Source organism: Diceros bicornis, chromosome 3 (assembly GCF_020826845.1).
Source record: "Diceros bicornis minor isolate mBicDic1 chromosome 3, mDicBic1.mat.cur, whole genome shotgun sequence".
Classification (NCBI taxonomy): Eukaryota; Metazoa; Chordata; class Mammalia; order Perissodactyla; family Rhinocerotidae; genus Diceros; species Diceros bicornis.
Genome location: NC_080742.1, coordinates 86,477,420 through 86,753,398, shown reverse-complemented (window position 1 = coordinate 86,753,398; position 275,979 = coordinate 86,477,420). Strand labels below are relative to the sequence as shown.

General features: G+C 42.4%; 4 protein-coding genes across 13 annotated transcripts in view; 3 read left to right on the top strand and 1 right to left on the bottom strand.

The window, feature by feature from the left end:
• Positions 1 to 99,479, top strand: part of KIAA1549 (KIAA1549 ortholog) — a 146,798-nt gene extending 47,319 nt beyond the window's left edge. Inside the window, exons 2-20 of one of the 2 annotated variants that reach the window (XM_058531062.1) lie at positions 14,681 to 17,383; positions 21,179 to 21,267; positions 22,348 to 22,525; positions 23,680 to 23,810; positions 25,311 to 25,494; positions 26,699 to 26,758; positions 27,941 to 28,089; positions 35,759 to 35,936; positions 39,254 to 39,438; positions 46,731 to 46,927; positions 48,641 to 48,756; positions 55,296 to 55,501; positions 58,171 to 58,394; positions 59,417 to 59,570; positions 72,784 to 73,101; positions 85,301 to 85,347; positions 92,122 to 92,279; positions 96,688 to 96,833; positions 97,573 to 99,479. In XM_058531062.1, the coding sequence (XP_058387045.1) occupies positions 14,681 to 17,383; positions 21,179 to 21,267; positions 22,348 to 22,525; positions 23,680 to 23,810; positions 25,311 to 25,494; positions 26,699 to 26,758; positions 27,941 to 28,089; positions 35,759 to 35,936; positions 39,254 to 39,438; positions 46,731 to 46,927; positions 48,641 to 48,756; positions 55,296 to 55,501; positions 58,171 to 58,394; positions 59,417 to 59,570; positions 72,784 to 73,101; positions 85,301 to 85,347; positions 92,122 to 92,279; positions 96,688 to 96,833; positions 97,573 to 97,827 (5,678 nt within the window). In that variant the 3' untranslated portion in view covers positions 97,828 to 99,479. The remainder of the gene's footprint in view (positions 1 to 14,680; positions 17,384 to 21,178; positions 21,268 to 22,347; positions 22,526 to 23,679; positions 23,811 to 25,310; positions 25,495 to 26,698; positions 26,759 to 27,940; positions 28,090 to 35,758; positions 35,937 to 39,253; positions 39,439 to 46,730; positions 46,928 to 48,640; positions 48,757 to 55,295; positions 55,502 to 58,170; positions 58,395 to 59,416; positions 59,571 to 72,783; positions 73,102 to 85,300; positions 85,348 to 92,121; positions 92,280 to 96,687; positions 96,834 to 97,572) is intronic. The other variant, XM_058531070.1, reaches the window with a different exon arrangement.
• Positions 99,480 to 121,052: 21,573 nt separating this feature from the next.
• Positions 121,053 to 126,704, bottom strand: TMEM213 (transmembrane protein 213). Its single transcript, XM_058531054.1, has 3 exons — positions 126,540 to 126,704; positions 123,332 to 123,403; positions 121,053 to 122,484 (listed from the first exon to the last, which is right to left on the bottom strand). The coding sequence occupies exons 1-3, from the start codon at positions 126,679 to 126,681 to the stop codon at positions 122,315 to 122,317; spliced, it is 384 nt and encodes a 127-aa protein (XP_058387037.1). The 5' UTR covers positions 126,682 to 126,704; the 3' UTR covers positions 121,053 to 122,314.
• ATP6V0A4 (ATPase H+ transporting V0 subunit a4) lies at positions 126,655 to 199,373 on the top strand. 4 transcript variants are annotated; one of them, XM_058531011.1, is made up of 21 exons: positions 126,655 to 126,733; positions 151,254 to 151,387; positions 152,399 to 152,477; positions 152,757 to 152,851; positions 159,745 to 159,870; positions 160,349 to 160,443; positions 161,661 to 161,787; positions 164,238 to 164,320; positions 164,998 to 165,091; positions 167,714 to 167,926; positions 170,934 to 171,084; positions 171,974 to 172,113; positions 173,690 to 173,847; positions 177,221 to 177,314; positions 180,992 to 181,110; positions 183,177 to 183,393; positions 186,196 to 186,297; positions 190,589 to 190,717; positions 194,157 to 194,274; positions 197,643 to 197,814; positions 198,934 to 199,373. In XM_058531011.1, exons 2-21 carry the CDS (start codon positions 151,271 to 151,273, stop codon positions 199,025 to 199,027), a joined length of 2,523 nt encoding a protein of 840 aa, XP_058386994.1. In that variant the 5' UTR covers positions 126,655 to 126,733; positions 151,254 to 151,270; the 3' UTR covers positions 199,028 to 199,373. The 4 variants fall into 4 exon arrangements, with proteins under 4 accessions (XP_058386994.1, XP_058386989.1, XP_058386983.1 ...); XM_058531006.1 differs by lacking the exon at positions 126,655 to 126,733 and adding an exon at positions 148,187 to 148,268; XM_058531000.1 differs by lacking the exon at positions 126,655 to 126,733 and adding an exon at positions 149,623 to 149,853.
• Positions 199,374 to 201,503: 2,130 nt separating this feature from the next.
• SVOPL (SVOP like) lies at positions 201,504 to 270,098 on the top strand. 6 transcript variants are annotated; one of them, XM_058531026.1, is made up of 16 exons: positions 201,504 to 201,613; positions 212,196 to 212,314; positions 212,489 to 212,580; positions 215,651 to 215,749; positions 221,363 to 221,434; positions 223,552 to 223,676; positions 226,452 to 226,515; positions 229,181 to 229,306; positions 232,426 to 232,554; positions 239,178 to 239,251; positions 242,327 to 242,538; positions 243,221 to 243,332; positions 244,039 to 244,120; positions 246,310 to 246,399; positions 267,339 to 267,452; positions 269,592 to 270,098. In XM_058531026.1, exons 2-16 carry the CDS (start codon positions 212,233 to 212,235, stop codon positions 269,601 to 269,603), a joined length of 1,485 nt encoding a protein of 494 aa, XP_058387009.1. In that variant the 5' UTR covers positions 201,504 to 201,613; positions 212,196 to 212,232; the 3' UTR covers positions 269,604 to 270,098. The 6 variants fall into 6 exon arrangements, with proteins under 6 accessions (XP_058387009.1, XP_058387019.1, XP_058387024.1 ...); XM_058531036.1 differs by lacking the exon at positions 223,552 to 223,676 and adding an exon at positions 216,362 to 216,444; XM_058531032.1 differs by lacking the exon at positions 201,504 to 201,613 and adding an exon at positions 201,620 to 201,735.
• The last annotated feature ends 5,881 nt before the right edge of the window (positions 270,099 to 275,979 follow it).

The following is a 275,979-nucleotide window of genomic DNA, read 5'->3' as shown; positions in this document are numbered from 1 at the left end:
TTTTGAGCGAGTCAGCTTTTGAGCCTCATTTGCCATGTGAGGGGATTGGCAGTGGTCTTAAAGGATCCATTCAGGTTGAAAAGTCTATGATTCCATGATTAATTACTATATGTAGGGTAGATTTCCAGATAGAAAAATATGACTTGAAAGAAAAAAGATAAACACCAAATTATCTTGCATGTGTGAGTAAGACCAACAAGTTCCTAGAGACAGTCAGGCATCTCCCTCATGAATTTTTACAAATTTTTAAAAAGCTTTATAATGTTTTTTTTAAATACTATTTTTTAAAGAGCAGCTTTGTGTTCACAGCAAAATTGAGGGGAAGGTACAGAGATTTCCCACATACCCTCTCCCCCACGTATGCATAGCCTCCTCTGTTATCAACATCCTCCATCAGGGTGCCATTTGTTACAATGGACAAACCTACATTGACACAGCATTGTCACCCAAAGTCCATAGTTTACCTTAGGATTCACTCTTGATGTTGTACGTTCCATGGGTTGGCCTTGTGAATTTTTAATCACTGTGAATCAGCATGGCAGGAGGGCAGTGCCTGCTTTGTTACACACAGCGTGGCAAGAACCTAGCCCAGGACGAGGTACAAGGTAGGCACCCGGTAAGTATGTGTTGTGCCCTCGGCATGGGAGAAAGTGCCTCGACACTTGCTACTCAGAGTGTGGTTGCAGACCTGGCCCCACCTGGGAGTGACACGGAAGCTCAGTGCTCACCCCAGCCTTGCTGGACAGTGCCTGCATTTTCAACGTAATTTCATTCCTGTGCATTCGTGTGCACGCGGAAGTCTGAGGAGCACTGTATCACCCCAACCCCGTTCCTTTCCCTCTGTCGTCACAGAGAGAACCTGTCACTTTTGTGAACTAACGCTTTAGAGCTTGAAAATTGATCTCTAGGGCTTGAAATTAGAGTCCCCACAGCCTTTTCTGCTGGGAGGGAGACTCACCTGGGTTTTCTAACCTCTTCCTGAATTAATTCCAGAAGTAATTCCCCGTGGCATTTCAGCTGCTGTCTCTTCAGACCTGGTTTCTCTCTCCCAGGGCTTGGCCCAGGTTGGGGCGGGGGTGGAGGAGGGAGAGGACACTTCCCAGCTTGGCACACCTCACATTTCTTCCTTCCTTCCTTCCTTCCTTCCTTCCTTCCTTCCTTCCTTCCTTCCTTCCTTCCTTCCTTTAGGAAGATTAGCCCTGATGCCAGTCAGGGGCCAATTAGCCCGATGCCAATCCTCCTCTTTTTGCTGAGGAAGACTGGCCCTGGGCTAATATCGGTGCCCATCTTCCTCTACTTTATATGGGAGGCCGCCACAGCATGGCTTGATGAGCGGTGCGTAGGTGTAGGCCCAGGATCCCATCCTGGGACGCCGAAGTGGAGCGAGCGCACTTAACTGCTGCGCCACCGGGCTGGCCCCTCACATTTCTTTCTTTTTTTTTTTTTAAAGATTTTATTTATTTATTTTTTTCCCCTTAAAGCCCCAGTAGATAGTTGCATGTCATAGCTGCACATCCTTCTAGTTGCTGTATGTGGGACTTGGCCTCAGCATGGCCGGAGAAGCGGTGCGTCGGTGCGCACCCGGATCCGAACCTCCGCCGCCAGCAGCGGAGCGCGCGCACTTAACCGCCAAGCCACGGGGCCTCACATTTCTTAATAGAAGTTTCTGTTCCTTTGTTTGACTAGTCAGGAGAATTTTTCGTCCTTTTGACCACTTTGGCCTTCCCTGCTCCCTGCCCCTCATAGGCAGATTTGATGGAATTCTAATTTGCTTCAAATACTTGGGCTCATAAATTAGCCACTAAATGTTACTTTTCTTTGCTGTTGTATCTCTTGCAGTCTTCCGGTGCATTTACAGATATGTTTCTGATTCATTTTATTTTATTTTTTTTTAATTTATTTTATTTTATTTATTAATTTATTTTTTTTATCTGATTCATTTTAAAAGGGATCTTTTCCCCAGAGTTGTATTTATTTCAAAATAAATTGTATCATAGCAGAGTTTTAAAACACACATAAAATGATGTATCCTTAGGAAAACTTTCAAATCTATATGCTACATAGTTACACAGAATGTTGATTTTATTACTTCTTAAGTTTATAACTCTAACTTTTGCTGTTCTAGAAAAGAATAGCTGCTACTTTGCCGCAGTTGTAATAAGAATCAAGTTTACTTTTATTCACACTTGGCATGGTATAGGTTATTAGTAAAAGTGTATAGACAAGAAATCCTGCAGCCAGGTTGTATGGAAGGCAACAAATGACTAATAAAAATAACAATCTCTAAGAAACGGTTTCCTTCTTTTATTGTTTATTCATTTTTAAAAGTCATATTGCACAGAAAGGATTGTGACCCTTTAAAGTAAGTAGCTTGTTATCTGGTGTAAGTTTGTGACTTTCAGATATTAATGAACCAGCTAGCACATATTTTATTTATATAAATATGTGACTAAATATCATTTACAAATTTTAGTATATACATACAAAATCTATTCACGGAATTTTGTCTTAACTCTTGATTTCTGTCTTTGCTAGTGAGTCACAAATACCTCTGGGTGCCCCTCTTGCAGCTTCTGTGTGATTGTCATAAGCTATTTTAATTCTGTGTTATGTCTTTTGTAACCTCACAAATTATGTAGTATTATTATTGTTCATTTATACCATAAGTATTTGTTTAGATTTAACCATATCTTTATTATTTATTCTCTATTCTTTCTTCTCAGATTTTCTTTCTGAGATAATTACCTTTCCTCTTGAAGTAATCTTTGTTTAGAGAGGCTCCTCTACTGAAGGTCTTCTGTCAGTATAACTGCTTTTTGTTTATCTGAAAATGTCCTTATTTTAACAAATAGAGAGTATTGTTGGTTATTCAAATCTAAGATGTCAGATATTTTCTCTCAGCACTTTGAAACTTTTGTTTCATTGTCACTTTGCTCCTAGTTCTGTGATGTAGTTATTTGATAGTGTAATTGTCATTCCTTTTCTCTGACTGCATTTACAATTTCTCTTTGTCTTTGGTGTTCTGTGATTTCATCATGTATAGGTATGGGTTTTCAAAAAATTCACCCTGCTTGGGATTTCTTGGTCTTCCTGAATTTCATGTCTCTTATTAATTTTGGACAATTCTTAGCACCATGTCTTTGAGTATTGTCTCTATCCAATTCCCTCTATTACTGCTTTTAAAAATTTTTATCACATGTACATTGGACTATCTCATTCTGTCTTCCATGTCTCCACTTCTCTTTTTCATATTTCTCATCCTTTTGTTTCTCTGTGCTCCCTTCTGAGTAATTTTCATATCTATCCTCCAGTTCACTAAATCTCTCTTCAACTATGTCTAAATTGCTATTTATTATATATTGAGTTTTAAAATTTTAATTATTATATTTTTTCATTTCTAAGTGTTCTTTTGGTTCTTTTTCAAATCTTTCTGGCCTTTTTTTTATGCTTGAGGAAGATTGTCCCTGAGCTAACATCTGTGCCATTCTTCCTCTATTTTGTGTGTGGGACATCACCACAGCATGGCTTGATGAGCGGTGTGTAAGTCCGAACCCGTGAACTCTGGGCTGCCAAAGCGGAGCACACAAACTTAACCACTACATCACCATCTGGCCATTTTTTATAGCCTCTTGTTCCTTGATCGTGTTTTGAGTCCCCTCTTTATTATTTTTAAATGAATTAAACATACTTTAAAAACTATATCCCATAATATCTGAAATCTTTACAGATCTGATGCTGTTTGTGTGGATTTCTTTTGACTTTTTGGGAGTTTCTCTTGACTTTTTTTAATAGTACCTATTTCCTTACATGTTTTGTAATTTTTAATTTTGCGCTCATATTTGTTTGACCTCTAGCTGCAGGATGCTTTGATGCCTGGTTTGAGAGATGGTTTATGTTTGAGATGCCTGGTTCTGGAGATGGTTTATGTTAGCCTCTGATAGTCACTGGAGACCTGGTCCACTTTAAAGTACAATTTTCAGCATATAGTTTTTAGGACCATACAAGTAGTATAGCTTCCAAACTTGGGGGGACTTTTGGTAAAATATCTGCACTAAGTCAAAGTTGAGACAGACACTTTTCTTGCTATCCTCTGAGGGGTAGATACTTTTTTTTTCCTAATTTACTTTTTCTCTGAGAGTATGGCATTTCCCGGGTCTCCACTTTCTGGAGATGGTCTTCAGTTGGGTTCTTTACCTGTTCAAACCCAACACTTGTCCCTCATTCCCCTGTGGCGTAAGCATTAAGCTATATGGTACAGGGTCCCTCTGGCAGCTCTGTGACTTCAGTGTTTGATGACCTCCCTGGTCCAGCTCCTCTTTGCTCCTGCACTCAGCACACATCCCCTATTGTCTTGCAAGCTCGTTCAGTTATGTAAAAGGACTTTTTTTTTTTTATTGATGTTTTAATAGTTTATAACATTGTGAAATTTTGGGTTGTACATTTTGGTTTGTCCATCACCTTATATATGTCTCCCTTCACCGCTTGTGCCCACCCCCCACCCCTGTTGCCCCTAGTAACCACAATACAGTTTTCTCTGTCCATGTGTTGGTTTATATTTCACATATGAGTGAGATCATACAGTGTTTGTTCTTTCTCTTTCTGGCTTACTTCACTTAACATAATACCCTCCAGGCCCATCCATGTTGTTGCAAATGGGACAATTTTGTCTTTTTTTATGGCTGAGTAGTATTCCATTGTATATATATACCACATCTTCTTGATTCAATCATCAATCGAGGGACACTTAGGTTGTTTCCACTTCTTGGCTGTAGTGAATAATGCTGCAATGAACACAGGGGTGCATAAGCCTCTTTGGATTGTTGATTTCAGGTTCGTTGGATAGATTCCCAGTAGTGGGATAGCTGGATGATAGGGCATCTCTATTTTTAATTCTTTGAGGAATCTCCATACCGTTTTCCGTAGAGGCTGCCCCAGTTTGTATTCCCACCAGCTGTGTATGAGGATTCCTGTTTCTCCACATCCTCTCCAACATTGTTTTTTGTCTTGATGATTATAGCCATTCTAACAGGTGTGAGGTGGTATCTTAGTGTTGTTTTGCTTTGCATTTCCCTGATGATTAGTGATGTTGAACATCTTTTCATGTGCCTATTGGCCATCTGTATATCTTCTTTGGAGAAGTGTCTGTTCATTTCCTCTGCCCATTTTTTGATTGGGTTGTTTGTTTTTTTGTTGTTCAGTTGTGTGAGTTCTTTATATATTATGGAGATCAACCCCTTGTCAGATACATGTTTTGCAAACATTCTCTCCCAGCTGGTGGGTTGTCTGTTCATCTTGATTCTGGTTTCGTTTGTCTTGTAGAAGCTCTTTAATCTGATAAAGTCCCACTAGCTTATTTTTTCTTTAGTTTCCCTAGTCTGGGTAGGCATGTCATCCGAAAAGATTCCTTTATGACCAATGTCAAATAGTGTGTTGCCTATATTTTCTTCTATGAGTTTTATAGTTTCAGGTCTCACCTTCAGGTCTTTGATCCATTTTGAGTTCATTTTTTTGAATGGCGATAGCAGATGGTCCACTTTCATTCTTTTGCATGTGGCTGTCCAGTTTTCCCAACACCATTTATTGAAGAGACTTTCCTTTGTATGTTCTTATTAGCTCCTTTGTCGAAAATTAGCTGTCCGTATATGTGTGGTTTTATTTCTGGGCTTTCAATTCTGTTCCGTTGATCTGTGTGTCTGTTTTTGTACCAGTACCATGCGGTTTTGATTACTATTGCTTTGTATTATGTTTTGAAGTCAGGGATTGTGATGCCTCCAGCTTTGTTCTTTTTTCTCAGGATTGCTTTAGCTATTCAGGATCTTTTGTTGCCCCATATGAATTTTAGTATTCTTTTTTCTATTTCCGTGAAGAACGTCATTGGGATTCTGATTGGGATTGCAGTGAATCTGTAGATTGCTTTAGGTAATATAGACATTTTAACTATGTTTATTCTTCCAATCCACGTGCATGGGATGTCTTTCCATTTCTTTATGTCATCATTGATTTCTTTCAATAATGTCTTGTAGTTTTCATTGTATAGGTCTTTCACCTCCTTGGTAAGATTTATTCCTAGATATTTTATTCTTTTTGATGCAGTTGTAAATGATATTATCTTTTTGAGCTCTCTTTCTGTTAGTTTGTTATTGGCATACAGAAATGCAACTGATTTTTGTAGATTGATTTTGTACCCTGCAATTTTGCTGTAGTAGTTGATTATTTCTAATAGTTTTCAAATGGATTCTTTAGGGTTTTCTATATATAAAATCATGTCATTTGCAAATAGAGTTTCACTTCTTCATTGCCTATTTGGATTCTTTTTATTCCTTTTTCTTGCCTAATTGCTCTGGCCAAAACCTCCAGTACTATGTTGAATAGGAGTGGTGTGAGTGGGCAGCTCTGCCTCGTTCCTGTTCTCAGAGGAATGGCTTTCAGTCTTTCCCTGTTGAGTATGATGTTGGCTGTGGGTTTGTCATAAATAGCCTTTATTATGTTGACCTCAACATAATAAGGATGTTTTTGAACATTTATTAAGCATGATTAAGTGTTAGGAAGTGGGAAGGCTTCGAGATCTCTAGTCTGCCATATTGCCAGGAATAGCATAGAGATAATTTACTTCTTTTTTTTTTTTAAATTTTTTGTTTATTGCAGTAACATTGGTTTACAACATTGTAAAAATTTCAGGTGCACATCACTACATCTCCACTTCTGCAAAGATTACATCATGTTCACCACCAAAACACCAACTACAACCCATCACCACACACATGTACTGAACCATCCCCTTCACCCCCTTCCCTCCCCCCCTCCCCCCCTCCCCCCCGGCAACCACCAATCCAATCTCTGTCCCTATGTGTTTGTTTATTGTTGTTATTATCTACTGCTTAATGAAGGAAATCATACGGTATTTGACCTTCTCCCTCTGACTTATTTCACTTTGCATTATACCCTCAATGTCCATCCATGTTGTCACAAATGGCTGGATTTCATTGTTTCTTATGGCTGAGTAGTATTCCATTGTGTATATATACCACAGCTTCTTTATCCATTCATCCCTTGATGGACACTTAGGTTGCTTCCAAGTCTTGGCTATTGTGAATAACGCTGCAATGAACACAGAGGTGCATGTACCTTTACAAATTGGTGTTTTCAAGTTCTTTGGATAAATACCCAACAGTGGAATAGCTGGATCATATGGTAGTTCTAACCTTGATTTTTTGAGGAATCTCCATACAGTTTTCCATAGTGGCTGCACCAGTTTGCACTCCCAGAAGCAATGTGTGTGAGTTCCCTTCTCTCCACATCCTCTCCAACACATGTTGTTTCCTGTCTTGTTAATTATAGCCATTCTGACGGGAGTGAGGTGATATCTCATTGTAGTTTTGATTTGCATTTCCCTGATAGTTAGTGATTTTGAACATCTTTTCATGTGTCTGTTGGCCATCTGTATATCTTCTTTGGAGAAATGTCTGTTCAGGTCTTTTGCCCATTTTTAAATTGGGTTGGTAGTTTTTTTGTTGTTGAGATGCATGAGTTCTTTATATATTTTGGAGATTAAGCCCTTATCAGATGTATGGTTTGCAAATATCTTCTCCCAGTTGTTAGGTTGTCTTTTCGTTTTGTTGATGGTTTCCTTTGCTGTGCAGAAGCTTTTTAGTTTGATGTAGTCCCATTTGTTTATTTTTTCTATTGTTTCTCTTGCCCGGTCAGACATGGTGTTTGAAAAGATGTTGCTAAGACCAGTGTCAAAGAGCGTACTGCCTATGTTTTCTTCTAGAAGTTTCACAGTTTCAGGTCTTACATTCAAGTCTTTAATCCATTTGGAGTTAATTTTTGTGTATGGTGTAAGGTAAGGGTCTACTTTCATTTTTTTGCATGTGGCTATCCAGTTTTCCCAACACCATTTGTTGAAGAGACTTTCTTTTCCCCATTGTATATTCTTGGATCCTTTGTCAAAGATTAGCTGTCCATAGATGTGTGGGTTTATTTCTGGGCTTTCGATTCTATTCCATTGATCTGTGTGTCTGTTTTTGTACCAGTACCATGCTGTTTTGGTTACTACAGCTTTGTAGTATATTTTGAAATTAGGGAGTGTGATACCTCCAGCTTTGTTCTTTTTTCTCAGGATTCCTTTAGCTATTCGGGGTCTTTTGTTGTTCCATATAAATTTTAGGATTCTTTGTTCTATTTCTGTGAAAAATGTTGTTGGAACTTTGATAGGGATTGCATTGAATCTATAGATGGCTTTAGGAAGTTTGGACATCTTAACTATGTTAATTCTTCCAATCCAAGAGCACGGAATATCTTTCCATTTCTTTGTGTCTTCTTCAATTTCTTTCAGAAATGTTTTATAGTTTTCGGTGTACAGATCTTTCACCTCTTTGGTTAAGTTTATTCCTAGGTATTTGATTCTTTTTGTTGCAATTGTAAATGGGATGGTATTCTTAATTTCTCTTTCTGCTACTTCGTTGTTACTGTACAGAAATGCAACTGATTTTTGTATGTTGATTTTGTATCCTGCAACTTTACCATATTCGTTTATTACTTCTAAAAGTTTTCTGGTGGATTCTTTAGGGTTTTCTATATATAAAATCATGTCATCTGCAAATAGTGACAGTTTCACTTCTTCCTTTCCAATTTGGATCCCTTTTATTTCTTTCTCTTGCCTGATTGCTCTGGCTAGGACTTCCAGTACTATGTTAAATAGGAGTGGTGACAGTGGGCATCCTTGTCTGGTTCCTGTTCTTAGAGGGATAGCTTTCAGTTTTTCACCATTGAGGATGATATTAGCTGTGGGTTTCTCATATATGGTCTTTATTATGTTGAGGTACTTTCCTTCTATACCCATTTTATTCAAAGTTTTTATCATAAATGGATGCTATATCTTGTCAAATGCTTTCTCTGCATCTATTGAGATGATCATGTGACTTTTATTCTTCATTTTATTAATGTGGTGTATTACGTTGATTGATTTGCAAATGTTAAACCATCCCTGCATACCTGGAATAAATCCCACTTGATCATGGTGTATGATCTTTTTAACGTATTGTTGTATGCCATTTGCTAGTATTTTGTTGAGGATTTTTGCATCGATGTTCATCAGTGATATTGGCCTGTAATTTTCTTTTTTTTGTGTTGTCCTTGTCTGGTTTTGGTATCAGGGTAATGTCAGCTTCGTAGAATGAGTTAGGGAGCTTCCCCCCCTCCTCAATTTTTTGGAAGAGTTTGAGAAGGATAGGTATTAAGTCTTCTTTGAATGTTTGGTAGAATTCACCAGGGAAGCCGTCTGGTCCTGGACTTTTATTTTTGGGGAGGTTTTTGATTACTGTTTCAATCTCCTTACTGGTGATTGGTCTATTCAAATTCTCTACTTCTTCTTGTTCCAGTTTTGGAAGGTTGTATGATTCTAAGAATTTATCCATTTCTTCCAGATTGTCGAATTGGTTGGCATATAGCTTTTCATAGTATTCTCTTATAATCTTTTGTATTTCTGAGGTGTCTGTTGTAACCTCTCCTCTTTCATTTCTGATTTTACTTATTTGTGCCTTCTCTCTTTTTTTCCTGGTGAGTCTAGCTAAAGGTTTGTCAATTTTGTTGATCTTTTCAAAGAAACAGCTCTTGGTTTTATTAATTTTTTCTATTGTTTTTTTGGTCTCTATTTCATTTATTTCTGCTCTGATTTTTATTATTTCCCTTCTTCTACTGATTTTGGGCTTTGTCTGTTCTTCTTTTTCCAGTTCCTTTAGGTGCATTGTTAGATTGTTTATTTGATATTTTTCTTGTTTGTTGAGATAGGCCTGTATCGCTATAAACTTCCCTCTTAGAACCGCTTTTGCTGTATCCCATAAATTCTGGCATGTAGTATTTTCATTTTCATTTGTCTCCAGGTATTTTTTAATTTCTTCTTTGATTTCTTTGTTAACCCAGTCGTTGTTCAGTAGCATTTTGTTTAATCTCCACGTATTTGTGGTTTTTCTGATTTTCTTCCTATAGTTGATTTCTAGTTTCATACCATTGTGGTCAGAAAAGATGCTTGGTATTATTTCAATCTTCTTAAATTTATGGAGACTTGTTTTGTGGCCTAATATGTGATCAATCCTGGAGAATGTTCCATGGGCATTTGAAAAGAACGTGTATTCTTCGCTTTTTGGATGGAATGCTCTGTATATATCTACTAGGTCCATCTGTTCTAGTGTGTCGTTTAAGGCCAATGTTTCCTTATTGATCTTCTGTTTGGATGATCTATCCGTTGGTGTAAGTGGAGTGTTAAAGTCCCCTACTATTATTGTGTTACTGTCTATTTCTGTTTTTATGTCTGTTAATAATTGCTTTATATATTTAGGTGCACCTACATTGGGTGTGTAGATATTTACAAGTGTTACATCCTCTTGTTGGATTGTTCCCTTGATCATTATGTAATGCCCTACTTTGTCTCTTTTTACAGTTTTTGTTTTAAAGTCTATTTTGTCTGATATGAGTATTGCTACCCCAGCTTTCTTTTCATTGCCATTTGCGTGGAGTATCTTTTTCCATCCCTTCACTTTCAGTTTGTGAGTGTCTTTAGGTCTGAAGTGTGTCTCTTGTATGCAGCATATATATGGGTCTTGTTTTTTTATCCAGTCAGCCACCCTGTGCCTTTTAATTGGAGCATTTAGTCCATTGACGTTTAAAGTAGCTATTGATAAGTATATACTTACTGCCATTTTTTAACTTTTTTTTTTTTCTCAGTGTTTTAGTAGTCCTTCTCTGTTCCTTTCTTCTCCTATACAGAATTGATGGTCACTTTAGTTTGACCTCTGTCTGAAAGCTGTACTCTTTAACTCCCCTCCTCCCTCCTTTTATGTTTTTGATATCATATCTAACCTCTTTTTTGTGCTTTTGTATCCATTATCCTCTTATCATGGAAATAGATAATTTTTCCTATTTATGGTCTTCTCTTTTCCCCTTAAATCAGTCCCTTTAACATTTCTTGTAGCACTGGTTTCTTGGTGACAAACTCCTTTAATTTTTGCTTGTCTGGGAAATTTTTGATCTCTCCTTCCATTTTGAATGATAACCTTGCTGGGTAGAGTATTCTTGGCTGTAAGTTTTTTCCTTTTAGCACTTTAAATATATCATGCCATTCTCTTCTAGCCTGTAAGGTTTCTGCTGAGAAGTCAGCTGATAGCCTTATGGGGTTTCCTTTGTATGTAACTTGACATTCTCTTGCGGCTTTTAGGATTCTCTCTTAATCTTTAATTCTGGACGTTTTGATTATGATGTGTCTTGGTGTGGGCCTCTTTGGGTTTATCTTGTTTGGGGCTCTCTGTGCTTCCTGTACCTGGATGTCTGTTTCCTTCCTTAGGTTAGGGAAGTTTTCATCTATTATTTCTTGAAATAGATTCTCTGCCCCCTTGTCTCGCTCTACTCCTTCCGGAACTCCTATAACACGGATGTTAGTGCGCTTGATGTTGTCCCAGAGGTCCCTTAGACTGTCCTCACTCTTTTTAATTCTTTTCTCTTTTACCTGTTCACCTTGGGTAATTTCTTCTAGTCTTTCGTCCAGCTCACAGATCCGTTCTTCTGTATCCTCTACTCTGCTTTTGAGTCCCTCTAATGAATTTTTCATTTCCAGTATTGTATTCTTCATTTCTGATTGGTTCTCTTTTATATCTTCCATTTCTTTGTTGACATTCTCACTGAGTTCATCTATTCTTCTCCCCAGATCAGTGAGCATCCTTAACACTCTTAGTTTGAACTCTCTGTCGGGTAGGTTGCTCATTTCTGTTTCACTTAGTTCCTTTTCTGGGGTTTTGTCCTGTTCCCTTACTTGGAATGTATTCTTTTGCCTCCTCATTTTGCCTCTTTCCCTGTGCTTGTGTCTACGTATTAGGTAGGTCAGCTATGTCTCCTGTTCTTGGATAGGTGACCTTATGTAAGTGATGCCTTAGGAGGCTTCCAGTGTGCTTCCCTCAGTTCTCAATGTTCCAGGGGTGACCCCTATGTGGGCTACGTGTGTCCTTCTGTCGTGGCCTATTCGCTCTCCCTGTAGGCACCCAGGGAGGCCAAGTTATGCTCCTGGCCAGCTGTTGTAATGCTTAGCTGCTTGTAGTTGTTGTGGGCCCTTCAGTCTCTTTATGAGGTGTGGGGAGCCCCAGCACAGTTGGCTGCAAGTTCTAATACCACATTTGTGTTGCAGTATTTCTTTTAAGTGAGTAGGCCCCCAGTGTGGCAGGTTGTTAGGCTCAGGGCCTTACAATTGCTGTAAGCTTCTAGCCTATGCTCTCTGAGGATTGCAGCTGGGTGGGGCTGGCCTCAGGCACAGGAGCACCCAATTGTTTCAGGCTTTGGAAGGTGGGGCAAACCCCCTACGTGGGTCTCTGAGAAGCACAAGTCTTCTACAGCTGACAAACCCTGCCGCCCACAGGTCCACACACACAGTCAACACAGTCCTGCCCTGTGTGAGCGCCCCGACCTCCCCAAGCGGACCCAGTCTCTCCACAGCGGGAGCCCCACACACTCTGCCACCGCCCCACACTCTCCACCCGCTCCTTGTGCACGCCCTGCCCCCCTCAAGTCGGCTCAGTTGCCAGGCTGCAGAGAATCCAGTCACCAATCTTGCAGGCCCACAAGTTGCCTGAGGGCTTGTTGTTGGGTGGGGCCAGTCTCTAGGGTGGGCTGCCTGCCCTGGCTGAGCTGGATTAAATCGGTGCTCTAGCGGGTGTGGCAGACCCTGGGCTAGCAGGCCTCAGGGAGAACTCCAATGGCGTCTGTGTCAGCATGCCCACACCAGGCCACAACAATGGCCGCCGCCAAGTCCCAGTCCCTGGAGAGGTCTCACCCCTCACCGAGATGCACTCAGGGCCTATTAGGTGAGTCTCTTTTCACCACAGCACTGTGCACCTTTCTTTCTGGTGATTTTAGGTTGCTTTCTGAATCGGGTGAGTTTGCGCGCGGGCCCTTTAAGAGCCGGTTTTAGTTTCTTTGTGAACCGGGTTTTCTGGGGGTGCTCCCCAGTGTTTTAGTAGCAGGCACAGTCAGATATGATGCCACTCGTCTCGATTGTGCTGGGTCCACAAAATGCCCACAGCGGGGGCGCTCCCGGCTCAGGGCCCCGCGCCTCCAGGGAGGCTGTGTACCTGTGCGCTGCTCCCGGCGGCCGTGAAGCTGGCGGCTTGTGAAGGCGGCGTTTTTCCTCTCCAGAAGGGAGTCTCTGCCTCTTCCACCTCAGTTAGGATAGTCCGTTGTTGCAGGAGTTCCTCTTATCCAGCTTTCAGTTCTGTCTCTGGGGTAATTTTTCCACAAGTAGTTGTAAATTGGCTGTGTCCACGGGAGGAGGTGAGTTCAGAGTCTGCTTACGCCGCCATCTTAACTTCTCTCCCGGAAAGACTAGAGATAATTTACTTCTAAAAAATAAAAAGAGTGAATTTAAGATTATTCCTATACTATTTCACACACTTGTGTTCTGACAGACTGTTTGGATAAGTGAGAGGAGGGCGTTGTTATGGCTTGTGAGAGTTGCTCAGTCCCCAGCCTGTACTGCAGTGCACGGTACCCTGTGCTTGGGCCTTCCTCAGTGGTCTGGGCCATCACATATCCTGCCTTTCTATACAGTGTATGTGAATTACAGGTGGAGACACTTAAACCACTTAAATGATAATGACAGCCATACAAGGATAAAGAATATGAAAGTTTGAGAGGATGATAGGATGCTTTTGGCACATAGTAGAATGTGGTCCTCAGACACCATTCATTCATTCATTTAACAGATGTTGAGCTCTTACTATATGTCATTCACTGTACTCGCCACTGGGAAACAGATCAACAGTTCCTGTTGTCAATAAGCTCACAGTGGAATGAGCAGTTAATTTCAGGGAGGCATGATAAGGAATATGACAGGTAGAAGCCTGGGGAGAGTACTGGGGAGGGAGGTAGTGTCTCTGCATCTGCGGGACCAGGAAGAGTAATCCAGGTGGAAATGGAAGGGCATCCCAGGCAGAGGGAGAAGAATGTGCAAAGTCGCCAAACCAGAGAGAATTTGGGTTTGGGGAATTGCAGGTAGCTCGTTTGGCCAGAGCGTAGTGGGGAAGGTGTGAGAATGGAGCAGGGAGTGATGAGAGCTGAGCCTGGAGGTAGTCTGAGGCCTAAATATGGGAGGCCTTGTGACTAGGTAACTATTGAATTGTCTTCCCTGGGTAGTGAGTGATGCTGTCAGAGTCATCACGTTCATTTCTCTTAAGGGCCAGCTCTTGTGGAAGAGAAAGAACCTGGGCTTGGGAGTCAGGGCAGGCTTATATTCAGACTCCAGCTCCACCTCTGTCTGGGTGATCATGTAATTGATTTAGGTACCTTCTCTGAACCTCTCTTTCTCATGTGATAAATGAGAGAGAATGGACTAGACAATCTGCTGTGGCCTCGTCCTTTTCCAGTATTCTGTGGTGTCATTAGGTAGTAAGAGAAAAAATGTCAGTGTGTACACACACAGAAGCTTAAGTAAGGTGGTGCCCAAATGTATGAATATTTGCAGATATTACCCTGACAGTAATTCTGGCTTCCCAGTTAGCTGCTTAACTTCTTACAGTGAATTGTGGATATTCACAATGAGGGGATATTTGTTGAATGAGTAAATTTTGTATCTGAAAAAAAAATGTTAGCAGTATGACTTTCATTGCCTTATAAGTGACTCAGATTTTATTTTCTTTTGTAGACAGGCTCTCCCTGGAACAGCACAACCTTTCTTTATCCTCCGTGGAGCTCGTGCTGAAGAAGAGTGCCGTGCACAGCCCTGCACATGTGGCCTTAAGGGAAACTGCCCCAGGGTCCCAGCAAAGCCCTTCTCTCCACCTCATATCACCTCCATCTGCCACTCCTTTTGATACAACCTTTTTTAACCAAGGAAAACTGACCCAAAGTACGGCAGATCACAGCATCTTTGTGGCAAATTACGTGTCAGTGACGAGCAACGAGGTGGTCATAGATGATGATGAGATGGATAACTTTTTGCCAGAAACTCACTGGACCTCTTCCCGTGCGGTTTCTCCGATACAGTATGTCACAGTCAGTCCGCCGGGGCTGCCCAGGGAAACCCTAGACTCCGTGCTGACTCCATCGTTACCCATGATTTCTTTACAAGATGAAGAAGTGACATCAGCCTGGCAGAACACGATGCAGCAACCCACAAGGTATGCTGAGTCCCCCAGTCCTTTCAATCCTTTTCGGTCAGCTTTTCCCACTTCCGAGGGCATAATTCCAACTCCTAGTAGGAATTTGGTGCTTTATCCTACGGACACTTATGGGCACTTATCAAGCAGGACTTTGCCGGAGATCGTGGCATCAGGAACACAGGATGTAGGAACCCTCCTTTTCAGCTCGTGGTCTTCAGTACCTCGGCCATTAGGTGATGGCATTACTCAACAGCCATTTCCCCCCTCCGGGGAGGTCTCACCGCCTTCAGAGGATGTTCTGGCCACATGTGCAGACAGACACCCTGATGTGACCACTGCTTTGATTCAAAGTCTAAAAGAAACCAGCTCTCCAAGAACATACTCTACTGCAACTGTATCACAGACAGCCCTTGATAGCAGCAGCAGCAACACAAATTCAGATTTGTTTTCAACTCCTCTTGTGTTTGTGTCCATTTCTACACAATCTGCTGATGTTTCGTATCACCCCTCTCTTCCCGGCAACTCCAGTGAAACATCAGAATCGCCTGACAATTCAGTAGTCCCAGGTCACGTGGATGACACTTACGTCGGGAGCCCAGTGTCTTCATTCAGACCGTACACGTGGTGCGTGTCCTGCACTCTGGCGTCACCTCGGCGTGTTCTGTCAACGAGCCTCATGGAGAAAGACATGGGATCGGGGGATGGCGCTGAGACCCTGTCTGTGACTGTATTGGAAGCAAGCAGCATCTCTCCACTGAGCAGCATGGTAGCGGACTTCTCGGAATTTGAGCAAGATCCTCAAGAATTTAATACACTTTTCCCCTCAAGGCCGATAGTTCCACTTTCTTCTCGATCTGTGGAAATCTCGGAAAGGAGCGTTGGTATTTCAGCTGAGGTGGATATGAGTAGTGTTAGGACCATACAAGCATATCCTTCCCATGGTGACCTCTCTGTACCAGTGTCACTTGATACTGCTGCTTTGGGCTCTTCCTCTGTCGTTGAAGCTCAAGTAACGCCATCCAGCGTAACGGCTGTGTTTTCCTCGGTCACCGCCAGTGTTCTCCTTGACTCATCTTTCCCTGTCACAGCAAACAAAAGCGCACCATCACTTGCTCTCAGAGACCCAAGTCTTTTTACATCTCACGGTTTGGCTCCTTCGGTGAAGTCTTCACTTTTCCCTGACCGAGAACCAGCCAGTTTTTCCCAGCATGAAACTAGAAGTATTTTGGATTTTGCCTCCAGCTTTTTCTCAACTCCACCACTGGAATTCAGCAGTTCGGTCCCTCCATCTTCGGAAGTACTTGCTTCTCCGTCTCTGATGTCAAGTGATTTGTCAACCTTCATTTCTCAGGCTTTTTCTACCTTGGTTGAGACACTTATATTGACCGACTCTATCCATTTGCAGTCACCTCAGCTTTCTGTTCCTAATTCCACAAACCTTGAATTTCCTCAGCTCTGGCCAAGTTCAGACCTTCTTTTAAATACATTCACTGTTCTACCCAGTTACTCTGAAACGTCACTACTATCAAGCTTCCCCTCTGATTCTCTCAAGTTCTTTGAAGTGTCAACAGTTTCACTGGCAGATTCTGAAGCTCATTTTACCTCAGCCCTCACTGAAACTACCTCCTATTTTGAGTTTTCACTCATCTCCCATGAATCTGCAGTCACCACACTGGTGCCCTCCAGTTCTGAGCCCATCCTTGACATTTTGACTGCTGGAACTCACTTGACGTCACTTTTGACTGCTTTTCACACTACGCCCATTTTAACAGAGTCTTCTCTCTTTTCATCTCCGACACCTTCCAATAATGATATCAGTGCTACGGATGGTCACACATCTGCCTTATTCTCTTTCTCCAAAGTCATTCCTACCACTACAGTACTGGTCACTGCCGTGTACTCGTCATCAGCATCCTCATTTGTTTCTGAGGTGGTCCTCTCACCTCTGCCTACACAGCCAATATTTATGGGTCCATCCACACCCACAGACTTATTGATGAACGCCTCCACTAAACCGAGCTCATCTAACACCAGTGCTGCCCCTGATAATACCATTAATACCACCCTGAACAGCAAAACTGCGATTCAGAATCCCCATGGGAACAGCACGACTCTCCCCATGCCATCCCTTCATCCAGTGATCACCCCCACTCCTGAAGCGCCGGTAGATACTCCAGCGCTGGTCACCACCAAGCCGCCATACGTGTGTGATATTACAGTTCCCAATGCCTATTTGATCACAACTGGTAAGGGCCTACTTCAAGTCACTTGGTTGGGATGGTCTTTCTAAGATGCTTGTATGAAATGCTTATGTGACATGCAGCATTGTGGTAAAGAGTGTAGGCTTTGGACCCAGGGAGCTCTTGGGTTAGTAATCCTCCCTGCTTTGCCTATCACCTGTGAGTTCCCTGGACAGTTACTTAGCCTCTCTACACCTCAGTTTCCTCAACTATTAAATAAGGATGATAGTGGCACCTACTTCATTGGGTTATTGTAAAGACTTAAATGCATTAATGCATGTAAAATATTAACCCAATGCCTGGCACATGAGAAGCACCCACAAAATATTACGTATTAGTTAATAGTAGCAATAAGAACAAATAAAAGTTTTAAATGATCCTTAGAGGCTTTTGGTAAGATCTTTGTCTTTGGAACTCATAACGCTGTGGATGCGTAGATGTCATGCTTGAAACTACCACCTTCGTGTTTAGTTCAAGCAGTTAATTGGGCAAATGTGTAAGGGCGACCATTGCAATTTCTTACGAATTTACTATTCGTACTTTTCCTTGAAAGGAGGGGGTACTTTGCTTTTATATATTCCTGTAAATGTCACTTGGATCCTGAGGAAAGAAACATGGAGTGACTAAATATCTGAATTCGGTCGCAAACTTGAATCTTCTCCCCAGTCTGCGGCCTGAGCAACTAGCGGACAAGCAGCAGCTTCCCTTGCAGCTGCCAGGCTGCTTTAGTCACATGAAACTGGAGTACTTTTGATGTCATGTCTGTACAAGACCAGTAAATGTGTGGCCTGTTTGATCAGGCTCTCCAACTTGTTCTTCATGAGCAATGACAGGTTGTTGTATGTGAAATCTTATGACCTGTTAATATATACTTAAATACAACATAATATTGGTGAGCAGCCTGGCTCTGTGTGTTGATTTTGATGGGGTGGGGGGATAGGAATGAAGAGGGGGAAGAGGATGGTGGGAGAGGTAGAGGAGGAATGGAGTGAAATGGACAAGGAAGGAGAGGAACAGGGAAAGGTGAAGGTTGGAAGGAGGAGGAGAACATGCTTGGTCTTTTTTCTCCATGCTGAGTGAGGTGGGCCAAGGATCCTCTGCTCACTATGGTGGTGCTGCCACCCTCTGAGGGGGTTGGGAGCAGCTGAAGGCTTTGCTCTCCTAACTCCCTCTTTCCCCCAAATAAGGAACCACTTGTTAGTTCATGTGACAGGTAATTAGTGTGAGGTGCTTTCAGAAGCTTTAAGGGATATCCGGATGAATGACATGGTCCCATCCCTCAAGGAGCTTAGAGTCTAGTAGGGCAGATGCTGCCATGTTTTCTTGGTAGCTGTGATGAGAATGGTTCATGCGGAGTTCTGTAAGAGTGACTATTTGGGATGATCAGGGATGGGTTTGGAAGGATGTGAATTGGAGGTACGCGTTAAAGGATGAGTAGAAGCCTGTCATCTGGAGATGGAGGGAAGTGTCCTCCAGGTGGAGGGTGTGAACACAGGTGGAGAGGTTGGACAGTCCAAGGACATTCAGCTTGGCTGGTGATTAGAATGTGTAATGGGAGGAGGAGGTAATTATGCTAGGAAATGAGCTTGGGACAAAGTGGTGAACCTTCATCTGCAGGATTACAGTAGTCCAGAGGAGAGAAAAGAATTTCTCATAGACATGATACTTTTCTTCCTTCCCACAAAATTATTACACAATAGCTACAACGTGGTCAGTTACAAGAAGCTTATTAAAAGAAATGCTGAAAGCTTCTTTATCTCTGGGATTCCATGGTACTTATGATACTTATAGTTGTAATGTGTCTTTTAGAATTTTTCTACAAATAATTAGAAACCATTTTAGAAGTATCTGTAAGAATATCAGCATGTTTATATAGCAATGATTAACTTTCATATGAGACACACATTTAATGAATTTGGTCTCCTTTTTTAGGGATCCATGTGTTTCTAATAGCTTTTTGGGGTAAAATTCACCCATTGTGAATATATACTTCAACAGTTTTAGTAAATATGTAGAGTTGTGCGTAAGTGTTCCTACTGTTATATTGCATTTTTCAGTGGATATGAAGGCCATCTTTTGCTCTCATTGATATTTTTGACCCAGAGGGAGTATCACCTCATTTAGAATCTTTATTTGGATTTGACCTTGGTTTCTTTTAGTAATTATATGTGAGAGAGAGTCTTGGGGTGATTATTGTCCTCTGGAAGGGTTCTTTCCATGGAGCTCTGTGATAACAGTAAGAGCACTCTCTGTTGATCCATGATGGACTCGTAGGAGGGCGCTTGACCTTACGTGTCCAGTGAAGGGTGAGGCTACGCTTCCACCCAGGACCTGCCTGACCCTGACCTCCTCAGGAGAGCTCTCTCACCTGTCTTGGCTCTGGGGAAACTGTCGATACTTGGAGAAACTGTAAGATATCTGTTCGCTGATAATCCTTTTTTCCCAAAGACTCTTGTACCCATGTCCCAATGGTGTGGGTTTAGATCTCACTCTGATTAACTAGAGAAGGTGGAGGTTATGGCAGGGAGCTGTGGGGACTACTTAGAGTGATATTTGGATGGTTGTCCTGAGTGATTCCTTTAGCTGTATGGGGCTACTTATGATATGTGCTTCCTCGTTTCCTCTTTAGGGTTTTCTGTCTCTGACTTTCCATTCTTCTCTACTTTCCCCAAGTTTAGCCTCGAGACCTTTCCTTCCCTTCCTCCCTCCTCTCTTCTCCCTCCTTCCCTTTTCCCTTTATTTTCCTTCCCACTCATTTTTATCTTTCCCTTTAAAATCTGAGTTGCCGTCTGGTCCACTTGGAGCCGTTGTGGCCTGTGCTGAGTTGGCTGCTGGTGTGACTCAGCAAGGTGGTCAGGGGCTCTGATCTGCTCTAATGGTCTCATGAACTAAAGAAACCCGTCCCCATTTTTAATATCAAGATGGCTGATCAGTAAAGAAAACAATCAAATGTAACAAACATTTCTTTTTCAAAAGAATGAAAGTCACAGAGTGATTCTGTCTGCGGTTTTAAGAATTCAGAACAGGAAATGGAAAACCGAGTAATAATGTCAAGTGTATTTTGATTCTGCATTATGAGAAGTTAGTGGAAGAGGAAAGAAAAAATAATAGGGAAAAGAAAGCAGACTGGGACATGCTTCCTAAACACTGAGAAATAGGCTTACGTATTACAGATTTTTAAATAGAATTTCTTAGATGTGGAAGGAAAGTTAAACACAGCTGGACTTTGTTATAAGAAATATTTTATTTCCTACATAAAATGTTAATACATGAGAATTGTGAAAATCTTTTTTTTCCTATTATTGGTGGTGAAAACCCTTCACTTGCTACATTGAAAAGTTGGGGTAGGAGACCTCTTTTTATTAGAGGAAGAAGTCATCTAGTTTTGTTGAGTAACATCTTAAGGCCTTTTAAAATATTACTGCTGAGAGTTTTTAAAATCTTGTGTTTTACCATTAGGGGCATGGCCAAGAGAAAACCTGGTATTTGCCCAGATGAAAATGAGAACTCCATGCTCTCTGTCCCCTGGCTGGGCCACAGCCACTGATTCCTGGTCTCAGCCACCGCGGCAAAGAGAGTCCAGGGTTTTCTTAGCGTGTTGAGCACAGTTTACCTGGAAACTTCAAGATCCACTGCTGTCCTCTGTTCTTTCCTAGTCTGGGCCTTATTTTAAAAGATGATTTTGGGAGCTGCTACCACACTTGGGCACAGCATGGCCTCTGCCCTGGGGTCCGGAAGTGTGATGTCTGCATTATTCATAATGACATTAACCTGCATTTGGTGGTTGGCTTTGATTTGTAGTGCTGGCCAGAAGAGCCGTGCAGGAGTACATCATTACATCCATCAAAGAGGTGTTGAGGATCCACTTCAACCGCGCGGTGGAGCTCCAGGTGGGTCTCTGGGTGTGGAAGTTTGATGTGGGAGCCCGGGTTGAAGGCAGGTTATAATGGTAGTGGAACATCCCCTTCCCTCCCTTCTCTTAGTGAACACCTACTCATCCTTTGGATCTCCACTCAAACATTTCTTCTTCAGGGAAGCCCTTCCTGACCCCAGACGAGGCCAGGTTTAGTCCATTGGATGGATGTGTTGGCAGAGTTGGAGCAAAGGGGCTCTTAGACCAGAGTTTGGGGTAATGACCTAACGATTTTGCTTCCCTTGATTTACATGAAAGGACTTGGTTTAGAGTTCAAGTTAGATCTTACAGTGAGTACGTGTGCTTGTTTCTGTACGTTCAGTGAGGTAGAGATAGATTTCTGGATGTTATAGTGGACCCTGTGCTAGTGCCTCCTCTCCCTGATGAGCTCAGAAAGCCACACTCTACACCTGCTCCATCCTGAACGGAGCCACGAGCCACATGTAGCTATTGAGCACCTGAAATGGGGCTCTTCCAAACTGAGGTGTGCTGTAAGTGCAAAATACACACTGATTTCAACGACTTAGTGAAAAAAGGAATGTAAAATATCTCACTAATAATGTTTTGCATTGACTACATGTTGAAACGATATTTCAGATATATTGGGTTAGGTAAAATATTTAAAATTAATTTCACCTGTTTCTTTTTATGCTTTTTAATATGGCTACTAGAAATTTTAAAATTGCTTATGTAGCTCACAAATTTCTTTTGGACAGCATTGCTCAGCAGGAAAGGGCTCCTTTGTATGTGGGTTAAATACAATAAATACCTTGAATTCTCCATAACTCGTTACTCTGTTCATATTATTGACTGTTCTTTCTTGCTATCCTTGCTCTTGTAATTTTATGATGTTTTCAAGAAGGTTGGCAGATGTGTAAAAGGGATAACTAGAATAAAATTTGAATTATCTGTGCAGCAGTACCCCTTCATTTAAAACCACCTATTTATTTTTTACCTTACTTTGTTATTTTACTACTCAATACAACTTCTTTTAAGTTTGAATTATGGTACTCTCAAATTTGATAATTATTGTCTTTTGTATATTTTATTTTCATAGGTTTATGAATTATTCGCTGACTTTACTTTTCTGGTAACATCTGGTCCTTTCGTTTACACGGCGATATCAGTCATAAATGTACTTATAAATAGCAAACTTGTACGTGACCAAACTCCTTTAATCCTGGCTGTGAAACCTTCCTTCCTTGTGCCAGAGTCCAGGTTCCAAGTTCAAACAGGTGAGAAAACTGAGCATCGTTATTTTGGTTTGTAAATGGAATTTCATTTTATTTTTTATGTTTTTAAAAAATTGGGGGAAGATTAAAAAAATTTATTTAAATTTTCAAAAAACTTTATAATTATGGAAAATTTCCAGCATATATGAAAGTACACAGAATGGTTTAATGAACCCCCATGTACCCATCATATGGCTTCAACAATTTTCAACTCCTAGCCAGTCTTGTTATATCTACATGCCCATCTACATCCCCTCCTCTCACATTATTTTGATATGGCTTCATGTCATCTCATTCATAATTTCAGCCTCTGCCTCTAAAAAATGAAGACTGTTAAATACATACCCATGCACATATATACATATACACACCTGTACATATGGCCATACATATACACATATTTACATATATATACACATATACATATATACATACATATGTACACATACATATACATCTGTCCACAATATCATCATACCCCCTAAAATTAACAGCAATTCCTTAATATTATATTTCATTTTTTATTATGGACATTTTCAAACATATGCAAATTGGGGAAAATAACATATTTAGCCCACATATGCCTATCACGAAGCTTAATAAATGATCAACACTTGCTCACTTTTGTTTCATCTATCCCCCACAAAGTTTTTTGAGGAAGTTAGAGTGTTTTAAAGCAATACCAGATAACATGTCATTTCATCCATAAATATATAAGAATTCATCTCCAATGGATTTCTATATATTTGAAATGTTTCAGTCATTTGCATTTTTGGATGCTCACATTATCTTGGGTATTTTTCTATTTTAAAATGACAATACCTACATACAAAATAGAGGAAGACTGACACAGATGTTAGCTCAGGGCAAATCTTCCTCAAGCAAAAGGAGGAAGATTGGCAACAGATGTTAGCTCAGGGAGATGTTCCTCAGAAAAAAACAAACAAATAAAACGATAACGTCACCTTCATGCGTATATTCATTTGGTGCGTAGTTGGCTTTCTGCATTTCCATGATATGATACATATAAATAACGCATCATAGTACTTAATCCCTATGGATGAATTAGTTGCTTTAGATACTGTTTTTTCCCTCTCCTTATTCCTTAATACTGAAGAATGCCTAGTTCGTGGGACTGATCGCTGTCCTCCTTTCAGTACTTCAGTTTGTGCCTCAGAGTGTGGATACTGGCTTCTGCACCTTCACCCAGCGCATTGAGAAAGGCCTGATGATAGCACTCTCTGAAGTGAGGAAACACCACCAGGGGACGTACAACCTCACGGTGCAGGTGAGAATAGCACTGACTGCAGAACAAGATGCTTTATCCTTTAAAGAGTAACTGCTTTCATTTAAGACACACTTAACTGTTACTAATTCCCTCCGGTGGAAGAAATTCAGTTCACCCGGATCAGGGTGATTTCTTTCCATGGCATCGAGTCCACATAGCATGAGCAGGAGAAGCATATTTGAAGATTGTGGAGTAGCAGGATAATCAAGGAATACATGAAATGCAGTGCTTCTCTCTAAAAACAGAGACTATAGCTACTAATGAAAGAACAGGCTTTGTGTGGATTGTTTGGAAACTGTTGATGTTTTTATAGTTCTTTGATATTTTTTCCTCCATATTGTTTGTGGTTCTTTCTGGAATTCATATTAAATAGATTTTGCTCCTAGATTCACCTTCCACATTTCTTATTTTTCCTTTTATTTTCCATTTCTTTTTTTAATTCCCTATTTTTACAGGTTTTCTAAACTTTGTCCTCTGAGTCATTAATTTAGTCTCCAGCTGTGTCCATTAGGTCATTCAGTCCCTCTATTGAATTTTCCTTTAACCATCATCTGGGCAGAGTATATGGGTGGTGAGCTTCTCTCTTGGGGCCGTGTGTGGTTGGAGACAGGCAGACTGGGACCCCTGGCCCCAGCATAAGATAAGGAGGTTGTTCCCTGGGGATGGAGCGCTTTAGTGGAATTTTCATGGCAATGCTGCTTTTTCATTCATTTTCTTGCATGCACTGGTGTGCACTGGAGGTACCTCAGTCTCTACCCACCTGCTTGCTAAGGGGCCAAACCTGCAATAGGTCTCTTGGCCCCCTCTGGGGGGAAGCTCGTCTTCCTTAGGGAGCAGTTCTTTGGGCCCTTCTGGTGAAGATGTGGCTGCGGCTAGCACCTCTGTGTTGGCGTGGGTGTGGCAGTTAGAAAGGAAAGAGGAGAGAGGCAGTCGACTCGGCTCTGTGGCACACAGTCTTTAGTTATACTGATTGTGTTCCACAGCCTGCTCTTGGTCTAGTTCCTGCCACCCTACCATGGAGCCGCTCCTGGGGTCCCTGGGGAGAATGGCTCTGGTCTCCACTGCCGTCTATGCCTGTGTATGTTTTGGGTCTCAGTTCCCTCAGTTCTGGTTTATGTCAACATGATCCCATCCTCTCTCCATCTTCCAGAAATTTGACAGAATCTCTGGTTTTCTTCCATTCTCAGTGCTGTTGTGGATTTATTCTCCTTTGTTCAGCTTATTGTTATTTCAGTGGGATTTGGGGTGGGAGGGAGAAAGGGAGGGACTATAAATACATGTGCTTGATTCATCCCTTAATGTAGAAAACATTTTCAATAAACCGAGAATTTAAAGTATTGCAAAAGGGAGCCAGGTTGTGAAGCCAGTTAGTTCCTTTAAAAATATTACCTCCTTTGCAAAAAAATCAGTGGAGGCAGTTGTGAGAGAGAAATCATCGTCAAGCTTTTAGCTGAATGTTTTAATTTATTTTGGAAGCTTATTTTGACTTCCTTCTTTCAGATCTTGAATATCACTGTGGGTTCTTCAAGGGTGGCTTCTCGGCGGGGTCCAGTGAACATCGTCTTTGCTGTTAAAGGCACACAGGGGTTTCTGAATGGGTCAGAAGTGAGCGAGCTGCTCAGGAACTTGAGCGTGGTGGAGTTCAGTTTCTATCTGGGGTACCCGGTGCTACAGATCGCTGAACGTGAGTACCGCTCTCCTATGAAGTGCTGGGAGAGTGGCTGCGAGTATTTTTGTGGTGAACCTCTTTTGTTCAAATGAAATATTTGGCTGAAACCCAGAATATAAATCAGATAAAATTGGAACTTCTCAGATTCAAGCCAGGATGGGTCTGCAGAGCCCTCCTCACCCACCAGGGCTTGCCTTATTATTCTCTTTTGAGAGGAAAGGGGCATGATTAAAGACAACATCAGTTCTGGAAAAGGTAAAACCAGCGGGACAGAGAACAGATCTGTGGTTGCCAAAGGTGAAGGGTGGGAGGAAGGCTAGACCTCAGAAGGGTAGCAAAAGGCAATTTTTGGGGAGTGATGAGATGGTTCTGTATCTTTATTGTGGTGGTGGTTCCAGGACCCTATGCATTTGTCAAAACCCATAAAATGGTACACCGAAAAGAGTGAATTTTACTGCGTGTACACTTAAAAGTAAAAAAGAATAATAAATGAAAACAAACGAAAGCTTTCTTCCTGGTGAAGCAGTTAGAGTCACAGTGGAGAGGGGTGGGGGAGGGGGAAATGGGTACTTCAAAAAAACAGTAGATTCCAGAGTTGCAGTCAGGCAAAAAAAAAAACATCAAATTCTTTTTCAAAATGGAACAGCCAAATGGTCTAATACTTATTAATGTATTTTAGTGTACTGTTAATTAAATGAAAAAGAATAACTTGTAAAATGGGAAAGTAGACAGAGATAAAATTGTTATATACAGGTAGTAACTTTCAGTTATGTACAGTGCAGGTGTGCATAAAATAATAAGTATGCTGGACAACAGGGGTACACTGGCTCTGTCCCAGACAAGCAGGACATGGGTCACTTTACCCTGAGTCATTGCTGGGAAGCCCTAGGGCTCTGGGGAACACAATGTGAAAACTCATTGCTCTGGAACAGTGACATTTCAAGGGGAATGTGTGGGTGATCTCTGTGAAGCAGCGTCCCACGATGTCGCTCAAGTCCTTTATTTCTTTTTCTCTCTCTTTCTCCCTGAGGCTTGTGCTCAGAAACTGCCTACTGTCCATGCCTTTTCTCTGGCATTTTATTCTTTCATATGTAGCACTAAACAGTGTGGGAAAGGCACCATTGTGACGTACCCAGGACTCCCCAGAACACATACTTTCTGACTGTTGCAAACATGTTTTTACAGATTTTTCTCCTTCTCTAATCCTTTCTTTTTATAGCCTTCCAGTACCCACAGCTCAACTTATCTCACTTGTTGAAGTCCTCGTGGGTGAGAACAGGTATGTTTAACTTACATAATGTTTTGGGAACTGTAAGCATAAGAAGCCTGTGCGGGCGTACTGAGAATAATACTGCCGTTCCTGTTTCTGAGCCCTAAATTCAGGGCAAAATGTACCTTAAATTCTTGGCAAAGAATGAATGAGAAAGGGATTCGAATTTGGCTGCAGGGATGTGTCCCACTGAGTTATGGCACAAAAAGGATCAGCTTTCTTTAAAATTCATACATCAAGTCCAGGGCAAAGTCCAACAGGAATTGACAATCTTCTGACCCAGAACAGGGTGAGGTTCTGAAGCCAGAATCTCTTTTTTTTTTTCCTAAAAGCCTTATTTGTTTGGTTTTATGAGGACAAATAAGGTAGCTCAGTGAGCAAAGAAGCAGGTCTCCGTAAAGTCTTGCGGGCGTGGGTCAGATATTTACAGCTGTGGCATTGCCGATAACGGCTTTCTGACCTGGTACACAAAAGGGGAGGAGAGGTACATGCTCACCAGGTGCCCCGTGTGTAAGCAGCACTTTGAGTAACTGGTTGTGCGGAGGAAGCACGTAAAGTGAGGATAGTCACCATTTGCGGGTGCTGCGCCCTGCAAGTTCTCCTTGTTTCACATATAACATCTCATGTAAAGGTCTCCACTCTTTGTGTGGTACAGTGGCCCCATTTCCAGATGATTTTCGTAGTGGTTATTTGCCTCTGGTCCTATCTCGGTGGGGATTTAAACAGTTCTGGCTGAAAAGCACGTGCTTTTTTCTCCTATACCATGCTGACAAGCCAATTGTCTGTTTAGATAATCTTGTTTACAGCACAGGTCTGAAGATAGGCACCCTTATCTCCAGTGAGTTTATGAGTCCACGTCTTGAGTCAAGATAAGATATGAACTCAAACCATTTCCAGAAGTTTTGAAAGAAGTGCAGACAAAATGTTCGCTCTTGTGTAGGGGCTCTCAGCTCCAGAGCTCCTGCACTCCTGGGCTTCCAGCCCCAGTCTGTGTAACCCTTAGAGCTCGGCATTGCACGTAAGACCCAGGAGCTGCAGCGACTGGACTCGCCCTCACCCTCTTCAAGTTCACTCTCCTCTCTGGGGGTTGGCGTTTTACAGTAAGCCTGTGTTAATGTCTCTACACGCACCCTCTTTTTCTCCACCACTGACTTGTTTTGGGGACCTGTATGTGTTGCATCTTCAATGTAGTCCTCCTGGGTGTCGTTGAGAAGCAGCTCCAGAGTGAAGTGTTTCAAGCTGAGATGGAGCGCAAGCTGGCCCAGCTGCTCGGTGAGGTTTCCACCAGGAGGCGGATGTGGAGAAGGGCCACCGCTGCCGCCGGGAACAGCGTGGTGCAGGTACTCCAAGAAGGCCAGAGGACGAGGGAAGGCGGGGAGAGGCGTCTAAAAAGGTGCCGTACTTTCACGCAAATGGGAAATGCCATGAGAAAGTGATGATTTTGACTGATCGCTATATTAGACAGCAAGTGAATGTGGCAGCGTTTCAGTTCAGCTAGAGTCTAGACAAATATTTACCAAGTCCTTAGTAGGTGGTCGATATAGCAACAGACCTTGTGGGGAGCACAGCGAAAGAATTGTGCCGCTGGGTTGCCGTACCATTGGATGGCCTTATTTTTCAAAAGTAGTTTTTAATACCAAAAATGTAGTCAGTTTTATGGCATGATATTATTGATAGCATCATAGAGATAAATCATTCAGCTGGAAAGACCTTAAGCGATCAGAAAGAGGAAAATTTTCTGCCCCCTGTTCTAGCACTGCGTCCTTCCCACCTCCCCCAGCCTCGCTTGTCTCATATCACCCAAAATCTCCTTCCTCTTGTAAACTGGCAGAACGGTTACAAATGACAGATTCATTTGAATTGAAAAGTGACCCATTTTAAAGTGCACGTACTCAGAGTTAGAGGTTGGGGCTGTGGTTTATTCCCATCTCAAGGTGCATTATTTTATTTTGGATTCTTTTCTTTACCAACTGCTGACTTGTAGAGCTAGGAAAGTGCGATATTTAGAGCTATGGCATTTCAGAGCAGGAAACCAGGGTGAAACCCTGAAGGCAGGGGCAGCGAGGTTGGTGGTTTAGAGGCATTAGAGAAAGATGCAAAACTGACCCTGGATGAGGAGCGCATCAGTTTACCTGGAGCTGGCATCATTGTCATTCAACTCCTTTACCAAGTTTTCCCCTGTAAGCATTGCTCTGTTTCCCCTCCCAGAAAGGTGGTTGTTAAGTTTCTAAAATAGTTCCTTTGCCAGATACAGTAGAATATAGAGATACTTAAAAACTAGTAAAAAGTTGAGAGTAATATTAAATAAATAAGTATAAAACAAAGAATAAAAATGAATTATAAAAGCTTTGCCTTGGGCCGGCCCCGTGGCTTAGCGGTTGGGTGCGCGCGCTCCGCTACTGGCGGCCCCGGGTTCGGATCCCCAGCGCTCAACAACGCACCGCTTCTCCGGCCATGCTGAGGCCACGTCCCACATACAGCAACTAGAAGGATGGCAACTATGACATACAACTATCTACTGGGGCTTTGGGGGAAAAAAAAAAGGAGGAGGATTGGGAATAGATGTTAGCTCAGAGCTGGTCTTCCTCAGCAAAAAGAGGAGGATTAGCACGGATGTTAGCTCAGGGCTGATCTTCCTCAAAAAAAAAAAAAAAAAAAGCTTTGCCTTATTCAGCAGCCCTGGCTTCATAGAGCTCCAGGTCTGGGCGGAGGTTAATTTATGCACATAAAACAGTTATAGAGCACCATAAAACTACATAATGAGGTGCTAAATTAGAAAGGAAAGCTCCCTAAGGTAGGAATATCGAACTTCTGAAAGTTAACCAAGCCACCCCAGGCTAACGGTGCTATCAGATAGATTGCTTAGAAACCATGCCCTGCGCCTCTTGTGCTGTAGGGTGACCAAATGTGTAGATATAGACAAGGATTTATATACACAGCACAGGACTCTTTGACAAACATAACTTGTAAAAGTGGAATTATAGAAACAACCTAAATGTCCAGTAATTAGGGAAGGGGTAGATAAATTGTAGTGAATCTTTATATGTTGGAATATTATGCAGCCATTATCATTTTTTTAATTAGAGATATAGAAAAATCTTCAAGTAGAGCGAGGCTGCAAAAGAATGTATGCCATATAATCCAAATATTAATGTAAAACTCATGAAAATAATGGAAGGAAATACACCAAAATGTTTACAATGATTTTCTTTATTGGTTGAATTTCAGGTGATTTTCATTTTATTCTTGATCTTCTCCTTTGTTTTTCAAAATTTCTCCAATGAGCATATAATTTCTATAGTGAACACATGATTTTAATCAAAAAATAATTTTAAAAAGGCAATTGAAAATGTTGCCCAAGATGATGACTGCATCATACCATGGTTGTATGGATTCCAGATATGAATCTGATAAGAAGTCATCCAGAAAGGATGCTGGAATTAGATTTTACTGACTGTTACTTTCAGATTGGACAAGCTTGTAGAACCATCAATCAAGGTGGCTATCACAGGATATTTGGGTATATGGTTTCTGTAAGAAGAAACCATACTTCTAAAATTTATCAGAACTTTTCAATGGAATAAATAGGCACACAGATAGAGGGACAGGTGGATGTAATCTACTTGCTTTTCAGTAGCCCTTTGATAGTATTCCATTCTTAAGCCTAAAAATTAATCCCTACCGCACAGTTCTGGGGGGAGGGAGTAGGTGGTTAGGGAACAGAAGTGGTCAGGGAACAGCAAGCAAAGGGCAAGACAGATGAGCCCCTCTCAGGATGGAGAGGCATAAAGAACAGATTCTCCAAGGATGAGAGTTTGGACCTGTGTTGTTAAGGATCTTAAACATGATCTGCAAGAAGGCGTTCACTGCGAGATCATGAAATTGTTGATGTGCCAAAAGTTTCTGCTGGTGAAGAAGGAGTCTAGCAGCCATGTCCAAAGCACAGGGCAGTATCACAAATCCACACACGTAGGTAGAGAGACAGCAGCTGCATTTTGCCAAGGGCAAGTACAGACATCAAAAATTCACATTGTGTGTATGAAGTAGAGGGCCCTGAGTCATTGTTAATCATTTTCTCAGAACATCAGTCTAGTATTTTGCTCTAAAAGGCCAATAAAATTGTTGCGTGTTATTAAGGGAAATAGCAACAAAATAGAAAGCTATATTTATGCAACACTGTGATGTACCAAGTGTACTAGATTTTGAAGTACTAATGTGAAATGACTACCTTTAACGCCAGAGAGAGAGAAATTTTGGGACAAACCAAAGTACTATCTGACCCAGCAGATTATGAATTTGAGATTTTTTTGCCAATTTGATTGAGATATAATTGCCATATAACACTTTGTAAGTTTAAGGTGTACAATGTGATGATTGGGTATAAGTATATATTTCTAAATGATTACCACAATAAGGTTAGTTAACACATCCATGGCTCACATAGTTATCTTTTTTTTTTTTGTGGTGAGCAATTTTAAGATCTACTGTTTTAGCACCTTTCAAGGATACAATACAATATTGTCAACTGTACTCACCATGCTGCACATTAGATCCCCAGAACTTACTCATCTTATAACTGGAAGTTTGCACCCTTTGACCACCTTCACCCATTTTCCCCAGCCCCCACCCCTGGCAACCACCAATCTACTCTCTGTTTTTATGAGTTTGGTTTATGTGGTTTTTTTTGTGTGTGTGAGGAAGACTAGCCCTGAGCTAACATCTGTTGCCAATCCTCCTCATTTTGCTGAGGAAGATTGGCCCCGGGCTAACATCTGTGCCCACCTTCCTCTACTTTATATGTGAGATGCCTGCCTCAGCACGGCATGATAAGTGGTGTATAGGTCTGCACCCAGGATCTGAACCTGCGAACCCTGGGCTGCCTAAGCGGAGCGTGCAAACTTAACCACTACGCCACCAGGCCAGCCCCTGTGAGTTTGGTTTTTTAAGATTCCACATATAAGTGAGATCATACAGTATTTGTCTTTCTCTGTCTAACATTTCTCTTAGCATAACGCCGTCAGGGTCCATCTGTGTTGTTGCAAATGGCAAGATTTCCTTCGTTTTATGGCTGAATGATATTCCATTGTATGTATATATATATACTGCATTTTCTTTATCCATCTATCCATAGGTGCACACTTAGGTTGTTTCTGTGTTTTGGCTATTGTAAATAATGCTGCAGTGAACATAGGGGTACAGATATCCTTCCAAGATAGTGATTTCATTTCCTTCCAATATATACCCAGAAGTGGTATTGCTGGATCATATGGTAGTTCTATTTTTTAATTTTTTGAGGAGCCTCCATAATCGCTGTACCACTTTGCATTCCCAGTAACAGTGCACAAGGGTTCCCTTTTCTCCACATCCTCACCAACACTTATCTCTTGTCTTTATGCCTATAGTCATTCTAACAGGTGTGAGATGATATCTCATTGTGGTTTTGATTTCCATTTCCCTGATGATTAGTGATACTGAACACCTTTTCATGTACCTGTTGGCCATTTGTAAGTCTTCTTTAGAAAAACGACTATTCAAATCCTCTGTCCATTATTAAGTTGGGTTGTTTGGGTTTTTTTGCTCTTGAGTTGTATGGGTTCCTTTTATATTTTGGGTATAAACCCTTTATCAGATATATGATTTGCAAATATTTTCTCCAATTCTTTGGTTGCCTTTTCATTTTGTTGATTGATTCTTTTGCTGTGCAGAAGCTTTTTAGTTTGATATAGTACACTTATTTATTTTGACTTGTGTTGCTTGTGCTTGGGTGTCATATGCAGAAAATCATTGTCAAGACCAATGTCAAGAAGCTTTACCCCCCTGTTTTCTTCTAGGATTTTTATGGTTTCAGGTCTTACATTTAAGTCTTTCCATTCGGAGTTAATTTTTGTGAGTGGTGTAAGATAGAGATCCAGTTTCATTCTTTTGCTTGTGAATATCCAGTTTTCGCAACACCATTTATTGAAGAGACTATCTTTTCCCCATTGAGTATTCTTGGCTCCTTTGTCAACAGGGTCTTTTGTGGTTCCGTATGAATTTTAGGATTGTTTTTTCTATTTTTGAAAAAAATGCCATTGAATCTATAGATGGCTTTGGATAGTATGAACATTTTAACAATATTGATTCCTTCAATCCATGAACGCAGGGTATCTTTTCATTTATTTGTGTCATCTTCAATGTCTTATAGTTTTCATTGTATAGATCTTTCACTTCCTTGGTTAATTTTATTCCTATTTTATTATTTTTGATGCTATGGTGAATGAGACTGTTTTCTTTATTTCTTTCAGATAGTTTATTGTTAGTATATAGAAACACAACTGATTTTAGTATGTTGATTTTGTATCCTGGAACTTTACTGAATTCATTTATTAGTTCTAATAGTTTTTTGGTGAAGTCTTTAGGGTTTTCTCTATATAAGATCATGTCATCTGCAAACAGAGATAATTTTACTTCTTCCTTTCCAATTTGAATGCCTGTTATTTCTTTTTCTTGCCTGATTGTTCTGACTAGGACTTCTAGTACTATGTTGAATAGGAGTGGTGAGAGTGAGCACCCTTCTCTTATTCTTGATCTTAGAGGAAAAGCTTTCAAACTTCCACGATTGAATATTATGTTAGCTGTAGGTCTGTCATATGTGGCCTTCACTTTGTTGAGGTGTGTTCCTTTTATCCTCAATTTGTTGAGAGTTTTATCATGAATGGATGTTGAATTTTGTCAAATGCTTCTTCTGCATCTATTGAGATTATCATATGATTTTTATCTTTCATTTATTAATGTGATGTATCATCATTCTTGATTTGGATATGTTGGACCATTCTTGCATTCCAGGGATGAATCCCACTTGATTGTGGTGTGTGATTTTTTTTAATGTGCTGTTGAATTTGGTTTGCTAGTATTTTGTTGAGAATTTTGGCATCTATATTCATCAGAGATACTGGCCTGTAGTTTTCTTTTCTTGTAATGTCCTCACCTGCTTTTGGTATCAGGGTAATGCTGGTCTCATAAAATGAGTTTGGGAGTTTTCCCTTCTCATTTTTTTGGAAGATTTTGAGAAGGATTAGTTCGTCTTTAAATGTTTGGTAGGATTCATCAGTGAAATCATCGGTTATGGGCTTTTCTTTGCTGGGAAATTTTTGATTACTGCTTTAATCTCCTTTCTCATTATTTGTGTTTCAGATTTTCTATTTCTTCATGACTCAATCTTGGTAGGTTTTATGTTTCTAGGAATTTATCCATTTCTTCTAGGTTGTGCAATTCGTTGGTATATAACTGTTCATAGTAATTTCTTATGGTTATTTATATCTCTGTGGTATCTGTTGTAATGTCTCCTCTTTCATTTATAATTTTTATTTGAATCCTCTTTCTGTTTTTCTTGGTTAGTCTACCTAAAGATTTGTCAGTTTTGTTTATCTTTTCAAAGAACCAACTCTTAGTTTTGTTAATCTCTTCTATTATTTTCCTATTCTCTATTTCATTATTTCTGCTCTAGTCTTTATTTTTCCTCCCTTCTACTAACTTTGGGCTTAGTTTGTTCTTTTTCTAATTCCTTTAGGTATAAAGTTATGTTGTTTATTTGAGATCTTTCTTTTTTCTTGATGTATGTGTTTATAGCTTTAATGGTCGTCCTAGAACTGCTTTTGCTGTATCCCATAAGTTTTTTTTTTTTTTTTTTTTGGTGAGGAAGATCGGCCCTGAGCTAACATCTGCCAATCTTCCTCTTTTTGCTGAGGAAGACTGGCCCTGGGCTAATATCCACGCCCATCTTCCTCCACTTTATATGGGATGCCGCCACAGCATGGCTTGCCAAGCGGTGCGTCGGTGCGCGCCCAGGATCTGAACCGGCAAACCCCGGGCTGCCGCAGCGGAGCACATGCACTTAACCACTTGCGCCACCGGGCCGGCCCCCCCATAAGTTTTGATATGTTATGTTTCTATTTGCATTTGTCTCAAGATATTTTTTTATTTCCCTTTTGATTTCTTCTTTGGTCCATTGGTTGTTCAGGAATGTGTTGTTTAATTTCCATGTATTTGTGAATTTTCCAGCTTTCTTCTTCTTATTGATTTCTAGTTGTATACCATTGTGGTTGTAAAAGATACTTGATATAATTTCTATTTTCTTGAATTCGTTGACACATGTTTTATGGTCTGACAATGTTTTGTGTACATTGGGAAGAATATTCTGCTGCTATTGGATGGATTGTTCTGTAAATGTTTGTTAGGTCCATTTGGTCTATACTGTTCTTGAAATCTGCTGTTTCTTTATTGATTCTCTGTCTGGATGATCTATCCATTATTGAGAGTTGGGTATTAAAGAACTTATGAGATTTATTATTGTGAGAACAGCAGTTCTCAACTGGCGGTGATTTTGCCCTCCAGATCACATTTGGCAATGTCTGGAGACATTTTTGGTTCTCACAACTGGCAAAGGAGGGCAGGCCGGTGCTATTGGTATTAGTGAGTAGAGGCATAGATGCTGCCAAACATCCTACAATGCGCAGGACAGCCCTCTACATCAAAGAATTATCTGGACCAAAATGACAGTAGTGCCAATGTTGAGAAACCCTGCCCTAGAAGAACAAGTAGAAAATGCTAATAGATTCAAGAAGGGATTGGACAGACTAGTTTTGGAGAAGCAGGGATGTACCTAACCCTATGGTTGATGTTGGGAGGACAGCAGCCCCCTCTCATGACATAATGGAGTTGGATGGTAGCAATTCTAGACTGCCTGGACTTGGCAACCCTATGTTCTGTGTATCCTGCTTGGCCCTTTGTCTCAGAGAAGACTGAGCAGGACAAAGATCATTTGTTATTCCACACAGAGGAACTTTCATGTTAACTGTCCCTCTTCCCATCCAGAGAGCACCATGGTGATCCTGGGACCCAGAATGGTATAAGGAGCTTATTATGAGGATTGGAATAAGTCCTGAATAATATAGTCAAGATTGAGTGCCCAAGAAAGGGCATCTGGAAACGTGAGCTTCTAGAATGCTGATGGTTTCTGTTATCTTTCAGGTGGTAAATGTGTCAAGGCTGGAGGGAGATGACAACCCTGTGCAGCTCATCTACTTTGTGGAGGATCAAGATGGAGAAAGACTCAGTGCGGTCAAGTCTTCAGATCTGATTAACAAGATAGATGTCCAGAGAGCAGCCATTATCTTGGGTTACCGAATTCAAGGCGCCGTTGCCCAACGTAAGTGCATGAGGCTTGGCCCACAGTCTGCGCTGTCCTGCGGTGAAAAGCCAGTCTTTTTCTGACAGTGAACTCTGAATTTAAAGCATTCTTATGTGTGGATAGTAGATTTATGTCTTAAGCCCTTATTATTAAGTGGTACTTATATCCGATCAGTTGTTAAAATCCATTTGCCAAGACCTTCTTTAATTCAATTGCTTGTAGTTGTAGGCTTCGCTGCTATTTTTCCTACCTAGCATTTTGTATTCGTAGTGTTATAGTGAGTTATAGCAGCTTAAGTTAGCTTTAATATTTTTCCCCTACTCCTGTACTATTTCTCTTTTTTAAAATTTTGACTTAGGTAAAATAACATGTTTTCTCTGTATTTATTCCAATCTTATATTTTGAATGTTGGTGGGGATAGTGAGTCACACAGGAAGCTGGGAGGTGCCTTCTGCATTTATTGGCTTCCTGCTGGGTCTTTTAACACAAAGAAGTCCTTGATCCTTACTCTTTTCAGCTCTGTTTCTCTCCCACCCTATCCTCACACTACTCCACAATTTAGAAAGAGGTTTTTTGATATTTCTTTATTATTGTTGGAAGATACTAGGCTTCTGCGCCCCTGGCAATGGCTGCTCTCAGTGCCTTTTTTCCCCAACTCACAGATTTTGGGTATTTAAAATTAAGAAAAGGAGAGGCACGGAAGAGTGTATTTCTCTAAATATACCTTTATGAATCAGACTGCTATTTTAATGTGGTTGTTTTTCCTTGATGATCCTGAGAGCAGTCTTGTAAGAGCTTGGTGATACTTGCTCCCAACAGTAAAGGGATAAGTAAATGTTTAGAAGGAGTTCAGCATCAGAGAATATTGAAAAACTCTTTATAGGGAATAATACGTAGGAGACAAAGGCAGTTTTAAAAAATGACAGCTTCAGGGGCTGGCCTCGTGGCTTAGTGGTTAAGTGCACGTGCTCTGCTATTGGCAGCCCGAGTTTGGATCCCGGGTGCGCACCAATGCACCGCTTGTCCGGCCATGCTGAGGCGGCGTCCCACATACAGCAACTAGAAGGATGTGCAACTATGACATACAACTATCTACTGGGGCTTTGGGGAGAAAAAGGGGGAGAAAAAAAGGAGAAGGATTGGCAATAGATGTTAGCTCAGGGTCGGTCTTCCTCAGCTAAAAGAGGAGGGTTGGCATGGATGGATGTTAGCTCAGGGCTGATCTTCCTCACAAAAAAAAAAAAAAAAAGGCAGCTTCAAAATTATCCTCAGTAGTGGAAGATCCTTTGTGAAATCTATACTTGTTGCTGGAAGCTAACCAGGATGAGGCCTAATGGGCACACTTTCTCTGTTTCATAGAAGATGATGAGAAGGTGGAAGGAAATAACCATTGGTGGTTTGTGTTTGTGTATTTGAGATATGATTGCGTATTAGTGTGTTCTGTTTCAAAGTGGTGAGGAAATAATAACAAAGCACTTAGTTACATTTCTTCACATATGACATTTCTGATCGTAGGAGAGGTGCCCCACTCCAGCTAAGCACCTCACCTTTTTTTTTTTTCCTGGTGAGGAAGATTGGCCCTGAGCTAACGTTTGTGCCCTTCTTCCTCTATTTTGTGTATGGGATGCCACCACAGCATGGCTTGATGAGCGGTGCGTAGGTCTGCGCCCAGGATCCAAACCTGTGAACCCCGGGCTGCCGAAGCGGAGCGTGTGAACTTAACCACTATGCCACTGGGCTGGCCCCAGCACTTCACCTTTTAAAAAAGATTAATTGCAATAGAGTGTGGGCACCTTTTCAAGCCTACTTCCATCTGCTCTTTGCACCTCTCTTCCTCAGTTTCATGCTAAAAACCACAGAGGTAGCAATCCTGGGATTGGAAGCCTCAGCCAATACCAGGGCCAGCCCCAAGGCAGCTCTCTGTGGACCCTGGTGTCAGGGCCTCGTTTTGATCAATCTGTGCCTCTCATGGGGTCTTACTAGGTTAGAACTGAGAATAACGTCCAGTTGTCCCAGCTCCTTGGTGTGGTTGTGTCCGTCTTTCTATATTGTCAGTTGTTTTCCTGCAAAATGAGCTCCATATATAAACTATATTCGGGCCAAATTAAAAAATACAAATTTTGAACACTGTTGCTTTTTCCATTTCCCACAGAGTCTCTGCTCTGTAATCTGTGCTTCTTTCATAGTGCATATGCTTTGGAGTGCTTGCTCCCCTCCCTTGTCACTCTCTCAGGGGCCTAAACCCAAACTTAAACCAGCACCAAGAATCTTTTTTGTTGTTACATCTTTGAGCAGAAAAATTTTGATCGCGTAGCATGTGTTAACCATTATGGGATATGAAAAGAGCGTAAAACTTAGTCCCTGCCCGTGAAAACTGAGATGTATTTGAAAGACAAAACTTAGAGTCATGACCATATTAATGAGCAAAGTAGTATAGCATATTGAGATGATACATTTATGTAATAAAATGCATTTTAAAACAATAGTAAGGTACTCTTTACAAGACAAAGACAACTAGAACAAAAGAGCTCAGTAAGGGGGAAACCAGTGTCGTCATGAAGCAGCCCAGACTAATGAGAACGTTGGGCAGAGAGGACGGGGTCTTTCGGTTTCTGGAGCCTGATAATTGGAACCTCAGCTTTAGAGAAGCTGAGTTCTTCAAGAGGATGAGCATGGAATGAAGAGGAGAGCTCCCAGTCCTGGGAAGCAGGGTTAGGGAAAGGAGCTGGTGAAGGAAATTAAGAAGGACAGAGTAATTCAGGCATAATCGTCCAAGGCCGTGGAAGATGGGGGGCTGAGGTAGGGGTGAGGAATGGTGGATTCAAAATGAGTAAGTTTGATTCAATGTAATTTTGAAATTGACAACTGATACCTTAAGTAAAGCAGTGTCGATTAAAAGCTATGTTTCAAGGGTTTAGGGAGAGACACAGGTGAGGAAATGAAGGCAGTGCTCAGAGACTGCTTATTGGGATTTCTGATTTTTGGTGTGGAGCGTTCCTGCTGTGAGAATTTAGGGGGAGCAGGTAGAATAAATCGGAAGTCAGGAGACCTGGAACTAACCTAGCTTTGCCATTGAATTAGCTACGTTCCTTGAGACACGTCATGTCTGTCACTGTGATCCCTAATGTATTGTAGATGTAACATTCTGCGTTGTGTTCGTTACTGTGTCATGTTTCCTGTCATCAGGAGATCATAGCCTCTAACCGGTTGTCTTGTGCTGAAATGACAGGGACTGTCCAGGTTTCTCATAGAAGAAGGCACAGTCACTGCACAGAGGGCTGTCCAGTAAATGAGTGCAGAGGAATTACTGAAAGACCTTTCTTCCTTGCATGCAGCCGTGGACAGGGTAAAGAGGCCGTCCCCAGAGTCCCAGAGCAGCAACCTCTGGGTCATTGTGGGTGTGGTCATTCCAGTGCTGGTGGTGATGGTGATCGTTGTCATCCTCTACTGGAAACTCTGCCGCACAGACAAGTTGGACTTTCAGCCTGACACGGTGGCCAATATTCAGCAGCGTCAGAAGGTAAGGGGCAAACCCCCCAGTGTCTACATAGCAGTCTTGTGGGCTGGGATAGGGTGAGGTCAGGCTCTTGATACTGAAAGATGGGGAGAGAGCTAGTCAGGAAATCTTTTGGCTTTAAGGGTGGTGTCTGTTTCCCTTCATGTTTGTTTACCGACACCCCAGTTCTTCTGTACTGTTAGATATATGCCGAGAAGATGAAGCTGTATGAAGGCTTAGCAATGCCGTGAGCTCTGAATTCCACTGTGATTTTATTTTTGAGATGATCAGTTAGAAGATCACATCCATTGTGTGTATGAATTCTGATCTATTTTAACCCTGGATATTTTCAGAGAACAGGAGCCGAGGGAGGTTTTCTCAGATCTGTGTGTCTGTTTCTTTCATACACAACTCCACTGGATGGCTCCTTTATTTCCCTCCACCGTATTGCAAGCCCACTTATCCACCTTGATCAAGACCACTTAATCATTAAAAATGGTAATACATGCCTTAAACATTTTAATTTAAATATATGAATGGGTCTTTATTTGCCAATCTTTTGACATACTCCAAGTCTTTTTTTTTAATTTGTTATGTTTTGGAGTGTTGGTCTACTGAGAGGAGTTCTGTGTGGTCTTTCTTATAAGAAACAACACCCATAATGCGTCAGCTGCAGTTTCCAGTTTGAGTTTCTTTACAGAAGGGCAAAGCAACCTGAGTGCAGAATTCTCTAGATTTTTTCAGTACTCCCCCACCCCGCCCTACTCTGCAGTCTTTTAGAGTTAATTCACCTACACCTAATTTGACAGCAATTTTTTTTTTTAGCAGCTCCTTTTCCATGTCTTTCCAAAGCATTCAATTTAGCTTTTATAGTAATAGCAATTCTCTTCTCACCCTTTCGTTTCAACAGTTTCTGCAATATTTAATTGTCACATACAAGTTTCAGAGCAAAGAAATTGACTCTTGGCCGGTATTGGACTCACCTGATGTGAGCAAAAACATGCCGAGTACTAGAGAAGAACTCACTGGCTAAAGACATTTAGCACAGCATGCAGATCAGCCATTACCAAGGGGATGGAAAGTGGTCATCAGTCTACTATATTTACTAACATGTACCCTCTGTGGATGTCACAAATTTAGAAGACTCACTCGACTCGAAAAATTTGATAAGAAAAAGCAAGCAAGTGGCAAAAGAACAAAAAGTAAAGGATTGCCCTATTAACCTTTTAATTTTACTCTGATTTTCTGGGTATAAAGAATTATGCACATTACAAACCCAGACCTGCTGAATGAAAAAATAAGTATTATTTTTTATTTATTTTACTTCTGTAAAAGTAAATGAAGAGTATTCTTTTTCTTTTTTTTTGTGAGGAAGATCAGCCCTGAGCTAACATCCGTGCTGATCCTCCTCTTTTTTTGCTGAGGGAGACCGGCTCTGAGCTAACATCTATGGCCAATCCTCCTCCTTTTTTTTTTTTTCCCCAAAGCCCCAGTAGATAGTTGTATGTCATAGTTGCACATCCTTCTAGTTGCTGTATGTGGGACACGGCCTCAGCATGGCCAGAGAAGCAGTGCATTGGTGTGTGCCCGGGATCCGAACCCGGGCCGCCAGTAGCGGAGCGCGTGCACTTAACTCCTAAGCCACAGGACTGGCCCAAGAGGGTTATTTTTCTTATGAATTAACTAAGACATGCAAAATCTTGATTAAATTGCAAGCTTATGGTTATCAAGTATATTGGAAGCATTTTATACATTAAGATTATAGTTATGACCTATCTTCATCTGTTATTTACATAGTCTGCTGAGGATGTTTTGTTGTTAGACTAGTGAATGGCACAGAAAAGACCTGGAAAAAAGTACTTGATATACTAAATGATTCATAGTGTGAATTTCATTGTAATGAGATCAACAATAGGTTTGGGAATGTTTTTGTTCTGATGAAAGAGTGTTGTTACAGAGAGATTGAGCCAGTATAGACAGTTATGTATTTAGGTCGTTTTTGTTCCGTACTTCCTAACATAAACACTCCTGGTGGAAGCCCATCCGTTATCTGTTCCTTAAGTACACTATCAGAGGACAGCATCTCATGAGTTAAAAACAGGATATTCCCCAAGCTTTCTCCTTCTCCCACTTTCACTTCCGAAATATTTTCACATCCACGTCCCAGATGTTGCTATAAATCAAGTGGACAAGTTTCAAATAGAACTTCAGCCTTGGAGTTGCTCTTTTTCTGCAAGTGCTGTAAGGATTTGCGCATACATTTTACACCATCTTTACAGGAACTGTCTGCACAGAGGGTTCCCTGAGAGAGGAGGGGTCTTCTGACACCGTTAGGAGGGCAGAACCTCAGCAGTGTTTCAGACGTGTGGTCTTTGTTTTGCTGGCGGAGGAACCCACTATGTAGATCTTGTCATGTGTTGATAATAGGAAAAGGATGATCTCCTTTTAGTTTAAAAACAAGTATCTCTACTCCATAAGCGTTTCTTCTAAGAGGATCTGGCAATAGCGAAGGGCCTCTAGCCTAGTCATTGGGGCAATTTGAAAAGATACTGTCTTCTCTCTCTGTTTTCTCTCTCTCCAGTCTGCTTGCCCCACCCCCTGACGCTCCCTCGCTGCTACTCTCAGAAATCTTTTAGCAAATCCCAGAGCTACCGACATCTGGAAACAATAAATCCGCTGACCAAAAATCCACACCCCCTTCCCCTTGTAACGAGAAGGAAACCTCTTCAGATTGTCTGGGAGTAGATTAGTTTTGAAATATGATAAGAGAGAGAAGCCATTCTGTCACATTTTGAGGCAGGGTCCTTTTTTATTTCTAATAATAAAGGGAAAAAAACCCAACCCTAACCCATGCCTTTCTTTTATCTGTGTTCTCTTTAATCTGTAGCCCAAAGTCATCACTTGTTACTGTTCCCAAAAAAAACTCCAGCTTGGATCCGCCTCACCCTGTTGAGCTTCTATTTAAAGATATGAATGGCATTGGCTAGATGCTGCTGGTCCCATGGAAACTTGTTCCTTCTGACGGGGACAGTCCACACCCTGTTGTTGGCATAGGACCATAGTTCCTGGCTGGCTGGCACTGTGGGCAGCCTGATAGAGCGGCCTCAGACACTGCACATTCATTCAGCAAACACTGAGCATTTGCTCTCAGCCAAGCAGCGCTAGGCTGGGTTACATGCACAGGTAACATGCAGCCCCTGCCTTTGGGGGCTTCAGTAAGGGAGAAGGACAAGCGATCCAAAGGCTGACACACAGCAGTCCGAGTCTGTTTAGAGTGCTGTGGGAGCACAGAGGAGGGGCAGCCAGCCCACTCTAGGTGGTGGACTGCCTCTGCCTTCCGAGAGGAGGTGATGCTGGGCTCAAGCTCAGAGATGAGGAGATGAAGTGTGCCTAGGTGGAGGAATGGCCCGTAGCTCAGGAAGGATGGAGCAAAGTTTGTATGAAAGGGCGCAGCCAAAATGCAGGCAATGGAGGTGGGCGAGAGCCAGGCTCTGAGGGGTTTGTAGGACATACAGGGGTTGGAAGGGATGCTGTGGGCAGTGGGGAGCCACGGAAGGATTTCGGCAGGAAGAGCAGCTTGAACGTATTAACGTTTAGAACTGTCACTTCAGGAGGCAGTGTGGACAGTGGATTGGAGAGAAGCTCACTGAGCATTTCTTCCATCTTAGCCAAATTCAGCTCATCCCCTGCGGTTGCCCTTCGATTCCCCGCAGGGATCCCGTAACACCTAGTGCATAGGTGGTTCCAGTTCACCCGCAGTCAGCTGGCCAGGACTTGCTGTGGCCTGGGGGTGGGAGAATCTTGGAATTCTGCTCGCCCGTCCTCCAAGACGTTGCCTTGTCTTCACCTTCTAAATGGAAACAGCGTGGGGGTTGTGGTGATTTTTCACAGATCACATCCATCAAATGGTAAAGGCTTACAATGGCGCTCTCTTTGTGATGGCAGATTTTTATTCAGACACTTTTGGGATTTGCTCTGTGGTTTCTGTTGTCATCTTGACTGTTCCTTCCCAGGGCTTCAGGCTAACCCGAGTAGTGGGGACTTCACTCAGGCTTGTTCCATCCGGTCGTATTATTTTTATGAATTTTAAAATTCATCAGGCATCTTTCCTGTTACTTGGCTGACCTGCTCTACCAGACTTCCCTGACTTGTTGGCAATGTATTCCGGTGGGGCACAGACAACGGGGCCTGTCCCCTCTGTGATATATTAAAGAAAGAAAGAACAAAAGAACCATCCTTCTTCAGAAATAACTGGGTTCTAACGTGAATATTGAAGCCTCTGATTAATCATGCCTCTTCTTTTATAAAGTACTGATTGAAGCTTATTCCGCATGTAGAAGCTGGAGGCACAATACAGCCAGACTTAACTGTAGATTTTTTTTTTTTTTTAAAACATGGAAAAACTAGAGAAAGTGTTCCAGAAAGTAGGGATGAAACAAAAGAAGCTAATTCTATAAGTGAGGAGGTCATTGTTTCTTCTAATTGTTTCCTTCTGCATGTAGATGGCTATTGTTTTGTGCATAAGCACAGAATAGTTGCCAAATTTCTATTGTTAGAGAAGGTGGTGACTCACCCAGCCTGTGAGAAATGCAAGGAAATGATCTATTTAGAGATATATCATTTCCTTAGTCGGAATCAACAATAAGCCAACAGGACTTCAAGGCTATAATGGATGTATATTTCATTTATGACATATACCCGTTTCTTGGTTCCCCACGAAATCCAGTAAGATTGGCATTTCAACTGGCCTTTTTGAAATTCATTCAGTCATCAAATATTTATTGAGGGTCTACCATGTGTCACATTCTGTTGCTGAATTACAAAATTTTGTATCTAAATTTATATCTATAGCTTTATCTCGTGCCTGAGAACTCCTGGGTATTTATAGTAACTGCTTGGTGTTTCATCAACTAACAGCAATAGTAATGCTGTCAATCTCATTTGTATGGTACTTTGGCATTTATGAAGCATTTTGACATATACATGTTTGTTTCTTGCATGAGCCCTGAGAGTTTGTCAGGGAAGGCATTTAGTTCCTAGATGTGGGGACACAGACTGCACCATTGAGGCGACGCTGTTCATATTTTTCCCTTATTCACTTTGGAGAGGAGGCAATCTGTGCCTCCTCGTTCAATTTTGATAAAGTGGTCCATCTGGCTTGCAAAAGAGATTGTCTCCCAGTCATTAGAGGCATTTACTTTCTTACTGGGAAATAGACTAGAAAGGATATTAAATGATGTTGATGGTGTTAATTAAAAGACTGTTGACTCTATCTGTTATTCTTTAGTTTAGAGGCACCTTGTTGGTGGAGCTAAAATGAGGGGTGACTGGGGTAAAAGCGGCCACCTGGAGGAGAGGTGTGCTTCTCTGCTGTAAAGAGGGAGAAGGACTCTTAGGAAGGGAGGTGGGGAAGGGGAACCAGCATGATGCCTGGACCACAGGCACGCTCTCAGGAAAATCACTTTTAGGTAAGAGCCTATACAGATGTTGTCCATCCGGAATTTGACTCCCTTAAAAGGGCTGCATGCCCCCAGGAAAATGTACACCCCCAGGGATTCGGAGAGCCCAGTTGAAGATTACTGTGCTAATCCACAGTCTCATGGATGAGGAAACAGACTGATCCTGGGGGGTTGGGGGATGGGGGGAGCCATGCAGCAGCAGGTTTGGGTCCGCTGTTTGCGAAACAACATTCCTGAGCCACGGGGCGTGGGCCACTCACAGTCTGCCTGTGTGGTGGAGTAGCCTGCTCTTGTAACACAGTATCATTAATTTAGGAAATATAGGCACCCCCATCTTTGCCTTTTGTTTCTAAGCAACATCTTTGTAAACTATATTTACAGTAAGTTTTACCCCCCTCTGCTGGTGTAAGTCATTATTGCAGACTACTGTCCTACCTATTGATCCTAGATTTTTAGCACTAAAAAGACTTGAGAGATCACAAATCTAAGCCACTGGTGTTGTCATTCATGTGTGCATAAAGTTAGGGCAAATATGACAAAACCTTTTGCTTCTACACGTACTGTGTCATCTAAAATAACTCTCTAGATGGGTTTGGCCTTTGTCTTTTTTTTGTTTAAAGATTTTATTTATTTATTTATTTATTTTCCACCCAAAGCCCCAGTAGATACTTGTATGTCATAGCTGCACATCCTTCTAGTTGTTGTATGTGGGACGCGGCCTCAGCATGGCCAGAGAAGCAATGCGTTGGTGCGCGCCCGGGATCTGAACCCGGGCCGCCAGCAGCGGAGTGCGCGCACTTAACCACTAAGCCACGGGGCTGGCCCTGGCCTTTGTCTTTTGATTGCTAGGACTATGTATAAGTGTGGAATACAGCCTGGTGAGCAGGGCTTTGGTTCGCATGTGGCCTTCCTGCCCAGGAGACCCTTGGGACAACTATTTATTTGCAGTTTATTTTCCTATATTCTGCAAGCTCAAATTAAGAAAACTTAATACCCACCCCTGGCACTTTTAGTGTCCTCCAAAATGTCATAAAAAATGGTGTCCCACCTTTATTGCGCATGTTCCTATATATCTTTCCTGTCTTAGCACAGGCCTAGAAGCTGAGGCCCGGACTCTGGGGTCTTGGTTGTGGGTTTGGTGTTGGGACCATGTATCCCTGGGTAGGACCCCTGCATCCACCAGTGTGAGAGGTGGACTTTTTTTTTTTTTTTTTGGTGAGGAAGATAGGCCCTGAGCTAACATATGTTGCTAGTCTTCCCCTTTTTGCTTCAAGAAGGTTGTCCTTGAGCTAACACCTGTGCCAGTTTTTCTCTATTTTGTATGTGGAATGCCACCACAGCATGGCTTGAGGAGTGGTGTGTAGGTCCACGCCCGGGATCTGAACCCACGAACCTGGGCTGCTGAACTGGAGCCTGCTGAACCTAACTGCTGTGCCACGGGGCTGGCCCTTAGCCACTTCTTTTTGTTTCCAAGTTCTACCCATCCTCCGAGTCCTGGTACAAGTCCCCATTTCTCTATAAAGAATATCTTGCCCGTACCACCCTCTCTGGAATTGGTTATGCTACTATCACAGTGGGTCAGGTATTGTCTTGTGATGTCATTTTGTATCATGGTGTAGTTATTTAATCCTCGTACCCTTCTTTAATCTTTCATAAGCATCTGTCTTTTCTGCAAACTCGAAGTATAAATGGCACCTTGCATACAGTTGACGTTTCAGAGATGCTCACTGAGTTAGAGGTGGAATTGCAAACACAATCTTGAGTCAGAAGTTCGTGCTTCTCTTGCCAGCCCTCACCATCTCTTTTCACAGTCCTCAGATTGACTGTCTCACCTGTGTGTGTGTGTGTGTGTTTTAGTTGCAGATCCCTAGTGTGAAGGGCTTCGATTTTGCTAAGCAGCATCTGGGTCAGCACAACAAAGATGACATATTGATTATTCACGAGCCGGCACCACTGCCGGGACCTGTGAAGGACCATGCCACGCCCTCTGAAAATGGAGATGTGCCGAGTCCCAAGGCAAAGATCCCCTCCAAGAACATCCGTCACAGAGGAAGGTTGTTATTGGGCTTTCTGTATTGTTCTCTATCTCGGAGCATGTTTCTGTTTTCAGTTGGTCAATTTCCCGTATCGGAAAGGCTGACGGTGAGTACAGCCCGAGTCTGCAGCCTCGGAGACTGACGATGGACGGCTTCCCCAAAGTTAATGAACCCGAGGGCTCCAGATCCATTCTAATGAACTACCAAAGGCGCCCGGATGCTTTCTTTCCCAAAGGCGTTGAGAATGATGGATCACTGTCCATCATGGTCTGGCGGGCCCCCTGGGACTAGATCAGGGATTGACCAGCTTGCGTGTGTATATTCTGGGGTGAGCCTGCTAGGCCCTCTGGAGGTGACATCAGAAATAGTGTATGAAAAGTGCATGGACGTGATGCACCGTCAGCCCGTGCTGGCTTTGCCCTTGCCAGTTATGCCAGCGGCTGGCTGTGACATCACTGCACCCTCTGCAGGTGGTCTTCATCACATCCTTCTTTCCTTGCTTGGCTTTCTCCCGCTGCCAGTGTCGTCACCCTTGTTAGCATGTTTGCATGGAGTCCTCATGCCTCCTCCCTGCCCAGCTCCCCATTCCTAGGTTTCCATTCCTGCCGTCAAACTTAAGCACACAGAGAACTGCTTGTGGACACTGCCTGGAAGTCCCCCGTCACCCTCTGATCCTGTGAGATGGGGTTCAGCTGTGTTCAAGAGACCAACTTCAGACTCAGGTTTCGTGGAGCTGACTTTAGATCATCAAATGATCAGCCTTCCTTTGAGCTTTGGAACTCCAAATCCTAATTTTCTGCTAAGAGGGGAAAAAGTGTGTGATTATACCAACATTTGAAACGATGTTATTTCTGACTTATCAGAAAACTTACCCTGGGGGTTCTGGCCTAACTTTTAAGAATTTAATAGCTGTTAGAACATGATCTTTACAAAAGAAAATGAATTATGTAGAGAGATGTTATTTGCTTAATTATCTTGCAGGCTAAGAATAAATCAAATCATTAAAGATTATTCAATATGCTAGTACAATTTTGCAAAGTTTTTTTTTTTTTTCTGGTAGTCTCATCCTAAACATTTACTTACAACATCTCAGTGGTCTGCATGGCTAATATAATGTTTTAGCATCCCTCAGGGGCACCAGAATGTCTTGGCATCTCATATTGCGGTTTAAGCCAGGGAGTGCAGAGATGAGGGGTGCTAAGTGGTTAAGGATTTTTACTAGCCTGGTGCCACCTGGGTTCTGTGATTCCCTTGCTTTTTATATATAGAATCAAATCTCATGGTGATCATTGCCTTTGTAAGTGTAGTTCCGTAGATCTGGAGTTATATGGGGTGACTGCAGAACTACCCTGGCTCCCTAGGGATTCTGCAGACCCAGTTAACCCCGAACCAGACCTGAACTCTAGATCCTCTGATCCAACCCACGCCAGGTGCAGACTGCTGGTCCCGGCCCTGGTAGCTGAGGGACCCTCCGCCAGTCTGGCACTTAAGTGTCCTAGCATTTATTGAAATGCAGCCTGCTGAGCCAGTTCGTAAGCCATGTTATGCTGTCTTCAAGAGGTGACTGTGCTATTAATGTGGTCCTTAAAGATGCCATGCCACAAAAAAATTTTTTGGACTGTTTCATTTCTACCAGTTTTGCCTGGAAGCCTGACTTCCACATCCAAATTTATGTGATCTTTTTTCCCTCCTTTCTTTTTCCTAACGTTTGCATTTGTTTTGTGTCTGCAGAGTTTCTCCCTCAGATGCTGACTCTACAGTAAGCGAAGAGTCCAGTGAGAGGGATACAGGAGACAAGACGCCAGGAGTGGTGAACGACAGCAAGTCCCACAGAGCCCCACAGAGTGGTCTGTAACTCTTCTCGTTTTCTATGTTAAAAATAGTAATTACGAGGTTCCAATAGTCTAGGGTTTTATACTACTTCAAATGCTGAACCTTTTTAAAAAAAATCTGTGCAATGGAATATTCTTCATTCGTATGGTGAATTTCTCAGCATTGATTGTCACCATCTAGGATTGTATTGGTGCTTGCATTGATGCAGGGGACCTGCTTGAGGTTAGGGATTCACTGGGGTATGTTTTGAGGTTAATAGCCACATTTCATTCTAGTTCAGAGTCCTAAGGATTGTCCTCCCTGAAAGACAAGGAGGAATTGAAATAAAACCAGAGTCTCAAAAACTGCTTCCAGGATTCACTGACCTTCTTAGGATCCAATTCAGGTATTCCACAGCTGTCACTGTCAGAAAGCTGTTTATTTATCATAGGTCAGAGTGCATTATATTTGGTCCTGTTCCTAGATCTTTCTGCCAGTGGGTAGTTCCCATGTGATCAGATGGTTTAGCAGATTTACATTTGGAGTCAGATGCTGTGGCTTCTTAGGGCAGGACCGAGATGAACTCCAGTCTCATTCTGAAGGGTCTAACCATGAAACTCGTGCCGTGTAATAAAACTAAGCCTACAGGTCTTACGGACTTGGGAGCGTCTTTTGGTGTGATGACAAGGTAGCTTGGTTTTAGTTTAATAGAGTCTGTTAAATAAATGTGCTAGTACAGCTGTTGTATTTGCTGGAGTTTTGTTTGTTTCAGGATTGTGTTTCAGTGATGCAAAGAAAATTGGGATGCCTCAGGATATTATTTTTAATAGTAATTTTTATACTTAAATTTTTCCTCACAAATTTCTCTGTATGAAAATGCAGTACAGGGTGAAGCACAGTCTATAAGTGAACAGATTCTGGATCGAAGCTGGATGCCTGCTCTGTCACTGTCATGCTGGTGACCTTGCTAGTCCGTTAGCCTTTGGGGCTCCTGTGGGACTAAACTAGCTGATTTTTGAGATTCCCTCCTGCTCTATCTAGTTGTTTCATTTTTGATGTTAAAGAAATAGCCCCTAAGAATAAGGGAAGAGTTTTTTTTCTTTGGATCCAATTTCACAGAATCTTAAAAATTACTTAGCACCATGGTAACAGGTGCACTGTTTCAGATAGATAGGATCAAAGTCTAATTTTGATCCTGGGAAAGAAATATTTGAAGGAAAAAAAAAAAAAGAATCAGCTCTGGAGTTTCTCAATTTCTGTTAATTGCTTATCCGAGAAAAACCTTGCTTTTAGTTCCTGCTTTTAACTCCTTTCTGAAAGTATTACAGCCAGTATATTCTACATGGCTAACAAAAATCAAATATCACTCTCAACATATATTCAAAATCCCAGTAGTAAGCACGTAAGCTTTGGGACTGAGAGTTGTCCGTGGAGGGACAAGTGGACCAGATGTTCTCTTGAGTGGGTACTAGAAGCTCAGATGCCACTGTTATGAGAAGACACTAGAATCTGTACATTATCTTCATGTTTTAGAGAGATGGTTTTCTCACTACAAGTATCAATTCACTTATACAATTTTGTTTACTTCTTTAAAGCTTTAATGCTGCCACAAAGGCATTTTATTTCTTGCATAGAATTTAGTTAAATATCCTATAAAAAAGATGCTGAGTTCTTAATCATAGCTTTTGAATTATTTTGTAATTCACCTAAAAATCCTTTTGTTGCAAGTCATGATGAAATACAAATTATTGGAGACAGGAGGTTGCTTGAGAACCATTCTGGGACCCTCCTCCATGTTGTCCTGGGCCCAGTGTTCCCTCTCACGGCAGTGGGTGGCATGGCCTCTGGGTCTCTACAGACTCCTTGGCAAGGCTTTCACCGTCTGTCACGGGTCATCTGGCATTTTCAGGATCCACCTTCCCACGGAAGCTGAGAAGAGACCATTGTTTTGGTTTGGGTCAATTTGAGGGTGTGCTTTATGTCCTCCCAGCTGACCATTTTTGGAAGGTGGCTAGACCATGATGCATAGCCTGACAACCGTCCATGGACCCTTACAAGATTATTTGCTCAAATGTCACTGTCTTCAGTTATTGGAGTTTTAGAAAAAGTCACATCATAACCACTGGTTCCCCTTAGCAAAATTGTGAAGAGAGAGAAGTAGGGAGTAACACGCCTTCCTCAAGTGAAGTGGCTGCATTCAGGCTGCTGTTGTGCTGCCATTGCTGTGTCCAGGCATAATTGTAGTTTTTTCTCTCTCTCTCTCTGTTTTTTTATTGTTTAAACTTTTTTTTAATTGAGGTAACACTGATTTATAACATTATATAAATTTCAGGTGTACATCATTGTATTTCGATTTCTGTGTAGACGACATCATGTTCAACACCCAAAGACTAATTACCATCCATCACCACACACATGCACCCAGTCACCCCTTTTGCCCCCCCGTCCCCCCTTCTTTATCATCAGGAATAAACCACATAGATAAGGACTGCAAAATGCTGAGTATTTTCTTTATACTCTCTGTAGGTTGCATGTGTGCAAGGGTGTGATTTTTAAGTAATCAGAGCTTCATTATTTTGAATTCCACAAACCCAAATTCTAGAATTTCACATAGACATTTACTTTTGCATGTGCTAAGGAGTTTGCAAAGCGAACTAATTTTTTTAAATAATTTTATTTGTTCATTTTTCCCCCAAAGCCCCAGTAGATAGTTTATGTCATAGCTGCACATCCTTCTAGTTGCTGGATGTGGGACGCGGCCTCAGCGTGGCTAGAGAAGCAGTGCGTCGGTGCGCGCCTGGGATCCGAACCCGGGCCGCCAGCAGCGGAGCACGCGCACTTAACTGCTAAGCCACAGGGCAGGCCCTGAACTAAATTTTTAAGGAGATTGCAGGGTAACTGTTTTGACTACATATAACATCAAAGTTTTTCAAGTAATTGTAGAGCACCCATTTATAAAATGATTGAGGTCATAAAGCAAAGTTCTCCTCTTTTCATTAAGGCAGATTCCCAGAGGCCTCTTTGAAGTAGAATTTTATACAGTTAGTTGAAGTGACTAGTCATTTAGCCATCCATTCAGCACATGTTTACTAGTGCCTGTGATGGGTTTAGTGCTGGGATAGGATGAAGAAGAAGAGATAAATGTGATCCCTGCCTCACAGGATATTAATCCTGTGTAGACGACACAGGGGGTCATGAATGTGGGTCACGGGTGGTAGAAATAATGCAGTTTGACTGCATTTACCTATAGATAATAGAATTAACAGTTCTTTTAAAATCTTCTATTGCTTTGGCGTTTCAGTAATTCAGATTGCTCTTTCCCCTGTCATTTTGCTTCGTTGACATTATCCTATACTGTAATTTCTATCATTATAGTTTTTTTGTTTTATAATATTTGTAGAGGAAGTACTCTTCAAAAGTACTCTTTGAAAGTACTCTTCCAAACTCCCCACTTGCCTTAAAGCAGGATTCACGCAGCATTAATCTCTATGTATCCATTGTACTTTCCATTGGCCGTTATTATGCAGGTAGTGTTTTGTTTTGTTTTTTTTTCTTTGTGAGGAAGATCAGCCCTGAGCTAACATCCATGCTAATCCTCCTCTTTTTGCTGAGGAAGACCAGCTCTGAGCTAACATCCATTGCCAATCCTCCTCCTGTTTTTTTTACCGCAAAGCCCCAGTAGATAGTTGTATGTCATAGTTGCACATCCTTCTAGTTGCTGTATGTGGGACGCGGATCCGAACCTGGGCCGCCAGCAGCGGAGCGTGCGCACTTAACTGCTAAGCCACCGTGCCGGCCCATATGCAGGTAGTTTTTAAAAAAATTTGTGTGATGCATAGCAAACAATAAAAATAACCCCGTTTATATATATAACTGTGATACATGTATGTATGTGCATATATATATAGATAGATAGATAGATAAAATAAATAACAAAACTTTTTTCAGCTTTTTAAAAGGGCTGGATTCTGGGCAGTGTAGCAGCTTCAGGTATTCTCTGCATCCTTTGTTTCTCTGGTTGCAGTTGGTGAATTATAGAGTGCAGATCCGTGACCACAGTTGGGGGGTGGGATAGGGCATGGACAGGAGCCAGTCACAGGCCTGCAGCTCCGTGGTGCCCAGGCAAGCAGACAGCACAGGGGGAGGGGCCTTTGTTCCTCGGTCTCCTTTGCACCTTGGTCTTTTTTACCATCCTGGAGGAAAGCAGTCTCCCCTTTATGTATCAGTAGCTTCATATGGGCTACCCTTTCTGACATTTGCTGTCACTTTATAAGTGTGGGTTAGCAGGGCTAGCCTATCTGGCACAGCTTGTTATCTCCTTTTAGGCATTTTGCCTGTAATCCGAGTAGCTGCCACTGGATGAATGGTGGTGCCTGGCTGCGCTTGCATTGCACAGACAGACTCCCTCCGGGCCCAGGATGGGGAAGAAAGCCCGAGAATAGCCTGAATCCAGAGCCTGTGCCTCCTCGCTAAGAGAGACGTCGTTCATTCAGAGTTATAGAAATCATTTCTAATCTCTTGGGATAACAAGTGAATATAATTCAAATTGAGAGGAAATACGAAGACTTACATACCACTGATGTGCATTCCTTATGTAAAATCTCAGCTATTATTTCTTACTGCTTTGCTCAACTTTTTCTTTGTCCACATTGAGGAGAAACCTCTATATTTTCCACTTATGCTTGAGGTTTCAAACCTCAGGCTTCTGTTTAGAAACAGTTTCTGCATGCTCTCACTCCTTCTCTTGGCCTGTTGGCCATCTATTTTAAAGAGGTGTCCAGAGCGTCCGAGGTGATGGTGGCTTAGCAGAGGGAGAGGCTCAGTGATCTCAGTGTGTTTAACTAGCTCTGTAGAGCTCTTTCCATCTATTCAGCCCCTCCTTGTCTCTCTCTCTCTTTTTGCCTTTTAAAAATTAAAGTTTATTGGGAATATTTCTGCTATAAAAGTTATACTCAGAGAAAATCTTCATTACAGAAAATATAAGAAATTGGAGACAATCACCCATTATACCAAGATCCAGTCTCTGTTAACATGTTAAAGTGTTTCTTTTCTATCTTTTTTCTACACATTTAATTTTTTCTCTTTTTTTTTTTCGTAGTTCTGATTACTTTAAAAAACTGTGTTGTGTTAAAATATACATGCCATAAGATTTTACCTGTTTAGGCCGGCCCCGTGGCTTGGCGGTTAAGTGTGCGCGCTCCGCTGCTGGTGGCCTGGGTTTGGATCCAGGGCACGCACCGAGGCACCACTTCTCCTGCCGTCCTGAGGCCGAGTTCCACATACAGCAACTAGAAGGATGTGCAGCTACGACATACAACTATCTACTGGGGCTTTGGGGGGAAAAATAAATAAATAAAATCTTTAAAAAAAAACAAAAAGATTTTACCTGTTTAACCATTTTTAAGTGTCCTCTTCATCTCTCTCTCTCTTTTTTTTTTTTCCTGAGGAAGATCAGCCCTGAGCTAACATCCATGCTGATCCTCCTCTTTTTGCTGAGGAAGACCGGCTCTGAGCTAACATCTATTGCCAATCCTCCTCCTTTTTTTCCCCAAAGTCCCAGTAGATAGTTGTATGTCATAGCTGCACATCCTTCTACTTGCCGTATGTGGGACGTGGCCTAAGCATGGCCGGAGAAGCGGTGCGTCGGTACGCTCCCGGGATCCGAACCTGGGATCCGAACCTGGGTGCCAGTAGTGGAGCGCGCGCACTTAACCGCTGAGCCACGGGGCCGGCCCTCTTCGTCTCTTTTTGAAGTGGAAACGAATTCCCTGCAAGCAGCAGCTTTTTCTTCTCGTACCTCTTCGACGTAATTTTCTTTCTGCATCAGAACTGAAGTGTTCATTGTTACCTGTCTGTATGCCTGCCTGTCCCCAGTCCCCTTGGCCTTTGTTTTCTCAACAGTATAATCGCCGTGGCAACTAAATTTCTACCACTCTAAATGGGAGTGGAAGTTCAGAGCTGCTGTAGATCTTTTTCTTAAAGTTCTGTAAATTGCTCTTGACTGAGCAACTTCAGGTTCCTCCTGTCTGAAGACTTTGAAACACCTTTAGACAAAACAGGGCTTTTTTTTTTTTTTTTTTTGTGAGGAAGATCAGCCCTGAGCTAACATCCATGCCAATCCTCCTCTTTTTGCTGAGGACGACTGGCCCTGGGCTAACATCTGTGCCCATCTTCCTCCACTTTATATGGGACGCCGCAACAGCGTGGCCTGACAAGGCGGTGCATCGGTGTGTGCCCGGGATCCGAACCTGGGCTGCCCAGCAGCAGAGTGCGTGCACTGAACTGCTACGCCATGGGGCTAGAAAACAGGGCAATTTTTGGCACAAAGTGTCATCGTGATTTTCATATCTTTTCTAAGGATATTTGTAACTTTTAATGAGGCTGAAGGAGATGATATTTAACCCAGACAATTTAAGCTCAGATGGTGACAGTTTCAAGGATTCTGCCATGGAGTGGAGATGTGTTTTTGATCAGGGGCCCATCTGAGGATTCTTTAAGGATTAATCCATAATTTGCACTATTTGCTATTTCTGTAGGATGACTTGATTTATTCTAGCTTTTCTTTCTGTTCCAGGGCCACCACCCCCCAGTCCAGGGAACGAGCAGCACTCATCAGCCTCCATCTTTGAGCATGTGGACAGGATTTCCCGCTCCTCGGAAGCCAGTCGACGGGTCCCCAGTAAGATCCAGCTGATTGCCATGCAGCCAATCCCAGCTCCCCCAGTTCAGCACCCTGTATTGGCTGACAGAGTGGCAGAAACCAACAAAATTAACAAAGAGGTATTTGTTTTTATTAAGTCCATTAATAAAAAAACTCACATTCTGATTTGGTCAGTGCTTAAAAATGAGTGACAGTGACAGTGTCAAAAGGTTGCTAAAGGTATGAGCTGCTGACAAGTGTTCTTAGTTTTAAATATTATAATCAGTTTTTTTTTAGATCAGATACTGTTCAAGGACACTGTTAGATGCATTGGCAGATGTGCAGAGGAAAGACCTGAGGCTGCGATCCTTACTAAGTCCTGTTTTGGCCCGTGGCTGGTGTTGGGAACTTGGATTTTGGAAAGATTCCCACCATTCCCAGAACAGAGTGGCTCACTGTGCCTAAACTGTTAACGCAAACAGTATGATTTATGCCGAACATCTGCTTTCCTTCTGGGAGTCTGGAATTTTATTACATGCCAGGCAGAGAGTGCCTATGTGACCAGCCCCCAGTAAAAACCCTCAGAACTGGGTCTCTACTAAGCTTCCCTGGTAGATAGCATTTCACACGTGTTGTCACAACTCGTTGCTGGAGGAATTAAACACGTCCTGTGGGACTCCCCTGGGAGAGGGCTCCTGGGAGCGTCACCTGGTTTCCTCCAGAATTTGCCCCATGTGCCTTTTCCTTTGCTGATTTTGCACTGTATCCTTTTTCTGTAATAACCGGGACTAAACGCCGAGTCCTGTGAGTTCTCCTAGTGAATCATCCAACTTGGGGTGGTCTTGGGACAAGAGTAGACTTTGTGATTCCTGATAGATCCGCTTTGGCCCCACGGATCTAGATAATTCCTAGTAAAACCCTATTCCAGTGAATTCTGGAAGAGTGAGTTAGATCTGCTTCCCTCCTAAGATTTTGGGAACCAGAAGGCCAGGCTAGGTCACTGTTAACTTGAACTTGAGAAATTTGACCTGGGCTGGACAATGAGTGGAGTGAATGCCATTTAGGACTGCACATAAGGCAGCTCCATGCCTGTCCATTTCCCACCTCTAAGAAACACCTGCTGCTGTTGTGAGTTCTGCCAGGTTGAAGTAATAAGAAATTGGTCCAATTGAACCCTCCTCCCCACTTTAAAGGTGGTCTGTAAAGTGGATCAACCTATAGAATTATCAAGAGTTCTTATAATTTCTCCTGTCCACACCTCATTAGCTCCTTGCCAAGGACATGACCACAAGAATGTGTGCCACTGGTTCAGGATGACGTGTGCTGTCCGTTCTCACCAGTGCTCAGGAGCCCTAGCCCTGCATGGCCCCAGTCCTAGCCTAGACCTGTTTCCATCAGTCTCGTGTTGCAGGTGTCTCTACACCTGCCAGGGTAAACACCCTGGAGTGACTTCTCCATCTGGCAAAAGAAAGAAGCGAATGTGCTCACCAGGCCTGTGGCTTCACAACTTGATAGCATACATCTCCATTTTGTTTCTTTTACTATCTTTTTAAAATGTAGTATTTGATGCACACATAGGACTATAGGTAAATATATATTGATTATAAAGCATAATAATAAAATGAAAACCCAGCTTAAGAACTAGAGCATTGTCAATACTGTTACACTTACCTAAATGCTTCATACATCTAAATTTAAATGTTTTCTTAATTGGAGGTTCTGGTGGAAATTCCTAGCGTATGTTAGGCCTCCTGTGAGGACCTCATATATTTTAAAGAACAATTAGAGCCTGATAGAGTAAGAGGGGCTTTTCTTAATTCTCCTGCTGGTAAGTTGCTGAGAACCTCATGCAACTGACCCTCCTCCTCAGTCTCAGAGTACGTGGCTTTGGTCTACTGTGGCATGGCCAGGAATGTTCCATGCTAGCTTGGCCTGTGAGTCCTGCTTTCTCCTCCCAATCAGATTCCCAGCTTGGTTTCCCTTCTTCCCCTCTGTCTCCATCTTGCTTGATGTCAAGGCCTCTGAAGCAGAGCTAAGTGCTTACAAAGTGGGACGCACCTGGATGAAAGTGAGCACTTCCCAGGCTGCGCTGCACCAGAGCACAGCAGAACTGCCACCCCCTTAGCCCCCCAGGCATTCATCTGCATTCCCATCTCTGGCTCTTGGCGGAGTCAGCATGATTATGCCTACATCTCAAAGCCTCCTCCCACTTCCCTCTTGTCTTCAGATCCTACTTACTTTTCCAGACCTAGTTCAGGCCACACTAGCCAGCGGTGACACGTTTCCCTACCTGTAGATGCCCCTCTGGGGAGGGAAAGTCTCAGGGAACTTGTTTTGGTAACACTAGATAATTATCAGCAAATGGGTATTCTATTGTATAATGTAAATATCTTTGAATCTATCATAATTTAAAAATCTCTGAAGTAGTGAAATTATGGGATATGGAAAACATTTACTGATTTCTCGGGGCATATTATATGTAGTAGTCAGTGCACCTTTTTGCCTTCAAAGTTGTCACTAGCCGGTTTCCCAGGTTGGAGTTATTTTTGCCCTGCTCTGGGGGCCCGTACCGCGGCCTCCCCCCTCCCCCCAGCACGGCGAGTTTGGGGATACGGCCCGTGGGCAATGGCCCATTCGCTGCGCCCCGTGAGGGTGTGCCTGCCCCCGTCACACCCTTTGGGCCCTCGTGGAGCCTGGGACAGCCTTCCGGGGGGCAAGGAAGGCGTTCCTAAAATGCTTCCTGAGCCTGGGTCCCAGAAACCTTCGAGCACGTTCCTTTGGTCTCGTTCCTCCCATCTCGCCCGCTCAGATTCAGACGGCGCTGCGGCACAAGTCGGAGATCGAGCACCATCGGAACAAGATCCGGCTCCGCGCCAAGCGCCGCGGCCACTACGAGTTCCCGGTGGTGGACGAGCTGTCCTCGGGCGACACGCGCGAGCGCCACCGCGTCTACCGCCGGGCGCAGATGCAGATCGACAAGATCCTGGACCCCACGGCCAGCGTGCCCTCGGTGTTCATCGAGCCCAGGAAGAGGTGGGGCCTGAGCGGAGCCGTTCCCCTCTGCTCTCAGGGCGGGACACGACGGCCCGGCCATTTTTCAGGGTGAAGTCTCTGAAAACGACTCCAAGAGGTTTATACACAGAAAGGCTGTGTAGGCCACTGACATGGCTTTGATCCCGCCTCAGGGGTCGCCTGGGTGTGGAAGGCGGCTCCTCCAGTGCCTGAGAACATTTCCAGGGTTTACTGTCTCCTAGAATGAGCTTCCTGGGCCCTCCCTCTCCTCTCATCTCTCTCTCACTCCCAGTGTCTCTGCCTCATCTGCTTGGTCACCCAGCTCGCTGCGGTGGGCCTCTCATTTCTTTTCCAACAGCCACCCTCAGTCTTGGTCTCTTGGTCTCCCAGACCCCTGCCTCTAACGCAGATGCATTTTCTGTAAACACTGCTCTCGTTTATGCCTTTCTCTGCTCCAAGCCTGTCATGGCTTTGATCACCTGCAGTGTGGAACCTGTGCTCCTGTAACAGGTGGGCCTGCCTCTTCATTCCAGCTGCTTTCCACCCTATAGCAGCACAGACAGACCTGCCAGTCCCTTAGCGGTGGCCTCATTGCCCCCCGCCCAGGCATTCATCTGCATTCCGGTTTCTGGCCCTCAGAATCCTGGTGGTGCCTATACCTCACTCCCTTCTCCCACACCCCTTCTCGTTTCTGGATCCTACTGCTCTTTAAGACCTAGCTAGCTCAGGCCCCATGTAGCCAACGGTGATATCAGTGGCTCACATTGACCTCCCCCTGTTCTGAAGTCTCTATAACTAACGACATGAATGTATATTGCCTGGTGTTATTCTCTGTTGTTCCACGTGTGTTAATATAGTTTGCCCGGGTAGACTGTGAGCTTTCTTAGAGCAGAGACTGTCCTACATGTTGCTTCTATCCTGTGGGGTGTTTACTGCAGCGGCCAGCACGTCACAGGTGCTCAGAAAATACTTAGTGTTTAGTTGACGAGACAGTGGCAGGAAAGTTTTTTTCCTGTGAAGCTAACCTCTTATTTTCCTGGCAGCTCGCGGATAAAACGTTCTCCTAAGCCACGCCGGAAACATCAGGTCAACGGCTGCCCTGGAGATGCCGAGAAGGACAGACTCATCACCACAGACAGTGACGGCACTTACAAAAGGCCCCCTGGTGTCCACAACTCTGCCTATATCGGTTGCCCGGTGTGTAATCCTGACCCTTGCTTCTGGAATCCTTGTTGGAGTGGCTCTTGGGGAGAGGAGAATGAACAGTGGTGGCTGTTGCCTTGTGTGGTGTTGATGCCCGGTGGCTAATGCTCCAAGGCCAGCTGGGTTGTGAGGCGTGTGGAGTGAAGGGGGAAGTGGGCTGCTCCTTTGAGGGGAGACTTGAGTCGTCTAAACCAGGGGGCTGCTGAGTGAGCCTTCTGGAAACAGACTCTGTGTTTTTCCTTTCTTTATGCAAGCCCTCTCCTCTCAGGCTTCAGAATGGGCACTTCTTGAGGTTAATTGGAACACAGAGAGAAACGTCCAGAGGTTTTTTTTTTCCTTTCCCTGGTCAGAGGTTTGTTTGGGTTTCTTGGTGAAAGGAGGACTATTTAGAGTTTTGTCCCCCCCTTTCTGCTCCTGGAGTGCTAAGAAGATATTGTATTTGCTAATAAATATATTTTTTATTTTAATGGGAGAAAGAACTTAAGAAATACAGAATTAAACATTTTTTTCAAAGAGAAGGGGTACAGACAGAGTTGCTTGAAGTGTTAAAGGCAGACATTGATAGCATTAAGACAGACACACACAGACCCCATTGAGTAGGGAAGAAAGGGCCAGCCCGCCTGAGAGGCCGTGAGAAACACAGGCACAAAGATACCCCAAGACGGAGAGGGAGCGCCAGCTGTGACTAGCTCTGGCAGCACTGGGACACACAGTGGACGCCTGCAGCCCTGTGCCAGAGGACAGCCGTGTCTTATTGCACAAGACCCCTTCTTCCTCCTGGAGGCAAACTTACACGGTCATCCTGGTTTAGAGAGAAATTAGCAAAAAACACATCCTTGGAGAAGGGGTTTGTGACGTAATGATCACTTTAGGTAGAGCCTGTGCAACCAGCCATTTCTTATTTGAGTTTTATATTTTATCTCCTAAATTACACAAATGACTAATACTAACAGACACTAAACATAAGTAGACAAATGTGCCAAACACCGTATTGACATGGGGGCTAAATATAATTGAATCTTGATCATATTGAAAGAACCAGGCTTTTCCTTGAGAACTTACTGTTCCCAAGTAAGTGTCCTAAAGACTGACCGTGCCCCTTATCACCTGCTCATGAGGATTGGAGCGAGACCAGAGAGTTGGGAGGCCTACAAATTAGGCTGTTTCGCTCCTCAATGGAAGGAATCGAGTCTCTTCTGAATGCAGGTAACGAATTCCTAAGGTAGAGGACCTGTTGCTGGCAGTTCTTACAGCAGATGGTGCTCTTGTGCTGCTGTTACGTTTTTGGACCGGCAGTCATCTGGGTGTGTGTGGTGTTTGGCTTCATCTGGGGAGGACTCCCCAGGAGAGTCATGCAGGGACTTCCACACTGTGTTGTGTGAACCAGTGAATAGAAGGAGAGGGAGCATTCCTTCTTGCCCCTTCACTTCCCTAGTCAGCAGGGCTCCTTGTCACAGGAATCTGCAGGAGAGCCTTTTCAGTCCCCATCCCTTTGTTTTTTCTAGTTGCCCTGAGTTCTGTCCTCTGATGCCATTAAGTTTTGTGTAGGTAATAACCTGTCTTCACCGTGCTCTCTCCATTCGCCTCTATCGATGGCCCTAGATCAGGCCTCTTTCATGGTGGCCCAGAACATCCTTTTCCTCCTTGCTGTTTTTCTCAACAGAAAGTTCCTCCTTCAGCTGGTGGAAAGTAGCCCTTCCCTGCAGAAGACCACCTGTTAGCTGCTTCGTCTCCAATGTCTCCATTTTTCAAAGATTCCCTAAAATGAAAAATCTTCTTCAGATGGACTGACTTTTTACTTTCTCTCCCTAAAAAGTCTGAAACATGTACTTTCAAAGATAATGCCTTTCTCAGAACTCATCTCTTCTTAGATCATTTCGTCTTCAAGATTATACTAGACATACATGTTTTTGAATTATCTTGAATTTTACACTTTCCCCCTCAAAATGTCTTCTTCTTGAGAATTTTATTGTCCTAAGGTGGAAGAAATACTCCTAGATTCCTTGTAACTAAAGTTATCATTATAATTACAGGTCTAGGCAAACTGTGGCCCTCAGGCCAAATCTAGCCAGCTGCCTGTTTTTGTAAATAAAGTTTTGTTGGAACACAGCCACACCCATTCGCTTGCGTGTTATCTATGGCTGCTCTTGCTGTAACCCAGGCAGATGGAGTATGGACATTCATGGCTTAAGGACAGGATTGTGTTCTGAGAAATGCATCGTTAGGCGATTTCGTCGTGCAAACATCATAGAGTGTACTTACACAAACCTAGATGGTATAGCCTACTACACGCCTAGGCGATATGGTACTAATCCTATGGGAATACCATTGTATATGCAGTCTGTTGTTGACTGAAACATCGTTATGCAGTGCATGACTGTAGTTGCAGCAGAGACTATATGACTCACAAAGCCTAAAATATTTACTGTCTGGACCTTGAGAGAAAAAGTTTGTCAACCTCGGATATAATTTATCATCCAAACCAACACTTGTGAGAGTGAAGGGAGGCGCTATTAATTATTGTTCTGGGACATCAGGCATAGACTGAGATTGTCCTAGGCCCACCAGGGTGTATGATCACTCTTATAACACCCACAAAGGATTGCAAGTAGGCACCAGAATACATAATCTCTGGTGACTGAAGGTAAGAGGGTCATATGTATTTCTGAGGAATGATAGATGAACTTGTATCTGTGCAAAGGAAACAAACCAAATAGAATTATCAGACTGAGATTCAGGAGAATGGAATTCAAATTGCAACTCAGGGATCCTGGGTAAATCTTAACTCTTGTAGATGACAGTTTTTCATTTTTTATTAAGTACCGTCTATATGTGAAACACTGTACTAGATCTTGGGATATAGAAAGATGAATAAGACCTCTTCTTGGCCTGCAAGTTGCTGGTAGTCTAGCCTGCAAAATGAGGGGGCAACAAGAAGAAAGAACAGGAAGCTCTAATGTCATGGCTCTGTAGCTCTTTGCCTACTTGGCAGGATTCATGGGGCCAATGGAAGTTCAAGGGAACCTTCCTTCCCACCTTCAGAGCGTATCTCTCTTGCTATAGAAGTTAAACCTTCTCTAAACTTATGACCACTAAGGGTGAGATTGGCAGTGGCTATAGCTCTACGGACTCTCTTCAAGTGTGTATATGATTCCCCTCCCCAGTGGAGTCTCATTGGGGGTTTGCGGTTTTTTTATGTGGCCACACCGTTTGCTTCCTTGCAGTACAGCTACCTAGTCAGCCACTGGAACAACCACCAGGCTTGGGAGAGACCCTCTTACTTACCAGTAGGATGTTTTCCCAGACACACTTTTCCTTCTTCCGCTGTGAACTGTTAGGTTGGTGGCACACTACTGATCACAGTCTTCTGTATCTTCTCTTCAAGAAAACCAGGAGTTCGGGAAGGGCATGTATATGGACCTTTTATCCATCTCATAAGGAGAGGAACACCAGGTCCTTCAAGTGCTACGTCATAAACCAGAGAGCCCCTTTGGGGCCCCAAATCCTTACTTAGAATTCTTAGATAACAGATGTCACTTAGTAAAACCTTTACTGAGCTATCGCAGTTTTTGAGAAACAGACTTACAGGACCAAGCGTGAAATGTATGTGGGAGTGAGACCACCCACTCCCTGTTGTGAAGGGAAGAGCGCCCGCGCCTCTCAAGAGGGCAGCCGCTGCTCAACAGCAGTTGTTTCCATGGTGGAGTGAGGGCCCGTGATGCCAGGGCTTCAGATTCTGCCAAGAGAATCCAGGAATCTGAGTTTTAGTTTGAAATTTTCAGATTTTAAAAATATTGGCTATCTATTTTTTAAAAGACTGTGCTGGCCAAGCAAAACAGGTCTGTGGGCTGTTTGTAAGTTTGCCAGTTTGTGGAATGGCTTTCTCTCTGGAGTTAAGCAAGTGCTTCCTTTAGTATTTGACACTGGCATGAATAAGAACTGATCATCTGTTAGGCAGACCATAATCATTAGGAAGCGTTTTCCAGATAATTGGCTAAGAGTAGGGATGTGTCTGTGGAATAGAGGTTTTCTTTGTAGGAGACTCACTGATGGCAAACAGATATGGGAATGTCTTCATTGGCCCCTTGAGTAGGGGAATGCAACCAGCTGAGCTAAACCGTGGGCCAATAGGGTAAGCTTTCTAGAAAAAAGGCATCCCCCCTTCCTCACAGAGGGCTGGGGGTCACCAGCCCCTTGTGCAGAACCTCTTCTGTTTTCACTGTGTCAGTTGCAGTAACTGTGAGTTGGGCTTCTGGAGCCACTGAGACCACACAGGCCTCTTCTTCCACATTTTCCCTGTTTTATCCCTCACAGTTTACCTAGTATGTATTTTTGTGTGTGTGTGTGTGTGTGTGTGAGTGTTATGAGAGGTTCGGGGATTCGATCGGAGATGTAAAAGACACTTTCCATTCCAAACAAATGGACTGAAGGTATATTTTATTATATAGAGGATAGTAAAGGCGATAGTCTGCAAACAGATCCGAATAGGTCAAATATTAGAGGGAAAAAACATCAGCCTGACTGGAAAGGGAAAACATCCACATCGGCTGAAGAGAAATGACACAAATCAACCGGAAAGAGAAACACCAGGTTGACCGAAAAGAGAACACATCAAATCAATTTCTTCATATCAAATCAGTTACTTCACATCAAATCAATTACTCACAACATTTATGCCCCACTGCCGGGAAAGTCCTGTCAGTCGACGCGGCTGGGCAAGGATCACACGTCCTGGGTAAGGTGTCCCTTCCACAGGTGGACCTCTCACCAGGTCTCAGTTTCCAGCAGTTTATGTAAGCAGTTACAGAGTTTACAGAGCAAGCATCTAGTGTTCCCATGCACAAAATGGTTATCAGTGGCGTACGTGCATTGAGCCCCTTGGCTAACGTCCCAGCCCAGTAGTTGTGTACGTGCATTGTTCTCTTTGGTTATCGTCTTAGCCCGGCACAGATGGCCAGTCCATCTCGCGCTACGACGCTCCAAGAGCCTTGAAATGTTACAATTTGTAACTCTCTCCGTGGGAGAAAGGCCAGTTCCCGGGAAAAGGCCAGTTCCCACCACACAGAAAGCAGCTTTGTATTTCTTTTTGTGCTGGTGGCTATAGGTCAATGGAGCGGCCAAACATGGCTGTACTCATGTCAAGACGTTTTCGGCCGTGGCCGTCTCCATTAACCATAAGACACCATATGCACAGACAATGAACTTCGCACACAAGTACATAAGGCACATCCAAGAACCCAACATCCAATGACTACAATAAGTATAAAATTATCTTGCAAATCATGTACAGCATCAAAGATAACATTAGATAAGGTAACACTTAGGCCTAACAAATTAGCTTGCAGAAGTCCAGATCAGCCCCCACATCACGGAGGGTAGCAGAAGGCAGGGCAATGGAGAAATTATAATTAGTTCTGCCTGACTGATCAGATATAGGCTTATACTGAGAGATTGCTTGATGTTTCTGAGACCAAATTTTTCGGCCATTCATAGTCCAGGTTATAGGTCCCACTGGTGTAGAGCAGTTGGTCCAGCAGTGCAGGGTCAAAGGTTGTCTTACGGAGACATTAGTTGGTGTGTAGGTCTGCAGCAGACATGGAGGTGCAGCACAGCATAGCGAACACAGCAGGAATATCTATTCACGCAAAGAAACAGAATTTTTAGGAACATGATATAACTGTTCATTTCCTGGATACATAACTATGAGTGTTGCAGTGGGCCCTTGGGCCATTACTTCTGTGGCACGGGGAGCCGCATTGGGTGGATGTGTCACCCACACCTTTGCTCCAGGTTTCCATCCATCTGTAGACCCAAATCTTTGCATTCCTCTTTTAGTTAATTCACTTGGAGGTTGTCCTTGTGACACATTTGGAGTCAAGAGGGGAAGCACCAATAATTGTCCCATTCGTTCCCCAGACTCTACAGTTAGTACTGTGTCACTACCATTATATAATATAAATTTTATTTCTCTTTGGTAATCTGGATCAGTGACTCCTCCTAGTACATCAATACCTTTTGCTGCTAGTCTAGAGCATCCTTTTAACAAACCAAAGGTATTTTTGGGAAATTGTACCCCTATCCCAGTAGGGACTATAGACTGCTTCTTAGGGGGCAATTGAATAGAATGAACGGTAGATAAATCCAATCCAGCCGCTTCGGCCGTGGCACGAAAAGGCGGTTTAGCAGACTGAGTCAGGGGCCAATAGGTTAAGGTCATAAACTCATGGGTGGCGGTTGCCACTTCTGTAATCTTTGCTGGTAACAACCTTGACAGAGGAGTCTCATTAGGGCCTAGTGGCCTGTTATTTAACACATTTAGAGCAGTACTTAGATGGTTGTGCCACCCCTTTAATGAGCTATGACTGAGTTTTCTCAATTGTTATTTAAGCAATCCATTTATTTATTCTGTGAGGCCTGCAGCTTGGGGGTAATAAGGTGTATGATAAATCCATTTTATATAATTTTCCTTGATATAAGTTTGAATCAACTTACCTGTAAAGTGGGAACCGTTGTCACTCTGAATTTGCCTTGGTGTTCTATAATATAACTTAATTGTATCTAATAACTTTATGGCACTCTGTTGGGTGGCCACTTTAGCTGGTATAGCCAATAAATAACCAGAATATGTATCAACAGCAGTGCAGGCATAAGTATATCCACAAGAATTTGGCAATGGTCCAATAAAATCTATTTGCCAGGTATGGGCGGGAAATAATCCCTTTTGGATATGACCTTGGTAGGGGTGTGGAACTCCCCGTTTATTTAACTGTTGGCATAACTGACATTGTTGTCCTGCAGTGGCAATATTATCATGGGTGACAAGGATTCCCCTTTGTTGTGCCCACCTGTATGAAGTTTGTTCTCCCAAGTGTCCACTCTTTTTGTGGACCCATTGTGCTAAGCCTGGGTTGTGCGTTGCATGAATCTGCACCAGCTGATCAGCATGAGAATTATGCTTTTGTTCTGCAGAAATTAAAGAACTGTGAGCATCAACATGAAATACAGTAACAATCGTGTTCTGACATCATAACCATATGTCTTCTCATGATTCTTTCTCCATATTTTTTTTTTTTTTTTTTTGTGAGGAGATCAGCCCTGAGCTAACATCCGCCAATCCTCCTCCTTTTTTTGCTGAGGAAGACAGCCCTGGGCTAACATCGGTGCCCATCTTCCTCCACTTTATATGGGACGCCGCCACAGCATGGCTTACCAAGCAGTGCGTCGGTGCGCGCCCGGGATCCGAACCAGCGAACCCCGGGCCGCCGCAGCGGAGCGCGCGCACCCAACCGCTTGCGCCACCGGGCCGGCCCTCTCCATATTTTTTTATCATTAATTTTCCAATCATGTTTTTTCCATTGTGGCATCCACGTTGCCAAACCTTGTGTCATTGCCCATGAGTCAGTATATATATGACGTTGTTGCCCCTGTTCTTGTTGAAGTGCCTGATACACCGCATAAAGTTCAGCATATTGGCTACTCATATTATCTCCGGTGGTAACAATTGTTTGTTGGGTGGATGGGTTATAGGCAACTGCTTTCCATTTCTGTGAGCCCGATATCATTTTGGCCGAACTATCCGTAAACCAGGTATGTTTTTGTTGTTCTTCAGTCAGTTGATCATATGAGACACCCCATTTAACAGGAGATTCTGTTATATCAGTCTTAGGTGACACAGTTGGCTCACTGCTATATTGAGACACTTGTTCATGCAATAGAGACAACCCTTTTGGGCCAGGTTTGGCCCGATCTTGAATATACCATTTCCATTTGATGATATTAAATTCTTGTGCATGTCCAATTTTATGAGTAACAGGCGTGCTATGAATCCATTGCATGATGGGTATTTGGGGTCGCATAATTACCTTATGTCCCAGGGTAAGGCTTTCTGAGTCTATTAGAGACCAATAGCAGGCTAACAACTGTTTTTCAAAAGGACTATATCTTTCACTGGAACAGGGAAGCTTGTGACTCCAAAATCCCAGAGGATAACATTGGGCACCTTGTTTTTGCTATAAACTCCAGCTGGCATACTGATCAATGACATCTACCTGTAATTCAATGGGTCCCGGTTTAATTGGCCATAGATCTAAAGCAGTCTGAATAGCATGGTTGGCTGCTTCAAAAGCTTCTTTTTGTTCCATTCCCCATTCAAATTCATATTTTTTCCTGGTAACTTTATATAAAGGTGCAAGGAGCCGACTTAAATGTGGAATATGTGCCCTCTAAAATCCAAATAATCTAATAAATTTTTGTGCTTTCTTTTTGTTACGAGGTGCTGCAAAATCTAATATCTTTTGTCTAGCTTTAGGTAAAATTTTTTGTTTTCCATTATTCCGAAGTATTCCTAAAAATTTAACACTTGAATTTGGGCCCTGAATTTTAGCTGGATTAGTTTTCCATCCATCCTCCTCAAGTGTGTCCATTACTTTTTCTAACTGTTGTTGTACTCTTTCTTTTTCATTTCCTTGGATCGTAATGTCATCTATATAATGTACTATTTGGACATCATCAGAAGCAGGTACCTTTGCCAAGGTTTCAGCAACCTGTCGATGGCAGATAGTGGGACTATGCATATATCCCTGAGGAAGTCTAGTAAAGGTATATTGTTGTCCCAGCCACGTGAAAGCAAACTGTTCTTGGACACTTTTAGGTATAGGTATGGTGAAAAAGGCATTAGCCAAGTCTATGATTGCATACCAAGTGCCTGGATAACATTGCACTTTTCCTATAAGAGTAATCAAATCAGGGATGGCAGCTTGAATAGCTGGAGTCACTTTGTTTAGCTCTCTGTAATCTACAGTCATTCTCCATGTCCCATCACCTTTTTTAACAGGCCAGATAGGATTATTCCAGGCTGTAGTTACTCTGCGAAGGACTTTTACAGCCAAATAATCTTCTGTGGTCTCAGATATTTCTTGTTGTCCTCCAGGGATGTGATATTGTCTTTGATTGACCACTTGCGTGGCAGGTGGAATTTCTACTTCATGATGCAAACATCCCATAATTACAGCATTAATATGAAAAGACAAAGCTCTAATAGCAAATTGGTATTGTCCATCAGCCAAATTTAATGTCAATCCTTTTAGAATATCAATCCCAATTATATATTCTGGTATTGGCACAATCATAACTAGATATGTGCGCCGGGGTAGCTGCCCAATTTGGATAGAAAGATTAGTGGTAACTGCCTGGATTTCTTTTTCTCCCAATCTAGTTATCAGAATTGATGTAGCTTGAAACTTAGTTGGATTCCCATAGATAAGGGTGGCCTCTGCCCCTGTATCTACAAGTGCCTGCGCACTAGTTGTAGATTCATTCTTCCAAAATATTTTAATTGGTACATGTGGTCTAATATCTTTTCTTATAGTGGCACTAATTGATACAGAGGTTTGGCCTTCCCCTCAATCATGTAAGTCAGCAAGAAGAGGATCCAAGGGAGGAGGCGGTGCACTAGGTGCAGTAGGCATTGGGTTGGAAGCATTCTCTACATTGTCCCTTCTATTTACTTGTTTTACATTTAGCCCTTTTTCTTTATATAGTTTCCATAACTCTTTAGTGTCAACTCCATCTATCTGGTCTTTGGGTACTCCTGCCCGGAGTAGAGCCAAAAACATATCACCTCGAGTCATTTTATCCTTTTTAAAGAATGTTTCTCTTTTTTCCCTTCCTGGAGAGTTTTCAGTTGTCTGTCAGTCTCCCAAGTCTGCTAGCTGCATAATGTTGTCTGCAAGTGTTGATATAGGGTTTTCAGTTTCATTCATGAGAAGGGTTGTAATTATTTGTTTGTATGCCGGAGGTGCAGTTTTTATCAACTTGTTTCGCACCTGGACACTTAAAGTCATTTTATTTAAAGCTTCATCACACCCCAGAAACACAGCCCGTTTCATGGTTTCTTCTCTCATCTTTTGGACACAATCTTTTAAAGTATATCACGGTCTATTAGTGTCCGGTCACATATCATCCGTGGGGTATTTATCTTGAGCTCCTTTTACTGCAAGAGCCAATAAAGTTGTACCATCAGTGTCTTGTCCACGATCATTTGGGGGGTGAGCATTCATGCTCCAATCTCTGAAAGCTCCCCGTATTACTGGATCATTGGACAAAATTACAAATTTAAAAGCATCTCCTGCATCCAGATTAATTCCTGTAGCGCCCATATCATATAGGCGAACAAGCCAGGTTATAATGGCTTCTCTAGGCTTTTGTGTAGCCCGGGCTAAAATATCAGAAATTTCTTGTTGGTTAAAATCCTCAATCATATCTTTCTTTACAGAATGATTACCATCCATTTCCATCCGCCGACGGCGAAGAGGATGTGCCTCTGTGCGTTTGGGCGGTTTTTCCTCTTTCTCATAATCAGTTTCAGAATCATCATCCCAGATATCATCATCCCATGTGTTTGGGTCCCACTTATGACTGGCTGATGCTATGGCCATATGAACTTTTCGTTTATTTATTTTTCCTCTCCTCTTTCTATATTTATATTTGGCAACTCTTACAGCAGCCTTTTCTGCTATAGCTTGGTAGTTATGAGCCTGATCTCCCAGTGCATGATATTGACATTGAATCATAGCCAAGCGAGACTGCAAATCTGAATTTTCTTTTTCCAAGAGTGCCTTCTCTTTCTGTATTTTATCCCTATCTTCTATAGCCCGACGATAAGCAGTCAACAAACATCAACCTCGCCGTGCCAAAAAAGAAACATCATCTTTCTTTTTCTTTTCCACCGTCTGCAAAGTTTTGGTCACATCCAACGGTTGAAATCGTCGCAGACGAGCATCCCAAGCTTCACATAACCCTGCCCGACGAGTCCACTCCCCAGCCAGAGTGCAAAGGGAGGGTCCTCCCATCTTGGAATTTCTTCCACCTTGGCTTCAGTTACCTTTCGTTTGAATAGGAAAGACATCTCCTTACTTGAATCCTGCTCACAGCACCAATTATGTTATGAGAGGTTCGGGGATTCGATCAGAGATGTAAAAGACACTTTCCACTCCAAACAAATGGACTGAAGGTATATTTTATTATATAGAGGATAGTAAAGGGGATAGTCTGCAAACAGATCCGAATAGGTCAAATATTAAGAGGGAAAAAACATCAGCCCGACTGGAAAGGGAAAACATCCACATCGGCTGAAGAGAAATGACACAAATCAACCGGAAAGAGAAACACCAGGTTGACCGAAAAGAGAACACATCAAATCAATTTCTTCATATCAAATCAATTACTTCACATCAAATCAATTACTCACAACATTTACGCCCCACTGCCGGGAGAGCCCTGTCAATCGACGCGGCTGGGCAAGGATCATACGTGCTGGGCAAGGTGTCCCTTCCACAGGTGGAATTCTCACCAGGTCTCAGTTTCCAGCAGTTTGTGTAAGCAGTTACAGAGTTTACAGAGCAAGCATCTAGTGTTCCCATGCACGAAGTGGTTATCAGTGGCGTACGTGCATTGAGCCCCTTGGCTAACGTCTCAGCCCAGTAGTTGTGTACGTGCATTGTTCTCTTTGGTTATCGTCTTAGCCCGGCACAGATGGCCAGTCCATCTCACGCTGCGACGCTCCAAGAGCCTTGAAATGTTACAACTTGCAACTCTCTCTGTGGGAGAAAGGCCAGTTCCCGGGAAAAGGCCAGTTCCCACCACACAGAAAGCAGCTTTGTATTTCTTTGTGTGCTGGTGGCTATAGGTCAATGGTGCGGCCAAACATGGCTGTACTCATGTCAAGACAGTGAGGAAGATCAACCCTGTGCTAACATCTGCCAATCCTCCTCTTTTTTTGCTGAAGACGACTGGCCCTGGGGTAACATCTGTGCCCATCTTCCTCCACTTTGTATGGGGCGCCGCCACAGCATGGCTTGCCAACCAGTGTATCGGTGCGCGCCTGGGATCCAACCCGGTGAACCCTGGGCCGCCGCAGCGGAGCGCGCGTGCTTAACCGCTTGCGCCACTGGGCCAGCCCCACCTAGTATGTGTTATAACAACATTTTACTCATAAGGCAGAATCAGGAAATAAGATTTTTTAAAAATCTTATTACTTATATCCCTGCCTCTTAGACTGTGAGAGTAGAGTATGATTTAAACTTTTCTTGATGTCTCATGTTATCCAGAGATATGTCCATTTTAAAGATGAATAGTTTCTGAATAAATAGTTGTTACTATTTACTGTTATAAATAGTTGTCATAGTAGGTATTAAAATTGTCGGGCTTGGGCCGGCCCCGTGGTTTGGTGGTTAAGTGCGCGCACTGCGCTGCTGGCGGGCTGGGTTCAGGTCCTGGGTGCGCACCGATGCACCGCTTCTCTGGCCATGCTGGGGCCGCGTCCCGCATGCAGCAACTAGAAGGATGTGCAGCTATGACATACAACTATCTACTGGGGTTTTGGGGGGAAAAAATAAATAAATAAAATTAAAAAAATAAATAAATAAAAAATAAAATTGTCGGGCCGGCCCGGTGGCGCAAGCAGTTAAGTGCGCACGCTCTGCTGTGGCAGCCCGGGATTCGCCGGTTCGGATCACGGGCGTGCACTGATGCACCGCTTGTTAAGCCATGCTGTGGTGGTGTCCCATATAAAGTAGAGGAAGATGGGCACGGATGTTAGCCCAGGGCCAGTCTTCCTCAGCAAAAAAAAAGAGGAGGATTGGCATTGGATGTTAGCTCAGGGCTGGTCTTCCTCACTAAATAAATAAATAAATAAATAAATAAATAAATAAATAAATAAATAAAATTGTTTATACACACACAGTTGTAATATGATTGTGACTTTGAACTCTTTTGGGGGTGTATAGGGCTGATTTTTCCCGATGTTAATAGTCCATAGACGGCTTTAGTTTTTGGTTTCCATATCTGTGGAAAGTTGACCAGGTATTTCAGTACATAGACTCTGAGACATCATTTTTGGTTGCTTGGGGGCTTTCAGTAAAGACGTGAACTTGCAGGTACTGATATGTATTTCAGATAGTTGATTGAATTTTGCTAGATAAATGATTGTTGAATGTTTCACTTTATTCTTTTTCCTGATTCAAACTTTTCACCCCGATGAAATGTAAGGCACGTTCCTCAGCAGCCATTTTTAAAATTCCTATGGTAAACCTTTTCCTCAGCGTCAGTGAAAATTGTTAAATTCCATTTTGGTCCTGGAGTGTTGTTTTTGGGTCTCCACAGAAGCTTGTGTCTGATTCTTCTTTACTCTGCTGTTTCCGCACTGTAGTCCGATCCCGACCTCCCGGCAGATGTGCAGACGCCGTCTTCTACAGAGCTGGGGAGGTATCCGGGCCTGCCCTTCCCAGCGTCCCAGTACATCCCGCCCCAGCCGTCCATTGAGGAGGCACGCCAGACCATGCACTCTCTCCTCGACGACGCTTTTGCCCTTGTGGCCCCCAGCAGCCAGCCTGCCAGTGCTGTGGCTGCAGGCCCCGGGGTCTCCGCCGGCCTGCCTGTGAACAGCACGCCTTCCCGGGAAGAGAGGCGAGCCACTCAGTGGGGGTCCTTCTACAGCCCAGCTCAGACAGCCAACAACCCATGCAGTGTAAGTACAAGACTTCTTGAATTCTCTCCCGGGCAAGATGTTGGAGGTTTGTTGCCTGACTGCCTCACTTTTAGGATCCCTGCAATATTCTGATTGCATTTGTAAGAATTAAAGCTTGGATGATGGGTCTTGGATTTTATCATCTTCTCCTAAGTTAATTAATTCTCAATGTTGGAAGCATCCTTTTATGCGACTCTGATATTTTATGGAAGTGTCTCCCTGGGTTCCCTTCAATGTCGTGGGATGGAGGTGGGGTAACTGTCAAAACATATTCTCCTTGATGTCTCCATAAACGGTGTAGTTTAGAATGCACCCAGATCATTAAGCTTCTTCTTGTAGGGCACATGGGACTGAAGAGGCCCTTGAGGCTGTGGGAGTGTAGGCAGCTAGTCCACGAGTAGGCGAGGAAACTATTTTCAAATATCAAGTTTCCATCTTGGGAATTGGCATTTCAGCGTTTCTTCTGCCTTTGTGATCCTTTATTTTTTGCATGTTCAGTCAGTCCTTTCAAATGTTCCTTCTCAAGACATGGAGAAGAAGTAAAACTCAAGGATGCAACATTAAATATTATTTTCTGCTAATTTCATATTAAATGATTGGACTAAATCATTTGACTCCAGAGAGAAGTTAATAGGTCACAATTTAAATTTCTTCAAGAAGTGTTTATACTAGGTTCCTCTGATTTTATTATCCCTACTAAGGTGAAATTGGGTGATAATAAACATATGTTAAAAGAAAATTGGTTTGAATTTTCAAAGTATGCCCTTAGTAATAGAGTGTTTCCTTCAAGGCATGGTAGGTGCGGGCCTACGGTATAGATAACTGCTACCCTGTGGGGGAAAAAGACCGTTCACTCTAGTCATTGTTGTTTTTAATGTTAAAATATAGCTTGTTTCAATAGTAAATATTAAACTACTTTATAATTACAAGTGGTTTATAATCTTTAAGGAACTAGATGATACAGAACAAGACTCTGTGATAAAACGAATGTGGCTACAGCTACTGTCTGTTCACTTTAAGCTTTTCTACTTTGTTTATTCATTCAAATATGTTTATGGAGCAGCTGCTGTGTTCTGGGTCTCTGGGGATACAGAGGTGCACGATGCATAACTCCAGGTCTTGTGTTCCAGTGGGAATATGTGGACAGTTGAAGCAGTAATTCCAGTATAGCGCAGTTGGTGCTGTGGCAGGAGGAAAGTATGTGGGAGGAGCACCTGGCTGAGTCTGGAGGTGCTTGGGAAGGATTTTGTGGACAAAATGACATCTAAGTGAAAGTCTGAATGATAATTAGTGATTATTAGTTGAAGAATATTTCAGGTAGTGGGGAAGCAGAGACACAGAAGTAAAAGTATCTGGTACAAACTTCTTTGAGACAAGATGGAGGAAAAGGTCTGGATTTACCTTCCCTCCAGGAACAACTAAAATAACAGGTCAAAATACATCGGTTTTTGGTGGCATAGTGGTTAAGTTTCCACACTCTGGTTCGGCGGCCTGGGGTTTGCAGGTTCAGCTCCCGGGTGCAGACCTACGCACCACTTATCAAGCCATGCTGTGGCAGCATCCCATATAAAGTAGGGGAAGGTGGGCACGGATGTTAGCCCAGGGCCAATCTTCCTCAGCAAAAAGAGGAGGATTGGCAACGGATGTTAGCTCAGGGCTGATCTTCCTCAAAAAAACATATATATATGGGTGTTTACAACATTGGACATTAGGCAACAAGAGAGAGGGATCACTGAGAAATGAGTTGAACCCTACAGTCGCCCCAACTTACTGTCTTGAGAGTTTCTATCTGCAGTGCTGGGAGGGAGATCCCAGGCAGAGCTCGGTGGTCTCCCTGAGTTGAGAAAACAAGTTGGGAGTCTGGAAAGGAAAAAGCAGCTAGAGTTCACAACAGACAGTGCAGGAAAGCATAGAGATGCCCAGAGAGATCATTCCGGAGATCTGCAGAAAATCTTCATCAGAGTACTGATTAGTTGAAGGGTGTGAGAAAACTACCTAAGACTGGGTAAAGAACTGCCCCCCAAAATTACAGGGAACAATCTCTAGAGCTCACACAGGTGTGGGAATAAATTCTTGCTGTGGATTGAATTGTGTCCCTCCAAAATTCAAAAGTTGAAGCCTAAATCCCCGTGTAACTATATTGGAGGTAGGGCCTTTAAGAAGGAGATTAAGGTTAAATGAGGTCCTGAGGGTGGAGCCTTGATCAGATAGAACTGGTGCCCTTATGAGAAGAGGAGGAGACACCAGAGCTTTCTCTCCACCATGTGAGGATACAGCAAGAAGGCAACTGTCCACAAGGCATAAAGAGAGCTCTCACCAAAACTGAACCCTGCTGGAAACTTGATGTTGGACTTTCCAGCCTCCAGAACTGTGAGAAAACAAATTTCTGTTGTTTAAGCCACCCAATCTGTGTATTTTGTCATGACAGCCTGAGCTGACTAACAGTTCCATTCCCACCAGTGAGAGTGGAAAGCCTCATAATTCATGGAGCATCGGTTAGAGTACTCAGAAGAGTTTTGCCTTAGTAGTGGGGGTGCAAAATTAGCCTCAGATTGAAGCTGCTTTGGTTCTGCCTAACAACGCATATAAGCAAGACCTGAACCTAAACAAAGTTCAAGAATATTTATAGAAAAACAAAAATATACAGCATCCAACAAGGGGAAATTAATATTGTCTGACATCCAATCATAACTACCTGGACAAGCAAAGAAGCCAGAAAATGGGCCGGCCCCGTGGCTTAGCAGTTAAGTGAGCGCTCTCTGCTGCTGGCGGCCCGGGTTTGGATCCCAGGCACGCGCCAATGTACTGCTTCTCTGGCCATGCTGAGGCCGTGTCCCACATACAGCAACTAGAAGGATGTGCAGCTATGACATACAACTATCTACTGGGGCTTTGGGGGAAAAAAAATAAATAAATAAATAAAAATTAAAAAAAAAAGAAAACAGAAAATGGCACAGATGATAGAATTAGTAGACAAAGATATTAAAGGAATTATTATAATGTTGTTCATGTGTTCAAGAAGCTAGAGGAAATATTGGATGCACTAATTAAGGGCATTGAAGATATTAAAGGATACAAATCAAATTTAGACATGAAATCTATAATGTCTGAGATGAAAAATATACTGGATGGGATTAATGGCATGTTAGATATTGCAGAAGAAAAGATTGTTAAGCTTGAATACATGGAAATAAAAACTATGCAAGGTTGCTGGCCCAGTGGCACAGTGGTTAAGTTCATGTGCTCCACTTAGGTAGCCTGGGGTTTGCAGGTTCGGATCCTGGGTGTGGACCTCCGCTCCGCTCAGCAAACCATGCTGTGGCAGCATCCCATATACAAAATAGAGAAAGATTGGCAACAGATGTTAGCTCAGGGCCAGTCTTCCTCACCAAAAACAACAAAACAAAACAAAACAAAACCCAAACTATCCAACAGGAAAAAAAGTAAATAGACTGAAAAAATGAATAGAACTTTAGTGAGCTGTGGGACAGCTTCAAGTGGACTTATATACATGTAATTGGAGTTCCCAAAGGAGAGGAGGGAGAATCAGAAAAAATAATTAAAGAAATAATGGCCAAAATTTTTGCAAATTTGATGGAAATTATAAATCTACATATTCACAAAGCCTGATGCATAAGAAACGTGAAGAAAACTATGCCAAGAAATACCATAATCAAATTTCTTAAAACAAGTGGTAAAGATCTTAAAATCATATAGAGAAAAAGGACACGTTACATACAGTGGAACAAAGGTAAGGATGACAGCAGAATTCTCATTGTCCAGAACACTATGGAACAAATTTTTAAAGAAACAAAAGAAAAAACTGTCAACCTGGCATTCTATATCCAGCAAAAATATCTCTCAAAAACTAAGGTGAAATAAAAACTTTTTCAGACGTACGAAAACTGAAAGAATGCATCAACAGCTAACCTGTATTATAAGGAATGTTACAGGAAGTTTTTCAGCAGAAGTAAAATGATACCAAATATAGATCTGGATCTACGTAAATGAAAGAAATGCATTAGAAATGTAAATATGTGGGTAATTATAAAAAAACCTTTATTCTTCATTATTTAAATATTTAAAAAATATAATTGACTATTTAAAACAAAAGTAATAATAATGTATTGTGGGGTTTATGACATATGTAGAAGTAAAATGTATGAAAACAATAGCATAAAGGCCAAGAAGGGAGAAATACAAGTGCACTATTTTAATGTTCTTATACCAAGTGGAATAATAGCCCTGGAAGGTAGACTGTGATAAGTGAAAAATATATACTATAAACCCAAAAGCAACCACTAAAAAAATGTAGAGTTATAGCTAATAAGCCAACAAAGGAGTGAAAATGAAGTAATGAAAAATAGTCCAAAAGAAGGCAGAAAAAGAGGAAAAAGGAAAAGATGAGAAAGAACAGATGGGACAAAAAGGAAACAGATACCAAGATGATAGATTTGAATCCAGCCCTATCAATGATCACATTAATGTGAATGGTCTAAACATCCCTACTAAAGGGCAGAGATTGTCAGATTGGATAAAAAGCAAGATCCAGCTATTTGCTGCCTATGGGACACCCATGTTAAATATAAAGGCGCAAATAGATTATTATTTTTTTTTTTAATTTTTATTTATTTTATTTTTTTCCCCCAAAGCCCCAGTAGATAGTTGAATGTCACAGCTGCACATCCTTCTAGTTGCTGTATGTGGGATGCGGCCTCCGCATGGCTGGACAAGCGGTGCGTCGGTGCGCGCCGGGGATACGAACCCGGGCCATCAGCAGCGGAGCACGCGCACTTAACCGCTAAGCTGCAGGGCCGGCCCCACAAATAGATTAAAAGTATGGAGAAAGATATACTGTGCTAACACTAATCCCCAAAGCTGGAGTGGCTATATCAATATGAGCCAAAATAGATCTCGCAGTAAAGAATATTACCAAGGATAAAGAAGATCATTTCATAATAAACTTTTCAGTTCATCAAGAAGATGTAAAATCCTAAATGTGTGCCTAGTAATAGAGCTGAACATACATGAAGCAAAATCTGGTAGAACTATATGCAGAAATAAACAAATCCACAGTTGTAGTCAATGATTTCAACACACTTCTTTCAATAATTGATAGAACGAGTATACAGAAAGAAGACTCGAACAAGTCTTGAACTAATACATCAGCTTGAACTAATGGACATTTATAGAGTACTCTACCCCACAAGAACAGAAAGAGTATACATTCTTTCTAGAGTACTTGGAATGTTTATCAAGATAGACCAAAAATTCTTGGCCACAAAGCTAATCTCAATAAATTTAAAAAGATTCATATTATATAAACAACCTGATAAAAAATGGGAAAGGATTTGAACACACACGTCACCAAAGAAGATATGTGGATAATGAGCAGATGAATATAAGGAATCATCAGATAAAGATGCTCAACATCATTAGTCATCAGTGAAATGCAATAAATCATGAGTTACCACTACACACCTATTAGAATGTTTAAAATTCAAAACACTGACCACACCAAATGTTGATAAGGATGTGAACAACTGAAACTCTCACAAATTCCTGGTGGGTATGTAAAATAGCACAACTACTCTGAAAAACTGTCTCTTGGCAGTCTCTTAAAAAATGAAACATTCACCTACCATATGACCCAGCCGTTCTATTCCTAAGTGTTTACCCAGGAGACATGAAGGCGTATATCTGTACAAAGACTTGTACCTCATAGCAGCTTTATTTGTAATGGACCCAAACTGGAAACAACCCAAACGCTCATCATCAGGTAGATATACAAACAAATTGTAGTGCATCCATACAATGGAATACTACTCAGTCATAAAAAGGAATGAATTATTTATACACACAACAACACAATTGGGTCTTAAAATAGTTATGCTGAGGGAAAGAAGCCAGACCAAAAAAATAAAAAGTGCATACTATATGATTCCATTTACCTACAGTTCTAGAAAATGCCTAGTAATAGGGTGGGTTTGGGAAGGGGTATGTGATGGAGAGGTTATAAAGGGGTGCAAGGAAACTTTGGGGGTGATGGATATGTTCATTATCTTGATTGTGGGCATGGTTTGTGAGTTTAGATGTATGTCAAAACTTATCAGGGCCGGCCCCGTGGCTTAGCAGTTAAGTGTGCACTTAACTGCCAGTAGCTCCACTACTGGCACCCCGGGTTCGGATCCCGGGTGCGCACCAATGCACTGCTTCTCCGGCCATGCTGAGGCTGCGTCCCACATACAGCAACTAGAAGGATGTGCAACTATGACATATGACTATCCACTGGGGCTTGGGGAAAAAAAGGAGGAGGCTTGGCAATAGATGTTAGCTCAGAGCCGGTCTTCCTCAGCAAAAAAAAAAAAAAGAGGAGGGTTAGCATGGATGTTAGCTCAGGGCTGATCTTCCTCACACACAAAAAAAAAAGGTAAAAAAAAAAACTTATCAAATTGTATACTTTAAATATGACAGTTTATTATATGTCCATTATAACTCAGTAAAGCTAAGATTTTCCCCCCAAAAATGTGTGTGGTGTGTTCTTAGCAATGAAATTAGTTCTGTCTGACTAATACAGATTGAGAAGTACAAGTGGTGAGGCATGAGGCAGGAGAGAGAGAGAGCAAGAAGCTGATAGATATAGAGCCTATGCCTCATCCTGAGAGTAATGGCTGGACACTGAAGGGTTTTGAGCAGGTTAGGTGTGCCTTCTTGACAGATCGCTCTCATTTCAGATTGGAGAATCGTTTGTCAGTGTGCAAGACCAGAGATAGGGAGATAATCCGGAGCTTTTGCAGTAATCTTGGTGAGAGATGTTGGTGGCCCCAACTAGTGTAATGCAGTGAATGGATTGAAGAGGAAGAATCGGCAAAGCTTCGGCGTGCTGAATTGCTGACGGCTCTGAGGCAGTGTAGAAGGAGAGTTTGATGATACAGGAGAGGGGATTCAGAGCACTGATGGGAGGAATTGTCTTTAGAAACAAGGGGATATATTTCTTCCATTTTAATAGGAGGGAGGAAGGAAGAGTTGGGTGCAGATGCAATTAGGTTTGTAGTTGGGTTGCAGGAAGTTGAGGGACCACCCATTTCATCATGGCTTCTATTCTCACAGTAAAGAAAGCAGAGTCATGTATTGAGCATAAGGGAAGAAGTGTGGCAAGGCAAGAGGTTTCAGGGAGAGTAGAGATTTGACATACTTATTGTGGAGAGTGAGAGAAAACAGACTAGGGACATAGGAATAATTGCTTAGCAGCATTGAGGCCCCTGTTGAGATTGACTATCGTGAAATTATAGTGGCACAAATTAAAGTTCTATAGTTTTGTTTACCAGCATCCAGATACCCAGGTGTAGACAAGGAGAAAACAGGCAGTTGGATTGATCCAGGACTAGGGCTTTATCAGGCAAATGTGATGGAAGGACAACTGGCAAAAGATGTGCAGTTAGAGGATGCAGTTGAAATGATGATGGACCATATGCTGAAAGGGAAAGTATGGGTTGGGAGTCAATTAAACATGCTGGGGCTTTGTAGATTCTTCCTCTCAAATCCCTCCACTGCATTACTCTAGTGGGAGCCACCATCATCTCTCACCAAGATTATTGTGGGAACTTGCTAATTGTCTCCTTGCCTCTGGTGTTGAGTATAGGATGTCAGGTAAAATACTGTTTATTGATGTTGAGCAGGCTGAGGAGCTGGGAGGCTAACATGGTAGATGCATCCTGTGGATGACAGGAGGACTTGGAATGAAGAGGAAGACCTACCAGGAGCCTCTTAACTTAGTCTTGAGTTTTCCAAAGGGAAGATTCTCATCTCACTTTCTGACCTGAATTTATTCACTGCTGGCCTCTACACATTGCTTCTCTCTGCTCCCAGTGCCCCTTGGATTGTTCTGTGGAGAAATCTGTAGCCATGTCTTACGGGGGATGTACATATGCTGTTTGCTAGGAAGCGTAAATAGTTCTTCGCAGTTAATAAGTTTTCACATTAACCAGTGAACACCTGAATAACCAGTGTTCATTTTATCTACAGATTCAGCTCTTTCATTCACTTCAGAGGAACTTTATTTATGAAGTGATTTTCTTACTCTATGCCGTTTATTGGAGTCAAAGATAGCAGTTATCTTTATGTTGGCTCATTTTTGTCTGTTTTGTTTACCTATCACTTTAACTCTAATTGCTTTGGCTACTTTGTTCTTGTTTCTCTGCCTCTCTGCCTTCATAATGATTATCGTGGGCCTTTTCTCTGTGATGTTAATTTGATTTTAAGCCATGTCTATTCCTTTCCCTGCTGGTTGATTTCTTAGAGTCTTAATGGCATTGTTTTGGTCCTCAAATGATTTCCACAGTCTGTGATCTCCTGTATCAGTTCATTCTGTTGTTTTATCGTCTCATCATTGAACTTAAAAAAAGAATTGCTGGGGCCAGCCCCAGTGGACTGGTGGTTAAGTTCAGTGTGCTCCACTTCAGCAGCCTGGGTTCAGTTTCCGGGCACAGAACTACACCACTCGTCGGTGGCCATGCTGTGGCTTTGACCCACATATAAAATAGAGGAAGATTGGCGCAGATGTTAGCTCAAGGCGAATCTTCCTCAGCAAAAAAAAAAAAAGAAAGAAAGAAAAAAAGAATTGCTATTCTTATTAAGTTCTTTTATAGTTCAACATAGTTGTAGAGACTCTGATTGTTTTATTTTCTTCCAGACCAGGTTCTTTGTCTTTTACATATGTTCTTTTTTTGAAACTTGTATTTGTTTGCTTGTTTATTGGCTGTAGAATGTTTGCAGAGTTGCCATGCTTTTTTCATTTTGTCCTCTTCCTGATTAAGATGGGCAGCTCTTTCCTAACTTCACTTTGATTTGCTAGAATGGGGTAAGTTCACCTTTGTGGTCTTCGTATCTTATCTGGGACCTGTTTCACTCTTGAGGATTGCTTTCAGTCCATCTTTCTGTAACCTGGTGTCATGGAGGAAGGGGACGGTAGGGCCTGGTGGGCCGGGTCCAGTCCTCCTTGGGACTCATTCTGCTGTCTCTTTAGCAGTCTTGTTGCATTTTTCATGCTCCTACCTGCCCCTGCCCCCTGCAGCCAGAGCAAACTGTACTCCCAAGAGGTGTGCTCCCCTTCACACTCAACCTGATGACTTGAAAGATGGGGCATGACTTGGCTTTTCCTTGATTCCCGCACCCCCCCCCCCCCCGCCCCCCTCTCCAGGAGGCCTATTAACCCTTCAATCAACTTCTCTCTAAATGGGAAGGTAATTCTGCATATTCTAGGTGTGGGATTAGGAGCCACATCATGCTGCCAGAATCTTTTCTTTTTTCCCTTGTTCACCACTCTTCTCAGTTTGTGGCATGATTCTGCTCCTTTTATTTACTTGTATGGTTTTTGTTGATGAGTTGTAGCAGTAATTTTTGACAGATTTTTGTCATTATTTTTATTTGCTCATTCATTGTTCATAGGTGTCAGAAATGAACGATTCTGTGATAATGCCTTAATCTACTATCTTAACCAAGAACTCAAATTCATAGTAAGATTGTTATAAACACTGTTCTTGAGTGGTGTTCTCGTTGTGGACTTTTGCTGTTACCCTTATGTATTTTGATGAGAATGATAGCAATTTAATCTAGTGGAAAGCTGGAATCGTTGGTTGTATCTGTGCATATCTAATATAATTTCAGCATGTTTATAAATTGGTCATAAAGGTACTATTTGTTGCCAGGAGAAACTTGATCACCCTTTATTTGCTTCTTCTGGCTACAGTAGAACCTATTGGAACGTGGATTTCAAGGTGCTTTCAGTTACCCCGTAAACCTTCATTTACCATCTAATGGCATTTTTGCTCTTCTTTGCCAGCATCAGGGTGTTAGTTAAGCACTGGTTAACTAACACACTGTAAGTCAGGCCACTTGATAGGTGGTATTTTTCCTTTTTGAGTAGAGTTTACCTCCCTTTATAGTTCTCTAAGTAGCAGATGTGGATGCCTGAGCTGAAACATTTACAAGCAGGCCCATCCCAGACTCCACGAACCATTTGACTTGCCTTTCTTGCTCTCTTGGCCTATTTTATACTGAATAGAAAGAAGGGATGTATTAAAATGGGATTTTTATTGACATAGCTGATTGAAACCTTAAAATTCTATTTTGTCCCTCAAACTTTTATACAGGTGTGACCCATTTGAAGTAAATGCCTGCCATTCTGTCTCCGACTTTTTTTAAAAACCTTTTCATCGGGACATGTAGCCTCTAGAAAAAATAACACTCTTTTTCTGACTACAATAGAGTTGAAATGCCTAGCACTACAATAATAAAACAGATAAAGAGCAGATAGCTATTTTTCACTGTTTTTCCTTTAGTTTATCTCTTATGAGACCTCCTGAAATCCTGATAGGTAAACTGCTAAGCCTTGGTCTTTTTTTCTTTTCTTTTGCATATAAATAGGTTTAAAAAATCCAAACTGTGCTGAAAGCACAATAGCCACCGTGAATAATCTTTCCCCAGTCTCGAGTTTCTCTTTAATTATTTGGAAGAAGAATTGAAGCTCCTTTCCCTTCTGTTTTTCCCTTCTTCCGTAATCCCCTTTGGCTTTTTTTACCTCGTGGGGGAACTCTGCAAGGTTCTAATCTCTCTCCCTCTGCCAAGGGGATGAAATCACAGAGGGTCAGAAGGTAAGGTAATTTGAGCACGGTTTCAGATCTGATAATCCCTTTGAACTCTCTGGCAGACATTTGACCTCCCCCACTAACTGCCTAAAAAATTTGACATAGTAACTCCTTCCTGGAACAGATCTTCTATCTGATGGCTGTAATATAATGTAAAATAGATGTTAAATAGGAAAGGCACCAACAAGCCCATCTTATCAGAAATTCTGTCTCCCTGGCCACATTCTCTGGATGGCCCTGCAAGGAGTTGCCAGACAAACATTTACATTTATAAGGGAAATCTCCATTTGTAAAGGTATCTCCCTCTCTGTATTGGGAAGAGGGGGGATGACCTCATTTCTAGAGACTTATCAATGTGGAAGGTGAGGCCTTAAATCTGCATAATAACCTTACTCTTGTTTACTGTGCTTTAGTGGTAATCTCCTGTAACTGACTCGCCCCACCCCCAACATCCTCCTTTGGCTGAACATGGTATTTAAGATGAGAATTTCTGCTATTGTGTTGAGAAATGCAGTGTCCCTGGTTTCTCCCATGTATACATGTTATTAAACTTGGTATTATTTTCTCCTGCTAACCTGTCTTGTTAATGATTTGGCCAGCCATAAGAACCTTAAGGGAAAGGGCAGAGGGGAATTCTCCCTCTTCTCCCACAGTGACTTAACTGTGAGCTCCTGATCTTGGACACCAGTTGGTTCAAACTGACTAGAGTTGGATGGACTCTGTCCAGAGGTACTGTCCTGCTAAAATATCTGATTCCAAAATAATGATTCACAGTGGTTGAAAGAAATGTTGAAATAGGAGTCCCATGTATGTTAGGGTTAGGATATGCTGATTTCATGAGGAATGCAACACAGATACATGTTTCTTTAAATCTGATGCCATATGGTTTTATCAAAGAGCACTTGGTTAGCTCAGATGAGCTCAAGTAAATGAGTTGATTGAAGGATATGGGGCACCTTATGGAATTTAAGGGCAGGGGGTATAGCTGGGCCTCCTTGGAACCAGAAAACTGTCAGAAACTGAACGTGTTCATTTCGTCTTGAAGAGTCTCTCTAATTTCTGGTTGTCTTTACATTCTTTCTCTTTTTACAGCATTCTACAACATGGTACAGCGTTTACGTGCTTTAGTTTCTTGAGTGTGTTTGAATTGCTACTGGGCACCCACTGGATCTGGTGACCATTGTGGTCCATGTTCATAGAGTCATTTGTGCCAAATGTGGCCACTAAGCCCTCCCTTACTAGCAGAAGATACAGTTTTGTAGAGCATGAGCTGTAGGGAAGAGCAGGCACAGAAAGCCTATCTATTATTCATACTTTTACAGAAGAAAGAAAGGTCTAGAAATTATTTGTGTTTTTTAAAGCTTCGTAGCCCAGTTCCCCAAACTGAAACTTCTGGCGTTACTTGATGGCAGAATGCCCCGATAGCATGCTAACTTTTTATGAGGGAATAATTTTCTTGAAGGTTGATCCTATAAACCTAAATTTATAAGTTTGCTGTTGTCACTTTCTAATAAGTATTGAATGTTAATCTTCATCTTTTGAATTTCTTTCAGAGATATGAAGACTATGGAATGACTCCCCCATCAGGCCCATTGCCGAGGTAAGGTTTTCAGGAGAAAATGCATTAGGACTTTCTCACATAGGCTGTTTTTTTCACTTTTATAAACTCGTTTTTCTTTTAGCTAATGTGAGCAGATGCAAAACTCTGAGTTGTGTGTTCTCTTGCTCTAACTAGAAGAGGAAAAAAAAAAGTTAGAATTAAAGTTCTGTTTCCAGTAATGACGGACTAGATAATTTGCTGAGGACCACTGGAAAATTAGATAAGATTTTAAAATTAAAAAAAAAAACCCAAATAGTTAACAGGGTGGTGAAGTGGTATGGAGCCAAGATCCGGGTGATCTTGGAGGTGAGTCCTGCCTTTTGGCTACTTTCTTCCAGGAGCACCTGCTGATTCTAGAGTTGGCTGAGAAGCTGAGCAAAACTTTTGACAGACTCATGGTGCTAAGGAGTCTTTTTTTTTTTTTTTCATGAAGAAGATTGGCCCTGAGCTAACATCTGTTGCCGGTCTTCCTCTGCTTTGTATGTAGGATGTCGCCACAGCTTGGCTTGATGAGTGGTGTGTAGGTCTGTGCCTAGCATCTGAATCTGAACCCCAGGCCGCTGAAGCGGAGCATGCGAACTTAACCACTACGCCACTGGGCTGGCCTCATGGAGTCTTGAAAATGCAACATATGAAAAGTTGTGGGCTACATCTAAAGCCGTATTTAGGGGAGACTTAGGGGAGACTTTGATGCCTTAATTCAAAATATATTTGAAAAGAAAAATGGCTGAAAATCAATGATCTAAGCATCCATCTCAATTTAAAAAAAGATCCAATTAAATGTAAAGGAAGTGGAAGGATGGAAATAATAAAAATAAGAATAGAAATGAATGAAATAGAGAACAAATACCATAATAGAGAAGGTCAACAAAGCTAAAAGTTAATTCTCTGAAAAAAGCTAATAAAATTGATGAATGCCAGGAGAACCTGATGAAGTAATCTGTGTAATGTTATGAAGAAAAGGAATGAAAAAGGACATATTAATAGAGATTTTACAGAAATTAAAAAGATTTTGACAGATTTTAAAAAGACAGATTTTAAAAAAACTTTGCATTGGGCCAGCCCAGGTGGCCTAGTGGTGAAGTTCGGTGCACTCTGCTTTGGCAGCCTGGGTTCAGTTCCTGGGTGCAGACCTACACCATTCATCTATCAGAGGCCATCCTGTGGTGGCAGTTCACATACAAAATAGAGGAAGATTCGCAACAGATGTTAGCTCAGGGCAAATCTTCCTTAGGAAAAAAAAAAAGAGGGGGGCTAGGCCTGTGGCATAGTGGTTAGGTTTTCGTGCTCCACTTCAGCAGCCCCGGAGTTTGCAGGTTGGGATCCTGGGTGGGGATCCACTCATCAAGCCATGCTGTGGTGGCGTCCCACATGCAAAATAGAGGAAGATTGGCATCAATGTTAGCTCAGGGACAATCTTTCTCACCAAAAAAACCAAAAACCAAAAAAACAACTCTACAGGTATTAAGAAGATTTTATGAACACTTTTTTTTTTTTTTTGTGAGGAAGATCAGCCCTGAGCTAACATCCGTGCTAATCTTCCTCTTTTTGCTGACGAAGACTGGCTCTGAGCTAACATCTATTGCCAATCCTCCTCCTTGTTTTTTTTTTCCCCAAAGCCCCAGTAGATAGTTGTATGTCATAGTTGCACATCCTTCTAGTTGCTGTATGGGGGATGCGGCCTCAGCATGGCCAGGGAAGCGGTGCGTTGGTGCGCGCCCGGGATCTGAACCAGCGCTGCCAGTAGTGGAGCGTGTGCACTTAACCGCTAAGCCACAGGGCCGGCCCTATGAACACATTTTTATTAATAAATTTGAAATGGAAAAATTCCTAGAAAGAGAAAACATGAATAGTCATATAACTATTAAAGAAATTGAAATCGTTAAAATTCTTCCCACAAAGAAAACTCTGGGCCCAGGTGGCATCAACAGTGAATTCTACCAAAAACACTGAAGGAAGAAAAGGTGCCAGTGTCATACAAACTCTTCTAAAGAACGGATAGAGAGAGAACACTCCTCACCTCATTTTATGAGACCAGTGTAACCTTGATACCAAGGGCAAGACAAGGACATTGCAAGAAAGGAAACGTTAAGAGGAGTTTCACTCATGAACGTAGGTGCAAAAATTCGAAACTAAATATTAGCAAACGTATCCAGCAGTGTAGACAAAAGGATATCTCATCACAACCAAATGTATTTATTCCATCAATGCAGGGGTGATTTAACATTTAAAAAAATCAATCAGTCTAATTCACCACTTTGAGGAGAATAAAGGAAGAAAATCTTCTCATTTCAATAAATATGCACTTGATAAAATTCAACATCCATTCATGGTAAAACATCTTAGCAAACAAAGAATAGAAGGGAACTTCTCTAATCTGATAAAAGGTATCTCAGCAAATATTAGTGGTGAAATGTTAAAAGCTTTTCCTCTGAGAACAAGAGCACAATGAAGATGCCTCCTTGCATGACTTCTATTCAACATTGCCCTGGGGGGTCCTAGCCAGGGTAATAAGGCAAGAAAAAGAAACCAAAAGATTAAGGAATTCAAAGAAAGAAATTAATACTGTTATTATTTGCAGATGATATAATATTTTAGTAGAAAATCTTAAAACATTAACATAAATTGTTAGAATTAAGAGAATTTAGCAAGATAGCTAAATTACAAGGTAGCTGGTTACAAGATCACTATACAAAAATCTGTTTTATTTCTGTTTATGAGCAACAGATGGAAAAGAACAACTTTTAAAAGTTCTACATAAAATAGCATTCAAAAATATAGAATATCTCAGAATAAATCTAACCAAAGATAGTCAAGCCCTCTAAAGAAAGATGTTCATGGATTGGACAACTCAATATTTTTAAAATGTCAGTTTCCCCCAAGTTATTTACAGATTCACTGCAGTCCCATTCAAAATCCCAGTAGTTTGTTGTTGTTTTTTTTTAAATACATGGAAACTGACAAGCTGTTTCTAAAATTTATATGGAAATGCAAAGAGCAAAGAATAGCCAAGACACTTTGAGAAAGAAGAATAAGGTGTTAGGACTATTCTAAATGTTATAAATTACTGTCAAGTAATTAAGACAGTAGCTAGACACATAGAAAAAAGGAACAGAATAGAGTGTCCATAAACAGACTCACACATGAGTAGACAAATGATTTATTACAAAGAAGGAATTTCAGGAAAACAGAGTTAATCTCAGAAATCATACTCAACTGTCCTTTCAATGACCAGAAATCACACAGAAGTAGAAATGTTATCTGCTTACTCATTTTTTCCCCTCACTTTTATTTGCCCTCATTTTCAGAGGGGTTTGTTTTATTTTTTCCCCAGTGCTCCTCCCCACCCAGGCACTGCTTTATGGTCCAAAAGCAACAAAGGCTGAGAGAGCAGGTGGGGCTCAGGTGATCCAGGCAGAAGTTAATGACGGGGGACCGTGTGAGCTGGTTTGCTCAGTTTGGTTCAGTTTATACCTGTTGTCCAGCATAATTATTAATAACTTTCACTCTCAAAAGTGTTCTTTTTGGGGCCGGCCCCGGGGCTTAGCGGTTAAGTGCGCACGCGCTCTGCTACTGGCGGCCCAGGTTCAGATTCCGGGCGCGCCCCGATGCACCGCTTGTCCGGCTATGCCGAGGCTGCGTTCCACATACAGCAACTAGAAGGATGTGCAACTATGACATACAACTATCTACTGGGGCTTTGGGGGGAAAAAAAAAAAGGAGGAGGATTGGCAGTAGATGTTAGCTCAGAGCCATTCTTCATCAGCAAAAAGAGGAGGATTAGCACAGGTGTTAGCTCAGGGCTGATCTTCCTCACACACAAAAAAAAAGTGTTCTGTTTGGATGATCAATTTTATGGTTATCCAAGTTAAAGAATTCTAGAGTATTTGGATCACATGGAACTCTGAGCACACAATTTAGGATAGAAGGGATGCAAATGTAGACAAGAGGGGGCTGATTGGCTTGGTAAAGTAGGAATAATTAAGTAAAGGGCCAGAGCTAGTTGGTGGGTGGGGGTGCAGACATTGTGATTCGGGTAGGTGAGCTCCAATATACAGACCCTGAAGGAGGAGTGTGACTTACATTAGGCTCTTAGATCTGTAAGGTGGGAGCTGTCAGACCTCTCTCTCTGAGGTCAATCTGAAATAGCAGCAGTTAGTTAAAGAGACTAATATAGATAGCCTGGTTTCAATTTATGAGATGTACTCCAGAAATAACACTGTAGGATAAGGGCAAGTCAGTCTACGTTCTCATCAAACTGGTTTGATCTGTTAATTACTGGTTGATTGTCATTTGCAAAGAACTGTAATTAGACTGTCATCTTTTTTTATTCTTGATTTTCTTTGGAAGAGTGGTTTTCAAGGTGGGACTCTCAGACCCATAGAGGATCCTTGAGACCCTTTCTAGGGGTCTATGAGGTCAAAACTAGTTTCATAATAATATTAAGGCATTATTTGACTTCTTCATTATGTTGATGTCTGCACTGAGGAGCAAAAGCAACCGTGGGTGAAACTACTGGTGCGTTAGGGTGAATCAAGGCAGTGGCACCAAATTATTTGAGCAGTCATTGTATTCTTCGCTACCCAATTGCAGTTATTTAAAAACACCAGTTTATATTAGTATGTCCTTGATGAAGTAGTGAAAATTATTAATTTTATTAAACCTTGAGTCTTTAATAGTCTGTGTGACAAAAGAGGAAATACATGTAAAACACTTTGCTGAATATGTGATTTTAAAGGAGAAGCACTTGTTCGGTTGTTTGAGTTGAGAAATGGACTGAGCTAATCGCTGGCATGTTTTTTGCTTGAACAAACAACCGGCAGACGCCGTTATTCAGACTTGGCTGTTTGTCAGACACTGTCTGGAAAATGAAGGAAGCGAGCCTGTCATTTCAAGAAAAACAACTGACAGTATTTGTTACCAATGGTAAAATTGAGCTTTCAAGGGAAAATTGGATTTTTGGAAACTTTTTTGTCTGCCACTGTGTACTTGACAGCTTCCTAGTACTTGAAGACTTTTCTGATGAGCTCGAAATTAATGAATGTGATTTTTTGATACAGTAAAATGAAACATATCAATATCTAGAAGGTCTGCATAACTCAGTGAAATATTTTCCAAGCGATCAATGTCATAAAATCACACATTGGTCCATTCAAAGTGCAAGATAGATGAGTGGGTTTTAACGTAACAGAATATGAAAAGTTTATTGATAGTGTTTCAGATTCCACATTGCCAGTAACCCCTAAGGAAATTTTGTTGAGTTTTGGTGTGGTATCAAAGAAGAATATTTATCTGAAATATTATTTGAATAAATATTCCTCCCTTTTCCAATTACATATTTATGTGAAGTCAGATTTTCTTTCTTTTTTTTTTTTGTGAGGAAGATCGGCCCTGAGCTAACGTCTGCCAATCCCCCTCTTTTTGCTGAGGAAGACTGGCCCTGGGCTAACATCCATGCCCATCTTCCTCCACTTTATATGGGACGCCACCACATCATGGCTTGACAAGTGGTGCGTCAGTGAGCACCCGGGATCTGAACCGGCGAACCCCGGGCCACCGCAGCGGAGCGCGTGCACGTAACCACTTGCGCCAGCTGGCCGGCCCCAGATTTTCTTTTAAAATAACTTATAGTAACTGATTAAATACAAAGTATATGAGAATCCAGATGTCTTCTATTAAGGAAATTTGAAAAAAAAAGTCAGACTCTTCTAACTAATTTTTTTGGGGGGCGGGTTTGGAAAATATAATTAATTTCATGAAAAATGTTAACATGTAAATATGTTTAATATTGTTATTTTTAAATGAATTTTAAAAATAAGTGTTTAAAAATTTTTTCAGTTTTAATTTTGAGTATGATAAATATCTATAGATATAATCCACATAAACAAAAGCTCTTGGGAGTCCTCAATTTTTACGAGTATAAAGGGGTTCAGAGACCAAAAAGTTGGAGAACCACTGCCATGATGAACATCAGGCTCATCAGTGGAGCTTCAAAAACTCTCACTGGGGCTGGCCCCGTGCCTTAGCGGTTAAGTGCGCGCGCTCCGCTACTGGCTGCCTGGGTTCGGATCCCGGGCGCACACCGATGCACCGCTTCTCTGGGCATGGTGGGGCCGCGTCCCACATACAGCAACTAGAAGGATGTGCAACTATGACATACAACTATCTACTAGGGCTTTGGGGAAAAAAAAAGGGAGGAGGATTGGCAATAGATGTTAGCTCAGAGCCGGTCTTCCTCAGCAAAAAGAGGAGGATTAGTATGGATGTTAGCTCAGGGCTGATCTTCCTCACAAAAAAAAAAAAAAAAACAACCCCACAAAACTCTTGCTCTCTGGGTCTCACCTCTAGGGATTCTGTTTTAATTGGTCTGGGGGGCAGCGTGGGCATCAGGGTTTTTAAAAGCTCCCCAGCTGCTGCTGATGTGCAGCCAAGGTTGAGGACTACCGCTTTAGTCAGATCCTGGAGATGAACGGGCCCTGGAACATGAACTGAGCCTTCTTTTGGTCTGTAAACTAAGCATTTCTCCTTCAGTCATCCGACAGAGATTTGTCAAGCATCAGCTATATTCCAGGCACTGTTCTTAGTGCTGGAGACATGACTGTGAGCAAATAGAAGAAGCCCCTGCCATTAGGGAGGTCGAGTTCCAGGAGAGGAGGTGGATAATAAGGCAATAGACAATAGGTCTTCCTTTTCTGTAGGGCTGAGGGTGGACCTCATAAAATAGCAGAGCCGGGTGAAGTGTGGTCCTGATGCTTGGGTGTGCTTTGTCTTCAGACCAGGTTTTGGCCCCGGTTTGCTGCAGTCTTCGGAGCTGGTGCCTCCCGAGCCCCAGCAGCCACAGGCATCGGCTGAAGCCCCGTTTGCTGCCCGAGGGATCTACTCTGAGGAGATGCCGTCCGTGGCCCGGCCTCGGCCTGTCGGCGGCACCACAGGTATGTGTGGTTATTTAGTTTGCATTTCTGAACTAGAGGTTGCTTCTGGCAGAGTTCATGTTCGACTCCCCAGGGTATCAGCGTCCCCTGGTCAGCGCCTCTCCCACTGGTGGGAGCTGCATTCCCTCGGATCCTGGTGGAGATGTAGGGCAGGGAAGGTGGGAAGGGAGACAGTGGCTGGGACCCCAAGATGGATGTCCTCGGATTTGTTCCTGAACCGGTGTCTCTGAAGCCGTCCCTTTACACAGAATTCACAGTGTACCTCTTCCAGGGAAAATGTTTCTAAATTCTTACAGTAAACTGAAAGATCTATTTCTGAGCACTTGGTATGGCATTAAAACACGTCTTTGTTTTAAAGAAGGCACTTTTCCAGCTTGTAATAAGGAAGTTTAAAAGTTACTGGACAGTGACTGGAGGGAGATTTTAGTTTTATTTGTCACTTCTGGGAGGGTATAACCACTGCTAGACCGGTCGCCGCATAGAACTATTTTAGTTCATTTCTGCCCCTCTTTCAAGCTCTCATTAAAAGAGCAATCTCTGTCATTCGTAGGTGACCAGTGCAGCTCTGTCCTTGATAAGTAAACAGTGAAAGCTCACGTGTTCTACAGTGGTTTTCTAATTCATTTTTAGACTTTTAAATATTTGCAAATGACTTTACTTTTAATATATAGGTTTTCTTTTAATTACCTGTTGGAATTCAGATAAAAATCTATATCAGAATATCTCCACGTAAGAAGCTCTTAGCTTATGTTCTTAAAAGAACATAGTTTAAGTATCCAATTTGTGGAAATTTTGAAGCCAGAGAAAAAATAAATCTTGTTTTAAAAAAGTACTAGGATATATTTAATTAGTTGTTAGAAAAACATTATGCATGATTTTGTTTACTTCTAAAAGTATAATATTTAGTATATTCAATGTAAATATACAGGTTTTTTTTAAACTGCAATTAAAATTTAGGGATTATATTTCTTTTGATGTATTCAATTTTGCTTTTTACACATAAAGCTATAAACACCTATATTTTAACAATCTAACTGCTCTTAGTTTTTGAGATGCATGTCAAGATTTGAGAAAAGGAGTGGCTCTCAGAATTTTGGTAAAGCAAAAAAATAATATTTTCTGAATTGAGTGTCCTCAGTAATTACATCTAGATTAGGAATAAATTGATTTTCAGAAAATGAGTTGAGAAGAAAAGAAAAATATATTTGTCTTAGAGTCTCCTGGGAGTTTTGTGTTAATAGTTGAATCTAGAACAAATCCTCATCAAATTCAGTAGATGCTTGATGTTTATGAGGGATTTGTCCTGAGAATCGCTGTAAATCCCCAAATTTTCAAATGCTGCCATGCCTTATAATTGCTTTCCCTCAGCAGCAATTGCCTCACCAGTTTACCTGAGATCTAGTCTTGAATCCCAAAGTGACAAATTACTATTTCATGTCATAGAACTTCCTCTCATGAATAGTTGATTCTGTGAGTGCTGTATTTGTGAATGTTGTGCAGTATTCCTAAAGCATCTTTGTAGATCCTGAGCTCTGTTTCTTATACAGCTCCGCAGACTCTGAAAAATCCTCCACTTTCATTATAACGTGTCTTATTGTGTTTTATTGCAAGGGCTCAAAGTCACTCTTATTTTCCCCGTTCATTTCTTCACCCTCCTCTTTGAAGGTTTAGTAAGAGACTGAAGCTTTACTAAGAGGAGCCATTACACGTTAAGTATTTTGCTATTTTCTAACTTTCGGGAGAATATACACCTTTATAATGTCATCAAGGAACTAGTTTAGGCCAATTCCAAGTTTGTAATAATTGGTGGATAATGATCCATTGTGGTCTTCAAGCTATTCTTGTATTTTGCATTGTCTGTCAGTCAGCAAAACAGATAACGTGTCCAGATATCCTACAGGATCTCCCGTCCTTCACAGGTGCCGGGCTTCACAGTGAGTCTGGTTTCTCTGGTTAATTGTTGCTTAGTTGAACCTTGTTGCATAGCACATATACCAAACAAAATTCAGGCATATTCATTTTTAATCTAGAAGAATATAGAAATTATATGTATGAGACATTTGAGGAGGAAGTTATTTTCTAATGATTTCTAATAATAAGATTAAATTGTGTAAAAATTTGTAATAGAAAAAAATGAAGATGTACTAGAAGAGTTACTGACTGTGTAAAATTATCAAATATGTGTGTTTGATATGTTTAAAAACGTCTGAAATATACCAAAAGTAAAATAGTACCTAGGGAAGATTTACAGCAGATATGACCAAGATGTATGTTTATTATAGAGGATGACTCATATAAATTGATAAATGAGCAAACCTCAAAAGATAAATGGGCAAAGGACAAGAAGAAAGAATTCACAAAGGAAACGTTTGTGTGTGTCATATGAAAGTAAACATGAAAAATGCTCAGTTTTGAAAATGATACAGAATGCATATGATAAAGAAATGCAAATGAAAACCGTGAGGGGCACCAATTTCAATCATGAGATTGTTTTCATGATAATATGGTGTGGTCAAATTAGCATCCACTTTCTTCGTCTGTACAATGGGGATAGTATAGGTACTTAGCCCCTAGGGTTGTCGTGATGATGAAAGAAGGTAACAGATGTAAAGTGCTCAGAATAGTGCCTGGCATATCATAAACTTTCAGGGAGTGCTAGCTGCCATTATTATTATTACTATTATTTATTTCCAGTGGGGGTGTACATCATTAGACGTTTGGAAAGCAAGCAGCTTGGCAATATGACTTAACGAGCCTTTGATTTGGTCATTCCACTTCTGGGAATCCAGGCTCCTTCTCCCCAAAGAAATCCAAAATATTGGAGAAAAACTACATGTGCAAAGATGTTTATTGGAACATTATTCGTTATAGCAAACAATTGTGAGCTCCCTAAATACCCAGTAGTAAGAGCATCAGTGAGTAAATTGTGCAGCTATTTAAAATGAAGAATTCAGAAAGAGCCAGGAAAAGAGAATTTAAGATTTCCCGATTGCCTCCTATCTATGTGGTACTTGACCTACTTTATCTCCTTTAATCCTTGAAATAACACTATGAGGTCGTTTTCTTATCCACATTTGAGACGTGTGGCATCGAGGCTCGGCGGGAGTGGTAGCCGGGTGCACAAGGTCACGGGGCTTGTCAATGGCTGAGCTGGAATGCAGGCCCAGGCGTGATGCCCCACTTGACTCGTGGGGGAGGCCTGTGCTATGTCAGTAAGTGAACAAAGCAGGATACAAAATCTTGTCTGAATTGTGATTTCAGCTACCACTGCGATTTTAACACAAAGCTATGCTTTTTTCTCTATGCGGTTGTCTGAATAATTGTAAGTGATGGAGAACACTGTGCTGCATTTCTGTTCTTTGGGAGATTTACTCAAACTGTGTCTGTTGGGCAACGAGTACTGATGGTTCTAATAATTTTAATACTGTTCTGCATCTTCGGTAACTGAGGAGCGCTCCTGCAGAGTACATTTTTTAAATGTATTTGATTAATAGAGACTGTTAATTAGACAACTAGAGTAGGAGCAGACTTGAAGATGGAGAGGGCCACCTCCCTTACCTCTGTGAAATCTCTCAGCCATTGTAGGACCAGTCTGAGCATCAGAGATGAATTTGATGATCCTAGGAGCATTTGGAAATAAGTATCTTATTTCACAGTGCTTAAAGACCTTTTTTTTCCTGCCTTAATCTGCAGAATAGGGATACTTTCCTATGCAAAGAGTTGATGGGGAAGAAAAATATGTTGTTTAAAGCCTGGCCTTCATAGCTGCATGAGGCTACAGCATGTCTAAGTGCAGGAGGATGAGCTCAGAGAGCCTTCTGGTTTTGCTGTCATCAGTACACCTCACTGGGGAGGCTGGGTGGATGGCTTTAATATTTTAATTGTGATATAGCTAAGTTATGGAAACAGTGTGAGTATAATGAAAATGTACTTTAACATTCTGAATTCAAATACGTATACAATCTACCTGTTAAGAAAGAAAGCATGTTATATTTTCAGCTTTTTGTGAGTCTCAAAGCTACAAGCAAGAAGGAGCCAAGTTTCAGCTTCTTTTTGGCTCCAAAACCTTTCACTCCTTTTTCTGAATAAATAAGATCATCTTTATTTGTAACCTCTACAGAAATTAATGGAAGGGCCCTCCATTATACCCTTTATTCCCAGTCCTTCGATGTCTAGCTAGGAAAATAACATCACTATCAGCCACTGTATTAAAAGGAAGTAAAAGCCCATGACCCAAGAAGCTCGTGGTAGGGGAAATGCCATTCTCTGGAGATAGAAGTGGTGCCATGTTTGAACAATGCTCGTATCCCTGTCCCTAAGGGAGTGCAGTGATCAGAACCAAAGTGTCTTACTGGACAGCCTCGCTTGCCTACAGTGTTGACTAGCCCACTCCGCTGTGTTCCTCCAGGCTCCCAGATCCAGCACCTGACACAGGTGGGAATTGCGAGCAGAATTGGAGCTCAGCCAGTGGAAATCCCAGCAAGCAGAGGTGCCCAGTACGGGGGACCAGGCTGGCCTTCATATGGGGAGGATGAAGCGGGGCGGAGAGAGGCCGTGAGTATCTTGTGTTTGGGTCATCACTGAGAATTCAGGCATATCACTTAATATAGCTGCTTCTGTTTTGGGGATCTCTTTTTTTTTTTTAATTTTTTAATTTATTTAATTTTTGTCAGGAAGATTAGCCCTGAGCTAACATCCAGTGCCAACCCTCCTATTTGTGCTGAGGAAGATTGGCCCTGGGCTAACATCCGTGCCTATCTCTCTCTACTTTATATGGGACGCTGCCACAGCATGGCTTGACAAGCGGTGTGTTGGTCCGTGCCCGAGATCCAAACCTGTGAACCCTGGGCCGCCGAAGCGGAGCGCACACAGTTAACTACTACGCCACCGGGCCGGCCCCTGGGGATCTCTTTTTAAAACCTACATAAATAAAAATTTTAACCTCCCTCACTTTTTTCCCCTTGAGTGTATTTTTGCTTGCAGTTGTTTGATAATAAATTTCCTGTGGTGCAGAATGGGAGAGTATTGCTCATTCATTCTGTCTGTTTTTAAGCAAGTATTTATTAGGCACCTGTTAAGTTCAAGGGTTTCTTTATAGTACCGCTCTCCCTGGAGCAATTTCTCCACAGTTACTCCTTTCCATTCCGGTCTTAGGGGGCCCTATCAGAGGGCTGAGTTGTTGGGTGGAAGACGGGCAGAGGAAGTCCTGGGAGCATGCCCCCTGCCAGTTTGAATTTGATTTTCCCTCCTGTTCTTACGTGAGAAGTGCAGTAATGTTTGCCATGTTTTCCAGACACACGTGCTCGGACATCAGGAGTATTCTTCTTCACCGCTGTTCCAGGTGCCAAGGACTTCAGGCAGGGAGCCCTCAGCTCCTCCTGGGAACCTCCCGCACAGGGGGCTGCCAGGCGCCGGGCTGGCTCACACTACCAGCTCCACGGAAGACCTCCAGCCCAGCCACTCCTCAGCTTCTCTCATCAAAGCGATCCGCGAGGAGCTCCTCCGGCTGTCCCAGAAACAGACCGCCGTGCAGAGCTTCCACAGCTGATCGGCTTCGCCCTGCAGATTTGCCAAGTATTCGCTTCCCGTGGAAGCAAGACTAAAAGGAAGTCAACGTTTGTAAGAGGATGAGCATCTCCTGGGCTAGGTGCCCATGTAAGGGAGCAAGTTGCAATTTTGGAAGATGCCATAAGTCACGTGACAGCTCATGATGCTTTTAATAAGTTGGCAATTTTGTGACCACTTAGGTTCAGTCAAAATTTACGTACTTTGGGCCAAAAGCCAGCAGCACTTCACGAAAGACAAACCACAAACCTAAGCTAACAAAATTACCAAGTTAGTCTCCTTTTTAAAGGCAAAAGATGAAAATGTGTAGATGGTATAGGGATTAAAGGAATCCAGCATTTCCGGGGAAAGATGTGATTCAGACTGGTTTGTATGATGAACCTGCTGCTTTGTTTTCTGAGAAAAGAGATTTGAAGACATTTTATTAACAGCTTGATTTCCCTCTTTCTCTCCATAGGAACTTATTTTAATAGTAATATTAACAACAAGAATACTAAGACTGTTCGAGAATAAAAAAAGCTACTCGTGAGAAACCAAATGATAGATTGTAGAGCCTGATTATTCCAAACTGAAGCCGTCATCTGCGTTTTCCCTCTACTTCTGGTGCTGCAGCTCCGAGAGCCCCTTCACCTTTATGTCTGTGAAATGCAACTTTGGCTTTATCGGTGGAAAAATATGTTGAAGGTTTCATTTTGTTCTAAGGGAAAAAAAAAACCCTCCTAGTTAGAGGAGGAAAGCTTAATATTTATTTGGTTATTCAGAATGCATATCGCAATTTAGATTTACATTCTTAATTGTATTTGCTGTTTATTAATTGGGCACATGCAACTACCGATAGCATCTCATTTCTGCACATGTCAGCATTCAGGCCAGTCCTGTAGAATGAGGCTCTCAGGAGGTCCTAACTAGTCCTTGCACTTTGCTGATGAGTTGCTCACAAATTGTTTGAATGAGAAGTCTTACATAAGCAAAACTTATTTATAAAAATTCCTCAGACCACCAAATTGTTATTCATGAATATATTCCTAGTAATCACATCCTCTGTGTTCAGGACCTGGAAATGAGACTGAGCATGGTTCAGCCTGTCTGTCAAGAATCAGGAAATGTAAAGAAGAGCTTGGAGACGTGAAGGAAGGAGAAAGTTGCTCCTAATTTCTGATTTTATTGTGCATGCCTCTGCTGAGTGACTGTTAGAACCATCTGGTGTACTTTGGGCCTGACAGAGGGTATCATCTCAATTGAGATTTACTTCTGAAGTAAACATTTCCCCACTTCCCAAATTAGACAAAAGATTATACTAACCAGGGCTGCTTGTTTCCCATTACCTGAGTGAAATTCAGAAGAAAAACAGGTAACAGATTTCCACTATGAATCCTCTTTTATTAAATCAACTAATACTTTTAATTAAACAACAGATAAACAGGCAGAATTTGGGGCTCTGACTAATCAAAATTAGTGTATCTGTGTCAAATTTTAAGAATCCTAAAATAGTTAAAATAGGTTTCTAAAGTGTCATCATTGGGTTCCAGAATCACATGTCAGCACCTCCTTAGTAAGGCCTGTCATACAGATTTACAGTACAGGGAAAATTGGTTCTGGGATGTTCAGATGTAGTCATTTTTTTTTTTTTTTTTTTTTTTGGTGAGAAAGATCAGCCCTGAGCTAACATCCATGCCAATCCTTCTCTTTTTGCTGAGGAAGACTGGCCCTGAGCTAACATCTGTGCCCGTCTTCCTCCATTTTATGTGGGATGCCGCCGCAGCATGGTCTGACAAGCGGTGCGTTGGTGTGCACCGGGTTCCGAACCTAGGCCACCAGCAGTGGAGCATGCGCACTTTACCACTACACCATGGGGCCGGCCCCCAAGATGTAGTCATTTTTTATCTGTGCACGTCTGAAAGAGGAAGAGTGCAGGAGAAGAGTCTTTCCAGGATGTTAAATAAAGGAATGAAACTCCTTTTCAGGCAGTCCTCACAGGCTCCAAAGAGCGTGGGAGAGAAGACCCTCCTCTGGGCTTGATTCTTACCTCTCAGTCTTGGTTTAATATCAGACTTTCCCCTAAGTGGTACAGGTAAAAAGATTCTACCTGTTTTGTTATTCTTAGAATTGATACACTTTTAAACCAATGTCAGGACCGAAGATCACATGTAATAATTGGTGGTGAGTGATGTGGTTTGAGCAGGCCCGTTGATCACTGGCACTCTTGTGTTGGTTGTAAAGCACACTCAGTTTGCACTTGTTGTCTCTAAACACCTGCCCTGGCAGTTTTAACAGTCACCAAACTCAGAACAGACCTGCTGTCGTGGGTACTGCCACCCTCAGATGGATCTTCAGACACTCAGTTAATGTGATCTACCTACAAGAAAGGTCATTGGTCATTGTGTGGCTTTGGAGTTCCGTTTACTGAAGCATTCTAAAATGAAAAGTTAAATTTTATGTCTATTCTTTTCTCCTATTTTAGAAGTTCTAGTGGTAATAACATGAACTATAAATTTGAGTCAAAATTTTATGAGAAGATTGGAGAAATGATCATTTTCAGAATCTACTTTGTCACTCATTTGCTGTGTCAGGTCCCTTCTCTGAGCCTCATTCTCCCCATCAGCCAAACGAGAACGGGTATCCCCTGCCCACCTCCCAGGATTTCTCATTGTGAGAATCATATGATGATCATGTGTGCACACGTCCCTTGAGGAGGGAGCACAAAGCACTGTGCAATGGAAAATGTCATCTGTATGGCTGTGCAGGGATGGACCGTCTGATACGCTGTGATCCACCAGTGAATAGTTCATATGGAGGTGACCAGAGCAAAACTAGAGGCCCCCTGTGACTCCTCTTCCTCTCTCCTGTTTTGCTTTAAATTCACTTCCTTCACCATTAACTTTCAAACAGCATTTATTAAAAATCTTTCTACTCCTGATTTTCTGCTATTTCTGGCACCAAATAAGTCAACGTGAGCACTGCCTTCTGAGATCTTACAATCTAAGTCAGATAACACAGACGGGTATAAAAGACTGAAGGCACAGATAAATAACATGGTCTAAACATCAGTAAAATTCATTGAAAGTACACAAGTGCATTAGGTACTCAGAAGAAGAAGTGGAAGTTGCACATTTGGAAATGGTGGGCTCTTGGGGAGAAGTCAACTTCAGAAGCTACTTGAATGAAGATAGGGGAGCTGCCCAGGCATGTGGTGAGATGGCATGGGAAGAGCCAAGAGGGGGCCTGGGGAAGGATGTAGAGAGTGAGTGAAGCTGTCATTGAAAATGAACTTGATCTCGATGTGCTGCAATATGAGGACAAAATCCCTAACCACACTGTTGAGGGTGTTTTAATAAAACATGAGGAGGAAGTGGTGCTATGTGGATGTATTTGCAGTAATGACAGCGAGAAAATGACTAGGTCTGTGAAGAAAGTCAACAGAGGAGGAGCTCCAGCCTGGAGGAGGGAAGGGGAGAGTACCAAGAACTGCCGAAGGACCAAATGTAAAGTATGGAAATAGTGATGAGAATTCCTCAGTAGAATTCTTATCATATTGCTTAGAGCAGATCTCAGTGGTCAGCCATTCAGCACATTAAATCTTTTGTGGAGCATAGTGGGTTATAAAGAGATATATTTGACTTCTTTACAGCTACCTACACATTTTTCTCCAAATTTTATTTAATTTCAGAGTGTGTTTTGATTTTGGTGGCACGTGGCTTTTGAGCAGCAGATTAAGGCGGGTTTTTGCCAACCAGATTTTTCAGGGCATGAGGCCTGTGATGCAGAGCACGGGTGAAAGTACACCTGAATGCTTTGGGCCGAAACAAGTAATTCTGTGCTTTATGAGCCTCCCATTTAACTGTGTACAGGGTCAGTGTTTACTGCATTGGCACACCTTAGTGCTCCAGTGACCAAACCAATCACTCGGGTGCTGATTTGCGTTTGCAGTAATTCACAGGTTAATCATTAAATTTCTCTATCCTTTTCATGCTAGATTCTTAGACATGAATGAATTTGTTGGTTGGAAGGAAAGCTGGTTAAGGTTCTGGGCAGGGGGAAGGGGGCTCTAGTCTTAACTACCACACTAACTTCAGCTCTAGTTGAGTTTTAGCCATTTCATTTCTACCTCCAGAGCAAGTCCAAAGCCAGTCTCCAGAGCCTGCTTATCCACGTTTGTCCCAGACAGGAGTGCGAGAAAGTCCACTTCTACACCTACACATAGACCATTTGAACACAAAACATATTTTATGGGACGGTAACTTGAACTTCATTTTTACATTTAATCCAATACATTAATGGATGTTCTTGTAACAGGTGAGAAGGGTTTCTATGAGCAACTGCTGTAACATACTCATAAAATGTAATAGGCTTACGCCTATTACCCAGTGAATAAGGAGTGTGTATATTTTAGATTTCTTTTGATATTCTTGGAGGTGATTTTCAGTGTTTAAACTAGGACTCCTTTCTCTAGTATTAAAAAGACTTGAAAACTGAAACCTCACGGTACCATCCTAATTCCATGCTGTGTGTGTAACAGTTCATTTGAGAATTTATCTTAAGAACATGCGGCAGCATTGAAATTTAGGAAAAGAATATTAAATGCCTTTGAAAACATGAAACAAAGTTAAGAACCAGCGAGCAAGTGAGAGCAGGAATCAGTGTCCTAATCAGAGGGACTCTAGTCCAGAGTGGTTTGCCACAGGGTAGGTAATTATGCAGGCTCCTTGCTTTTCCTTCTCCTCCAGGTTTTTCAGCTCTGGGGCCACTTCACATTTAAAGAAAGAGTGAATAGGCAGAAGAGACAGAAAAATTTAAGTGATTTGAGTCTCTGATTCCATGGAACTTTTCTGGACAACTTGGAGCATCGTAAATAGTCTCATGCCCACCAGATGTCAAGCATTCATAATTTGACTCTCTCAATGTGCAAGTTAGGAATAGTACAGGGCCAAGTTCAAGCCAGACACCCTGTACTGTTCCTCCTGTACATGTGGGGAAAGGAGGAGCACAAGGGATGGAGGCTCCCCCAATTAACTCAGTTGCTCTGAGCACCAGAGGGCTCGTTTCGGAAAAGGAGAGTAAAAACTCAACTTGGCCCTCCCAGGGCATCGTGAAGGGAGCACGGAGATTGGGCTAGCGTTATCCTTACAGGAAAGGTGGCTTAGCAGAGGCGCTCTGGGATGCCCACCTGTCTCCTCCTACTTTGTCGAGGTCCATGTTCTTCTGACTCTTCCTGCACTCTCATTCCTAGATTATGAGTGTTAATGTACGAAAAAATGCAGAGTAAAGTGAGGCCACTTGTGGCGTCAGTACTGCAACTTGAACTTGACAATCATGGTTTGCTGGTCTCAAACGGACACTTAAACTTCAGTATGGGTATATGATTGAGTAATTGAACCCTCCTTTCTATTTGTCGGTTATGTTTCTACCCTTCAATTAGCTGCACTGTTTTCTAATGTGCTGTAGAGTTTTTGAAATAATTTATGCAAGTGTTTGATTTCCATGTTTACAATTTATACAGCTTTCCTAGCATTTTAAATGGAAATGTCAATAAATGCTATGAATTGGTGTCAAATGATATTTTCTGTTTATTTCCTTTGCAACATGATAATCTTCTCATTTGTAAAATGTGAGAGTTGAACGAGATTTTTTTTGTTCTCTTATTTTTGTGTTCCTAATGAGAACACCTAGTACTTTCATTTTGCAAGGAATTAAGTTGAAAGTAGTCTATTCAGCATGTATAATTTGCAGACTTGTTTTCACTCACGCTGGCTGCTGCCACTCCCTTCTTCTCACTGTGTTTTGTGTTTCTGTTGCCCACTAATCAAAGGGATGCTTCCACTAAGAGCAGATTCATTTTGGAATTAAAAGATTAGGACTTTACAATGTAGAAAGATAAATGAGAAGGTTAAAGTCTGTATAATCTCGAAAGGTAATAGGGTAAACCGTAGTTGTTTACAAAGCCCAAGAAAATAAAAACCCCTTGAAATTGAGAAAAGCAAAAGGAACTACAAAATGCAGTGGAACATAACAACAAAACGAAATGTGGAAACCTGGATAGGATCCTGGAACAACAGAAAAGGAAGTTAGAGGAATAACTGGTGAAATGCAAATGAAGTCTATAGTGTAGTTAACAGTGTGGTGCAAAGGGTAATTTATTGGTTTTGCTAACTTTCCTGTGGTTATTAAGACTTTAATATTAGGGGAAGCTATGTAAAAGGTATATAGAAACACTCTATTTTTGCAGCTTTTCTCTAAATCTAAAATTATTTAAAAACTTAAAACAGTCTAATCTGGTACAGATAAAACTCATAGGCCCCCTGCAGAGGCTAATATGAGCCTGCCCTGGGCATCCACAACCCAGGACCTGCTGTACTTATCAGGGCAGACAGCTCCTGCTGAAGTTGCAACCACAGTTAACAATTGCAAATCTCTGCAGAAAATAGGCTTTCATGGAGGAGAGTTCACAGGATCAACCAAAAGGAGAATTTGAACCTAAAAATTAGAGAAAATAAACCGCTATGAAAGAGATCTTAAAGAAAGTATGTTTCAACTACTTGAAGAGGTTAAAAAAAACTAGTAAACAGAAGAACAGGATATCCAAAGTTTAAGCACATTTGACAAAACCAAAAATCAATCCTTGCAGGAAAAATAGAGGAATTTAAAAACATACATACACACAATGGTCAGATATTGCAATATTGTAGACATAGCTGAAGAAATTATTGTGACAGTTATAATTAATATGTCTTTGTATTATGTTTTAATAAATACAGCTTTAGATTAAAATTGAAAACCAAAAACACAGTGTAGACTAACTGGTACCGCTCATTCACCTTAGAGAAGAGGTTTTCTATGCTCTGAATGTAAATAGGTTCAAAATGATAGAAGAACAAGGAGTTCCTAGAAGCAGCTAGGGCTTAGAAGAAAGGTCAGGCTGGTCCTATGCCCAGGGCCTGAACACTGAGTTGACATAAATATGAATTTAAACTGTAATTGGCATTTCTTGTCCCTCTTTCTCTTCTTCCACGGTAGAAGCTGTGCTTCTACCGAGCACAGCTTACGGTAAAAAGAAAACAAGAAACAATAGCAAATACGAAGAGCCATCCTTTGGTCCAGTGCCTGAATTAGATAAGTAAATTAATGAAATGTTCTTATTGTTGTTGGACCGGGCACTGTTTAGTCACTGTCTTCCTCTAAAGATCTCTGGCCCCCCGGCCCCCATTCCTTGTTACTTTCCTTTTACACCCTCTGGAGAATTAATGGGGGTGATGTGTGTTTGATTACAGCCACAAGTCTAGGTAACCCCCATTTGTGTAGTTGAATTATTATTTGTTGTTCTTGTGCCAAAAGATAGCATTACAGGAGCAAGAAACAGAACATATCTGGAAAACTCATTGTCAAGTTGTTTTAGAGTGCCTGGGTGCTGGGTGGTTACACCGATTACTTGAAAATACATGTTAGTGTAAGTACTTAGATTTTGATTCTGTGATATACCTCAAATCAGTGGTTGCTTTCATTCAGCATTTTAAAATTCTGAGATTTTTCTAAAGGAAACATTAGTACAGAGAGTTAAAGAAAAAAGAGTGGCTTAAAAGTTAATGTTGGGTTGCTGCATTTCAGTGCACAGGACTGTTGGTCTTCTTTCTCAGCGAAAGTTCTGCACTGTGGCTGCTTTTGAAGAGCAGCAGGAAGGTTCTATTTTTAGCAGAATCCGGAAGTAGCCATTCCCAGTATATCCTCCTAAAGCCGTAGGTGGGAGACCAGAGCAATCCCTGCCTGGATCTGCAGTCCAGGAACCCGTATGTGTTTAGATTGCTCCTTTACATTTTCCTCACTGTGCTTTCTGGATTCCTGTGAGACAAACTTGATACACAAATTAGAAGTAAAGTTTTAAAAAAAGACAAATTTGGGCCGGCCCCGTGGCTTAGCAGTTAAGTGTGCGCGCTCTGCTACTGGAGGCCCGGGTTCGGATCCCGGGCGCGCACCTACGCACCGCTTCTCTGGCCATGCTGAGGCAGCGTCCCACATACAGCAACTAGAAGGATGTGCAGCTATGACATACAACTATCTACTGGGGCTTTGGGGGGGGCGGAAAAAAAAACAATGAAATTTAAATCAGACCATCCCATTACTATATGTAGCCCATTAATCCTGACTTTTCTTCTATTTTCCTGGTCAAAATGCAGATTAGCAAAAAAGGAGGAAATAAAAACCAATATAACTCCACCATCAGAGATACTGCAATCAAAATTTTAGTAAATTTTGGTCTTTTTTTTTTCAATCTCAGCCAGGTGATTTGCTTTCTCACTGATCTTACAAAAAGCTGGTGATTTGTATTCCCTGCATACCAGGGCAGAGGGAGGGTTGGGAGGAGGGCAAAAGGATTAGGATTGGTGCGGGATGCCATCTGGAAAAGAGGATCGGGAGATGTGCCTGGGGGTCTTCAGCAGCAATTTTCTAACTGCTGGAGGAAAATGGCACCATGACCTTGACAGCCCCACGCCCTTGTGCCTAATTCTGGCCTCCAGTGGGGGACACTGCCCAACTGACCTTCGTGTTTCATGGAATTTTGCAGGGGCTTCCCAATGTTTGTAGCTGAGATGGAGGACTTCTTGGATAGGCAGATCTGGTCTAGAAATCGATATTCTGTTTCTAGCCTTTGGCTTTAATGCTGGTAACTTCCAACCTTCAGCCCACAAACTGCCTTGGAGGGACCCTTGTGAAAAATGTCTGCCTCGATGTCTTTTCGGTGGGACTCTCCTTAACTGGCAAACTAGGCATACACATCACTCTCCATAACACACTTCCTGCCCAGGCTGGTCCCCCTTTTTCTGCCTCACGCATTTACCACACAGAGATTCAACCAGGAATAGCATCTCAACTCTTTCTGCAAGGTCAAAAGTATGCTTTGGCCTATGACAAAGTCCTCCATGCCTCAGCCCCTCTCTGGATAATTAAGGCTTCCCCCTCTGAGGTTACTGGCCCCTGGACCTCAGAAATTAGGGTTTGTATACTCTTCACGTCAATGGGTTCAGAGTGACTTACTGAATTTTCAGATGCCTCAAAGTTTAGAAGGATGGTATTGTGATAGGTGGCAATCAAAATTCAAAATGATATGGACAGGCTGGGGCCGGCCCAGTGGTGCAAGCGGTTAAGTGCACGTGCTCTCCTGCGGCGGCCTGGGGTTCGCCGGTTCGGATCCCAGGCGCGCACCGACGCACCGCTTGTCAGGCCATGCTGTGGCGGCGTTCCATATAAAGTGGAGGAGATGGGCACGGATGTTAGCCCAGGGCCAGTCCTCCTCAGCAAAAAAAGAGGAGGGTTGGCAGATGTTAGCACAGGGCTGATCTCCTCACCAAAAAAAAAAAAAAAAAAAATGATATGGACAGGCTAAAACACAGGCCAAAAAAATCAACAAAATTTCATTTGTTCCTACTAAATTTACAGTCCTACTTCTAGGTTTAAAAAATGTATAATATACACATAGGATAAAGGGGATATGGTCTAAAGGACTTTATAGGGAAAGATTTGAGGATGTTAACTGACATGTTAGGGATCATTAGGAGCGTTGAGGATCTTTGAAAGATCAACCCAGCCTTAGACACTATAAATAGAAATATATTGCACCAGTGAGAGGCTGTAAGAATTTCTGTTTCCCCTGCTGGTTACTTGAAGAATATAGGTTCCCTATATTAAGAGGAATGTTTATGAATTGGGTGGAGAGACTGGGAGAAGGGGAGCCAGAACCACAGGACTGGAAACCATGTTGTTTGAGGAAGAAATCAAGAAACGAGGTGCTTACCTCAAGGAGGGAAGGCTTTATAAGAGACAAAGCTGTCTTCAAATATCTGAAGTGTTGTCGTGAGAAAGGGGATTGCCTTGCTTTATGGTATTCTGGAAGATGGAATTAATACCTCATAGGAAGCAGGTCTTGGCCCAGATAAAAGAAAGAACTTAACAATTATCTCAGTAGGTCGACACTGAAAAGCCGTTGTCTAGAAGAGCTTCCCATCGGCCTCTAGTGAGGACCTCCCTCCCATGGTCCTACACTTGTCCCTCACATGTCCTCCAGCTGAAGGGCTGCACGCCTGGGGCCTGAGGCATCCCAGCCCACCCAGGCCTTTTCTAAGACTCTCATGAGCCAGTGAGGGGGAAGATGAGGATCTCGACACCTGGAGGGGAGATGGGGCTATGGATCGGACTCACCGAAACCAGCTCAGGCTCTCCCCAGAGTCACTATGATGGGGAAATACAACATCCCCCACTCCATTATGCTTAATTATGCTGTGAAATGAAGGGGAAAAATGTTGTCTAGCATGACTTGGAAAAATAGCTCCAAATAAAGTTGGATGGTTTATAAATGCACTTCTACAGTTAGAACATGATATATTACTTGTACATAAGAGCAAACAGTCTCAATTCCAATGTTGAGAAGCTCGTGGAACAGCAAATAAATTACTGAAAACTGACGAGATTGTGTGATACCACTACTGATACAAGAATGCATTCATTAAACAAATATTTATTGAATACAAGCTATGTGGTGGATACTGCTGTAAGCACTAGGAATTTGGAATACACTGAGAAATAAGACAGACAAAGCCCCTGCTCTAACTGGGGGGCTATAGGTAAGCGATATGGAGGTCATGGGGACCTTGACGAGAGCAGTCTCAGTGGAGTGCTGGTGAAAGAAGCTAACTTGGGATGGGGAATGAAAGAGGACCAGGAGGTGGGAATGGAGAGAACAGAGACTTCAGACAGTTCTTTTCAGACATTTTGCTGAGGAGAGAAGCAGAGAACTGGGGTGGTAACTGAAAGGTAGGGATGTAGGGTAAATGACATAGGATTGCCAAATAAAATACAGGGAACCCAGTTAAGCTGAATTTCAGATAAACAAGGAGACATTTTTTAGTTTAAATATGTCCAAAATATTGCATAGACACACACACTAAAATATTATTTGTTGGGGCTGGCCTGGTGGCGCAAACGGTTAAGTGTGCGCACTCTGCTGCGGTGGCGCGGGCTTCGCAGGTTCGGATCCCGGGCGTGCACCGACGCACCGCTTGTCACGCCTTGCTGTGGCAGCGTCCTGTATGAAGTAGAGGAAGATGGGCATGGATGTTAGCTCAGGGCCAATCTTCCTCGGCAAAAAAAAAAAAAAAAAGGAGGATCAGCATCGGATGTTAGCTCAGGGCTGATCTCCCTCACAAAAAATAAATAAATAATATTATTTGTTGTTCCTCTGAAATTCAAATTTACCTAGGCGTCTGTAGTTTTATTTGTTAAATCTGGCAACCTTAAGATGACAGTGCTGATGGGGATGATCCATGGAGTGGGGGAGGTTATTACTAATAATGCAGAAGACAGAGAAGAAAGTGGGAGGGTCTGGGTTTCAACGCATAATGGGGAAATTGGCCTTTAGAAGAGCAGGGGTATTATCCCACTGTGCAAAGGAGGGAAAACAGAACACAGCACAAATTCAGATCAGCCTGTAGATATGCAAAAACTGACAACCTTTCTGGTTCTGAAAAAAAATAACTTCAAGTGACTCTGTTACCATTTCTTTAGATTTATTAGCTCAGGGATTTTTTTTTGTGTGTGTGAGGAAGATCAGCCCTGAGCTAACATCCATTGCCAATTCTCCTCTTTTTGCTGAGGAAGACCGGCTATGAGCTAACGTCTATTGCCAATCCTCCTCGTTTTTTTTCACTTTTTCTCCCCAAGGGAGAAAGGGAACTTATCTTCAGGAGTACTGATACGGGCATTACCAATACTGTAGGAGGGGAAGTATGCATTCTTATCTTAAGAGAGTGCCTTCTGTGGGATGCTTTCTTCCTTTATGGAGACTGCCTTTCCGGATTACAGTCCTCACCCGGGCTCAGGTAAACGTCAGCTAATCTCTCTCATCTATAGAATGGTTATTGGTTATTTTGCGTTGACATTTCCTTTGTAAAATTCTGTGGTTGGCATTCATGGTTCCTCTAACATTTCAACAAAGGAATTCCTGATTTGTTCACCATTCTTGTCTAAATATGAAGTGTGTAATTAGTTCTGGAGGTGGAAGTCAGAGATCAGGGTTTCAGTATGGTCAGGTGAGGGCCCTCTTCCAGGTTTCAGACTTCTCATTTTATCCTCATGTGGCAGAAAGGGCTATATATTTTTTTCTGCATAATATTTCTCTCTATGGATCTACCATAATTTAACCATTTCCCTGATGTTAAACATTTTGTTGTTTATGTTTTGCTATTATAAATAATGATGGCTAAATATCTTTGTGTATAAATTATTGTCTAATTTTCAGATTATTTCCTTACAATAAGTTCCTAAAAGTGAAATTACTGAGGTGAATGGTCTGAGTAGATTTAAGGATCTTATTCCATATTAGCAGTTATTTTTCAGAAATCTTGGGTTGATTTATGTCCCCAATGTCCACTTGAGAATACACCTCATTATATCCTTGCCAGCATTGAATAATAGAGCTATATTTATATATTTTCTAATCTTTTATAATTTGACCAATGAAAAAGTTTCCACATAGTTTTTGTAATTATCATTTTACATCTATAAATATCCCATAGTAATATTATCTTACCTTTACCTTGTTCTTTGATATTTAGTGTTCTTTTCCCAATATGTTACATTATCTAGAACAGCATATTATTGAAAACAACTAAAGCCGGGTACCTGAGGGTTACTGTAAATATTCAGTAAGGTTACCTTTCGACTTTGTTATGAAAAGAATTTTGTCAATTTGCTATTTTCTTGTTTAACCGGAGGGTGACTCAAGGGTCACAAGGATTTATGAGCTTGTTTTTTTTGTGAGTAACATCAGCCCCTGAGCTAACATCCGATGCCAATCCTCCTCTTTTTTTTTTTTGTTGAGGAAGACTGGCTCTGAGCTAACATCTGTGCCCATCTTCCCCTACTTCATATGGGACGCCACCACAGCATGGCTTGACAAGTGGTGCGTCGGTGAGCGCCCAGGATCTGAACCTGCGAACCCTGGGCCACTGAAGCGGAGCACATGCACTTAACCACTGCTCCACTGGGCCGGCCCCTATGAGCTTGTTTTACAGAAGAAAAGGAATGTCTTCAAGGATCACCCGATAACCAGCCCCCAGCTGTGGTTGATGCCCAGAAGTCAGATTGCCCAGGGGCTTATCGGGAGTGAAAGAAACACAGATTACCCCTTTGTTTCTCTAAAACTCCTCCTGCCAAGCCACTTAGCTCTATCAACCCCCCTGCTTTCTTCTCTTGTTAAGGCAGATTTGAGATAACCTATCCTCCTGCCTTCCAGTTTTGACCAATTCGAATAAACCTTTCTCCACCTTCAAGCACTGAGGTGTCGGTGATTAGTTTACTGTGCATTGGGCACACAAACTTTTTATTTATTTTTATTTATTTTTATAATTTTATTTATTTATTTTCCCCTCAAGCCCCAGCAGATAGTTGTATGTCATAGCTGCACATCCTTCTAGTTGCTGTATGTGGGACGCGGCCTCAGCATGGCCGGAGAAGCGGTGCGTCGGTGCGCGCCTGGGATCCGAACCCGGGCCGCCAGCAGCGGAGCGCGCGCACTTAACCGCTAAGCCACGGGGCCAGCCCGGGCACACGAACTTGAGATTAAGAGATTCAGTATCACAACTATTACTTTTCCAGACTATTTCATAGCTTTTTTTCCTTTGAATTACTTTTCAATTAGGTAAATTATTAGCAATCGGTCATAAGATGTGAACGTTTTCCACATCTTTTACATGGACTTGAAGGGGTTCTCTCGTAGTGTGATGAACCTCATTTACTAGAAGTCAGCAAACAAAGACAGGTCATCCTTCTTGAGGTGTGGTTAAATGAATGTGTGTGTGCACATGTGTGTGTGTGTTTGTGTGTGAAAGAGAGAGAAGGAGATGGAACCCATTGGCCTTTAAGGTCCCTTACACCTCAGATTCTGTGACTCACTATATTGTCCCTGTCTCCAAGGCGTCTCGCTGATGAGGATTTAAAGCAGAGAATTCTAAACCTTTAGAGGATCAGATTTTTTTTTTTTTTAATCCAAGCTGAGCTGCTTAGAGTGATGTGAGTTTGGCCAACTCACATTATCTCCTTGGGTTTCACCGAAACCCAAAGATGCCCGTAAAAATTTTTGTAAATAACATTAAGTATTAAGCTAAATATCTCTCGGTAAAAAAATTTTAAATGTTATCACCCTTAGACCATCATGGAGATCTAATTTGCCTTATATGCAAATTCCTCCCATCCCACAGGTCTTATCCACCTGGATCCTTGTCACCCCCTCCCTCATCCCACGGTTCTTCAGAGGGAATGCCCTTGGGAAGCTGGAGGTGAGAGGTTTGTTTGCTCCTATTGAGCTGACTGCCTTCCACGTGGCTTTATCCAGAGATGGGTTGGAAAGCTGCCATCTCTGAATGCAAATTGGAGATGCCAGGAGGCTATGGGAGGTTCCGTCTGTCTCCTGGAAAACTTAACTCTTGTAGGGTATATTGAATCTGTGAAAATTATTTTAAAATATTAAAAATAACTTTTAAAATTATTACAACCCCCTGTCTCCCTGATATTTATATTCTAGTTTTACTGAACAATGACGGTCTGAAATATCCTCAGTATAAGCCTCGTAGGACATGACATCTGAGGTTTTCTCACCATCTTAGCACCTAACACGGCTGTTACCTACCGCATAGCCCACTCTATTGTTGGTTCTCACTGCTAGGACAGACTTTCAGAACTGACCAGTAGTATCTACATTTTGGTTCATTTCTGGGAAAAACACATTGCGGTCTCACTCATAGTTCCAAACATGTCAATCACAGAGTTGCTCTCTTGAAAAAAACAATTTCTCCATATTTTCCCAAACCTGGCACAACCCTGGCATATCTGAAGGTGAAAAATCGGCCCTGGAGCCAGGAATATAGTAAGAGAGCCGTCAATTTTATTTTTTAATTCAACTAAAATGCACACTTGCCTAGAATTTTATTTATAGCCAACCTTTAAAAAAATCACATTAAAAGAAAAATGCTAACTGATACAAATCAATAGCAATGCTGTCTTCAGATTCAAAATAAAATTGAATTCAATAAATCGAGTTCAATATCTAGCAGTGGGAGTGCTGTGCATATTATTCTTGGGTGAGGCGTGGATATGATTGATGTGTATCCTGGAACAAGGGGATAGAAAGTAACAATGAAAAGTCCATTTCAATTTCTGGGACAACTGAATGAAATATCTGTATGGCAATTTAAAAAGCAAGTTATCCCATAATACTTAGTTTAATCAAGAATGAGTTTCTCCTGTGACCCAGCATTACTGCATCTGGCAGTATTGCCCAGGGAAGTACATTCACAGCACCATAAAAGGAACATGTGAAGATTTTCATGGAAGTGGGGCTTGAAGACAATCCAGGAGTGCATCTCCCGGGGAATGGAGCAGTGAACCATGGTGGTCCACATGGTAGAATCCCGTGCAGCAGCTAGAAGCTCTGAACATATGAACATAGCAGCGTAAATAGATCTTAAAAACATTATTACTGAATGAACAAAGTAAGAGGCAGGATGAGATCTAGTTTACGTAAATTCAAAACACCCTAACTTGTAATAATACTTCACGTTTTACAAGAGCACATACAGAGACCCAGATGGTTGCCTTGGGGTTGGGAGCAGCAGAATGAGAGAGAGGAATAGGGAAAAAAGTGAATAAAGAGTAAAATGAGAGGGACCTTGCAGAGACCAGTGATGACAGAGTGAAAAGAACTGAGAGCTGTGAGGAACTACACCCTCTGCACAGATGTCCAGAAAAGTGGGGGAAAGTTCAGGTTATGAATGAAGAAAACTTCACACAAAGAAAGGCAAGGTCTCAAATTGGCTCAATATCATACATTTTTCTAAAATAGATAAGTAAATAAATGAGTACGGTTCTCTTAGGAAGAAATGGGTGGGCCCAGCCTGGTGGCATAGTGGTTAAGTACGTGTGCTCCGCTTTGGCGGCCTGGGGTTCACAGGTTCGGATCCCGGGCACGGACCAATGCACCACTTATCAAGCCATGCTGTGGCGGCGTCCCATGTATAAAGTAGAGGAAGATGGGCACGGATGTTAGCCCAGGGCCAATCTTCCTCAGCAAAAAGAGGAGGATTGGCATCGGATGTTAGCTCAGGGCTGATCTTCCTTACACACACACACACACACACACAAAGAATGTTCAATTATGTATTGACCTGAAAAAATGTCAGTCATCTATGGAGGAAAAAAAAGAATAAGCGAGTACTTAAAATTTTAAATTATTCAGTGATCCTAAGAATGGTTTAGGCATTAACATTTGATGCTAGTTCATAAGACGCAGAAGTTATCTATCGTAGCCTTTTGCTGAAGATGTTAAAATCATTTTAAACTTAACTTTATGCATAAAATACCACCTTCTACGGAATGAGTACCAAGATTCTCCCAGATACTTGTAAATTAGTTTAAAACAAAAGACTTTATTTTTTTAGGTTTTAGGTTCACAGCAAAATTGAGCAGAAGGTACAGAGATTTCCCATATACCCCCTACCCCCATTATCAACATCTCCCACCAGAGTGGTACATGTGTTAACAACTGATGAGCCTACATTAACACGTCATAGTCACCCAAAGTCCATAGTTTACACTAGGGTTCACTCTTAGTGTTGCACATCCTGTGAGTTTGGATAAATGTTACCTGAGATGTATCCACCATTATTGTATCATACAGAATAGTTTTACCCTAAAAAATAATAAAACAAATAGTTTCATCCTCAGTGCTCTGCCCAGTCATCCTTTCCTCCCCACTAACCACTGATCTTTTTACTGTCTCCATAGTATCACCTTTTCCAGAATGTCGGAGAGTTGGAATCCTACAGTATGCAGCCTTTTCAGATTGGCTTCCTTCACTTAGTAATATGCATTTAAGGTTCCTCCGTGTCTTTTCATGGCTTGATAGATCAGTTGTAAATCAGTTTTCAAAAGAATATTTGATCTGAGCATATCCAGAGTATAATTTAATTATTTCTGTACTTCACATATTGCTTATAACAATACAAAATTTGAGAAGAAGCCACTTGCTCAGCCAATGAAAACAGAGAAATATTTGCTTATTTTTATAGAACCATCTGGCTCTTATTCCTTCTTGATAGAAATGAACGTGTCACAAAAGAAATACGATAATTGCATTTTTGGTCCTGTCTGCTTTAGTGGGGAGGGGGAAAGGCTTCTTTGCACACTGAAATCTCATAACTCGGCATTTGCGGGCTGTAGGACGGTATTGCCACCTGCGCTGTGTCTCCTTTCATCAATGGTGCTTTATCAGTCTGGCCACAATTGATTATTGTTTGTAATCAAGTTTTTTTTTTTTTTTTTAAACTCTAGCCTTTTCTTTTCAGTACAAACAACACAATTACCAATATGCTATGTAGCAAATGTGTCTTGTACCAGACAAGCCTGTAACTGAAGCCAAATATTGCATCTTAAGTGTGGTTTCTTTTTTCTTAAGTTTTGGCAGCCCTTAGGACACCGCTATGCAAATTTTAAAAGGTGCCCATTCCTCAAGGAAAACTGAGTAAGTGCGTTAGGAACAACTGAGCTACCCAGAAGAGCTTTCCAGATCCCAGCGGGCAGCAGCCTGGGCGCCCCCACTCGCTCTCCAGCTTACTTGCGCTCTGGACCCCAGGGCCTGCGTTGGCTTTTCAAACACTCCATGCTCCTCTCCCCGCTGCCGTCCAGAGTCAGGCAGGGGTGGAATCTGGCTTGGCAGTGTCCGGCCGTAGGGAGCAGGTAGGTGAGGGAAGCGAGCTCAGGGACCCCAGAGCACGGCCGGTCAGGACAAGGTGCCAGTGTACGCGTGCGCTCCCCGAGTGTGTGCGCTGCCAGGTGGGTTTATCAGAGGGGTTTGCTAGAAGGAGGCTTCCTGCTGCCCCAGGACTTGCATGAGAGGTCTGAATTGCTACATTCCCCACTCTCTGCTGCCGCCAGCTCTCACGTAGATAAGTCTGGATGGGATGGCGCCTTTGTGCAGTGCATAGGATGTGTGTGACCCTGGGGCTGGCATCCGTCACCTCTAGTCACATTTTCCAAGGCAGAGTCTCCACCACTTCACCTGTTCTTGGGTGGGTAGTGTGTGATTTAGGGGAGGAGAGCAGTGATGGGCCATGGAGAGGTGCAGGAAGGCTGCCTGGGCATCCTGTCATGGAGGGTGAATCACTCCACACTTCCGTGGCTTGAAGCTCCGTGGGGAACTGCATCCTGCCTGTTTGTCCAGTTGCTTCCATGTCTGTGGTCCATACATCGAAAGCTTTTGAGCACAAGGCTACGTTTGGTTTCAAGCTAAAACTATTCTTTTATCAAAAACTCATACTCCTTGTATTAGTTTGCTAGCGTTGCCATAACAAAGTACCACAAAGGTAAGACCAACAGAGTATATTGTCTCACTGTTCTGGAAGCTGGAAGTCTGAGATCAACCTGTCGGCAGGGTTGTTTCCTCTGAGAGCTATAGGGGAGAATCAGTTCCAGGCCTCTCCCCTAGCTGCTGGTGGTTGGCTGGCCATCTTTGGGATTCCTTGGCTTGTAGACACATCACCTGATCTCTGCCTTCATCACATGCTGTTCCCCTGTGTGCCTGTCTGTGTCCAAATCTCCCCTTTATGTAAGGACAGATTGGATTAGAGGCCCACCCTATTCCAGTGCCACCTCACCTCAACTAGTTATGTCTGCAATGACACTATTTCCAAAGAAGGTTGCATTCTGAGGTACTGGGGGTTAGAACTGCAACATATGAATTTGGGGGGGACACAGTTCAGCCCATAACACTCCCTCTCAGAATTTTCCCTCATTTTCACCTAGTGACAGGAATGTCCCAGGTAAAAGGATCTCCTTCAAGGTACAGAGAACAGGTCACATGTTTCAACAAAGAGTTCAACAAATAATCACTGTGGAAATAAACGAAGACCATCCAAATGGGAACACGCAAAAGCTTTTTATTCAGAGCTTGCTATAGTGAGGGAGTCAGCCACCATCATTTACATTTGGCAGAGACTCAGAGGCAGGCGGGGGCGTGGGAAAGCTCGGTGGGGAAAAAGGGGAGGCTTCGGGTCTTCAGTGTGCCCTTATTGGAGGCTGTTGGCAAGGGGCAGCTGTAGGTGGGCTAACTAGGAGTGGGGCATACTATTGATTGGTTAGGGGTACATATTTGGCTTCCCCTGGTTGGTCCTAAGTTGGAAATGGGGACAAAGATTAATTAATTATATTAACTGAAGCTGTTAGTTATTAACCAAATCCTGACTGTTTGGGCCCATTGATATGGAGGTTGTCTGGCTTGCTGGCTGGGTTGCTGCAGATTGTGAGTCAAAGTTCTATTTTTCTATATGGTCTGGCCTTTGTCCATTTGTATATTTTGTCTCTCATCACAGAATTAACTTGGTGGGTAGACCTGCCAGTTACTGTTTTCCACAAATGACTTAAATGTGTATAATTATGAACTCATGGAAACAATAATTTAAATTCTTTCCAACCTGGAAACCCCAAGGTTTCCCAAGAGCCTCCTTTGTTTTCACAGCTCTGCTGCTTCACTGTGATTACTTGCACAGGCCACCTCCCTAGTCTCCTCTGAGTCACTAATTCATCAAACATTTGCTGGGGTTTTGCTGCACACCCAGGCCCTGCGTAGGGGGAAGGAATCAGAGGTTAAAGACACAGCGAGAAAGACAAGCAGGTAGATATTACCGTTCCAAGTGCTCAGTTGTCAAAGACAAACAAAGCTGGACATTAAGGTGGGAAGGACAGATTTTAATCAGTAGCATACTATTGCAACAAGGTGGAGAGTCCAGTGTGAACTGACCTCAACTTCAATGTGTACAGAGTGATTGGGCATTTTACAGAGAGAATGAAGGAGTAGAGAGGGGAGTGAGTAGGGGCTCAGTAGAGTCAGGAAAGGCTCAGTAGAGTCAGGAAAGTGAGAAATTACAGAGGTGGGTGGTGTAAATACTGATTAGGCCAGCTGTGTCTGCTGGCTGGCAATCATGGAAGTTGGGATTCCATCCTCCCACAGAGACTGGAAGACAGAGGCCCTATCCTTCCTGATGATTCCATTTTAAAGGAATGGCTTTCAGGTCCTGAGATTTAGGAGGTATACATAGATATAGATACAGATATATATATAGATATAGATATAGACATCTCAAAGGGACAGAGGAAAGATTCACAATTGTAAGCCCTTTTTGGTAAATGGGGTAAGAAAGGGTGGTCAGGGGCCTATTGTCAGGTGTTATCTAGAACAAGCAGTAAATTCTTTTTGGCAGCCTTGAATTTTCTTATGTAGGCACTTTAAGGGGGACTAGGGTCATCCTAGGCATGCGGCCTTGAGCTGTTAAAACTCTTAGTGTTTGTTCAAATCTTTTAATGTGGGGGGATGGGGTGGATGAAATCATTTGTGTTGAGAGTCTATAGTTTTTGTAGGCTAAGGTTGAGGCCTAGTTGAAAAGAGGGCTCAGAGGAGTCTGGCTAAAGTTTGGTCAAGGAGAGAGTCTTTGTCACAGTGCTACACTGGGAGTGGTGAACACAGGTCACTGAGGTGGGGCGTGCGTGTATGCGTGCATGTGTGTGTGCAGGGAGGAGCAGACAGCTTGACTTGGAAGACCAATCCCAATAAATCAAATGAATCCAATCAGGAGAGGGAGGGAGGAAGGGAAGAGCAAGGGCAGGTCCAGGTTTATGGGGCCTAAAATGTATTCAATTAGAGGGCCCTCTTTAAAAAAAAGAGAAACCAAATTGGTAGAGGGCCTTGGGGTTGGGGGCATGCAAGTAGGGGACCCAAAGTTTAAGCCTCTCTCGGTTCACAGCAGATCTGGCTCGTGGGAAGGGTAAGTCCAGGTGATGTGGACAGCAAGAACGAAGGCATGAAGGATAGAAAGGGGACTGCAATAATTCAGAACTGGGTTTGCATGAAGGATGTGCAAGAGGAAAGCAAGAGAAATATCTTGGGATCCAATTACAGAAAGCCGTATGGGTCATCCTAAGAGTATGGATTTTACTGTGTCAGCTGTGGGGTGTCACTGGAGAATTTTAGGTAGGGGAGTGACTTGATCATTTATTTATGTTTTAGAAAGATTACTCTGGAAGGAAGTGTGGAGGATGGGCTGGAGCCGGGTAAGGCTGGTCATAGACATCAGGGAGAGGTTGCCTACAAGGCACTCCTATCACACGCCCATGAAGACCTGTGGAATCACACCGTATGTATATACATGACTTCAAAACAGATGCAAGGGTTCTGACAGAGAGCTGTTCTTCATCAAAAACATTTCCAGATTCTTAATTCTCTAAGTTTAAAAATATGCTTACGTATATTTTTGTGGAAAAGAGGCCCAAGCTAGCCTAAGATTTGTTTTTGATTAATCTTGCATGGTATAACATTTCATTTGTATTAAAAAATTATATATTTGGTTTATTTGTCCTCAAGTATCATGCATATAAAAAGGAATAGATTAAAAAATGATGATTTTTTGGGGCCTGCCCGGTGGTGCAAGCGGTTCAGTGTGTGCGCTCCGCTTTGGCCCAGGGTTCTCAGGTTCGGATCCCAGGCACGCACCGATGCATCGCTTTTCAAGCCGTGCTGTGCGGCGTCCCATATAAAGTAGAGGAAGATGGGCACGGATGTTAGCTCAGGGCCAGTCTTCCTCAGCAAAAAAAAAAAAAAAAAAGAGGAAGTTTGGCATCGGGTGTTAGCTCAGGGCTGATCTTCCTCACACACAAAAATAAAATAAAAAATGATGATTTTAAAAGTCAGATAATTGTGCGACACCTTAGTGTTTAATATTCTGTTTCTACACAGGACATTTTGATATAGAAATGCCCCGACCAGTGTAGGTTCTGTGTCACACAGTCTATAACGGTGTTGAAGACGGCATCGATTACTAAAGGCAAAATTTTTAGATGAAAAATACATCTGCATTAGGCAGGTTCTGCTGCTTTATACCAGGAAGATCTTAGATCCCTGGAAGTGGATACTCAGTTTCCCCCTCAGGTTTTCCTTTTTAATTTATTGACGAATCTTTGCTTTGCTAGAATAAATAGATTCCGTGCTGAGAATAGATCCGAGATCCAGCATCTGGGAAGTATAGCCATCAAATTATGTAATCGTCTTTCTTTTCAGCCTCAAAGAAAAGAGCGATTGTGTGGATTTGGCCCATCCTTCCTCTTGTGCAGGTGAAAGAAAAGCAATTCACAAAATGCCTACATTTAAATGCGACAGTGACAGCAACTATGCATAATTTACTTCAATGTAGTCTAAGAATCTACACGTTGCCCCAGACTGGAGGGGATCTCAGACACCAGTTGGTGCTCTGACTCTCTGCTTTTTAAAGCAGAAATGAAATCTTACCCTGGAGGTCCAATATATAAGAGATAAGAGCCCGCTGCTCTGGTTGCAAGGAGGGGCGTCATGCCTGCTCCTCAAATAGCTTTACGTGCTTTGCAACTGAGTTTGCAACCAGTGATTTGGTCCAACTCTTACAATCTCCACTTAGAAAGTTGATGCTCAGCAAGGTAAAGTGACTCATTTCTGTTCACGTTGGCCAGAAATAAATCTTAATTTCCCTTCTTTCTTTTTCTTTTTTTGAGTTAGTGCTCTTACCACCGTGTCACACTGTTTTATTTCAAAAATGTTTGCAGATATTAAATCAAAGCGTGCTCTTTACTGAATCTTTTCATCTCTAAGGAATTAAACCACCACATATTGTGGAAACTCTTTCCTTGAATTTCTAAAAAAGTGGAACACATAATCATGTATATGTTCACAGCACTGCAAGGGGCAGGGTGCAGACGCTTTTGTTCACGTGATTATTTAACACTTAGGAACAATAAATCCATCCCATTTTACTGCTTAAATGACTGGGATTTCAAAACTATCTGGCTTTTCGGAAAACAGCAGAATGAGCCGGGCGATCCCTCTAGTTCTCGTTGTCAGGGAAATTTATTTGGACTTTCTGAAAGAGCAATTGGGCAGCTTTGAGTCATTTGCCACCTCTAGAAAACGTTTCTCCCTATTTCAGAGACCTCTCGCTTTTCTTTTTTGTATTATTACTGTTTAGAGTTTATCCAATCTAAATACTTGTTTCCTTTCAAAGGGCAGAAATTGTTTCATAAAGAGAGTCATTTTGTCCTGTCTTCCTTCTGATGAACCCCCCTCCTCTCCTCCCAACCCCCACTGGAAGAGTTCGCAATGACAGGCGACATCCTCGTGCTGAGTGATTCGCTGAGAGAGCGGGAGCCAAACCAACTGCTTCTTTGGAGGTCAGTTTTTCAACCATTTATAGAAGAATAGAGGTTCTGAGTGTGGAGTGATGATCATAAGTTCATCTAGGGCAAAGATTCATTCATTCATTCATTCATTCATTCATGGGACAAACACTATGAAGAGCTCACCAGGCCCCCAGGAGCGTGAGGAAGTATAAACTGATTGTGAAGGCCCATTCATGATGGCTGCACCTCAAGGCAGAGCAGAATTGCCCTAACAGCACCAGCTCCAGGTCCCCCCAAGACCATCAGCGAAGGCTGCAGCCAGAACCAGTATTTGAGCTGGACTTTGAGGAGTAGCCTCCATCCTGGAGGTGGAGTTGGGAGGCAGCTGCCCGAGCAGAGGGGATGGCAGCAGAGAAGTGGAAGACATCAGGATGAGGAGTGGGCCAGTCAGAGCCCTTACCCCAGATGTGCTGCAGGTCAGACCTGGAAAGATGGTTGGACTCATGCCAACAACCGCATGCCAGGCTGAGAGTTTCAATCATTAGATGTCACTGAAGGCTGTCAGCAGGGGTGTGACAGCATTATTGTGGCAGCTGCCCATGGGGAGTGACGAGCTGGGGAGGAAGACTCTGAAGCTGGTGAGAACGAAAAGCGATATTCCTGAAATAGCGCAGGGACGATGTAGCGAAGGCCAGAGCCAGGGGCTGGCAGGGAGAAGGGGATGGGATAGCCATGGGAGACGTGTTGAGGGAAGAACAAGAGCTGCAGAAGCATCGGGCAGACATGGCGGTGACGGTGGTGGGGCGTCAAGGGTGATTCTCACATTTTGAAATGACATTGTGCCCTGGACTGAAGGCAGGGACAGAAGACAACGATCTATTTTTGGTGAGAAGGTTATGAGTTTAGTGTGTTGACTCAAAAACTAAATTTTTTCTTGTGCACCACCCTGGGGGCCCAGAAGAGAGTGATGGTTAAAATAGAAGCAATTCCCATAGGGATCGTCTGGAGGAAGGTGATTATCAGGGCTGGGAAGGCCCAAGTGCCTTTGGAAATTAGGTGTGAAGGTAGCACTGGCCTGGCCTTTTTTGGATACCCTTCCTTCTTCTTCTTCCTTAAAAGTAGCTGAAGCTTAAAGGTGAAAATGACTTGAAAATAATAGAAACTGCATTAGCACTACTCCCCTCCCGCTGTCATCCACAATTGGGTGGTGATTGACATTCTTGGGGCTACGATTCTACGTCTCATGCTTGCAAGTCCTTGGGCTCATCTGGAGTTAGCTTCATCAGTTTATCCACACAGAGCAGGATGAGGGTGAGAAACAAGAGACTCCAACCAACGGCGGCCGCGATCCAGCCGTATTCATCCACTCCAGAGTGGCAACACCGGGCCGCTTGCGGGCAGAAGTCGACATCTGGCGGGGAAGGGCGAGCAGAACAACAGAGCCATCACACCAGCCCGCCCGCTCCTCCTCTAATATTCGTAATGACAAGAACAATGACAATACGATAGCTAACGTTTACGAAGCCTTACTCCGTGCCACACACTATGCTAAGTGCTTTACGCAAGTTACCTTATTTATGCCTCACAAAGTGACAGATATGGTTATTATTCTCATTTTATCTGAAGAAACTGAGGCTGTAACTTGCCCAAGGTTATGAGATGGCGGAATTAGAACTCACACCCTTTACAGCAGGACTGTAAATCCACGTTCTTATCCTCTATGTATTATTGCCTCCTACCCTCCTTTTTTAGTGCCCAGAAGTAAACACATTGGGTCATGCAATGAGGGCAGAATAAAGGGAGCTGGACTTACAATAAAGCAAGTCTTTCTATTAATTAGACACTAGTAAAAGCGGTTGCTTTGTGAAGTGCCGGGCTCTTTGCTCCTGGGAGTATTCAAGTAGAGGATGAGAGCTCCTGCACTGGGAGAAGAAATTGGACTAGCTGATTTTTCTGGTCATTGTACTTCTAAACTTCTGCAAGTGTTTGAACTCAGGGCATCTTTGGCTGCTATCCTGGGGATGGGTCATTAAAGCCACCTGTACCAAAGATTGTGAGCCCAGATGGGGCCAAGGCCAAGAGAGCTTTTTAGATGTGCCCTGCAAACAGTTCTGGGGGCCGTGAGCAAACCACATGCGTGCACAGGAAGGCCAGGCAGGCCCTCAGCCCAATGCCAATGAACAGAAGACAAGGAGGATTAAGTTTCCCTCCCAGACCCAGGGCCAGCTCTGGGGTTAGAGCAGTTGGCAGAAGCTTACTGAGGCACTGCTCCAGGGTCCCAGGGTCTGGGTGGTGGGCGGTCAAGGTTGAGTTGTTGTTGCTGCTTGCTTCTGGAAGAAAAGACAGGAGACAGGCTCAGACAGCAGGAAAAGCCATTCCTAGGCACAGAGTTCAAAATCTTTTTTGTAAAGGAGTAGTGAACATTATGAACGTATTATAGAAGTTCCAGTCTAGGTACATTGAGGCTTCATGCAACAAAGCTAACCCCCTCTTATGGACTGAATTGTGCCCCCCAAATTCATTTGTTGAAGTCCTAACCTCCAGTAGTGACTGTATTTGGAGATAAGACCTTTAAAGAAGTAATTGTAAAGTGAAATGGGGTCATATGGGTGGGCTCTAATACAAGATGACTGGTGTTCTTATAAGAAGAAGAAGAGATACACAGATTTCCTCTCTGTGCACACAGAGAGGAAAGACCATGTGAGGACACAGCGAAAGTGTGGCCATATGTAAGCCGAGCAGACAGACCTCAGGAGAAACCAACCCTGCTGACACCTTGAGCCTTCAGAACCGTGAGAAAATAAATTTCTGTTGTTTAAGCCACCCAGTCTGTGATATTTTGTTATGGCAGCCCTAGCCAACGAATACCCTTCCCTTTTCCTATCATCGTCTATTCTCATTCAGAGATGATTTATCTTCATTTCTCATTGTCCTTCAGTTACCAAGGGCCTGCTCTCTATAACTTTCCAAACACTCTATTTTAGCTGCTTTCTATGCATTTCTATAAAATGGTTTTTCTAGTATATATTAACACAATTACCTAAAAATCTAGAATGTCTTTTCATAACTATCTTCAATTCCCTTCAAAAACTTGAACAAACATTGAAATCTGACTTTAATTCTTTATTTCTGATGATGATGATAGTATTACTCAGGCAGATGGTTACCAAAAAAATTAAACACCATACAGGCAAGTCTAAAGGTTGCTAGAATACACAGTGCTTAGAATTGTTCCTTGATTAATAAGCAAGGAGCACGATGATACAAAGAACTTCAGCAGGAATTCTTAAAGTTCTTTTGAGTTTGGGAGGTGAAGTGGGGTTACTGAGATGAACACAAGGATCCCCAAGGCAGAAGCCATTGCCCATGCTCCCTCTCATACCTGAGAATAAGAAGATAGATGATCTAGGTCCACTCTCTCTGATATGGCAGCCACCTGTGGCTACTTAAATTTATTAAAATTAAATTAAATAAAAAATTCAGCTTCTTGGTCATATTAGCCACATTAAAGCGGTCACTCACCACGTGTGGCTAGTGGCTACCATGTTGGAAGCACAGCACAGATATGGAACATTTCCGTCATCAAATAAAACTTCTGTTAGACAGTGCTAGTCTAGGTAGATCAAGACCAAGAGACCAATTTTGAAAAATCTTTCTGGAAATTATATTGCTGTTCAATCTGCTTCTTTGGGAATGCAGCAACAACAACAAGAAAGGTTTGGAAACTCTCGAGGCCCTGCTGACTCTAGGGCGGCTTGTCCTTCAAAGGAGCTTGTTGTCACAATGCAGAATGAGTTAGGAAGAAACTTCTTGTGTAGCCAAAGCCGTGAAATTGCTGCTCAGACTAATTTTATGCCACCCACCCCCAAGCCACTCCAATTCTGGCCTAAAGTAATTACCTTGATGCAATCTGATTGTTACTGTAAATTATTTACAACTAAATGGCTCAGAGCTTGGTCTTAATTTGTTTTGGAGAAATTGATTCCTCAACATTTTAACTTACTTTAGAACCCAAATAACTTCCTTGGCCGTGACTTTCATCTCCTTTCTACCCTAGAATGGAAGTGGCCTCTGTCTAGAGCAAGTGAGTGGAAAAAATCCAGTTAATTAGATGCTAGGATTAGGTGAAACCATATGGAACTGCCATGTCTATAGGTCTAAAATTGTTTGATCTTAGCAGTTTTATATGGTTCAAACTGAATAGCCTAGTTATAAATTCCTACGAATTTGTACATCACCCTGCTCCCTCAGAAACAGAGCCAGCCAGAGACAGGTCCCACTTGGGGTCACTTCCAAAGTAAAGGCCGCTGGAAGACCCAACAATTCAGTGCAGTTAAATTTGTGTACGTTTTTTGAGGCTCTATCATAAGCGAGGCACTGTGAGGATAAGCAGAAAGAAATAAAACACTCTTGTTTGGGAAGGGATGATATTGGAAAATAAAACAAACCCGCTAACATTCACTGAGTGTTTACCATGTGCTAGTTTATTAAAAGTTGTTTACATGCAGTAATCTCATTTCATCTTTACGACAACCCTACATATAAGCGCTATGATTATCCCCACAATATAAAGGAGGAAACTGGGGCACAGAGAGGGTAAGTAATTTGCTCAAGGTCATACAGCTAGTAAGTTATGGAAGCTGGAGCTGAGTTGAGGCTCAGCGGCTTGAGAGCCCACACTCTGGATTTCCAAGGGAGAGATGGAGGATGAGAGAGACATAAAGACTGGAGGGGAAACGGCAACGATTGGTGCTGAGAGAGGGAGGATCTGTCAGGGAGCAGGGCAGACAGTGTTCTCAGGGGAGCTGAGGGGCAAGATCAAAGCCAGAGGCAAAAGTCAGGAGCATGAGAGGTGCAGAGCCCAGCCTGGCAGAGCAAGACGGGATGCAACTCAAGCCCTCCAGCCTCTAGGAGAAAATGGGGCGATAACCCAACATCTCCTGTGTCCAGGGGAGGCGGGGGACGGTAGACAGTGTAGGGCAGCTTTCATGCATGAAGGTTTTGTGAAGGTTGCAAAGGAAGCTCTGGGCAAGGGAGGGACAGAGGACCTTAGGTAAGGGGAGGGAGTGCAAAGGGAGGACTGTAAACCATGACAGCAAGGGGCGCTGAGAAGGAGCTGTTGAGAAACAGTACCCAAAAGATGTCCTTTTAGGCCAATTTAGTTCCCTGATGGGAGACACCCTGTACATTGTTTTTTCCTCTTTCTTTGTGACAGAGGCCAACAGAGGTGACTGTTCCTGTCCTAGCTGAGGAGTCAAGTATTTGATCTTGGTCTTAAGCAAATTTAAGACACCCCCACTCCACCCCACCACCTCCTGCCTAATCTTTCAGATGAGAAAGTACTGTTTCCTCTTTCTTTTATGCAGGACCAACCCTAGCCAGGGAATCCTCCTCCTTCCTCCTTCTTTCCCTCCCTCCCTCCCTCCCCCTTCCCAGTTTGGCCGAGAATAGAGCTCACAGTTCTACCTGCTAAGCAAGCCGAGTGGAAGGTGGCAAAGACCAGGCTGAGGACCAGGGCTGCCCGGGGCGCAGAGGTGAGGTGCTTCATGCTGGAGAGGGAGGCTGTCTGCACCATCCCTGCAGAGATGTGCTGAGTGCCCTGTGCCATGTGTCCTGTGTGTGCCGGGTCCTGCAGGAGCTTGGAAACAACTCTCTCACAGGTGAATTTCTGCTCTGTGTTTGGGGGAAAAGAGGGGGTGGAGCAAAGGAAGCTTTGGCTGTCACACCTTGCTCTTGCCTCTGTAGAAGTGAAGCTGAACTATGTTGGCTGGAGGGAGGAAGGGAGGGGCGATGTACGCAATTCTTCCTTGAGCTCACGTTTTGTTCCTACTGAGAAAAAAGAGGACAGGAAAGGACATTTGTGCTCTGCTGGTTCCTTGAGATGAGTTTGCTGCCTCTTCCATCTGCAGGTGTAGCACTGGCTTCCCTGTTCCATTTAGTCCAGTATTTCCTTAGCACCTGCTGTGTGCACTGCACTCTGCTCAAATCTGGGAATACCTGCCCTCAAAGTACTTTAATTACAAATACGCGTCATTAAAATGCAGAGCAGAGTTTCAGGAAGGACTCGGGAAGGATAAAGTACTTTGATTCTCAGCAGTGAGAGGCCACATCTGCTATTGGGCTGCTTCTTGGAGAAGATGGCATTTGAGTTAGGCCTGGAAGGATGGGTAGAATTTTGACAGGCAAACAGGGGAAGAGGCCATTGTAGGCAGAAGGGACAGGCAAGAAAAGGCCCAGAGGTAAGAGGTGCTCAGAAGTCCACTGTGACTGCAGCACAGATAAGTGCAGGTACCCTGAGGAGGGTGAGGTGGGGAGGTGGATGGAGGGCCATGAGGTTGAGTGTCTGGTGTGCCAGGCTGGGGAGATTAAACAATCAGGAAGCAAAAGGGAGGCTTTGTGAAGATTTCGAACTGAGTAGTAACTTGATTGGAGCTCTGCCTTCAGTCTAACCCACTTATTGAATAGCCCTCACATATACGAGAGGCATTATCCTAGGCATTTGAGACTCAAAGATGGCTAAGACATGACCCCTACTCTTGATCCCTACTCGCAGTCCAGCAGTGAGACCAAGCAGTGAAGAAAGAATTGTGATGTAATATGGTAAGACTCAAATATGTGTGTCTTCCACAGTGATGGGGGTATAAACGAGGACGTGGTTGAATCTGCCTGAGAGGTACAGGTGGAGGATTTACAGAGGAAGGGACATTTGGGCTGGGTATTGAAGTTTGCATATGCAGATGGGAGTTGATGAGCCTTTTAAGTAAAAGGAATAGCACACACAAAGGCAAGAGCATTGTCTGTGCACGCAGGCTGCCACGTATGGATATGTGCATTGTGTTCTTGCATAAGTATGGGCCTAGTCAAGAGAGCGAGGGATGGAGTCCAGCTCATTCGAAGCTATGTGGAAGGACATGAAGCCCTGTGTAAGCCCAGAGCAAAGATATCTTTTTGCAATACAACAGCCCCGAAGAGGCACTTTTTTCTAATTTGCCCAAAGGTACAAGTTAGTGGTGGCTCTACATTCTCGGATTTGGGGATTGGGAGCAGAAGTGCTTTAGGAAGGCTAATCTTCAGGCAGTGTACAAAAGTCCAGTTTAGGCCTACCACTTGGCCGAGCATTCAACAAACCCCAAGTAGCTACTGTGTGCTGGGCCCTTGGGACGGGAGGGGTGTCCGAGGTCGGTAAGGCAGCACAGTCCCTATCCTCAAGGAGCTCAGGGTCCAGTGAGGAAGATGGACAAATAAATAATAACAACACAATGAAATAAGTGTGGTAAGAAGTTTCTGCAAAGAATGGGAAAATCATGGAAGGCAGTTGGGGACTAGGGGACCCGGAAAACACTTCACATGGAGATGGAGACGGCATTTTGACCTGAAACTTGAAAGATGTGTAGTTCACTAGGCTCGGGAAAAGGGAATGGTATGTGCAATGCCTCCAAGGCATGAACGTGTGCCCCCTGTTTGGGGAGTAATTCCTGTCCAGGGAGCATGGGGTGGGATCCAGGCGTGTCTGGTTAGACTAAGAACAGATAGTAAATGGTACTGAATGCCAGACAAAGAAACTTGCCTCTATTTTACAATTGGGGCACCCTATAAGGAACTTGTAGATGTGGACAACTTTGTATTTCAGAAACATGGAGGATTGATCTACGGAGGGCAGGCCTGGGTTCAGAGAGATCATCTAAGAAGCTATTGCAAAAATCCCAGCCAGAGATCAAAAGGGCCCTGAAATAAGAACTTAGACTGAGGAGAGAAAAGAGGGGAACAGAATCAAGAAGCATTTAGGAGGCCGAATTAACAGAAGGGAATCCAGGAAAAGGATGCAGGATGAAGGCAAGGTTTCTAGCTGGGGCGAGTGGGTAGCCACGAGGCCAGCCTCAGGTGGAATTCCAACCCAGCCTCTTACTGGCTGAGTGACCCTGGGAAAGTTATTTTATACATCAGAACCTCAGGTTCTTTATGGGAAAAGCAATAGGACAGTAGCACCTATCTCAGGAGTTGCTATGATGACTTAATTAAATAATCCACGTGAAGTGCTTTGCACAGTGCTGGCCGATGGTAAGTACTCAATAAATGTCAACTACCATTTCAATAGAAGGGTCATTATAAATAGAAAATGTGGGAAAAAGGCAGTTTTAGGGAAAAATAATACTATTTATGTGTTGCTTTATTTATATCCTGTCTTGGTCCAAAAAGAGTTTAAGGAAACTTACATACAACAAATTAAGCTAGATAAAATAAATTTAAAATAAATGAGAAGAAATGACGCAAAGAGAAAGTTAATGCAGGAAATATAAGATGGGTCCCTGAGTGGGTTTACAGTACAAAATGGCACACATGTTTTCTAAGCTTTCTGGCGGCCAGTGTGAAGGGGGCAGCATGATTCATGGGCTCACAAGACGAAAACAGGAGAAGCACAACTGCTCTTGGTACCAAAACCAGAGAGGAATTTTCCCCTGGGTCCACACAGAGATGACATTACTTAATAGGACAAACACTATTCTTGACATTTTCCTCACAGTAAACCCCTCAGTCAGCTTCCTAGACTAGGATTGATTTATCCAGTGGGTACTAGAGAGAATAGCTGTGTGTGGAGTTTACGAGATTTTCGAGTGTCTCAAAAGTGTTTGAGACCTGAAAAAAATGTTCTCAGATCCAAAATATGAACAACAACAACAAACCTGTGCAATCAAAAGAAATAATTGTTTCAAAAGCAAAGTTATACAACTCATGTCAAACATTTAAACAGAAACAATTTAATGTTGTTGGGTGCATTTTAATATGTTTGATGTGAGCAGAGTGTCCCTCCAAAATGATGAGAACCTGGGACGGACCTGCCTCGGGTTGTGCTGGTGGTTTGAATAGCATCCACTGGTCTAAGCTGACAGCATCATATCAAATCATCTTAGTGAAAGCAATTCTGGGAAGCAGTGGATGGAGAGGGGAAAGGTAATGATCTGTCCCCTCTCTCCTTCTTTTTAACATTGTTATTTGATTTGGGACTGTTTTAGATTAGGTATTTTCGAGTAAATTAAAAGTTAAACATTCTCTTAGCAACAGATGAAAGAATTTTATTTTCCTAAAACGAGATGGACTTGACTGGTTTCTGATGACTCATATTCCCAAAGGAAGGGCTGCATGGCAACTATTTTACAAATTTCACCATTATTAGGGTGTTTTTTTTTTTAAACAGGTCTGTAACTAATAACTCCATGCAGCTGGTGACCTCACCCAATAACTCGCTCATACATTTTACATCACGTTTGCTTTGAAAGGTATACGAGGAAGTTGCCTTGCTCAAATCTAGACATTCTGCAGGAACTTTCTCGAGTTTATTCATTTTTTTTAATGCTTGAGATAGGTAGTTGGTTACACACACTTTTTAATGTCCAGGCTAAAACGTCTATGGCCAGGCTCCATGGTGGTGGTTGGGGTGGGGTTGGCCAAGAGGATGCGGTTCCAGGGCCCTCACTGCCTCCAATTTTGTCAATTTGCCCTGAGACGATTCCACTGAAGAAGAAAAGGAAGGGGCAGGGTGTTTCTTGTGCTAAAAGATTGAAAACCAGCATTCTGTGGCCTGGAATGGCCTCCGCCTATGGGAAGGATATTTTATGTAGACGAAGCTTCCCTTGTGATTCTGATAGGACCGTCTACCGCCTCTCTATCTCTGGGAGGAGAATTCTGGCCTTGACTTTGGGGCATTCGTTTCCAGTCAGTCCCCTCTGAGGAGAATCATGGCCCTCACCATGGCTGTGCCTGCTCTTCCCTGACTTCTGGCAGAGACGGGAGCCACAGCTGTCCCTGCACGTGGCTTTATCGGGATCTGTTTTCAAAAAATAACGTCAGTCTCTAGTTAGACGTTCACCTGAGCAGCATTTAGTTTGTGGAGGAGCTTAACCTCACTCACTGCCACTCAGTTTTGGGTCTATAATTTGGAGAGCATGAGGAGTACTCTTTTAAGAAAAATGGAGAACTACACAGAGAGTAACTTTGAGATGATATCATAGAGTTGATAAAAGACACGTGAACCAGGCCTGGAGCCCACTATTTGGAATCATTTCTGAACGGTTCCCACGGTGATTCATTCAGCTTGCTCTTAATCCACAATTGCACTAGGGGGTGATGGGACCATGGCCCAGATGGGGAGGGCGGTTAGTAAAAAGAAGGAGACTCCCTCTTGGCTAAGGCCATCTTCCTTCCCATATTCTCAGATTGCACTGTGATCTGTGAACACACTTTGATGATTTCTTTCTTTTTTTTTTTTTTGTAAGGAAGATCAGCCCTGAGCTAACATCCGTACCAATCCTCCTCTTTTTGCTGAGGAAGACCGGCCCTGAGCTAATATCTATTGCCAATCCTCCTCCTTTTTTTCCGTTTTTCTCCCCAAAGCCCCAGTACATAGTTGTATGTCATAGTTGCATATCCTTCTAGTTGCTGTATGTGGGACGCCACCTTAGCATGGCCGGACAAGCGGTGTGCCGGTGCGCGCCTGGGATCCGAACCTGGGCCGCCAGTAGTGGAGTGCGAACACTTAACCGCTAAGCCACGGGGCTGGCCCCAGATGATATCTATTTTTTGATATTCATTAAGAACCATCATATGGCCAATTTTTGTAAATGTTTGGCAGTACTTGAAAAGAATGTGTCATGGAATTGAAGGGTTCAGTGTTCTACATAAGTTCATTAGATCAAGAGTGCTGATTGTGTTGTTCAGATCTTCTACATTTTTCCTGTTTTTAATTTTTTTAATTTGGTATGCTTACTCTATTGAATACTGAGACAAATGATTGTGGATTTCTTTCTATTCCTTGTAGTTTTGTCTATTTTTGCATTAAATATTTGAGGTTGTAATTAGGCCTCATACAAACACAGAGTTGTGACACCTTCCTGGCAAACTGAATCTTCTTTAAAAAATCATTTTGTAATATCCCTCTTTATCTCTAGTAACGCTTTTTTGCCATAAAGTTTACTTTGTGTAATATTACTATAGCTACACCATCTTTCTTTTGCTTAGTTTTGCATGCTGTATCTTTTTCTATTATTTCTTTCAACTTTCCTAAATCCTTATTATGTTTTAGATGTATATCTTATAAAAACACAGTGTAGGATTAAAAAAACCCCAGTCTGACAATCTTTGTCTTTAATTTGGCCACTGAATCTATTTACATGGAATGTATTTCCTGATGGGTGTAGGTCTGAATCTCCATCTTACGAAGCGCTCTCTGGTTTTCCTCTCTGTTTTATGTTCTTTTTTCTCACTACTTTTGGCTAAGTTTTTTATTATTCCATTTTTTAGAGATTACAGTATGCATTTTTGTCTTACCAAAGTCTAATATTAATTGATATTTTTACCGTCTTCACAGATAATGCGAAGACTTTGGAACTTTAACTCTACTTTTCCACGCTTGATTTTTATACCATTATAGTTATGTATTTTAACTACATACATATTTTTTAACTCAATAAGTCATTATTACTATTTTATATAGTGAATGTTTATTTAAATTTGTCCATATAGTCACCAATTTTTTGCCCTTGATTCTTTTCTGCATGTCTGGTCTTCCATCTGTGATCATTTTCCTTCTTTTTGAAGAATATCTTTCAGTATTCCCTCACTGGAGTGAGTAATGCTCTCGTTTTTGTTTGTCTGGATACATTTTTATTCTTTCTTCATTCTGGAAAGATATTTTCATTGAGTGTAGAATTCTAGGTTGACAGATATTTTCTTTCAGTGCACTTTCGACTTCCATTGTTTCTTTTGAGAGCTGTCTATCTAATTGCTGCTCCTTTGTAGGCAATTTGTCTCTTTTTTCTTTGGTTGTTTCTAATAGTTTTGCTTTGTCTTTGGTTTTCAGAAGTTTTATTCTGATGTGCTCAGGTATGGATTTCTTTTTATTTATCTTTAGCGGGGTTTGTAAGCAAGTGAATATGGAGTTTGATATCTTTCATCAGTTTTAAAAAGTTCCCAGCCATCAATTATTGCTTCTATCCCATTTTTTTCTCTCTGTCTGGTACTTGAATTACATGCAGGTTAGACTTTCCCACTGTATCCTCTAATTCTCTCCCGTCTTCTTTATTCTCCATCCTTTTGTTTTCAGGTGCTTTATTCTGGATATTTTCTTCTGCCCACTCTCTTATTAAATCTCTTGTCATCTGTGCCTAATCCACTTTTATAATGTTAAAAAATTGATTAAAGAAGACAACTGAGGTGATACAAACAAAATTTAACACTTCATGAAGTGGACAGTCTCCTTTCAGAGAACTGCAAAAGGGGGTGGAAGGCAAGAAACTTTTATAGCATAAAGAATAAGGAACAGGGAAGAGACAAATAGAAAATACCTGATTGGCTGGGGCCACCTAGTCAACCTTGTTTGGGGTGAGAAGGCCCAGAGTTGGCTTGGTGTTTGGGGATTGGCTGATTGAATATACTGTGTTTCTGGTGAAGTGGAGCATTCACAGGAACACAAAAGTTATCTAAGTTTCAGCTGGCTGATGTGGCATCTTGAGCAGGACTGTCTCCATCTTGGGCCTAGAAATTTATTTCAACAATAATTACCTGCTGGGTTCTTAATTTCAGTTATTTACTTTTAGTTCCAGAATTTCTATTTGTTTTTTTATTATAGATTTTTGTTATTCAGTCTTGTTTTTCATCTTCATAAACAGAGTGAACATAATTATTTAAAATCTGTGTCTGAGGGCTGGCCAGGTGGTGTAGTGTTTGGGTGCGCATGCTCCACTGTGGAGGCCCTGGGTTCGGATCCCAGGCTCACACCGCCGTGCCGCTTGTCAAGCTGTGCTGTGGCGGCATCCCATATAAAGTGGAGGAAGATGGGCACAGATGTTATCCCAGGGCCAGTCTTCCTCAGCAAAAAGAGGAAGATTGGCGATAGGTGTTAGCTCAGGGCTGATCTTCCTCACACACACACACACAAAAATCTGTGTCTGATAACTTCAATATTTGCCCACCCCCATTGGTCTGTTTCTGTTGTTTATTATTCCTGCTGATTTTCATTCACGTTGTTGTGTTTCCTTGTGTATCTGGTTATTTTTTATTGTGTGCAAAATTGTAATTACAGACAATTGTTCGCAGCAAACTTGAGACCTGGGATGACATTCTCTTCCTCTAGCTATTATTAGTTTTGGGGGTTGCTTTAATCAGGCGCTTGGGGGTAACAACAATCTGCCACCACATCAGTCCGGTCTCAGCAACGGAAATGGTTTATAGCTAAGTTGTAGACTTTGTAAGGGTCGGTTTACTTTGGTCACTTTTCCTTCTCTGGTGCAGCTCTTTAGAAGTATTTTTCCCCAAGGGAATAACCAGAGATGAGCATAAAGATGTATACGCAAGTTTCTCCATCTCAACGTTATAACATTTGTAAAAATGAAAGTTTAGAAGCAGCTTATAGTGGAGTGAAAGGTAGCTATTAAAATGATGCTTGATTATAACATTTGATTATTTGGGAAAACACTTGCTATACAATACAAAGAAAAAAAGCAGGATATAAAACTGTATACTCAGTATGATTCTCATTTTGTAATACACATACATGTACAAAGAAAAAAGTTTGGAAAGTATCCTATCCAGATGTCAGCAGTGGTCATATCTAGAATGTACAATTTGGGATAATTTAATTTTCTTCTTGACATTTTTTGTGTGTGTGTGTGTGAGGAAGACCAGCCCTGAGCTAACATCTGTCGCCAGTCCTCCTTTTTGCTGAGGAAGACTGGCTCTGGGCTAACATCTGTGCCCATTGTCCTCCACTTTATATGGGACGTCGTCCCATATAAAGTGGCTTGACAAGTGGTGCGTCGGTGCGCGCCTGGGATCCAAACCTGCGAACCCTGGGCCGCTGAAGTGGAGTGCACACACTTAACCGCTACGCCACCGGGCTGGCCCCCTCTTCTTTACACTTTTTTATGTCTCTCAAATTCTCTACAATGAGTGTGTATTACTCTTACAATCAGGAAACAAAATTAAGTTAATACATTTTTAAAAGGAGTAGTTCACAGAAAAGGAATACAGTCACCATGAAGCAGATCAACTACCTTTTACGGTACCTGTCTGATTGTCTGTGAAAAATTTTCAGTGTCAGAGAATCTTCTTTTCCATTAAAAAAAATCTTAAGTTTCAAGTTGCATATGGTGCAGAGAAATGCTTATTGACAGCCTCTGCTCTTGGGGTGCTCAAGATATACAAAGAAGGTACAGATACCCCAGAATTTTCAAGAAATAAAGACAACTAGAAATAAGACAGAAAAAATTTAGAATTTCAGTGTTGGAAAAGGACCCAGAGGCCACCTGGCCCAATCTTTAACTTGGTAAGAATGTTCTCCTACAGGGAAGGTCGTATGTTATAGAGTTTGGTATAGCTGCATTTGACCTCTCCTGCCTCTCAAGGTTGTTGGTTGGACTTCTGCTAAAATGCCTCGAGTGACAGGTTTCTCACTAATTTTTAAGGCAGCCAGTTCCACTGGGGATGGCTCTAACTACTAGAAAAGTTAGTGAGTTACCAGCATCAAACAGGTTAGGGCATTTTAAGGTGAAGTTAATGAACAGTTGGTTCTGCCCAGCTCCGTGACTGTGATGGGCAATTTCTGGCTCCCTTCGATTCCCGGTCTTACCATTTGTGCAAAATATTTCTGTTGGCACAACAATGCTTGTGGTCAGACTCATTTTGTGTTTAATAAACAGACATGTGTGTTCTCAATGAGTAATTTTAAGCTAAGGTTTTTGGGAAATAAGCTGCATGTTTGTGATAAACACTCAGGCAATTTTTCTTTTCCAGTTTTGTCCACATGAAACTGAAAAGAATCAGAGAGTCGAGACAGAGATTACTGGCCCCTCTCCCAACATCCAACTTCTCTCCTACTGTGTCATTCCAGCCTCTTCTGTAACTTTCCTTCACTCCCTCTCTCTTTTTCCTTCATGTCTCTTGTCCAGGCTGCCCATAGCCCCTTGGGGGTCAACACAACCAACCATGAGTCAGGAGTCCTGGATTCCACTTTTCATGTTGTGACTTCCTGTGTGACCTTGGGGGAAGTCACATAACCTTGGTGATGATGCTTCCCAAGAGATATGGTGAGAGTTCTCTGGAAGGGGGACACAAGGGAAAAATCCAGAGAAATGCTGCCTTGAAGCCTTTGTGGGAAGACCTTTGTCAAGGGTACTCAGGACTCCCCAGAGGGGATAAATTACCCCCAGAATGGGTTTTGCTACATATGGCGCCTACACAAAGAAGTGTTAAGTCCTATGAGAAACAAACTAAAACACTGCAGTGATGAAGCGAAGTGACCCTGAGAGACAGGAGCCCTGTGTTCTGCTTCCCCCTCTGCCACTAATTAGCCGGATGACCTTAGACAAATCCCTTTGCCTCCCTGAGGTTGTTTCCTCACCTCTAAAGTAAGGGGATTGGATTAAATGATCTCTAAATTTTCTTCTAGTGGTACAATTCTATGACTCTGTGCTTACCACAGTATATTAAATGAAGAAAGAAGAAAAACAAGATAGTTGTCTTTTTTTTTAGTAGGTAGAGGTAGAAATCATGCTGAAAAGAAACCCCTTAATTTAGTTTAGAATAAATATTATTACAGAAAAGGCAAATAACTGGAGAAATGCTCCCAAGTGAAAAACATAGAGATGTGATAAGTAAAATCCATCCATGACAAACTTTGAGGCATTCTGTTCTCTTCATGATGAAATTTTATTTTCCTAAATCTCACTTCCAGTCAGTCTGTGACTTGGCAAGTGAAGACAGGAATGAAAGGGATGTAAAGCAGCTCTGCTCTGGAGAGAAGAGAAACAGAGAGACAAGGCCAAGATATGTTAAGGTGGAGAAAAGGGAAGCTGGAGGCCTCCATGATGGAGGATCATCTCCTGAGGAATGAGGGGGCTGTGTGCTCAGGGGGGAGGTGGGATGAGACGGAGGGTAGAGGAGAATGTAATGGTCAGTGAGGGCCACTGGGAGGGCTCTTTCTCTCAGGACATGGTCTAGAGGACAGAAAGCTGTAGAACGAGAGTGCTGGCCAAACTGATGTTGGATGGCTCCAATGCACACTGAGACCCATCACTGGAGGTCTGTGGCCAGGAGGGAGTGGGGCTATACGTGGCAGGGCTATGCGTGATCCTGGTTCCTACACAGATATGACCTCAGTGTGCTCATAACTTGAGCTCCTGGACATTACTGTCAATGAATTGCATCTAATTGTCTGTGTGTGTGAAGTTGAATGCCATTTCCTCTCTTTTTAGCAACCTCAAATCATTCTCTTTCTGTCTCTTGCACTTTCTCTGTTAGTGCATATTGTGAAGGATTGTGAATAGTGGGCTGAGTGCTCGGCCAATGGTGGAGAAGTGCTAGGCAAGTGGATGGTAAAATCAATTATTTGAATGAAAGTGATCTGGCTGAAATTTAGTTCAGAAAAATTAGACACTGTTGTTAGAAAATCAGGTTGTTACTTTTTTAGCTAGATTATTATTTTTGGATTAAACACCTGACAGGCATTTTAGCTTGCTCTCCACTTATCACTTTTCATTTTTTTAAATTATGATGATCTCCTGTAAATTGATCTTGTACAGCTGAACATGTTGTTCGCACTAGCGTCCTAATTCCGGGTACAGGGATATGAGAAGACAGGAGGCCCTTTGTTTAAAGGAATGTTCATTTGAAGGAGTGTAAGTGAAGCGCTCACCTCTTCAGTTCCTCAAGAGCCATTTTACAGAAAGTCCTCAGGGCATGAGAGTGCCTCACCTGAGACCTGCACAGACAAGCGTCCAGTGGTCACAGCTGGCATTGAGCCCCAGGCGTGTCTAAAGAATGGGAACAGTGGTGTGAAACACTAAATGTTGAAAACTGTTCTTTTGGCTCATATAAGGGATTGATTCTGCCCTAAGAAGGTTGTTTCTCGCAAGACCTAATGCCAAATTGAAGCGTTATTTTCCTTTAAATTACTGAGTTGGGATTTTGAGAGTATATTAAAAATATATTTAATAAGTAATAGGAGAATTACTTGCTTTTAAAAAAAGTCAATGACAAATAATTAAAGAGATGAGAATGTGTTATCTGGCTTAGCCTCATTCTGCCTCCACTCCAGTGAGTGAAGCGCACTAAATCTGTCTCTTTACCACCTGTCAGTGACCTCTTGAGGGTCAGAGCTGTGCTTGGTTCTTCTCTCCCCTTCTCTCTCCTTCCTTCACTGTTGAGATTCACAGTAGAGAATTCAGGAAGTTTACTTTGGTTTTAGACTAACTGGACTGTGGTTGCTAACACTTTATCTGTTCCAATCTTCCCTGAGTCAGCAATGCTATGAAATGTTGTATATAAAATATTGAGCTCAGTCAGGAAGCTTCCAGAGAAACTTAAAAGATATCTTTGTATGGTTCAAAGTGATTGTCTCAAATGTACATAATGGGTAAGGAAAAGGAGAAGTTGCCATTTTCTAGATGTGCTGTGCAACTAGAGCTCACAGAATTCTCTTGGGTCATCAACCTTCTCTTCCCTTGAAAAAATAAATAAAACCGTCCCATGATGCTTTATTTTCTCCTCTGCCACTGCCCTGCTCCCTCCTTCCCTTTCGCAGCCTGGTATTTTGAAAGAGTTGTCTGTATCTTCTCCACACCAGCCACTGACTTCCCAATTCCACACTCTTTACTTTGAATTCTGCTCCCTTCATTCCACTGAAGTAGGTCCATCGGGGTCACCAGTAACCTCCAGATGCTTCTCAGTCCTCCTCCTGCATGACCACTTCGTGATTCTTGAGACACTTTCTTCTCTTGAATTCTCATTCTTCTGATCATCCTCCTCCCTCTCTGTTTCTTGTCCATCTTCTCTGTCCTGTCTTGAGACCTTTGAGTTCTCCCATGCCCAGGCCTGACTTCATGGCTTCCTCCTTGTTATGAGCTGAATTGTGTCCCCTCAAAATTCATATGTTGAAGTCCTAACCCCAGTGCCTCAGAATGTGACCTTATTTGGAAATAGGGTCTTTGCAGAGGTAATTAGTTAAGATGAGGTCACACTCATACTGGAGTGGACTGGGTCCCTAGTCCCATATGAGTGGTGTCCTTATAAAAAGGGGAGATTTGGACACAGATACATACATGTGAAGATGAGAGCAGAGATCAAGTGATGCTTCTACAAGCCAAGGAACCTCAAAGATTGCCAGCAAACCAGCAGAAGCTAGGTGAGAGGCATGGAAAAGATGATTCCTTAGAGCCCTTAGAAGAAATCAACCCTGCGACACCTTAATCTTAGACTTCTAGCCTCCAGAACTTTAGATGATAAATTCTGTTGTTTAAACTGCCCAGTTTGTGGTTCTTTGTTAAGGCAGCTCTAGCAAGCCAATACCCCTTTCTCCTCTCCCCAGCCCAGTGATGCCTTGATGTTTTGGTCTAGGGTCCCGTTTATACTCTTAAAAATGATTGAGAACCCCAAAGAGCTTGGCTTATGTGGATTCTGTCTACTGATATTTACCACACTAGAAATTAAACCTGAGAAATTTAAAAAATACTTATATATTAGCTCATTTAAAGTAATATTAAGCCTGTTATATGTTGATATAAATACATATTTTTATGAAAATAACTGTATTTTCCAAAACAAACAACAATTTGGTGAGATGAGTGGCATTGTTTTATTTTGCAAACCTCTTTAATGTCTGACTTAATAGAAGACAGCTGGATGTCTTTTGCATATCTATTTTTGCATTCAGTGTGTTGCTATATGTTATTTTTGTTGAAATATATGAAGAAAATCTGACCTACATAGATATGTAGTTTTAAAAAAGGGAAAAATATTTTACTAGCCTTTTCAGATAGTTGTGGATATTTTTCTTTGCTAATACACCAAAACTTAACAAGTAGTAATTTTTAAAAGCTTAGTTGCTTGTGGAATCTGGAACCAAATCAACGACCTTTTCATCAAAATCCATTGGTTAATCATGTACTTTTGATGGATCATTTGCCCATACATGATTTTATAACATTATACATTGGTAATTTGGAAAATATTGGTTCATTGAGTTACGCAGATCCTCCAAATGTTGTCACCTTTCATTACAAAATAAATTTTAAAAATCACATTTATAAATATCCCCACAGAAATATCTTCATCAGGAAAGTTTTGAGTATTGGGAAGCTGTCAAGTTCACGGTGGCAGATAAGTTTTCCACAATTTTAATTATTACTTGAAAGCTAGAATTTTATTATTGGCAACAAACACTGTCAGTTGTTTTCCTTTGAAGTGACAGAATCATTTGGATCATTTTTGAGAAAATGCCTGCCAAATGCCAAAGTCTGAATAACTGTAGTTTGTCAGCTGTTCTTTCAAGTAAGAATGGTGTCCATGAAAATAGCGGCTAATTCAGCTTGCAACTCAAACAATCGCTTTTCTTACTTCATTATGCTGTAAAAGTGCTTTATGTGTACTTTCCATTCTGTCACACAGGACATTAAAAATAAAGAACATTTCATCTTTTGCCTGGACCTCTATCCTAGTCTCATGACTGGTCTGCCTTCTGCTACTCTGGCTTTGCCTCCAATCCACTCTGTAATTAGAAATGCATTCTCAGAGCTGCATTACTTACCCACATCCCACAGGCTTAACACCTGTCAAGGCTTCTGGTTGCTCTTAGGATAAATACACAATCTTGAATAGGCTCTACAAGGTCCTGAACTTTGTCTTCCTGCCCAGTTCACCAGCCCCATCTCACAGCCCTCCCTCTTCTCTTTGCCCTATTTATACCACCTTCTTTCCCCAAGCAAGCCTTCCCTGAGCCCAGGCTGGGTTGGGTTATGCAGCTCAGAGAGCCGTAACCCTTGAGCATGCCCGTCCCAGTTATTACATATTCATCCCTGCAGTTATATAATAATTTGATTAAATTAGCTCATAGTAAGCATCATCTGTGTCTTAGCCGTTGATATTAGGATTATTGGATCTGACTCCTCCTCTAGACTTCGCAGGAACAGGAACCATTTTGCCCACGTTGCACCCTAAACACCTAGTACCTTGCCTGGCACATCACAGTTGCTCAATAAGTATTTTTGAGATTATTTTCTCTTATTGTTATTGAAAATTTATTTTTAATTATATGTTTAATTTTCTTCAAACTAATAAATGGACACAGATTTTAAAAATCAAATAATATAAAGCGTTGATTAAAAAAATGCTAGTCTCCTGATCCACCCCAACTGCAATTTTGTTCCCTAAGAATTACTTTCGACTGCTGTAATTTTTTCTTTTTGTATTACCTTCAAAATCTCCAAATAATATGCTCACATTGCTATTCGTGATTTATCTACTTTAGACATTATCCGTTGACTTGTAGGCTTATTTTTTTATTTCTGGTCTCTCCTACCTACACTAAAATATAAGCTATGACACTTTGGTTGTGTTTGCTGCTGTGTCTGCAGAGCCTACAACAGAGCCTCACACACTGTAGGTGCTCCATAAATAGCCACTGAATGCATAGGTGGCTACATCAGGACACGCTTCAGGAAGTGTCTGTAGATGCTCAGCGTTGTGCTTGGCTTCTGAGAGGCACTCAGTGAGGACCAGTGATGCTAGATGGAAATAGAATCACACCATTTCTATCCTTACTCCGGCTCAACTGTTATCTTCTGTCTTTTCTCCTTTCTGATCAGTTTCCATATCCATTTTATTACTTACCCAGTTGTGAATATGATGCCCACTCAAGTTGACATTTTGCTTTGCAACATCGTGTCACTAAGGACTTCAAGTTTTCCCCCAAATGAGTTTCTTGTATTGTTTTTGTTTTAATGTGCATAATCTCTCACCTGCAATCCAAAATCCATAAAGCGCTGAAATCAAAAAAACTTTTTAAAAACTTGGCAGCACAATCTGACCTGATTTAACATGAACGATGTGTAGTTTTTGTTGCTTCTTCATAGTGAGAATGTATATATTTAAGTATAGAAGGATTAACATGCATTGATTACAGGGTGCTGCCCCAGGGCCTAAGGGGTGTTATATAATATATAGTATATACCCAGTTTATCTTTCTAAAATAGAAAACATTCTGAAATCTGACAGACATCCAGCCCCAAGGGTTTCGGGCCTGTAATACAAAAGCTTTATGTGTTTGTTACAGAAATACCAGAAATAAAGGAAAAGACAAAGCACATAAATAATACCCCAAATCCTACACACTGTGATGACTTTAGTATAGCGCCATCCATATCTTTCAATGCAGATTACACATATTGAAAAACATTTAATGATACTATACATACTGTTTCATAAAATACTTTTTCATCAACAACGTACCAAGAGCATATTTCCTTATCAACAGAACTTGTTTCGTGCTATTTCAACAGCTGCACTGTACTCTATCCCACAGACGTGTCACAATTTATTTAATCAGTTCCCTAATGTGGGACATTTCTATTGTTTTTCACTTCTTAAGATCTCTGTCCCAAAGATTTGCAATTTGTTTTTACAAAATTATATATACTTATCACAAAAAATTAAATATTTAAAAATTCAGAACATGATATCTATCAAGGCTGCTTCATTGTTTTTACCAATTACAGCTCAAGGATGGATTACCAGCCCTCCCTGAAATCATTTCAAATTCCTTCCTCACCAACTAGCTTCCTCTCTTGTCCATTACTAATCCTTTCTTCATACAGCTTTCGGAGTAGTTTGTTTTTTATTTTCTTTTTTTTCCCTCTAGTTTTCACACTTCTTTTTCATGGGGAAATCCTTTGTTCAAACAAAAATTATGCAGGTAAAGGTGTTGCTCAGGATTAAGCAAGGTGTCTTGACCCTTTCTTTTCCTCTTCCCCTAAATGGCCCTTGAAAAATCTCTAGGGTTCTGTGCACCAGTCTGGAAACCACTGATAGGGCTCAATATCTTCTTTTTGCTATGAGGAAACTGAGTCTCGTGGTGGGGAGTTATCTTTCCAAGGCTACTCAAATCTCTTGGGTTAGTTTGATCTAGAACACACATCTCTAGAGATTTTTCTCTGCCCTCTCTCCACTGTAATGCCACCTAAGCACAAGTCATCTTTGCTCCTATTGAAATCTTTTAAAAAAAATCTTTTCTTTTGAAATAATTATAGATTTTACAGAAAGTTGCAAACATGGTACATGTTGGTCTAGTGTACCCATCACACAGTTTTCCCCATTGGTTACATCTTAACGTAACAACAGTACAATATCAAAACCAGGAAATTGACAATGATAGAAAGAGCATATATAGTTCTATGTCATTTTATCGCATGTATAGATTCATATAACCAGCACCATAATACATATAACAACAACAACAATTCATATAACCAGCACCACAAAATCTCCCTCGTGTTACCCCTTCACAGTTTCTCTCTCTCTCTCTCTCTCTCTCGCACACACACACACACACTCATCACCATCCCTAACCCCTAGCAACCACTAATTTGTTCTCCATCTTTATAATTTTGTCATTTGGAGAATGTTATATAAATGGAATCATACAGGATATGACCTTTTTAGATTGGCTTTTTCCAGTCAGCATAATGACCTTGAGATCCATCAAAGTTGTCACATTTATCAATAGTTTATTGCTTTTAGTGCTGAGTAGTGTTCTATGGTATGGATGTACTATAAGTAGGATATTTAGATTGTTTTCAGTTTTTGGCTATTACAAATAAAGCTGCTATGATTGATGTACAGGTTTTTTTTGTGAACATAAGTTTCCATTTCTCTGGGATAAATGTCCGTGAATGTGATTGCTAGGTCATAAGGAAAATGCATGCTTAGTATTTTATTTTTTTAAATTATTTTATTGAGGTCATATTGGCTTATAACATTCTGTAAATTTCGGGTGTACATTATTATGTATGTATAGATTGCATCATGTTCATCACCAATAGTCTAGTTTTTATCCATCACCATACATATGTGCCCCTTTACCCCTTTCTCCCTCCTCTCACCCCCTTCCCGTCTGGTAACCACTAACCTGTTCTTCTTATCCATATGTTTATCTTCCACATATGAGTGAAATCATATGGTGTTTGCCTTTGTCTGGCTTATTTCGCTTAGCATAATACCCACAAGGTCCATCCATGTTGCAAATGGCATGATTTTATCTTTTTTATGGCTGAGTAGTATTCCATTGTATATATATACCACATCTTCCTTATCCATTCATCAGTTGATGGGCATTTGGGTTGCTTCTACATCCTGGCTATTGTGAATAATGCTGTGATGAACATAGGGATTCATAAATCTCTTTGAATTGTTGATTTCATGTTCTTTGGATAAATACCCAGTAGTGGGATAGCTGGATCATACGGTATTTCTATTTGTTTAGTCTTTTAAAAAATGGCCGCACTGTTTTCCAGAGTGACTGTACTGTTTTACATTCCCACCAGCAACACATGAGAGATCCAATTTCTTCACATGTTTGCCAGCATTTGAAATTGTCACTATTTATTATTTTAGCTGTTGTAATAGACATATACTGATATTTCATCATGGCTTTAATCCATATTTCCCTAATGGCTAGTGAAGCTGAAGATCTTTTCATGTGCTTATTTGCCATCTGTATATTGTCTTAGGTGATATATCTCTTCATGTCTCTGGCCTATTTTCTAATTGGATTATTTGATTTTTTTTTTTTATTGTTGAAGCTTGAGAGCTCTATAAATTCTAAATATGGGTCCTTTATCAGATATGTGGCTTGCGAATATTTTCTTCCAGTCTGTAGCCACCTAAGCATTCAATGGCTATGGAGCACCTACAGTGTGTCAGTCTGTTCCTCCTTTTAACAGAACCTTTTGCACAGCACAAAGTATTTTTAATGGATTTTTCTCTTTTATGGATTGCACTGTAGATGTCCTGTCTAAAGAACTTTTCACCAAGCCCTCAGTTCTGAAAGTGCTCTAGTGTGTTTCTTCTAAAAGTTTTATAGTTTTACGTTTTACATTTATCTATGATCCATTCTGAGTGAATTTTTGTACAAGGTGTGGAGTGTAGGTCTTGGTTCAATGTTTTGCTTATGGATGTCCAATTGCTTCAGCACCATCCTTCCTCCACTGAATTGCTTTCTCATCTTGGTCAAAAATGAGTTGACCAGACTTGTGTGTGGCTGTTTCTGGGTTCTCTATTTTCTTACATTTCATCTGTGTGTCTGGTTTTCCACCAAAGCCACAATCTGGATTCCTGTAACTCTACGGTCAAGTCTTGAAATCGAGTAAAGCGGTTTCTCCACTTGATTCTTCTATTCACTAGACCTCTGCTGATGCCGCCCTGGCTGGGAGGAGCAGATGTGCCTGGTTACGGCTCCCCACATGACCTCCACGCCCCGGTGAGGGGGTGGACTCATTACCAAAGGGCAGTGGTGAAAGTTCTGATTAGGTCTCTTCTGACCTCACCCCAACGCGGGTTAACAAGGGGTGCCTTGTTACCACAGGGCAGGGCTGGGAGTTCAGACTCCGCACTTGGCCCTCTCTGATGCCACATGTGGGTCACTTTGGTATAGCTGGGTGAGGGTAGAAGTCTAGGCTTTCCAATTGGGCTTTGCTGGCATGGTGGGTGTGGGACCACATATTTTTCTGTGGTATTTGGCTGGATTAGAGTGAACATTATCTGAAAGTCTGTCTTCGTAGACTGCCCTTTCTTGGTCCTTCGGCTAGAGAGAGCAGGCTTTCTTTGGAACTTTTTTTGTCTGCAGAGCTTGTTGGCTTCTGCAGCACCACATCTAGAATATATGTGGCAAAAGAAACCCCAGAGAACTCACCTCTGTCGTTTCTCAGTCCCTAAGGTCCCTAGAAGGTCTGACTTCTCTCTCCACTTTTCAAGGTCTTCTAATGTTTGTTGTATATATAATGTTCAGCGTTTTCAGTTTTACTTATTGGGAAGAAAAAATATTTCTACTCCATCTTTCCAGAAGCAGAAGTCAAAGTAATTAAAAAAAAAATGTGAATCAAGTAATGTCACTCCCTTGTTTCAAATTTTCCAAGGCCTTCCCAATGTGATTAGAATAAAATTCAAATATCTTAGTGGCCCATCAGACCTCAGGTGGCCTGGCCCCTGCCTCCACTCTGACACACCTCATCTTACCTCTCCCCGCCCCTCACATGCCCCAGGTACATTGGCCTCCTTTCTGTTTCTAGAATATGTTGAGCCTTTTCAGACCATGAGACAATATCGTACAGTAGTTGTAAACAAAGACTCTGGTGTCAGATGACCTGTTGTGAGTGACTGTGTGACCTTGGGCAAGTTACGTAGCCTCTTTGTGCCTCTGTTTCCTCATGTGTAATTTGAGAATAAGAATACCACCAACCTCATAGGTTTGTTGAGAAGATTAAATGGATTAATAAATATTAAGTACTGAAATGTGTTCTAAAGTCATGAGAACAATGCCCAGCACTTGGGGAACGCTCAATAGATACATTACCTATTGGGATGATGTCATATTCCTGCTCTTACATAGCTGTTCCTGCTGCCAGGAATATCCTTCTTGTAGCTTCTTTTTGCAGGACTGGCTCATTTTAATCCTCCAAGCCTCAGCTCAAATGCCACTTTTTGAGAGAGACCTTCACTGACCACTTATGTAAAGTAGCTTGTCTTCATTTCTCTAAAGTCTATCTTTCTTCTCTCCTTTTTTTTTTTTTTTGGTGAGGAAGATTGGCCCTGAGCTTTCATTTGTGCCAGTCTTCCTTTACTTTGTATATGGGATGCTACCACATCATGGCTTGATGACCGGTGTGTAGGTCCGCGCCTGGGATCCAAACCTACGTACCCCAGGCTGCTGAAGCAGAGCACGAGAACTTAACCACTATGCCACCAGGCCAGCCCCCGTTTTTTTAAAAATTATTTTATCGAGGTCACACTGGTTTATAACATCGTGTAAATTTCAAGTGTGCATTATTATATTTCAGCTTCTATATAGACTGCATTGTGTTTACCACCAACAGGCTAGTTTCCATCCATCACCATACATATGTGCCCCTACATGCCCCTTTACCTATTTTGCCCTCCCCACACCTACTTCCCCTCTGGTAACCACCAATCTCTTCTCCTTATCTATATGTTTGTTTATTTTCCACATATGAGTGAAATCATACTGTATTTGTCTTTCTCTGTTTGACTCATTTCATTTAACATAAAACCCTCAAGGTCCATCTATGTTGTTGCAAACGGCATGATTTTGTCCTTTTTATGGCTGAATAGTATTCTATTGTGTATATATATACCACATCTTCTTCATCCACTCATCTGTTGATGGGGACTTGGGTTGCTTCCAAGTCTTAAGCCTGTCTTTCTACAATTGCACTTTTCATAATCTGCAATATCTTGCTAACTTCTTACTTGTTTACTATTTGCCTCCTTCCATAGGGACATAAGCTTCATGAGGGGAAAGGCCTTGTCTCTTATTTACTGCCCCATCCTCAGGGCCCAGAACAGAGCGGACACATAGTAGATTTTCAATAATTATTTACTGAATGGATGAAAGAATTCAGGTCGTTTACAATCATACACTTATTACTAACAATGCTACAATAGACATTATTGTAGTTAAATTTTGATTTACATCCTTAAGAATTTTTTTTAGGATGAGCTTCCTAGAGTGGGATTATTGAGTCGAAGGACAGGTAAATTGCCTTTTAGAAGGAGTGCGCTGGTTTATTGTCCTGCCAGCATCATGTGAGTGTGCTGGCCTTCTGCACCTTCAACTTGGGGCTTTAGGAGAAGAAAAAGCAAACCTTAAAAATATCCTCTCCCTCCTATACTTCCACATTCTACATTCCAATTATCTAACATCCTATTATATTTTGCTGATAAGGACACTGAGGCCCTGGGGTTAAATAGCTTCCCCAAGGTCACGCATGGTAAAGGGCGAATCTGGCATCCTGACTCAGGCAGTTTGCCTCTAGACTCTGCTCTTAACCATCAAGATGTTCCTTTTCCTCTATACGCTCCTCAGTGATTCCTGGGCCCCTGGACATTTGAGAACTCCTGCTCCCCCTGCTGACCGGAAGCCACAGCAAACCCCAGCCCAGGTGAAGAGCAGAATGAGAGGTGGGCAGGGGAAGGGGCGAGGAGAGGCAGGCACTAATTGGGGCGGGGGCTTCTCTTGCGTCCAGAGCTCATCTGGTGGGAGAGGCAGAATCAACCCTGGTGATTCCTTTTGCAGTTTTCAGTTCTAATCCTCCTGCTCTGCTTTGCGAATCCTGAGTTCAGGCTTCGCAACTTTGCCAGGTGAGTCTGGATTCTTGAGTGGATCTGCCGTGTTGGGATGGGTGGGTGTGGCCAAGCTCTGCTTCCTAAGAAACCCTAAGAAACCCTTGCCTACAGGGCCTAGCTACAGGCCACCAGCTCCTTCCACTGCCCCAGGTTCAAAATCATTGCATCTTAGCCAATCATTTCCAAACTGCATACACCCTGCTCCTGCCTGCTGCCCCCCAGGCTAAAGTAAGATTTTTCAGCCTGTGTCTCAAAAGAAGTGGTTCTAATTCAATCCTGCACAAGAATCACCCGAGGGGCTTATTAAAAATGCAAACCTCAGACAACGTGGGAAATTTGAACACTGACGAGGTATTTGATATTAAGGAATCATTGTTGAATTTTAGGCATGGCTGTGGTATTATATACGTGTGTGTGTGTGTATAACATATATACACGAAAGAATCCTTATTTTTTAGAGATACATACAAAAGTATTTTGAAAGAAATAATATGATGTATGAAATGTGCTTCAAAATAACCTGGGGCAGGTAGAAGTGGGTGGGCATAGATGATACAAAATCCAACAATTGGTGACTGCTCAGTGGTCTGTACGTGGGGGTTCCTTATACTGTTCTCTGTACTTTTGCAGATGCTTTAATTTTTCCATAATGAAAAGTAAAAAAACTGAAAGCACCCCTCCCTCTAGGGTACGTTTTACAGGCACCCCAGGTGGGTGCGTGCAGGGGCTCTGCGCACCCCACCTGGAAAAACTGCTCTCCAAAGCTCATGAATATGAACTCAGGTGGCCCCTGCGGGGTAACACCTGGGCCAACAGCAAAGGGGTCTAGTCGCCCACTCCTCTGCGCCTTACCCCCTCCGCCGGATAAACGCGAGAGGTGGAACTCCTTCGCAAGACGAGGGTACATTTCATGTCTAGCCCTGTCTCTTTTTACCTGGGCCACATGGAGGCTGCATTTTAGCCATTGGGTATTTTTAAGGACTTGTCTGTCTATTCTCCTTTGAAAGTGAAGCGTTTTTGAAAGTAATTGTTGATAGGATGGTATGATATTTTTTTCTTTTTCAAAACTTTTTTTTTTAACGTTATTTCATTTTTACAATGAAAAGAAGGAGTGTTTTGGTGTGTGCTTAGTAGATACATTGGAAGGTTGTCTCAGGGCCCTTCTGAGGCTCAAGAAGCCTCTTCCCAAACCCTGCGCTCCCTGGGATGTAAGGTACTTTCCTCCAAGAAGAAAGTCACTGCTTCCTGGTGGGGCCCCAATGTCGTGGCCGAGGGCACAGGTGGGGCGGAGGAGGGAGGGGGTTTGAGCAGGGCTAGCCGGCGGGGCAGGTTTGTCCTCACCCGCGACAGGCCGGTGTTGATACAACAGAGGCTGGGGAGGAGAAGCAGCGGGGAGAGGCTCGTTACCGCCGGGAGGTCGCCTGCGGAATCCCCCAGCCAGGCTGGTCCCACCCGGCCCGCCGCCCGCGAGCCCAGACCACTCCCGCGGCCCGGGGGTCTCCCTGCGGGGGGTCGCCGAAGGAAGCCACCGGAGAGCCAGAGGCACAGCCCCATCGCCCGCTCCAGACCCCCGCTCAGGACTTGCTTGGCTGAAGCTGGGGTAAGGTCTTTACCCTGTGCTTTTCGGTCTGCGTGAAGCTGCCCTATGTCTCTTTTCTGTGAAAACATTGCCTTAATTTTCAGAAAGGGCAGTATGAAAATTCGATTCACCTTGGTGTCATAAGGCAAAAATAGAGGATCGGAGGGAGGGATGATTAGTCAATAAATCCGGGAACATTGGTGGAGCATCTGCTTTGTGGTGGAGCTAGACTGGTGATAGAATGAAAAAGCTGACATAAATCTAACCTCAGGGATTTTTTCTGGCTGGTGGGCAATGCAGACATTAAACAAGTAATTGCAGATGGTTATGTTCTGGGGCCATAGAGGAAGGGCTTAGTTCACTGGGGCTGTTGGTGGTAACCGAGAAAGGCTTACAGAGGAAGAGGATTCTTACACTGAGACCCCAGGAATGACAGGATTATGTGGGGTGTGCGGGATGCAGGGGGGGGAGAGGAAGACTTGAGGTTCCAAATCTAGGGGAGAGCATGGATAAAGGTCCTGAGGCAGGAAGGAGCTCCGGGGGAAATTCTGTGTGTCTGGAGAGCAGTGTGAAGAGAGATGAAGCTGGAGGGGAAGGCAGAGGCCAGATTATGCTGTCCTTTATTGGCCGGGTTAAGGGTTTTAGACTTTATCCTGTGGGAAAATGGGACACGGAAGGATTAAAACAGGAGGGATAGATCCAGTGCCTGACAAATAGTAGATACTCCATATGTTGGAAAGTGACATGGGCAAAAGGGGCCCCCTCTGGAGGTGTGATCCTTCTTCCAGAAGGTTGGACTTTGGGGGAAGCAATTTGCTTTGGCAGCAGGAGGGCAGTCTAGAGGGTCTTTGATGGGAATGGATTCTGATGAATATCCGTTTTCCATATAGAGGACGTACAGATTTGTTTCCTTCCTGCTGGCTGCACAGGATTCTGTTATGTCAGTTTAATCATTCCCCTGTTGATGAACATCTAGGTTAGATCCATTTATTATAATGATCATATACAGTGTTCTCAGAAACACCCTTGTGCATCCACTTTCCCGTACATCTCCAAGTTTATCTGGGTGAATGGCAGTGGAAATCTGGGGTCATGGGTATGAGCAATATAACATTTGATAGCTGTTGACAAATTGCTCTCTGAAAAAGCTGTACACATTTACACTGCCACTACTAAGCGTATGACGATGCCTGCTTCCTCAGACCCTTCACAACATCTTGAATCATATTTTTCAATCTTTTGCCAATCTGATGGGTGGTGAAAAGTGCCATCTTGTTTTTGGTTTATACTTTTAAAATCAGGAGGGATTCCTGTTGGATCTTTTTTTTTTCCTGTTGGACTTTAATTTAACTCGATTAAAACCAATTTTCATCCCAAGGTTTCCACGCGTCTATTACCTCAGATATGTTTGTCTCCCGCAGACCAAGGCTGGGTCAAGATGGCGTCTGTGTTTCGGAGTGAGGAGATGTGTCTGTCACAACTGTTTCTCCAGGTGGAGGCTGCGTATTGCTGTGTGGCTGAGCTCGGAGAGCTTGGATTGGTTCAGTTCAAAGATGTGAGTACTGCATTCTTTGGAGCCCAGAGGAAGGTGGAGTGGGATTAGACAGCCCTTTCATACCATTTCTTGTAGTGAACGAAGTGCAGGGAGAGGAGCCCTGAGCTGGAATAGACGGAATTCAGTGGTTCCAGTCCTTCTGGCTCGGATTTGCGATAACATCGGGCAGGTGACTTGTAAACATTCTCCCTTCCTCCATGTGTGTCTTCTCTAGAGGAATGTTTTGAAACCCTAATGTACTCGCTACGTGTTAGATGGTGTTGTATTTTATTTCCTGCGTAGCATCTTCAAAGCGTTGGAAATACCCAATGGGCATGTGGATTACCAAACCTTGTTCTCAGGACAGAAACCTATTCTGCCTGACTAGTCAGTCTGACGACAAAGTATTCCGGAATCCACAGTCTCCCTAGAGTGACATGCTAAGTCTAGACTGTCTTGAGTGTGATGTCGGAGTATCGTTTCCCAGGGGCGGTGTAAGATCCTCACCAAGGTCAAGGTCAAAATTAAGCTCCTGCAGGGAGGGATCATGTCTTATTATTTTCGTCCCTAGTTCCTCGCACAGGACCTGACGTGAGGCAGATCCCCAATAACATTTATTGGGCTGGGCTGAGGGTCACCAGCGCAAGGACGCTGAATTTGTGTTGATGACCCTGATACATTGCATGGAGCTGTGTAGTTTTCAAGGTCTTGTCATATTCTTGACTCCACTGGGGATTTCAAGGGTCTCTTGGATGGCAAATGCAGCTAAAAGAAAGGAAATCCTAGCTGTGGGAGTACCTTGTTTCTCTTAGAAGTGTAAGAAGGCCAGAGCTGAGGCATTTGGGGGATTGAGTGTAAGAACATGGAAGTGTGCTTTGCCTGTAACTCACCTCTCTTGTGCAGGGAGGTATCTATTCCTAAGACGATTCCAGCAACATTCTCCAGCATTAAAAAAAATAAAATAACCAAAGGGAATATGTTGGCAGCTGTTGCTACTAGTGTGTGCCTTGTGGTTTTTTTCCCCTTCTCTAGTTAAATGTGGATGTGAACAGCTTCCAAAGGAAATTTGTGAATGAAGTCAGAAGGTGTGAGTCACTGGAGAGAATCCTCCGTAAGCCAACTCTCTGCTTACTGTCTAAGTGGGAACTGGCACCGGGGAGGTAAATGGTTTGCAGGACTTGGTTAACAAACAGGTCCCTATTGTAATACTTTACAAGGGGATCCTGGAGACAGGGTGGGGGAGGCGAGAGATGGGATCCAGGCGCTGGGGCCGGACCTGGGGCAGTTCAGGCCGCTGAGCTGGCCAAAAGGCACCTGTCCTGCTTGTCCCCATTTCTTAGGTGAGAAAACACAATCACGTTGGGCTCTCTGGTGGGGTTTCATCCCTCAGGTTTTCTGGAAGATGAGATGCAAAATGAGGTTGAGGTTCAATTGCCTGAGAAGTCCCCACCGACCCCTCTACCACGGGAAATGATCACCCTGGAGGTAGGTCCTTCCCTGCTTTGCTAAGCACAGTTGTGAATCTGTCTCCTGGGGAATCTGGGAGCCACTCATGCATCCTTTACCCAGTTGCTGCAGGCGTGGAGGCGGATTTACGTGGTTGTCCACTTTTCAGTGTTACTCCCTCAGGGAAATCCTGCTGTGCAATTTTCAGAGTCACTCCTCCTGATCCCGGAGAGAGCTTTTTTTCTCTCCCAACGCAGCCCTAGGGAAGCGCACCCCACATTGAGGAGTGGTTTCCTTTGTGGGCGAAATATTCTTACAGGCAGCGAAGTCTTGTCTATATGGTGCCACTGAACAGGTTTGATGCTGGCATGATGAGATGTTCCTTCTTTTTTTAAAGCTATTTTTACCATGCTGTACATTGCATCCCTAGGACTTATTTAGCTTGTAACTGGAAGTTTGTACCTTTTGACCACTTTCACCCATTTCGCCCCCCCACCTCCAGCCCCCCACCTCTGGCAACCACCAATCTGTTCTTTGTGTCTATGAGTTCTTTTTTTTTCTTCTTTTTTTTTTTAGATTCCACACATAAGTGAGATCATGCAGTATTTGGCTTTCTCTGTCTGCCTTTTCTCACTTAGCATAATGACCTCAAGGCCCCTTTATGTTGGCACAAATGGCAGGATTTCCTTCTATTTTATGGCTGAATAATATCCATTTGTGTGTGTATATATATATATATATATCACATTTTCCTTGTCCATTCATCTGTTGTTGGACACTTGGGTTGTTTCCATGTCTTGGCTATTGTAAATAACGCTTCAGTGAACATGGGGATGCAGATATCCTTTGAGGTAGTGATTTCGTTTCCTCCAGATAAATACCTAGAAGTGGAATTTCTGGATCCAATAGGACATTTCCTAATTATCTGTCTGATGGGAAACAGCTGATGCATTGAGTCCACTCTAGATTGAGGCCTCTCCTCAGACTTGCTTCTGAGATTAACTGTGCTGAGATCAACCAAAACAGTTTTCTTTAGCCAAGGACGTTATGGCTTGTGGGACCCTCCCTCTTTCTTTCCCTTCTCTGTCTACTTCCTTTTGTAAAACATTGAGTACCTGCCCTGTGCAAGGCACCTTAGAGAGAAATAAAACATGGATGGCCATACCCTCTAGGAGCTTCTAGAGCAGATGGTGGGGAGAGGAGGGAGGGGTGAGAGGTAGGAGCCAGATCGTGAAAGATCGTGAAAGGCCCTGTAGATCTTGATAAAAAATTGGATTTGTTTATCCTCAGAGGAGGAAGTGCTCACGAAGGGAGGTAGACAGGTAGCAGGGAGCTTCACTGAATTGAGCCTTATCTCTGCTGGGTGTTTTTTTTCTTTTAGGATAACTTAAAATTCTTGAAATTTTTGAAGCCATCAGTAGTATAAATCTAGATACTCTAACAGAGATATGAGATGGGCAACTCATCTAGAAAATATTTTGGATCTTGTCATATTAAAATCTGGGTATCTGGAGAGAAAGCTTTTAACCAGTATGAATAGGAGCTCCATAAAATTGTCTCCAATTTCAGTCTTATCACTTGTCTTCTAATAGCAGCCCCCTCCCACCATCATCCCTTTCACCCTCCCTAACACCTAGACCTGTTCTTGTGGACTGGGGGGTGTTCTTCTGGCTTATGCTCTCACCCTAATCTTTTTTTTTTTTTTTTAATTTTTATTTATTTATTTTTTCCCCCAAAGCCCCAGTAGATAGTTGTAAGTCATAGCTGCACATCCTTCTAGTTGCAGTATGTGGGACGCGGCCTCAGCATAGCCGGAGAAGCGGTGCATCAGTGAGCTCCTGGGATCCGAACCCCGGGCCGCCAACAGTGGAGCGCGAGCACTTAACCGCTAAGCCACGGGGCCGGTCCTCTCACCCTAATCTTAGTTCTGAATTTTGGTGGAAGTTTTCTGGGTTTTCCAGCTTTCTTCTTAACCATTCCAGTCTCTTCTGCCTCCTACTGCCAGCCTAACTTCTGTCATGGTATTGCTTTATCTTGCCACTTTGCTGCTCAACGATGCACAATGGTTCCCTTCTCACCTATGCCAGGTCCAACCTGGCCATCGGAGCCTGCTCCCCCAGCCCTGTCCTACCTCTCAAGTCCTCCACTCTCCTTGAGCTGGCCCCTTGATTGTTCTCTGTTTGTCTCAGGTTCATTTCTCAACTCCAAGCTGTTATTCACACCGTACCTCATGCGCAGAGCCTAGTGTGCCTTTCCTGTATGCACCCACCACTTTCTCAAATCTAACCACACCTCCAGACTCAGTTTAATTCTCGCCTATTCTACAAAGCCTTCTCCGACTATGCCAAGACACATGACTTCCAAGTTTCTCAGAATTTCTGTTGGGCTTCTGATCAATATTACATTTTCATAATTCATCTTCTAATTCAGTGATTCTCAAGCTTCTTGATCTCAGACACCTTTATACTCTTAAACATTATTGAGGATCCTAAAAAGCTTTATTTATATAGGTTATATTTATTGATATTTACTGCATTAGGAACTAAAACTGAAAAAATTATAAAATATTTATTTATTAATTCATTTAAAAATAACGATAATATCTCATTACATGTTAATTTTTTTTGTGTGTGTGGAAGATTGGCCCTGAGCTAACATCTGCCAACCTTCCTCTTTTTTTTTTTTTTTTTTTGCTGAGGAAGACTGGCCCTGGGCTAACATCCATGCCCATCTTCCTCTACTTTATATGGGACGCCGCTACAGCATGGCTTGACACGTGGTGTGTCCCTGCGCTCCCAGGATCTGAACCGGCGAACCCCGGGCCACTGCAGCAGAGTGCACTCACTTAACCGTTTGCGCCACTGAGCCGGCCCCTAATTTTTTTTTTTCTCTGAGGAAGATTGGCCCCGAGCTAACATCTGTGCCAATCTTCTTTATTTTGTATTTGAGTCACCGCCACAGTATGGCTGCCGACAAGTGGTGTAGGTCCATGCCCGGGAACCGAACCCAGGCTGTGGAGGCAGAGCACACGGAACTTAATGTGGGGCCATGGGGCTGGCCCCCATGTTAACTTTTCTTTTTCTTTTTTTTTTTTTTTGTGAGGAAGATCAGCTCTGAGCTAACATCCACTGCCAATCCTCCTCCTTTTTTTTTCCCCAAAGCCCCAGTAGACAGTTGTATGTCATAATTGCACATCCTTCTAGTTGCTGTATGTGGGACGCGGCCTCAGCATGGCCGGAGAAGCAGTGCATCGGTGTGCGCCCGGGATCCGAACCCCGGGCCGCCAGTAGCGGAGCGCGCGCACTTAACCGCTAAGCCATGGGGCCAGCCCCATGTTAACTTTTTTTAAATGAAAAATAACTGTATTTTCCAAGACAAAAACTTGGTGAGAAGAGTGGCATTGTTTGCAGATTTCTTAAATGCATGCCTTAGTAGAAGACTGGCTTCTCACATCTCTTTCGCTTTGAATCTGTTATGATATGTTGTTCTTGTTGAAGTACATAAAGATAATTCAACCTTGCACAGATATGTAGTTGGAAAAGGGAGGAGTATTTTAACAGCCTTTTCAAAGAATTGTGGATACTCTTTTTTTTTTTTTTTTAAAGATTTTATTTATTTATTTTTCCCCCAAAACCCCAGTAGATAGTTGTCTGTCATAGCTGGACATCCTTCTAGTTGCTGTATGTGGGATGCGGCCTCAGCATGGCTGGAGGAGTGGTGCATCGGCGCGCACCCAGGGTCCGAACCCGGGCCGCCGGCAGCGGAGTGCGCACACCTAACCACCAAGCCACGGGGCCGGCCCCTGGATACTCTTCTTTGATGTTACATTGAAACTTGACAAGCACAGAGACTTTCTTGCTTTTGTTACACAGGTAACAAGTGTTTTTCTTTCTTTGTTTTTTTTTTTTTTGTGAGGAAGATCAGCCCTGAGCTAACATCTGCCAATCCTCCTCTTTTTGCTGAGGAAGACTGGCCCTGGGCTAACATCCATACCCATCTTCCTCCACTTTATATGGGACGCCGCCATAGCATGGCTTGCCAAGCAGTGCGTCGGTGCGCGCCTGGGATCCAAACCGGCGAACCCTGGGCCACAGCAGCGGAGCATGCGCACTTAACCGCTTGCACCACTGGGCTGGCCCCAGGTGTTTTTGTTTGTAAATTGAGTTGGTTATATGTTTCAGATAGTACCTTAAAAAATCAATTCATCCACATGAGTTTGATATTGGCTGTCTGGTTGGTTTTGAAACTGTACATTCTCACATTTGGAGTGATAACCTGTCAGATAAGGGGCAATTAGATATGTGTCAACAGTCTTTACTCAGTTATTTCCCTTCTGGATATTATTTATTATAAAGATGAAATTAAAATATGAGCTTATGAGAGTAATATCTGTCTTACCATTGATCATGAGGGTTGGTTGGTTGATTGATTCAACTGATCTGGCAGTTAGTTGAGCTTTCCTCCCACATTCCTAGAAAGGAGAATCCTTCTACTGGCAAGAGTACACAAGTAGTTTTGGGCCCTTGCCTTGTAGAATTTCTGAAGAGGCTTCATAATGATCCTAGAGGAAATATTAATTCAGAAAAAAAATCTACACACAAATCCACCATCTCAGCAAAAACTGTCTTAACTTTTCTCTTTTCAGGTGTTATTCTTATCATCTATGTTTTTATATAACTATGTATCCATAATCTACATTGTAGATTTCTACTTTTTGCATTTACTATCACACTGTAAACCATTTCTTAGATATTGCATTGTTTCCCAAAATATTTTTTATGGCAGCATTGTTTTTAGTGGAATCATTAAGTGAATAGAGCCAATGGTTAAAAAATGGGGATTTCATTTTTTTCCTCAACTTTGCGCCACTATAGTCAGTGTTCAAAATTTGGTGATTATCTCTGAGAGAGGAGGGAATGGGTTGCGACTGAAGCTGAGTGACAAGTGTGTGAGGTTCGTTATGCAGTTCTCTCCACTTATGTGTGTTTGGAATTTTCCATCATAAAAAATGTTAAATATTCAATTTTGTTTGACATTAATATGCTTTTTTAGGGGGGAAAGGAACTAATGTTGGCATGGATATCTTTTTTATTGTTTATTTTTTTCTCTTTGGTAAGGGTGACTCTTAGATGAATTAAAAAAATAACTAGCATGATAATCTCTGTCTTTTAATGTGATTTTAATCCATTTTCATTTATTGTGATTACTGATTTTCTGGCTTTTTGGTTTACCACTCCCTTTATTTTTTTCTCCTCTTCCCTGCATTTCTGTAATACCCTCCAACCCTCTTCTCCCTTCTCTTGGTTTGAAAGCTATAGATTATAGTTACACTTAACATTTCAGGATACATACTTAGTAAATTTTTCTCATTAACATCTGCTGCTGGTTCAATGATTATTCCTTTGTGGGTTATATGTCTTTTTTTCCCCCAATAGCCTTTAAAGTTTTACATTTGTTCTATAGTTTCACTACAATGTGTTTAAGTATGGATTTATTTGTAATTGTTGTTATTAAATATTGAATTGTTACAGTAGAATTTTTAGAAAATATGTGTAAGGTATAAAGAATAACAATATAGGAAACAAGAAGTGCCACCACCCTGCATAAGATGAAAGGTGACCACACGGTGATGCACTTAAAGCCCTCTGTGTGCCCTCCTCATCCCTCCCTTCCCCTCCTCAGCCCTCCCCTACTCTCCTCTCCCCACTTTACCCCTCCCCTCTTCTCCCCTCCCCTCTCCCCCCCCTTGGAGATAATCTCTATTCTGAAATTTGAATTTTTCTTTTCCTTGTTTCTTCATAGTTTCATTACATATTTAGTTTTCTAAATAGCATATGGTTTAGCTTTGCACATTTTAAAGTTTTATATAAATGCATCTATTGTATATTCTATTGCAATTTGCTGTTTTCTTACATCATTTTATTTTTAAGCCACCACATTGTTTCATGTTTCTGTAATTAATTCATTTTCATTGTTGCATAGTGTTTCTTTTATTAAATATGCCACACTTTATTCATTCTATTGTTGATGGACATTTGGTGAAATGAGAAATGAGCTTTCATATTTTTTAATTATTTGCTAAATCTCAGTAGTGCATTCACAAATTGTGTCCAGTAGAGAGTCGATCCTCACCTATTGGATTTTGAATTTCAATAGCTATATTTCACATTTCCAGGATTTCTGAGTAGCTCTCTTTATAATTCCCCGTTCTTTCATTTTAGGACATGTTTGTTTAATAATTTCTTATTTTTCTTTCTAGTGAAAGCGATGCCTTCGTTTATCTCTTTGAACATTCTCTTAAAACTTTAAACTCATTTTCAGACTATTCTATGAACATAATTTCACCCAGTGTGGTCTTGTGTTCCGATTGTTGATTTTGTTGGTGATTTTTCTCATCATTAGATTTCTTTGTGATTTTTGTCTTCTTCCCTCTGTGCTCACCTTTCTCTGAATAGCCTTTGTCACTTGCTCATACCTGGCTCTCCAGAGCCCAATCCAGAACTAGTGGTTTCTCTTTTTATATTTTATTATAAAATATTTTATATTTTATCATTACACAATGAGTTTGGGGCAGAAGGGATTCTCATTAAAGACTGAGAAGTCGCTCTGGAGAGTGTGAATTCCCTCTAGCGTCCCTTTTTAGTGTTTTAAGTCGGGGGAGACATGCGATTTGCCAAAATGCCTTGACTTGTTCCTGAAGCTAACTTCCGTTCCACCAGAGTGTTTCCTAACCCTCGCATTTGATGATGGAGCTCTAGAGAGTGTGTGAATGTGGTCTAGCTTATAGCTCTGTAATTAGTCACCACTCAACTTCAAGCTACATTATGATGCACGGAATAGTTTTTTGATATTTAGTTATCTGATGTGGTTAATGTACAGTAAATGTCATAGCACTTTCTGCCTGGCTTACCTTCTTTCTCCCTCCTGCATAGACTGCTCTAGAAAAACTGGAAGGAGAGTTACAGGAAGCCAACCAGAACCATCAGGCTTTGAAGAAAAGCTTCCTAGAGCTGACTGAACTCAAACATCTCCTGAAGAAAACCCAGGACTTCTTCGAGGTCGTTATTTGGGGACTATTTATTAAAGGGCCCTTTCCCTCAGAGCCTCAATTTTCCGTTTTGAAAGCTAGCTGGTTTGGAATATAAATAAATCACTCTGTTTCTTTGTCATGGCTAGGCCACTGGTGAGGGGGGAGAGTATTCTGGGTGGAATGTGGCTCTGGGTGGAAGGTGGTGCTGGGTGAACTGAATGCAAAAATTTTACGGTGCTCATTAACAAGTATGCACCCAAAATGGCCCAGACAGAAGTGGAAGTCAGAACAAAGCACAACAATTAGTTTGAGCAGATTTGGGGTTTTGGTAGGAAGAGACTGGAGAAGCTTTTTGATCTGTCAGAGAGCACTCTACTTTTTGAATTCTGTTAACTATTTGTGGAAAATTAAAGCTTCATTAAGAACAGACAAAACGTTGAGATGTGGGGTGCTTTTAAGGTAGTCTAAAAACATTTAAATGAAAATAGCGGTTCTTTGACTTTCAGACAGAAACCAATTTAGCTGACGATTTCTTTATTGAAGACACTTCTGGGCTCCTGGAGTTAAGAGCTACGCCTGCATACATGACTGGAAAGCTGGGGTTAGTGTAATTCTGTGTTCTGACAGTTACGTGTGGGTGGGTCCCTGGTCTGTAGCTCCATGCCTGGCGCGTGATAGATTTCCCTGAGTGTTTGAGTGAATTAATGAATGAATACACAAATAGCCACTGGAATGAGGATTATGTCACATGAATATAAGGCCTGCACACAGTAATAAACCCTTTAACCTTTTCAGGTTGGTGGAGTTTGAGGTAGTGTTATCTTCTTGTTAAAGGTGATACTAACATTCTTGAGCCTGAAAAGTGCAACGTTTGTATTGTCCCCACAGGGAAAAGATGCGGTGATAATTGTTTAGATGGGTTTTCTCAACTATTCTCTGGCTTTGGAACAAGGCTTATGGGGTATCTGTTTTTTCCCTATCTTTGAAATATTGCTTTACTAATAAATAGATTTGGAGTCTGAAGTTTGAAGTGCAATTAGAAATGAGGTAGTTATGCAATCAAGTCGTCTGCAAGTAGCAGCAATACGATGCAATTATACCCATCAAAGTGTGTGATGATTCAAAATGGTGGGATTTCATTCAATTTCCAAGTAAAACTGATGAATTGGTAAAAGTGGTGAGTTTTGGAATTCTAGTTTTTTATTCAATTGGTACTTGGAGGCCTGCTATCTGAGGCATTGGGCATTAAATTTGAAACGGAAAGAAAAATATGTATTGAAAATATTTGATCAGAAAGTAATACAGGATCAACGTATGTTTAAAGTAATAGATCCATGAAAGCAGCAATTTTAAGGTTAATATGAAAAATTTGGGTCAGAAATTATCTAGATACCTGGATGATAGTAAAAGTAAAGATGTATAAAAATTAATGTATATGTTTCACTCTTAGTACATTATTTGTAAAAATGCATACTGACCATTATTGAGCATTTTGAACATTTGCTTCCTTAAGCCATACTGCTATAATGAATGGTTAATCATATTTTTAAATGCAAATAAGTGAATACATAGTATTGGGATGATTAAGGAAACCTCAGCATGTCAAAGGAAACATGAGGTCACAAGGCACTTGGGGCAAGTTGGGGCTTTGTGACCTTGTGGTGTTATGACCCCTGCCAGGTAGAGCTGTGTCGTCACTTCCTGCTCAGAGGGAAGTGGTTCTTCGTCTTATGGTTGCACATCTTCACCTCCTATGGGGCCTTGTCCCTGCAGCCCACTCCTCGTGCCTCAGTAATGCCTCCTCTCCTGACTGCCCAGGTTCACGGCTGGTGTGATAAACAGGGAGAGGATGGCTTCCTTTGAGAGGTTGCTGTGGCGCGTTTGCCGAGGAAACATCTACCTGAAGTTCAACGAGATGGAGGCGGTTCTGGAGGATCCCGTCACAGTGGGTATCTCAGGCTGCAGAACACTTCCTCTCAAATTTCCTGTAGACCTCACCAGAGGGGGTTCGTTCTCCCGAACATCAGGTCTTTAGTTCTATGAAGTTAATATCTATTTTCTTTCTTTCTCCTTTCGTTTTTTTTTTCTTTTCCTTTTTTTATACCTTTGAAAGGTCAATTCAAGGTCTGATTCTTTTTAACACCTCATAAACGTTCACTCCTCCAAGAAATTGAGTATACTAGTTCCTGGAAACTTAACTATACTAGTGCCACACTGGGCAGCAGCTGTGTCTTAATTGTAAAGAACTAAGAACTGATTGAGGTCAGTGTGCTCAAGCTTCAGAGGGCAGAGGAGCCTAAGAGTGACCTGGGGATCTTGTTAAGATGCACATTCTGATTCAGTGGGTCTGGGGTGCGGTCTGAGATTCTGCATTTTTAACAAGCTTACTAATGCTGGTAGTCAACGGACCTCACACTGTGAACAAGGATTTCAAGGGGCTCTTCACAGAGTGCAACACATTTGTTGTTGTTGTTCATTCCATAGGGTTTTGCTTCCTCCACCCTTCCAGTTAGTATTTAAATCCACTTACTTTTTAATTCCAAGAAGCTAGGCTTATTTCTAAAAGAGTCATAATCTTTTCCAGAATAGAGGCTTAAAAAATTAATTTTATGCTTTTTTTCATGGAAAACAACTTTATAGTTAAAGTAAATGCAATTTAAAATAAGAAGAAAGCTTATAAAAACAAATGCAAACCCCCACCACTTTAATGTCTTTATTTTTATTTTTCCCTTGTGTTGTTTTTCTCTAATCCAGCCATAGGCAGGTATAATTTAATGTAATATGGTAGTAGTAATAACATAAAAATCATTTTTTCCACTTTTCCTTCCTTTTAAATTTCCACCTATATTACTATGCGTCCTTTATAAATATTATTTTAGAGTTTGACATTGAATCATTACTTTTCATTATCATGTTTTGACATGTAATAGTCATGGTGGTAGAGAGTATTTATAAAGTAGACATCTGGAAAAAGATGACTTTAGCCTGCTGACATTGAAGATCTACTGGGCAGATAACATGAGATCAGAATGAATTCTGGGTTCTGGTGGATCAAGAGACAAGAGAACCTAAGAGATTCAGAAAGGACTAGGAGTGGACTTCATGGATGAAGAAACCTTTGGAAATAATGTAAAGCAAGTAGCTCCCCAAATCCTAAAACACCCCTCCCCTGCTCTGAAGAGCAACTCCCAAAGAGATGATTCATTTTGATGTTATTTTCATTTGATGCCTAATGTTTCCATTGAGCTCATGTGACATTTACTATTTTTGGATACTTTATTTCCAATTTTTTTTCCCAGAATATAGACACTTTGATAAGCCTCTTCATGCATGAGGATTTTTTTTTCTTTTGAGTTACTTCCATGATATGAATTCAAGGAAATAGGATTGCTGGTTTAAAGGATGTGGTCGTTTTCATGACACTTGATGGGTCCTGACAAATGGCTTTTCAGTGGGGTCGTACCTGATTCTAGTGCCCTGAGTGGTATGGGACAAGTGCTTTGGATTTGTTATAACTTTTCCAACAATGGGTTTCATAATTTTACCTTTACCCCTCACCCCAAACTAAATAAAAGTGAAATAGCACATTTCTTTGCTTACAGTAAAAGTTAAAACATTTTCATATATGCCTATGAAATATATATCCTCCCCTTTTTGTGAATTGTCAAACTTGGACTTTAAAAATGCATTTTAATCAGTGTCCTTATGAGCATATATTGAGTAACCTGTGAGTCAAACATTAGACATGGCTTTACCCTTGTTAAATATCAAACACCCACTAACCCCTGAAATGTAGATGTGTACACTTAATTCTGGTGAATTAGGACAGCTATTTTTATTTTAAGACTTGCAATATCCTGATTCCTCTCTTCTGGATGTTTCCGTGTTTATTAACACATTTATTATAGGGCTTAGAGCTGAATACAAGGCCCAGCTGTGGTCCAACTAGTGTAACAAATAGTGGGGTTGTTGCTTTAAGACTGCACTGGGGGCCAGCCCCAGTGGCCTAGTGATTAAGTTTGGTGCACTCTGCTTCAGCGACCTGGGCTGGTCCCCAGGAGTGGACCTACACCACTCATAGGTGGCCGTGCTGTGGCAGCCCACACACAAACAATAGAGGAAGATTGGCAACAGATGTTAGCTCAGGGTGAGTCTTCCCCAGCAAAAAAAAAAAAGACTGCACTAGCCTCTCTGAGCCCCCCGCCCCCGCCCCGCCTGCCTCTGTGGCCTTGCTCTCAACCATAATGAACTGTGAACTTAGATCAACTGGGAGAAGTTGAAGTTTTCCAATTTTAAATTTATAGTTTTTTTAAAACCGAAAAACAGGACTTTACATTTCTATTATATTCTAACTAGAAAGAAAAATAATTTTTTTAATTTGTTCTGATTTTCCAGAAAGAAGAAATTAAAAAGAATATATTCATCATATTTTATCAAGGAGAGCAGCTCAGGCGGAAAATCAAGAAGATTTGTGATGGGTAAGAGACTGTTCACAGCTGTTTCACCAGTGATTGGGTCAGGGTAAGGTAGAGAGGTGTGCAGTGCAAACGAGACGTGACTGGGGCTACTTTGAGGTCCATTAGGGGTTTAGAATAACTTTCCCATATTTGACAAGATAGTGTTAAAAATGCCACTGATTTTTAATAACTTTCGGAATAGGAATAGAGAGAACTTGAATAAGCAAAATTTAAAGGTAACTAAAAGTAGACATTTTAACCATTTCAGTTTATTCCTTCTCTCTTCTTCTATCAGCTGCTAAAGAGGAGGCAAACCACACGCCAGTTGTTTCTGAGTTTACACAATTTCTTATATCCAGCCCCGTAGAAGCAAAAATTATTCAGTAGAGATTAATCAGTTCTGGGGGGAAGAAGAGACAAGTCAAGCCTGTAGTCTTATTTATAAAACAGCTCACAGGTTTTATGGTTTGAATGAAGCTCATTTATATAATAGAACCATAGCTTTAATTCAAGTAGTGCGAGTGAGGTGTTGGGAACCCTGATGATGGGGACTCATTTCTGACTGCCAACGAGGCAGTTGTTCTAGGAAAAGGCGGCCATCCAACCAAAGCCAGCAAATGATGGCGTAGCAGAAGAGGACGTGCAGACTGCTTTGCAGCAGTAACCCATGTGTGTCCTTTGGAATGCATTAAACTTAGGTTTCGAGCCACCGTATACCCCTGCCCAGAGCCCGCGGCGGAGCGCAGAGAGATGCTGGCTGGCGTCAACGCGAGGCTGGAAGATCTAATCACCGTGAGTGAGGAGTTCCGGTGCATGACCTGAGTGGGGGGTGTAGATGGGCTACCTCTGCCATTTCTGCAGAAGTCCTGTCCCTAGCGACCCTTGCTGGAAGCCTGGCTGGCATGTTCACTATGCTCTTCTGGCTATTGCTGCAGAGAAAATATCATAATTAGAAAGCAGTGTTCAGTAAGCTGGAGGTGATGATTCTGCATGTCAGTAATGCTTTGCCCAGGCTTGGAATTGACCACAGCCCTAGTCAGCCTTTGGGTGGCCACCCCTCTCTGATAAAAGGAGCCCTTTATTGCTCACCTAGCCTAGGGCGCAGCTATGATACAACTAACTAGCCAATTAAGTTGAACAACCAGTCTGACCGAATCTTTTTCCAGTGAATTGCCCAGTTGTTTGAGCCAACCAATTAATTCTGTAAAGACAATGAGTTTCACCATGTGAGCACACCCCAAATTCATATCCTCTTATAAAGTCTGTCATCAGCCAGAGTGGCACTCAACACATATGATTAGAACACTTTCTTCAATCAGCTTTGAAAATATCACTAACAGCAGCTGGACCTCCATCAGATTGAATATTCGGGATCAGTGCTGTCCAATAGAACTTTCCATGGTATCAGAAATGTCATATAACCTGCGAGTCCAATGTGACATCCATGAGCCACATGTGACCGCTGTGCACTTGAAACATGGCTAGTGCAACCGAGGAACTGAATTTTTATTTAATTTTAATTAAATTTAAATTTTAGCAGCTGCATTTGGCTGCTGTATTGGTCACCACAGTTCTAGATCCTCAATGAGTGTGTTTAGAAATTAGGGGTGTATGTGTGTGTATGTGTTTCAAAACTCTGAAGCTGGGGCCGGCCCCGTGGCTTAGTGGTTAAGTGCGCGTGCTCCGCTACTGGCAGCCCACGTTCGGATCCTGGGTGCGCAACGACGCACCGCTTGTCTGGCCATGCTGAGGTGGCGTCCCACGTACAGCAACTAGAAGGATGTGCACCTATGACATACAACTATCTACTGGGGCCTTGGGAAGAAAAAGGGAAAAAAAAGAGGAGGATTGGCAATAGATGTTAGCTCAGGGCCGGTCTTCCTCAACAAAAAGGAGGATTGGCATGGCTGTTAGATCAGGGCTGATCTCCCTCACAAAGAACAACAACAACAACAAATTAAAAGAACAAAACAAAACAAAACAAAAAACAAAACTCTTAAGCTAACAGACATATCTTTACCTTCCCAGAAAAATCTGTTTAATTTCTTTAATCCTCTCTGTTCCCTCTTTGTCACTTGTCAAGGAGACTGTTCCCCTGAGACAATTACTCTTGAAGTCCTTCTTCCCAAAAAGTCTGTGCTAGATTTTATGAAAACTTCATGGGGAGAATGGAAAAGAAGTTATGCTAAACTTACGCTTATGTTGAGTATGACTTGGGTAGCCATGTGTAAAGCCACATACTGAAAAGGGTTACTCAGTTGTTTCACCAGAACAAAAACTAATTCCATTAAATGAATTCTATGTGGGCCAAATTGTCCATTTGTTCCTTCCTTCATTAATTCACTTGTCATTTATTGGAGAGATTATGTATGTAAAGCATTTGGATAGGTGTATTAGTTTCCTAGGGCTGCTTGTAACAAATTACCACCAACTGAGTGTCTTAAAACAATAGAAATTTATCCTCTCACAGTTCTGGAGGCTGGGAGTCCTAAATCAAGGTGTCAGCAGAGACATGCTTCCTTTGAAGGCTCTAGGAAAGGATCCTTCCTTGTTTGTTCTGCTATGGTCCGAATGTTTGTGTCCCCCCAAAATTCATATGTTGAAAGCCTAACGCCCAAGGTGATGGTGTTAGAAGATGGGGCCTTAGGAGGTGATTAGGTCATGAGGGCAAAAGAATTAGTGTCCCTATAAAAGAGGCCCCAGAGAGCTCGCTTGCCCCTTCTGCCATGTAAGGATAGAATTTGAAGTCTGCAACCCGGAAGAGGACCCTCACCCAACCATGCTGGCACCCTGATCTCCAGCCTCCAGAACTGTGAGAAATAAATTTCTGTTGTTTATAAGCTGCCCAGTCTGTGGTATTTTGTTATAGCAGCCCGAATAGACTAAGACATCTTCCTAGCCTCTGGTGATTATTGGCAATCCTTGGTGTTCCTTGGTTTGTAGATGCATGACTCCAATCTCCGCCTCCATCACACAGGGTGCTCTTCCCTGTGTCCCTTGATGTCCAGCTTTCTTATAAGGACACTGGTTACGTTGGAGTAGGGCCCACCCTACTCCAATACGACCTCACCTTAACTTGATTACATCTGCAAAGAGCCTTTTTCCAAATAAGATCATATTCACAGTTACCAGGCATTAGGACCTCAACATATCTTTTTGAGGGACACAATTCAACACATAACAATAGTACCGTAAGGAATTAGAAGAAAAGGAAGATATGATCTTTTCCTAAGGGTTTTAGCCTCTAGTAGGGGAGATAACTGCTCATGAGAGTTAAAGGCCTGGTGAGAGCTTCAGGCCAGAGGAGGAGCCCAGGGCAGGGGAAGCCACTATGGCTGATGAACTCCATTTTTGCCACATTGCCAGACATCTCCATAAGTGTCCCTTGTGTTTCTGCGTGTTGTTTTTGCCCAGGTCATAACCCAAACGGAGTCTCACCGTCAGCGCCTCCTGCAAGAAGCAGCTGCCAACTGGCACTCCTGGGTCGTCAAAGTGCAGAAGATGAAGGCTGTTTACCACATCCTGAACATGTGCAACATCGACGTCACCCAGCAGTGCATCATCGCCGAGATCTGGTTCCCGGTGGCCGACACCGGGCGCATCAAGAGGGCCTTAGAGCAAGGCATGGTGAGCGGTGGGTGGACTGGAGGGGGTGGTGGGGTCAAGTCCAGCTGCGGCAGCTCCTCTGCCAGACACTCAGGTTGTCAGCCTCCTAAGGCACGTGAACCTCACAAGTGAAGTTGGTAGGATTGTCTCCGTCATCTTTGTATCTTCAGTTCTTAACCCAGTGCTAGGGCGCATATCAGAAACTCCTTTTCTTCTCAGGGTTTGACAAATATTCAATATTTCTTTGATCTTCAGTGAGTGTGTATTGAGCACTGATGTGCAGTCACTCTGCTAGTTATGTCGTAGGTCATCCTTTACCTCATGAAGGTCACAGCCTAGCTGGAAAGACAAATAACCAGGCGCTGTAATCATGGTCCAATGAGTAGGTTGCTCACTGTGTGCCAGCAACTGTGCTAAGCACTTAGGTACCTTATTTAATCCTCACAGCTCTCTCTATTCATCCCTAGATGTTCACTGTGCACCAGGAACTGATTGAGGGCTATGCTGGCAGAACAAGGCCCTGCTCCGATAGACTTTCTAGAAAGGGGGATGGACAGTAAGCATGTCCATAACTATACGACTTCAGGCAGTGATATGTGGTGGGCAGGAAGTAAAGCAGGGGATGGGGAAGGATGGGGTGGGGAGTAGGGGCTTGTTCTGATCCCCTGTTCAACCCATTGGTGAAGAAGGGACACTTTCCCTTAAATAGTACCAGATGGCCAAACACGTGACACCTGACACTGGACAGATGAGCTTGGCAGCAGTTTATTAGTCATGTAGGTTCATAGCCCAGGGGAGGAGGATGCCATGTGTCACACAGGGCCACATGGAGTTTACATTTGGGACCTTTAATTGGGAGCAGAATGAACCAGCAAGGGCTATGGGAAGCAGGCTTTGTCGTGACAAGAAGGTGGAGTAACCCCTGGTTTCCATAATTTTCTGGGGTGGCAGAGGAGTGAAACCCATTAGGTTGAAGACTGGGCTGTGTGCAGCTAGTCTGGCTGGTAGAAGAACCAGCTGGGTGGGGAGCCTGTCCTGCTAAGTGGGTGGCGTATTTGGTAAGAGCAGAGGAACTCATGGCTTTGCCTTTGGGGCCGTGTGAGACTCAAAGATGTCAAGGCAGCACTTGAAATTTTAGGTTTTACAATACCGTTATAGGGCCGTTGCCGGAGAAGGCCCCTCTGAGTAGGTGGCATTGGAGCAGACTTCCCTAAATGTCATGGGAAGGTTGGGGTGGGGTGGGAGGAAGAGCTTCTAAGCTGAAGGGTCTGACGGTAAAGGCTTTCAGGTGGGATTGGACTAGGAGATAGGAGCTATCTTTATCCCCTTTGCACAGATGAGGAAACCAAGGCACAGAGAGTAGAAGTAGCTTGACCAGGGCCCTGTCAGAAGGCAGCCATGCCCGAGTGACACGATCCAGTTTGCATTTTAGAAACATTTCACCACAGTGTGAAAAAGATTGTGGGACCAGCAGGGAGGGCTTGTCCCAGTGCGGATTTGAACTGAATGGTGTCATCCTATAATCATGAAGGGGTCGGACTTCTACATGGCTACTTAGAACTATTTCTTCAGTTTCTTCAGTCCTCTGAAATAAAAAAAAGTATTTCCCCAGATAGGAGTAGAAGGCCTTATGTGGGTAGGAGATGAGCAGAGAAGTGTAAGAGGATAGCTATCATGATCATCATCACCAATAAGCAAAAAACACTTACTCTATGCCAGGCATTATGGCAGCTGCTAGGGACCATGTTTAAAAAAAAAAGGAGGAAGCCACAGCCTTTGCCCTCCAGGAGATCATAATCACACACATGAAAAGATATATAATGATAGAGTAAGAAACTCCTCCACTTGCTGTGTGACCTGGGGAAGTTGCTTAACCTCTCTGTACCTTAGTTTCCTCATCTGTAAAGTGGGGCTTGTGGTGATACCTACCTCATGGTGTTGTTAGGAGGGTTGATGAGCACCCATTTAGCTGGTGGTGCTAAGTCCCACTGAGTGTGCAGGTGGTAAGTGCTGTTGGAGTTTGGAGTGACCAGAAGGTTCCTAGGGAATGAGCCTGGAGAGTTGTTAATACTTGGGTAAGTGAAGAAGAGAGATGGTAGTGTGGAGTTGGCTGATTTCCATGGAGAAGTGGAGGGATGCAGGTGTGAATGGAGGATTAAGTCAATATTGATTATAAGACTACAGAGTTTTGACATCATTCTTTAGAAACTAGGAAGGAATTTGAAAGGAATAGGAAGCCTTTGAAGATTTTTGAGTAGGAGGGTAACAAGACTAAAGTAGTGCTTTTTGTTTGTTTTGTTTTATTGAAAGGATGGCGCTGGCTGGAGTGTAAGGGAAATGAAGGGAAAGAGCCGGGAGGAAGATGGTGAGGCTCAGGGCTAGGCTGGCGGCTGTGGGAATGGACAGAAGAGGGGTGTGAAAGGGGCAGTTAGCACGATTTGGTGACTGATTGAATCAGAAGGGACAAGTCTGATGATTCCGAAGTTTCAGGAATCTGGAGAATGGAGACTGCGGAAGAAGTAGGGAGGTCTGGGGAGGACTTGGCTTTGGGGCAAGTTGATGAGTTCAATTTTAGGCTCTTGGATTTTGTGGGGTTGCTGAGACGTGAGAGTGTGAAAGCCTAGGCAGGCAATTAAAAAAGAATTGAAATTTGGGAGAGAGTCTGGGCCATTGGAAAGACAGGGATAAATTAGGAAAATGGATGAGCTCTTGAGGGAGTAAGTGGAGAGAAAGGAAGAATGGAGAGCCTGGAACTGAGGCATAACATATGCATTTCCAGGAGCAGGAGAATGGAAATTGCCGGAGAATCAGGAGGAACTCTACTCTTTTGATAGCTCTCCTGTGAGATAAATTAGATAAGTATTAGGAAAGTATTAACTTTTACAGATGAGATGATGAGTCTCAGAGAGGTCAAGAAATTGTCCCGAGTTCACCCAGTGAGTGATGGCAAGAACTGCCCTGTGATCGCGTGCTGACACCCAGCCCAAGGCTCTCTTCCTTACAGTTTTGTCACATGTTCTTTTGGCAGGAACTAAGTGGCTCCTCCATGGCCCCCATCATGACAGCAGTGCAGTCTAAAACAGATCCTCCCACATTTAACAGGACCAATAAGTTCACAGCTGGCTTCCAGAATATTGTAGATGCTTATGGCGTGGGCAGTTACCGGGAAATAAACCCAGGTAAAGGGTCTGATGTGTTGCACAACTGAGCAGCTGGAAAGTGAAAATCGGGTAAGCTTTACCCCTGAGGTGACCTAGGAGGTGGACTGCTTAAAACTGTGACATTCCTAAAATCTTACTTGGTTTCCTAATGCCCTGCATTGTCTTCTGTAAATGGTGGTTAGTGAAAGATTTGCTCTTTGGCAGGATTTGCCCTGTTCTCCCTCAAACCGCAGCCTTTTCAGGCAGCTGAATTCAGTTCTTATTCCCTTACCAATTCAGTGAAGGTCATCTTTAGCATCTTCACAGTTCTGTAGTTATCGGGTGGGAGAGATGGGGGACACAGAACTTGGAGTCGGAAGGCTGGATTCTTAGTGACCCAAGCTGTGTGATCTTGGTAGCCTGGTTTGTAAAATAAAGGGGTAGACCAGATGCCCTTTAGCCAAGCAGTTCATGGTGCTGTTCTTCTCTAGCTGGAGTCCCAATCTAACTGGTGACGCATTAGGCAGGGGCCTCATGGGTTGAGGGTCCTGTGAGTGAATGCTGGAGGTGTGTGACGCATGTGAAAGGAGGAGAAACAGACAAAAGATGGTGGTGGAAAGAGTATAGAAAGCACTTAGAGATAGAAAACTGGTTTTAAATCCTCTTTAACTTTGTCATCTTGGGCGAGTCACTTAACTGCTCCAAAACTCCGTTAGCTCATCTGTAAAGTGGGGAATAATAATGCCAGCTCATTGGTGAGCTAATGTATGGAGAAGCTAAGCAAATGTCAGGAGTGGGGATGGTGAGGGAAGATAGAATCAGACACAGGGGAACCAGCATCTGGGTCATGGAGCGTGACAGAGAATCTTTGATGAGGGGCCCAGAGGATGTTGGGAGGACTCAGACTATTGGGGTCTCACCTCCGCAGCTCCCTACACCATCATCACCTTCCCCTTCCTGTTTGCTGTGATGTTTGGAGACTGTGGTCACGGAATTGTGATGCTCCTGGCAGCCCTCTGGATGGTCCTTAGTGAGAGACGCTTGCTCTCCCAGAAGACGAATAACGAGGTGGGTGTCCATCAAGTGTCTCGCCTTATTTCCTCGAGGTAATAGTAGAATATTAAAAATGTGTGTGCTGTTTTCACCACGTAAATAATATGTTTTTATGAAATGTAAGGGAAAGACAGTATATGTTCATTGTAAAAACTGGGAAAACACAATAATCTAACTACCTAGAGAAAATCACATTTAGTGTTTTCGTGTATCTTTCCAATTTTTTTCTGTGCTTATACACAAATATATAATTTTCAAAAATTGGGATAAAATACTGCATATTAATTTGTAGCTTCATTTTTTCACTTAAAATATCACAAATATTTTTTCATGGCAGAGCCCTTCTCCCACGATCAGCTCATGATCAGCGTTCTTGTGAAACACTGAGAAATCCTGAATATTGTGTCTTCATTTTTTTGTGTGTGTGTGTGAGCAAGATTGGCCCTGAGCTAACATCTGCTGCCAATCTTCCTCTTTTTGCTCAAGGAAGATTGGCCCTGAGCTAACATCTGCTGCCAATCTTCCTCTTTTTGCTCAAGGAAGATTGGCCCTGAGCTACCTCTATTTTGTATGTGGGAAGCCACCACAGCATGGCCTGATGAATGGTGTGTAGGTCCACGCCTGGGATCTGACCCTGTGAACACTGGGCCACCGAGGCAGAGCGTGCGAACTCAACCACTACACCACAGGGCCAGCCCCAGTGTGTCTTCATTTTCACACTTGAAGTTTCCGCACCTTCCGTGAAGTCCCTTCACAGTGTTGTGAAGGTTGAGACAACTCAAGAGTCTGCATTGTTTCAAAGTTAATCAGTTAGCGTCACTTTATGTCCATTGCAACACATTTTACGAAGTGGAAACATGCCTTTAGCTACGTTGTGAATTTTAAGAATATCTGCAATCTTTAATTACAAGTTGACTTAACTAGAGCTAGTGCCGTGATGTCATAGTGAGTTAACCATAAGCAAGGTTAGTGGGAAAATCAACCTATGACCAATGTAGTTTTCCATGACAAGCGTTTTAGCAGATGTGGTTTCCTATAGTAAATATCTGAACTCTCAAAGTTACTCTTGAGCAGTTCTGAGAATGATTGATGTGCATCGTCCAGTATTACTGGAAAGCACTTTTCTCTTCTTAGTGGATGTACTTAGAGACTTAATTTTACCGTGAAGACCTACAATGAGTATAGATTTGACTTGCCGTAAAGTTGAGCAGGCGTGTGAGGCCAGCTCAGTGCTCGTCTCCCAGAGGAACTTGAGACAACAGCCGCCCACTTTCAACTCAGCTTCTGCTTCAGTTGCGTTTTCTAACCAAGGCTGAATGAAAAAAGGTGAGGCTCTGTGGTTTTCCATAATGGCAACTGCCAGTCTAGGACTTCTCTGATTCATCTGTGTGAGCTCAGGAAAATCGTGATGGGTGTGCCCTTTCTATTTGTATTGCTTTCGTGTCTGCCTGGTCCTGTGGCCCCTCTGCAAAGGGCCTGTGTGCCTTGCTGTGGTTGGGCTAGTGGTCTTGGAGACATCCTATAACACGCTTTCTCCCGGGGTCTGGTTCAGATCCCACTGACATCATGCTCTCTGTCTCCCTGAGGCCAGATCTGGAACACCTTCTTCAACGGACGATATCTGATCCTCCTTATGGGCATCTTTTCCATCTACACGGGCTTGATTTACAACGACTGTTTCTCCAAGTCTTTCAACATCTTTGGTTCTTCTTGGAGTGTCCGACCCATGTTCAGAAATGGCACATGGAAGTAAGTTTATAGACAGAGATAGGTCACTCCCTGGCCATCCAGGTGGCCTCAGTGACAGTTTTCATGGCGGGGGGAGTCTACGGCTGGCTCTGCTCAGAGGTGCACCCACAGATTCAACAAAGAATTCTGTTTTATCTGCTGAGTACAAGACCATGTGCCACTTCCTCAGTAGCTGTGCTGGTAACTGTAATGCATGAAAACAGTTTTTAAAACTTCAGCTCAGTTAAGTACATATCATGGAGTGCATACTATGTGCCATGCGCTATTGTGAAAACAAGCAGTGGAGCAGGTATCAACTGGGCATCATGGTAGCAGTCCTGGAAGCAAGGCTTCCTGGAGAAGAAGGTGGCATTTGAAACATGGCTGCCTCTGGCAGGGAGCTGAGACAGAGTGGAATTGTGCATCCACACACGTAGGACAGTAGGCTTTGCTTTAAGAAAGGCTGCTGTGGGCGTTGAACTATATAAATGATTGGTTTCTGGTGTTCAAGACCCTGGACTCTCCAGAAGGGCGTTTTCTTTGACTGTTCAGAGAAGCTTGATTCAACGTTAAAAGCAAAGGAGGAGACGGTTAGTTTTGCAGTGCTGGTGCTTGGATTTGTCTTGTGGGTGATGGGGTGAGGCGGGCAGGGGTAGGGTGGGGTAGCTGGTGAGGAGATGTGTTGGCTGCAGAGACCACACAAAAGAAAGACCTGGAAGCTCCCTACATCCCCACAAACCACACCTCCATAGGCATTCCACAATTATTTTATACAGTTAATTGGACAGTCATCAGAATGGAAACACAGCTCTTCAGGAATGGAGACTTTTATGGGGAGGGAGAAAGATTTTCGAGTTTGAGAGATAGGCCAGTTTGATGAATTGGGAGAAAAGAGAAGGGCCCTGGAGGACGGGGGACTGCGAGGGAAACAGTAGAAATTGTGACCACCTCGTGATCTCTGGGGGCCTGTGGCTGCAGACAGTGCACACCTGAGACACCCATGGAAGTTTCAGGGCTAAGTTGCAAGGCCTAAAAGTCACAGTGATGTTTCCTCACGTCTGTCTGCCCAGCTTCTTCAGGTCAGCTTACGGTTTTTCTCTCATTCTGGAACTTTCAGTTGAAAGTATGACAGGAGAGGACCTGAAGAAAAGTGAAGGCAGAGATGTGTAAACGTGTTTGCACCCTCACTTCCCATCTGTTCTCTCCCAAGCATGGCAGGACTCTAAAATTCCTATTTAAGGTACTTCAAGGGTTTTGCTTGCTCACCAAAATCTGTACTAAACATCATAAATGGGGCTGAGAGTAAACAATCTCATCCAAGGATTTTTCAGTTAGAAAACATTCAACCCATGCTGACTTTATGAACTTGAAAGTTTCCCAAGTGCATTCTAAGGACTTGACGCTGATTGAAGACACAGCTGGGCTCAGAGGAACTATGATAGTGTGGGTGGGTGTGTCATGAGAGTTCAATGCATTCCCTTTTAGTTTCTCTGCTGGGTCCAAGTCCCCTGTAGTAGAGGACAGGAATGTTAAACAATAAATAAGTAAATAAAAATGAAGAATAAAACGTTTTCCAGAATTACAGATGGCTATATCTACAGATTTTATTGTTTTTGTTTTGCAATTAGTATCCTGAAGAGGTGCCTAGAAGAACAAAACTATCATAAATTTGAAGATAAATTACTTAGTTCTGCTCTTCAGATTTAAACTCATAAGCATGCTATGGACTTTTGAAACGTGTTAAATCAGCATAATTTCACCAAACTAACAACATGAAATCTCATTTACCCTGGAGTGTGATTGGGAAAGGTCCAAGACAACTGGCTTGTTGTCACTTTGCAAACGTAGGTCGGAATATTGTTCTTTTATGCACATGCAAATTCTCTCTGCCCCAATTCAAGGCTCTTCGAGGCCAAGCCCAGTCTGAGAGATGCTCAGCCACGTGCCCAGGCATTGATAGTATGAAGCAGAACCTCATTAGCAGTGAGGCAAAAGAAAATTGCGGCCATCCATCAGAGCGGCAAAGGACGCAGCAAGCTGATTTTGGTCAGCAGCCACCAGCTAGGTCTTGGGCCTGCCTTCCCTGACAATTGATTAGGGTCACTGTCACAGTGTCCTTCAGCCAAAGACCACCAGAAACAAGCCTGTTGTCACCCAAATTGGGTTTATTGACTCAATGAGGGACATGGCTCACCATTGGGGACTGTGGGCATCTCGGTAAGAGGGTGTTTGAAAGGGCTTAGAGGATTTGGCCTCTGTGACGATGAGGGGGATGCTTGGTCATTTCTGTGGTTTGGACAATGTTTTTATTTTTGCCTGTGTTCAGATATGATTGTGCAATGGTCTTGTTTTGTCTTGATCCGTCATGGTCACAGGGTGGCCTTGTCTGATGTTGGTGTTCTATGAAGTTGTTTATGTTCAACAGCAAACACAGGCTTAGCTCTGGGTGCCAGGCCAGTTCTCTCCCATCAGGGGTGGCTTTTTTCTTTGTCGACACACAAACACATCTCTGCTAATTAAATCCAACCATTTGCACTGAAGCGTGCCATTAGGACAGGGTCTGTCTGCCATGGCCAGTCAGGGCTGGCTGTTTCCACTGTACATTGAGGGCCTGGTCGGCATGATTGGGCTTCCTCATTCCCCGGCTGCTACCTAATAGCTCCTAGCTCTTCAGTTGCAGGAGGGAGGGTGGGAGTGTATTTCTAGGTAGGCTGTCAAAATTGCCAACACTCTGTTCCTCATCTTTTCAAATGCTCATTCTTAGGCCCCTCCATAGATGTGTGCTCTGGGAAAAAAAAATTAAATCTTAATGTTCTTATCCCCAGAGGGCTTCCAGAAACAGTAAGAAATTCCTATCCACTGAAGTTTGTGCTTCTGGGCAAAAATGGGACACCGATTACACCGATTTAAAGACACTCGATGGATCACAGCGTTTGAGAGCTAAGTTTCACAGAGATCAGGGCCCGTGTGTGAAAGCCAATTCATTCCTCCAGGATCAGCCCACGTGCTCCCAGGGGAGATTTCCCAGGCTCATTCCTGGGCTGGGATTTATTTCCTAGATGCTCCTTCATCCCTGCCATAACCTCTTTTCTGATGTAGTGTTACTGTTTTTCTTTACTTTACCCCATCAGGCTGAGAGCCCTTGGGAAACTCAGATTGTGAACTCCTTGGGCCACATGGTAATTTCCGCAGCCTCAGCACCTAGGATGATACCTGGCACATAGTAGGTATTGGGTACCCATTCATAGAATAATTGAAGGAGCCAAATTGATGGGTTGCACCAAGAGTTAGGCTTTGATTCCTTGCAAGTTCATGACTCATGGATGACACGTAGTTTTTCCTGCCTCTCGTTGATCCTTGGTTTTGTTTTTGTGTTTTCTTTCTCCCCCTGTAGTAGGCAAGTAATGGAAACGAATCCAGTTTTACAGCTGGACCCAGCCGTTCCAGGAGTGTACTCTGGAAATCCATACCCATTTGGGATTGATCCGGTAATAATGTCTTCTTGGGTTAAATATTTATTATGTAAAATGTCTTGCTGAGGAGATCTCTGGGTAGAGGGGAAGAAAGTGCCGGAACCTGTCAAATCAGCAAACTTATGTTGAGTTAGAATAACATGGACTGGAGGTTTTTGTGACACACTCTGCTGGACTCAAGTAAATGTCCTACCTGCACCCTTTACCCAGCCCCTGCGTCATTTTCCACACAGTTCCCCAAACATCAGCCTCTTTCTCCTTCAGTTATTCCCCTGGGGGTTAATGATTGCCTCTTTAAAGGCCCTTGGTTGCCTGGAAAGTAGGCATATTAGATAAGCTATTTAGCATCCTAATCCAGTTTTCTGCTTTGGCATTTTCTTGCAGTGACTCCCTTTTTCCTAGAAAAGTATGGATTTGCTTTTATTTTTGCTTTATTTTACTGCATAGAATTGATACAAGTTAAAAAAAAATGGTGTGTGTTGACTTTTATTTATTTGTTTGTTGTATCTATCTCAATTGGATTTGAGCCAAGTGAAACAAAACTGCTTCCTGCACAGCCTTTAGATGCAAAGGGTTTTCGAGAAGACTCACGTGCCTATTTGTGTAAAGCCATGCACCCATGATGGCCCAGCGCATATCGCCACCAGGTGGCGGCCCTGTGCTCCATATAAGCATGAATGGTGTAGACCTCAACTTGGCAAATGCTGTCCCTATGTTTCTTTTAAGCTGTTCTTGTGGGAGAGAACCTGAGACTTCAGTTTTAATTGCTGACAATTGAGAGTAAAAAGTACTAGCCCTAAAATTGTACTCTCCCATCTTGTGGGTCATCTCCTCTTCAGTTTTCCTGGGTCCTCCCATTGTCTGCCCACTTCCCCTCCCTTATAAAAACAGAAAGCGTCATCCAGGATTTATTTATACTTGCCACCCAGGGCACTTGCATTCTAAGTTTTATCAAAAGAGATAAAGTCTTTGAAAGCTTGTTTGTAAGCTGCAAAGTGCTAAAAACAAGTGCAAGGTCTTATTTTCGTAGACTGGAAGGCTTTATCCGTGATCCAAGGAATTTCATGATGGCAAGCAGGCAAGGAGGAGTCCAGAGGGGGATGGTTTTAGGGTGTGGTTGACCTTCCTTTGCTTTGAATCTCACTGCTTCTACTGTCCTACTGTGCTCTCTCTTCCCTTCACAGCCACATCTAATTCATTAGCAGATCCTGTCTGCCTCACAGACAAAGGGTAGTGCATTTCCCATTTCAGAACTGAGTGGTCCAGGGTCCCTACTCTGCATGCAATTTTGTCATCTGCCCAGTAGTTAGAAAAGAAAGGAAAAATGTGAGGGTGAAAGAAAAGATGGGATGTTGAAAATAATTTTTTTCCTAGGAACATTTAGATTTTTGAAAATTTCTGGTCTTTTTATTATAAAATAATAATATGTATGATTAAAAAGCCATATAATACAAAATATTATAAAAAATGAAAAGAAAGGGTTGTCTTTCTTACCTCTCCTGTTCCTGCAATTCTATTCCCCAGAGATAACCTTTGTAACAGAACATTTCTGTGCCTATGTTAGCACTTATGTATATTAATGAAGGTTTGGTTTTTACATAATGTAAATTTCCATAGCTGTGTTTATTGACTGTGTGCAGCATCTATTTGTGAATCAAATCACAATCAAAACTGAGAGATCTTTCTAAAGGTGTTTGTAAATATTTTATAATAAATGAAACATAGCACAGTAGTTAAAAGCTCACACTTAGGAATCAGACAGCCTATGTTTAAATCTTGGCTTTTCTCTTTCCTTGCTATGTGATTTTGAGCAAGTTAACATCTCTGCGTCTCTGTTTCCTCATCTGTAAAATGGATATAATGGCCCTAACTCATAGGGTTGCTCAGAAGATTAAATGATTTTTACATGAAAACACACAGAACAGGGTAAATGCTCGATTTGCTATTATATTATTTTTTCCTAGGTGTGTAAGTAACTTAATCTCTCTGAGATTAAGATAAATTCCCTTGGCTGTAAAATGGGAATACTTATGCCCATCTCAGAAGGTTTTTGTTAGAATTAAATGAGATAAATACATTTAAAGAGCTTAGTATATGCCTGGTACCTAACCACGAACAGTTTTAGTTTATCACACTTGGCTGGGTCGGAAGTGTACTGGTAACACTGCCCTCACCATGTCGAGTGATCCTGCGGGGATTGGCCAACCAGGAGGGCACAGGGAAAAGCAGAGGGTGGAGGGCGGGCCTGGTGCAGCTCAGATGCCAAGGCAGATGGGGAGGGTAGAGGAGGTACCTCTGGTGTCTGGGCTCCTGTCATGGGAGTCCTTTCCCGCACCTTCCCAGCAGCCTCCTTAGTGACTGTCCAGCTGGCAGCACTGAGGACATTGTCAAGAAAAGAAAATCAGTGAGATGTGGTTCTTGCCTGTGTGTGCATGGGGGAGGGGGCAACGTGATTGCATTGAGGCTGCGTGTAGGTGGACGTTGACTCCTTAACAGAAGCAAAGAAGTTTGGAGGAGGAGGTTGTTTTAGGAGGGAAGATGAGAAGAACCTTGTGGCTGTGTTACCTTTGAGATGCAGCATGGCACACCCTCCAGACGTGTCTAGCAGGCAGTTTGGGATGTCACGGGTCAGGGGCAGGAGCAAGGACTCGAATCATTTGCGTAGCGGTGGGAGTGGAGACCACAGGGGCGTTTGAGATTTCTGTGGGGAAGGAGGATGTTAGTGACTGGGGTCATTAACCAGGGAGAGACCCTGACCAGCCCCCTAACCACTCTGAGGTCTTGCTCCATGTGTCAGGCTCATTTGGGGCAGCCAGGTACATGTGTCCCTCACTCTGCAAGCCTGGAAGCTCTGTTTAAAACAGGGACTGCGTAGAAGGCAAGGACCGTGTCTTACCCACAACGCTAATAAGTATTTGCCACAGGAGTGGCTTCTTGAGAAGGGCCTGGGAAAATGCTTTGTAATGTGAAGTGCTATAGAAATTCAAAGTAAAAGGCGGCTTTATTAAGATTGGAGGGCCGGCCCTGTGGCTTAGCGGTTAAGTGCGCGCGCTTCGCTACTGGCGGCCCGGGTTCGGATCCCAGGCGCGCACCGAGGCACCACTTCTCCAGCCATGCTGAGGCCGTGTCCCATATACAGCAACTAGAAGGACGTGCAACTATGACGTACAACTATCTACTGGGGCTTTGGGGGGGGGGAAGGAGGAGGATTGGCAATAGACGTTAGCTCAGAGCCAGTCTTCCTCAGCAAAAAGAGGAGGATTAGCATGGATGTTAGCTCAGGGCTGATCTTCCTCACAAAAAAAAAAAAAAAAAAAAAGGATTGGATAAATTCATGGGCCAGAGAGCTACACCTTTAATGGAACTAAGGCAAGTTTGAGATCGCCATGAGGTTTCAGAATTTCTTTTCATTGAGAACAAGGGAAAAATCGTGTAGAATTTTTCTCCCCAGGTTCCTTCTAGACACTTGGTATTTTACTAATGGTCCTGATGCGTTTATCCTTAGAGTTGCATTTATAAGGGGCTTGGTCCTTTTCCTTTTCTGAGGCTAAAATGCATGCATTAAACTGGACTGAAATGTGGAAATGCTGTTCCCAGAGTAAATTCCATAAGGGAAATCGTGCCAGAGCCCCCGACTCCAATAGAACTTCCAGACTCTGATCTCCTGTATTTCTTGTCACTTTCCCATCCAGATTTGGAATGTGGCTTCAAACAAACTAACATTCCTGAACTCCTATAAAATGAAGATGTCGGTTATCCTGGGAATTGTCCAGATGGTTTTCGGCGTTATTCTCAGCCTTTTCAATCACATGTAAGTTTCATGATTAACTTTCTGCCTGTGGTCTGACCACACCGATGATGAGCAGTGACAGAACCGCCAGTCGGGCCCTGCGTCCCTCCGTGTGAGAGCTGCCTTCCCATGGGGCATGCTTTCCTGTGTCGCTTCGCTTGAGCCAGGACAAGCTGGTTTGCCAGAAATGTCAGCTCTGTTTCTCCTCAGCTGAGGCTCCTTAAAGGTGAGTGCACCTGTCACCTCAGAGATATTTGAGGTTCAGAAAGAGATCAGCAAGCCGCAGTGTCTTTTGTCCCTCATCCTGAAGGGCCTCCGTTGGTGCTGTATCCAGGCTTAGCTCTCACTGGTGGGCAAATGGGGACGTAAGTACATTTCGGCCAAAGTGCCCTCAGATTCTGAATTCCATTTGGTGTAATTTCTTCCTCCTGGCAGCAGCCTCTCTCTCACTTTTTTGGCTGTTAATGTTGTCCTGTCTATTCCTTTCCTTCTATCAAGATCCACCTCTGGAAAGCTTCTCAAACTTATTTACACTAAAGGTATAAATGTTTGAATATAGTTTCCAATGTGCCCGTTCAGAGGCACCTTGTGTGGACGTGCAGCTTGTACCTGTAGCTGAAGCCCCACCTGCCCTGTAGTTTAGGAGTAAGTGAAGGCAGTATGGTGCCACAGAAATGGTAAAGGGTTTGGAATCAGAAGTTTAAGTACTGGGTCCAACTATCAATAGCTGTGTGATCATAGACATATTGCTTAATGTCTCTGGGATTGTTTTCTTCTATAGAATGGGAATATAGTAGTCAGAATGGGTTAGGTCATTGTGTAGTAACAAACAACCCCCAAGTCTCAGTGGCTCAAGACCGTGACACATGTCCACCATGGGCCCACTGGGGGCTCTGCTACTGTCATCCTCACACTGGGACCCAGGCTGATGGGCATTCACTATCTGGAACACTGCCAGTTGCCATGGCAGAAGGAGAGTTGTCCATTACACATTGACTCAAGCTTCCACCCCGAAGTGACACCTGCCACTTCTGTTCCCATTTCATTGGCCAGAGCCAGTCACATGGTGACCCCTGACCTGAAAGCCCATAGAAGTATGATTCTACTTGAAAAATCAAAACTATTTCACGAGTGAACTAACGACTGGTACCACTGCCTACCTGAAAGTGCTGTGAAAATTAAATGAGAGAGAATACCAGAAAGTGCTTTCTGGACTAGACTATAATTGCCATCATTATGTGTCAGGCTGGCCTCACCTCTCTCTAGTAATGCTGTTTTATTGTGGGATCTCCTTTTTCCCTCATATGACTCTTGCAATTAACAAAGGGAGTGGGGGCCCTGTCTGACATTTTAGCTTGGGGGCCCCAACTTAGCCTTGTGGGACTCTCTCTGTATCTTAAAGTAGGAGTTGGCTGACGTTCTCTGTAAAAGGCCAGAGAGTAAATATTTTAGGCTTTGCAGGCCACATGGTCTCTGTCACAACTACTCAGCTCTGGTGTTGTAAAGTGAAAGCTGCCATAGACGTATGTAAACAGATGATTGTGACTATATTCCAATAAAACTTTATTTATGAAGACCGAAATTTGAATTTCATATAATTTTCATGTGTCATAAAATATTCTTCTTTTGATTTTTTTGCCAACCATTAAAAAATGTAAAAAGCATTTTTAACTTACAGGCTGTACAAAAACAGGCGATGAGCTCAATTTGGCCTGCAGGCCATAGTTTGCCGACCCCTGTCTTAGGGCATTCTTAGGAGAAAAGCTGCCAAGTCGCTCTTGCATATCTTTGTGCCTTTGAATGTGTTGATGTGAGTTAGGTCTGCATGTGAAGCTGTGGCCAGATCACCAGATCTCTATGTGGACATGATCTTTGCTTCAGACTTACCTTGTAACCCTGGTTCTCTCTGAATCTTTTCTGCAAAAGCACTTTCCTTTCTCTTCTTTTCCATCCATGCATGATTGCTGCTTGCCAGGGTAGTGGATGCAGTGTTCAAAAAATGACCATTTTGTGCCTTGGGGAGTATCATTAGTTACTGATATTCCCTCGGTGTTCTATCTTGTATGCGTGTGTTTTTTCCACCCCAGATACTTCAGAAAAACTCTCAACATCATTCTGCAATTTATCCCGGAGATGATTTTTATCCTGTGTCTGTTTGGATACTTGGTTTTCATGATCATTTTCAAATGGTGCCACTTTGATGTCCATGTGTCCCAACATGCCCCAAGCATCCTCATCCACTTCATCAACATGTTTCTGTTTAACTACAACGACCCTTCCAATGCACCCCTGTACAAACGTCAGGTATTTATGGTATTTTTCTTCTTTTATGCATGTGATTATGTTAAATCTCTCTCATACTCTTGAGTATTTCAGAGAGTGGTTATTTGCAAGACTGAACCATCTTAGCACCCAGTCAAGGGTGTTAGGGTCTTTAAATTTCAGAAAGCTTCTATTAGATGAGTGTACAGGTGTGGAGGGCAGTGTGGTGGTGTAGCTCCAGCCATTCCTATTTGGGTAGTATGTACATGAGAGACGTTACTGCTACGGGGTTGAAAATTGGCTTGTACATTGTCTGTGAAGAAAGAATAAAATATTTTTTCAAATTGATTGGCTGGAAACTGTAAATGCTCTAAATGGCACCTTACAATTTAATACAGTCATGCATTGCTTAACGATGGGATATGTTCTAAGAAATTTGTTGTTAGGTGATTTCATCATTGTGTGAACATCATAGAGTGTACTTACACAAACCTAGGTGTTATAGCTTACTACACACCTAGGCTATATGGTACTTGTCTTATGGGACCACTGTCGTATATGCAGTCTGTTGTTGACCAAAACATTTTTATGTGGTGCATGACTATAATCTTTTATTCTAAAAGTAAACTCTAGTTAAGGTTCACAAGAAAGAAAATTGAAATAGAGTCAAGAAGAGGAATCCTTCTGTTCACATGTGTAGTGGGTTACTGGAAAACTATGAACCAAACTCATGCTCTCCTATGAGCTTCCATGGCTAGTTGGAGATGCTTTTTTTCTTTTGGCTCTTCTTCCATGGACAATACCTCCCAACAATTGGCCCTTATTGCCATTCTGATTTCTTCCATTTCTAGTAATTCATTATCAACTTAGCAATTCAGCCGCATTATCAACTTAATATTTTATTTTTAAAAAGTATAAACGTCTCATGGGAGCTGGATATGAAAATAACTCAGTAAATAATTCTTTGGTAACACAAATGATTCTTCTCTGGCCTCTGCCAATGATTAACCTGATAACATTGCTTGAAGGTAGCATTTCACTAAGGAGAACCCACTTACATAGGTTCTGATTCCTCTGGATCCAGCTCCAGGGCTAGTTTCCCAATGCCAGGTGGCCCTGGGGTACACCTGCTGCCTGCCCGTGATTGCTCATCCTGGGTGTCCTAGTTCAAGCCATGCTCCTCCTATGGCCATGCACGTCCTCATGAGTTTGATTCCTAGTTGTGTTTTCCTCCCCTACAGAAGCAGCAAATACTGAGAAACAATGCCTTATGACAGGGCATTTTTATGAAAAATAAGGAATGATTTTAGATCATAATCAGAGAATACATACACCTCTGAAAACTCTTTTGTGGTATCCCACCCCTTCCTGTCGTAGCGGCTTTTTTGTTATACATCAGTGGTAACCTTAAATCACCCCCAGACTGTTAGCTTTAAATGAGTGTACTTGGAAGGTTCATTTACTCAATGCTGGAGTCTAAATGAGAGTTTACTTGGATTTCCCAAACAAGTCTCTTTTAGGCAAAGGACTCAGATTCACCAAATATTTAATGTGCTAACTCCTTTCATAAAGACTAATGTCCTCACTTAGTCTGGAATATACATTGAGCATTGCACAGTGAATGGCTTTTCCATTCAAAAACGTTATTGGGAGTTGGCTCCCAATAATGATGGGGAAAAGCTTTGTATGAAAATGTGCAAATGGCAGTGAGGTAGCTTCGTGCACAGGGAACTAGGACCCACAAGTGTGGTGTGTGGTCACATGGTTCCCATCCTTCTTTTGAGCATTTAAGAGTGGAGGAGGGTAGAAATGAGCAGATAAGGTGTTCCCACTGTTATCAGGGTAAATCTTGTTACAATTGGGATAATAAGTCGTCTCCTGGCGTTCCCTGAGAGCTCGGCCAGCACAGTTAAAGAAATGTGCAGGCTCAAAAAGCGTTTTTCCTTTTACTCCACGCACTCAGTTTTCATTCCTTTTCAATGGCTGTGACCAAGCCTTCCAAGTCTTCCTGGTTCTTTTGATAATAGCAGCTCTGGGTCACTCCTCAAAAGTGGTGACTAGGGAGTGTATAAAAAAGGAGGTGGGAGCATAAGGATGTGAAAGGAAATATGTAACAGAAAGATAAAATAGACCAACTCCTGGGTTTCAACCGAGGCTTAAAGGCCATAGATGCCTCATTCCAAAGTGAATTGTGAGAGAGAGACAGCGAAAGAGAGTTCAAAATAGATACCCCAGAACCTGGGGGGTCACTCACCGACAATGAGAGTATGCAAGTCAGGTGGAGATTGCGAGGAACTTTTTCTTTTTGAAAAAGAGAGAGAGCAAGAGAACTCAGATAATTACCTCGTACTGGAAATATAGAATTCCTGACTGAGATAATGTCTGTGATTAAAGTGACCCAAGGATTTTGGTTGCTAGAGTGGCCAGTGAAGTTGTGAGACCTGCCACACTCTTCATCCAGAGTCAGGGGCTAACTGTTCCCATGGAAGAGAGTTAAAGGGATGGGGACGAATGGAGTTGTCCTCATGATGTGTCTCAGGAGTACTTCCTGTTCAAATGACTGGTTACATATGGTACGTGCGTACAATGAGGGGCTACTAGAGAGTAAGGGATAAAGAGAGTGCGTTTCTAGTGCCCACCCTGTTTTCACATGGGGCACCACTGGACCGACATTTCTCCGTCTGCAGTGGGAATATTCTAAGATGTGAAGGTCAGGAGATTCACTGAAATGCTGTAGATCTCATCAAGTACAAATGGAATGACCCATATTTATCATTTTTATCATGTAAAGTATGCTGTGTGGTCACCTTAGAATGATAGAATCTTACCTTTTTGGTCTTGCAGCAAGAAGTCCAAAGTTTCTTTGTTATTATGGCTTTGATTTCTGTGCCATGGATGCTTCTGATTAAGCCGTTTATTCTTAGAGCCAAACATCGGCAATCTCAGGTAAGGGCCATTCATTTCAAGTTACTCGCTGTGGGTAGGAGTGTGGGTTTCTTGGAAATAGAATGTGGGATTTAGAGAGAACGCAGGGCATATAGGGCCTGAAGGACAGTGGTGAGGTGAGGGACGGGCACACCCCAGGTGTTTCCTTCTGTAGAGTTCCACTTCTCTGCGCCTTCTCATTTCCAGCATAATCTTCTATTAAGGGCAAGCATCTTATGCCTTGGAAACTTTGCTTGGGGGGTGTGTGTGTGTGTGTGTGTGTGTGTGTGTGTGCCGAGTCTAGCGGTAGTTAATGACTTATAAGGGTCTGAATGTGGTTGTTTTAGTAGGGGAAAATAAGAGTTTTTTAAAGATATTTTAATTTTGTTGATGGATATTGAAAGTTATTTTCATTAGGATTCTAAAGTTGTGAGCTTTTACTATGGTATGTTACAAATTGTGTGAGAGAACTGAAATAGTAAACAAATTAAAATAAGTCAATTCTTATTTACCTGTGATTTTTCCCGTATTGCCCAACGCTGGTTTCAGCCCACTTCCTCCTTTTGTCTAAACTGCCCCTGAGCCTCAGATTTACTCAGGGAGTGAGGAAGAGTTTATTATCATTCTAAATCAAATAGGATTTGGGAAGATTAACCTTCTAGGGACATCAGAGTCCAGAAATGACGCACAAGCGCTGTTTGAGATTCTCAGTCTCTGCTTTCCTCCGTTAGTGCAGAAGATTAAGTGGATTGTGCTGATATCGCGTATGTTTTAAATGGTCGTAGATATTTTCAGATAAATTCCTTTTTCTCTAAAATTTTTGTTGGATGTTGACCTGGCTGGCGGTAGAGTCGGGGACCTGGAGATGATGGGGCTGGAGTTCAGGAGCTTCGTCCCTAGGTGGCGCCCTCTTTCTATATCGCCAGCTTCTCCCACTATCTAGTTCCTGCCAGTCTTGACTAGTTCGAAGCCTGTCGGATAAATATGATTTATGTGGAATATAAATAAACAGGAAGGCAAAGAATGCTTGTTTATTGTTTGGCTAATTGGTGAGAGACCAAGATGGTAAAGGTGATTGAGGAGGACGGTTGTCCAAACAGGTGACCAGATATCTTAAAGGAAGGTGGCAAATACCTGTTTGTAGAATAGATGCAGTTCTCTTTCCTAGAAACTCAACCTGTCCTTGGGTCAAGGGCTGGTTTACTGCTGGCTCACCTGAGTCCCAGGACTCTGAAACAATGGCTTGTCTTACTCTTTGCTCTACAAAAGCTGTTTAAATAGTTGCTGCTGATCTCAAGGTGGTGGATTTCTCCCTTTTCCCTAAGGGTGATTTGTACAATAGGGAAGGAAGGAGAGAGGTTTTTCTTAGTCTGCCATCTTGGGTGGTACCTCCTAAACTGACTCTGGGTGACACGAGCTCCCCAAGACCGCTTGGAGGCCTGTCTCCTTGGCCCTTGGGGTGTATGGCTGTTGATTGGTTCCTTAAGCTGCTGATTAGGGTTCTGGTGGTCCTTTTTCGCGTTAGAAATGTTTCCTACCACCTCCATCCAAGAAATAATTCTATAATGGTGTTATTTGGCCCCCTCCCAATTCCCCCATGAAACCTGAAGAAGGCCTAATACGCAGAGATCATAAATAAATTAGTTCTGATAGGCCTCAGGGGATATGAGCAGAGATCCCATCCACTCAGGCTCCTCTATGACCCTATAACCCAAGGTCCCTGCAGAACATGGTTTGGAAACATGTTCACTAGAGGGCCCCGTGGCGTATGCCCCAGGGGTCGTCTGTGAGTACACATCTTCTTCCTGGGACTGCTTGGGCCTCCCACAGTCTGCTTCCCCTTCTGACTTGCTGCCGTGGACCCAGGTCTCCTCTTACTCCTGTATCTCAGGTCACAGTGGAGTAACTTTGCATTCCTATTTAAAATCTTTACATTTGCATGTGCATTTTTTATGGTAAAGTTTACTGAAGTGTAACATACATACTGGAAAAGGCACAGATGATAGGGCACGGATTAGTAAAGTATCACAACATGACCACTTCGTGTGACTAGCACTCAGATCAAGACACATGACACCATCAGACCCGCAAGTCCCTTTGTGCCTCCTTCCTGTCACTCTCACCCCACGAACAACCATTGTCCTGACTTCTAGCACATACGTTAGTTTTGCCTGTTCTTGAACTTTATGTAAATAGAATCATACAGTACACCTTCTTTGGATCTGGCTTCCTTCAGCCAACATCATATTTGAGGGGGGTGTGTATGTGTATGTGTGTGTGTGTGATTGCTATATAGTATTGCCTTGCGTGAATACACCACAATTTTTTAATCCATTCATATATTGATAGTTATTTGGCTTGTCTCCAGTTTTAGTAATTACAGATAGTGCTGCTATAAATACCCTTGTGCGTGTCTTTTGGCACATGTGTTTCTAGAAAGTTGCTAGTAACTTTAGCTAGTAATTTAAAATTGATTTGCTATCTTATTTCACCAGGCACCCAATCAAGCATTGTGGAATGATTAGTTCAGTAAGAGGAGAAGATAGGCATGAGAATTCATAAAGTCTGGTATCACGCTTCTGCAAAATTATTCATGTTCATTTTAAACAATTTCAGGATAATGACCAGAAAAGGCTAGAATTTAGGGATGGAAATGGAGAAACTGTCTTCCATTTCTTCCTTGGTATTTTCCTCCTTAAGTTGACAGGGAGAGAAAAATAGGATTTTAAGATGACAAAGTAATGTCAACTTGAGCCACATCCCTTACCATGTTGGCAAGGAACCATGCGGAAAAGGGGAAAGTCTTACTCAGAGCCCCCTCTTGGTACCGAGTACCCTGGAATTCCTGTCCAGGTGGACTCAAGCCCACTTCTGGGTCCTCCAAAGGGCCAGCCACACTCACTGGCGTGGGTACCACTAGACGCTGGCTTGGCCAAGGGGCAGCTCTTTGTGGGGAGTTGGGGTGGAGCATGGACATTGTGGGTCGGAGTGTCCACACATGTGCACACCGGGCCCTCGTGCTGTGGGATGAAACCAGAGGTGAGAAGGAAAGAGTGGCATGCCATGGTCCAGGCCAGCTCTCCTGTGCTGCACATCCTGGCATGAGACTCTGAATTTGAACCTGGCTTTCCAAGTTCTCGTGAGTATTTATTTATCAAGATAGGAGGCTAGAATATATTTTATGTAGGATTTTGTTGGCTTGATTTATAACTTTTAAATATTTAAACATATGGCATTTGGACTTCCATTTTTACCTTTCCCAAGGGCCCTGCAAATATTAAGTGCAGACCTGCTAAAGAAAGAAAAGTAAAGGTACTTTAATGCCTAGTTTGCAGTACCCCACCCGTGAAATCATCTTAGGAAAAACTCTGGATGTGGGACATTAAGTTTCAGTGACTTGAAAGAAATATTCTGTTCAAACTCAGGGATAAAACCAGGCCAAATTAAATGGTGACTACACCTAGATTTTTTTTCCTTGCATTTTTTCTTAGCTATTTTTATAAAGGTAAAATTTCTTTTTTATTATGTTTTTATTTCTAAAGGTGTATTTGTGTTGGAAAAGTCATTGTCTTGGTCCATTTGGGCTGCTATAACAAAATACCATAGACTGGTGGCTTATAAACAACAGAAATGTAGTGCTCCCGGTTCTGGAGGCTGGAAGTCCCAGATCAAGGCTCCAGTGTGCTCACCTGGTGAGAGCCCTCCTGCTCGTGCATAGCTGGCACGTTCTCGCTGTGCCCTCACATGGTGGAAGGGACGAGGGGGCTCTCTGGAGCCTCTTTTATAAAGGCACTAATCCCTTTCTTGAGGGCTCCACCCTCATGACCTAAGCACATCCCAGAGGCCCCACCTTCTAATACTATCATTTTGGGGGGTTAGAATTTCAACATATGGATTTATGACAGTGCGTATTTTTTTTAACAATAGAAAGGCACTGTTGTACATGCATTCGTTTACTGTAAAGACTGTGATTAATGTGGCACCTTCTAGAGCAGCATGGAGAAAAGCATGTACTCTCTCAGACTGCCTGGGTTTGAATCGTCCTCTGCCACTAACTAGCCTTGCCAACTGTATGATCTTGAGCACATTTCTTAACCTTTCTGTGCTGTAGTTTACTTCTCTGTAAAATGGGGTGAAAATTGTGCTTACATAAAAAGATTGTTATAAAGGCTAATGGAGATAAGATAGACAGAGTTTGGAACAGTGTCTGGTACGTGGCAAAAATTTAATGAGAGCCTTTATTTCATATGGAATTGTTGTAATTCTAATTCTAAGGATGAATTTAGTGCTTCATTTCCGTGCTTGTTGACAGTTGCAGGCATCCATGATCCAACAAGATGCTGCCAAGGACCTGGAAGGTGGCAACTCCATCCCTTCCGTGAGCTCTGGTCAGGGGGCTTCTGCAGGTGCCCCCGGGTCTAAGGACAACCATGAAGAAGAGGTATTTGGGATTTCCCAGTTTGTACAGATTCTAGAAGGGGATCTAGTCAGGGGTGATAGTCAAGTATTTAACAGCCAGTGGGGCGTGGGCACAGGCCCATCAGAATGGACTTAGACAGTAGAGCTGGGAGGGTCGGGAGGACCCTGCTGGTGGCAGCCCTGTAATTGGTGAGTCATGGGAACTTGGAGAGGTCCCAGGGGAGGGAAAGTGTCTATGAGGGTCAGAACAACTATTTACCAATCTGGGAGTATTTTAATATTTTAGCTCAGGTGCTTCTATATCTGTGCATATGAGGTGACTATCAGATCTAGTGACGTAAAATGTCCTAAATGTTACTCAGACCTCCTTGGCTCAGAGCCGTGCCCCTGGGAGTCAGCTACATTTATTATGAGCTTTCCCATCAGTGTCCCTCAAACCATGAGAGCAGAGTCCAAATCTAGCCCTAGTATTGAAGCAAAAAGTGGATTACTTATACTCAGCGCTCCTCTCCAACATACGCACGCACAGCTACCATCGCCTCCTCCTGCCTCAACCCTGACTCTGTCTCAACTTTGTTGACTTATCGCTGGAACATTATCTGCCTCCCCTGTGAATTCAGGAATTGTTTTGTTTCCTGCTCCCTCCTTGCTCCTTCTGTCTGAGGGCAGCCACTCCCCACTCAGGAATGTGCCACGTTTTCCCGGAGGGAGGCAGCTGGCTGTTTTTATCCATGATTGAAGTCACCCACAGTCCTGAACTGGCTGGGGGTTTTAACTGGAGCTCTGTTCTAATTCTGGAGTGGGGACAGGGTTACTGTGAGGCCTAAGGGATGCTGTAAGTAGCTCCATTTGTGGTGTTAATTACTAAAAAAAAAAATTCATTTGCACTAATGGATGGTCAATTAGAATTAATGAAAAATCTGGGTCATGGAAAATTTTTCCAACAAGATTCCAGGTACAGAGAATAACTCATATTCATGGCTATTGATATTACTAAGTCTGTTGGACCTGCTAGAATGTTTTAGAATTCAACCCACACGTCTTCTGACTCATCAAGTCCCAGCCTTTCCAGTCCAGCCTTCCTTATCTGTTCTTTTCATGCCTTCGATATATATCCAGTCAATTTTCACTTGCTACCTGCGCCATGAACTGGCTGCCCTTCTTTGGGCAACTTCAGGCTCCGTTTGTAGGCTCCTTCTCCCAGGTATGCGTGGGTCTCCCATCGAAGACAAACACAGACTTGACTCTGCTTCCCCCTCAAAGTTCTCTCCCACCTCTCTCCTCACCAGGAATTAGCCAAACTCAAGGTTAAGGCACAGTTCTTCAGAAGGCCAAGTCTGCCCAAGACTTCTGATACTAGCTACAAGTTTGGGAGGCCCCAGGACCACCCTCACTTCAGACCAGCAGGTTACAAATTCAGTTCCGTCTAAAACCTTAGACTCCCTCAGATTCAATAATTCATAGAACGACTCACAGAACTCAGGAAAGTGCTACATTTACATTTACAGTTTTGTCATAGCAAAAGTGAAAAAATCAGAACCAGCCAGAGGAAGAGGAACATAGGCAGAATCTGACACTGCGAGGGTTGCAAATGAGAAGCTTCTGTGTCCTCAGGAATGCATTACTCTCCTAGCATCGACCTGTGGCACTATGCGCATGGTGTAGCCTGCCAGGAAGCTCACCTAAGCTTCAGTGTCCACAGTTTTATTGGGGTTTCACCATGTAGGCATGATTGATTGAGTGCAACCCAGGTGGTTGTTCTCAATCTCCAGGTCCCTCTCCTCCCCTCCCTGGGGATTGGGCTGATAACACATGGCTCCAAGTCTCAACTCGCTAACCACATGGTTGGCCTTTCTGGTGTAGCGGGCCCCACATAAACTATCAGATGTGCTCCCAGGGGCTCACTATGAATAAGAAAGACATTTCTTCCACTGGGGAAATGCCAAGGGTTAGAGGTTGCCTCCTAGGAGCCAGGACGAAGCCAGACCTCTCTTTGCATGAGGTTAATTCTTCCTTTACCTTGACTCTCTCTACTCACTCCCTCTGTTTCTGCCCATCCCCGCCCCTTCACTTCCCCCGAGCTGTTTTCACTGATGAATTGAGAGGCGTCGATTTTTGTCTTTTCTCCACAGCATCTGACCTGGTTGACCACAACCCCTGTTCCTTCCTTGACTGCAGAGATGTAACTCCTCGTGGTTCTTTGACCTTTTCTTTTCATCATCAGTTTCTTTCTTATGTTCAAATGAAGATGTTTCCCAAGGGTGGGAGCTCTCCTCTCTATGATCTTTCTGATGTTGATCATCTCAGTCCTCTTAGCTCCCACTGTCACTCCTCCCACAGATGAGGTCCCAGGTGTCCGTGTCCCGCCCGGACTTTTCTTCTGAGCCTGTTCTGCCTCTACTACTGTGTGCCGAGAGATCCTACTTATGTGGCCAGCTATCATCTGAAATGCAACACATCTGAGAATCAACTACTCATCTCCTTCCCCGATTTATCCATTTCTGTCAATGCCATTCTTTTAGCTACTCAGACTCAAGAACCTCAGAACCTGTATGACCCTGGCCTCTACTGGGTAAGGGGCCCTTCTCTGTGTTCCCACAGCACTGCTGCATTCTTGATCACTGCACTTCCTGTACTGTTGTGTGACAACCGGCTGTTTGCATAGCCTCCCTACTAGGCTGTGAGCTACTTGTGGACAGGGATGGTGCCAGTCAAATCATTTCCCCCACAACATCAGAGTGCATGAAGGAAACAATGAGCTAGTGCTGTCTTTGTGCTGTTTTCCCCTCATACCTGGATTACTAAGCTAATTAACAAATTGGCTTTTTTGCTTGTAAGATATCCTTTCACTGGTCCGTTTTGCTACCAGATTAATCTTCCCCAAGTATTTCTTTATTTCCCCCTGCTGCTTTCTATTCAGATGCTTTTTATGGTTCCTCATTGACACCAGGTTATTTTCTCATCCCTGTCCGTAGTGGGTCTTTCCCGAAACTTCACTCCCTGAGCACTCTTTTCTACTCCTCTCTAAAACAAGCTCCCAGTTCCAGCCAAATTGTTTTCCCCCCAAACTTGCCTTCCTGATGTTCCCAGCCACCCGCCTTTCCCTTACCAGGCATCATTTTCTTTACCAGGAATGGTCTTGCTTCCCTTTTACTGGTAGATTCCTGTGATCCTTCATGGCGTAGTACAAATCTCACCTCCTGTGACCTCTCCCCTTACCAACCAATATCTCTTCTTCTTCGAGCTTTTTTCAACCATTATGTTACCACACACATATCATATCCTTTGTGCTGCTAATTCTCTTTTTACAAGTATATTAATTAATATTTATTTTCCTCTAGACTTTCCTCTAGGAAATGTCTTAATAGCAGAGCCCATGTCTTATTTGTCTAAGTATTATGTGTAATACCTTTTGAGTCAAAAATATTTAATGAAATAGAATAAAAAATTCTCTCTTTCAGTTCAACTTTGGAGACGTCTTTGTACATCAAGCCATCCACACGATCGAGTACTGCCTGGGCTGCATTTCAAACACAGCCTCTTACCTGCGGCTCTGGGCCCTCAGCCTGGCTCATGCACGTGAGTGAGCCGCCCATCGGGGTCCCCATCAGATCTCCCCTGGGAAACAGATGCAATGTAATTGTAGGTCAGAGTGCCTTCTCTGGGTTATTTCTGGTATGTTTGCCTGAGAAATAGCCCCTCCTTCCTAGGAAGAAGTGACCTTTTTTCAGTAGGTCTGGCTTTATACTACTGGGATGGTTATTCTCTGTATCAGTTTCCTGTTGGTACTATAACAAATTGCCAAAAACTTAGCAGCTTAAAACAATACAGATTTACTATCTTACAGTGCTGGAGGCCAGAAGTCCTAAAACCAGGGTGTCAGCAGGGCAGTTTTTCTTCTGGAAGCTCTAGGGGAGAATCCATTCCCATGCCTCTTCTAGTTTCTAGAGGCCACCTGCATTCCTTGGCTTGTGGTCCCATCACTCCAACCTGTGCTTCTGTCATCACATCTCCTTTTGCTCTGATTCTGACTTTCCTGCCTTCCTCTTATAAGGATCCTTGTGGTTACTTTGGGTCCAACTGGATAATCCAGGACAATGTCCTTATCTCAGCATTCTTGACTTAATCTCATCTGCAAAAAGCCCTTTTTGCCATATAATGTGACATATTTATGGGTTCTTAGCATTAGGACATCTTGGAGGAGAGGGGGTCGTTTTTCAGTTTTGAGAGAAGGCCTGCCTTGATTATGAGCACTGGCGGAGGTGAGCCAGTTGGCTGCCCATTGAGCTGACCCACAGGGGTTGCTCCCCACCTTGGTGAGTTCACAGCTGTCCAGGGTTGGGCCAGGCCCAAGAATCCAATTTTGGTAACGATTCAAGCCCTGGGGTTGACTTAAGTCTGGAAGCCTGATGCACCAACTTACTTTGTAAGATGCCTCTTGATCTCCGCCTGCCTCTCCAGTCTAGTCTCTTGGCATTTCCCTCAGTGCCCCGCTGGCACCCCTGTACCCACCCATTTCACGTGCAGTGGCCACGAGGAAGTGCATTGAGGTTCCTGAAGATACCACGCTCTCTGGGCCCCTCTGTGTGTTTGCCTGCAGCTCCTTTGCCTGAAATATTCCTCCCTTCTTTAACTCTCTCCCCACCTGATGTCTAATTTCTCATTCAGAGCTCAGCTCAGATGGCACCTCCCCTGGAAGTCTTCCTCCCTGGCCCCTGGTCTGGAAGGTGCCCTTCCCTGGGTTCTGGGAATGCCCCATCCTAGCACCTTGTAATTCTGTCTTGACGAGCCTGTCTCCTTAGTAGACTGTGAGCTCCTGGAAGGCAAGGACCCTGACTTTTATCTCTGCATTCCCAGCACTGCGCATAATATTTAGAACAGAGGAGCCAGGCCAAGGTGTGTGCTGAATGGATAGAAAGCAGTGTAACGAAAGTGAGCCTGATTATTGATTTATAGCAGAAACGCAAGTGCTCAGCATTAGTCTTCACTGCTTAGGCTGTGTTCATTTCCTTACATAAACTCACGCCTCCGCGCGCACGCACACACACGCACACTCTTCCATGTGCACAGAGATGCTTAGATGCATACATACATCCAGCCTGCAAGTACCTGCACTCAGATACCCACAAGTGCCTACATCCATTACCTGTGTGTTGATATGCACTCATGAGAAGTGGTTATCCAGGGACCTTAAGTGGATCTCTGAGCTTCGTGTGGTCAGTGGTGTTGATGTCAGCCTTCAGCTCCAACCTCAGCCATGGTTTGGAGGATTCGAGTCACAGTGGGGCGGAGTCTAGATAGGAGAGAAGGAGTTTTGGCATTTTCAGTGCCTGGGCCAGAGTTTGACACTGGATGTTGGGGTACCCTCTATCCAGCCTATGCCCACTGAGGGCATAATTTGACTCCAGAAAACGCATATGGCTCACAGCTGCCTGGCATGGTCCACCCATTGGGTCTTTCTGGAAGTTCCTGCAAGGCTCCCATAGATACCCTCCACTCCATACCAACAAACTTGCTTGAAGAGGTAATTTGGTAGAGTGAAAAAAATAAAAATACTGATTTAATTTCTACTTCCTGTGCCACCACTTTTAGCTGAGTAACTTAGGTGAGCAGCCTAACCTGTGTGTGCTTTGACTTTTGTTTGTGGTTTTAGCAGTTGGCCTGCTGTGTTAGTCAGGCTACGCTAGAATATGTTACAGACATCCCCAGATCTTGGCAGCTTAAAACAATAGAAGTTTACTATTTATCACATCTGTGTTCATCAGTGCCGGCTGAGACCCAAGCTGAGGGAGGTTTTGTTTTAACACAGGCTTCAAAATCACCGAGATGGGGGAGAAGGAAGGCGAGAGGAAAACACTGGAATTAAATGCATGCCTTCCCACAGGGCCATGGTGAGGCTCTCATGATGTGGCTTCCACTGAAAGGCCGTGGTTATTAGACCACTACCTGTGGGGAGCGGGAGCAAAGGAAAGCCGCTCTCGGGGAAGTTCTGTGTGATTTTACTTGTCTAAAGGCTGTGGGTCAGAGAAGCCACCTGAGTTCTGCAGCACAGCATGGTTCAAATTGCTTTCATTTTTTATTTTGATAATTTAGTTAAATATAGAGGCAAAGAATCTATCCCAACTTACAGCAGAGAGGACGGGTAAGAGTAGGAGCAGATGAGTAAAGCTGTTCCCACTGGTGAAGGACCTCGCATTGCTCCAGCATGCAGAAAGCCAGAACTCGGGTGGGGGGCACAGAGCAAGCACAGGTCCTCCTCCTGTGCTCCCCTGTGTCTCTGCTCTCATCATGTCCCCCTGGCCACTTGCAAGTCACAGGCCTTTGTCTCTCTGGGCCAGGTCATTGTAACCTTTTAGTTGGGGGGCCTCAAGCCTCAACCCAACAACGTAATGACAGTATCTTCCTGAAAGGGAGAAAGAGAGTGTGCATGAGTGAGCTCCCTGGTGTCCCTTTCATAAGGGCACTAATCCCATCATGGGAGCCCCACCCTTGTGACCTCATCTAACCCTAATTACCTCCCAAAGGCCCCATCTCCACATACCATCACTTTGAGGGTTGGGGCTTCAACTTAAGAATTTGGGGGGTGGGGGAGACACACTCAGTCCATATCAAATCATATTACATGTGTTCTTTTGTGTTTTGCTTCTTTGGTGTAACATTATGTTACTCAGATTTATTTACATTGCTCCTGGTAACTATAGTTTGCTTACTTTCATTGATGAATAACATGCCACCATATATTTGTCTTCTTGTGGAAACTCCTCCCTTGTGAACAAAGCTGTGTAGACAATCTTGTGCAGGTACACTAGAGCACACGTGCCCGCATTCTCCTCCTGGAAGTGGAGCTGCTGAATCATAGGGTGTGCAGATCCAGGATTGTAGTATAGAAATAATCTGCGTTTGCTAGATAAGCCCTCTGGTTGAGAATGTTTCTCTGCATCTTACAGAACTGTCTGAAGTGCTCTGGACCATGGTGATGGACATTGGCCTTCGCATTCGAGGCTGGGGAGGACTCATTGGGGTCTTTATCATCTTTGCCGTATTTGCTGTCCTGACAGTAGCCATCCTCCTGATCATGGAGGGCCTCTCTGCTTTCCTGCATGCCCTGCGACTGCACTGGTAAGGATGGTGCTCTAGAGGCTCTGGGGGCTCTAGGGAAGGTCACCTGTTGGTGTAATATTAAATGATGTAATATATGCACACATGTATACATATATAATGGCTGCCCTATAAAATGTTAGTTCCCGTTTACTCCTTCTCTTTTAAGTGTTCGTTTAAGGGACATCTCCAAGTATTGATAAGGGGACAGATCTGAAATAGGCTCACAGACGGCAGCTGAGCGAATGTGGGATGTGTGGCCCTTCGTGCTGAGCACAAGAGTTACATCAGTAGAACAGGCAACTAAACTCTTCAGAAAGTGGAAACAAGGAGGGTGCCCACGGGGAGGAGGGCGCTCGCAGGAGGCCCTTGACGTTCTCAGATGTGTCCAGAGACTGTCGGCTGTCACTACGTTTACAAACATGGAAACATTTGTTTAGGCTTCTGCTTTTCTCCCAAGTGCCTTTTCAACCACGAGTTTCGAGTGTGCCACGTGTGCCCTGAAACCACACAGACCGTCTTCAGCTTCACTGATGCTCTCGCTCCCTCTGTGGCCATTGTTCCTAAAGAAAAGTTTCCACACTCCACATATTGAGTTGAGAGAATCACAGCGTCCCCTGCCTCAGGTTATAGCACCATTTCTTCCAGTGTCATTAAGGAAATGAGCTCTGCAACAGAATAGAACACAAACAAGGATGCATGGTATCTGTTCTATAAGTTATGAAAATATAAGTCACGGTGCTGGTGGTTCTGCAGTAGTGTAAGCCCCGCAATTTAAGATCAGGATGGAAACGTAAAACCGCGTATAACCCGTGGAGCACTCTCTCCTCCTAGCTCGTCAGACATTGCTGCACTGTCAGGGCTTCTTTGTGGGGCGCTGAGGGGAGAGCCTTTATGCTGTGATCTGTGAGGCCGCTAGCAGAGGCCTGGAGGCAGTGGGGCGGGAGGGGAAGGGAAAGGTGTAAGAGGGAGGGAGAGAAGGGTTTAAAAAGCCGCAGGGCTCCGTGGCAGCCTGGGTGCCTCCCCTGGCATGCCTTTCTCACTCTGTGCTTGATTGTACAAATGCTCTGCTTCTTCCTTCCAGCTGCCAGCCTCTAGCTTACATGTTTAATCCCACTTTTTCTTGCCCCCCAACAACAGGGTGGAGTTCCAGAACAAGTTCTACGTCGGGGCTGGTTACAAGTTTTGTCCATTCTCCTTTAAACGCATCCTGGATGGGACAGCCGAGGAGTAGCTGCAGGTCCAGCGGCTGCCGCCGCCTTCTGCTGCGGTCTTTGTGTCAGTGAAAGAAGTTCAGTCTCGTCTCTAATGTCGGCCTGTGCAAGGCGGTCAATGGAATGATTGTTCTTGGCTAACTGGAGGTAGCAAGCTCTGCATTATATACTTATAAGCCTTGGGATTTGATATGACTTAGCCATGTCACACAGGAACCACATTGGCAAGTCATTTCAACCTCGTGTGGGGTCTTAATTGTCAATTACTACAATGATTGAGAAATGGGCGGGGAGGGTGCGAAACGAATGTTTTCTTGCAATTAAGTATTATATTTAAGAAAATAAACTTCTGGGCCATTCACTTTTTCTTTGAGATGTCTTTATTCAAAATTATTCCATGAAATTTAGTATTGATAATTACAGGCCAAAGCTAAACAGTAGAGTTACACAAACTAATCCCAGAGGAGGATTATGTTGATTTTATTCCTTCAGTTCCTGCTTCCTCAAACACCTTTTTCCTTGTCTGGGGCTAAGCTTTACAAGATTAGGAACTTTCTCACGAATTTTCACTCCAGGTGAGGAAGAATGGATAATGTTCTCTGTTGGGCTGGAGGGTTGGCCTCAGCATGGCTCTCTGCATTGTTAAATCCTGAGGAATGAAGTGTGGCACATGACATCATCAGTGACTTTGTTTACTCTCCATGCACACACTGTGCTGGAGTAACTGGAGAAAGAGATTTGTGGGCTTGGGCAAGTGCTGGAAAATGGCTTGCCAGAAAGGAGACTGCCAGACAGTCTGCCCTAATACTCTCTGGGTCAGTCGGCCCCAGTCATTTTGTAGGGCACGTGGATTGGCAAACTCGTAAGAGCCAGGTGTAGAATAAGATATGTTCCATTGACTATTTAGTCTGAATGACCTTTATCCAGGTTAATTATGACCTCTGGCAGAATTAAGTTTAACTAACATCAGTACAGTGCTTTATAATTTACGAAGCACTTCCATGTAGTGTCTAGAGCTAAATAAGATTCCCAAAGATCTGACCAAATTCAAACTTGCCTTTTGGACAGGTCTCTGTTTTTCAGCCCCATCTGCCCCTCCGTGTAGTGGGGTTGGCTGGTGCTCATGGAAGTGATATTGCTCATACCAAAGGAAGCTTCTATGTCACTGTGGGGGAAGAGGGAGAATCCCCCTCTGCCCTTTCCTTTAAGGTTCTTATGGCTAGCCAAATAATTAACAAGACAGGTTAGCAGGAGAAAATAATACCAAGTTTAATAACATGTATACATGGGAGAAAGCAGGGACACTGCATTTCTCAACACAATAGCAGAAATTCTCATCTTAAATACCATGTTCAGCCAACGACAAAGGAGGATGTTGGGGGTGGGGGGAGTCAGTTACAGGAGATTACCACTAAAGCACAGTAAACAAGAGTAAGGTTATTATGCAGATTTAAGGCCTCACCTTTCACATTGATAAGCCTCTAGAAATGAGGCCATCCCCCCCTCTTCCCAAAATAGAGAGGGAGACACCATTACAAATGGAGATTTCCCTTATAAATGTAAATGATTGTCTGGCAACTCCTCACAGGGCCATCCAGAGAATGTGGCCAGAGAGACAGAACTTCTGATAAGATGGGCTTGTTGGTGCCTTTCCTATTGTAACATTTATCCTACATTATCTTTACAGCCATCATGATAGATCTGTTCCAGGAAGGAGCCACCATGTCAAATTCTTTAGGTAGTTAGTGGGGGAGGTCAAATATCCCTCAGAGAAAACAATCAAGGTAAAGAGATATATTTTAGGATGGTCAAATCTTGATCTCCCACGTCACCTTCCACATCAATGTCATGACTTGTCCAGAACAATTTAAGGCACAATTAGATGCTCAACAAATATTCATTTAATGATTAAAATAGGTTAGCCCAAGAATGATAGTTGGCATCAGAAGACATATATCATTGAGTTCTAACTCTGACACTTTATCATGTGTGCCCTCGGGCAGGAATGGGAGTTGTTCCCCTCATTGCCAAAATGGGGCCAGTGATCTCCACCTCTCTGGGTTGTGGAAGGGGGTAGGAAAACACCAGGCACGGATGTGGTACTCAGTGAATGACGTTGCCCGAAGGAAAGAACAGGCTAAAGCAGTGTGTGAATGGTGGTTGTAGGTCCACACATCCTAATGCCACCAAGGTCACTGACAGTTTCAAGGTTCTCAGCTCCTTACTGCCCTTCTCAACAGTATGCTCTGCTTGCATGCATCCCCAGCCTTTTGCCCTTCAACTCTAAATGGTGGTGGCTGTGAGGAAAGGTTTGAAAGGGCAAAACTTCCCTCTGCCTCTTGCCTAGACCCCTCCTCTTTCAGAAATCCCCCGGCCTTCCTGAGAACAACATATTAGATTCTCCCAGGGTTTGGCAGCCTCTTGGTGTCTCAATGAGAGGTGTAATTTCCCCTTTAAAAAGGGATGGGGTGAAGGGCTGCTGAGAAGGGGGTGTGACCTGGATGTCACTCACTTGCCCACGATGCAAGGTTGTTCCTTAAAGAATCCTGTTCATAGAACTGAGCTGAAAGGGGAGGAGGAGACCAGGGGCCAGGATTCTTGGGAAGGTAAGTCCAGAAGCCCCAAGAGGCTATCAGTGGTCCAACTTCTGTGTGAGATTTGGCTGTTGGCTGTGGTAAGGGGGCACGAAAAGCCTGAAACTGGAAAGCTTTCCCAGAAATATGCAGAGGTAAGAAACTCAGACAGGCAACACGGATCTGGGTGTATTTTTCCTGCTCTGGGGGGTGGGGGATTGACCATTAGTGCTTGGCTGAAGGGCAAATGGAATATGAAAATTTCCTTCTTCTTACTGATGATATTGCAAAACAAATTACGTCTCACACACACACACACACACAAGTTCCATTTTGAAAAGCTCTACGGTGGCCCAATTATTTCTGGCTAAAAAATTCAGTATAGCAAAATGCAATAGAATAAAATGTCCATCAGTCCCTTAGAATTTGTTTTAATGAAGCTTGAACTCCATCCGAGCCTTTGAGTTTCTGAGTAAATCTCAGTATGTCAGTTCTTATTAGATTTTTTGAAGGTAGTTCATGGGTTACTTTCCCACTGTCGTTTTTAAGGACGGTGAGGGATGTGAAGCATTCTTCCTCACGTTATGCCCTATTTTCCTGAATTGGTCTGACTGATCGATCCATCTATCCATCCATTGTCCTCTTCCTAGGTTAGAAGGGATTTAGAATGACTTAGGGAACCAAAGAACAGAAGATGCCAACTCAGCTTTTCCAACATTCCATTTCAGAGTCGAGATTACAAGCCCTATCTTTCAGTAACGTTCCTCACATCCATCTCTGTGAAATGTTTTGTCTTCTTTATGAAAACTTTTCTTTATGAAACTTTTGGCTGAAACTCTAGAAAATACTAAGCAAATACTTTCCATATCTACTAACTTGGAGTTAGTGTTTGAGTGTCCTCTTAATGACTTGGAACATAAGCCCCTTTACAATGCACAGATGTAAATTCCAAAATCCTGATAACCTATCAACACCTCTGTGCCCCCCACCTCTGTGTTCCCACCAAAAGAATCCTATTGTTGAAGACCCTGTATAACCTAATAGGGCAGGAACGAGAACTTTTTCTGTTGCAGGTAACTTGTACATTTGTTTCTTCCGTCCGTTGGCAACCTCCCCTGACATTGGGAACCCACCCAGGCCTTGGCCATCTTCAAGGGCTGGGCATTAGAAAGGTTAATGTTGCAGTCGGTGACACTGAACACTGCGTTGGTGGCTGGGCAAGGGCCAGTCTTGCTCCTCTGAGTGCAGTTAGAGTGAGTCACACATCACTGTCATCCCTTTTCTCCACCCCCACCTCACCCCTGCACCAACTAGGCCAATCCAAACTGAAGTTTGGAGGGTTTCTTCCTCTAAAATATACTGATTTCGCAATGTAAAGCAATGTAGAACAACAGGAGCATTTTTAGTGAAAATTATTCATTTTGTTGTGCCTTTCATAAGTAAGATGAGGTTCTGGTTTGGATGGATAGAAGTGTTATATGTCTGGTTGGATTTATCTGGTCTGAGTTCTTATAGGCATGTAGCACAGGTGAGAGTTTCCTAACAGCACTTAAGTTTACCCTTGAAATAAAATCCATCCATTTCAGAAAACAAGTAACTTTTTTTCCGTTTGGTTAGTTTTTCATTTGAGCCCAAGGTGTTCTAATGTTAGCAGGATATTAGTAAGAAATGCCTTTGAAGAGATAAACATTTGATAACTCCAAAGATACTTAAAAACTTAGTCTGAGTGTATTTGATTTGTGATTATGGTGAAATTTTAGAAATTTAGTTGGTACCTTTATTCAGAGATGAGAAACAGTACTACCATGAGAGCTTATGTTGCACGGGGCACTATGCCATATTATACAAACACCGTCTCCTTTAATCCTCATAGCACACTTAAGAGGAAGTTCACCAGTCAAGAATTGCATACACCTGGTCGGTCTGAGTGCCGTGGTGTTTACAATCCGTCACAGCCAGTCACAGATTTCTTTGTTCCTTCTCCACTCCACTCTTCACTTGACTAGCCTAAAAAAAAAAAAGAATTGCACACAACTGCAAGTACCAGAGACCAGAAATAACAGTGTCTTAAACAAGAGAGAGCTTTATTTTTTTCCCATGTAAGTGGCATCTGGAGATAAGCAGCCCGAGGCTGTATGAGAGCTCCACGTACAAGGTCCCAGGTTCTTTCTAGCTTCTGCTCTGCCAGACTGAACCCAAAGTCTCTGTCTTCACATTTCTGTCATGACCCACGACGCCTGCTGAAGCACCAGCCGTCAGGTCTCTGATCCAGGGAGGAGCCAGGAGGGAGAGGAAGAGGGGCAAAGGAGGGCTTTCTCAGAAGCCCCCGCAACAACCCTCACCTACACCTCAGCTGCCATCCTCCTCAACAAGGTACCAGGGAAGACTCATTACTGTGAAGGCTGCAAGCTATTTCTCCCACAGGTGGCTAGTATTATTTTTATTTTCAGATGAGAAAACTGAGCTAGAAGAGATGGAATCAGTTCAATCTCAGTCTCACTATGACTACTGACTTCTCTCCCTCCCTCCCACTTCTTCACTTCCTTCCTTCCTTCTTCTCTCCCTCCCACTGTCTTTTCTTCCTTCTTTCCTTCTTATGTTTGTTAATTTAGTAGGTATAAAATGATACCTAAAGATTATTTATTACTGTAATTTTGTCAGTTATTACAGATGAACAATTTTCTAGTTTTGTTTACAATTTATATATCCTCTTGTGAATTGCTTGTTCATATAATTGGCATGTTAATCTATGAAGATCTTAATTTTTTTCTTGTAATTTGTGGTTTATATCTACTACAGATATTTACTGAGTGCATGTATATATAAAATATGTATATATATTTGCAAATAGTTTTTCTTTTAATTTTTGAAATTGTGCTAAAATGCACACAACGTAAAATTTATCATTGTACCAATTTTAAAGTGGAAAATTCAGTGGCATTTAGTTGTACGATTTAGTTGCACAATGTTGTGCAACCACCCCCACTATCGACAGGGCCTCCTGTGACAGGCCACCTCGAGGACTTCTGGCCAATGATTTGATCGTCTCTGGGTCAAGCACCCACCGCTGGCCCATAGGTCACGGCCAGTGATGAGGGCAGGTGGGGGCAGGTGCCACAGGCCCGCCTGGGACAGCGACCTAGGGAGCATTGTGAGCAACTGCACATTGGTTCATTTTTTCCAAAAAGAATTTTTATGGTAAAAGAAATAGCCTTTCTAAAATTTCAAACTCTGCAGAAAAGTACAAAGAAGAAAGAAAGGAAAAAACAACCTAAATTCTCCCTGCCACAGGTAATTCTTTCCTCCCCTTCTCCTGGCCAGCCCCTCATTGTCCTTCAGGTCTCCATTGAGACGCGCCTGCAGCAGCCTCCCCAGGTCTCAGGACTGGTAAGGGGCCAGTTAGAGCGGGCCAATTAGACCTTGTGTCGACAGAGTAGCCTCCCCGTAACCCTGAGACCACTTGTTCCCACTTGAAAATGGGCCTTTATTCCCCACTGGACTGTAAGCTCTTTGGGGGCAGGAACCCTTTTCATCATATTTTGTTGTCTGATATAGTAATAGTGCTCCACAAATATTTGTTGAAAGACAAAACACAGTTTTGGACAACATCTACCCTGAAATCTCTATGTAGGTATGTATTAAACTGAAATTTAAAAAATTGGGATCATTATATACATACATATACATTATGGATACATATACATTATATATACGTGCATATTGGAAAATGCTTTTTAACACTATATAGACTTTCACTCAAGAGCTTTTAAATGGCACTGTTACAGGAATATCTTATTATTCGTTTAGCCACTTCTCTACTGGTGGGCAGTTAGGTTGTAACCAATTCTTTTGTTATTGTTGTTAAAAGAAAAGTGTGGTGGCCTTTCTTACACCTGTATCTTTGTTCAACTTTGACTACCTCATCAGGATGAATCCTAGGAGCGAAATTGCCTAACTAACATCATTTCGTCTTTGCCTAATTGCCTTCTAGAAAGGCTAAGGCATGTACACTCCCATCAATAGCTTCAGTGCCCGTTTCCCTTACACTGGGTATAATCAATCTTTAAGATTTTTGCAAATCTTATAGAGGAAAATGATAACTCATTTTAATTTGAAGGCATGGTAACAAGTTAGGTTGAACATAATTTCATAGATTTATCAGCCACTGTATTTATTCTTTTGCGTTGGTCCATCATGTCCTGACCCCTCTGTCATTTTCTTCCTGACCTCAAGAGTTTTTGTTAAACACATATGTTTCAGATATTCTGGTTTTTGTTTACATTTATTTATATTTATAATTTTTAAATTGAAGTAATAAGTACACATGGCAAGAAATCAAATTGTCAGATGGGTTTATAACAGGAATAAACAACCTCCTGCCTTGACTTTCCCCATCCCCAGAAAAATTTCTTTCAATTATTTGTTTTTAGTTTCTCTGGTGATTACCTTTAGAGTCAAAACAACATAATTATACTTTATTTCTTGATTTATCTACTTAGCAGTATCAATCCATTATTCACTATGAAAGATGATGATTTATGTCATAATTTCCTCTTTGCCAATGTCCCAATATTTTATAAATATCTTTTTTTAAAGCCAATAATAGAAGTGTTTTTCGTGTTATTAAAAACTCTGCATAAATATAATTTTAAATGCAGGATGTATATTAGTTTACATACCCATTCCCTCTTTACATTTAGGTTGTTTCCCATTTGTCATTGTTAAAATAGACTTAGATAAACTTGTTTGTATAGAAGGCATTTTCCATATTTACATATTTCCTAAGGGCAAATTCCTAGAACTGGAATTACTAGTTTAGAGGAAATTAGTTTTTTAAGGCTTTCGATGCATTGCCAAATTGACACAAACTATTTGAAAGGCATAGAATAATGGTTTTCAGGTGGGGACTAGGTACAGCATAATGATTTTCAGGTGCGGACTAGGTATAGCATAATGGTTTTCAGGTGGGGCCTAGGTGGGGCTCATTGTATCAGAATCACCTGGCAAAAATTTTCAAACCACCTGTGTTGCTCCACACGCCCTCCTTCTTGGGGTTGAGAATCTCCGGTAAGGAAGGAAGAATTGGGCTTTGGGGCAGTGGTGTGCTGGTAAACGTTTACTAACAGGATCTCAGAAAAAAAAATTAGATGCCTTCATTTGTAGTGTTGGCTAATTTCCATAGTGTAAATATTCCCACCATGGCCGATCTTAAATTACCAGTGTGACGTTACTGGATACAGAGTTGGGAAAAATGTGCACAACTGGTTCTCAACAGCTAGTGGGAGCTGGCTCCAGCACCCCACTGCACACCTCACTGGCTGGCCTGGCACACCGTCATGTCTCTTATGTGCAGGTTTGTACACACGTATTTATTCATTCTCTTTCACCCACATTCCAAGTTCCCATTCCTTTGCCCCACAGGTAGTCACTGTAATTGAATTTTCATATATCTATGTAAAATATAAAATGTTCAGTTTTCGGCTACATATTTTTATTTTACGTAATTATTATATAGTTCTTGTTCTTTTTCTTACTCTTATTTTTAATTATTCTCTCAGTTATTTTTGTAGTTATAAGTAGTATACTGATGAATACATGAAAAACAAGATATATTGGAGGTAGGAGGAAGCCATTTGTTTTAAAGCTGATTCGGCCTGACCTTGTTTTTCCAGAAAGGCCTGCAGTGGCCTGTCGAACAAGCACTGTACATCTGCTTTAAACACTTACAGTGTCCCAAAGCCAAGAATGATGCCTTTAAAGATAGGGATGTTGCCTCCCCCCATATCAGCATTTCTTTAAGGATAAGCATTTCTTCCCAGCAACTAAAGATCAGTTACTGACCTGCTGTGCTCACCTTGTGACCACTGACCTGCTGTGCAGCAAAGCATCTCGTGACTGCAATAAAAGAGACATTCCCGTCATATGTGAAGTATGTTCCTTGTTCTGAGATGCTATATCACCACTCTGCACATCCTGCTTCCTCAGAGCGCTTCCTTCCTTAGTGGAGGTTCTCTCCTGGGCTACATGACCTTTAGGATTGGCTGATGATAAAGTCACCCCAGTTTGATTTATAGATTGATTATGGATTATTTGTATTGACAATACTTATGGCTGGGGTTTTTATACTGATCCTGTTGGTGTGCTGCCTGCCCATCCCTCAGTCTTTCCTCGCTGACTTCCACCTCTCATCTTTGTCATGTACAATTTTACTGTCTCATTGTCAAGGGTATTAACATTTCCATTCAGTTCTGGAACCACAGTCAAGTCTGCGTGTTTTATGCAAATGCTGACTGAAACCTGAAAATGAATAAAGAGCCATGTAAATATTTTTATTTTTTATGACCATGTAGATATTACTTACTCTAGGAACGAGTGTTATTACGTTTATTTACATTTATAAGATTACATTTATTTCTCTAAAGGTCCAATGTCATGACGGAAAGGAATTCTCTTTTCTTTATCTTATCAACTGCCTAAAACCATGCCACGCTTTAGTTTTCTTCATATTATGGAAACAAAATAATATGAGTCTCTTTTTTAGTCGAGGAAAATATGAAATCTCGAATGTGAATCTCCCTTTCCGGGATCAGCTTTAATCCAAGAGAAACTGTGACGCAGTTATCTTGAAGGTAACACCTTTGGCCAAGCTCTCTGTGATGAATCACTTCTCTTTGCTGATAAGAGGAGTATGTAGGATAATTATGACCCATAGAGCTACCTAATCAGATGAAAACACACACACTCACTTGAAATTAAAACTTGTTCTGCTCCATAGTAAGTGGCAGATCTGGGTTTCTTTTCTTGCCACTCAATACAAAAAGCAAGGAGACTTGCTGGAGATCGTCTTATCACTCCTTCAAAACGGAAGGCTTTATGATTGTTAAAATCATAAAACATGTTTAGATTGTTATGAGAAGTTATAAAACTCGACTGAAGAGATTAAGTGTTGACTGAAGATTGAGCTTATTGTTGAGCATTTTAGTTGTAGCTGAATTTAAGATGAACTTACTGGGATTTAAAAAAATTATTTTCCCACCAGACTAAGTTGTTTTGTTCTCTAACACGACAAATGGCCAGAATCATTTTTGGTTTTTAAGTCTGCTGCCATGATTTGCATTACTATTTTTTAGGAAAAAAATTGATGTAATTTGCATACAACAAAATTCATCATTTTAAAGTGTATAATTCAGTGATTTTTAGTACAGTCATTACATTATGCAACCATCACCGCTATCTAATTCTCACTGAATGATCTTGCTTTCATATTTTGATTAAGTGAAATCTATGTTAATAGTTCATCTTCCCATCTAGAAACATGATGTTCAGTTATAGGCAATTTTTAATGTGTACTGAAGTCCTTTTCATAATCAAGAGAAGGTGATTTTTCTCCTAACTACTTTATTTAAAAAGTTATCAGATTGGGCCGGCCCCGTGGCTTGGCGGTTAAGTGCGCGCTCTGCTGCTGGCGGCCCGGGTTCGGATCCCGGGGGAGCACCGACGCGCCGCTTCTCCGGCCATGCTGAGGCCGCGTCCCACATACAGCAACTAGAAGGATGTGCAACTACGACATGCAACTATCTACCGGGGCTTTGGGGGAAAAATAAATAAATAAAATCTTTAAAAAAAAAAAAAAAGTTATCAAATGAAGAAGACTCCTCCTTGGGGCCAGCCCCGTGGCCTAGCAGTTAAGTGCACGCCCTGCTGCTGGATCCTGGGCACACACCGACGCACCGCTTGTCAGGCCATGCTGTGGTGGCGTCCCACAAAAAATGGAGGGAGAAGGGCACGGATGTTAGCTCAGGGCTGATCTTCCTCACACACACACACACACACACACACAAAACACCCCTCCAAAGGGTGTTTGGACAATATCTGAAAAGGGAGCAATAGAAGTTCTAGAACAGCCTGTCTTCATGAATTTTAGGCCCTCAGCTGGGCTGAGAGACCAATTTTCAGTTTTTCCACTCTGAAAATAAGAGCTTTTTGTCCTTTTCATGGTCTCCCGTGGGAAAGAGGATTTCATGGACTTATTTCTGAGGGTTATTGATCTATCTCCCATCTGGGAATATTTGTGTCTCTGTGACAATGTTTTAAGAAAACAAATAGTATCTGTGTTACAGTATAGTTGTTTCTCTGTGTATCTTTGGTGTCCCCAGCTAGATTAAAAACTCCTTAGGGCAGGGAACATGTCAGACCCTCCTCCTCTCCACAGGAGCCCGCACAACACAGGACACAGAGCTGGCACTTAGCAAACATTAACGACTTGATGTGCTGCTGGGCAGCTGCTCTGGGCTGTTTTTGTCTTCTGGGAAAAGGAGACCTTTGAGTCCTGACTCTGCTACTTTCTAGTGGTCTGACAATGGAAAAGTCATTTAAGAATTTCAGAACCTTATTTTTTGAACTATTTGTTTTGAAAAGCGTTACACATCTTCAAAAGCAGAGGATAGTAAAATGAAACCCCTATGTCCCCACAATCCTCCTTCAATAAATTTCAACATAAGGCCATGCTTTTTTCATCCATACACCCGTCTACTATTTATGCACCCTTTTCCCACCCTACTATTGAGTTATTTCAAAACGAATCCCAGACATCATGTTATTTCATCCGGAAATATTAAAGTATGTATATCTAAAGTATAAAGACTCTTTTTTCTTCCATAGAGATAAATTCATTGTCACACCTGATGATGTCCTCAGTAATTCCTTAATATCATCGAACTTCCAAACTAGCTTAGATTTCTCTGATTTTCTCTCATCTCTTTTTCATCTCATTCTCTTTGTTCTTGTTTTTACAGTTGGCTTTTTTGAACGAGGATTCAAACAAGATCAACTAATTTATTTGGTTGATTTGTCTCTTTTCTTTTAGTCTATATGCTCTCCTTTCCTCTTTTTTTCCTTGCCATTTATTTATTAAAGAAGTTGGGTCTTTTATCCTGTAGAAATTCCCACATTCTGGATTTTGCTTATTGCATCCACATGGTGTAGTTTAACATGTTTCTTCATCCCCTGTATAAACAGGTAGTTAGAGACGCTTGGTCAGTTTCAGGTTCAATTTCTTTTTACAAGACTATATCATAGGTGTATACTTCCAGCCTATTGCATTTCTTCAGGAGCCACATGATATCTGATTGTCTCTCTTTTAGTAGCATTAGGATTTGTCAATGGGTTTAGGTGTTATCAGTCTTATCCTTCTCTTAGTAAAGTTCTCCATCAGACTTTCACCTAATAGTTTACCAGCCATTGGTGATCATTGCCTAGATCCATTATTTCTTTTTTTTCTTTCGTCAGGAAGATCAGCCCTGAGCTAACATCTGATGCCAATCCTCCTCTCTCTCTCTCTTTGTTTTTTTGCTAAGGAAGATTGACCCTGGGCTAACATCCATGCCCATCTTCCTCTACTTTATATGGGATGTGGCCACAGTATGGCTTGACAAGCGGAGCGTCGGTGCTCGCCCAGGATCCGAACCTGCGAACCCCAGGCCACCATAGCTGAGCGCTCGCACTTAACTGCTTGCACTACCGGGCTGGCCCCGAGATCCATTATTTCTTTAGGAGTTGCAAAATTGTGATAATTTAATTCCATCCTTCTTTCTGCATGTATTAGCTGAATTTAGAGAATACTTTTCTTTCATCAACTGTTTGGTTACCCTGAAATACAGACAATTTGTACAAGAAAGGCAAGATATTTACTAGTTTTCAAAATGAGTTGGTTTCTTACTATTCTCCAAAGATGGTCAACGAGATCTTCATTTTAGTAATCCTGTGAACAATGGATTTTGATGGCTTTGATGTGTTTCAATTCTTTGCAATCATTTTTCTTCTTCATATATATACATATACATAATGAATTCACATTGATATTTCCAATTCAAAATTAGGATTATAAGTTTTTTACATAACTTTGATTCTTATATCCTTTTTTCTCACACTGAAAATCTTTGTTCCTAATAATATTAACATAATTACTTATTTGCTTTATCCTACAATATGTACTAGTATCAAAACAATGATACCAATGTTTTCACTAACAATATGATTACTGAGAACAGATTAGAATTTCTATTTATCCCACTAGGTACATAGAGTTAAATTACTGTGTCAAAGTCATTTGAAAGAAATTTCACTAACTGCATACTCAGCTTTCTTTGCTTTCTTTTTCTTTTGATTTTTAGGGTTAAGAATCCTTTTTAGGGTTAGATACAAAAAAGGGGGATAAAAACAAGTGCTCCATGAGTTTCTGGCAGAATTGAATGAAAATGAAATATGGGAAAGCACACTATAAGACATGGTTACACTGTAAACCACAGGATCTATGGGAATGTAGAGTGCTGGCTATTGTAATTCTCTCTCTGTATCAAAGGCCATCTTCACTCCCAGTCAGAGGACGCTATTGGTCAAATTGTCAAGAGCTCGCTCAGGGTTGATTACTAGCCACCAGGGCCCAATTGTCTCATTTGACCATTTAACCTCTCCATGTTTCAAGTTCCCCATATGTAAAATGGTAATAAACTATAATACTTACTTCAAAGATTTTCTGTGAAGAAAATTAAAGGAGATTAAAGGAGAATATGCACTCAAATTATATTTCTTTTCTTCTTCCCTCCCCTACTTCCAGCAGGGAAGCTGTGCAGGGAATTTGAACCATTTAGAACATGGCAACCAAGCAGACAGAACCGGTCACCACCATTAGCCTTCGGAAGTTGAGCTTGGGGACCCCAGAGCCACAGCAGAAACGTAAGATGATCATAGAACTCTCTAGTCTTCAAGTTGCTGCTTAATCTTTCCCAGTGTATTCACTAGATTTTATAGTAATGAATTGGTTTTCCAACATCCTCCAGGGTGAGCGGTAATCCACGCACTTTCCCTCCCCACAAAAGCTGTTCCTTTCACTTTGCCTTTTCTTGTTAGAGTCAAAGACATTCACCGTGGAAGAGGCTGTGGAGACCATTGGATTTGGACGTTTCCACATTGCCCTGTTTCTGATCATGGGCAGCACTGGGGTAAGTGCCCCTTGGAGATCGTTTGCATCTCTCATTGTTGGACACATAGAGTCTTCCAATGACCTACAGCTTGGGGTTGTCCATTCAGGGAGGGGTGTGAAAGGGAGCAGGAACCCTGTGAGGTGGACACTCCAAAAATAATTTTCATCTACCTTTGGTAGGTGTTCGGTTATGAGCAAATGAATATCTGTGTCTCTGTGTTCTGGGAGTTCAATACTCATTTTAAAAATTGAAGTGCTGGGAAGAGAGGAGAAAACTGTGGTATTATTCAAAGAAAAATTAGACACATGGTTCTCAAACATTTTATGCATAAGAATCACCGGGGACACCTGTTGTAATTACAGCTTTCCAGATCCTTTCAGTGGCACTGATGAAGGTTTGTTATTTACCATCTGCTATTTTGAGAAAAGAAGAGTGACAGCTCAGCCCAGGGCTTTCATAAACAGTGGGACGTACTACGAAACCACTATTTCCCCCATTTGTAGTTGGAGTGAGAATATGTTAAGAACCCCATATTGAGATTTATAATGATAGTGATCACAAGACAGAATGAAAAATATAAGAGAAGTGATCAACACAACAATGGTTTCAGGTGGGAGATAAAGATAACTAAGAGGGAAACCAAGAGCAAACACTAGAGAGCCCCGACTCTCACTGCTCAGCTAAATAGTATAAGAAAAAGGATGATGTGAGCTGGAGACAGCATGCGACAAGTTCTGGTGCATCTCTCAAAAGCCTTGGCTTCTCAGGAGACAGTCTAGTGTAGAAACAGAGAAAGGCAAGACATGTCCTAGTCCTACTTTTATAATAACCAATAGCACAGTGTAGAACATTTCTTCATCTGTAAAGTCTCACCGAGGCTCCAAATTTTTAAGAGTCTATATTTCGAGAAACAAGTAGATATGAATCGGTAGGATTTTATCATCAACTCTCCTTTGCTTTCAACCAGAACGTCTCCACTTCTGTTTTGCATATTTGTTTTCTAGTATGGTTTCATTTCATGGTCCCCTTGGCTTAAACAGTGTTGGAAACTCTCTGCATCTTTTATCTTCAAATATGTTGGGAACCCTGTCTTTTCTTCCGTAACAGCCCTCTAGCAAGTGAAAAGAAAATGTAGAAATTTTTTACCTCCCCAAATCAACCAAACCACCCATATAAGGGAAGTGCCTCTCTATTAGTGGTTATCTGTATTAGAAAGAGGGTGCCATTGTACTCCCCTTCCAAACAACAATTGTGATGTCTGTATAGGTAACCCCTAGGTGTCCGTCTCCAGACTTACGCCCATGGAGATTGTGTGTCTATTGCATATTCACATTTGATGTTGTCGTGAAATGGCTCCTGGTCTTCTTTCAGTGTTTTGTAGGCTGCTTCAGTTCTTCCCAGCCCACAAGCTAGGAAGGGCTTTTTACCAGGCCGCCCCCTCCCTAGCTCATACACACAAAGGAAAAGAGAACTGCTTATCTGAGTGTGGTAACCAAACCCCCCCCTCCCCCGCCGGTCTTAGGATGGGCTGTTTTGTGGACCAAGACTTTCTCATGAGGATAGATACATTGACAGTGGCAGGCATGGCTCCTCCTGGCCACGGTCTATTCGGGCTCTTGGTCAGAGGCATTTGGAGCAGTAGCTGGGTTTCAGGGCCTCATGTGACCAGGATGTGTGTAACAGCATCGCAGGAGAAGAGCAGCCTCAGTCCATGACCAGGACTTCTGAGTCCTGGTCTTCTCTAAGATTCTCCATGAGGTCTTCTAAGACCTTCTGATATAGTGCTGCTCCTCTATGCCCCCCTCCCTCCCTCCTGGCTGGTCCCTCTCCCCTAAGGCTATTATATCAGAGTAGGACAGATCCTTATCCCTTATTGGCCTATTTCCTCCTAAGCCCCTTTAGAAGAGTGGAGTCCTGATTAATATTGACCCATCTGCTCTATATTACTGAGGAAGATAAGTTTAATAAATCAAACATTCTTCCGAGGTCATCACGCTATCTCTTATTCATAATACTTTTTGGGCTAAAACATACCAGCTATCTGAGCTCCAAACATGACTACAATACTCTCTAAGAGAGGATAGCCATTATGATATACTTCAAATTCCCACATATTAGCTAACATCACTACACCTTTTTCATCGCAGACCCCCAAGATACACAAACATAAATAGTGCCGTAACAAATAACCCATACAAATATGCTATTGTTATCAACAGAACATGTCCCAAATTCATCTTTCCTCCCTTTAATTCCCCCTTTTCCTTCTTGATACCCTTGTCCCTCTCAGTGATGTCATTATTCATCTCTTCCTCCAGACAAAAAGCCTTTGATTACCTTTGACTTCCTTCATTATTATCCTGTACTGAATTTCTATCATCCTTTTCTATTTATTCTTTCAATTCTTTTCTAGCATCTACTTCTTCCTTTCCCTAGGAGATAAACTCACCCTGTAATGGATTGCAAGATATGGATAGAAGATGGTATTCAAACTTTCTGTTGAAAGAAATATCTAGTAGCATATCTTACACTGTTTGCTAAGTAAACATTTCTTCCAGATGATGAACTCATATTGTCTTGTATTTGTTGCTTTATTGTTTTCTGGCTTTCATGAATCTTGCCTCCATCCTAGCTTCTTGAGATCAGGAACTATTTCAAAAATCCATTTGCAAGGGGTGTGCCCTGAGATCTTCGCAATGATGAGTATAAAACAACAAAGCTAGGTTGATGAGGATGCTGGTGGTTGGCTAGGTTCACCCACTAGCTAAGTGACTGGCCCCCACACAACACCCTCACAGTGTTACAGTGCAAATGCATGGATCAGCAACATCATAAGTGAATATGTGTCAGAAATCTTTGGGGGCCTTCTCAAATTGTTCAAACTGTAAATGCTACATCCATGAAAGCCAAAGTTCTACTATACATCTTTATCCTACTAGCAGTGCTGAGTGGGTACACAGTAGGTGCTGCCTAAGTGGGGGAGGGGAAGGAGGAGGTTAGGACTTGAAGGATGATGGACAAGTAGATGTGGGAAGAAGTGGTAACAAACTAGCACTTAGACATGGCATTTCCCTCCTTCTTCATTAAGGTTGCCGAGGCCATGGAGATCATGTTAATAGCGGTTGTGTCTCCTGTCATCCGCTGTGAGTGGCAGCTGGAAAACTGGCAGGTGGCATTAGTGACCACGGTGAGTGCCTTCTTCCTGTACTGCGAATGTGCCAACTGAGGACCCAGAGCTTCTGCTCCCCTTTCCCCATCCCACAGGACTGAGAGCCAAAGCATGCCTCACCATGTGGCTTCCAAAGTTCATGGGTTTGCAGGCCCAAACTAGCATTCGAGGCCTTTTTTCCCCTTCCTCTTTCCCCCTGGGGAGCACAACCTTGAACTGCTTATTTGCCAGCCCCTGGTAAGAGCCCCGAAGAGATAAATGCGAATCAGAGAAAGTGACTCTTGTGTCATGGGTTAGTTATGGTTTAGCTAACTATTAATTATTAGTTCAGGGCCGGCCCCGTGGCTTAGTGGTTAAGTGCGTGCCCTCCGCTGCTGGCGGCCCCGGTTCGGATCCCGGGCGCGCACCGACACACCACTTCTCCGGCCATGCTGAGGCCGCGTCCCGCATGCAGCGACTGGAAGGATGTGCAACTGTGACATACAACTATCTACTGGGGCTTTGGGGGGAAAAAAAAAATTATTAGTTCAGATCACTAAGAGGCTACTTAGTTGGACCATAGTGACTTAACCAATTACCAAATCAACCTCACTGAATTGTATTGTGTTACGCATTCGACTTTTCTCAAAGACCATTATGAACAGCCTTACGACTGGACACCAGGTTTTGCTACAAAGTGGAATTAAGGATATCATCCACCATTCTTTCAAAAGGTATTTATTAAATACCAACGAATTGCCAGTAGACTGTGTGAGCGCACGCGTGTCTGTGTGTTGGAGGGAGTACAAGCAGTTCCACGTTGCTTAAATAGAGAGAAAGAAGAGGAAACAATAGGAGGCAAGGTTGCAGAGACAGCTGGGGGCCAGAAGTATCTCAGAGTCTGCTCATGGACTCCATTCTGCAGACCACTGGGCCACTACACCCCAACTTGGGCCAAAGTGCACAAGCTCTCCAAGCAAAGAATAGTTGGCACAAATTTTTAGGACAGTTTTTCAAATTACCGTTTTGCATAACAAAAATCAATTTTACCTAAACGAGTCGTCGACTTCATGCTCATTATGTATTTCTCATTAAATGAATATTAAAGTACACCTTTTATCATGCAGAGGTCTGCTAATTTTTTTTTTAATCTTAAAAGAGGCTCTTAATGCATAAAAATGTTAGAGGCAAGGGGCTGGCCTGGTGGCACAGTGGTTAAGTATGCGCCTTCCTCTTCAATGGCCTGGGGTTCACAGGTTTGGATCTCGGGTGCAGACCTATGCACCGCTCATCAAACCATGCTGTGGCGGCAACCCGTACACAAAGTAGAGGAAGACTGGCGCGGATGTTAGCTCAGGGACCATCTTCCTCAAGCAAAAAGAGGAAGATTGGCAACAGATGTTAGCTCAGGGCCAATCTTCCTCATAAAAAAAAAAAAAAAGAAGAAGCAGCAAAGAAAAAAAATGTTAGAGGCCACACCGTGGATGATGGGGAGCCATTGAAGGGATTTAGAGAGGGGCATGGTCCATTTCTACGAACGCTGAGGAGACAAGTTTGGAAAGTGGGTAGGTTAGGACACTGTGGCGGTGGTGAAGCGACAGTGCGTGGAGGTGAGAAAGTGTGTTCTGGAAACAGGAGGTAACATCAGCTTAGGTGGTCACATCAGCCAAGGAGGTGAAAGAAACACAAGGTGAGGAGTGGAGCATTGATTTATTTGGGTACTGAAGCTGATTTTCACGAAGACAGGACTTAGAGAGAAACACTGTGAACCAGGTGCCAACATGCTCACTGAAAAAGGAGAACGTCTAGGAGGTAGGTCGACGGTGATGGGTACAGGACGACAGAGTCAGATGGCAGAGGCCTTGAAGGAGGATAAGGTCTGAAAAAGAGAGAGAGTTATGGTCTGAAGCTGGCAGTGGAGAATGCCGGAAGTTTCCCCCCACCCCCCAACCTTCTGGGGGTTGTGGGCAGAGAGCAGTGGAAGGCTGCAGGGGAAGGAGTGCCCCACCTCTCGCTCACTGCCTTTACCAAATTCTGCCTGGGAATTTTCATCTGTGTTGGGAACCAGGAAAAATTCTCCCTCACTTGAGGAATTGATCTGATTCTCCTCTCAGATAATGTGTGTTGCATGCCCAATTGTGTTTCTTTCTGTGTCCTGGAGGCTGCGAAGTTTGGAGCCCAGTCACAGCAGCAAATGTACAAATCTGCCCTTATTCTCTTAGTTCCATTTCCCTCACGAAAATTCCTCTATTCTTAATCCTGTAGCACTTGCTTCTTTTTTTTTTTTTTTTAAGCTCTCTCTAATACTTTTAGAAAAGAGAGAGGGTATAAATAAGAATAACCAAAGATTGTACCTGGGCTTGTAATTAAGTGACTCAGCATTTTTCATTTTCTTCTCCACATAAAATATAGTTACCACTTAGAAAGCATTCCTTGTCAATCCTTGTACCTTGATGGTGATTGCTGTAACGTTATGTGTAACTATAACTGCTCCACACCCCACATGTAGGTATGCATGTCTTCACTCCTGAGAATATTGCATCTATCACTCCCACAAAATTATACGTATCTTCCTCGACTTACAATGAGGTTATGTCCCGATAAAGCCATCGTAAGCTGAAAATATCGTAAGTTGAAAATGTATTTAATACTCCTAACCTATTGAACGTCATAACTTAGCCTAGCCTAACTTAAATGTGTTCAGGACACTTACATTAGCCTGCAATTGGGCAAAATTATCTAACACAAAGTCTATTTATAATAAAGTGTTGAATATCTCAGGTACTTTATTGAATACTGTACTGATAGTGAAAAACAGAATGGTTGGATGGGTCCAGCATGGTTGTAAGCGTATCATTGTTGGCCTTCTTGGTCACGTGGCTAACTGGGAGCTGCGCCTGCTGCCCCGCATTACGAGAAATGATTGGACCACCTGTCGCTAGCCTGGGAAAAGATCAAAATTCAAAATTTGAAGTACTCCTTCGAATTTAGTTTCTACTGAATATGTATTGCTTTTGCACCATCATAAAATCGTAAATTGAACCATCGTAAGTCAGGGACTGTCTGTATTACATGGTACAATTTCTATATTTACAGCTCCCATTTCATTGGTTGCATTCGTATTGTTTCTAATGGAGCCTAAAGAGGCTCCTTAATATCAGCAGTAACATGACTTCCCTTGTTAGGTGGGTCACAGCTCAGAAGACTTCTCTAGGTCATGCAACTCGTCCAAGATGTGGCTGTTTCCTGCTCTGAGTTCCTCACCTCCTCCTGTCCTCTCGTCTCTGTCCTCCTGGCTGTGAGTCCCATCTGACTTTGGCAACTGTCTTCTGGCTCACTGACCACAACCTTGCTATCAGGAGGGGCCCAGAGTGATATAGCAAAGAGGCAACATTTTCACCATCTCCCAGGCTTCCCAGCCCCCAACTCCAACTCCACTTTCTGGATAACCTGGCTGAGCAGTGGTTGATGAGTAACCTGAAGGATTGTGAGTGAACCATGTCCCCCACATTTTGTAAATGAGAGAGTTAGTGCTGAAGTAACAAAACCTCATGTGGTGCATAAATCAGAAACAGAAGAGTCATTTTTAAACTAAAAATAAGTACCTGCAGAAAAGAGCAGACCTTCCAAAGGGAGGGAGGAGGAGTTGGGGGGCGGAGGGGAGAGTTCTATGTCCCTATGCCATCTCCCACACAGGATTGCAGAGTTCCCAAGCTTTGGAGTTCACATAGACTTTGAGTCAAGGTTCAGGTTCCAGACAGGCTTAATAGTAAACAACTCAACCTTATGAAAGTCATTCCTTTACACTGAATGAAAAGAAAACAAGAAAGAAAATAAAAAGTCTGCCACTTATGGGAGAGAACAGTGTAAACTTTACATTTAATCTTATTCTAGGGCCGGCCCTGTGGCTTAGCGGTTAAGTGCGCGCGCTCCGCTGCTGGTGGCCCGGGTTCGGATCCTGGGCGCGCACCGACGCAGTGCTTCTCCGGCCATGCTGGGGCCGTGTCCCACATACAGCAACTAGAAGGATGTGCAGCTATGACATACAACTATCTACGGGGGCTTTGGGGGAAAAAATTAAATAAAAAATTATAATCTTATTCTACTATTTCCTTCATCTTTATTAATCAGCTAATTTATTTTAATCCAGTTGCAATTTAGTTTATTTACACAACACAGCATCTCAATAAGCAAAAGTATTTTAAGTCCAAAGAGCCAGTTTCCTCCTTGCCTTAGGCAGTTTGCTATTGTTTCCTTTTATTCAAGCCCGGTAAAAAGAAAAAATATTAGTTAACCTTTCTCTTCTTGGAGGGAGTTTGATAATTTCTGGCCAGTAATAGAAACTGCTTAATTTCAGGGGCACCCAAAGTTTGGAATTCACCAACCGATATGATTTTTTAAAAATTGAGTGGCTGACATAGGGTTGACATTAAAAAAATATATGTATTTGACAAGTAAGGCCATTAGAAGAAGAAGAGAAAAAGGCAGAAAATCTTGCCATCGACTACCATCATCTTTCAAGAAAGAAGGGCACATTACTACCAATAATCAGAAAGAGAATTATTCCAGAATAAAAAGCTCTTCACACTTAATAAATTTAGATTTTTGCAGAACGTATCACATTGTCCTTATTTTTACCTTTTTGCTCAGGACTGGCTAGATTTCATTACGGTGCAGCATCTACCCCAGGACTTGCATTTAGAAAGCACTGGCTTTTTCCCTCCCAGTCCAGCCTGAGAAGACGGTGCACAGAGGAAAAGTATAGCTTTTGTCATTGAAACATAGACATGATGGTTTTTATAGTTCCCTGTAGAAGAAATGCATTTGAGCCTTCCTTATGAAGAGTGAGGAAGGGAGAAAAAGAGAAAGCAAAGCAGGCAGCAGAGAGAAACAGAGCTTTTTCATTGAAAAAGTGTTAGAAATGTCAGCTAACACTTTTCCTTTGATTTCTCTGGAAGCAATTAGTTAGGGATCTTACCAGAATGGAGACCGAGTGGAGCTTGGCAGCGCTTGAAGGAAGAAAAACAAGCTGTGTAAAGGCACAGACGTTAGATTACAGCTCAGGCTGAGTTAAAATGCTGGTATCATCTCCAGGTTCTTGAATTTTATCAGGGGACGACAAGCCATCGTGAGAACAAGTAAGGAAAAGAAGTAGGTTTATATTAGTTCTGAAGAGTGTTTCTAAATGAATGATGGATTTTGGTGTTTGTTTAAAGTTTATGTTTACCTATAATAATATAAAGGAGACTCCTTCTAAAAGTCTCAACTTGTGTGTGGAATAAGGCTGAGCATGAATGGAGTAGTTTTTTCTTTAATTAAAGTGGAAATTCACAATTATGCATCTGAGTAGAGCGGGGCCAATGCCATCATCTCAGATCAGAGGGAAAGCAGTTACCTGCTCCTTCGACCCCTGTTTCCACCTGGCTGCAGTGTCTCCAGGTGTGGGGTTGGCCAACAAGAAGTTAACCTCTGATGCCCTGAACGTGTTCAACAGGAGTTAGGGGAGAGCTTTGTGAGAACACTCTCTTCAACTTCTACCCCTCGCACACTTCCAGTCTACTTTTAGTGAAGATGGATGAATGCTTAATGCAGTAAATTAGGGTATTATAACAACTCTGTTTAGAGGATAACTTCTTCTTACCCCACCTCCAGATGGTGTTTTTCGGCTACATGGTATTCAGCATCCTCTTTGGCCTCCTGGCTGACAGATATGGCCGCTGGAAGGTAGGTTGGTCTCGAAGGATGATTTGGAATTTTCTTTTGGGTATTCCTTTGTGGCCGTGTCAACTTTGCTTCTCTTTAGTGGATATTTCCCTATCAATTCCCAAGACAGAAAGTGTGGAAATGTCCTCTGATGTCACATGCCTGGATTCCAGGCTTGTCTTCTTGCTTTCTCATCTTTTCCTGAGGTACCTCTCCCCATCCCTTGTCCCTGTAGTCCAGGTATGGAATTGATGGATGCGCGTAGTTAGAACATATTACAATGTGGGAACTTGCACATATAAACAAACAGCTTCACATTAGTTAACTTGGGTATAGCTTTGAAACTAAGCCACTTGCTCAAGGTCACCCACCAACTGAGATTAAGCATGAGGACATAAACCTATGTCTTCTGAGTATAAACCCAGGTCTCCTTTTCTTCTCTGATTTCTGGTGGGCAAGTCCTCTCCAAGCACAAGCACAACGGGAGAAGCCCCCAAGGAAACCATTAATAGAATTGGCAGTATGTGTTAGGTACACAAAATAAATATCATCGACTCTTATAAATTAATAAGAAAGCACAAGTATCTCAAAAAATGTAAAGAGCATAAAAAAGCATTTTACAAAAGAAGAAATAAAATAGTCAAGAAACCTTGAAAAACAATCAACCAAAAGCAGAATTGATAGCAGCTCAACACAAGGTTGACATGAGGGAAGCCATACTGTAGAAAAGAAACAATATGGTACCTTTGAATGACCTCTGATTAACTAGCTCAGACATGCTCTATGGATTTTATGGCTTCTCCCAGCTGCAATAAGTCGTTAACTTTGTTCTTTTGAGTTCCTTAGGAGTGTGATGGCCCCCAGGCAGAGAGTTTTTATGCTGATAGCCATCATCTATGACAACCGAAAGATCAGGGTATAGGGCGTTGCACTGGTCTCTGATGCATATCCAGTAAAACAAAAGACTATCAGGAACTAAGACCAGATGTCTGCCTCCACCTGGAGATCAGACAGATGCCCCCACCTGGAGACCAGATGCCTCCCCCACCAGGAGACCAGCCACCTATATAACTGGCCTGTAGTCTTTGTTCTGTAAGATGTTTTTTTTCGGACAGTAGTCAGCCATCTTCCCTCTTGCTAGCAAGCTGTAATAAAAAGTCCTTTCTCTGCTACCACCTTGCCTCTTGACTATTGGCATGTCTTATGGTGGGCAGATGACGCCTCCCCTTGGGCAGTAACAAAATTACACAGCAAGATATAATTTTTTCCTTATCGAATCCATATCAAACATCAAATCTATAAGGAATTATTCTTTGTCTTAAAGAGCCCTGCAAGTGTACAGACACCCTCATATACTATTGGTATAATTTTTCTGATCATCAGTTTGGCAGTATGAATCAAGAACTTTGAGAATATCCATTCTCTTCACCTGATAATTTGCCTTCCAGAAATCTAGCATGTTTAGATCATCAGATAACAACAAAGATTTATGCATAGTCATTGTCACAGCTAATTTTGATAGAGAGAAAATGTGAAACAACCTCAGCATTCAACGATCGGGGAAAGGTTGATGCATCACATTACGTGTGTCTTTCCACCAGAATCTTTTGCAGCCATTAAAAACATGTTTTCCCTTACAAACAGGGAAAATAGGATAAAACTGTGTTAACGGTATTTTCCGTGGGTTGGAGAATCAAGGGTGATTTAAATATTTTTATTGATGTTTTTTCTTCCATATTTTCTACTATGAACTTATATTATCTTATAATTAGTGAAAAATATTAAATTTTCTACTTGTACTCATTCCAACACAATGCTTTGCTATGTTCCTGACATCCCTGTGAACGGGGAGCTCAAGTTTTCACAGTCTGATTTACAAGTTCAGTTTCCTACCACCTGTGAGGGTGGGCAGCTGGGCAGTTTTGAAGAATGGTCTAAATGCAGAATGTCTGGGCTTTCAGACAATAGAAAGGCATGGACTGTATTGTCTGATGATTGTGTGGGATCAGTGAGCTCACCATAGATTAGCTCCTCAGAGAAGCAAATATCTGGATGGAAATTAAAAGTCACCTTCAGAAGTTAGATTTTCTCTTCCATCGAGGCAGGTGCCATTAATGTGTCTCCTTTTCTTGCTTCAGATTTTGCTCATCTCATTCCTGTGGGGAGCCTACTTCTCCTTGCTGACCTCTTTCTCTCCCTCGTACATCTGGTTCGTCTTCCTGCGGACAATGGTGGGCTGTGGTGTGTCTGGCCATGCACAAGGGTAAAGTCTTCCCCTAGAGGACCCTTGAGAGAGATGTGCACACCCACTGATGCTCACAGGCACACTGTGCTTAATGGACTCATAGCATCAATAGACTTCACTTGCGCTAATTATTTTTGAGCTTTTTTTTTTTTTTTAAGCGATGGCTGCTTATTCCTCTAGAAGAAATATATTTATTCATCAAGATGATGTTTGATGGTGAGACTAGCAGACTGCTAGATTGAGCATCTGTGAACTTTTTTGTTCCTGAGGCTGATCATTATTTTTTAGATGAATAATATTTTGTTAGACTAAATGGGAATAAAAAGTGCCGTATTAGGTAGGTAACAAAAATATCAACCCAAACACCATCTATTAATTTCTTGAGAATTTAGTTTGGCCATAAGCATCTTTAACATTTACGAATAACCATTGTAAAGTGCCATCGACCTGTAATTTAAGACTGTGTCAAAGTGAATTTGCAAAGCAGGGTGAGACGTGCTGAAAGAGACGTGCTACTGCTAGTCTTCTGCCCTGGGATGGGTGTGCACTGTGCTATTGTGCATGGGTGGGAACGTTGTTATGCTAAATGCTCAGCAACTTGGGAGCCTCCCTTACATGAACAAGGCCCCTCAAGCTATTCTCTCCTGGGCGCCTTGGAGCAAGTTACCCTTAGAATGTACTAGGAGATGTCAAAGCACCTAATTATTGTCTTAATGTGTCAGGGAAAGCATCGTTCTTCCCTGGGGCATAGGTTAAACATCACTCTGAGCTTTGGAGCCATAGAGGAATAGAAGTTAGATAGAATTTTAAAACATCCCTCAGACAGCCCAACAAATATGGTAAACCCCCCAAATTCTGGTTAATAACTGCAACAGAGAAGAGCAATTAGAACACTGATGGGATAGGATTCCATTTATTCTTCTATTCACAAAATTAATGTGTACTTAATTAGAAACCTGTGCTTTGACTGTCATTAGTTGGGGAAACTACCTTCTCTTGGGTGTATTTTAATTTCCCAAGTATGTTTTAGAAAAGGGAATCAGGCTTAGCAAAAGATTTTGCCAACACTTCTCTTGGCAAAAGAGATAAAGCTAATATCTCTTAAATGGTAAGAGATAACTTCGGGAAGAGATTACTGTGACTTTCAGTAACTTTGGGAATAAAAATGGGAACAAAAGAGTAGTTGTAAGTTTACTTCTTATTGTTCTCTTACGTGGATATTAGCTGTATTTATATTTCATTTTATTAATTATATTTTGATATATGATTATCTAGGAAAAACTCTCTTCTGTTTTCCTTTACACACTCACACTCACTACTTCTGACAATACTTCACTTCTTTTTTTTTAATAAGACTTCACTTCTGGGGCCGGCCTGGTGGCACAGCGGTAGGGTGCGCGCTCCGCTTCCGTGGCCCAGGGTTCGCAGGTTGGAATCCTGGGCGCGCACTGACACACCGCTTGTCAGGCCATGCTGTGGTCGCGTCCCACATAAAGTGGAGGCAGATGGACACGGATGTTAGCCCAGGGCCAATCTTCCTCAGCAAAAACGAGGAGGATTGGCAACAGATGTTAGCTTAGGGCTGATCTTCCTCACAAAAACAATAAATAAATAATACTTCACTTTCGACACCAGATGTGTGGGTTTTTCCCCACACCAACCAATTTTCTGAAACCACCTGGATGGCCTACAATTCAATTCAGTTCTGACCCTAACCAGAGTTAGTGCAGATCTCACAGGTTAAGGGACAATTCCCACAAGACCGTCCCTCACTTCGGACACCACTCACAAGTATCAGGTCCTCAGGTTACCCACAACTTCAGTCTGACTTGGCTACAAATTGGAAGTTCCCAGGAATCCCTCCTTGGGTTTGAGAATCTGCTAGAGTGACTGACAGAACCCAGGGAAACAGTTTACTTACTATTGCAAAAGGATTATTTATTACAAAGGGTACTTGACAGGAAACAAATGAATATCCAGATGAAGAGATACATAGGGTGAGGTCCAGAAGGGTCCCAAGCACAGGAGCTTCTGTCCCTGTGGAGTTGGGGTGCACCACCCTCCTGGCACATAGATGCATTCACCGACCTGGAAGCTCTCTGAACCTTCTATGTTAGGGATTTTTATGGAGGCTTCACCACGTAGGCATGATTGATTATTAACTCATTTTCCTGGCTGTCTCCTCCCTCTGGAGGATGGGGGAATAGGGCTGAAAGTTCCAAGCTTCTAATCACGACTTGATCTTTCTAGTGACCAGCCCCCATCTAGAAGCCCACCAAGAGTCACCTCATTATGGGGCTGGCCCGGTGGCACAAGCAGTTAAGTGTGCGTGCTCCACTTCAGTGGCCCGGGGTTTCCAGGTTCGGATCCCGGGCACGCACCGATGCACTGCTTGTCAAAGCCATGCTGTGGTGGCGTCCTATATAAAGTGGAGGAAGATGGGCATGGATGTTAGCTCAGGGCCAACCTTCCTCAGCCAAAAAAAAAAAAAAAAAAAAAGAGGAGGATTGGCATCAAATGTTAGCTCAGGTCAGATCTTCCTCACCAAAAAAAAAAAGAAGAGTCACCTCATTAGAACAAAAGATGCTCCTATCACCCAGGAAATTCCAAGGGTTTTAGGAGGTCTGTGTCAGGAACCAGGGTCAAAGACCAAATATTGGCAGGAACCGGAATGATGAATGTGTATGTTTTTTAACTCTTTACCTCTGTGACAAGAAAAATTATGATTGTTAAAAAAAAGTTATTTGGTTTTGTAAAAATGAAATTATTGTGTCTTCCCCCCTTGCTGTTTAGGCTAATCATAAAGACTGAATTTTTGCCTACAAAATATCGAGGCTATATGCTCCCCTTGTCTCAGGTAAGGTAAAATAGGAATTCTACCCAGTCTTCTGTTCCTATAGGATATGACGTACATGGTTTTCCATCTTGCCCATTGGTTGTTTGATTAGCACACTGCCTATTGCTTAGTACCAACGAAAGAGCGTTGGGAGTGCTTGACACCAGAGGTCCAGTTCCAAGGTTTTCTGAGCCAGGACTTTGTCATCCAATAATAGCATTTGGAACACAGTAACCCCTTCCTCAATAACCAGGAAACATTGCCATGGCTGGTTTCACTGGAGTAGTAGAAGCCCAGGAATGCATATGAGATGAACTTTCACCCCATTGAGTCTTCAGGGGAGGGACACAGCTACTCTCCCTTTTAGGGTGTCCCACCTCCCTTGCAGAGATACTAGTGTCTGCAAGTCTATAATCGGCCCGTGCCTGTGGGAACGTGCCGTAATTGCCTCCTCCCACAGCTGAGCCATTTATCCAGGTGAGAAGGTTGGGATGTGCCCAAGCCCTCCTCAGACCCCTGCTGGTCACTGATTTTGGTTTTGCCTTAGAAGCAACATCAATCTAGGTGCCCCTCTACCGTCTTTGATGCCATCATTATCCAAAAGCCCTGACCTTTCAGAGGGCCCATGAAAGAGACAACCCTTTCCACTGAAGCATTGTATATTTGGCAATAAATAAAGCAGTAGGAGAATATTTTTAAATTTATTTTTAATTTTTCCAATACTAAATTTAGGCAACAAAAAAATTGGAAAGAATCTAACAAACACAGAATAACTCTACATTCCTCTTAGATTTCTTCTTCCGGTCTTTGTTAAGATGGATGCACACATTTCTAATACTTAGCGGTTGGATTTCACACTTATTATTTAATGGGCACAGTCCTATTCAAACTCATCTATGGACATTTTCCCTTCCACCTGCCACTCATTCCATGGCCTACTTCCTGGTTATGTTTTCTCCTTGCTAGTCTTATTGTCTAAGTCTTCTTGGGTCATCTAATTTAGTCCAATGGTTTTAACTATCTATGTGCCTATGACCCCCAAAATCTTTATCTACAATCAAGAGCGTCTCCTTGAACTTCAGAGCCATGGCCACTTACCTGTTAGTCACTTGAATATCCTACAGGCTTCTCAAAAACAACATGCGTAGACTAATCTCTTTATCTTCCTCTGAAACCTCTTATTTCCATGTTTCCACTCTCAGTTAATAACAAACACTGTCCCCTCAGTCATCTGAGCCACAAACTCAAGAGCCATCCTGGACCCCTCCCTCTCCTTCACCCCCATTCTATCAATCACCAAACCCTACTGATTCATCCTCTATTAATGGACCCTCAACCACAGTGTCCATCAGCAAACCCTGTCACCTTAACCTCCAAAATATGTGAGCAGTCCCTCAATTAAATTTTTTTTTTTTGCCATTTCACTACTAAAATCCTTTTCAATGCCATGTCGCCTGTTACCTGATCTACTGCAATGGTCTTGTCACTGGTCTTCTTGTTTGCTGCCTCTTCAGAAACGTCAAACTTGATCACTCAAGTTACTTGCCATCACATTACTGCTTTTTTTCCCCATAACCCCTATCACTTTCTGAAATAATCTTTTTTTTTTTTTTTTTTTTCCTCTGGGAAAGGTTCGCCCTGAGCTAACATCTGTTGCCAATCTTCCTCTTCTTTTTTTTCTTCCCCAAAGCCCTGTTGCATGGTAGTATATGGAAGTTGTAAGTCCTTCTAGTTCTTCTATGTGAGCCACTGCCTCCTCACAGCTACTGACAGACGAGTGGTGTGGTTCTGAGCCTAGGAATTGAGCCTGGGCTGCCGAAGTGGAACGTGCTGAACTTTAACCACTAGGCCATCAGGGCTGGCTCTTGTTTGTCTTTTTGTAATAAAATTATTTGGTGATGAAATAGTCACCTCTTAATTAATCCCCCAAAGGGTCTTTTATTATATTATCTTCTCTCCGTCTCTGTAAGGTGGAATGGAGTTATCATTTACTCTCCATCTTCTGATGGGGAAATAATGTTCAGGCTAACACTTGGAATTGTTCTAATTCCCAACTCGTGGTGCCTGGCCATAGTTGGCTGCCATGTTATTTGTTGATATATAATGATCTCCAAGATATATTTTTCAGTACAAAAAGCAAAGTGTACAGCAGTATTTATACTATGTGCCATTTATGATAAAAGAAGAGAAGAACAAAATATATCTTTATTAGCTTGAATATGTTTAGAATAGCTTTGGAAGGCTACACAAGAAACATAATATTTGTTCCTTCTGAGAAGAGAAACTGGATGGCAGGGCACTACGAAAAGAGGAGAATATTTTTAGTGTTCTCCTTTGTGCCTTTTGAATTATGAACCAGTGAATATGTTGTTTATTCAAGAAAAAAATGTCAATGTCTTGGGTCCCAAATTTTTAAAACTTTGGTGACATTGCTGGCCCCTGTCTAGCTGAGTCTCCCACTTATAGACAGGCAGTCTGAGCCGCAGAGAACTGAAGTGACTTTCCCAATTCCTCCAGGTCCTAGAGGTAGTGCTAGGAGCAGAACCTGAACCTTCCACTCCTCCATCAGACTCTCTCCCATCTCACCCTTGTATAATGCTAAAATGTTAGACAGGGTGGCTCCCGAGAGAAGAGATGTTGAGCACATTTGATAGGAAGAATTTTAATCTTCCATTACTCTCCCTAGGTTTTCTGGCTTGCTGGCTCGCTGCTTATCATTGGCCTGGCCTCTGTGGTCATCCCCACCATTGGGTGGCGTTGGCTCATCCGCATTGCCTCCATTCCTGGCATCATCCTCATCATGGTCTTCAAGGTGAAGAAGCTCGTGAGGAAGCTCATCCCTCTTGCCGTCCTTCCAGCTATCCCAGTAGCCTTTTTGCCCGACAGATATCTTAATCACCTCCATCTCTTTCCTTTATCCCAAAATCTGTCTCAATCAGCTTGTGTCCCTCACCTCCTTTAGCCTGCCTTGTTATCATTTATTCCTGGAAGTTTTATCTGACAACTTGACCCTATTTGGGCTGACCCCTCTCTAACCTTTAGTACTCATGTCTTTTACATGTTCTCAGGCCACTGTGGACCATCTCAGGCCATTGCTGGTTTGTCTTCCTGCTCTCCTGCTAATCTATAAGCTGCTCAAGTGTAGAATCATTATCTTCCTTAGGTTCCAGTAGAATTCTGCTCATTGTTCAAAGACAGAGTTGGCAGCTCAGTGGAACTTGGATCTGTTTTTTTTTGTGTGTGTCACCTACCCTATGGAATCAAAGAATTTCAGAATTTAGAAAGGTCCCTAGTGGTCATTTATTCCAAACCTCAACCAATGCAGGCATTCCTTCTCTCTGCCAGAATTCTCCTAGCTTCAGGCATATGACTACTTTATAGACGCTACAGCATGTTCCAGCTCTAGGCAGCCCTAGTTCTTAGGAAGTTCTTTCTTATGTTGAGTGGAACTTGCCTCTTTATGAATTTACCTGCAGATCTTAGTACTTCTGTCTATCTTCAACATGATATCCCTCTAAATATTTAAGAATTGAGCCCAACCAAGGCTTCCTTTCTCTAAATTAAACAATACCATTACCTTCAACTCTTTCTCACAGCACCTGGTCCCAGAGCCCTATTTTCTTCTGGATGAACTCAGTTTGTCAGTGTCTTCTCTGCAGTGAATTGCTGCTCAGGCTCACACACAGGCCCCCAGGTGCTCTGGGACTAGTGGCTTAGCAGGCCTGTTGCTTCCTGTGGGCAGACCATCCGCCTCTGTTGATGTAGTCTAAGACTGCATTGCTTCTTAGCCAGCTTCACCCCACAGTTGGATGCTGTTGGGCTTAGGATCAACTACAACCCCAAGATCTGTTCTGTGTGAGGTGTTTCCAAGCCTAGACGCCTGGAATCTGTAATTGGGCGATTGATATGTTTTCTTAAATCTAAATGAATCACTCTACTTTCAAATAGTTAAATCTCACCTTGTAGCTTTAGCCCAGTGTCCCATCTTGCCTGGGTTTGCCTCCAGGGGGGCAATGTGGTCTATTAGTTCTGGGATGAGACCACCTAGACCAGAGTCCTGGCTCCACCATCCTGGGCAAGTCATTCCACATCTTTGTGCCAAACAAATAGTGTATATCTCGTTGGGCTGTTGCAAGTATCAGCTTAGAAAAAGAAGCAATTGCAAAATAAAAGGAGAGCGTTTATTTGGGGTCTTAGAATTAAAATTCGGGGAACACAGTTTCTGGCAGCAGCCAGAAGTATGTCACCTTGAGGAGTAAAAGTCAGGAGTTTTTATTAGCAAAAAAGAGAGCCTAGAACAATCACCCCAGTTGTTTGTTACGGAGGGTAAATTTATGTTACAGTTCCTTGGCTTACTCAAGGACATCTTGTTGCTACCAGAAAAAGTATATTTTTGCACAGTCCTTCAGAAAGTCCTTCCTCAGCGAATAACTCCCTTTTGGCAAGTCAGCAAGGTCAGCACAGTTTCATGTTTTTTTTAAGATCGAGTCCAGGGTACAAAATGGAGTCACCGTTGTCAACTCATTTCACACGAGGATTAAACAAGATTACATGTAAAACTCTCTTCATATAGGGCCTGGAACATGAACGGTGTTCAATGTGTGTTAGCTATGGAGCTATGCTATCACTTTTTAAAAAATTATTATTTGGAATCACGATCTTGTCGTTTAATTCATCACATTCACGTTGAGTATATACCAGGCTCAGCACCAGGTTCCAAGGCTAAAAAGATGCATAAGACACAGGTTTTGCCCATTAAGGAGCTCTAGCCAATCAGCGAGAGATAGACAGGAATGCAAAAAGTAACAGTACCAACTCGACTTGGACAAGTGTTGGAATAGCTCAAGTTCTGTGGGTGCTCTGAGGAGAGAGTGATGTATTCCAGTGGGGTTACGCTGTTGAATTTGGGCCTTGTGGAATAGAACAGACTGCCTTGGATGGCCAGAGAGTGTGGAAAGGGCCTTTGGGCAGGACTGATGCACAAGCCCTGTTGTGAAGGTGTGAAAATGCAGAATCCGTTTGGTGGACGGCAGGTAGGCTGGAATGGCTGGAGTGAGGGGCGCAGTGGGAGGCAGGCTGGGAAGACAGGCCTGTGACCAGATTAGGAAGGGCCTCGAAGCCCAGGGGCGCTGGAGGTATGGAAGGGGTTATGTGCTGGGAAGCTGGCACGTGGCTGTGTGGAGCCTGGGCATGGGGGAAGATGGAAAAGGCCAGAAAAGCAGTTAGAAAGTGTTGGAATAATCTCGGTGGGAGATGAGGAGGACCTCAACAGCCCGCTGGCTGTGGGAATGGGGAGCAGAGTGCTGCTGGGGGAGATGCTTTCCTGAGGAAGAACCAACCAGCCCTGATTGGGTGTGAGGCAGAAGGGGCAGCGGACAGTCCAAGTCAGTTCTCAAGGTCCCAGCTTCCGTGGAGGCCTGTACTGTTTTCCGAGTGTGGTGTTCAGAGTATTCAACAATCCGTGGGTTGAGGGCCTTGACAACTAGCACTGATTCCTCCACCTTGTGGGTGCTGGAGGCCCCTGCCGCGGTCACCCTTTAGGATGTTGCCATATGAGGAGGTCCCAGGGTTCCTGGGGAGGGGCTGGGGTGACAGAGCAGTGGAGAGGCACCAGGGCCCTGGCGCAGCAGCTGTCACCAACTGGATGTAAGAATTTCATTTTATTAACAAGTAGGTTGGGTTGAACTGGTGCGAAGCTCAGTATCACCCCGCTGGCATCCAAGATGGGACTCTGATAGGAGAACGTGACCTTTTTTGTTCCAAATCAACTTTGAATGCAAGAGAATGCCTGCTATATTGTGTGCCTTTAAACTTGCTACATCCTTTCCCTTCTCGGGAAACTGGGGCGGTGTAGGATATGGAGCAATCATTGCCGTACCCCTGGGGTCCACAGCAGCTGCAACTCTGATGTTCTTTGTCATCTGTGCCCAGTTTATTCCTGAATCTGCTCGCTTCAATGTCTCCACCGGGAACACTCAGGCTGCACTGGCCACACTGGAGCGCATCGCCAAGATAAACCGCTCGGTCATGCCGGAGGGGAAGCTAGTGGAGCCTATCCTGGTGAGTTCCCAGTTGAGAGATCTTCTCCCCCCATAGGGCCGCTCAGAAATCCCCTTAGTTGTAGAAGCTAGAGGGAAGGGGACCTTAGCTCTCTAGTCCCGCCCCTGGAGAAAGGAGAGAAAAGAGCAGAGCAGACGGGACACCACAAGCCACGTGGTCTTGGTAAGTTACCTACTTTCACTTTCCTCATCAATGAAATGGGAGTAATAACACCTACATTGTAGAGCTAGTTACGTGATTTAGTATCACAGTTTATAGGTGAGAGATTGTTTTATAACTTATTTTCTTATACAGGGTTTGTCTTATTTTGATATCAAACCTATAAACTTCATAACAAACTTATAAACTTCAAAAACAAACTTATAAAATAATTTTAAGATATAATTGGGCATTTAAATTCCAGGACTCTCAAGGTCAGTCTGCATTCATTTCTCACACCAGCCAGACCACCCACTTCACCCGCCTGCAGGCAGGTCAGTCACAGGCTCCTGGAAGAGTTTCACCAGCGCTGCCTTCCTCACCTGTCCTGCCATCTGGGCAACAGTTTCTATGACAGGAATTAACCCTTTGAATGTTTGGTAAACTTGCCTATAAAGCAGTTTACGCCTAATATTTATTTTGAGGTGAGTGCTTGGGGGCGGATAATTAGAGGGTGTTAGAAAGAAGAGTTTTTAAAACTACTTTAAATTTATGTAAAGGTTAGAGTCTACTTACTTTTTATACTTTTGATTAAGTCAATTTCAGTTATGTATATATTTTACAAAATTGTCCAGTTCATCTAGGTTTTCAAGTTTATTTTATTTTTTTTAATTAAAAAAAATTTTTTTTAATTTTGTTTTATTTTATTTTTCCCCCAAAGCCCCAGTAGATAGCTGTATGTCATAGTTGCACATCCTTCTAGTTGCTGTATGTGGGATGCGGCCTCAGCATGGCTGGAGAAGCGGTACGTCGGTGCGCCCCGGGATCCGAACCGGGGCCGCAAGTAGCGGAGCACGCGCACCTAACCGCTAAGCCACGGGGCCGGCCCTCAAGTTTATTGATATAAAATTGTTCCTACTGTTCTCTTGTGAGTTTTAAAAATCTACTATGTGAGTATGTCCCCTTTTCCATTTTTAAAGTTATTTATTTATGCCTTCTTTCTTTTTTCTTGGTCTATCCTAGTAGAGGTTTGTCTATTTTATTAAACTTCAAGAACAAGATTGATTTTTGGTTGTTGTTCTCTTTATTGATTTTTTGGTGGTCTCATTAATTTCTACTCTTTATATTTTGTTTTCTTCCTTGGCGTTTTATGTTCTTCTAGTTTCTAGCTTCTTGACTTCAGTACTCAGCTCATTTCTTTTCAGCCTTTTTGATTTTTAATAGACCATTTAGCTACATTCAGCAAGTTTTGTTACGGAGTAATTTTATTTTTATTCCTATTTTGTAGCTCTTATGAGTTTCTCTTTAACCAATGAGTTATCTGTTAATGATCTTTTTTATTCTTTGTTTCTAATTTAGTTGCATTTTGGTCAGAGGATGTTATCAATTATTTGGAATTTACTGAGACTTTTCTTTTGTCCTCTGTATAGTGACTTTTTATTAATGTTCCATGTGTACTTAAAAAGAATGTGTGTTCTCAATGAGTATAAATATTGTTAATTGTGCCAAATAAATATGTGATACTTGTTCTAGATTTTGCCTGCTTAACAGTTTTTCAATAAGATGATGGTTTTGTTCATTTCTCCTTATAGGCCTGACAGTTTAATTCATATATTTTGAGGAATCTTGTTGCATCCTAGTATATGATTGACTTATTCTGTGTGTGGATTTTTCTTATTATTTGACGTTTTTCTTTATTCCTATATTGCTTTGGGCATTGGATTCTATTTGCTCTCATACTAACATATCAAAACTGGCTTTGGTTAATATTTTCCTGGTATATCTTTTTTCTAGCCCTTTATGTTTAACCTTTCTGTATTGCTTTGCTTTAAATGTATTTCTTATAAATATATAGCTGATGTTTATTGTTTTCACTGTTTCATCTGATATTCTGTGTCTTTTAATAATGAGTTTGATCCATTTGCATGTATTGTGATTACTGACGTATTTGGACTTGTGCCTGTCATTTTATTTTATATTTTCTCTTAATCATATCTTTCCTTTTCAGTGTTCTTTCTCCTTTCTCCTTCTATTAGATTGATTCAGTTTGCTTGTTTCCTCCTGTATTTCCTTCTACTGGCTTGAAACTTATACGCTTGATTTCTTTTATTATAGAGGTAGCCCTTAAATACTGAAAATGTGTACTTACGGTAGTTAATATTATTTGGCATCTTTATCTGCCTTCTGAACAATTCAAGAACCTTAAACCTGTTAATTCTGATCTGCCCCAGTCTCATCTTCCAAATCATTTTTGTCTTGTATTTTAGTTTCACATTGTTCTTTTTTTTTAAATAATTTTATTTATTTATTTATTTTCCCCCAAAGCCCCAGTAGATAGTTGTACATCATAGTTTCACATCCTTCTACTTGCTGTACGTGGGACGCGGCCTCAGCATGGCCGGAGAAGCAGTGCGTCAGTGTGTATCCGGGATCTGAACCCGGGCCGCCAGCAGCGGAGTGCGTGCACTTGACCGATAAGCCACAGGGCTGGCCCCTCACATTGTTCTTAAGTTTCCCTAAATTAGACATTTTTTTTTTTTTTTTTTTTTTTGGTGAGGAAGATCTGCCCTGAGCTAACATCCATGCCAATCCTCCTCTTTTTTGCTGAGGAAGACTGGCCCTGGTCTAACATCCGTGCCCATCTTCCTCCACTTTATATGGGGCGCCACCACAGCATGGCTTGACAAGCGGTGCCTCGGTGTGCGCCTGGGATCCGAAGCTGGGCCGCCAGCAGCGGAGCACACGCACTTAACCGCTACACCACGGGTGGGCCCCGGGAGAGCCTGTTGTTGACCCAGGTCTTGCTCCGTCTCTGAGATGGGTTCAGAGAGGCAGCAGCTCTCCCCAGCCCTCCTCCACCGAAATCTCACTCTCTCAGGATCGTGTGGCCATAGCAGGACAGGTGACGTCCAAGTGTGCAGTTCTTACACGTCCTATGCACCAGCGAGAGGTGGGCTACTCTGGGCATTCTTGATTGGTTTCCCAGGACACCTCTGATGACAAAAACACTGTAATCCCACTGCCACCTGGCCTGCCGCTAGACATTTTGAGTGTGAGATAGAACGTGCCCAACAGTAATGCAAAAATCATGAGGATTAAATATCCCAAACCTCCCCCACACTCACAACTGTATTTTGGTAAAAGTGTTCTCACTTCCCTCTGTGGAGTGTTTCCCCTAATTATTACATGTGCCTCAAAACCCAATTGTAAAACAAGCAACCCAGGCCTCTTCCAAAGGATTAAGGATAATTCTGTTATTCTAATTTATTTTCTGGATTTAGGAAATAAGCTCTTGTGGTTCAGAGGTCAGGAAGGTTCTATTAGGCAGTATCAGCACTCTTCTACCTTCCTACCAAGATACTGACAATTACATCTTATTGAGCCAAGCATGGTGGGAGGACTAATTAGTTGATAGGAAACAATGATTAAATGAAGGAAGCTATTAAGTTTTGTAGAAACTGGAACATAATCTTTAAGTGGCTATGAAATTTTGATTGTCGATGGTATAAAAAATGAAATTGGTTGCAAAGAGAAAAAAAATGTTTCTTAGCAGAGACAATTAACTCAAAACCATAGACAGCTGTATAATCATGAGGGCCCAATTCCAACCATTTTTGGCATGAATATTTTAATTGAACTCAGTAGTCTCTCCAGGACTGAAGAGCGCTGGGCTTCAGTTCTCTCCTCCCTCCTCTTTTCCCTCCCCTCTTTCCTCCCTCTTCCACCCTGCCTCTTCTGTCTCCCATCCCTCATTCTCATTCTCATCCTCGTCCTCCCTCCCCCACCTTTCCTCTGCCGCTGTATATCAGTCTGCTTGGGCTGCTATAACAAAGTACCACAGATTGGGTGGCGTAAACAACAGAAATTTCCCCACAATTCTGGAGGCTAGAAGTCCGAGATCAAGGTGTTGCAGAGTTGGTTTCTTCTGAGGCTTCTTTCTTTGGCTTATAGTTGCCCGTCTTCTCACCGTGTCTTCACATCATCTTCCTTCTGTGTGTGTCTGTGTCCTAATCTCCTCGTGTTGAATCTCAGTCCACCTAATGACCGCATTTTAACTTAATTACCTCTGTAAAGGCCCTGTCTTCAAATACAGTCACATTCTGAGGGTTAGGACTTCAACATACGAATTTGGGGGGCACCATTCCCATAACAACAGCCCTCTCTCCTCCATCCCCCCTATATTCTCAATCCTCTCATTCTTCATCCTCCTACATCCTTCTCCTTTCTCCTCCTCCCTTCTTCCTCCCACTTTCCTTCTCTTGCCTTCAGCTTGCAGCTTCCATCCATCATGCCCATTAAATGGTCTTGTCTGGGGGGCCGGCCTGGTGGTGCAGTGGTTAAGTGCGCGTTCTCCGCTGAGGTGGCCTGGGGTTCGCAGTTTCGGATCCCGGGCACGCACTGACACGCTGCTTGCTAAGCCACGCTGTGGCGTTGTCCTATATAAAGTAGAGGAAGATGGGCCTGGGTGTTAGCCCAGGGCCATCTTCCTCAAGAAAAAAAGGGGAGGATTGGCATTGGATGTTAGCTCAGGGCTAGTCCTCCTCCAAAAAAATAAAATAAAATAAATGATCTTATCCTTCTCTTCAATCATCTTTTGAGCAAGGCCCTGTGGATACAGAGCTACAAGCAGTATACTCTGCCTTCAAGTCTGTAAATCCACTTAGTGAGATGAGACTTACATGGGAAAGAATCAGTAACAAAACAGCCCAGATGCTCAGAACCAGGTGAGCGGCACAGGCAGCAGAGTGTGTGTAGGATCAGAGCAGAGAGGTGACCGTGAGCCAGGGCAGTCGGAGCCACCCTCAACTGAGGGGTAAGTGGAGCATAAAGTGAGCACGGAAAGGAGAGGCAGCCTCAGGGGAGGAAAGAGGCCACTGCAGGCAGGAGCAACGGTGTGAGCCAAGAGCAGAGGTGGGAAAGCGCAGTGGGTTTGGCCACATTGGCTGCCATAGGAACGCCATGCGGAGGAGGCTCGACAAGATGCTAGGAGCAGTGGAGCGTGTGCGGCTTCAGTCCAAAGACACTGAGATGAAAGGCTTTGGGAACTGTCTGAGGAAGGGCCACAAAATGGATGAAGTGAATGAGTCCACCCATTTGGATTGTAGCCAAATGTTCAGAACCAGAATGACTTATTAGGATAAAATTTATGATTCACTGTGATTCACTACAGACTCAGTTTTCTGTATCTCCAGTGACACTTGGGGAGGTGAGGGGACCATAGTCACATCTAAACCGAAGGGGACGTGGCAGATAGGTAGATGCGCAAGACTCAAGACTGGTGCTCGGGAGACCTGGACCCTAGGCTGGCTCTGCCTCCAAACAGCTGTGTGATCTTGGGCAAGTCACTCACCCTCTGTGGATCACATATCCTATGTTGGGAAATGGGAGGACAGGACTGGACCGGAGGTTTTCCAAAGATGAGTAACCAGAGCCCCAATATGTAAAGCAGATGAAAGTGGAGCGTCGGTTGCTCCACACGACCCACAATGACCTCCAGGAGCTGAGCCTAAGAGTCACTGGAACAAAAGACCTCTCAATTCCCTTAAGCTCTAACTTTCTGTGACGACAAGATCCGGGACACCTAGGACCACACTCCTGGTCTCTCTAGAGGGGGCCTGTGATCACAGGTCTATTTGTGAGGAAAGAGTATTTGGTTTTCAACTGAGCAGCCCCAGAAGCATTCCTAGGTTTACATAAAAATCCATTACTTCCCAATCATATAACCCATCCTTATTTATTTTTATCCAAAAGTATTCAATAAGCACTGACTATGGGCAAGAACTTTTGCTAATTACCCTAAAGAGACACACAGAAATTGGACATTCTATCCTCTTCTCAAATGTATGCCATTTTTTTCTTACGAAATCCTCATATTCTTTTTTAGTATTAGGTTTTCCCGTTTTTTTTAATTTTATTTATTTATCTTCTCCCCCAAAGCCCCAGTAGATAGTTGTATGTCACAGGTGCACATCCTTCTAGTTGCTGTATGTGGGACACGGCCTCAGCATGGCCAGAGAAGTGGTGCGTCAGTGCGCGCCCGGGATCCGAACCCGGGCTGCCAGCAGCGGAGCGCGTGCACTTAACCACTAAGCCACGGGTCCGGCCCTAGGTTTTCCCTTTTAATGTTAATGTTAAAAGAATCTCTCATCAGTTTTATGGTTACTTTTCATGTATCCTCCTGTTTTCCACACTCCACCCCACCTCTCGCCAGCATTGGTGAGAAGAGGAAGAGTTGAAAAGGTTAGAATCTTAAATTCAATGAGTTTTAGTACTTGCCAAGGATAATAAAAGGGTGCAAAGACTGATTGGCTGAGATGAATGTGTTAAAAACAATTATCTGTGAGTTTGAGGGAGGTGTACTCGTGGGAGCTGAGTGGTTATCTGCCCCCACGTTGTTCTTGTTGTCTACGATCTAAAATATTAGAGACCTTTCCTTGTCCTTAAACCACTAAGTCTATTCTGCCTCTTCCTTTTCACCACCCCAGGAAAAAAGAGGAAGATTTGCAGACCTATTGCATGCCAAATATTTACGGACCACGTTACAGATCTGGGTCATATGGTAAGAATGTAATTATTTCAAAATGAGTTTTAAATAAACAAGCATTTGGAGAAAGCCTGCTTAAGTAAATCCACTCTGACTGCTACTGGGGAGAAAAACACAAGGCAATGTCTTATCTTTCTGCTAACACCAACAACCACACACCCACCCAACAAACAAATAAATAAATTTCAAAAAAAAAAAAAATTTTTTTTTAAAAGGAGAAAGAAATTGTCTACAACCAGTTTTTTATTTTTCACACGAGTGCACTTTCTAACATTTTGCAGCCTGGTCTTTTTCCTCACCACATGACAAAAACTGGTGCTTTGAAGTCACCAATAATCAAAATTCAACGGAATAGACTCTAGTGGGCCTCTCTGTGCTTCATTTCTCTGCAGCCATGACCTTGAGTAAGCAAAGATTTTCTAAACAGGACACAAAAAGTGTTAACTATAAAGGAAAAGATTGACGAGTTTGACTACATTAAATTAGGAACTCTGTGTCATGAGATATCATGATGAGTCTGAAAGGTAAGCCACCAAATGGGAGAAGAAATTTCCAATATATATATCCAATAAATTATATATATGTAATTTTTTTCAACAAGAAAAACATACACAACCCAGTAGAGAAATAGGCAAGAGACTTGAACAGGCACTTGACCAAAAATGTATATCAAATAAACATATGAACACATGTTCAACCTTAAAGTCACCAGGGAAATGCAAATTAAAACCAAATGAGGGCCGGCCCCGTGGCTTAGCAGTTAAGTGTGCGCGTTCCACTGCTGGCCGCCCGGGTTCGGATCCTGGGCATGCACCGACGCACCACTTGTCTGGCCATGCTGAGGCCGAGTCCCACATACAGAAACTAGAAGGATGTGCAGCTATGACATACAACTGTCTACTGGGGCTTTGGGGGAAAAAAATAAAATAAATAAATAAAAAATAAAACCAAATGAGACATCATTACAAATCCACCTAAATGGCTAAAATTAAAAAAACTGACTATGTTAAGTGTTGAGAAGGATGTAAAGTAACTGGAACTTTCATACATTGCTGATTAGAGTTCAAATTAGTACAACCACTTTGGAAAACTGTTTAGAGACATCCCTTACAGTTGAAAATATGCATATCCTAAGACTCAGGAATTCCATTCCTAGGTTTATATCCAATGGAAATGCATACATGTTTACCAAAAGACATTTACATGAATGTCTGTAGCATTATTTTATTTGTAAAAGCCCCAAACTACAAACAACCCACATGCCCATTAACAATGTAACGGATAAATTGTGTTACATTCATAAAATGGAATGCTATACAATAACGAAAATAAGAAAACTAGTGTTCTACACTCAACATGGCTGAATCTTACAAATGTAATAATGAGCAAAGAAAGCCAGACACACAGAATACATATTATGTGATTCCATATATATCAAGATAGAAAACAGGCAAAACTAATCCATAGTGTTTGAATTCAGGAAAGTGGTTGTCTATCTGTCTTTCCCAGATATAATCACTATTAATAGGTTGGTATGTCTCCTCTTGAGACTTTTCAATTTTTTACTCTTAATATTTGGAAATTAAACGAAAAAATGAAAGTTACATTAATAGCAAGGGGAGGTGTTTAGGATTGTTTTCTTTTTAAATATTTCGTTATGAAAATTTCCAAACACACGCGAAAGTAGAGAGGATACTGTGATGAACTCTGATTTACTCATCACCCGGATCTGACAATCGTTAATATTCACCCATATTTGCTTCAGCTATGTTTTTCCTGTGCTGAAGTATTTTCAAGCAAACCACAGACTTCATAACATTTCATCCCCAGATACTTCACGAAGAGTCTCAACTACTTGAAGACATTTTCTTCATTTTCTTCGATGACTCCCATCCTATAATCACATCGACAAGATGAACAATCACCACGTTAATATCATCCAGTGCCCAGAACTTGTGTGACTTCCCCTGACTGTCCCCACATGTCTTTTACAACTGGCTTTTACAACCATTTCTGCGAAACTGAAAGGGGCACCAGGGGGGCTTCTGGGAGCCTGATATTATTCTTTTTCTTGATTTTAATGTATGAACGTTTTTATACGTTATTTTTATATCTCAGCAAAATATCTATTAAACGGAAAATAGACAAGAAGAAAATACAAAGCAAAGCGAAAACCTTCTGTGGCTCTTCATGGCCTGCAAATGCACTTTGTGATGGGCAGATTCTAAAGGTGACTCCCAAGATTCCCAAATCCTGGTGATTCGATCAAACACTAATGTGGATGCTGATGTGAAGGGACTGTGTAGATGTAATTATGGTTATGGGTCTTAAAATTGGGAGATTATCCTGGATTTGACTGGTGGGCCCAATCTAATAACTCAAGTCCCTGAAAGTAGAGAAATTCCTCCAGCTGGAAACAGATACGGAGCAGAAAAGAAAACATGAGAAGAAGTAGAAGGAGAGGTTCAAAGCATGAGAAGGACTCGATCTACTGTTGCTGGCTTTGAAGACAAGGAATGAGAGAAGCCTGTGGAAGCTGAGAATAACTGGTGAACAGCCAGCAGGGAAATGGAGATGAGTTCTAAGTTCCATGAAGCTGAATTTTGCCAACCATCTGGATGAGCTTGGAAAGGGATTCTCCTCCACAGAAAGGCCTGCGGCCCTGCCTACACTTTCATGTCAGCCTTGTGAGACTAAGAGCCGAGAAATCAGCCAGACCACTGAAATTTTGACCTCCAGAACTGTGAACTAATCAACGTGTGTTGTTTTAAGCTGCTAAATTTGTGCTACTTTTTTACAGCAGCAATAGAAAACGAATCCAAACTTCCTTTGCTGGGCCTGTGGGGTCCTCTCTACCATCTAGTCCTATCCTGCTCTTTCTTGCAAATCCATTTCCCACCGCACCTCCAGTGGGTGCCGCCCTCCAGCCTCTCCCTGCTCTGTGAGCCTGGCTTTCCATTCCCTTCCCTTCCCCTGCGCTGTGCCTTCCCCCGGGAATGCTCTCCCCGTTTCTCCTCGCCTCTCATGGTGCCACCCCACCTTCAGGCCTGGTGACAGCTTTTCCTAATGTCGATCTGTTCTCACTTCCAGGCTGGGAATCTCCTTTGCCTACTACGGGGTCATCCTGGCCAGCGCTGAGCTGCTGGAGCGGGACCTGGTCTGTGGTTCGCGGTCTGAGTCGGAGTCCGAGGTGGTGGTGACCATGGGGGATCCAGAGGGAAGCCAGAGCCCCTGCCACTGCCATATGTTTGCCCCCTCTGACTACCGGACCATGATTATCAGCACCATTGGTGAAATTGCTCGTAAGCGTCTCTCTGTCTATTGAGTCCTTCTGTTTCCTGTTGAGGGTCATGCAACTCAGAGCATCAGAGCAGAGAAGTGTGACCCTGTCACAGATATGGCTCCTACCTGGTAGAACTGAACAAGTACCCAAATCTTGCTGACATGTCTCCAATGTGGATTGGCATGGGGAGGAGAGGTCTGGAGGAGTAGAGCTTTGAATTACTGTATTATATCAATTCTAAGATGCATTTTTTCTTTTCACATTTTAACATCTCAATTTGGGATGTGTGGTACAGTGGCTTGTTAGATTTCAATTTGCAGCACTTTCTGTTTTAGTGGACATAAAATAATGGTACTTGAATATCAGTGGCACCTTGATTTGATGAAAAACAGTATAAAACATTTAAAATATAGGTCTAGTAAGTTGGCAATTTACAATAGACATACATGATGTAATAAGCACCCTGGGCATAAAATATCCTTTATATACACCAGTGCTTGTCATTCTTGGACCCACGAGGGAAAAGTATATTGAAGGAGTCATGAAGCTGATGACAGCGTGACTGGGTTTTGGCTGGAATACACATGAGGTTTGGATGAAGTTGCTTCTTTCTGAAATGACAGTGAGGAATCCATGCCAGTGTTGATAAATGCCACTTGCTTTCAAGGTTCCAGAAAGTGTCTTTGTTATCTGCTTTCCAGTGAATCCTTTAAATATCCTGGGCATTAATTTCCTGGGCAGACGGCTGAGCCTTTCTATCACCATGGGATGCACAGCTTTATTCTTCCTTCTCCTCAATATTTGCACTTCAAGGTATTTTCTCTCTGGTTGCTTCAAAACAATCTAGTTCGGTGCAGTGGTTTTGAGATGGGGTCTTTTGACCCACGGTGTTCTGTGGGCAAGGCCCTTTCACCAGGGGAGTAGAGAACGGGCTGCTCAAAGCCATCTTGCCTGGTACCTGCCACTCCCACGTCCCTCTCGCCGCTGACCCGGCCCCTCCTTCTGTTATCACAGGATGTGGGAATCAGTGTTGGTGCACTCACTTCGCCAACTGAGATATTTAGGATCTTCATGCAAAGCTTCCTGGAGAATCAGGACTCTGGTTGTTTACCAAATTATCCAGACCACTCTCAAGATAGTTTAGTGACATGGATAACATATCTGTGGCATGAAAGTTTATTTCACTCTGAATTTGTGACCCTAGAGTGGCCTCAATGATAATATACATCATTCTGAAAACTGTCTGAGCCATTTTTGGGGGGTGTTGGCAGAAGGTGTGCTAATCTGGGTGGCCAGGCTGGAATGGCACACGTTGGGGAGTGGAGAGAGTGGGGGTAGGATTGAAGGTTTGAGTCAGGTATTTGCTTTAGGACCCCACAATCAGGCCAGTTGAGAAGCAGCATCTCCCCGGGACCTGGTTATCTGGGGGTGTGTGTGGGCATCTGTAATGCACTTGGGTCGGGGCCCTGGAAGGCCCTCCACGTTGCCTTTCCTAACTTCCCTCGCTTCTCTTCCCTAGTGCTGGCCTCATTGGCTTCCTCTTCATGCTGAGGGCTTTGGTGGCAGCCAACTTCAACACCATCTACATTTACACTGCTGAGGTTAGTTTTGGGAAAGGATTGGTTACATCACAGCACACAAGGTGAGCTGCTTAGAGAGAGCGTCAGTCCACAGATAACATACCCTTGGCTTCTGTTGACTTTTGATGATTTTCTAAAAACATCCCATCAAAATGACACGAGGAGGTTATTTGCCGTGGAGTTTCTCCGGCCCCATTGAGTCTAGTGAAAGAGGGTCTCTGAGAAGAAAGATGGAGCCTTCTCCCTTTCTCACTAAACAGCACGTAGGTAAAAACCAACTCATTGTCCTAGCATCATGCTTCCAGAAGAAATAGAGTCCAGTAGCTGCATGCTGCTGTCAAAATGTAAAACTCCCTATTTCTTTCTCTTTTTGAAATTAGAATGTATTTTTCTCCTTTATTCTTTTGAAAGATCACATCCCCCTCCATCTGTTATTTGCCGCATGTAGCTTAAATTCGAATATTCTTCATTTTTATTTATTCTTTCTTAATTTATTGAATTAATACCTCCCTGAGGGAGCTAGAGGATCTCCTCGTAGACCCCCACTTTAAAGAACTAATATTCCTAGAAATAACAGTGTCTGAATAGGAAATTTAGTATTTTAACTGGTTGTGTCACGATTACGCTAGAGAAAGCAGTGCTGTAGGGACTGATGAGGCTGCATCCAACTTCATCCCAGGAAATGCGGAAGTTTGTTCAGATTACAGCTATGACATGACAAAACCATGAAAGTCACAGAGAACAGTATTCTTTTCCCACCACACAGATAAAAATAGGAAATTATGACATATTTGACATATACATAATACTTCATTTGGTTCTGTTAACAAAATATTCTAGAATTTTGTGAATTTATGAACCTAAAAATCTGTGTGTAATATGATGTGCTTCTAAAGTTGTATTTGGAATAGTCAATTTAACATACATTTTGGAATGTGTTCACTTAAAGATTCATTTCTAGGTCTTTTTTTTCCTGATACTTGTTTATTGTTTTTAAAAGAATCAAAGATGGGCCGGCCCCGTGGCTTCGCGGTTGGGTGCGCGCGCTCCGTTGCTGGTGGCCTGGGTTTGGATCCCGGGCGTGCAACGACGCACTGCTTCTCCGGCCATGCTGAGGCCGAGTCCCACATACAGCAACTAGAAGGATGTGCAACTATAACATACAACTATCTACTGGGGCTTTGGGGGAAAAAATAAAAAAATAAATAAATAAAATTATGAAAAAAAAAAAGAATCAAAGATGTGTACTTGAAGATGATTGTCTTTCATCTCCCAGAATTGTCAAAACATGAACAAAACAAAGAAAAAAGCATCACCATGTATCTGAATCCATTATTTTCAGTTATAGCCAGCAGCCTCATTTCTCAGAAAAAGAAAAAAACCTCCCCACCAGACACTCCACACCTGGACCTTCTCCTATAAATACAGCAGTGTCCTCTGAGGCAGGAAAGCATCTTGCTTTTGCATTTGACGGATGGTGGCTCACAAGATGTGGCCAAGTAAAGGGGCTACGTGCTTTGCTTTAGTGAATTGATAAAAACTGTTTTATCTGTATTATATAGCATTAAGAGAAAATTTTCCAACATTTTGAAAAACAGTTCTTTCATATAGTCTCCCTATGATCTCATTTATGAAATAATATTTGTTTACTTATCAAGAATTCTGAATCAATGAAGTACAGATTAATGAGGATTTACTATAAACATAAAAATGTTACAACAGGAGAGTAGAATATGCCATAAGATTCTGCAACAAGAACATGGTGCATGGTGTAGCACGTCTCTGGCACTCCGGCCAATGCTTTTCACTACGTCTGTATTAAAGGTTTCATTAGATTGTTATTATTTGGGGAGTATTTTCTTTCCATTCAGTGGAACCACCTTTATACGTTTATAGCCTAAAGCAGAAATCTTCTGACTCCAGAGCTTACCTTTCTAAAATTATATTGGAATATTTAATTAAACACATATTTTAGAATTTGCTCACTTTAAGGATAATTTCTAAGTGTTTATTTTCTGATATTTATTTAAAAAAATTCGCAGTTGTGTGCCTGAGAAAATGAACGTCTTCTATTCTATATCCTATGTTTCTATATAGAATATTTGGTATTTAATATATATACCAAAGCCTGACCTGGGGAGGGAAGGGCAGAGGACTCAGGCAAAGAAGAGGCCTAAGCGAATTGATGCTTTCTGTGTTCCTCCCTCCAGGTTTACCCCACGACGATGCGCGCTTTGGGGATGGGGACCAGTGGCTCCCTGTGTCGCATTGGTGCAATGGTGGCGCCATTTATAGCCCAGGTACGGCCCAGGAGTCTCTGTAGGGAGGATGAGGTTGAGGGAGGTGGGGAAAGAGGGACCCTGGGTCCCCTCATGTTAAGGTTTTAGCCAAGGATTTCTATTTACTTAATGAGTTTTCCTGAGGTTCTGTTTTCCCATTATTTGGCAAATTTGGGTAGGGAAAGAGGCCAAATAAATGCTTCCAGGCTTCCAGGTAGTCAATAGCATGGTTTGCATCGCCTGCAGGGCTTGGATCTTGCTGGGCATTGTTGCAAGAGGATGCAAAAGAAATGGATGACACAAGGAGCTTGAGCAGTTGGATGACAACAGCTGGAACCCTGACACTGGCCAGGGGTATAATTGAAAAACAGAGCACAAAAATGCAGGGAGGTGGCCTTGGGTAGGGTAAGTCTAGTGCTAGGCAAACCAGGTGCAGGTGGGGATAAAATCTAGGGGTGACCTGGACTCGTGGATGGTGCCCTGTTTCAGGAGGGAAATGGGCAGATATGGTGACCCACATGGTCATGGTTCCTCAGAGGGCTAAACAGCTGGCCCACCTGCATTAGTCATTCTCTTTTAGTCGCAAGAAACGGAAATCCACCTGAGCTGGCTGCAGCAACAGACAGGAGTGAGGCTGGGCCCTGGGAGGGCCTGATCCAGCTAGTGGAGGCTGATGGGGATCCAGGCTGTGTCCTCCTCGTGTCTATCTGGGGCCCACAGTCACTCCTCTGCCTCTCTGAGCATTCAGCCTTTCCTCCTTTCTCCCTGGAGACCAGAGTGCCATGCTTGCCTGTGTAAATGGCCGCCCCACAAATCCCAAACATATATCCTTAGATCCAGCCACCAGAAGACACTGATGCCCTCTCTGCACCCCTACAGAGGGGCTCTCACTGGCCAGTCTGGTCAGTTGTTCATACTTGAGCTAAATCAGTTGTGGCCAGGAGTCAGGGTTATATATACATGCTGCTGGGGAGGAGTAGTTTTTGGAGAAAGGGGGTTGTCATAGGCTGAGCAGACTGTAACGTGTATTTCCTATAGTTTAACAGAGATTTTGCTACCACTAGTTTTTTAACTATTTTGGAAGTATTTTGCACACTCCTCTTAAGGAAAAATGAGGGCAGCTTTTGTCTTGTGACTTTTGCTTTTCAAAGATCTTTTATACTTATTATTTCACCAATTTCAGAAAAGAACCTAATGGTGACAAAGACAGCAGTAAAATATTAATCGTATTTCTGGATGATCAGACCAAGGTATAGTTTATCTTTCAAGCTTTAATTAGGAATTGAGTCTCTTAGTTCTCAACCACTTGGAACATTTTCTCTGGGTATTAGTGGTATTTATCCTACAGGCCACTCCACTTTTGGTGGGCTTGTGGACCAGGAAACATCTCCCAACGGGGACTGGGTCTCCTGAGGCGACAAGGTTCTGCTCTGCTTAGCATCCTGAAGCCAGGGGGTTCTCACCTCTTTATAGCCACGTCACTCATCTTTCTGTGGCCCGCTCATTTGTAAAATAAAGATAAATGATAGCACCCTAATCAGTCAGCCTTCCTTTGGATGTAGTTCTCAAACTTGTGTGCATATCAGAATTCCTAGGATCATTTGATAATGTGAAGATTCCTGGACTCCACCCAGAAATTGATTCTGTATATGGGCCCATCACCTGTATATATATATATATTTTTTTTTTTTTTGGTGAGGAAGAGTGTCCCTGAGCTAACATCTGTTGCCAGTCTTCCTCTTTGCTTGAGGAAGATTGTCCCTGAGCTAACATCCATGCCAATCTTCCTCCATTTTGTATGTGGGAGGCCAAGCATGGCTTGATGAGCCGTGTGTGGGTCCAAACCCACGACCCCAGGCAGCCAAAGCAGAGCATGTGAACTTAACCACAACGCCACCGGGCCGGCCCAGTTCACCTGTATTTTTAACAAGTACGCTGAGTGAATCTGATGCAACTGGTCTGTGGCCCACCCTCTGAGAGGTAGGCCATTAACGGGGAAGATACCAGCTGGGAGATTAGCTTCTACTTTCACTTAGTTCTCTTCCTCTTCCTCCTCTTCCTCCTTCTCCTCCTCCACCCCCTCCGTCTCTTCTTCTTTTTCTTTTCTTCCTCCTCCTCCTCTTTTGCCCTAAAACAGGCTATTAAACCAGTTAAACTAAAATGTTTACATATTAATCAGTCAAAAGTTTATATATTCTAATGACTATATTTATAAGTTTAATAAAAATATCTCTAAAAATGTTTCAAGACATTTATTGGTTAGAAAGTTTAATGGTTGTAGAAATAATAGGAGTTGTGAGTATATAGTCCAAGAAAACAAAAAAGGGGGAATTTTGCTACAGAAGTATTAAAGACTCAGTAAATACAGATGGGACCAGTATAGGGCCCTTACCCATAGATCAGGGACTGCCTCCTCACTTATTCTGGGAAACTTCAAGAAGTCAGACTCCTTAGCCCTAGACAGGCACTCCTTGGTTCAGAGAGTTAGGGCCTGCTGGTACTGCTATAGATGGATTTGACCATATACATGGCTTTGGACTTCACCCCAACCTTGTGTTGCAGGCCCTTGTAGCCCATGGCCATATGGCTGTGGGGACTACAGGGTCTGGGTAACACAAGTAAGACTGCTGTCTTGTGACCAGACTTAACATGATGTCACATCAAAAGAAGCATAGTCCAGCATCCAATAAAAGCATTGAAAAGCATTTTAAACCTTTACAAAAGCTTTTACAGACGTGTCGATGGGGAAGTCCATTTGTGACTCCCAGCAAAACTTTTAAAAATCTCTTTGCTTGCCTCACTTTTGTTGTCACCGATAGGACAGCAGTTGTCCCTGCTCTCCATTCTCGTCCTTCGATCTCTTCACTCCTCAAAGTTCAAACTCTACTAAAGCACGGCCTGAACTATTTCCTCTCTGGTCCCTTCTACAACCTTCCCAGATCTCTTTGTTTGTTCTCTCTTGAGCAGCTCTCTGCTCTTTCTAACTGAAATCATTTAGCCTCTCAGGATTCAAAAAGAAGCTGGTTAGACACACAGAGACTCTTCGTTAGGAGGCGGGAGTGTTCCTTCATTTAGGAACCTATTTTGGTGACCATTCAACAAGTTGTTTTCAGAGTAATTCTCTGCAAATTTTAGATACCCTGTGTGCAGTTTGGCAGTTAGAACACCACGAAGGACTCCATTAGCTACAATCTATATTTGGTAGAGTAGAATGGAGAATTATTTTATCCCAATTCAACATTCAGCCAGCATGGACTGCGCTCTTCCTCTATGCCTGCCGTTGTTCTGTTTATTTGCAGCAGTAACCAAGCCAGACAAGGTTCTTGTGCTGGGCGGGAGCTGGCCTGCACTGGCTTGTAAAAGTTGATTGTCAAAGTTTCAGGAAAGTTTGCAAGCTGGTTAATGTCACATTGTAGCTTGAAATGAGCTATGGTATTATCTATACCACGGACATTGGCAAATGCTACCATCAGAGCTTTTCTTTTTTGAAAACCTGTTGCTAAATATTTGGCAGCACACCACCACAAGATTCCTGCTCTCAAGAGACTTACATTCGACTTGACTATTTTACAAATATGCAAATAATTAAGGTAATTTCAGATTGTGATAAGTCTTTTGGAGATAATACTATAATGGGAAAAGGGAGTGACAGGTCTTTTCAGGCAAGGCCTCTCTGGGAAGGTGACACTGGAGTTGAGACCTGAAGTATGTAAAGGGAAATAGCATTTCAAGTAGATGACAGCTGGTGCAGAGACTGGAGGTGGGGCAGGGATTGGTGTGTTCCAGGAACAGAAAATAGCAGTGGCGAGCAAAATGGAGAGAATATGCCTTATACGCAGATTGAGGACTTTGGATTTTTTCTTAGGAGTAATAGGAAATAATTTAAGGCTTTTAAGCAGGTGAGTAATATCATCAGCTTTGCACTATAGAAAAAGAATCTAGTTGCTATGTAGAGAGTGAATTACAGGGGGCAGGGGTCAAGGGTGGAACAAGCTTGTAATAAGACTTTCATTTCACTTTGCCAGGTACTACTTCCATGAAAAGGGAGAGTTCGGAATTCTGGAAAACCCTTTCTTTTATAGTATAAACATATCGGAAAAGACTACATAAAAACTTTAAACTCCTGCAGAGAAAAAAAAATCCACCATAGATAAGAATAAAAGACAAATGTTTATCTTTCAAGAATCTCAAAAACCCCTAGTTGAATTGTCACAGCTGAGCAATGATGTTGTCTTATCAAATACCTGACCCTCTCCAGAAGCAGGGAATCCAATGAATAGATGCATAAGATCATACACAGAACTTCACGAGTTAACAAAGTGAAAAACATATCCATTTCATATTTCCATAAATGATTTCTAATAAGCACTGAAAATGTACATTGTTAAAGACAAACAAAGCTGGACACTAAGTTGGTAAGGACAGAGTTTGATCAGTAATAACTATTGCAACAGGGTAAAGGGTGCAGTGTGAACTGAATTCAACTTTGATTTGTACAGAGGTGACCCAATGTTTTAAGGAGAAGAGGAGGGAATAGGATGAGCAGGGTCTCAGAATAAAGGAAGTGAAAAATTGCAAAAAGTGGGAAGGGGGGGTTGGTTCACGTGAAAACCCAGACATTGTATATTCTTGGCTCCTTTGTCATAGATTAGTTGACCATATAGGTGTGGGTTTATTTCTGGGCTGTCTATTCTGTTGCATTCATCTACGTGTCTGTTTTTATGCTAATACTATACCATTTCAATTACTATAGCTTTGTAATATAGTTTGAAATCAGGAAGTGTGATACTCCAGCTTTGTACTTCTGTCTTGAGATTGCTTTGGCTATTTGGGGTCTTTTGTGGTTCCACAAAAATTTTTGGATTGTTTGTTCTATTTCTGTAAAAAATGCCATTGGAATTTTGATAGGGATTACATTGAATCTGTAGATTGCTTTGGGTAGTATGGACATTTTAACAATATTAATTCATCTAATCATGAGTATTAAACATCTTTCCATTTATTTGTGTCATCTTCAACTTCTCTCATCAGTGTCTTATAGTTTTCAGTGTACAGGTCTTTTCACCTCCTTGGTTAAATTTATTCCTAGGTATATTATTCTTTTTGATGCAATTGTAAGTGGGTTTTCTTAATTTCTTTTTCTAATAGTTCATTATTAGTATATAGAAACACAACAGATTTTTGTATATTGATTTTGTATCCTGCAACTTTACTGAATTTGTTTACTATTTCTAACAGTTTTTTGGTGGAGTCTTTAGGGTTTTCTACATATAATATCATGTCATCTACAAATAGTGACAGTTTTACTTCTTCCTGTTCAATTTGGATGCTTTCTTTTTCTTGCCTAATTGCTCTGTTTAGGACATCCAATACTATGTCGAATAAAAGTGGTGAGAGTGGGCAAGTCTTGTTCTTGATCTTAGAGGAAAAACTTTTAGCTTTTCACCATTGAGTATGATGTTAGCTATGGACTTGTCATATATGGCCTTTATTATGTTGAGGTACATTTCCTCTATACCCACTTGCTTGAGAGTTTTCATCATAAATGAATGTTGAATTTTGTCAAGTGGTTTTTCTGCATCTTTTGAGATGATCGTATGATTTTAATCCTTCATTTTGTTAATGTGGTGTATCACATTGATGTGTGAATGTTAAACCATCCTTGCCACCGTGGAGTAAATTGCACTTGATTATGGTGTATGATTCTTTTAATGTATTACTGAATTCAATTTGCTAATATATTGTTGAGGATTCTTGCATCTATGTTCATCAGGGATATTGGCCTGTTGTTTTTTTTTCTTGTGGCATCCTTGTCTGGTTTTGGTATTAAGGTAATGCTGGCCTCAAAAAACGAGTTTGGAAGTGTTCCCTCCTCTTCTATTTTTTGGAAGAGTTTGAGAAGGATTGGTATTCTTCTTTAAATGTTTGGTAGAATTCACCAGTGAAGCCGTCTGGTCCTGGACTTTTTTTTTTATTGGGAGGTTCTTGATTACTGACTGAATCTCCTTACTAGTAATTGGTCTGTTCAGATTTTCTATTTCTTTATCATTCAGTCTTGGTAGATTGTATGTTTCTAGGAATTTATCCATTTCTTCTAAGTTATCCGATTTGTTGGAGTATAATTGTTCATAGTAGTCTCTTGTGATTCTTTGTATTTCTGTGGCATCAGTTGTAATGTCTCTGTTATTTCTGATTTTGAGTCCTCTGTCTTTTTTTTTGTGAGGAGGACTAGCCCTGAGCTAACATCTGATGCCAATCTTCTCCTTTTTTTCCTTGAGGAAGATTGGCCCTGGGCTAACATCCGTGCCCATCTTCCTCTGCTTTATATGGGACGCGCCACAGCATGGCTTAACAAGCGATGCATCAGCGCGTGCCTGGGATCCGAATCTGCGAACCCCGGGCTGTCAAAGCAGAGCGTGTGCACTTAACCGCTGCGCCACTGGGCCGGCCCCAAGTCCTCTCTTTTTTTTCCTTGGTAAGTCTAGCTAAAGGTTTGTCAATTTCGTTTATATTTTCAAAAAAAAAAACAGCTCTTAGGGGCTGGCCCGGTGGTGTAGTGGTTAAGTTCACATGCTCTACTTCAGCAGCCAGGGATTCACAGGTTTGGAACTCCGGGCACCGACCTACACACTGCTCATCAAGCTATGCTGTGGCAGTGTTCCACATACAAAATAGAGGAAGGTCGGCATGGATGTTAGCTCAGGGCTAATCTTCCTCACAGAAAATACGAAACGAAAAAACCAGCTCTTAGTTTCATTGATCTTTTCCATTGTCTTTTTCATTTATTTCCACTCTGATCTTTGTTGTTTCCTTCCTTTTACTAACTCTGGGTTTAATTTGTTCTTAGTTTTCTAATTCTTTGAGGTGTAAAGTTAGGTTGTTTATTTGAGATCTTTCTTGTTTCTTGATGTAGGCATTTATCACTATAAACCTCCCTCTTAGAACTGCTTTTGCTGCATCCATAAGTTTTGGTATGTTGTATTTCCATTTTCATTTGTATCAAGGTATTTTCTGATTTTGATTTCTTCTTTGGCCTGTTGGTTGTTTAGTAGCATGTTGTTTAATCTCCACATATTTGTGAATTTTCCAGTTTTCTTCTTGTAATTGATTTCTAGTTTCATACCATTGTGGTTGGAAAAGATTCTGAATAATTATTTCAATCTTCTTAAATTTATTAAAACTTCTTTTGTGGCCTAATATATGATCTATCCTGGAGAATGTTCCATGTGTGCTTGAGAAGAAGGTGTATTCTGTGGCTTTTGGATGGAATGTTCTGTATATATCTGTTAAGTCTATCTAATCTAACATGTTGTTAAGGCCAACGTTTCCTTATTGATTTTCTGTCTGGATAATCTATCTATTGGTGAACGTGGGGTATTCAAGTCCCCTCCTATTATTGTATCGCTCTCTATTTCTCCCTTTAGGTCTGTTAATATTTGCTTTGTGTATTTAGGTGCTCCTATGTTGGATGCATAAATATTTACAAATGTTATATTCTCTTGTTGGATTGACCCCTTTATCATTATGTAATGACCTTCTTTGTCTCTTAATACAGTCTTTGTCTTAAAGTCTATTTTGTCTGATAAAAGTTTAGCTACACCAGTTTTCTTTTGGTTTCCATTTGTATGGAATACCTTTTTCTATCTCTTCATTTTCAGTCTGTGTGTGTCCTTACATCTGAAGTGAGTCTTTTATAGGTAACCTATAGATGGGTCTTGTTTTTTTAATCCATTCAGTCACTCTATGTCTTTTGATTGGAGAATTTAGTCCATTTACATTTAAAGTAATTATTGATAGGTATGTACTTATTGCCATTTTGTTAATTGTTTTCTGGCTTTGTTCTTTTGTTTCTTCTTCTCTTGCTCTCCCTGTATGATTTGATGGTTTTCTATAGTAGTATGCTTGGATTCCTTTCTCTATTTTTTGTGTATCTACTATAAGTTTTTGCATTGTAGTTACTATGAGGCTTACATAACACATCTTATAGATGTAACAATCTATTTTAAGTTGATAAAAACTTAAGCTCAGGGGCCGGCCCCATGGCGTAGTGGGTAAGTGCACGTACTCCACTGCTGGCGGCCCGGGTTCAGATCCCAGGCATGCACCTATGTGCTGCTTGTCAGGCCATGCTGTGGCAGCGTCCCACATAAAGTGGAGGAAGATGGGCATGGATATTAGCCCAGGGCTAGTCTTCTTCAGCAAAAAGAGGAGGATTAACAACAGATGTTAGCTCAGAACTGATCTTCCTCACACACACACACAAAAAAAAACAAAAAAACTTAAGCTCAAATGCGTTCTAAAGCTCTACATTTTTACGCCCCCACCATGTTTTGTTTTTGATGTCACAATTTACATCTTTTTATCTTGTGTATCCATTAACAAATTATTGTAGTTATAGTCACTTTTACTACTTTTGGCATGGAGCAGAGGAAGAGTGCAAAGATGATGTTCACTGCCCTCCCTGGGCTCTGGAAAGGATTATAGTCAGCCCCTAGATGTGTGCTTAAGTAGAAGCCTTCCCCTCAGGCCACAGCTATGAAGACAAGTCCATAGGCCTCTTTCACAGAAAGACTGGGGGTGTGGTTTAGTCTGCTGTCTCTGCACTGTGTCTTGGGCTGGGGAGGGTGGTAATCAGTTCAGAACTATTTGTTTATTACAGTGCTATGGGATCCACAGATGTAGGTCCCACGAGCCAACAGAACCAGGTGATCAAGGGGTGTCCCCTGGGTGGCAACCACAAAAACTGGGGCACCAGACATATGCACAAGCTCCTTTCCAGGTGATACCAGTGATCTGGAGCGAGCCAGTGGGGGAGTGTGAAGATAGCACCTGTCCTATGGGGTTTCTGGAGAGTATTACAGTTGGCCTCTAGATATGTGTTTAATTATTATTTTTAAAATTTTATTTATTTATTTTTCCCCCAAAGCCCCAGTAGATAGTTGTATGTCATAGCTGCACATCCTTCTAGTTGCTGTATGTGGGACGCGGCCTCAGCATGGCGGGAGAAGTGGTGCGTCAGTGCACGCCCGGGATCCGAACCCGGGCCGCCAGCAGCGGAGTGCGTGCACTTAACCGCCAAGCCACAGGGCCAGCCCAACATGTGTTCAATTAGAAGCCTGCTCCTCAGGCCACAGCTATGAAGATAAAGTAATAGGCCTCTTTCCCAGAAAGATGGCATTTTAGTCTGCTGGCTCTCAGCCGCTGTGCTCTGGGGTATAGCTTGTTAAGAACTCTTTGTACATTTGTTACAGTTCTGTGGGATCCATGAATGTAAGCCCTGCTGGCTGCCAGAGCCAGGCAATCAAGGAGTGTCTTCTGCGTGGTAGCCACATAAATGGGCACCAGATGTGTGCACAAGCTCCTTTCTGGGGCATACCAGAGATCTAGAGCAAGGCAGAGGGAGAGTGCACAGATGGCACCCACTGGCCTTCATCCTTGGAGAGTGAGTGCACAGATGGCACCCACTGGCCTTCATCCTTGGAGAGTATTTCAGTAGGCCCTTGGATGTGTGTTAAAGTAGGTGCCTGCCCCTCAGGGTGATGATTTAAGATAAACAAATAAGCCTCTTTCACAGAAAAACTGGATGTGTTTCACTGGGTTGCCTCTGTGCTGGGCCCTGAGGGGGTAGCCGCATTAGTCCAGATGAGCTCTCTAAGAACATTTCTCAGTTGGCTATAGCCCGGTGGGTCTCATGGATGCAAGCACCAAGCCACTAACTTGGCTTTCCAAGTTAGATGTTTTGGGGCTCATCTCTTAGGTGCAGGTCTTAGAAGTTGGGGTGCCAGATGTGAGGTTCAAACCCTTGGCTCCTCAGGGAGAAGCCTGGGGTTGTGAGTTCCCTCCTGGTTGTGGGTCACCATACCAGGGATGGGGTTTATGGTGAGATTGTGTCTCAGGCTCTCCTACCTGCTCTTGTTATCGCCCAAGGGATGTTGTCTGCCTGCCGCAGGACATGCCGATAGTCTAGAGGCAAGGTGGTAGGAGAGAAAGGGTTTTATTACAGCTTGCTAGCAAGGCGGAAGTTGGCTGACTAATGTCTGAAAGAACCAACTTACAGAACAAAGACTATAGGCCAGTTATATAGGGAGCTGGTCTCCAGGTGGGGAAGGCGTCTTATCTCTGGGTGGGGGCAGACATCTAGTCTTAGTTCCTGATAATCTTTTGTTTATCAGAGACCAGAGCAATACCCTACACCCTGATTTAAAGATAACAAGAACACAATCTTTAATATGTATAGTAAAGGTTACTGTTTACGTGAGTGAGTCACTGACACAGACAGTTTAGAAACACATTTGATCCCCAATTAAATTATAAGGAATAGCCAGAGTCACCACACCAGATCTTTCAGTTGTCATTGATGATGGCTATCAGCAAAGGCTCTCTGCCCGGGGGTCATCACATTCCTAAGGAACTCAGAAGAACAAAGTTATCAACTTGTCGCAGCTGGGAGGGGCCATAAAATCTACAGAACTTGTATATCTCCTGGAGGGTGCATATCCAGCTGGGTTAGTTAATCAAAGGTCATTCAGAGTTACAATATGGTTTCCTTTCTACAATACGGTTTCCCTTATGTCAACCTTGTGTTGAGCCGGTATCATTCTGATGTGTTTTTTTCTCTCGTTTGCCTGATGTATCGGAGTTACTCAGCTAGTTTTTGGGTTTCTTTCCCAGGAAATTGTTTCATATGTAGCTGTAGATCTGGTGTGTCCATGAAAGGAGGTGAATTCAGGATCCTCCTATGTTGCCATCTTGAAATGGAATCTTCGTGTGCTTTTTATAGCCTGCTTTTTGCATACAACAGCATGTTGCAGACATTTTTTATGTCAATAAAAATAAAAGTCAAGCCATTTTTCGTGCTGAAAAATATATCATTGTATGTATACTCCAAAAGTTACTTTTCAATTACTTTATCAGTTCTGTATTGTTAAACGTCTAGACTATTTGATATTTTTCTTTTATAAACAACAGTAATGAGCATCCTTGTGCTTACATTTTTATCCAACTATGCAATTATCTCTTTAGGATAAATTCCTAGAAATTGGATTGGTAGGTAGGTCAAGGGTCTGCTTTTTCCATTTTGGTATATTGTGTTAAAATTCTCTTTGGGAAGGTTGTACCAGTGTGTAAGGCCATGCTGCCTCACATATTTGCCAATTGGTTTTGTTAGTCTTTTTCATCTTGGCCAATCTCGTGGGCAATAAGTGATATCTCTGTTATTGTAATTAGTATTTCTTTATTAAGCATGAAATAGAATGTTCTTTTCATATTTTAATTGGGTATTTTATCTTTTTTAGCTTGCCCATTCAGGTCCTTGCCCATTTTTCAATTCAGTCTTTCAAACATTGATTTGTGAGAGTCCTTCTTATATATAAAGGATTTTAACCATTTTTCTGACATATTACAAATATTACCCCCAGTTTTCCATTTGTCTTTAATTCTTGTTTATGTTCTCCTTTATCTGTACAGAAACTTTAAGTTCATAGGCACTCAAATTTATCAATATTTTCCTTTACAATTTCTGGATTCTGTGGTCAGGATTGTAAAAATACACATCTCTCATTTCTTCCAGTCTTGCTTGGCTTTCTCTTGTTTGGAGAAGAGAGTGTGTAAACTTTTTATTGAAGTATAACATACATATAAAAGTGTCCAAATCATAAGTGTACAACTTAATAAATTTTCACTTTGAATGCATCCAGGATTCTGACCCAGAAATCCCTGATGTACCCTCTTCCAGGGCATCGGTGTATCAAAATGTGAGGTCTAATGCAGGAAACAGCTTTATGATTTCCTAAATGGCAGGCCAGTTGTCCCTACACTATATATTGCATAACCCATTTTTTACTCATGGATTAGAAATGTCTGTTTGCTTATACTCCCACAATTACTTGGTCTATTTCTAGCCTCACTATTTTAGTCCATTGATCTGTCTGGTTTTGTTATTGTCATATTCTTTTCATTGGTCGAATGAGATTTATAGTACATTTTTTTTTTTTTTTGGTGAGGAGAGCAACCCTGTGCTAACATCTGCCAATCCTCCTCTTTTTTTTTTTTTTTTTTTGCTGAGGAAGACTGGCCCTGGGCTAACATCCGTGCCCATCTTCCTCCACTTTATATGGGATGCCGCCACAGCACGGCTTGCCAAGCAATGCGTCAGTGCGTGCCCGGGATCCAAACCGGCGAACCCCGGGCAGCCGCAGTGGAGCACGCGCACATAACTGCTCGTGCCACCGGGCCGCCCCTATAGTACATTTTTAAAACCAGCCGTTTAAGCCCCACCTTATTGCTCTTCTTGATCAGATAAGCTTTAGAATAACTTAGTTACAATGTGCCTCTCTTGTCTGCCCAAATCCTATTAAGATTTTAATTGTTAATTTGTTAAATGTATTGGTTAATTTAGGAAAAACTGACTTTTTTTCTTGGTGTTGTCTTCCTATCTAAGAACAAGATTTGTCTCTCCATTTGTTCAACGTTCCTTCCATACCCCTTGCTGGGATTTTATTGTTTTCTTCAAATAGATCCTGCACATCTTGTTAAGTTTATTCTTAATCATTTTAAGGCTTTTCATTGTTATTGCAAATAGATTATTCTCTTTCATTATAACTTCTAGTCTGACATCCTAACTAATTATTTGTCCTTAGAAAGGCTATTGAGTTTTTTAATCTATTGATTTTTCAAACAGTCAGCTTACTAAACTTATTCCGGATAGTTTTTCATTTGAGCCTCTTGAGTTTTTCAGGTTTATAATCATATCTGTCCTGTGATTTCAATCTATCCCTCCACGTGAATCCTTCCTGTCAGTGTTTTAATGTACTTAAGATTCCATAGCTTACAAACTGTTAACTCAACCCCATTGACTCTCTCTTTCCAGGCAAACCACTTAAACTGTTCCTTCTTCTCACTATCCTCATTGCCTTCTCCTCACTTGCCGCCTCGCCTTCTCCAACCTGGCTGCAGCCGTCCCTACTCCAACAAAATGATTCTTGATATGGTCTCCGGTGACCTTCCCTTCTCTAAATCCAAACCTTGTTTCAATCCCCCATCTCACTTGACCTCTCCTTCCCTTTAAAGACTCATGGCCACACCCTTGCAATCTATTCCTTCTCATGGCATCCATCACCTTGCAGTCTTGTGGTTTTCCTCCTATATCTTTGGCTGTTCCTTCTCGATCTCTTTGTGGGGTAACTTCCTCTACTCTTTCTTTATTGTTGGAGATTCTTATTGCTTAATATTAGACCCTCATCTTTTCATATTTTACTCTTCACTTCGGTGGTTCCACCCATTTTTATGATTTTAGTTACCAACTATATGCTTGTGACTCCCAAATTTACATCTCTAGATTAGGCCTTTTTTCCGAGCTCCAGATTCATACATCTAATCACCTCCTCAGCATTTCCACTGGAATGTCTCAAAATCATCTTAAATTCAGCATGTCTGAAATTAAACTCATAACATCTCTCCCCAAACCCACTCTTCTTCCACAGTTTCCATCAATGAATGGCATTACTCTCCAACCTGGGAGTCATCTTTCTCTATTCCTTTCTCTCTTATCGTCATATTCAATCCCCAAACCATGTAGATTTAACATCCTAATAGATGCTGAATCGTTCATCTTATCTCCTTTTCCACCACCAGCCTCACTCTGGTTGAAACTACCCCACATTTCATTGGACTGCTAAAATAGAGTCCAGACTGTACGCTCTCATTCTCCTTCAGCACGTTTCCTGCACTGCATCCATGTAGATCTTACATTATTCTTGTGCTTTTGCTTTTATCATCTCGACCTTGCCCTTCCTCACAAATAAAGACTAAAATCCTCAATGTAGTTTACAGGGCTCTACCAATGATACCTGCATCTTGTACTCTTATCTGCTGTTTACTTAGCTATAAACAATCTAGTTCTTGTAGTTTATTAAAAGCACCACAGTTATTTCCTCGTGGGGTTTTCTCACTCGCTATTCCCTTGGACTGGAAACTCTTTCTGCCCTCCCACCCCATCTCCACCTCCAGTTATCTGTGATTCGTTCCCTGCTTAGGAAAGCCCTCTCTCATGCCCTAAACTAAGTCTTGTCCCCCTGCTATGAGCTCTTAGGCACTTTGAAATTTTCTTTTATGTCGCTTATCAGATTGTAATTGCCTATTTATTTGTCTAGCTATTTAAAATCTCTCTTCCAATAGACTTTAAGCCCCGTGATGAGGACAGGGATGTGTGCCTCATTTGCTAATTTTTGTATGCCTAGCTCCTACTCCAGTGCCTGGCATATAATGGGCACTCAAAACATTTTGCGAATGATGTTTCTAACTGGCTATTTTTTGTATATAGAAAACGAATTTATTTTTCACATTAATTTTGTATCCAACTATTTTATTGACCTATCTTATAGATCAGTTTGGGTCCTCAGAAGAGCAGATGCTAATGTGGAATTACACAGGAAAGAGATTTGTTGGAAAACACCTGGAAGGGTAAATGAGAAAGGGAGCAGGGTTGGGCAAGGAGAGCCTTCAGACCACAATGCAGGTGTGACAGCGGCAAGGACCCCACCTAGCCGGAGTATTTTCTTCTAGTGAACCACTGAGTTTTATCTGCCAGTATTTTTGTGTGTGTGTGAGGAAGATCAGCCCTGAGCTAACATCCATGCCAATCCTCCTCTTTTTGCTGAGGAAGACTGGCTATCTGCCAGTATTTTATTTATAATCTTTGAATCAATATTCGTGCATGAGATGGCAGTTGGTTTTTGTATACGTTTTATCTTTGTTAGATTCCGGAACTGTTATTCCTGAAATCAGCCAGGATTGGTTTCATTAAAAGGAAATAGGAAGCTTTTCTTCTCTCCCTGGACTCTTCCTGGAGATTTGAAAGAACTGGTCTGTGAAAGCGAATCCTGGCACTTTTGAACATGCGCTTTCTTGGCCACTCGTTTCTTCTCTGATTATTTGTTTCTCTTGGTGCTGTGTCTTGTGTAAATGTGAGGAAACATTTTTATTGAATATTTGCTTTATTCAAATATATTAGCAAAGAACTATGGGAAGTATTCTCTAGGATTCTTTTCATTGATTCTGTATTAGTAATTATTTCCTTGTTCACATTCTTAATTCCGTGCATTTATGTGATTTTTCACTCTAATTTATAACCAGCTTTATTTTATTTTTTTATAAAATAAAATAGCTCTTGGGTCGAGTTATCAAGTCCATTTGCTTCTGTTTTGTAATTTATTCATTTAGGCTTTTTTAAAAATTATTTTGCACTAGTTTCTTATGTTTGTTAACATTTTTTCAACTTGAGTCAGAAGTATAGTTCAGTGTTTCTATTATTATTATTATTATTATTATTTTTGGTGAGGAAGATTCGCCCTGAGCTAACATCCGAGGCCAATCCTCCTCTTTTTGCTGAGGAAGACTGGCCCTGGGCTAACATCCATGCCCATCTTCTTCTACTTTATGTGGGACGCCGCCACAGCATGGCTTGACAAGTGGTGCGTTGGTGAGCGCCCGGGATCCAAACCTGCCAAACCCGTGCGGCTGAAGCAGAGCGCGCACGCTTGACTGCTCTGCCACTGAGGTAGCCCCTCTGTTATTTTTTATTAACAAGGTTTACAATCATTTTTAGATTTTTTCTAAATATAAAAAGATGCTTGTAAAGTTTCAAATACAGAAATGTATAACTGAGAAAGGAAAAATTCTCTGTAATTCTATCACTGGAGATAATCACTGTATCTCTTAATATTTTGGAGTATAGTCTTCCAGATGCTTTTCTATGCATATATTATTTGTCTCTCTGGGTGTGTCTACCAGTAATATTTGTATATATGTGTGTATATACACACACACACTTATTATGGATGTATTATACATAGATGTATGTATATATGTAGGCTGACTGACTTCTGTGAGTATCTGCATATCTATTTACGTCTGTCTATATATCTATATGTCATGGTCACCTGCAGAGACAGATGGAAATTCCTCCCCCACACCAAAATTTGGATAGGATGTCAAGACACACATACACACACCAAGAGGGTATGAAAATGTTTCTTACTTAGTTACACAGTTGAGATCTCTGGGAGAGCAGGACAGGCCTCTCAAGCAGATCTGAAATGGCCTGAGAGAACAAGGCAAGGAGACTGGCTGGGGTTTTTTTTTTTTTTTTTTTGAGGCAGATTAGCCCTGAACTAACATCTGTTGCTAATCCTCCTCTTTTTGCTGAGGAAGATGGACCCTGGGCTAACATCCATGCCCATCTTTCTCTACTTTATATGTGGGACGCCTGCCACAGCATGGCTCGACAAGCAGTGTGTAGGTCCACGCCTGGGATCCAAACCTGTGAACCCCAGCCTGCCGAAGCAGAGTGCGCAAACTTAACCCCCTGGCTGGGGTTTTTATTGTGGCCAGGGTGAGGGTTCCTGCACTAGGGCAGGGGCTTGTGTGGTTTGAATCCCCTGCTGGTGCCAAAGGAAGGAGCACTCAGCCTTTCTTATCAGTTTGTCCAAAAGTTGGGGAACAAGGGGAAGAGGGAAGGGTGAGCCTAAAAGGCTGTCAGCAGTCATCAAATGGAGTCAGACTCCTCTTTACAGTGTATATTTATGTCTGTGTGAGTATACATGTAGATAGGCCTGTGTATAAACAAACACACACACACCCAAACCTATCCATCCATCTCTCCACATACATCTACATATTGCAACTGCCTTTTCTCATTAATAATCTTTTTATATCAGTACGTGTAGATCAACCTCATTCTTTAAAGTAGGTGCATAGATTTCCATTCCATGGATGGGCCATAATTAGATAGCTATTATCTTCTTGATGAATAGGTTGTTTCTATGTTATTTCTTTTGGCTTTTACAAACAATGGGACACTGAATATCAGGCACAATACACCTTCATACATGTGCAACTACGTTAGTTCATTCAACAGTTACTGAGCTCTATTATGTTATAGATATGGTACAAATCAAGGTCCCAGATTCTTTGAGGTTACATTCTAGTGGACAATGCACAAGAGACAAACACTTTACTAATATGTCAGATATGATTAATGCTATGAAAACATATAAAACCAGGAAAGGAGATAGTGATGGGGGTGATCTCCTATATAGGGTGGTTAGGGAGGGTCCCTACAATAGGGCAGAGACACGTGGGAGTATGTCTGAGGGAAGAGCATTATTTTGTAGAAAAAGTCTATTTGATAATTTTTAGGTCAAATGGTGGACATATTTTAAATTATGATAGATCTGTCAAATTGTCTTCTCTATTTTAAAAAAATTTATATACTCCTTGATATAATGACATATTATTACCACATTTTTTTTTGGTGAGGAATATTCGCTCTGAGCTAACATCTGTTGCCAATCTTCCTCTTTTTACACTTGAGGAAGATTAGCCCTGAGCTAACATCTGTGCCAATCTTCCTCCACTTTATATGTGGGTCGCTGCCACAGCATGGCTTGACAAACAGTGTAGGTCTGTGCCTGGAATCCGTACCTGTGAACCTGGGCCGCAGCGGTGGAGTGTACCAGACTTCACCACTATGCCATGGGGCCGGCCCTATTAACACATTCTTAAACAAGCATCCCTTTTTCTTTCCATCACCACCAAAAGGGATAGCTGGTTGTTTCCAGGCCATTAATCGTTCTTTTGTTGGGCTCCTCTCAGTTGATTTACCATGCCCCTATTATAATAAACCAAATTTCCATTGATACTTGGATCTGTGTTGTCTCATCATTTTTCCTGACCTCTATTTTGGCACTAACATCACACCACTAATGATTGGAACTTTGTTTAATGCCTCTTAGTTTATTAGCCTAAGAGATCCTGAGGGAGGTTATTTCACATGTCTGAAAATATGTGAAAACACGCATGTTTTCAGAAGTTTCCTGATTTATTTTACATGTTAATTCTTTCAAATTAACTGTAGAATCATTTTTTTCTCTCAAATTGATGCAAAAATCTTACTGGGATTTTAAATGAGAATCCATTAGAATTCATATTACTTTGGTGAGAACTATATTTTTACAATGGTGCATTTTTCTATCTAATAATTAAATAGATTTATTCAATTTTTCATGTCCCTTAGTAGTTATAATTTTCCTTATATCTTATACATTCCTTAAATTTATTCCTAAGTATTTTTGTTCCTATTAGCTGTGTCTCACAAATTTAATATACTGTATTTTCATTCCATTTAATGTATTTTTTTCTGTGTGTGCATGAGGAAGACTGGCTCTGAGCTAACATCCAAAGCCAGTCCTCCTCTTTTTTGCTGAAGAAGATTGGCTTGGAGCTAACATCTGTGCCCGTCTTCCTCTACTTCATATGGGACACTGCCACAGCATGGCTTGATGAGTGGTGTGTCAGTCCACACCTGGGATCTGAACCTGTGAACCCTGGGCCACCAAAGTGGAGCGTGTGAACTTAACCACTATGCCACCGGGCTGGCCCCTATTTAATGTATTTTTTATTTATTTTTCTTGAGACTTCTTTGACCCATGGATTGTTTAGAAGTGTTTGGAGACTTTGCTATCTTTCTGTTATTTTTAGCTTGATACCATTTTAGTCAGAGAACACATTCTATGACTTCAATTCTTTTAATGTTTTGGTTCATTTTATGGCCCAGAGCATGGTCTGTCTTGATGAAAGTTCCATGGGCAGTAGAAAGGAATATGTGTGTTGCTGTTTGTTGGGTGGAGTGTTCTATAAATGTCAACTAGATCCTGTTGGTTGGTGGTGTCATAAAGTTCTGTATCCCCGATTTTCTGTCTAGTAGTTCCATCAGTTGTTGAGAGAGGGTTATAAATTCACCAACTATATGTGGATTTATCTGTTTCTCCTTTCAGTTTTTGCTGAATGTATTTTGAAGCTCTTTGGTGTGTAAACCTTTAGGATTACTATCTTGTTGGACTGAACCTTTCATCATTGTGTAATGTCCCTCTTTGTCTCTGGTCTGGGCTGATTTTTAGAAGTAGAGACTAACAGATCTCTTTCTTTTTGATACAGTGAATCTGGATTGAGGCCTGGAAATCTGCATTTAAAAAAAAATTCCCAGATTATTTTTATAATCAAGCATTACTCAGTTTTTGCTTGCAAACAATGGGAACTGACTTCGGTTAACTTAGGCAGAAAGGAATTTATTGGAAGAATATCCAGGAACATCTACTGGATTGCTAGAGTCCTGCTAGGAAGCAGAGCCCTGTATCCCTCTAGGGAAGCTAAAGGGACAAAGCAGTTGTTCTCCCTGATCCTAGCTGGTGGAGCACAGTTATGTGACCTAAATTCAAACCTTTAGGGTCTCACACCACCTAGGACTTTGAATCTGGTGCCAAGGATATGAGATATAGTTTAGAATTCATTCTGGTGGTGGCAAGAATTTTGGTGTCAAATAATAGAAGTGGCAGCAACGGCAGAATCCAGACACATGCCTAACTATGGTATGATTTGGTCATCGTTCAGACTGCCTGGTCTTTTTCAGTTTCTACCCCTTTTCCCTTTTCTGAGCCTGGTTTCCCAAACTCCTGTTTGGGGAAAATTGTAACATTTTATTTTGGGACATAAAATCAGAAAATAGTATCTGTTACTTACTAAGTCAACTACAAACTAGTTAATGAGGTTAGTATTATGGGTTCTGTTTGCATGACAGGTGGAATTATTTACTGTTTTGGAAGATAGCAGACCTTATACACAGAATGGGCTCTCAAATTGTGTATCTTAGGGGAACCTAAGTGGTGGTAACAGCACTAGGCTGTGTGGTAGAGATCTCTGGGACTTTGGACAAGTAGTCACTTAGCCCTTACTCTAGGGTCATCTATAAGTGAGGCAGCTGGACTAGACCAGATAGTTTTGGTCTCTCCAAATTGCAGTATTCTGTGACCCTGGACAGCCTTGCTATGCCTTAATCACTTCAGTTTACCATGCTTTTGAGATTAGTTGACAACTACCAAGTGCTTGGCTTTTTGCTAACTTTGGGCATAGTCCTGGGGAAACTGACACGTGAGATGGAGTGTCTGAACTAGCCAGTCTCAGGGTGAGAAGATCCAGGCCAAAGGATGTATATAAATTGGCAGAAATCCATTCTAACTGTGGAAAACGGACACGAAACAAAAAAGTTTTGATTGGTTGTCACACATGAAGCATAATGAACACAGACAGGACACGTTATCTTTTCAGAAACCATGAGATTACATCTCCTCCAAAAAAACTTTCTCCTGGTTCATCCTGTCAGAACTGAAGAGGGAAAGTGGATGTCTGGCAGAGGGTGTACTCCATCAAGTAAGAGGATAAGAAGTTAAGCAAGCTGAACTGGTATGAGAGAGGGGGTGGGGAAACAGGCAGATCTCCCATCTTCCCCAAGTGCTGATTTGCTCTGGAGATGCCTGAGGGGTGGGTGCAGAGAGAAGTCTAACCCAGCTGGTGCATGTTAATGTCAGTCCCAGCTCATAGAGGAGTCACACAAAATGCCTACAACAGCTTGGTCCAAATGAATAATAGATCTAAGATGTCAGGAATGCACAATTTACAAAATGGCTGCAAAGGACCTTCATCTGTGTACTTGGCGAGGTGAATCCTTATTTCCCCTTTGACATAAAGAGCAGTTTAGAAGTGACAGAGGCGGGGGCTGGGCCCACCCCGTGGCTAAGTGGTTAAGTGCGCGCGCTCCGCTACTGGCGGCCCGGGTTCGGAACCCCGGGGCGCGCACCGACGCACCGCTTCTCCGGCCATGCTGAGGCCGCATCCCACATACAGCAACTAGAAGGATGTGCAACTATGACATACAACCGTCTACTGGGGCTTTGGGGGAAAAAAAGGAGGAGGATTGGCAATAGATGTTAGTTCAGAGCCGGTCTTCCTCAGCAAAAAGAAGAGGATTGGCATGGATGATGCTCAGGGCTGATCTTCCTCAAAAAAAAAATTAAAAAAAAAGAAGTGACCGGGGCACACTAAATTGAATCATTGCTTGTGACTTGCAGGTTCTTATGAGCGCATCATTCCTGGGAGCCCTGTGTCTTTTCTCATCTGTCTGTGTCGTATGTGCCATTTCTGCATTTACTCTCCCCATTGAAACCAAAGGACGGGCTCTACAGGTAAGTGATGCAGGAATCTTTTAAGTATTCTCAACTACCACCTTTGACCAAAGGAATAAAGCTTAGAGTATGGAAATTCTTCTTTGAAGCAGACATAATGATATCCAAGCATGTGCTAACATAGTGATATATTTGTTTAGTGGGTTCCGATAGAAAAACTGGGTATCCACTTTTCCTGCATGTAACTTTGAACAGCAATGAAGTTAAAGTAAGCAATTATTCACTTCAAATCTTTGCTTCCCATAAAAGTTGTATCTTGAACAAGGGCTAGGATGAATGATATTGTTGAGGCCTCAGCATTCTACTCTTCTCACTTTTCTGTCTGGATGTAAGCATTGCTGAAGAGCTAACGGTAGCCAAGGAGCAGAAATAGCTATTTGTGTTGCCCTTAGGATCACAGGGCCTTTACATGTTGGTCCAGCTACCCTTCCCCTAGTACTACTGGCTGCCTGTGATGAAAGCAGAGACAAAAGCTTCAATGCTGCACCAGTTGCCATCCAATACCAACAGTCAGCAGACACTGACTGCTCACTCTATTTCACAAAGTACATCAAAAGGATACCCCAGAAGTGTAAGGTCTGCTCTCAGGGGCACAGTTGTATCCCTCTGCCCTCATAGCTGGATCCAGTGAAAAACATACCTCAAAGGTGGTGGTTCTTGTTTTCCTGCCTCAAACATAAAGCTTGTTGCTAGTGTGCAAGTGTGTCTGTGTGTGCACACGCATGCGGAAGGGGGAGAACAGTTGGGGTTAGGTATATAGTTTGCTTGATCTGAGCCACCACCTCTGAGGTTGTGAAGAGTCATGATGCTTGTATGGCTGAATGTGACTTGCCCTCTCTCCCATGTCCTATTCAAAGTAAGTCATAGACACATGTTAATATTTGTGTTGGTACAGATGTGTTTTGTTGTCTGTGAGTAGATATAAGAAAGGCACTATTGAGTAAAGAGAAAAAAAAAACTTCTTACATCAGTCTCAATTTTTGTCCTAGGTCCTAGGTCTTATTCCATTTTTTCCCCTAGCTTGTTTGTTTATCTTTAAGGTAATACACATTTTAATCACAGATTAGATAACCTGTCATGTAATTATGAATTTAGGGCTTTGTTTAGTTTCCTTACCTGGAAAAGTAACCCATTCATTGAATGCTTAAAGCCAGAGACTGAATTAGATGATTCATATGATTCCTTTTAATTTTAAATAAAAGGATTATCATATCCTTCACACAAATGAGGAAACTAAGGCAAAGGGAAGTCAAGTAACTTGCATAAAGGAACATGCTAGTATATAGTGGGTCTGGAATTTAAACTAGATTGCAAAATTAAGTGGCGCTTAATCTTACACTAATTTTCCATGGTGGTTTTATTTTTTTAAGTAGTAACAATACATATAAAAGCAAACCTGGCTCACCATCTAATGTGCTCTATGGATTTCCAATTCAAGTCACATTCACTTACAAAAGACCATTCCCTCTTCTGTTGACTGGGACTTAGTTTTAACATTGTGGTGAAATTATTTTTGTATCTCTGTTCACAAGCCTTTTTAATATCTTTTCCTTACAACTTGAATGTGTAGATTCAGTAAATACAATTGTATGGGCATGGGCATGATGGCTCTGCCACTCACTGGCAATATGTCTTTGGGCAAATCTTAAAATGCGTGTTGGTATCTCGCAGTGTTGTGAGCACTTAACATATGAAACTACCTAGTAACTGACACAATAAAGCTTCTAGAAATGTGTAAAACATGCCAAAAAACTTCAACTTCCTTCCAACAACAACGTAAGACAGCATCCAAATAATTTGGATGAAGCTGTTCAATAGTTTAATAGTAGTAATTCCACTTTAGAATTACTCTAAGAAACTCATTCATTTTGATGAGCCTGGTAAACTAAAAATCAAAAAAACTCTTGAAAGAGGATACTTATAATGTGATTTTTTCTGAATGTCTGTATTGCACTAGAATAACTGAAGTATAAAGCTGCCATTGCATTGTCAGGTACACAAAGGTAGATGCTTAGGATCTCAATTCTTTACAAGTTTATTAAAGAACCTTCTGTTACCAGTTTCTAGTGCCAGACAGCTGAGCATGAATGAAGACTTTCTTTTTATTAAAAGTATTGATTAAATCACTTCTTATTCCAGCAAATTAAATGAAGACTTGCAAACCTATGTCTACCAGAGAAGAAAAATGCATTTTATCTTCACAAAGAGCTGTGGCACATCTTTAAGATCCTGGTTTAATTTTTATGTTCTTGTAATTAAAAAACTGTATTTTTGAAAAATAAGGCACATGAGAATGAGGTGGGTTAACTGTATATTGATCTCTTCCCTGGGAGACAATATATTGAGAACGTTTATAAAATATACTTTAACATTGGAAAGGTGTGTCTGTGGGAGATGGGTAGCGGAAAGGTGGCTTTTCTTCTTTGATGTCAAGACTGTTAACATTCATATGAATAATAAATCTCAGACAAAATGCATATATACTTGATATTCTCCCATGAGGTTTATAGCACAAGTTGGACTGAAATTGTATGGCTAAGACATGAACTTGGGGGTGGTACCATTAAGCCTTTCAAAACAACTAGAATAGTCATCAAATTCACAAATAAAATTAGCATATTTATTTAAATTGTGGACTCAGTTTATTAATGAAAATTCTTATATAAAATAATATGTTTAAATTAGTAAGAGTCTGGTACATAATCACTAAGAAGCTGGGAATAAACTAATATTTTCCCAGACATTCTGTTTCTACTCTAACTTCATTATTTGGTGGGAGGAATTTTTGATTGCCGTGAGATAGAAAATTAAAGAGTGCAGCAACTTTCCTCCATCGTGTAATTATTTATCTGCCCTTTGTTGAGCAACTGCTTGCATGCATGATGTCACACCTGTGCACATCACACTCTGTTAGGTTAGGTATGCTGTGGAAAGAAAACACCTAAGGCTTACATTTAGATTTAGTCTTTTATTGATGTTCAGGCTTATTGTGGAGACCTCTGAAGTTGGGGACGCCAAGGCTTGGCTCATCTACTCCTCCCACGCCCATTTTGCAGTGGAAAAAGAACTCGCTGCAACCACAATGAAGTGTCCTTGCACTAGTAAACTACGTGCATGCGAGAGTTTACACCCCTGCTTCAGTAGAGGTACAAATCATTCCTATTTGAACCACAGGCACAAATGACTTAAGGTCAGGAAACCTTTTCTGTAAAGGGCCAGATAGTAAATACTTTAGACTTTGTGAGCTATATACGGTCCCTGTCACATTTTTCCCCCCACAGCCTTTAAAAATGTAAAAAACATTCTTAGCTCTCAGGCTGTATAAAAATGGGCTATAGGTTGAATTTGACTAACAGGCCATAATTTTGTTGAAATAAATTTCTAGGTCCAAGATGGAGCCACTCCTGCCCAGGGTGCCACGTCAACAAACTGAAACTTAAATACTCTTATGTCTCTATTAATGCTCCACTTGACTAGAAATGCAGTATATCCAGTCAGACAATCCCCAAACGCCAAGCCAACTCTGGGCTCTATACTTACTGCCTTGTTCCTTAGTCTTTATCCTATAAAAGCTTCCTGCCTTCTACCCCATTTTGCAGTTCTCTGGACCCTTGGGAATGGAGACTGCTCACTTCATGAAGTGTCAAAGTTTGTTCTCAGAAAGGTTCTGGGGTTCCAGAAAGGCTCCAGTACAGTTATATTGGGAGTTCGCAATGGGTGGCAGCAGTTAGCAGACTCATAAAGCCTCGCGGTAGGTCCATAAACTGCAGGGGGACTTGGGGAAATAAACTTCAGATAAGAAATTTAAACTATTTTAACCAATGGTACAACAAAATCTAAGTAGCCACAAGTCAGACTATTAAAAGCCATTAGGGTGTCTGCCACTTTTATAAAGAAATCTTCTGGTGAAAGGAATAGATCTGTTGCTAATGGGAATCTTGGAAGGCAAAGCAGCAAAATTAGTGGGTGTGGGTCGAGCACTTAAGAGATGTTAGAGCACTTGCCACCTAAACCTAAGACTCCTGTGCTAGAATCAGCTGGTCACAGAACAGGTTACATCAATACAAAGTTATTCGCCAACCTCAAGAAAAATGAGGTACACTGTAAAACACCACAAAATCCCCAACCCAGTGGTGCATCCGTCTTAGGTATTAATTTGGCTCCAAGAGTCCCAAGGCTTTTTTTTTCGTGAGGAAGGTCGGCCCTGAGCTAACATCTGCCAATCCTCCTTTTTTTTTTTTTTTTTTCAGGAAGACTGGCCCTGGGCTAACATCCATGCCCATCTTCCTCCACTTTATATGGGACGCCGCCACAGCATGGCTTGTCAAGTAGTGCGTTGGTGCACGCCCAGACCCGAACTGGCAAACCCCGGGCTGCCGCAGCGGAGCGCGGGCACTTAACCGCTTGCGCCACCGGGCTGGCCCCAAGAGTCCCAAGGCTTAGCTAAAGAAATGGGAACCTCAAGTTTTAAAGAATTGAGCTTGCCACCTTCCAGCACACCTGCTTATTTTATGTCTAAGAATTGTGGTTCTGGAAGCTGTAGATACTGTTATGCACCACCTAACAAAGTTTCAGTCAATGATGGACTGCATATTATGGTGGTCCCATAAGATTAGTACCATGTAGTCTAGGTGTGTAGTAGGCTATACCATCTAGGTTTGTGTAAGTACACTCTATGATGTTTGCCCAATGATGAAATCACCTAGTGACAAATTTCTCTGAATGTATCCTTGTCCTTAAGCAACACATGGCTGTAGCTACAAAAAGGGCACAATCTTACTAGACAACCTAGAATTACAGTGGCCATTATGGGGAACATTCCGATCAGATAAGGTCATTCATTTAAGAAGTGTACTTGAATGTAAGGGTTCCCAAATCAACAATCAGAATGCGATACCTACTTTAATTGGTATGCGGAAACCTCCAAAAGGCTTCACAATTCCAAAATAGCATCATTGAAAGATTCAGTGCAAAAGGCTAATAATGAAAAATTATAGACAAAAGGTACCTAAAACAAGACTTGAAGACTGATGTGATTCCTACAATTCCCCTCTATTTCCCTTTAGCTGAGTACTCACAGTCTACTAATCCTCTATCTGAATTGCCTTTCCACTCTGAAGAGACCACAAGACTGTAAACAAAGGTCCACCAAGTTAGTGACCTTAACAACTGCTCTAAGGCCAGAAACCTAACACAACACCTGGGCCTCCCCCAAGGCACCCTCCTAGGGGGTCCAGCATCAAAACACTGGCCCAGAAATCAGTGTCTCATTTGCAATCAACTGGGACGCTGGAAAAAAGATTGTCCTCTAAGGTTTTGTCAAATCCTTCCACACCAACTCGAATGCCCCCATATCTACCCTCAAAGGAGGGCCCCCATAATGGCACTCCCTGGGGTTGATGGGACCCTGAGGGATTCTCCATTACACTGCCACCGGTTATTCCCTTAAACAGCCAAGAGGAAACTAAAATTAAAATTAATAGACAATCCTCCCAAATTCTGGTAGATATGAGAGCTCCACACTCTAAACCCCACTTGCTGGAGGCTGTACACAGCATCCTGGGAAAATGGGCAGAAGCTGGTGAAGAGCGAGACTTGTTACTAAAGCCAGCTTCTCTGGACCTCTGTAGTGCCCGCTCAATAGGTTTTTCATGTTGCTTCCAAACTCAGACTCTTGTGAATTTGGTTTTCGGGAACCCATTGGTTATTTTTTTTCTCTCCCAAGGGACAGCTGTTGCCTGCTTGTCTCATTTTGTGTCCTGAGAACTTGGCTTGGCTTTCTTTTTTTTTTTTTTTTTAAAGATTTTATTTATTTATTTTTTTCCCCCCAAAGCCCCAGTAGATAGCTGCATGTCATAGTTGCACATCCCTCTAGCTGCCGTATGTGGGACACGGCCTCAGCATGGCCGGAGAAGCGGTGCGTTGGTGCGCGCCCGGGATCCGAACCCGGGCCGCCAGCAGCAGAGCACGCGCACTCAACCACTAAGCCACGGGCCGGCCCTGGGCTTGGCTTTCTGCCTGCTTTCAGCCTGCAGGTTGTCGGTTCTAGTGCATGTAGGTGGCTCAACCATCAGATTCGGGCCCGAAAATATGGCTGGACAGAAATGAGGATTGTACCCCACTTGCGGCTCCAGACCTACCAAATGTTGCCAACTCAGGGGAATTGTCTAAGTCCTTCTTTCTTTTGGCTATCTTTGGGGTGGCTCTGGATCTGGGAGGGTAGTTGTCTTTGGGGTATGTTCAATATTGCCAGGAATAATTACTGTTTGTCCTGGCTGAAACTTGACATTTGAAACGATTTTTTTTTTTTTTTTTTTTTAAGTAACTCTGGGGTCAGAAGTTGGCCAAACAGGAAGCTGATATTCAGAACCTGATAGGCACCTTTTGGGCCTTCTCCCCTAAGCTAAAGTGAAACTGTGTACCCTGGAGGCAGGGGAGAGATTCCAAAGACAAAACAGTTCTAAATCTGGAACATAGGAATCTTTGATTTCTCTTAGTTGAAGATCTTATCCCTGATATAAACAAATTGAAGATAATGTAGTTGGATGGGTGGGTCAGCCCCTTGATATCATTCAGGTTGCAACTCAGTTCTTTGAGGAATTACAAACAACTGTCCTTGCCTTACAAACTGAGTTCTTACAAGAATAGAAAAAGCCCACCCCTCCTTTTTTATCAATCCCCAAACCTTCCCTATTCATCTCAAAAGGCTTGTAGGTATTGTAAAAAGTTTGGATTTAGGAAATGAAAATCCTTCTTGGAGGAACTTGCATTCATTCTCTGCGCCTTTGAGAAGTAAACATTCTACTTGGTCTTTTCTAGGAACTGAGGGCCATTTCTTTGGAATGCAAACTTCAGGGAGGTAATTCTTATTTAAAAAAGGGGAGGGGGGCCAGCCCCGTGGCTTGGCGGTTAAGTGGCTTGGCGGTTAAGTGGCTTGGCGGTTAAGTGCGCGCTCCACTACGGGCGGCCCGGGGTTCAGATCCCGGGTGCGCACCGACGCACCGCTTCTCCCGCCATGCTGAGGCCGCGTCCCACATACGGCAACTAGAAGGATGTGCAGCTATGACATACAACTATCTACTGGGGCTTTGGGGGACAAAAAAAACGAGGAGGATTGGCAATAGATGTTAGCTCAGAGGCGGTCTTCCTCAGCAAAAGGAGGAGGATTAGCATGGATGTTAGCTCAGGGCTGATCTTCCTCACAAAAAAAAAAAAAGGCGGGGGGGATGAGGCTATTTGGAAACGAGGCAAATGAAAATCTTAAGTCTTCCCCACAAATATTAGTAAAAAGTTTAAGCCATCTGAGCAGGTATCATTATTACTCTATTTGCCAGAAACACAATTTGGATCCAACTATTCTTTCACAAACCAGTGAGTTTTGCATTATCATACCCATTTCATGTCAAAAATTTTAAAACAAAACCTATAAGATCTGTTTCTGTTTAGTATGTCTATGTATGTATGTTATAGATGTGATTTTTATTGGTATTGCCAAAATTAATTTGTAAAGAGCTCTATTTAATTGGCTTAAAGAAAAACAAACATTTATATAAATCAAGTATACTCTCAGAAATACTGAAACTAACCCAAATGTTTTTCAAGTTCACATGATCTAGCATAATCTTTGGTAAAAAAAAGCTAGTTTAAGTTTGTTGGTATGTTGGTTGTTGGTTAAGTTTGTTGGCATGTCTTTAGAGTTATCAGCATTAAATATAATGTGGCTATACAACTTTTATTCTACCTAGGTATACTGAAAGTCAAATAAGCTCATGTTATCTCTGTTACAGAATTTGTCAGCAAGAAAGATAACTTAAGATGGTTAGCTGTTTAATGTTTCATGAAATTTTCATAAATATATAGTTAAGAACAAGCAAATTAAATTGATATTAGAAACTTATAAGTGAACTTTTCAATAATTATGCTTTACCATATGTCTACTTAAAAATAGTTGCCAAAATCTGTTTGGTGACTTGAAACCTTAAAGTTATTATATATATATATATATATATAGAGAGAGAGAGAGAGAGAGAGAGAGAGGGGGATATTACCGCCCAACGTGGGGCCTTCTGCTCACCTCAAGACATGCCAATAGTCAAGAGGCAAGGTGGTAGGAGAAAAGGGATGTTTTTTATTACAGCTTGCTAGCAAGAGGGAAGATGGCCGACTAATGTCTGGAAAAAACCATCTTAAGGGGCATAAAGTCTTACAGCAGTTATATACGCTGGTGGGTTATAGGGGAGGGGGTTAGGAATGTTGACCTTCTGGTATTACAGACTAGGAGTCACCACACCAGATCTTTCAGTTCGTTGATGATGGCTATTAGCATAGATTCTCTGTTCGGGGGTCATCACATTCCTAAGGAACTCAAAAGAACAAAGGTATCATCTTATCTCAGCTAAGAGGTACATACACAAGCAGGGGTCGTGAAATCAACACAGCAGTTAGATCTCCTGGAGGGTGCATATCCAGCTGGGTTAGTTTGTCAGAGGTTATTCAAAGTTACAATAGGGCTTCTTTTCTTTTTTTA

Bases quoted from the DNA above. Each gene is read 5' to 3' on its own strand.
- TMEM213 (XM_058531054.1), bottom strand. From the start codon at position 126,681: ATGGCACAGGGCACTCAGCACATCTCTGCAGGGATGGTGCAGACAGCC. The intron at 123,404-126,539 runs GTAGAACTGTGA...CTTTTCTTCCAG, and splicing joins CCACTCGGCTTGCTTAGCAG to AAGCAAGCAGCAACAACAAC. The intron at 122,485-123,331 runs GTAAGCTTCTGC...CTTCCCCGCCAG, and splicing joins GACCCTGGAGCAGTGCCTCA to ATGTCGACTTCTGCCCGCAA.
- ATP6V0A4 (XM_058531011.1), top strand. From the start codon at position 151,271: ATGGCGTCTGTGTTTCGGAGTGAGGAGATGTGTCTGTCACAACTGTTT. The intron at 159,871-160,348 runs GTCGTTATTTGG...TTTGACTTTCAG, and splicing joins AAACCCAGGACTTCTTCGAG to ACAGAAACCAATTTAGCTGA. The intron at 161,788-164,237 runs GTGGGTATCTCA...CTGATTTTCCAG, and splicing joins TTCTGGAGGATCCCGTCACA to AAAGAAGAAATTAAAAAGAA.
- SVOPL (XM_058531026.1), top strand. From the start codon at position 212,233: ATGGCAACCAAGCAGACAGAACCGGTCACCACCATTAGCCTTCGGAAG. The intron at 221,435-223,551 runs GTAGGTTGGTCT...TTCTTGCTTCAG, and splicing joins ACAGATATGGCCGCTGGAAG to ATTTTGCTCATCTCATTCCT. The intron at 244,121-246,309 runs GTTAGTTTTGGG...TCCTCCCTCCAG, and splicing joins TCTACATTTACACTGCTGAG to GTTTACCCCACGACGATGCG.